Here is a 228,898-nt window from a genome sequence, read left to right as displayed (position 1 = left end):
CTCTTTAAAGGATCATAGAAGTGTCACTGTTTATTGTATTATCTCAAAAGAAAGGACAGGTTTGATTGAGGTTTTAGTGATACGAAGTGCTCACTGGTGAGATAGAAGGAGAATCGTTAAGAATGACTACTGAGTGGGAACAGAGGGTGTGATAAAGAGTCACTGGCAGCTGCAGTCCAGCAGGACCCCACCTGCTCCCATTATTTTGGCTGGAGGCCGGGCTCCTAATGCCTTCTGTTTATGCAACATGGCACTTATATTGAGGAAGAGTGGCTGGAGGGCTCTTGGCTGGACATGTATATGGATGAACACTAACGATCTGTTATTGACTATATGATTGTCAAAATGCCCTCTAGACCTTTTTTGCCTCTACAGAAAAAAAGGTCTACACTGTACATCATTTTACATTCACATGGGACTATTTAAAATAAAGGAAACACATTAATATAAGAATATATATATATATACATATATATATATATATATATGAAACATTTACAAAATGAAAAATAAGTATACATTCCGAGGTAATTTCTGTGAAATTGTTTTGTAGAGAAAAGGTTTTAAGAATGTATTGTACTTTTATTTTCATTTGTTGTTTGTTTGTTTGTTTTTTGTTTTTGCAAATAAACTTTTATCCTTACATCTGGATAATATTTTAGTTTTTTTTGTTGTGCGTTTATTTATTTTTTTGGAACCCTGGTCTCAATACAGAAAAAGTGACACAAAAGTAAAATAAAAATGTTATTTGTTTTTCTGACCACACGGTGGTGATCATCCCACACGGGCCGTGAAGTGGTAAAATGGAGACATGGCAATCACATTGCTTAACATATTTTGAGCAGAGGTAGGGTGATTCATTGCCAGAGAAATAAAGCTTACTACAGCTGGCTTTTCCAGTTCTCAAATATTTCACGATTTTTTTAAATGAACATCTATTTGTCAATATAAAGGATAAATGACATTTTCCCATTGCTATATTTTCTGTAAACTATATTGTTTGAAGGATTTGCAAATTATAGCTTTTTGTTATTATTTATATGCTACACATTTGTTTTTGGGAAAGCTACATGAACAAAACAGCCAGAGTATTTCACATGAATTTGTCTGGGAAACATTACTACATTCAATACGCTACGATGACGTCAGTCAGGTGATGAAGCTTCCTCCGAGAAAAAATAGTTTCTAATACATCCAGAGAACTCATTGTGCATTGATCACATATCACACTGTGATCACATATCACAGTGTGATATGTGATCACAGTGTGATATGTGATCACGTATGAGTGATATGTGAGAAGTGAAACATCATGACGCTAACATTAAAAAAATTCCCAGCAGAACTGACATTTAATCATTGACACGGTTGTGGCTTTCCTCTCTAGACCATGAGGTAAGCGCTGTCCACACCACAGCTAAACAAGGTCTGGATGAGGCAAGCGCTGACCCCTTGTGATCTCCTCTCCCGTGTCCCGTGTGTCTTCTGCTTTAGACAAGCTCTGACTAACAGCAAGAAATTGGGGAGTTTACATGTACTTTACTTTTTTCAGTTTCTATGACTGACTAATACAGACAGCATGATATGAGTGCGTGTACATATCAGGACTGGGTTTTTCCACTTCAAGCACACAGACGATATGTCCTGTAACATGTGGGTCTGTATATACAAGATAACATTTATTGCAGCCACTGTTGCGGTCCAGCAGGTACGTAGAGTGAGTCTTGTGCTTTAAACCCCTTATGTAATCGAGACACACCCTGCCTATGTGAGCGCAGACTAATGAGAAGCAGGTAGTCACAGGCCTATTTTTATTAGTTCTGCTGAACTGGTGCTGAATGAGCAGAATGTACAGTGCACTACTAGTTAACCACTACAAAATCTCTCATTATTCGAGCTGTTGCAGTATTTCTGCTTTCCTCCCTGTTCTAAATAAGCTTTAAAATGCAGTTTTCGGTGAAAACCCTAAACCTCGTACAGTCAAAGTAAACTTTACTCCACCTCATATGGTATAAGTCTTACACCATTACTAGGTGCTCAGAGTATCTGTTTCACTTACAGTGCAGTTGACTAATATGCAGTGAACAAGCCATCTACTTCTGAGTGAACGTGAGGAACTAACTAGGGACTGGATGATGTGCCATGTATCTGTTACTGTTACAATAATTAGTATTTAATAATTTAATCATATTTAATAGTATTTTTGAGCTCTCGATTTGACAAAATAATATATTTATAAAATAATGTTCTCACAAAATATTTGAAACATTGTGTGATACTTGGATAATGGGCAAATGCAGTAGTAGGTCATACACGTGTTACGGTATCCCTCTTTCAGGGGAAATTAAGTTTACTTTTGTTTTCCAACTTAGGAAAGGTTTTAAGTGTGCTCTGATTGGCTGACGTGAGAGTCGGGCGTCTTCTGATTGGTGTTTGAGCTGCTTCCGCGTTGTCATTCATCAGCAGTCCCTCCTCTCGCACATCTGCAGCCGAGTCTCTCCGGTACACTGTACGTGACGACGAGCTGTGAGAGGAGAGCAGAGATATATATTCGAACTTTTCCACAATTATCTACGCAAAAAACAAAGACTTTCCGTCTGTTGAGCGGCTACATGGAGCTATTTTATAAGTAAACTCGACTCTGGCTGTATTGAAATCGCGGAAGGACTGTTTTCATCTCTTAAAAGACAGGTTACCGGAGGAAAGTTTAAATCCCGGTGAGATCAGGGGGAAGGTGAGCCGGGTACGACTTGAATCATCCTGGCTGTCGTTTTTGTAAATAAAATAGAGAGAGTTTTGATTCAGTCTACTCTTTCTAACAATCAGGACTTTGTCTGCTGAAGGAGTTGTAGTATTTCGCCGTCCCAAGCTGAACTCAACAGCATGTCTGACAAGTGTTGCGCTGTGTAACCAGTTCGTCCAGCTCGCCGGGGAGTTTCGTCAGCTGCCTCTCTGACTTTGCAGGTAAGCCGCTGAGGAGGTTCGCCTCTCTTCCAGAAGGTCTCTGTGAAGGACGTTGGACGACAATGGCTGGCTTGAGCAATGCCCACATGAAAACCCTGGAGGACCTAACTCTGGACTCGGGCTACGGGGCGGGGGACTCTTGCAAATCCCTCAGCCTGTCCTCCTCAAAGTCAAACTCCCAGGCATTCATGACGGCCCCTCACCGGGGGAACTGGTGGTACTACTCCGGCTCCATGAATAGCAGAAACAACAGCTGGGACACGGTCAACACTGTCCTTCCAGAAGACCCAGAGGACATCTTCTCCAAGTGTCCACGCTTACCTGAACTGGAAGAGTTTCCATGGACTGAGGAGGAGGTGGCCAAAATACTGCGTAAAGTGGCCGAGAGTGGGAGCATAAAATGGGGGACTACACCTGTGTTCTCACCGGAGGCTGTGAGGCGGCTGTCCACCCTTCTCCGCAGAGCTCTGATTCGCATTTCCAGAGAGGCTCAGCGTCTCAGCGTCATGCACTGCCGCTGCACACGCTTCGAAGTGCAGAGTGCCATGAAGTTGGTGCTCAGCTGGGCCCTCGCCGACTACTGCGTCTCTGCTACAGTTAAGGCCATCTCCTTGTACAGCATGAGTGCCGGTGAGCTATTGAGGAAAGGCAAGTCCGCCCGCTGCGGCCTCTCCTTCTCTGTGGGACGCTTCTTCCGCTGGATGGTGGACACCCGCATCTCCGTGCGCATCCACGAGTATGCGGCCATATGCCTAACTGCATGCATGGAAGCTTTGGTGGAGGAGATAGGTGCCCGGGTGCTGATGGCCGAGAGGGGTCATTCAGGGCCTGATTTGGGGTCAGGGTGCACCACGGTGAGTGCAGAGGCCATGGAGGGGGTGGTCAACAATGACGCGGAGCTGTGGGGAGTCCTGCAACACTATGAGCACCTCATCTGCGGGAAGAACGCTAATGGTAAATATAAATGATGTATATAAAAGTGCATTTAAGTTAACACAGTGCATAGCATAGAGTGAGGACCTTCAGTGAATGTTTTGTTGCATACTATTTTTTTGTATCACATATTGGTCTTCCTGAGTGTTGATCACAACTTTCCACTCCCTCCGAGTCCATGTGTGGAAAAAGGTTAATCGTGGCCTGGTGCTGATTACAACAGCAGCTTTTAGTGCGTGAGAATTTGATGTATTTGTTGCCAATTTGACTTGTCAGAGCAAGAAAATTGCCTCTAATGTGGGCAAAGAAGGCATTTTCTGTTCAACCAAAGTCACAAAACAACAAATTGCTGAGAAAAAAGACTCAACCAGCGAGATTGAGTCCTCACATGTCACTCTGGTGTTCTACTGTTGTGGTTTGGAGTGCAGAGAGCCTTCAGAGTCTAGGCAGGAGGCTTGTCTGTTGACATAGCTCTCTGTTTGCGCTGACTTCACCTCTCAGCCTCTCGCTGTGTTGGCCACACTCCTTTAAAATCCTCCCTTTCTTCCATTTCCTCATCCTGTGCTCCTGGTAGACAGATCTCTTTCACCCACCACCATCCCTGCATACTGTATCTTACATCTCTCCCTCCTCTCTCCTCCAGCTACAGCTGTGCATCCTGCTCCCTGCCCATTTGTTTCCTCCACCCTCAGATCCCTTCTGAATCAAGTCTCTTTCTCCGCCTTCTCTGTTGAGCCCTAGTACACTCACAGTGCTCTTTCCATGACTGTTTTGGCAGCCCAGTGTTGAGTTGATGCATGAGCTTGTGTTGGGACAGTGTAACCAGCCTTTGTTTGTGGCCCACTACCAGCTCCCTGGAGCAGAGCTTTTTTACTGCAGCACAATGGCCTTTTGTTGTGTGATCGTGCAGCTTAGTCAAACACAGAGGGAGTCAAAGCAAATGCTGAGGATGCATACACGCACCAAGGAACAAAATACACAACTCAGAGAGAGAGAGAGAAAGAAAAAATAACTATAGATAGTCAATATTAAATACAATTATGAGGCTCAGAGTTGCGATGTGCAAGTGTGCCGTGCATGTGGAGAAGACGCTAATGTAACACGGCCAACTTCTGATCTGAGATCAATGTGCTTGTAATAGATAGTACTTTCCCACATGCATGCACTCACATATTAACTGCTACCTTCCATTTCAAAGTCTGTACAGCTTCCAGTGGCTTCATCATTATATCTGCCCCATTTAAGCCTGCAAGTGCTATAAACAGTACATTACTGTACACTAGACAGGCCTGTTGTTTGGTTTTACATTTGAATTGGGGTGCTATTTCATAAAAAAGTTAAAAAGCAGCTTTTGTCACATTACTTCACCAGATGTCTTTAGCTTAGGTTTGGCCTGTTTTGGTGAGTTTAGTCACTGGTCTTGAGAAAGACCATCGTGTGTGTGTGTGTGTGTGTGTGTGTGTGTGTGTGTGTGTGTGTGTGTGTGTGTGTGTGTGTGCATATAATAACAACAGACTATTATTCTGACCACCCTAGCTTTTTATAGGGCTAAATCTGGGATATGGAAGCCACATACCCCTGTACCATCTTTCCACCTGACACCCCACACCCTAAACGGCAACCCCCTACTGCTGAGCAACATCCCCTCTTTTGCCTACCACCCAAACAAAAAACAAATATCCATTTCCTTTTTACAAACCAGTATGGGAGGGTAGATTATTGATCATATAGAATGCATGGCACATTCTATTAAAACTCCTCCCTCTCACTTGATCTCACTTCATCTTTCTGCCTCTTTCTCAGAGGCTGACCCACATCTGGAACTCTTTAAGTTAGAAATGACTTGTACGGCTCCAATAACAAAACTGAAAACTCCCTCCCTCCCGCCTTTCCTCTTGCCCTCTCATGCTTAGTCTAACTTTTGGCTCTCTCTCTCCCTCTTTCTCCCTTTTTTCTTTGCCATTGCGTTCACATCCACATCCACATCCACTTCATCTTTATCTGTTTATTTCTTCTGGTCTACAGGGAGTGCATTAGAGAAACCCAGTTGTGATGTGCCAGGATCTTATTCATTACACTTGCAGACTCACCCGAGCACATTCACATGCACACAGACCCTGAAACCAATTTAGTCTTCTTTGCTTGCATATAAATGGATCTACAGCACTGGTTGAACGCTATACACAATGTGACTATACAGAAGAATCCATTTGTCATTTATTTCTCCTCACAAGGAAATGGCGTGAGCGAGCACTTCCTGGTATAATTTGTATTGACAGTACAGTGGAGCATGTTAAAGTGCAGAGTAGTAGCTTTACTAATGGACAGTAGAAGTGGCTATGAAATCATTGATCTTTATGTCTAGCACACAGATCTGTGTTAAACTTTAGTCTTGCTAATAGGACAATTTCCAAGTGAGCGCCATTCAAGTGTTTGGAGGACCTTTTTTCTCGCTTTTCTCAGACTTTATAGTTGTTTTCTCAAGGGGCTTGTAACAGCAGTCCAGTAGTTAGATTTGCAAACAGTTGACTAGAGGGTCATTTATTTTGGGGCATGAATTTAAATTCAATCACCAGCCCCATTCACACTTTGCACTGGGCAGTAGTTTGATATTTGGGTTGCTGTTCTAAAACTTGAATGTGAATACTTGTATAGTCTGAAGCAGGGGCTCAGTGAAAGAGAGCTTTCATGCTCAAAATATCATACATGGATAGATAAACTTAGTCCAGTACTAACAACATTTTTTTCTTCTCCCTTCTTTCTTTAAATCTATGAAGATAGTAAAAAGACTGCTAGTATTGGGTTTGGGGTGTACTGTCAGAGCATATGATTTGCTACTCAGTGTTTCCCTAAATATGTATTTAGCCCATAAAGAGGCGTGGGAACAGTGGGCAGAGAGATGCAGGGAGAGGAGCCCAGTGCTGTGGTCACACAGATGGAGAAACCAGCACTCTGAAAATACATTCCCCTGTTGCACAAATCTGGTGAGGATCAAACTGAGTCTTGGGAGAAAAAACGTAAAAATGTTAATATTAAGGGCTCACAAGAGTGTTGGGTATGTTGGAGACAAGCATTAACAACAAACCCGTTTCCCCAAAATATCCACATGGATTAATTTAGGTGACCCGTTTGAAAACTGCCGGCAGACATTTGTTTGAAGGACCAACAAAACTAAGTGTTAAAGCTTTAGTAGATAGGGTTAATGCTTCACTAAACTCTCGTGCTTTTGTGTTAAAGCTTTATTTGTGATTGCATGTACCAGGCTGCATTCACACTAATGGTCAATGTCACTGATTGCAGTGGTTGCTTGTGCTGTCCAGCTGTTAAAACAGTAACCCTTTAGAGTGCTGTGTTTCACTGTACTCATCTGTGGTTTCTTATACTTAGCTTTGCGGATACTGACCCTTGTTGGCAAACCATGAGTGATGCTTTCACAGATATGACGGCACAAATGGTTTGTCTGACTAGTAAAAAGCCAATAGCACTGAACCAGGAAACTATCACTGACTTCCTGTCCTCTCATGCAGGTGATTGTGTCTGTTAAATTAATGAAAATAAAGTCAAACAATAATCTTGGAGTTCATATTGTGAACCACCTCAGGTATAACTCCTCTCTCTTTTAATAAAACTGTATTAACATTATTTTGCCTTTGGCAATGTACCTCCTATCATATTACAGCAGCATGAGTCACGTTTTTTTTAACACTGTTTACAGTAAATCGCTGAAGGGAGTGGAACCAAAGAGATGGGCATGGCAGATATTCATGGGAAAGAGGTCAAGTGACATACAAATAGTGATTGCAAAGTTGAAAGCAGTTGTTCCTTTGTGTCTAGATTCAGAGTTCTAATCTCAATATTGGAAATCGGTAATTGAGCCATTATTCTGTCAGCAAACTGGGGAAGTTATATGTTTATAAAACTTCTTTGACCTGTTTACACTGAAAAATGTGCAATGGGAGAGTCACATTCCTCTGTCCATAGGGCTGGGATTACAGCCCGAGAAGCTAATGAGGGAAGCAGGATGACAGGCTGGCAAATGGTTGGAATCTTTAACCAGGCATCTTGGAGCATTGCCTGAATGTCAGCAATATCTAAGAGGAATAACAGTGCATTGCATCATCTCAGTGTTAGGGCTGACACAAAATGGTAAATGGTAAATGGCCTGCATTTGTATAGCGCTTTTCTAGTCCATAGGACCCCAAAGCGCTTTACACTACATTCAGTCATTCACCCATTCACACACACATTCACACACTGGCGAATAGCAAGCTACATTGTAGCCACAGCTGCCCTGGGGCGCACTGACAGAGGCGAGCTTTATTTATACTCCTGCCCGCTTCTCTGCAGTATAGCGTTTGCGTGAGACCATTTATACTTTGGTGTTTAAGTGTAAATGCTTCATCACTGAATGGTAAACAGTTAAAACAGTGTGACTTATTTGCCTAACCCTAACCCGAGAGTGTGACACTGTAGGCAGAGCTCAGCTTAGAAATCATGTTCACATGGATGGTACATTGACACAAAGCACCACCTAACTTGATATCTTTAGAGATCATTGACAACACAATGGTATTTCCTGATACTAGTGGTCTATTTCAGCAGAAGAATGCACTTTACCACTTTTTTGTTTGTTTGTTTTGTGTTCAGTGTAGATTTGCATGTCATCAGAAAGCCACTGTTGATGTACATTTATGATTGGATGTGAGCCAGAAGGTCACCAATTTCTGAAACCTTTAAGGATGTTATACTACAGTAGCCTTTCTGTGCTTATGTTTCTTTTGCTTTTTTTTTGTCAGATCTGCCCAATCAAGTGGCTATAAAGGACTAAACCTAAGATAATAATACAACCAATTCATTCTAGCTGAAGTACAAGAGAAAAAAAATATCTCTATACACAGATGCACACAAACTCTTTATTCATATTTCATTCAATCCTTTATTTGGTTGTTTCTGGGCCAGTGCAGATCAGTTCCGCCTTGCCTTTAAACATTCATTCCATTCACAGATATCCCAAAGAGTAAACTCTGAATAACTCCCTAAGTCTGTGTCAAACCACAAACCCCTACTAAAATAATCAGCTTTCCTGCTTCTTACTCTGAAAAAATCAGTGCCAGGCATCATGGTTGTAATTGCTAATAGGCATTAGCTGGAATGCACCCTTTCGGCAGCTTGTATCCCCCAGCAAAACTAAAGCCAGCCATTGTAGTCAATATAGAACCATTTTGTGAGTGATTGGGTTGTAATGTTTTAATTACACACAAATAGATCAGATGGGAGGACTGCATGGAGAAGAATTGGGAAGTGTGCAGTTTAAGAGGAAACACATTTTTGTGAGCAGGGATTGGATTTAATTACTCTGTGCTGCGTTCTCTGGTGAAATCTGTTGGAGTCGACTTGATTTAGCCAGGTAGATTCAAGCCAAATGTCTGTAGCTGAGGAAGAGTTAGAGTCTGTCTGCAGGATTGCTCCAGTGTGTACATGCAGCCTGGGAGCCAAAGTAAAGGCTGTGATCACTCCAGCCAGTGCTGAATGAGGGCACAGCTTCTTTTGGATGTTCTTCAGCCGAGCTTGGAAAGTATTTTTTTTTCTTCTTCTTTCCTTTAAAGTCTAAACTGTTGTTTTTGTAAACAAGCTGAAAGAGAGAGCTTTTTGTGACTCTGTGAGTGACCTCTTTGTCCACCAGAGTCAGAGAAGCAGTGTGTGGAGACTGCAAATCTCAGATGTATTGCACTGGAAAAGCAAACACAGTCGCTGGTAGCCTCACCGTTGTGCACACAGATTTATCCCCTCGAGATGGTCACACTTGAGTTCAAACTGATATCCATTTACATATGCACATACATTACTGTACACATGAGTATTTGCAAATTTACACGAGTATTTCACCTTAGTCCTTCGGGATCCAAATACACAATTTATTGTAGTTTGTTGTCTTTGTATCACTATTCCCATCAGTGTAGTTAACAGTACAAAAAAGACGAACAAAATTGCACAAGTACGCTAGCTTAATAGTTGCCATTGTATGGCTAGAACAAGCTGTTATACTCTACATACCAGCTTCTTCCTCACAGTGACAAACCAAGGCCCAACTCACAGTACATCACTCGCAGGTTGAGCATTGGTTCATAGTTTGCATTAACGATGGGAGTAGTTTCTCTAACTCCCTGAACAACGAGCCAATTTTCCAGAGGGAGAAGTTGGATAGAGAGAATAGGATGGAAGCAATGGAAAATAAAAAGCAAGCACAATGCAAGAACAGCATTCATGACAAGCTTTTTGGTAAGTGTGTCAGGCTCAGTGAGCACAGTGCCCATTTTGACAGGTTAAAGGAGTTGTGTGCATACATGCCATAAGTAGGTCATTGTAGCCTTTGACATTTCTTGCGCTTGTCTCTGCTTTGATGTCGTGCACTCTCATCCATTTCTGCCTCTAGTCCGATTCTGATGGTATCTGTGCTTTTAAGAGGGACTGCAGTGTGTATCTGTGTATGTGCATACTGGGACTGTGTGCTGTCCTGAGTTAGCCTTATCTGTCAACATGGTTGATTAAGGGCTGACAGAGTGACAGCTAACAAAGGCATTAAAACACAGTGATGAGTGGAGACTGTCTACTTCTGTTTCACCGAATTCAAGAAGATGCAGTTATCTGAATGCCCAAAGAGGAGTTTTGCTTTTTAAAATTTTCTCAAAATGCCCGTGACCAGTGACAGAAATGGATGCAGAGTATGGCTGTTGGTTATCATTGCCATCATAAGTAAGGGTACTACTTGTTTAGTCTTCCCTTCCCTGAACTGTCTAATCTTTCTTCACCAGACACTGGAATGTGTTTGTTTGCATGTCGAGCCTGCAGCTTCATCAACAACAACACGTATATAAACTCTGAGGCTCAGCAGATTTTGCCCACATCACAGGATATATCAACCCTTTCCCAAGTTGTGCTGATTTGCAAACTTCTTTGGCTTCATCTAACATGTTTCTCTTGGTATAGCCTATCAAATCTGGTTATTTATTTATTTACTTTTTTTTTTTTTTTTACCTCTGTAACAGCATATCAGGTAGTCATATTCCAGTCTTTTCTGGCACATTTATGTTATTTTTCTCTATCCAATCCTACTGCTGTATATCTTCTCTCTTTCTTTTTTTTTGCATCTGAAACCTTCTAACCAGCAGTGCCATCTTCTAAAAACATCACCTGTTGGGTCATGGTCATCCACATGGATATGTGGTGATTAAAAGAGCCACCGCAGCACACAGCATATTTAGACCAAAACCATGTACAGTTAGGTTTCCTGGAATTCCCTTGTGGTTAGTGCAGGGAAGGAGCCATATGGAGTACACATGTGGGCACAGGAAAGCAGACTCTGTCAAGACAGGACACCCTCTGCTCCAGACTTAAGCCTCTTTCTGTCGATAAGATCTGTACAGCACATCCACCACATGTGTACTCCTTCCTGAAACTGAAATAAACAGATCAAATCTCATAGGTAACCAAAAGAGGATGTCTATTAGGAAAAGCCAACAATGAAATGCATTTGATGAAATAAAAGTATGACTTTAAGAAGAATGTTTGACATACATTTTGATTTAAGAGGTATGTTTTTGGACATGAAAGGTTAGATTAACGCTGTGGGGACATCATCAGATTAGCCTGGTTCCCAAGTTCCAGACTTTAAAGACTCCTAGTTATACATAATCACCATGCATTTCCTTTGAAAATGTTAGCTATTATACATAGGTTTTGTCTCTGTTGTGTTTATAGGGCTTAAATGCTATTGCTGTTGCACTAAGAAAATTCTGACCTAACACTCTGTTTGTGTTACAATGTGTCTGCACTGGATTTGTCCCTTGGGCACGATCCCGCTTATTTGGGCTACATCTGTATTTAACTGTGTACATATGTGGGCCCATGTCCATGGAAGTGTGTGTTTGACTGGATGTGTTCTGCGAATTGATGGCCTCTGTGTTTTTAGCCACATCTGCTCTCTCTGTTTCTGTGTTGTGTTGGCCATCTGTGTGTCACTGCTGGGTCACAGACAGTGCTGGACACCAGCACTATTTCCTCTCCAGGACTGATATAATCTGAGCTGCGGAGGGGAAAGCGTGTTATGTGGTAGGAATTTTATACCAGTGAAAGGATGCTTTGTTGAACGTGTTCAGAGAAATGTAACTTTAAAAAAAAAATCTAATAGTTAAGGGCTTAAGAAAAAGGATGGACAGTGATCCAGTTTTATTTTTTTTATTGTTTTTTTTTTCATTTGTTTATTGGCATTGATTAATTCTGCAGTCTAGCTTGCATTCTCTCTGAATGTGAATTGGTCTATTAGTATCTTCAGTGATCTGAAGTGAGTTTGTATTGCTTTTGTCTATGCATGGAGAGGCTGTAGAGGAAGTGAGTCAGACAGGAGTTAAACAGAGCACGACTTAAACTAAAGTACTCAATATTTTCCCCTCTTTTAGACTTCTAGGAGCAAATTACAGCCTCAGAAAACAGCCCCAATGCCAACACGTTCATCAGCTCATCAAACCTAATTTGGTTTAACTCTCCATGAGCCCAATGGGATTTTTAAACGTGTTAGGATTAGACATTTCTTCCACCAGCGTGGCCTGTAAATACAAGTGTGACTAATTATAGCCCATTCTTATTTCCACATGCTTTGCATTAGATATTAGACCACGCACCGCATATAGCTTTGTGGAGCTTCTGTTAATAAGTCTTATAAAGGAATTCTCAAAAGCTCATTCACAAATAAGTTAAAATCTAAAACCTACCCAGTTAACAGAGGTGAAAAATAAGGTTGTGGAGCTGGTCAACATGACTTTCCATTAGACAAATGCCCGAGCAATTACAAACTTGTCTATAACCTGGCAGGAAATGCCTCCACCACAGAAGGAGCCTTTCAGTACTCCAGTCAGGTGCTAAGAAAGGGTGTGTCTGTCTGCATGATGGAGATGCAGGGGGCGTATGTGTTGCGAGTTTAAGGCTTGCAGTGGGGAGGGAGTCAGCCTGAGGGTTAGCAAGTCATAAATATTGCAACGCCAACACCCAGCCAGTTAGCCGAGCCCCAGCCAAAAAGAACAGCTTTTACTCTTTCAGGTGGTGCCATGCAAACATTTCAACATAACTGCCTTAATTTGTTTTGCTGAAAGGCTTTGTTTTGACATGAGGTCTGCAGGCAGGCTCCACAGTCCAGGCAGTCTGATGTCAGGGGAACGAGGGAGAATGTACATACGACAGCAGCCTGAGAGGAAAGCCCAAATGTGAAGACTGAGGAAGGAGAAGTCTTGGTGCTTCTCTGACTCTGATAACATTGTGGCTCTATCTTGCTGTCTGAAAATACAAAGATAACTCACACAGAACACGCTTGCACACTTAGACAAAAAAATCAAAAACACCAGAGATAGAAGCACAGTCTGATAAGTAGCAAATGAGCAGACACAGATAGAAAGGAATCTACACTATCAGCATGGAGCGGGGTTATTTGTTTTCTGAATGGAGTTGTGATAGCAAGTACTTCTTAACCTCATTGGGATGTCTGTGTGATATCTGTTGCTTTTCAGGAAAGGAAAGTGGAAAAGAAAACACACATTCTTTACATCCATCATATCTGAATGGATAGCTATAATCTCCAGCGCCATGCTGGGAAAGAACAACTTGATTTAAGCTTCTGCTTGCCCTGACCCCTGGAAGCTTCCCAAAGGCTCCATCTTTCTCTCCTTCCATTGGGCTTTGATTTTGGTACAATTTGCCAGCAGACAGGAAGAGAGAAGGGTTATGAATGTGTGTTTTAAAATAATTTAACATGTCCATACTGAGGAAAAATTATGGACCTACTCAAAAGTAGTGACTTGCACAGTGAGGAAAGCAGGCCTGAGGGACAAGCACAGAGGGAAAAAAAAATCATAGATGAACCTGCCTAGTGGTTCTTGGCTCTTGTGGACTGCTGCTCTGTAGCCCATAATTACCCTCTGGCCAACTTGTGTTAGTAGCTACAGAGTAGTGAGGTCAGCAGTTAGCTGACAGGTCAAGTGCTATTCATGCCCTGGCTCATACATTTCTGCATGCAACTTTCCATTTAACACTCTCTGGCTTTTTTTCTGTGGCTGTCTTTGTTATGTATGAGTTCATTTGCATTTCTGCAAGATGGTTTGTGTGTCACCACAGTGTAAAACCAAAATCAAGGAATCACTCCTCCTCGTCTTCTACCTTCCAAACCCTTTTCCTCCCTGTTTTGCCTTCTTTTTCTTTCTTTTGGCTGTCTCAGCAGTCATCTCTAGTTCTGTTTTGCCAAGTACCCCTGGCCAAAGGTCAGCCAGAGACTTCCCACGCAAATCTCTATCGCACACTCCTGCAGACTCCTGCTACCCAGAGAGAATGACTGGGGAAAGCATAATTATGTTCACATGAAAACGCACCCAAGAGGTCTTATTTTAAATATATTTAGCGATCTCTGGGTATCATATTGTATAGATCTTGACTGCTAGGTTAAACCTGGCTTTCAGCAGTGGACCAGAAAAATCTTTTTTATATATATATATATATATATATATATATATATATATATATATATATATATATATATATATATATATATATATATATATATATATATATATATATATATATATCACTGTCTTTATGTAGAATTCCTTCTGTACTCATCATTATTATCTTATGTTCTATTTTCTTCATGTTTCTTTCAAGTGGTTGAAGGTAAAAATGTTGCTTGTTATCACTCTGCTGTTTCTGAACGCCCTTCTGAGATTGCATGGGGGCTGAAATTGGAGCCTGGGAATTGTTCAAGGGTAGGGAAACACTGTGTGTGTGTGCGTGTGTGTGTGTGTGTGTGCATGTGTGTCCGTGCGTGTGTGTGTGTGTGTGTTAAACCTATGAGGTTAGGTATTCCAAGACCCAACTCTGAACACTTGGCAAGCAGTTGAATGAAATATCCCATGAACCTTTCCTTCTGTCTGTCTAGCCATATGTGGTTATGGGGTTTCCCGTGTGGGCAAAGCAAGCATTATTGTTTGTCTTGGAATGGGACAGGAAGTGCAAGAACTAAAAGTTAGAGAGAGTTTTAAAAACTGTTGAATTATGGGGCAGAAAATAGAGATTTTGCCCAGTGAAAGCCTGTCAAGAAAGAATTGCAGGGGATGGTGAATAAAGATGGCAAGGCCCGTGCATATGCTCAGCTGTCATCATCACACACAGTCAGACTATAGCAGCATATAGAACAGGAGAATGAAAACAGGTTGTTCATTTGTATTGGATCTGTGTATGTGTGCACGCAATAACAGTCCTCTCCCCAAATTTGTTACACATAAACATTCCTCTACAAGACTCACACACCCACGCACACCACCCCGTTTAAAGTGTCTCTGGCTGTTGGGCAGTTATTTCTCTCTGGGAAGGGTAGAGGGGTGTGTGTGTTTTATTGCGTGTGGTCAGGATGTGGCTAGCACCTCTCAATAGTCATGATTTACTAACAATACCCATGGTGGTTTGAGCCCAACACTCAGCACATATTACAGGTCTGAGTGGGTTTACTGTACAGCAATTTGGAAACTTTTCTCCACTCGCTATACCCTCTTATTTTGCTAAGATTGCGAATATGTTTCAAGCAGTGTCAGTCACAATGATTTATCATTTTTTTCCTGCCAGGTTATATTAATTTCTGTAAAGGATACAGTTGGTAATATAAAATTCACATGTGTGCCAGGGTGTGAGTTTCTGCGTGTTTGTGTTAGGAAGGGCTAACAGACTGTCAGTTATTATTTAGCCATTGTGGCTTTGGGTAGCAGTGTGGGAAAGTCAGCTGAAGTAAAGTGACCGGGTCTTCTGCTATGCTCAGGAAGAAATGTGTACACACACACACACATACACACACTAGTTGCCAAAGCTATTAATCTCTTTAAAGGCAAATTGGCTTCTTACAATCCTCTGTTTGTTAAAGTATTCTGGTTTTGCAGTTGTAAGAAGCAGAGATTGAGAAAGGCAACAGTCTCTTGTGATATCTTGTCTGGGATGCTTGCCTTTCCCCCCATCTGCTGCTTAGAGCATGGGGCTTCAGTGGGTGGTCCACAGAGACCCATGGAAGAGACTCATCTTGACCTACGTATTGACTGCACACAGTCACACACACATTCATGCTCACAGAGCTACAATAGCGGAAAGACCCAATAAAACATACCTCAGGGGTAAATCTCACGTTAAGTTGCTAAAATGAACTCTTAGTAACATTTAAAGGAGAGAGAATGAGTGAAGCTTGTCTATAGCACTTGCAGAAGCAACAGCTGGGAACGCAGACAGTAACAAACATAACCCCTGTACACACACGTGCTCACCTCCCACAACTTTATTTGTGTAGCTCCCATGATTGCTGCTGTGGAATGTGTGAGCAGGTGCCCCCTATAGAGAAGAAGCAACACAAACTCATCATAGACTTCTGAAATATTTGTGCTGGACACACATCACTGTTTGGTTACTCTGTACTACAAAATAATGATGACTTAACATAATTGCTGCAGTATTTGTATTTCTTAGTGAAGTCATTTTCTTATTTAACCAGAAATATTAACACTGACTGCTTTTTGTGATATTTGGCCGGCTTGCAGTTAGTCAGAAGTACAGAAATAAGAAATAAATGGGTACACCAGACAGAGATTTATGCTTTTTCATGTCTTGTTATATCTTGAGGTGCACAAAAATAAACTGAGTGGCCAAGACCAGATTCACACAGCCTGGTACTTTAATTTTCTTTCTTTGTTCGTTATTTCTGTTTCTTTCTATTCATTCTTTCTTTTTCTCACACTCATGACACAAAATGGGAACTCAAGTTCAGAAATGCAGAGAAGCACAGTCATCATTTCTACAGGAAGCGGAGAAACGCTGGAGTGAACACTGTATCTGTATTTTCAGTTTTAGTACAGAAGGGCATTGTGGTTTCACATATATGCAGATTACCACAAAGTTAGTAAGTTCTTTTCTCAGTTTCTCATTTTGAGCATATTTAAGGAAAACAGAGTAAATAACACAAGAACTCCCAAACTCCATGCCTACCACCACTATGCCATCGGCATGTTTGTAAGTAGAGTAAAGACACAATGACGCTTTGTTTAGCTTTTACGTGTCTCCTGTATTGCTGACCACCACGTGGACACTTGCTACCTCATGAACACAAAAGAGGGTGGATATGTGTCTTTGTGTGTCCAGTTGTGGCTTTATGTATGTTAAGAGTTTGGGGTCAAGAGATTACATAACTGAATACAGGAATGGTCTTTTAGTCGGCTTTGTTTGGAGGTGCGGACACTCCCTCTATGTTCCGTGTGTGTGAACGGGTGTATAAGGGGTGTGCTGGGGTCATAGGTGAGCTGTAAACCTCAGTGGGTGTCAGATGGGTCATAGAGCATATTGAATAAAGTGACTGGTCCGGTTAAAGCTATTTTACTACGTCTTGCTAAAGAGGTCGACATCTTGACACACCCTGCCGGCCCCTAACGCACCCAGGTCGCACAGACGGAGGATATTTAGTGCTCTGATCTGCTTATTGCTGTCATCTGTGAGACTGACACATGACCCCATCATTTGTGCTCTTTATGACATGTCAGTGATTGGTGCATACAATTAGTTCGTTCTGTGTTTATATGTGTGTGGCCAGACTGGAGCAAGCACATTTATCACAATGTCATCATTTGTGCCTGAGGTTAGGGTGGTCCATTGATTTATTTGCAATATTGCAGATGTTCCATCACTGACATTGATTTCCTGACTAATTGCATGAGGTGCTCTGTCCGCTTTCACAGTACAACGTTACAATTGTGGATCCCCTCCCAGTATCGAACTATCTTCTGTCTTTTTGTACTGAGGACAGTTGTTGTCATCAGTGGCCTGTAAAGGCAGACAGATGTAAATGGACCCAGCCCTGCTAATTACTCCACACAAAGAACCGCTGGCCTTTTGAGCAAAGCTCAGCTTTGTTCACTCACTGCTGCTGAGAAATGCTGATGAGTTGTAATGTCCATGAAATGATGCACATTCATCCTCTTTATTTATCTCACCAATGGCAGGCTATAATGGGATGTCTGTGGGTTGTCCTTTCTTAATGCAGGTTTAATTGGAATGTGTAGTAGTAAGAGGGTTAATGCAGCACTACTCTACAAATCCTTTATTGTCTTTAAGAGACATCATAGCCTTCCACATTCATTGCGCTGACTCTGCAGTTTTTAATCACTTAAACTGAAAGTGTCTTTGCTCGAGTTACTTTACTTTGTTTGGGTGCTACACATTACACAGACTATGTTATTGTAATCACAGAATATTTTATGATGCAGTTGTATACAACTAGAATATACGAGCAGTATGCAAAACGTGGAGCTCTTCTTGATAATGCTGAATGCCAAAATGTTTGTTTCTACTGTTTCACTTATTCAGCATCTTGAATTTTTGTTCACTGTTTAATATTTTTGGATGTTGTGTTGCTTGGCAGCTTAAAACAGGATCTGAATGATTGCTGCCCTCTGTATCAGTTTGTTTCAGTGAGGGGGAAACAGATTTAGCTTAGAAGTGACAAAGATAAGGAAGCAAAGCAGTGATTGAAAGAGTGAGAGGACCTACAGTACTTATCGTAATCTACCCACCACCCCACCAGCCTTGTTTCCAGCCCCCAGTTTGACTCACTGCATCATGATTTTGCTCTCTGCCTAGGCAAACCCGGAATGTTAATCAGCAGAAAGCTGCTTTAGATTTACAAGGGGGAATTTGGATCCAATTCTTTAAAAACATCAGACTCCAAAGCCTAACTATCAAAACCACTACTTGGATTATGAGAACCATGCTGCAGTAGAAAAAAGTTTATATCTGAACACAGACATTCAGAGGGATACGGTGTTGTGAATTTATCTCCTCAAGCTTTGGAAAGTGTGACTACCTGTGACTGTCTGTGGACGTCACTCTTGAAATTGTGTTAATTATTGCCCAGACTAATTTGTGAATGCTAAATTTAGTGTGTTTAAAGAAAAAATAAATTAGGGAGCTGAGAGAAATTAGAAGCTCAGTCTAATAAATGGTGAGTCACAAAATGTTTTTTAAAGGCGTTAGACATAGAGAGGGACTGAAGTGATAATTAAACAGTTCCATGTGTATCAAACAGCCTCATGCTGCTGAGAGTTATTTCTGTCATCATCTTCATGTTTATTTTGGGGTAGTGTGATAATTTAATGGTGGCAGAAGTACTGAGTTTATGTGAATCAAATTCAAACTAAGGTAGTGGATTCATGCACATATTACCATGAATCACTGAAGCTGTGAATTGGTCCTGCCAGCTAAAAATCATGTTTAACCTTCAAAGTTCTGGCTTTAAGCATCCATCACTGGTCGCGCACACACACTCACACACTCACTCACTCACTCACTCACTCACTCACTCACTCACTCACTCACTTGTCCACACAGCCAACTGGACAGTAAAGCTGATTTCTCCTTTTCTCCTATAAGCCGGACTCTTGAGGATTGTGATTTTGGTTGTAATATTGTTTCATTTTTGTTAGCATGTGCTACTGAGAGTTGAGTCAGTGTCGAGTTCAGGTTCAGACCGTTGCCCAATGACCATGTTGTCTGCCATCCAAACTGACTGGCTCTTTGTTCCTACTCTCAAGTTCCAGCTGAGAGAAAATGAGCTGATCACAGAGACAGAAAGGGAGCAATTAGTGCAAATACACACTCACACGCATACACATACACAATTTGTATGTGTTTGCCCAGCCTACAGCCCATGAGGAGGTTAACTGTTTCTCTTTTTAAAAGGCCAGCCCTTGATCTGTTACAGGCAATAATGTCCACTCTTATTAAGACCATAAGATAACACTCAGCAGATGGATCTGTTGATGTTTAAAAAGGACAATAATGAGAACTTGTCTATAAACCTAAGCACAGTTACACTGCTCCTATTATACTTGCACTCCTCTATTTTTCCTGTGTTTTATTTTTTTATTTTTGTTTAAGGGCTTCACCTCATGGGCATTGATTACAAGAGGGTGGATTTGAGGTTATGTTTATATGTGTGCGTAATGACAATCATCCTGTGTCATTAGAGAAACAAGACCAGCTTCCCTATGCTGTATAGCTACAGCCTGATTACTGTACAACAAGCCAGCAAACCCTATAAAACAAGTCATCCAATAATAGAGCTATAGTGTCCCTTTCCTGCACACTATATGAAGCATATGGAAAAGGGGATTTCTGAATGAAACGAGCTCACCCCAGGCACCACAGTCAGCCTGGAGTGTAAAATATAAAACATGATTAGAGAGGGTAAGAGAGAGAGCACAGGAAGGCAGAGGATAAGGGGAGAAAGCTGAAGTCATGTTTAGGATTAGGGCTGGTTGTGTGGAGCTTAATTTGATATTTTCAAGTCTGTGGGAAACCGAAGCCAGCCCTCCTGAATCCTACCACTCCTAATATGAGTGAAAGTGTGTTGGGGGTGGTTGTAGGTATGCTACTGCAGAGCATATTTACAGCTCAATGGTCATATTGTTGCATTGATGGAACCACTTCATTTGGCTTGTCAGCATGGCTTTGAGCATGTCTAGATGTTAGATCTTTTATCCATCTTGTTGGAGTTTACAAATGAGCAGCACAGTTCATGGTTGAAGTAACACTTTTAAAAAAATATCTGTTGATGTTCAAATAGTAAGACCTAAAACCTTAAGTTCAGACATTCTGTTCACATTAGTAGTCCCTACATGGAGGTTCAGATCTAATCTTTGTGGCTTTCCATTCTGGGTTTTTGGCTTGACTTCTGACAGTGGAACAATGCAGAAATTAGACTTTCAGCACAGGCATTGCAATTACATGTCACACTTTTAAATGCTTGTTTTAAATATTGCGATCTTAGTTTTACTCACTTTCTTTTAAGCCAGTTCTAAGGGAGCAGTTGGAGGACAGGAGTAGCGCATTATTACCCTACATATCTTTCTAGTAAAGAAAATAGTTTCTCACGTAACTTTGTATCTTAGTGTGTTCTGTAATTGTTCTCTAATTGTTCTCAGTCAGTGACTTCAGGACGCTACATTTACACAGCTGATAAGGTTACTTCCCTTTTTAGCCCCAGCTGAAGATCACCTCTGACCTGTGCCCCCCTAAAGCCAGGGGTTGCCAAAGGTGTCAGAGGGATGTTGGCCAGACCTCACTTCACTTGTCTACCAAGGTCTGTGATTTTTCAGGCTTTGAAAGGTGTGTGACTGGGTGTGTGCATGACTGCGTATGAAAGAGAGGCTTAGCTTCTGTTGCCTTATAATTCAGAACCATAACGATTTGAACACAAATACTCCAGTGTATGGTCACTTTAGTCAATACTGAGATTTTAACTGTCAGCAGCTTCGACTTATGAATGCTTCTTTGTCCATGCTCCACATAGGTAGTACGAACTTGTATGCTAACTTGTCAAATGCTAGATTATTTTAAGCCCAAATATTAATACCCACTTCAAGTTTCTGAATGGTTCTCTGTCCTACAAAAAAAAATCTGTTTAGATAAGATCATTAGGAGGGTTTGCCAGGGCTAGAAAATCCATGTATATTTTTAACACTGTGTACTGTAGTCAGTGGAGCTGACCACAACTAATCATGGTGATTCAACAGAGATATACACATATACAGTAATAAAATTGTGTCATCAGTTTTACAGTTATTCTCTCTCTCAAATCCCGGTCAATGCCGTGTTAAAGATGGAATGCCTAGAAACAAAAGAATGGGGCTGTGCGGGTGACGTTGGAAGTGTGAAAAACAGGTGTTTTGGAGCCTTTACATGTGGAAAACAAGAGGTCAGGTCTATGAGTGAAGGATCACATCTGGCATATGGATTCCACTGGAGAGGAATGAAGCACGAGTGTGGTCGTTTGTGGTGTCAAAGGCAAGAGACGGTGGGAGTGATATACGCCCAAAGACAGCTCTTTCAAACACTGTACTATTGTGTGATTGTCCACATTCCAGTCTCCACAAAGGGACAAGTCTATAGCCTCCTAAACCAGAGTCAGAGCTCCTTCTTTGCCAGGGGAAGTGTCTTTGAAGCCCCCTTTCCTTGACTCTCTGATCCATCCACCCTGTAATGAATGAAGGGGCTGTTAAAGGAGGAGAGGCAGGTGTTTACATGTGTGTGTGTGTGTGTGTGTGTGTGCATGCTGTGTGTGAGAAGTCTCAAGTTTTCTATCAGCTCAGTGAGAATATACAGCAATGTATTGTGTCTTTCACACGCTCTCTTTACAGTAGACAAAACAGATTAACACACACAGACCAATTATGGTCAAAGAATGTATTTTTTGCCAGTGGGAAGAAGTTAAACCGAAAAGTTAAAATCTAAAAATCACACAGATGTTCTTGCCTTGTTATGTATGACAGTTATTTTCTGAGAGTTTAAAATGCAGTCTGAAAGCCTGGCATGCCTAACGTGCTCTAAATAGGTAAGTTGCCACAGTCTGAGAACTTGGAGCTGTTGTTTTGTGTTCTTTGTGTTATCAAATGTAAAACCCAAGGACGGTGATATGAGAAGCAGTAATGTTCTCCAGAGTCTAGATATCCAGCCTATTAATATTGCTACAAAGCATTTCTGCTGAAAACAAGTTATTCAAGTAGAACAAACTGTTGCACTGAGAGATAACACAAGAGTGAGGGTCAAGGCACAAGAAGGAAGGCAAGGATGCATCAACTTTCATCAGCTCATCCATCAGAGTTTTTGGCATATTGTCCTTGCAGATTGCAGTTTATACTTTAGTTTTTCAATTTTGAAACTGATGGCCTGACCATGTAACACAACTTATAAAGACACATGGAGTGACAGGCTCCCTGGACTACATTCAAAAAACTTTCTGCACACCAAAAAGTTAGTTGTTGGATTGTTCTGACCTTCTTTCGACTAGCATGTCGAACATAGTCGTGAATGATAGCTTGGCTGAGCTAGGAGCAGCAGTAACGCTCCTGAGAGATGGTTGAGATGGGCTGGGAACTGCCATAGGCTTTGTGGTAAGTTTCAGCTTTGATTTGTTGCCGAGATTCCCCACATGACATTTGCAAGGTCAGCCTCAGAAATGGAACCATAATGACCACAAAAGAATGAATCCCTTGTGTCACTTCTCTTCCCGTGCCTCACTCTCTTCATAGTCTCAGATATTCCTGCCTTTCCCCCCAGTTCCTCTTCAGTTATATTCTTCTTTTTTTTTCTACATGACTCATTTGTCTTCCTATAAAGCTCTGCGACCTAAGTCCCTCTCCTCCCTGCCCTCATCCTGTCATCTTATCCTCTGCTTCTCCCAGAGAAAAATAATTCACATAGTACTGGAGCTGCTGGTACTCATATTATTTAGTGGTGGTGGAGACAGGCCCTGGTTGGCTTTCAGACCTACATCAGGCCCAAATGACGCAGGCTCGGGTTCAGGGTGAGGCAAGCAACGGGGTGGGACTGTGAGAAACACTAAGTGGTTTTAACCATTTGCCACAGCTTTGAAATATTACAGAATAAATTGAAGCTGTGTTAACATTTTTAAAGATTCTGCTTCAGATCTTCTTGCAACATGCTAATATAGGCTTAATATTCTTGAAAGGTCAACAAGCATCGTGTTTAAAGAGCTTCAGTTTTTCAGTTTGAGGCTGGTACGCTTCACAACTGAAACCAGGTCGATGTTAGTAATGGGTTTCTCTTTTTAAGTTAAGATTTTGAGGAAAGAAATAACATCAATTTGACTTTTTTGTTAATAAATCCAACTACAGGGAGTCAAAATAACTGTTAACTTCTAAAGACAAGTCTTGCACCTTCATATTCATATTTTTACTCACCCACAGTAACAAGACAGATCTTTCAAAATTGCTTTTACAGCTTGAACTAAGCTATATTTGAATGAGTTCTTCTGATTGCACATGACAAACAGCATACTACTCTGACATTGAGGCCACTGTGGCTATAGTGTCCACAAAGCATGACCGTGTACACACAGTAAAACACCTGAGGTGTATTCCATCTACAGAGGAAGAGAAACTGAAATCATCAGACTCCTGTCTCACATGTATGCAGCATGTGTTTTAACAAACTTCCCTCAACTTTCCTTGGAAAGATTGCCAAAGGCCTTTGTAGAATACTGTAGAAACCCCCCAAATTCCCATGAGGCCTTTCTATATAAAATCATAGCTGAAGTTGCACATAATGCACATTTGCACTCTTTTATCTGGACAGATGACAGTGTATTGGTGTGTTTGTGCTCATCAGTGATTAGGAATGAGTTGAAGCTTGTGTATAATTTGTTTGTGTGGCATGTAGCAGTAGTAGTCTGCCACAGCCAGCCGTTTCTATTGTGTTGGAATGGGGAGTCAGCACATATAATACAAGTCAGATGGTGCAGAGAAAGTACGAGAGAGAGAGACTAGATTTCCCCTTTGGCAGAAGTCAGTGTATCATGTACCCTGTGTTGAGTAATCCAATGCTAACACCTTTAGATATTCAAGCTGTCAGGTCCCCCTGATTACAAATTGCACTGAGATGACTGCTACTGTCTGGGCGGGGGGCTTGTCTCAGTCATAAATCATGCAGTATAATAAGAACAAATCCTGCTAACCTGTTTGGGCAGAGACTCAGTGCAATACAGTACTTACTGAAACACACTGACTCTGGCACAGATTTCTATCAATGAGGCAGCATATTTAGAATCATCATGATCATGATCACATGTCAAAGTTATTTAGTCTTTGATGAACTCCACCCATTGGCGCTGACACCTACATGGTTTTCACACATTCACTGCACCCCTTCAACATTTCTAGACATTAGTTGATGGAAAAGCAAATGTCAGATGCAGTCAGATCAGACATTGAACACCCTATAACCTTAACCCTTTACCCTGTAATCTTTAATTGTGTTGATAAGTGAGACACAAGTAATTGTCCAGTGAATTCACAGAGAGCAATGTTTCTTGTTTCTCTTGCACGCTCCATCCAGGCAGAACCATCACTTAAACCAAACAAAGTGTTTCCTGTAGTGGGAAGCCCTTTGAAGTGGATTATCTTCAGTTAGGTGCTATATGAGAGAAAGGACATCTTGAGACAATGCCCCTATCTTATTCTTCCAACAGTTTACCTCCGAAAATGGCTTGTGGTAGTTGTGTGTCACTTTCAAAGGCCTCTGTTGCCTCTTGTCTATACTTATATGAAAGACCAGAAACAAGATTGTAAGTATGAAGCCTGCCATATTTTTCATATGTGTTTACATCATTTCAAAAATATGAAATATACTGAAGAACTCTTATCAGTTCATATATTATACCCAGGCATTTTGGTGTATCTGAAGGCTTTAAAACAAAAGTATATATCCAAAAATGTATGTGTGGTTTCCCTTGGTGTTCTTTCAACATTCCTCCTTTGCCTTCCTTGATTCTGTCAGCAGTAAAAGTACCATTATCTCTTGCTGGCATGTATCACTAAAAGGAAGAGGCTGTAGTGTAAGATGATGGGATTTTTTTTCAACATGCTTCAGCAGTTTTTTCTTTCAACATCCCCCCTCTGATTCCAGTGAGAACACAGCACTTGCCGGAAGCACATGGGAATGTCATTTTAGGGACGGTAGCCCATGTTTTCCCTTTTGGGAGAGAAGGGAGAGTTTAAGATGATGCAGCTTTTTTTCCTCTGGCTTCATAAATAAATCACAAACCTGCTCTGATCATCTTTCCTCTTTTCCATTTCTCTTTTTCATCCTCAGCCATCCCCCCTTATTTCCTCTGGCTTGGCAGAAAGCTTGCTTCATATTCAGAAGCCAAAATAAAGGTTAACTTTTGGGCAGCTAACTGTATTCAGATCAATTAGATGCACAGTAGCTACCTCGGCTTTCAACCAAAAAAACTAAAAACAAAGCAGGCAAAACTAATGAAGCTGGGAGCTTTACCCAGGAGATCTTTTCTGAAAGACAGAAAAGGCCACTCTGTGTTCTTACTTTGACTGGTCGCTACTGTTATCCATTTTAGTTGGAACACAGCAATTAGAGCAGTGAAAGAACAGGACATTATGTTGTTATGCAAGAAATGATTGTATCTCCTTGCATGCTCATCTGACAACCAGGTTTTTTTTTTTGTAACATTACATATTCAAACTGTCAGAGATGGTTGGGTTGGACTAACTGGGTCTGCTGAGTGTTTATTCAAAGAGGAAATGCCAAATTTGTTCATGATTGGGCATAGTTTCATCAGTAGCTGTGCCTTATAACTTAGTACAATTAGGAATTTTGTCTCACAACTCATGAAATTGTATTATTTTAATGTGCTGGAAACAACCATGTCATAATGTTTGCTTATGTATTTCAATTAAGATGTTTCCCGATTAGTTGTGTTTTTTTCACTTCCTCTTTTTGCATGATAAAATCTAAAACTATAAAGGATGTATTTAACAAGTGCTGCTAAGCACGTCCGTTGTATGGGTTATAATGAAGGTTGCTGTCTGTGCTACCATAATTTTTTATCCTTATCTACCAGTATACCTCTGTCTCACTTACTGTTCCTTCATACATCAGTCAAATCAGCCTCAACATCATGCATCTACTAACTTTGCAACCCTTATTCTTTTACAGACATACAACATATGTCTTTTCTGTGTTGTAAAATAGTCACATGTTAGTAATGTTAAAGGCAAGTATTTGGAATGACACAAAATTCACAACTTTGTTTTGGTTTTCAACATGTGTCTAATACAGTTTTGATTGGTTTTGTTTGCATTAGCCTCATGTCACTATGTGCTCTGTTTACTTTCCTGAATGTGCTGAGAGCAAGGCTCAGATTCCCTTGTGTGTTTGGTTGCCCTCAGTGGTGTGGATTACATGTTATAAGGATTACGACGGATGCAGTGAGCAAATACCAGTCGTGTAGGGATTTCTACAACAGCAGTCCTGATGGATATTTCAGAAGTTATGGACATTGATTTAAATGATTCATATCATATCTAAATATCTGTTCCTTTTTGCTTTTATGCCTGTAGGTGTTTTGTCCCTCCCAGCCCATTTCAGTCCCTACACAGAGAACCAACAGTCGTCTGTGGACAGCAGGGAGGATGCTTATGCCCAGCTGGAGCTGAGGACACTGGAACAGTCACTGCTGGCTACCTGTGTAGGCAGCATCTCTGAACTCAGTGAGTATACATATTGTAAATAGTGTGTGTGGTCCTGATTAGAAGCATTTTTTCACATTATGTTTTAATTGATTAAATTCCTCTGAGCTGTGAAGCTACACAGTATCCTTGCCAGAAAAGACAATTACCAGTTCCCAGAAATAATAAAATGTCATGACTTTAAAAAAATGTTGGTGCTTGACCACAAATGCTTTTTTTCTTGCTCTTCTCTTAAAGACACATAACCTTTTATTTTTTAATTCAACAGAAAATAATAGTTCAGACAGCAAAGATAACATATAATTATCACTTTCTCTCCCGAGTCTCATTGTGTGCCTGAATCTGCAAGTCATCTAATGCCGGCTCTTCTAAAAATAAACAGCGGATCAGTTTAGCTACACATGGAGCTCTGGAGAATAAAGTCACAGTGCCTCAGATTGTATATTTGTCATCTGTAATTTGTTTGCAAAGCAGTACACAGTCTTTTTTTTCAGTGAAGTTGGTCCACAATGCAACACTTGACTGTGTCAGCATGCCTCAGACTTTATTGACTTTATTACAGCCTGCTGTCAGTCTGAATACAATTGCATCCCTCTTTTCTTCTGATGTTTTCCTTTGGATTGATGTAGTAATAGAAAGTATAAAGCCGCTGAAAAGCCTGGTACTTATTTGTCCATTAGGTATTAGACCTTGAATGATTGGACAGATTCTTTGTTTAAACATAGACAGCTCTAGACATTCATACGCATCGTGGATGGTAAACACAGAGTCATGCAGGCACACAGCTTTACTGTACTCTACAGTACGTGTGGTCTGTTCAAACTGCAGGCTGCGAGGGAGTTGGCGGCAATGAGGGGTAGGAATAACAAGTAAGATAAAAACAGGAATAGAGTTAGTTTGAGAGATGGAAGTTGGTAAGGCAGAGGATTCAATTTAAGGAGTGAGTGGGTTTAGAGGTGTAGAGAGTCAGGCGGAAATGATGGAGAGGTAGAGAGGTGAAGATTGAGAGTTTTGGGGCATGCACAGAGGAAACGTGGATATTAGAGTTGGACGGAGCAGGGATACATTTCCTTCTCTAAATGAGCTAACACTTTGCTGTTTGTTCCTAAAGCACAAGGCCACGGTTCATACACCGCTGAAGTTAGTGAGGCATTAAGAAAGTATACACATGCACTTAGACAAAGACACACTCTTTCTCTCAGTAGTCTCTTTGTGCAACATCTCTCTGGTGGGGTGAATTTGTACTGTTCTGGGCAGGGCTGATATCCAGACCAATTCACACCTAGAAACACACACAGGCTTGTGTCCGCTAATTCACATACACGCAGCAAAAACACGGTGGGTTTGGCACTCTGATCCTAGCCCAAGACACCAGGCAGACACAGGAGCATCTGTACCAAGCTGCCCAGCTTTACTTGATCACTCAACTGGACTTGGCCAGACACACAAACACACACCATACACAAACATGGTGGATAACTGATAGTAGGCTACAGCACATTTCAACTAAATGGCCAAAATTGTAGGGGAAGTAGCATAACAAACACACTGACTATGGGAAAATGCAGCTTTCACAAAGACTCCAATATATCTGTAATCCAAGAGTGGAGTTATTCATAGGCATCTGACCCCTGGAGCTCAGTTTTGCTTCAAGGCACAATATATTCTGGAAAGGAGAGGCTCTCCATCATGGCCAATAATTCCTACGAGACCTCCTGGAGCAACTGCTGGTGGTGGTTATCACAAAGGGGGCCCTTCAGCTTTAAGTGGGGTCTGTTTTGAGAGGGTTACCCAGCCTAATCCCCTAGAAGTACCCCAAACCTCTTAACGCTGACACACAAACACACTCGCACTGTTGAATTCTTCACCCGTAGCTGATGTGCTGTCTTTTTTTACCCGGGGGTAATTATGCTAAATGAGTGTTACAAGATCCCAAGTTCATCCTGGGCTCCTTCGTTCACACCGCCTCTCCCTGCCCCTCCTCCATTTCCCTGTATGTACTTGTACTTTTATCCAGTTGCACATAGTTCACTGCTAGAGTATAAACTGATGAATCATCTGATGAGCACCATTATACAAACAGCTTTCATTTAAGTGTTCGCTGTCAAATTGCTATATTCTACTTTCTGAAAAGACTTGATGTTAGTATTGCTATTATCATGTGACTGACGCATAACTTTCAAGGTAGAGGGTTTATAACTACTCTGCTACTACTTAAACAGATCAGTAGAGCCTTGATCATGGGTGAATGGCTATTTAGACTGGTCGTCTGGCTTTGCTAATGACAAATACCACTAGAGACATGGATGGAGGGGGGAATCCAGTTTGACTGAGAGCCCATGGGGCTTTTAATGTAAACAGTTTTTAATATGCCACTCATTGATGTCCATAAACTGATTTTTCATACTGCACTACAGAATCAGGAAAATCATTTTTAACCTTCAGTTTTTTAAATTACATATGACTTGTTAACTATCAATGTTTCTGTGGTTCCAGGTGACTTGGTGTCCCGTGCAATGCACCACATGCAGCGCCTGAGCTCAGTACGTCCAGGGCTGAGCCCTGCCCGCCACGCCCGTCCTCAACAGCCTGTGTCCTGGTCGCCTGACGCCCTCCACACCCTTTACTACTTCCTGCGTTGCCCACAAATGGAGTCCATGGAGAATCCCAATCTGGATCCCCCACGCATGGCACTTAGCAAAGAGAGGTGGGGATTATGCATGACTGGACACAAGCAGTTTAGATGCTCCCTCTCTGAGTGCAAAATAGGCAGTGAAATTACAGATCTAATCTTAATCATTGACCTTGTTCCATTTTGTTTTCGATCCCCTGCCCCTTTCACAGAAAATAAGTGGTACTCCTGATTTTCCCTTTCATACACTTGATGCTTATCTCCCTAACTACATTTGTAATTTCAAATGATTTGGTTTGATTCATGAAGCTGACCAAAATGCGGTCAATGCCAGAAGTGTAGCCACTGCAAATAAACAAACCCAAATTGAAACCTTTAACTTCAAAAATGAACAAATGGGTTCTCAGTGAAGTGAAAAGCTTTTTGCAGGCAACACTTCACTTTCATCCTTTTCCTAATCCCATTAGCCTTTGTTCATTTAAGTGTTAACTTTCTGTTGTTGAATTACAAGCAAGCAAAAGCTTCTAGGTGTCAGCAGTAGTGCGATAGAAGGGTGACTTGCACCTTTAGAGTGTAAATTAGGCTGAAGACTGGTGATTAAAAGAATTTTAAGAGGTGGAAATGGTCTGTAATTTTGTTAGGGTCTGCTCAATCTTCCTCAGTTGCATTGAGAAAGTCTGGCAGTTTTTGTGTTCCCTTTATTTCCTGTTGTTTCTTGGAATGAAAATGTTTGCTCAGTCTGGACACAGTGCAGCACATTCCACTCATTTTTTATTTAAAAGTTGTGGCTTTATCTACAAACCTTCCATACCAACCCCTTCCGTATGCTTGGAGGTGTCTCTGGGAAATTACAGTGTTTCTTGCTTTTTTTGCGTTCTACAGAAGTAACTGTTGAGTAACACTCAAGCGAGTCATGTCTCTATTCTCAAAAAATGTGATAAAACATTCGAAAACATTGCATTACATCACTGTTGTTCACAGTGGTTTGCAGTTCTGATACTGTGATATTCAGCACTTCAGATAAATGTGATGGATTATGTGCCTTCGGTTAAAGTAACATGACAAAAGTAGTTGTGCCTGCCAACACACATGAGGTCTGCTCTCAGAAAGAAATCTTCAATTATGTTTTTGTGCCAGAAATGTAAAAACTGGCAGCAATAGGTGTTCGCGGCTTAATTACATTTTTTATACTGATTTATACGGGCATGTCTAAAGGTAACATAAGCATATATAAACGTGCTGGCGCTCCCACTAAGGTGTGAGTGTTCAGTTTGCAGCAGTAAATCAGTTAATGTTGTTGAGGAGATTTTGCCCTTTAATGCTGATAATGAAAATCACATGTTAGGATTATGATGAAGGCATAGCATCTGTCAGGTGATCATAGTTACATGAATGTTTTCACAATGAAATCACCAAAAATATCCACCTTGTCTTCCCCTTATTACACGTTTGTATGGAAATAAACGCAGCTGCCTCCTGTGCATTTAATAAAAAGCAGACAAAGTGCATGTGAGACAAAGTCCCCGTTAGCTTCAAAGTGAACACAACAGCAAATATACACCCTTTTCTTTCACCTGGCTGTTGTTATAAATCCTCAGATGTTTTTAATGCTGGATGTATATCAGCCTAGTTTATGTGTCCAGGATAAAACAGTTTGGCATCCCATCATACTTTATGCTTTTTTTTTTCTTTCTTGACAGCTGCTGCACACAGGTTTGCCTTTCTGCATGTTCATATTCCTATGCATCTCTTTGTGACTGCGTGTCTGTGAATGTTAGAGAACACACTCAGGTGGTGTGAAAACCTGGTAGTGATTACAATACGAGTGCCTGGTAATGATACAGGCTTCTCTCCTCCAGTGGGCCTCTCCCTCTATCTGGCTCAGCCTCTATTAAGAGCTGTGTAAAACCTTTGGTGGAAACCCAAAACCACCAGATCTGTGTGGGCCACATCGTCAGACATTAGAGGGAGCCTGGTGAGAGCCTTATTGCCGAATCCTTGAGAGTACAAGAGAAACCCTCTTTGTTTTGATCCTTTTAAAGCTGGTGCTTAGTTGTGAGTAATAATCTTGTTTTGGAGTAAGAGGGCGCTTAAAGCGTGGGAGGACAGATATTATTGTCTTATTTTCACACTCCACTATTTAAACATACAGAAAAAAGTTGATCAAAAACAATTAACTTTTTTTGTTTTTTACTATTATTGCAACTTCACTAAAAAGCAGCACTTCCAACATTCTTCTAAACAGACCCCCTACTCCTCTGCTTCCTAAAGGAAAAGAGATGTTTTTAATAATGGAGCTTACTTCTAACTGCATTTACATCAGATATGGTTATGACTCCATTCATATCTGAGCCTTACGATTGCAATCTGAAACAAGATCAGTGGTTAACCTTGACCCTTTGGCAAATTGTGATGAGGTCCGCTTTAAAAGCTGATTGAAGTTCCTTTCAGGTTATAGGTTATATAAGACACATGGGGCCAGTGTAGCGTGTGTGATTTTTGCCTCCTAGGTAGAAAAGCCTTTGCTTTTCATTTTGGACAGGTCAGCGTTCGAACACACCTGACCATGATTTGAGCTCACTGTCTTTATGACCTACCAGATGGTGGTAAGCAACGCACCATGAATCAAAGCTAACGTTTACATGTTCACGTGTGGGAGAGTTTGTGTATGTATGTCAGTGCTTCTATATCCTGCTGTTCTCTGTATGAAGCCTTAGTATGAGAGGTCAGTAAGCTAGCCAGAGGCACTATCTGGTTTCGGTCTTAACAGGCTCTGTGGCTTTTGATGTTGCAGAGACTCTGATGAAGCTAAAGTTTGCGTTTCAGGCTGAGGGGCATAACCCGGACACATACGAGGGTCAAAAGGAAGGCGTATGTTAAAAAAAAAAAAAAAAAAAAAGGAGATTGGTCCTATAGGAGAGATAGGATGGGACATTATAAGTGTGCATCTGTCAGCAGTACATGTCTGGCTAATTGGTATAAGAATGCAGCTAAATATCTTGTCAAACACTATTGTCCATTATTAATAGAAAAACTCTACCTTTATTGTTGGCTGATTGACAAAAGGAAGGACAGAGGGGGAAAATCCTTGATGTGCTAAAAGTTAAATATGGATAATAACTGTAGCAAAGTTGGCTCTAGTTAGTGTCTGATTGCAGGCGTGCAGTCAAGTAGTAGGGTGGATACCTATGACATTCAGGAAGCCACACACAAATGAACAGACACACTCACACAGCCCAATTTGTGTTGAGTGGAGGCCATTAAGGGAGAAATAAACATTGATTCCCAAGCCCATTGAGCCCATCCTCAGAAACGTGACATTCTTATCACTCTGCACCCTCTGCACTACCCACAGACTGCCGCCCAACCCCCGTCTTCATTTCGACATACCCCACCTGCTATCTCCCAAACACTTAAAACCATTATATGCACCTACCAGCCACACTTAATCATCCCTCCTCCCCTTGATCCCCTTGTCTGCTTGTTAACTGTCACGCCTGGGTGACAGCAGAGGCTCCTCCCTCTGACTGACTAGCTACTGATAAAGTACTGAGGCAACATCTGAGAGAATAGCTCAAGAAAAAGACTTGAAGAGCTGACAGCAGAGGAGCTGCAGATACCCAAAATTCAGTTAAGGCCTCAAATGTCAGCAAAAAAAAAAAGTTATTAAAGATTAGACTCTGCAGAACAGTGTTAATTATCAAACAAGCATGGCTTCATTATTAACCACTAATTTTGTACCGTCTAGCTAAGAAAAGCTTTATTATTTATGTAAGTTGGGATGCAGCTGTTTGTTCAATTTATGTTATATCAGGTTCATGTTTTAAAAGCTCCACATCAATTGTGAGGAGGAGAGCCATTTTGCAATATGCATTATTAACAAACCCGTGATGAATGAGTGCTCTTGTGCAGAAGGTTCTTTGCTATAGGAAGCCTCCTATTGCTTTTTAAAGTAAGCACAGTAAGGAGAGTAAATGGCACAGCAGTGCTACTGACAGTAACTATAATCCCAAAATACATTGCTGTGTTCTTGTATACTGCCCATGCTTTTGCTACCATGGATATTCATTATGTAAGTCTTTCATTTTCCAAGAACAAAGGAATGGCCACTGATAAAAAACTATTTCTCAGCATGAGAAAGGCAGTCTAATAACACAGAGACGTTGTTCAAACAATCATTAACGGCTCTTAAATGAGGCTTCATATGATCAAAAGCAAACAGTAGTCACATTCATGCTAATTTGTCATTGTTCACAAACACATTCTATTCACATATGGTGGGAGAGAGGCGCAGACGAGAAGGGACTGATAACAGATAACAAGCTAGACTATAAAAGGACAAATGCAAAGACGGCAATCAAGTGCCACGTTCACAAACATGACAGCAGACCAAATGTTGTGTCCTCGTGGTTTTTTCCCCACATATACTTCTTCAGGAATAACAACACTTGCCCTGTTACTTCAGCTTTAGGTCACAATTTTTAATTTCAGGTGATTCTTTCTGTTTTTGTTGAAGATCTTGGTTAAACATAAGTAGCCGCTATCTTGTATTTTTACATGACCGCAAAGACATGAAATGTGTGAATATAGATTAGTCATATAGAAACATCTGTTTCTTGAGCCTTAGAGGGATGACATCAGCGAGAATGCCGGTTGAGATTAGTAAAGATGACTCGTGCTGTAAAATGAATGTGGGTTGGTGATGTTGTAAGTCATCTGGCTGAAGACAGTCTATGAGTTAATTCCCAAAGTGACTGAATTATGAGTGTTTAAGTTTACACTCCCCACTAAAGTCATCTAGTCTTTCACAGAGCCTCATCTTTTACTGGCTCACTTCAATAAAGATTTGAATTTACTGGTTTACAAGATCACTTTCTGTGTACATTCAGGGAAATACCAATGTCTGTTACCTAGCAGTGAGTGGTACACATTATCATAACCAGTAATAATTGGACCAAAGCAAACAGAAGGTGAATGATTTCTCTTTTTTTGCTCATAGGCCTTTTCTGTTGCTGCCACCTTTAATGGAGTGGATGAGGGTGGCCATAGTTCACGCCGAGCATCGCAGGAGTTTATTAGTGGACAGCGATGATGTCAGACAGACGGCGAGGCTTCTCCTTCCAGGATTGGACTGTGAGCCGAGACAACTGAAGTAAGTGAGAACACTCATTCACCTCACTCACTCTGCTGGGATGAAAGTGCTTAAAATATAAATACAAACCTTACTAATAATTTCAGGAAAAGAAAAACTAAGACTGATGTTTTATTTGAGCTGGACATCTGTCGCTTAATCATTTGTATTTAGCAAATGATTGTATGCGGTAAATTAATGTTTGTTAACTATTGTGTGGCTCATTAACTTTACTTCTTTCTATAGAAAGCATCATTAACATATGTAAGCCACAAGGTGCATAAAACAAGCATCTTAGAAAAGCGACCGAGTAGATCCTGATAAATTAGCCATCAGCCAGAGAGCTCTCAGAAGTTAATTGGTAACTGGTTATTTATTCACTTTTAATTTTTTTTCAGGCCTGAGTGTTGCTTCAGCTCCTTCAAGCGTCTCGACTCCAAAGCTGCCTCTGATAAGTTCCACCTTGATTTGGGTTTTCGGATGCTCAACTGCGGTCGCACAGATCTTATTGGCCAAGCAATCGATCTACTGGGACCAGATGGGGTGAACAGTATGGATGACCAGGTAAATCTGACTTAATTTATGTTGTGGAGATATAAATGTAAGCCGTTAGCTCGAGCAAACCACCTCTCATTTGGGGACACAAAGCAGGCCCCTTATACAATACGATAAATCTCAAGGAAATTGCTGTAAATCCATGAAATATCCTTAGAAGTGATGGAAACATAGCTTTGTGTTATAACTTGTTCAAAGCTTCATGCATTTGCTTCTACTCTTGTTTTCATTACAGGGTATGACCCCTCTGATGTACGCCTGCGCAGCTGGAGACGAAGCCCTCGTCCAGATGCTGATTGATGCTGGGGCCAACCTTGACGTGGCGGTAAATATGCTTAAATATTTCCAATGTGGTCAAATCTGTCTTAATTTAAGCACATTTTGTATCCCTTTACATCTATAAACAGGAAAAGTTTCCATTATTAAAGCATGTAAGAGGCTCTTATGAATGTAATGTTTTCTCTGTGTGTGTGTGTGTGTTTGTGATCTTGGTGTGTAATACTGATTTAATCTGTGTTGCCAGGTACCACCCTGCTCCCCCAAGCACCCCTCTGTGCATCCTGATAGTCGACACTGGGCAGCCCTCACCTTTGCAGTGTTGCATGGACACATTTCTGTGGTGCAGGTCCGAAACACATACATAAACAAGCTACATGTTGCTTGTTTATGTCACAATGACCCTTACAAGATGTCAAATATTGTTTAATATAACAGAGGTAATGTGCCTTTGCAGCTTCTTTTGGATGCAGGAGCCAATGTGGAGGGGGCTGCAGTCCGCAATGGACAGGAGAGTACAGCAGACACTCCACTGCAGCTGGCTTCAGCAGCAGGTGGGCAAACACACAAGGAACAGCTGATGTTAGAGTGGTGTCCATCTCACAGTGGGTCTGTGTTATGGCCACTAAATTACCACTTACTGTATAATTATAGAGGCAAAAAGTCAGTAGGAAGGTTTGACAAAGGAAAAGATTTTGTTGTACAGCTTGTCTATCACCTTTATTAAAAGCGGTAATAATAACTTTATTGGTTATTTGTAACTAACAGAGTGCTAGTTCCAAAGACCACCTAGAGTAACACTTGGATTAACTTGTGACTCAGCAGGAGGAATGAGGAAATGAGCGAGTAAATGAAGGGGCAGTGACAGCAGCAGTGTGCCGCTTGTGGTTGTTTAGTAGTCTGTGGCCTGCATTCCTCTGTGGGATCATCTGAAAGCAACATGTAGCTTGAGTAAAGAAAACACACGCTCTTCATAGCAGCAGTGACAGTGTGTAAATAGTGCCTGCAATGAATGTGTTGGCTGTTTAAATATGTCAAATGAAATGTGATAAATTTTCATTTATGTTTGTGGTGTATAAATGTTTAAAATGGACCTAAACCAGTAACAAACAAAAATGTTGAAATTTTGGGAATGATGAATGATGGTAGAAAATCAAGTACACTGGACAAGTGGGGAAAAATAAGCACAAGGATAATAAATTATCTGTAAGTTTATGAAGAAAGTGGAAATATTTATCTATTTGTGCTTCCCAGGCAACTATGAGATGGTGAGTTTGCTACTGGCACGAGGCGCTGACCCCTTATCAAAGAACCATGGTGGAAACGCCCTTACATCATCCCTCTATGAGGACATGAACTGCTTCAGTCATGCTGCTGCACATGGACACAGGTATGTATCCCCCAGTCTGAACATATGCTGAAAACTAGTACTGGAAGACCAACTGTAAACATTTGCACACGTAGCACAGAAATAATGCATCTGTCAGCTTTATATTACACATGACTAGAGTTAGAGTTTGTGCTGTGAGGACAGATTCAAACATTTTATCGTGTGATTTAGGAAGAGCTTGAAAGTTTTGTAGTGTGAAAGGAAAGTTTAAGGTGTCATTCTATTCAGAGTCAATTTGTTTCTGAAGACCAGCTGGTGGTGTAAACTTCTCCACCTGTTCACTCTGTCTGTGTGAACACGATGTAGACTCAACACTTTACATTCCTCAGTGAGGGTGATAGATTACGTAATGAGAGAGGAGACTCCAGGGTTGCAGAATTGGAAGTACATGTTGCCGTTTTGGCAGATATTAATGATCCTCCACCTTCTAACTTTCTTTTCTTGTTTCCTTCCTTGCATGCCCTCTTTCTGCCCTCATCCTACTTCCTATTTATCTTGCAGGAACGTGCTGAGAAAGCTACTGACTCAGCCGCAGCAAGTCAAAGAGGATGTCCTGTCTCTGGAGGAGATCCTGGCTGAGGGGGTTGAAGATGAGACGGCTGGGATCTGCCCTTTCGTCCATCTTTCCCCTCTTCCTAACTCTTCCAATGGTCTCCTGCCGATGCCAGAAGTGGGCATACCAAGGCTCTGCAAAGCCAGGATGAAGGCTCTCCAAGAGGCCAGCTACTACAGCGCTGAGCATGGCTACCTGGACGTCACCATGGAGCTGCATGCTATGGGTACTTTTCAAATGGCAAGAAGAGGATGTGCCTACTTTTCCAGTTTACAGAACCAAATAATAAATCCTTTGTATTTAACCAGGCGTGCCATGGAAACTACACGTGTGGCTGGAATCTCTTCGCTGCGCCCAGCAGCAGTCCAGGACAGGGGTCACCCTCTCCCTCCTCAAAGACTTTACCACAATCAAAGAGGAGGACTACTGTGAGGAACTGGTCACCACAGGCCTGCCCCTTATGTTCAATATTTTGCGCACCACAAAGGTACAGTCAAACGCGATCATGAGTATGATTTTCACACTTTTTCAGTGTTAAACAGATTTAATTATACATTTCTCTTCTTCTCGTTCTATTACTTTCCTTCAGAGTGACGCCATTACACAGCAGTTGGCAGCTATTTTTAGTCACTGTTTTGGCCCAGCACCCCTCCCAGCCATCCCTGAGATGAAGGCAACTCTTTCAGCACAGTTGGGTAAGGAAACTATGATCCTTTAGAGTATATGGATATACATGCTCAGAGTTCCAAGAGGATAGCCTTATATTGGCACCGATTTCAGTATTGGCTAGTGATAATTAGTCATTTTGACATCTAAAACACCAGTAAATGCTTAAATACAGTTTTCTTAAGCCTGAAGTCACCGTCAACAGATTCCTTATACAGTGATACAAACCCTAAAACAACACAAATGTAACACTTGGGCTGTAAATTAGATTTTTTTTCATGAATATTAGTTAGTAAAAGAGTGTCTGATATTTTTGTTTTGGTAATCTTATCAGCAGTAATGGGTACAGAATGACTCTGCTGTTACTAGAACGTTATGGGTTTTATGCATGTGCTGATGTTTTTCTACAGACCCACACTTTTTGAATAACCAAGAGATGTCAGATGTGACATTTGTGGTTGAGGGAAAACCATTCTACGCACACAGAGTGCTTCTGGTTACTGCCTCTGACCGGTGAGTGCAGAAAGGTACAAGAGTGCATTTTAAGGCTTTTTGATAAGAGCTTACTTAAAGGGTTTTATTTTGCTCTAGATTCAAGTCTCTGCTGGCATCATGTGGATCAGATGGAAGCTCCGATAAGGAGATTGAGATCAGCGATGTCAAGTACAACATATTTCAGGTAACAAACACATTCCCTATTTAGATGTGTTGCATATGACAAAACAGACATTATTTAGATCAAATTGCTTATAAAGAAACCTCTAACCTCTGTACAGATGATGATGTCATACCTGTATTGTGGAGGAACTGAGTCACTGAAAAAGAAGGTGTCTGACTTATTAGAGGTAAGAATTGTTAATCGCATTAATCTGTTTCAGGGTCGGTATCTTAGAAATCCCAGCTTTAGTTCTACATCTTCACATGAATTACTCATTCTTGCTGACAGTGGAGATTGTTCTTTTTTGTTTTTTTAATTTAAGTTTAGCTACAAGCTTGACATAGACAAGTTTGTGTTCATAGCAACAATTGAGCAAACAACAACTGTGTTCAATCGTCCTGCCTGGCCAATCCTTTCTAAGCATGAAGCTGTTACTTTGATTTTGAAATATAGTACCCTTATCACAAGTACACCAGCTGGGCTTTCAAATATGTCCTGTGTTTTTGTGCATTTATCAATTTAAAAATCGTTTTCTCTTCATTTTTTCATTAGTTTTTATCGACAATTCGTAGCTTCTTGAACTGAAAACAAAAGAAAATTCCAAATACATGTTACACCATTAATGTTACACAAAGTTAAATATTGCTTGTATGCAAACAGAATGAAAGGATGCATGACATTATTTTTCCTCCATTAAAATGTTCATGTTTTCTCCTGCAGCTGTTGTCAGCTGCTAGTTTGTTCCAGTTGGGGGCGCTACAGAGACATTGTGAACTCATCTGCTCTCAACATATCAACCTAGATAATGCAGTCAGCATCTACAAAACTGCTAAGGTAACACTTACTGATAGACTTGGATTGCACTACTGTGAGCGCAGTATATATGTATACATCAGTGTTATTTCAGGCATGAAAATATGACGTTGATATAAAAGTTGTTTGATAATTTAGGTTTACATAAATTAGGTCTATAAAATTTGGTCATTTCACTGTCCTTTCTTCTGTCAGGTTAATGGTTCGGTGGAGCTGAGCTCGTTCTGTGAAGGTTACTTCTTGCAGCAGATGCCTGCCCTGCTGGAAAGAGAGAGTTTTAGGAGCTTGCTGTTGGGACCCCCGGGGGCCCGACAAGGAAACAACTCCACTTCTACGCTGGCGCACAGCCGGGGTGACTCACTTGTGGAGGAGCTGGAGACCACCCTGGCTCAACGACTTCGCTCTCTCTACGTCACTTCCCGTGTCTGAAGACAACATGGCAGATGCTGTTGAGAGAGGACAGAAATAAGTGGATAAATGTGGCAATTAAGAAGTCTCACCTTTTCACTGATACAGAATCAGATCTGAAGTGTTTCAAATACAGAAGTTTTCTTGGTAAAATCTGATTTTTGTGTGTGTTAAGGAGCAATATTTTGACACGGGCACAGATTGGTGAGATGCCTGGCAGTGATTTACTCTGTGGGCAACTCGGCATTTCATACTTTGTGCCAAGCACTCCATGAAAATGTTTTTTGTGACGTACAGCGTTCCGAAGAAGAAACTATGATGCCTTTTCTCCAGGGCTCCCGAGGCTTTACTGGACAAGCAACAAGTTGAAAGTCTGAATAATAAGACAATGCTGCCCTCTAATGGACAAAGCTTGCAACATAAATAATTGCCCTGGAGGATTGGGATCAGTGGCAGCCTCACAGTTTTGACTGAAGCAATGTAAAGTGATAACAGACTGAAGCCTTTATTGAAGAATTGAGTGAGGTGGCCTTTTGATGCTGGACTTTAAACTTTCTGTTCTATAGTATTGCATAGTGGGAGCAAGGCTGCAGCCTTAAACTCCCTGCATCAATGTAAGCTTTGGATTAACAAATCTACTTTTTTAATGTAAAAGTTTTTATTTTCTGTTTGTTTTTTTTTAAGTACGATGAGAGTAATGAAACATTTCAGAAGAGTGGGATGGACATTTTCTATTTAATGAGAAAAAGATGTGAGAGTATTTAACGGGGTGTCCCCTTTTTTATTTTTATTTTAATCAAAGCAAATTATTAGTATGGAAAAAATGCTTCTGCTGTTTTACCAGGTACGCTCTAACAGTTTATTAAGCTTGTGTATGCTGAGGTTTAATGCTTCAACACAGGTACAGCTGCGGAGGCTAACATGGGATTTGGACGACAAGAGTCTGTTTTTGTGCTGGATACATTATTAAACCTGGTAAACAAATCATTTAATGTGTGAATTGTTTTAGACTCACCTGGAATCGGGGAAAACAGCAGATTTACAAATGAGGAAGCCTACAAAATGGAAATAATTACATATGAAATACAGTCTTACCACAAATCCATGGCATGTGACATAATGAGGGGGGGGGGGAAAATCTACTGCATCGATCTTTGTTTATGAAACCTTTTTCCTCTCTGGTCTACACTTACCCTTGCTTGCACCGGTAGAAATAAGGATAACAAACACACCATAACTGAATGAGTTTATTTGTTTCAGCACTGAAGATGCTCACAGTTATGTTTTATGGGGATTACAGTCAGTTTTGCTCCTGCTCTGTCAAAAGACCCATGTAGGCCTCTGAATCATTGGATATCCTTAGTGCTGCTAGCTTCCCATTGTAGAAAACAGAAAGGAGGGCGCATATCAGGGTATTGCTTTGTGTTTGTAGTACTGGTATCCCCTCCCTGTGCCTCTACTACTAACGGGTAGAGAGAGCCCAGACCTCAGAGCCTTCCAGAGAGAGGTACAGAGTTGAGGAAGCATCCTTCAAAAACTTTGTGCACAAGATAAGGAGGAGGAGGACGAAGGGAAAGATCAGCAAGACCAAGGGAACAATTTAAAAGAAAAAAAGAGCCAGAAATAAAAGCAGAAAGGGTGGGAAAGTAAGGGACAGAAGGGGAATTTAAATTTTAAAAGGTAGTTTTGTGGAAAGAGAAGTGATGAAGGCTGAGAGAAGGAGTGAGTTTGGCATGGAACATTAACACTAAAGCCATGCAAAGAAAAGCTCATGTTTTGACATGCACACAGCAATACAAGCTAAAAGCACAGAGCAGGAATCCCCAGCATTGTTGAGAAGACAATCAACCCCCACGGTTTGTCTGTCTATTTACAAAGAGAAGAAGCAGATCAGGATCTGTGGTGTTCTTCTCCAGCCTGGCCTACACGCACAATAATATGAAACTGACAAATATCAATAGAAGAGCATATTCCCTCTCGAAAAAGAGGCTAAGTCTACATTCTTAAATTACTGGTAAATCATTTTTTTTCCAAGAGTTCCCACAAGTTCTCTTTCCCTCTGCAGAGAGAGCATGGAAAAGAGAATTTATGACTTGTCAAAGTTCACATAATTCAGTTAAAGTCAGACCAAAGCAAAGGAAATAAAAGTTCTTTTTTTTTCTTTAAATGTCCCATTTACGAACACACAAGAGGGTAATAAATAACATTCAACTGACCTAACAGCTTTGTTCATATAAATAGCCAAGATATAATAAATTAGGAAATCAAACAGTGAGATGAACAAACATGAATAAATAAGGACAACAATACAAAAATATCCACAGTTGCATTTATCACGTCATTTTTTCGTTTGTTTCTCTACTCCTACTGCTGGTAAGTGAGACTAGAGAGAGGTATAAATGAAAACCAAAGAAAAAATGCTGCAGATAATAGGAAACAGGAATGTTTGGATCATTATTGGGTCAATCAAACAAAGACGTACATGATCATGTAACAAAAATACACAGAATTTAAAATGACAGTAAGTGGCAGGCTCAGGTTTACCAACCTGTTCCTATGGTATCTAAACAGTGTCACAACTAGACATTTCTTTTTCTTTTTTTTTTTTACATAAGAAATGATATCAGTCTGTACAACAGAATAGATCATTCATTTTAAATACCCGAATATCCACCCACTTCCCTCCCCCAACCCTATACTATCATTTAATATCCCCCGCTGCCCTGTTCTGCTTGCACCCAACTCCTCTCTGAAAACACAATTCCAGTCTGTTTTGCAGCAATAGTATTAAGTCTAATAAAGTCAGTTAGTATTTCAAACCCAGTTCTTCACAAAGAAAGTACATTATAATAAAAAGCAAACAAATACAATCCAGCAAGCATCCGTGTCGGCTGTTTGGGCTTTCCACAAAACTCCTCTCCCTTCTCTCCTCCTCGTGTTTCTGCATGTTGTCTTCTTTTTTTTAAAATGTTGTTCATCATTGTTGATACATCCCAGAGTTTTTGTGCATACTGGATCTGTGCGTGTATGCGTGTGTATGTTTTGTGTATGTGGCATCTGTAGTGTTTTTGAATAATGCTTGTTTTCCAATTAGCAAATGCTCCTTGAGGTCAGAGAACGGGGATAGCTGGTGAGGGGAGCGAGTGGTCTTGTTTTTACTGGGATGTGTGTGCTTGTGTGTTTCTAAGAACGGGAACACTACAGGATTTTTTTTTGTCTACTTCTACTGATGGCTGCCAGGGGTGGAGTCGGGGTGCAGAGGAAGATGAAGGTAGAAGTCTGCATGAAGGGTCTGTTTCCATGGTAACCCCTCCCCCAGCACACCGCTATAAGAAGAGTCCTCCGTCAACAATTGTCCGTCTCTCTTGGCACGCTGGAGGGGTGTGGAGGGGTGGTCGAGGGAGGGCGAATGGAGCAGGGAGCAGGAGGATGGACTTTAATAGGTTTTCTGGATAATTCCTGGTATCAGAAACAAGTCAGGTCATCACACAGGTTAGCAGCAGCATGGGAGCAAACAACTGAGGCCCACAGGTGATTAGATGGTTAGGGTACAGGGGTGGTAATGATGGTGGACACTGAGGGGTAATGGAAAGGGGAGTGGAATGGCAAGGGTGTGTGTCTGTTGTGTCGGTGCAACATGTTGTTTGCAAAATATCACTTTGATTCTTTTAATATATTTCTATCTATATAAAGTCGTTTTATAGAAAAGATGTCCATAAATGATTTATATATATATCTAGCTATGTACAGATAGCATATTCTCTCTGTGTCTCTGGCTTAAAGTGATACTGGGATGGCTACAAAGCGCCACGATCTAAGATTCCTCTGGTGTCCCCACAGATGCCACCGAAAAGTGGGCTCTGTCTCGGCCTGCAGCGGGGAATTTGGTGTCATTATTTTCTGGGTCATGCCTCCGGACGTGCATGGGTGAGGGGCAGTGCTTGGAGGGCGTGCCAGGGGGGTAGGGCACCTGTCCATTCTTCTCGTCTGAAAAAAGTTGTTTAATTACGTCAAAGAAGTTACTCAATGGGCTGCCTAGGTACACAGATGGGAAGAAAAGAGGACAAAAAAGGGGGGAAAGAGAGAAGACAGAAGAAACAAACTAATGAACAATGGGGTTCACAGGATAGAGACATGGCTACATGTAAGGCAGAGCGAGCAGAGGCGAGGAGGTGGTAGACCCACGTACACTGTGCAAGGATGAGAACTGCCGAAGCAGCCGTGTTTAGACCACATAATGCATTAGCCCCGGCAAATCATGCATACGTTTCAGCGCAATCCACGGAAAAAAACACAAGTGCCCATTAAGTCGATATAGTGTCCAGTGTGTCTGAACGAGTTTGGCTGGCCAGAAGCAAGACAGACAAGATGATAGAAGCGAAAAATGAGAAAGCGTGGAAATTCAAGGAAACGCTTCCTGTCAATGAAGCATTACTGCTCCCCCTGAAACATAAAAAGTCTTGGAAACCTGTCCTCCAGCATCAAACCTCTGACACACCCTCAATGTAGGTGTGTCAGACGTTTGGTTTGACATACTAATCATGAGTCGTGTTTTTACCAGCTAGAAGCTGGCAAGCTTTTTAGTTTTCCTTAAACCTCAAGGAAACATCATCACTTTTAGACTACTGTAATTCCCTCTACAGGGACCACATCCAAAAAAGCATCTCTGATTGTTTAAACTTAGCTGTCAGATTTCTAACAAATTCAGAGAAGTTACTTCTATCCATGCTACACCACACTAGCCACCTGTTATACACAGAATTGACCTTAAACTTAAATTTCATTCATTTTATTTTTAAATACTTATACAACTTCAGTCCCATCTCCATTACAGACATACACACACCTTATGAACCTTCCCACTCCTCATGACAGAGCCTCCCGAATTATATAGAGTTCTGTATCCATGGAACTCCTTACCAGAGGAAATTAGATTTGGAAGTATCTACTTTTAAATCACTCCTCAAATTTTACTTCATTGTGAACTATTTATGCTGTATTCTCTAATACACAATTTTACTGTGTTTTGATATCATAACCACAGCACTGAAGGGCAACATAGACTTCTCATTAGTGAGGCTGTCTACCTTGTGGTAATTGTTCATAGTGATGTACATAACACAGTAAGAGACCAGAATGGACCTCAGAAAGAGGAAACACTTGCAGTGTGTGTACGTATGGACAACAGTATGCATGCAAATTATACAATTATCCCATTGCAGATAAGCATTAAGTACACCAAACATAAGAAATGAAGCAAAAAAAAAAAAAAAAAAAAGAGGTGATGGTCCTTTTGTTAATGGTCCGCATAATCGTGACTGATCAGTCAAAAACAAGACTGTTTCTGACTTCTTTGCAGTCCAAGCAAACAGTTACAGCATCAGTAAAAAAAAAAAAAAAAAAAAAAAACAGACTGAGGAGCTACACGGACAATAAAGCGCACAAACATGCTGTGTCTACACATCAGCAAAATGTAGATTATAAAATATAATTTCTTTTCTTGAGGTAAAACGTTCTGTTATCAGTCTGTATGTACTTCCAGTATGACACTGCCTGCAGTATTGTGTAAATTAGAAAATTTGTCATATACGGATTAATGAGCAATTGCATGCAAGCGCACATGTGAGAAGGCCAGTAGTAGTTTCTACTGATCCATTATCCTGCTGGAATATGGCTGTAGCTAACTTCTTCCCCATGTTTATACTTCTAATTCCACATTAGTCAATTAACTTTCCGGATTGGGAATCTGTGTTTTGAAAAGACTACAACAGACCACATAATATTGCCTTTTCTCAAAAGCATCTTTATCTGAATGAATATACCTACATTTTACTTTCTGCATTCCTCCTTACTCTTCGTAAGTACAGGTCTCAGAAATGCTGTCATCACTAGTGATTAGGGGCATTAATGACCAGGTTTTGACAAAGCCCTTTGACACACTGTTATGCAAATCAATTTCTATTCTTAATTGCAGTCACTGACTTTTATTTTTAAATCCCTTTTGTTCAGGTACTACTAGAGGTGTGTAAGTGGGTCAAAGTAAATAGAGAGGAGGAGAATAGGATTGTTTTCATGTTGATTGCTTCTCAGCATGATGCCGTAAAGACATTAATTCATTCAATTAGCCTTTGTCAAAAATAACTTACTTTGACTTTTAATACTAACTGTATCAGCTCGGACAACACAAACTAAAAGTAGTGTACTTTTCAGTATCTATCCATCTATTTCTTTAAGCGGTTCTCATATTATACTCCAACAATGTCATCTCTCCCACAGAGACAGCCCACTTCGTCAAAACCCCCACCACCATTAAAACCTAATCTAATGTAACTTATTGTAATTTTACCCTTCCCACACCTCAGCCTGGTAATGAGCTGCACGATATAAAAAGATCAAAAATAATTGGTAAACTTACTGAGGCACAGCAATGATAACAGACTGTTAAATATCATAACAGCTGTCGTGACTGCTGTTCATTTCTGAGTGCCAATGAGAGTAATTTTGCGTAAAAGACACAGAGCAAAGACACAGCTCACACTTAAAAAACTGTAGTGGGACATGCTACCAAGACCTGGCATGGAACTGGAAATGAGTTTAAGAGGACAGAGAAAGACGCAGACATGGTTCACAACTGGTAACGTTTCCTCCTGATGTTGTTTCCTTGTCTGGCCAGCAGATGGAGCTCTTGGATGGCAAGTGAGATGCATACAGCTCACAATGATTCAAAAGAGTCAACATTTTAAGAGCAGAAAGGGGTGAGTTGGAGCCCTATGACTCTTCATCATCCAGACTTCACTTTTATGAAACAGTATCGAGCCACAATGGCAGAAAAAGAAGAAAGAGAGACTAATATCATCAAGTTCACATGTGAATGGCTGGGTGATGATGATTGTTGACCTCAGAGGTTTTTGTACCTTGCTTTTAGCGGTGGACTGGTGAACATACAGAGAGTGAAAGCGCACGGGATGCCTAGATTTTGCACTTATCAGGTGTGGTGTCGCTATTTGGCGCAGTGCAATGTGGGAGTGCGTTAAGGGGCAGAGGTGTTGCCATGGTGACAGGCTCCAGTGATCAGTCTTGAAAGTAGGAGTAACAGAATGCGAATCGGCTTACCCTACCTCTACTCTAATCTTCACTGCCAGTGGGCAGAGAGACAACATTTGACCCGCAGTCGGTGCTTGAGAGCAGCTCCCACCCTTTCATAGCATTGAGGCACGGGCATGCAAAGGAAGCCGATTGGAGAAGCAGAGAGTGGCTTGAGGATTTCAAGCATACTGAGAAGACGGGTTGGATTTAGCTTAGCTATAGCGGCGAGTGTAGCTCATCAAGGGGCGGGATGGGCAGATGAGGCGGTAGGGGAATGGGTGAAGAGGTTTTGGTAAAGGTTTGGAATTTCTTTTTTTATATTTTTTTGATAAGGAATTCTTACTCACCGGAAAGCTGTTGGACCCCAGGCTGATCGTGTGTGCTTAACAACTGGCTCTGAATCGTCTCCACTACTCGTTTAAAGCGTCGGCTGGGTCCTTCACAGAGACATAGATAAACACATGAATGCTGACATAGTAGACCTTTTGTCATGGAAAACACTTACAGTTGTCTTGGTAGGTAAAGCAAAAGTAGCATAAATGATGTCTCTATTCCATTAAGTGTCTGAGCAAACCATGACAGTAAACCAGAATGCACGAAAGCGGCACTTCTACAAGTTCAATGCTGCCATCAATAGATCTATTCTCTTCTGTGACAAGTCATGGGGTGCTTTTCACTATGCTAACTTTTGCTTCCTTGCCTCCAACTCTCCTCCAGTGACTTGAAAATCATCGCCCCTTACATGCACCACAATGAGACAAGAAACAAGGAAGTTTCTGGAAAGCATTAATATTCATTTTTGGTGTGATATATAGACAAACACATCAAATGCAACTAATGATAAGAATGATCCCATACTTGCATGTGTCTTGTGCATACTTACTGAGAAGACCTAAGACACGTGATGGAGGGAGGGGGCATGTTATTATACTGAAAAACCCCTAAAAAGTCTGTTCAGGGATACAGAGTATCAGCAGCATGAAGGCACACAGCAGAACTTGTACAAATATGATGCAATAACCAAATAGATTTAAAGGTACTGCTTTTTGAAGGCAAAGCAAACAGGGATATGGACGTGGTGCAAAATGTGAGGTGGAAAACTGCAGAAAGCCTGAGATTATAAATGGGGGCCAGAGATGAGTGCTGCTGAGAGCTCCTGCTGTCTACCTGTTGTGTACAGTATACGGTCAGTGACATGAAGAACTGGCTTCTATTACACCCCATTCAGCTCAGCTGTGCCCCCATTTATGTGAAACAGAAAGAGGAGAGTAAAAGAGAGCATGCAGGTGTTTGTGCAGAACTAAGCATTAACACACAGTTTCGGTGTGAAATTGTGCATAGCTTGACTTCAGTTTGCTAAATCTTATCAAGAATTCAGGATTTAAAAAAATTAATTCACAGGCAGAAATTTCTTTTCATTAAGTTTAACACACCAACATGCTTTCGGGGAAAAAAGGACTTCAGGCTTGTTTGTTTGTTGAATATACATGACTCCATTAGTTTAAAGTGTGACATTCAAAGTGTTTCACTTGTCATTTGTGAGCTTGAATTTAAGGCTAATGAGATGGAGAGCCAGCTGCTCAAATGCCATAATAATACATGCATGTCTGTCCTCTGTGATCGGTTGAGATCCTTGGTTTGAACTTGACCCTTTCTTTCTTTCTTTCTTGGATTCCAGCTTTAAGTACAGAAGGAAGACTTGGTGTATTGAATTTTTAGAGAACTAATTCCTCCCTTGTATGCAACACAGTGTCTTTCAATACTGTTACAACACCTTCTCCATTGATTTTCAGTTCCACTGTTATACCGTTTGCATCTACTCGATTCTCAAACAGTGAAGACACATGTAGGTCAAACTTCAAGTGCCCACAGATGATGTAAACTGAGACAAGTGTTAGTTCACACAAGCCACAAAGTTAAACCTAGTCTGCAATTCTGACAGGTCAGCTCGTATCAGTTCCAGCCCACCATCGGCTGATTGTTCACATGACAGTCATTCATGTATTTTGCTTGCAAATCTCAAACAAGGCTGATTATTTAAGTTGCTTTAGCCTGCCTACAGTTGATACACATCTGCAACTCCACTCTACAAGATCTTCTCATTTTAATCCGGTACCTGACTTAATCAGCGTCATATCTGTTGTCACTGATGCTTTTCCTGCTTCTGTCTTTCCACGTAACCTCACAGAAGTGTGGATACCAGAGCCGTACCACCAAATATACCGCTGGTGAACATTCTGCTTTTGATTCTAAAGGCCATGACTGTAATTTCCTGAACAGGGACAGCCTTTCTAAAAAAAAAAAAAAAAAAGGGTAGAAGCAGGTGAAAATGTTGAGATGTTTTGATGATTGCTGAAGTATCCTAACCTGAGAGCAGGGTGAAGGTTACAGAGTAGATGCCATTCTCCTTAGTTGCAGCTGTGCTCTCTGTGTAGGTGATATCCACCTGAAATTTCACCGGCTTCTGGAAGACTGTGGGGCCGGCTGTTGACTTGTACTCTGCTCGAAAAGAGGTCTGAGAAATGACACTGTGGCTCAGGCTGGGAATCTGTGGGGGCAAAAAAAGAAATCATGAAAAGAAAATGTCAGAAAGAGGAAAAAAAACAGGAATAAAAATAGGTAGCACAAAGACACGAGTAATGGGATTATACATAGGAAGCACTGATGTTAAATTTTTTCTCCCACACCTTGCAAATGACAAGGTGAATAAACCCTCATTAAAATACCCTCCACATAGTACGAGCCACATTTGAAACTCTAAGGAGATTAATGCCTTGGGGAGTAGCCATGCATGCCAGAGAGACTTAAGCTAATGTAATCTTGAGTCATCCAACAACATTGCACTCTCCCGCCTAAAATGAATTTGTATGCCCAATGAACAGGTGAGCCCTGAAATTGTCACGTTTTGCCATAGTGCTAGAGAGGGTTTGACATTCCATTAATGCTAGAGTGCTGAGAGGTATAATTCCACTGATTCAGGTGCCAATCTCCTGTCTGGAATACCAGCTAGCATAACCCAAAGGAAAATAGTTTCCTCCAGGGATGAGGAAACAGATTTGACATTGACCCGCACCGGCAGAGTTTGTACACTTAGACTTTGTTAAATCTAACTGGGGTGAGGATAGGTTCTGTTCAATTATGTACTCTGAATATCAACGACCACTGCTTAATGTTTCTTGGTACTGATTCTGCTGCGCTTACTGAAAAAGCTAGTGCTGCCTTACATTTCTGCATGTATTTGTAGAACCATGCAATAATAACGCACAACACACACACACACACAGACACACACACACGCAATCTACGCTTTTTCTCACCCTGCACATCTAAATATACGAACACACATGCTCAGAGCACTGTATTGAGGGCAAGGCATCTATATGCTAATGACCAAAGCTCAGTGTTGATTTTCTATTGACCTCAAGTGGGTCCACAGTCAAAGAGAAAATAGAAGCGGTGAATACAAGCAGTTTACTGGATTGCTACATAAATCAGCACCATGTTAGCAAACACTCAGAGCGTGCCTGCCTCATAGCAGAGCCAACATCCTGCATTAAAGAGCAAATACCCAGGTGATACGGCTGCATTCATGCACAAACAGATACAGTGTCAGAGAGAGGTGGGGTACGCAGCAGATGGGAAAAGGGTCAGGGGTTCAGTAGAAGGGACAAAGGAAGAAATTAGCAAAAAAGTGGTGTGTCTACCGAGAGAAAGGCTTGAACGATGTCTGCCTTGATTGAGCTGAGAGGTTTGTCTTTGATGACAATAAAGATCTGTTCCTCTTTTTCCAGGTTGATGAAGTTACCAAACCAGGATTTTTTGGCAAGTCTGTGAGGAAAGAAAAGACAAAGTCATTTAGCAGAATATAAGCCCAATGTTGTACACATACACCTTTATACAGCTGACCATTTTTGCAACCTTGTTTTAGTTCCCTATCAGTCTATTGATTCTGAGAAATAACCACCTCCCCACAGTTCTGTAGGGATTCAAAGGAGCAAACAGAGGATATTCCAGTGCATTGTGTATGAATGGATTTGAGGGGGGTGGGGTGAAATAACCGAGTCTCTCTGTGAACAGAAGGAGCAGAGGTAGATGAATTTACTATTGGCCTCAGCCCAGGTGCACTTCCAACCACTAGTAAGCCATATGGACTCCTGTTTTCTGGCATTAATATTAGATATAAGATTCATAATATTTAGATATTACATTTAAATCAATATAAATACCTAGTAAAATATGGAAACAAATGTAGATTAGCCTAAAGAGATGCACTGTTCAGCAGTAAGAGCCTGACTACAGCTCACGTGACTGTATGCTTCTGGCCGAGCTAAAACAGGGTCTCTCTCTTATCAATTTTCCAACTTCTTTAAGTTGGGAAATTCCTATCTAGCCAGGTGGAAATGACCAACCCAGACAGCAACCAGCCAACCAAACAGGCATATCTAGGCCAACCTTGAGTTATCAGGCCCATGGGAACTCAAAAGCATCACGCAGGCTCGTCCTCCCTCCCTCATAACCCACTCACTACCTCCTGCTACTGTCCTCTTTCCAACTCAGACCAGACCGGAGGTCATTACAAGGCGACTCAGCAGGCAAAAATCAAACATTCATAGATGTTACACTTTCCAAAATATCATCCTATCGAGAGTGAGCCTGTTTGAGCCAGTGGCTAAGGGGCTGAGAGGTTATGCATAGTTATGATAGCAGTGGTGCTTTCAAAATGGACAGCGTCTGCTTACTCTGGGGAAGACTCTGGTGTGAGGCTGGACATCTCCTCTTGTGTGGGAACTGTGGAAGCAGAGTTAGATGTCAGACGATTGTGAAAGACTTAAAATTGTCAAAAATTATATTACGGTACAATGTACAGTAAAACTTTTGGGGAAAAACCAAGATTGTAGCATTAATCAGCAATTTTTCATGTAAATCGGCTGAAATCTACCTTGAAGTTTCCTGCGATGGAAACGTGGTGAGCCCAGGAAGCTGTTCTTGATGGAGTTGAGGCGCGTCCTCCAAGGCATGCCTCCAATAGAGGGGCTTGGGGGCGGTGTTGGAGTAGGTGTCCCAGCTGGGCTGTCCTTGGGAGTGTGCACTGGGGTGCCCTTTGGGGTGGGGAGGGGGCTGCCTCGAGGGGAAGGGTGAGGGGTAACCTGTATGAGGGGGATAGATTTGGGTGGGTGGTCAGTAAATGGAGAAGGGGCTGGTGCTACAGGGTGAAAATGGTGCAGCCTGATTGGTGACAGGGGCACCACAGGGCTAAAGGGCACAGAGAGTTGGGGGTTGGCAGCATAATGAGCTCGTCGTACGTGGGGGCTGTTTAAGATGGTAGCACTGGCGATGGAGGATGAGGAAAACGGGGAGGATGGGGAAGATGGAGAAGTAGGGGTAGGAGGCACAGAGGCAGAGGGTGGCTGTGATGGAAGCTGGCAGGGAGTGGAGGGTTCTGATTTGGCTGCAGGTTCTGGATCAAGGGTGGTTTCAGGGAGTGGGTTTGATCGTGTGGCTTGGAGGGGCTTTGGGACAGCTCTGGACTTGGCAGGGAGTGTCTGTGTCTTGTTGAGTGCTTCTGGCAGGGGCTCACTGTTTGGAGCGAGCGAATTGGGGGTGGAGATACGCTGGCCTGTGCGATTTGGAACGGGCTCAGGGGATGGACAGGGACTGGTGTTAGGGGACTGGGACAAGTCTGGGGACTGAGGTGGTACACCAAACTTTCTGACAGGCTAGATTAAAAGAATAACACAGCCAAGAGGAAGAAGAGGTGTAAAACAAAAAGACAACAAAATAAACAAACAGAAAACACACACAAGAATGCATGCAAGTACACAAACACACAAAGCAAAGAAAAGGAAAGGAAGGGCAAACCACCACACAGGTAAAGGAAGAAGTAGCCAAAGAATTTGGAGGCAGGTAACAAGTGCACAGACATAGGAAAGATGGAGGAATTGCAACAACAAAAAAGAGAGAAAGAAAACATGATAAAGACCATTCAGTGACTCATGTCAAAGCAAAACAAAACAAAAATGAAATGGGAATAACAATACCAGCAAACAATGTGCACACTTTAAAAAAATCCAAACAAAACACAAAAAGACAGACTTTATTTGCATAAAACATACAAGGCATTCCCAGCAGAGACACGCAAGCAAACACAAACACACGAGAGAGACAAAAGGCCAATTGGGCTGTCTCAAAAACAAGTGGAAGGTGGCAACTCTGCAGTCAAATTTCCTGATTATTTATTGATGTACTGATTTTGCATGGTTCATTTGCAGTCACACTGGTTCACTATTTGCCTTCAACACATTCCTTTCTTCCAGAAGCTAAGTCTGAGAAAATAACCCCACACAGAGCTTCTTGCTGAGAACACAATCCAGGCTTTGGGTGGGTCTGAGAAATCAATTTCCCTTTCAGATAAGCCTGCAAGAACCTGTGTGGTGAGGAGCTCGTCTTAGGATCCTGGCTAATCTGGAGCCTTCTCAGGTTAGTCAGCTGGAAAAGTTTACTACAAGCTCCCCAGCTTTGAGCAAAGGAAAGTGGGATTTTCTGAAGCATTCCCTGAGCTGGATTTCCAAAGAGCTCAGGCCATAGAAAACAGAGAGAAGGATAATAAGTGCAGAGGATGGAGAGAGAAGAGGCTTTGTGGGGTGGAGAAAGTTTTCTGTGCTGTCATGCCTCCTGTGTGCATTCAGCAGTGTGTTTTACTTGGCATTAACAGAAACATCTAAGTTATATGGACACACAGGAAGCCCTGATATGATACAGGATATGAAAAGGTAATCAAAGTGGACCTATACTTTCTCAAAACACAAAGGTAGATCCTTCAAGGCTGATAAATGTTTATATAATGGTAAAACAGATTGGTGGAAAAATATTGCTGTGCAGAGAAATATTGTTTTCTTTGTGTGTGTGTTCCTTTCATGGTCAGAAAACAGAATATTGCTTTATTTTCTATTGCTGACATAATATGACATCAATAAAATGTGATCAGCAGTAGTTGGTTGGCCATTATCCCAGAAGGTTAACAACTAGTTACTTAGGAACTGGGTCAAGAGGTGTGTGTTTTATGTGTGTGCGTGTTTGGATGTGAACTGAGGATTACGACTCACCCGTGGGCTGCTGAGCGGGCTGGTGGAGAGACCAGAGGAGGCTCCACTAATAGACCGCGACCTGTGGTACAAACATGTGAGAACACACAGGAGAACAGTAATTTGTGGTATCAACACATGACCTGTTATGTGTTTGAATGAACACAGGTGGGGGTGAACGCTTGGTTACTTGTTACACGTTATTTAGAAAGTGGAGCAGCATATGGAGCTGTCATACTAAGCACACGGGTTACTATCAAGCCCCCTGCAAACACAACACCCACCACACAAATACGGTACATGTATCACAACACAGTAAGAGCACTGAGGTAAAAACTACTACCAGCAATTAATCTCACTCAAAAGTCAGTTTAACAGATATTGATTTGACAAATCTAAACTTCCCACACACTAGGACTCAATCTAGCTTTAAGCCACATTTAAAGTTTGATAATAAACCAATCATTCTGACTTCTTAAGCCTTTAGGCCATGAAACTATCTCGAGAGGGAGAATGAAGAGAGACATTTGGTTGAGCGCCATTTGTCATGTTTGTCTTTTCCCTCGCAGATGCCGTCAATAACCCCTATGAGCGGAGTCCTGTTCAGAAATGAACAATCACAGCACAATCTGTCTTCATCAAGCACGCACGTACACATGTACACACACAGACACACACGCACACCCAAAAACAACGCCTGTCAACACTTGGAAACACCAGCTGCTCACTGTCACAACACTGTTCTTTTTTGTCATTCAATCTAATCATACCCCTCTTCCTTCTCTCCCCCCACTTTCTCTTTTTATGTCAGCATGGGTGCATTTATTAATGTATGTCTGTAGCTATAGATCTTTTGTCTCTGCTTGAATAAAGGAAGAGATAAAAAGCAGTGACTACTCTTTCTTTTTAAACTACCTGGTTGAAGAAGATCTCATGAACAAACTTGAGAAGAGACTGAGATCATTTAAAAGTAAAAAGGGAGGATGGATGGAAAAATAAAGAGTGTGTAACAGGGAGTAACAGGGACATATGCTCACTTCTAATGCTGGAAGCATTCCCACAAGACCACACGGCATTCGAGGAGGCAAAAACTAAAAATGATTATGGCTATCAGCCTAAAAAATGATAATACTGTTATAACAACTGCTACAGCCATAACCATACTCCTGAGAGTAAACAAAGCAGAATAAGGAACATTAAAAGCTACCAAGAAAGTGAGGGAAATTTAGAAACACCCACTGGCGAGCTATTTTTATAAGTTTACCGCTCCCCTTCTACAAATTTATTTAGTGCACACATCCTTTTACACATGAGTAGGCGTGCCGAGACCATGCTGGCAAGGATTTCCTGTTTCATGGAACAACTGACCAGACAGTTGGTATCATTTACATTTAAGTCCTACAATCCACTGATACATGGCCACAGTTGCTCACTGCAGCACTTGTGACCATGTAGCCAACTGAACTTCATTTAAACATGGCCAAAACACAACGTCCTCCGGCCATTATGAGCATATTGTTAGGAGCACTCTGCATCTGTTAGTGTTGGACCAGCAGGCCTATAAAGCTAATGTTGCAGATGGTTATGCTGTACAGTAATAGGCTGTCAGAGGCTCACCCTTGCTTCAGAGAGAGGATAAAATGTTGTTGTTCAGTGCTTTATTTATAGGGAACAGCATACACAAGGAGGGAGTCATTTATCATGTATCACAGAAACCACAAGCCCACATTATTAAACCTGCACTGGAGACAACATTGTAGCAAGCTAGCTACTCTACTCTCGAGCTACTCTGTGCTTGTGTGCTCACTATGTTTACATGCACATACAGTATCCTGGATTTATTTTTGGAATATTCTGGCTATGTAGTGCACATGTAAAGGCCATGCTGCAACAAATCTTGAACCCTCCCAATTGACTGTTATTATAATTATTCTTTTAAATCATTTTTAGTGCTTTTTGCTTTGCCCTTGGACATCATTTGCAGTAAGCTGGCTACTGATTGGTTTCCCCTCTTTGCTATAACATGTATACTGTGGGTGTTATCACATGAATTTCATTTAGCTTAGCTTGCTTTACTGTAGCTGCTTGTTGGTAGCTGTGAACATGGCACATTTATCCTGATAATACATGAGCCTCATCATTGCCAAGTCACTCAAAGCACTCGTCCCCTGACAGGTTACCTTCTTATCAGGGGAGGAATACTGACCCGCCTGATGTTGCCAGCCAATTCCAAGAAATCTCACAGCTAAATATTCCAGGGCCAAGATCACTGATAAAGGGGTTCCTTTTCAGCAATATATCCAGTAGCACAGTAAATTCTCTAAATTTACTGGGTCAGTTTGGCCTCTCTTATACTCTGCCATTCTGTTCTTAGCTGCTGGGTGACAAGGCGAGAGAAGAGAGTCATCTTTCCAATGCTGACAACAGCCAACTAAGCTTCCCGCTGTGTCTACAATCAGAAGTTGTAACTACAACTATGGATCTCTGACTTTGTCTTGAGTACAGGAAGCTGATGGCATTGTTCCCAGGAAAGTGCATGTTCACTGTCATGACTATCAATGGACCCGTACATCAAGAGTTAGAGTCATAACTAATGTTACTCTTTTCTGCTCAGATACAAACTTGAATAATGCAGAATGTGAAGACTTAATACCCAGACTTTTATGTCTGTGTAAGAATATTCGTGCATGCAGTGTTTAAATGGCCTGTATTTGTATAGCGCTTTACTTAGTCCCTAAGGACCCCAAAGCGCTTTACACTACATACAGTCATCCACCCATTCACACACACATTCACACACTGGTGATGGCAAGCTACGTAAGTACGTTTAACAGAGACATGGTCTCTGGAAATACTCATTGCTATTTGTGGACAATAGTACGGCACATGTACTGAACTAGAAGATGTTTTTCTTTTTTTTTTTTGGTTGTTGTTGTTGTTGCAATTTTGATACCTATTATGGTAGTTCTCTTATCTAGTAGTCATTAATTCCCATAAGCCTATTTTCAAACAGGACCCATGTCCTCAGTATGTGACCGCCAGTTGTCAGAAACCCATCCAAAGCGCCTGGGGAACTAACGTGTGGCTGCGGGGGGGTGGAACAAGTATAACAGATTCTGGGTTGAAGGCATGGACTGAAATAAAACAAAATGCAAGAAAAATAAAATGGATGGTGCCAAGAGCCAAACAGAAAATGAACAACACTGCCAAAGCCAAAGCACAATGCGACTGAGATACATATTCCCTTTCTAGCACCTCTATATTGGCTGCTTCTTACCAATGGGCCTCCTTTTATATATAGGAAGTATTCATATAAATCCACAAACTGTTTAAAATCATTTGCTTCTTTGAACCTCAACAAGTCCCTGCAGACTCAGTGCATTAATATTTACAGCTCAGTTCCTTAAATGTCTAAATATAGCAAGACCCCTGCAGTTTCTGTAGTAAAGATCACGGTTAAAGGTGTTTTATTTGTGCTTATTGTAGTCTCTTAAATAAATTAATGTCAGTAATTAGCAGGCGAGCTGACTTCTTACGACTGCTCTGACTACTCCACATTCAAACTGCGTGAAGCAACTAGAGCAAATCTCTAATAAAAAAAAAAAAAAGTCAATTGATATTCTCTCCTCCTCGCTGCAGCACTTTTCCATATTTCATTTACATATCATTAACCTCCCTTCATTTCTCCTGGCGTGTTGTTAAGATTTAAAATTAAATCAGTGGATTTCTTATGCTTTGAGTTAAGCTTTAAATGTCTTTTTAAGTGACATTTTTGCATAGAAAGATTGAAACGGACATTCACATGAGAAAGTCTCCATGTGCATTACTGCACAACATAGCTACTGCACCTTTATTCCAACTCTATTCATCCGTACTTCATAGGAGCAGTCGAATTAACAATCATTTGTATGAAACTAAAGTGAGGGCTGATACTCTGAATGTAACTACATGATAAATGAGAGGCAAAATGTCTGATAAAGGACGGAATTCAGACATTTTTGTTATGTAATTTCAGATCAAGCTGTTTCCCCCTCTCTTTCACTATTTACGCTGGTAGAAATGTATCCTGTCAAAACACATGTTTCAAAGTCAGTCCGCTCTCTGAGGCCCTCTGATCTGAAGTTCTATGAATCTTCTGCGCTGTCGACAAAAGTTTGCTGTTGAGGAAAGATAAGGTTAGGTTCAGACAAAGTCACTCAAATCTTTGGACGTTATTCTGCTACGTACGCGCTTCCCCGGCACCATCGTCTATCCACGCACATGCAAGCAAGCACATGATCAAACACAGTGTGCACAAGGACGTGATAAAAGCCAGAAAAGTTTGAAAAACACACACAAGCGCACACACCAAAATCAAGATTCACACAGACTTTGTTACTAACTTCTTTTCCCCCTACTGATCAGATGGATAGTTATGGATTGCAGTAGGGGGGAAAGACATGTATAGCAGGAGAGCAAGATTTGATTTGATTTGGAGGCAGAGGGCCTGTGGCATACCTACAATCTACCACAGCCGATAGGAAGGCAGACAGAGAAAAACTAGCAGCATGTCCTCATTAGCATAGCAATTCCATACTAACAGAGGGGGGTGTTTGGGATTGAAGGTCAGCAGCACACAAGGGACCCACAGGAAAGATAGAGACAGTGGCGATATACAAGAGTGGCGCGGTGCCCTGGAAGAAATTTGGGTATAGGGAAAAGAGCAAACAAACTGATCTGAAGCTGTACTGAAGAAAGATGCAGCAGAGCTGTTTTTGTTGACTGGAGCTGCTGATATGCAAGTTTGAGACACAAACTTTGTCCTCATAAAATCGACTTTTAGAGCCCCTTTCTAATTCACACTATTCAAGATGTGTGCCATCATCAATTGAATTAATGTTAGCAGGCTATTATTAATGGTTTATACAGTCAGTGCAAACTGGCCTTTTTTGGGATTCTAGTTATGACTTGAAATGAGATGAGTCAGAGTGAAGGGCAGAAAAAGGCAGCTACTAAACTAAGACAACCTTTAAATAAAGAAGAGATAAGACATGGATCGCCTGAAGGGATGAAGAGGCACAGCAGAAGTGAAGAAACAAAAGAGGATGGATCTTAAACTAGAATTTGGATGCACCAGCAGACAGAAAGAACAAAAGCACACATGTTTAGAGGTGGGAGCTCTGGAAACGGATTCAAAACTTCTAAAGTGGCTTCCCTCGGTGAAATGGTACGAACCACATTCTTGATATTTTGTTGTTGGCAAAGCACTATGGAGAAAAGTTATTGATGCACCTGACATTTGAAGAACTTAACTTTAGGACTGCATTTTTCATTCTATATAATAAATGCACTCCCCACCTCTCCATTTATGCTCTGTATCTCTGAAAGCTTTTTCCAGCACTCTGCCAATCTGACTATCATTAGGCAGATCAGGTTATCATCCCCTCAGATTCAATCTTCCCCGCTGTCACAAATGTCACTGCCTCTGAGCACAAATGTGTGGTGTGGCGATATATTGGTTGTTCAAATAAGATGAAGAGAAGGATTTTAAATCAGTCCGCTGTGCCTTGTGGGGGTGTGGTTCCGGCTTGACTTGAGCATTTCTAAAATAGAGAAATGGAAAATTGTTCTGCAACTAGAGAAAGTGGGACACAGTATAGGAGAACTGATTATCAGTGCATTCAGATTACGAAACGAAGAGATAATTGAGCTAACGGCAGAACGAAGGGGTGGGGGTAGAAATATTTAGCCTCTGAATTGCAAATGCAGATTTCCCTGGTTTGAGATGAAACTTAATTAAAAGAGTTAAGTTAAACTTCAGAAAAAAAGCGTTAGCGTCACTTCACGCCGACTACAGAGTCAAGCTCAGCCAATTCCGGTTCAGCTGAGCTCAATACCAGTTGACATCAGCTGATAGCTCAGCTCACCTACCCACACATGCAATTAGCAAATCTCATACAGGGTGTGCAATTTAGGCTGCTGTAAACAGGCTAAATCCCAGCCTATGCTTTCAGTCTCATATCTGGTAACTGCCTCTGTTTTTGCACCTATGTGCAAGGAGCCATGCATACTGTGGATTAAATAACTAAACTGCCAAACTGCTACTAAACTATAAGACATGTGAAGCCACCACAAAAAGCTACATATGCCATCATCATTTAAAAACAAAGATTTGACTCAGTAGAAAAAGCCATGCTGCATCTTTCTTTTGCCTGAATAAGTGAGACGGAGAGGAGAGAGGTAAAAGCATGAGGGGTGAGTGGCAAATGAGTACCTTTCTTCTTTGCTGCATTTTGTACTGGCGTCAGGAATATCCAAGCTTTTACTGTAAACTGATTTACTACAGTGAGACAGGAGATAAAGTGAGCAGAGAGTCAGTCTCTGTTTATGTTTGTCTACAATGCAGCCTGCTGACACTGGATCCAGACTCACTGTCAGAGCTGTTAAAACACCACAGGGCTGCTAGATCCTCCTCACACACAAACGCAGGACAAGGTCTGTCTTTACTGGTTCATTTAAAAAGGTATTGATTTTTAAAAAAAGGGGAAAAAAAGAGTTTTTCTCCTCACTTCTGCGCGTACCTTTGTCCATGCTGTGTCATATCGATAGCCCTCCTGGCCGGGACAGGTGAGCCTCCGTCCGTGACACTGAGGACCTCCATGGACTTCCTCTCTGGTCTCCTCTTGCCATGACGATTCAACATGGGAGAGTCCACTCTCTTCCTCGGAGGATCTGTGTGTGACAGAAAAAGAAATGGTGATTTGGAATAAATGCAAAGCACCAGACACGTGTCCATGTTACTGCGAGTATATCTATGTGCTGCTCAGTTTTGTGTATATGTGAGGGTTTGAGTGATGTTTAGGGCTGATCACACTGACATTTTAACTAATAGTGAATAAGTAATGGTTTCCTCCCAGACCTTGAACTAATGGCCACTGTATTGACTGTATCACATTCACTGAAGAGGGAGTCTATTCATCAAGATGTCGGTATCTCAGAGCAGTTACTCACATACACACATTTGCACGTAATACTCCTATTTCAGTGTTCTTGTCAGAAAATAACCCTGGCAGACGTCTAAGTAGAGCATCTCCGTCTCTACTCAGACTTCTGTGGGTGGAAATCTGTGCTTGGTTGCGGTGTACGGATGATAGAATATCTTTTCTTTTTTTTGAAGAGTTAATATCTGAGCCAAAGCAGTTGGGGGGTGACAGTTTTTTAAAAATAAAAAAAAACTTCTCTGCCCTATTGACACCTTCTATTTCTGCTACTACATTTCATTGAAAAGCTTATTTATTTTCAATAAGCAGAATGCTTTTTCTACTGCAGAGCCAATCCACCGCTACTGGAGCCGATCCAATTTCTTCTTAACAGAGGAAAACACCGCAGAATCGTTCAGAAACTGGGAGCATTCATGAGTTACCTTTTTGTAGTGCTTAGTATTGTGCAAATTGGATAGTTTTGTTTGTGTAAACAGTAGTCAAATCCATGACTAGTTTAAAAAAAATCATTAAAAAACAGGCACGATTCTTACATGGTGGTACAGTTCATACGTACTGTGTGTCATATTGTGGTTTAGCTTTCTGAGTTGTTCTTTTTTAAAAGAATATCATTTTCTAATGTTACACTCTTTATGAACAATTCTCTCGTTGTTCCAGGCCTCACCAATCTCATTGCGAGGGGGAAGATTCTGGTCCTCCTGACTAGGGTACCTCTCCTTTCGATCCAATAGCAAGAAGTAGATCATCTTCTCTTGGTTGTCACTGCAAAAAGGTGGCAGTAAAAAGACTACTGAAATGTCAAGAAAAGTAAAAATACTTAATTAATTCCTACACAACCATGTGTATAATTAGATACCTAGGGTGTGCAGGGGAAAAAAAAGTACTCATACCATATCAAACTGTAAAATCCCTCACTATGATTAATGTCCTATAATCTTTTGAGATTCTTTGTGAAGCACCAATAAATATCTCTCATCATTAAAACAAAAGTTTAGTTTTACAGATCATTAAGCCGTCGTGTAATAATATGCATGCATTTTTTAAGACGCGGCACATCTATATATGCAGAGTCGACTGGTAAGTTTATGAAAGTCTCAAACATTACGAGTGCAACCTTTTCTTTCTCAGTAAATCAGGAAGCCTAATATCTTTAGCCTCAAGGCCAATATTCTCTATGCAAAATTCCCAGGGACTGGCCCTCTATAATAAAGACAGATTGGAAAGCAGTAGGAGGCAAAGAGACAAGGACCTGCAACTTCAGCTAAAATGAAACAGGGGAAGGGAGATAGAGACCACAGATTTTCCTCCAGTCCAGCACTATTACGAGATCCTCCCAGGAGAAAGGAAGAATATGGAAGGGATGGGTAGAGGGCACAGTGATGGAGTAATGCTTGCTTAGCATTAAAGTGGAGAGGATAGGCAAATGTAAAATAGTGGTAAAGGAGGAAAAGGAAACAAAGAAAAACTGCAACATCTGCACACTAGACACACATTGATAACAAACAACTGTATGAAAGTCAAGGACAGCATTTAGACGCACACACACAGTAGAGAAAAATATTAGAAACTGCAACTGAGACACAAATATTAAAAGCAGAACAACAACAATTTGACCCATGAGCATGTTCACAGTGGAAACCAGGATCAGTTTAAAGGGAATGTATCCGGTGGCAAACGGTGTAAGCGCTGTGTGATAACAATTAAGTGATCTATGGCTTCTGACATCTAAAGCGACAGCCTCGCAGGATTTTACAGGAGCTAGGGAAAACCAAGGCTGAATGAGCACACAGACACAACACACCTATCCTTTCATTGCAGTGCTCTCTTCTTTTATCAAAACAACCACCAATCCCCATTCTCTTTTTTCTCCTTCGCACTACTGTCTGCTGTACAGCCATTTACTCACTCATCTGAGAGCAGGTCTTTCAGTAATTTGTTTTTGTCTCTGAAGCAGCCCAAAGAGTGCATGCTGTCCAGTACGTCGGGGTCGATATCTTCTGCAGAGGGCAGGCTGCGGATGGTCACCTTCCTGGGAACTGGCTGCTCTGGCTCTGGTTCATTTTTGCCCCCTCTGTTAATACAAAGACATTCAAAAACAAATAAAGACAAAATCAGTGGGTTTGGTTGCTACTACTACTAATTTTCAGTAATTTAATTTGGTTTTTGTTTTTTTCATATAGAAACTTGCATTCGGAACACAATTGTGTAAAATCGTAGATGTACAAACTTTAATATAACCTTTTGTGTCAGTATGACTTTAGTTTATATTAAGAGACTTTTAAAGTCACAGATTTTCCTCAGGTGTAGGCACTTTTGCATGTTCCAGAGGGTGATTGTGTCAGCAGGATTCAGGCAGATGACTTAGTCATGCTGTTATATTCAGCAACCTGCCTCTTCTACTCTGGCGTGATTTCTAAACGTAGTTTCTTCGTTATTATTATTATTAGATTAATTTATGTCACCTTTTTCTGCTGTTTTTTTACATGCACATGCACATTTATATTCTTTAGGATTTAAATAAAAGGTTATTTATAGATTTCTATAATATTCTAGATGTTTCTTTCACACACAAATCTACTACTTCTGCAAATGCGCCAATGCATAGAAGTTATTACAGAGACAGATTTGAACTCACACACTTCCCCTTTTTACCTCTGTCCCTGAATCTATTATTTTTCCTTCAGTGAACCCAGTGAAGCATAAACCTCACTGGCAGCTATTGAAATGACACAGACCTCCACTTTTCTATATGCTGTGAACTTGTGAACCAGACCTACATTGATTGTTCACCCCACATAACCACCAACACTCCTGTTTCAGTATGTGCATATAAATTCGGGTGGTAAGGGTAATGAAAAAGAAATCTAAATATATAATAGTCCAACTTCAATAAATCAAGTCTTCATGAGGACTTATAATGTCAACCCACGGGTGAAACTGTTACTTAAGTTTTGATTTATATGGAAAGCCGGTGAGGTCATAATTCGCCGCATTCTCCCTGCTGTTCAATGTTTTATTATCACCAGCTGGCTGACTCTTCTGGCAAAATAAACAATCCCCTCAAAACAGGTTTATCTGTGCTCGAAATTCAAACATTTCTTTCTTTTTAACATCCCACAGTTAGTAAAATGAAAGCACCGCTAAGCATACTTTAGACAGACGTCAAAACATGAAAAACCGTGGTCATAGCATATGGTTCCAGAAAAAACAAATCATCCACAACTAAGGAACATGGTTTAAATAGTCCATTTACCCTTTTTCCATTTTAACTGCTTATCCAATTTGGGTTCAAAGAGAGTACACCATGAACAAGTGACCAGTCCTTCACTGGGCTAACACAGACAATCGCACACTTTCACAAGCACACCAATTATCCTAGAAAAATCTGGAATCTTCGTGCTGTGAGACAGCAATGCTAACCACTGCACCACCACGCAACCTTCAGTGTTGATACTGCATACTGCAAGTACTGTGTATGTCATGCAGTCCTCCCCCTCCACCATATCTTAACCTCATCCAGGTTGTCCCGGGCATCTTGTCCAAAATCTCTACCAGCTATTTGCTCACTGTGCACCATCACCCTCGCCAGCATCTTAATGCCTCCTACCTTCATGTGTGATTCTGAGGTTCCTTCTCATTAGCCTCATTTGCCTGTCTGTACCCAGCACACAGGCTCTGACATGACCTTAGATTCCTTCTGAAATGGTACTGTGTATGCTTACTCGGCAGAGTTTGGGGCCACGATCAGTGGCATTGTCTCCAATTCTGTTTTTCTGCATTTCAGTGCATTTTTATCAAGGATAATGTCAACAATATGAGCCCCTTTCTGTCGGAACATAAGAAGCACAAGAGTCATCCCTCGTCTGCATTCAGCCATGAAACCATACATGTACTACATACATGATCAGTGGCTTTCACATTTTGTTTTCAATTTTCATTTTTTGAACAAGAACATGGTGCATCACAGTCAAATGTCATTACAGTTAGAATATGTTTCAGTGAGTGAGTGTTTGAATATAAGAGAACAGCAAGTTGTATTTATTTAGGTGAAAATTGTTTCATTTATTGCTAAAAGAGTGACTGATTCAATAAAGATCTTAAGGACACATTTGGTTCAGTAAACAGGAATAAGTTCTTTAGAAATTGAAAAAAGTGAAAAATGCTTAATATCAGAGAGAATAAGATGATTTTTGACTTTGCCAGCTTTTCACAGTTTCTACTTCATGGCAATTTTTTGTGGCTGTAGTTTGCTGATGTTGAATTATACTAATGTTTCTGCAACTGTTTATATAAACAATCAGTTTTACAACCTTTCTTATATAGGACTTACTGTTTTTGTGGGACACTTAGTTTCAGAAAGTTAAATAAACTATCTGTTTGGCCTGGCACTGCGTTCTTCATCATCACAGCTCCAGGCAAGTGTGCTGAAAGATTGTTGGAACAATCACCATCTAAAAATACAGGGTTGATGGCCTTATTCAATTTTCTGTCAAAAGTTTTTCTTTTTGTGATTTTGACATGTTTTTTTTATTTTATTTTATTATGTTTTTACATCACAGATGAGTTGCCTGTGGAAAATGACCACATTTGTCAGACAAATGTCACCTCTCATTCATTCATTTATAAGTTCATTCATTCAGCCAGTCACTTGACAAGCCAGCCTGCCGTGCAGAGACAGATAGCATGGCAACTTCCTCACTGACAAAACTCATACTACATTAGTCTTCTTGCCTAGCTCTTGTCTCCTCTTGTTTCTTATATCAGTCTTCCTGTGTTTACATGATCTTTCAGTACAGGACAGAAACCATAACTCAGCCCCTTCCAAGATGCAGACTCTCCTCTGATGATTCATCGTTGGTATTGCATTGCCAAAAGCAATCCTCAAACCTACTGGTAAATGTTTTTAATACTTAACAAAACACTTGTAAATTATGAAAAATCTATTATAAGAACAATGTTATGAGAAAAATAAATAAATCTCATGATAATGGCGAGCATATTTGAAGACGTAAACACTTTAAATCGTGGATACAGATAAGTAGGATGCTCAAAGACACCCCCTTAAAAACTGATTTTCTCTTCTATTGAATGGTGTTGTTATTAAGTCAAGACCTACAGGGCTTTATACGCTTTCACAAATTAAGATCGTGGATGACAAGGAGGTCAAGTAAATTCTTCCACTTGATCACTTTTCACTTTAATCAAGTAGTGTAAATTTAAAAACAGTGTAATTTTCAAAAAAGACTGACTGCACACAAAAAAGTATCTAGAACACAAAGTTTGTGGAACTACAGTGAAACAGAGACAGTTGTTTGAATGATGTTCCAGGAAAAGCCAATGTTGTCAAATTATAGCAAATCTACGGATCGATAATGGCCAAACCGGTAACGACTAGGCCCCTTTTTGAATAATGTGCTCTGGATGGAAAGCTATAAGATAGAGACACAACTGGAGCCTTTAGTAGAAGAGCCTCATGCATACTCTATTTGTGTATTCATAATTCTAGCATTTATTAATTTGTTTTCCCAGTTAATAAACTTGTTTATTTACAAGTGTACTATAAATTATCTCAAAAGATTTGTTAGCCTAAAAAGGTGGGTACACCCCTTTCGACATGTCAAACGCTGGGCACACTGAGGTTAGCTGGGTTCAGTCTAGTCTTCATCATCTCAGTTCCTGCTGCCCTGCTCTCTGTTCAGCTGACCATATGCCTCACATCCTCTTTCACGCACTACCAATTTACCCCCACAGCCTCGAGAGTGGAGTCGTGCCCTGCTTAAATGTACTCTTGTGTACAGAGCTGGAACTCAAAGTCATTTTTCATGTGCCAGCTCCCTTCAGGTTTACAAGCCCTGCAGAATAGCTGAAGGGAGGACAGGAGTGTAAACATAAAGAAAAAAAACAGAGGACTACTTACATGTACCATGTGTGCTTCTGGATCTGTTCTAACTGTAGAAGTAATGAGAAAAGAAAAAATGAAGATCAGTTCACAAAATGCAATTCACTAGAAAATAGTATCATGTTGTTAACAAGAGAATAAAAAGATCAACGAAGGTATAGAAATTGTTGGTACATTACAACGCCAGTAAGTCTTGAGCTTACGAAGTTTCGAGGAAATAAAACAGAGACAATACAGGCAGGTTAAGGTGTGGAAGTAAAGAATGAGACCTTCAAATGTTAATACTGCCAATGGAAAAAAAACATATTGAGGAAAAGGAGAGAAAGGTTCAGCAAAGGCAAAAAGAGAAAGGTGATACAACTGAGCTAAACACAGAGAATATTATCTCCCTCACACATGCAGCTGACCCTGCCAAGCCCTCTGGTCTGAAGGGAATCTCCTATTCTCATCCTCTTCCCATTTCACTGACTCACACACTCACTTTTTTTAATACTACCCTTGTCATCGCACATCTAGAGTGGCCACTTTGTCACCAAGCCTGTCAACGTAGTCTTTTGTCAAAAAAGGAAAAGCAGAAAGAGAGGAACAGCGGGCAAAATAGCAACAAAGGAAGATGTCTGCTAGAATGACTCCACGGTGTTTCAACTGCCCACAGAAGGAAAGCGGATCAATGTCACTGCTGGGACTTTTTAATTTGCTCAAGCTGTTGTTGTGGAACCACAGGAGATACACATGACAGCTCTAATTATTGTCACTTATTCAGATGCATAGTTCTCGTGTCAGTGTCTCCATCAATGTCTTGATGTTACCACTTCCCTAGAGAATTTACCTCTGTGCTTCAGCACCGATGCATGCCTTCCTGAGATATTAGTGCAATCACAGAGCCGAGAAGACTGTGGTTACTGACTATAGGTGACTCTACCACAGAGGTCGTGATATTGACAAGGACACCCTGCCAGTCAGATACAGACTAGTGGGTGACCTACTCTCTCCGACTTTTATTGAAGGCCTGGAGGCAAGAGTCTGGTATCGCACACAGGGTTGAAAGTGATGTGGTTTGAAACGTAGAATCACATCAATCAGTTTCTAAATGTGTCACTACTGATTCCAGCTGCTTTCAGGCAGAAGAGATGCTGTATAATACTGGCTGAGAATGTTCTGTCCACATCGAGGTGTATATTTATCAAGGTGCTGCATATGTAATTCTCAGCTTACTTGTGTTTGTAGGTCTGTAAGCAGAAAGAGAACAGTCACATGGCTGTTCAGTGGAGGAAGGACCACAATCCGTGTTTACAGTAGAGACTTACTCTGTTGTTTCAAGTCATAATATACAGAAATAGGGATGGGTACCGGTGTCCGGTGCCATGATGGCACCGGTTCTGACATAAACGGTAGTAACCAGACCGAAAAGCAGCGCACATTTCGGTGCTTTATTTCGGTGCTTTTTTTTCCTGAGCCAATTCTAGCCAATCATTTTACGTTTCCGAGGATAGTAGGCGGGTTCAGGTACGTACGTTCTTTTAGAGCAGAGCTACAGATTAAAAATGCCCAAGGCGAAGCGGTCAAAAGTCTGGCTGTACTTCACAGCAAAAGATGCAAACTCAGCTGCCTGCAACAAGTGCTTTAAGCTGATACTGTGATACTGTCAAAGGAGGTAACACCTCAAATCCGATGAAACACCTGGCGACGCATAGCGGGGGGTTTTTTAACGCCGAGAAATGCACCGTATTTGATAGCTTGCTGCGAGACCTCACACCGAGCACATCTACTACGGGTGTGGTGCCTGTTATCGCACCTGGAGTTAGCAACATCCCCCAAAAACCCGAAGAGTAGAGTCCTGGCCCCTAGCCCTGTCAGCATAGCAGAAATGATGAGGATGATGATGGCAGCAGCAGCCGTTCTTCTCTGCGTGAGTAGCTTAATGTTGTTCATGTGTAATTTACGTTGAGTAGGCTAACCACGTTATTAAATTAATGCATGTAAGGTGAACTAGCAAACACCGTCGTAGTTACATGTGGCTGTCTTCTTGTTTGATGGCAGATACTCCCTTCACCCTGGCCAAAAAGGCTAAAATGACCAAAGAAAAAGTGGAAAACAGTTAAACATGAGAGGTTTTTGGACAAAGTTTGTGTTTTTTTCCATTGTTTAAGCACTGCTTCCAGCCAAGAGTGATACCATATATGCCCTATAGCTGCAGAAAAGGCTAACATTGTTATCTTTTTACAAAAAAACAGCTAAACATGAGAGGTTTTTGGACAAAGTTTGTGTTTTTTCCATTGTTTAAACACTGCTTCCAACCAAGAGTGATACCATATATGCCCTATAGCTGCAGAAAAGGCTAACATTGTTATCTTTTTACAAAAAAAACAAACAAAAAACAGCTACACATGAGAGGTTTTTGGACCAATTTTGTGTTCTCCATTCTTTAAGCACCGGTTTGAGCACCGTTTAAGCACCGGCACCGTTTCAAGAGTACCGGTTTGGCACCGGTATCGGATAAAACCTAAACGATACCCATCCCTATACAGAAACACATAAAGTCAGATGTATAAGTATTTGGAAACTGTGTAACTGAAAGATGTGCTCGAAGTTAAAACTTTCAGCTGTGATTCAAGGGATTTAACAAAGATTTAATCCTTCTAGTTTCACAGGCTCCAAACTAATTGCATAATTTAATGATAAGCAGTCGTGTTATGGCCATGAATCAAAGAATTCAAACTGAATGTTTTTAGCAACAAAATTACCAAGGTTGTGTCAGTGCCTAAATACTTACGGACTTTATTCAATTAAATATACAGTTAAGAAAAGCTTTTACACAATGACCAAACATTGATTTAACCTCCTAAGACCCAAACTCTTTCTTGGCATGCATTTTTAATTTCTCTTTGCTATTTGGGCTGACTGGGACCTGATGAATGCAAAAAGAAAGAATTACGTATAATATATAAAACATATAATATGTACGTCCTGCTTGTACTCGATTGAACCCCATGTGACCTATGGAAATGTTCTAACTATTCATGGGATAGATTCTGCAAGGTGCCCGAAAGTTGCATAGGAGATTTTGGTTCATGTTGCTGCACATACTTGATGTGGGTTTCCTGTTCCACTAAATTCCAAAGTTGATCTCTTGGATTAAGATCTGTAAACTATGGAGTCCATTTGTGTACGGTGAACTCGTTGCCATGTTCAAGTAACCAGTTTGAGATGATTTTAGACGATGATTAGCTCTCTGACGAGGCACATTATCCTGCTGGAGGCAGCCATTAAAAAATGGGCGCACCGTGGTCATGAAGGGACAGACATAGTCAACATCAATATTCAGGTAGGCTGAGCCGTTTTAGATATGCTCACTTGGTGCTAAACAGTCCAAAGTGTGCCAACTGCCTGAACTGTTGATACAAAGTAGGGGGTCTATTTATGCTTTCATGTTTTTCATCCAAATATTGCATCAGAAATGGAGACTAATATATTATAAAAATGTTCAATTTTCCAATTTTGGTGAGCTAATGCTAATTGTAGCCTTGGTTTCTCTGTTCTTAGCTGACAGGAGCAGTCCCTGGTCTGTTCATGTGATTGGCTGAGTAGCTGTTCATATTAAAAAGCAGCTGAACATTAGGCTTAAGAAGAAGAGATGTTCTTTTCCTCCACATGAATGCTAAACCCCATTTTCTTCAGCTTTACTCTTACTGTAGTCATTGCAGTCTTTGTAATTGTTGAGAGAGCAGTAACAGAAGGATCCTTAAGTATTTCAGATTCCGAGATAACACTTGCCAATTTTGGCAAGTCTTTAAAAGATTACATTGGCCTAAAAACAATTGTCATCATTAAAGCAAAGTGTTTCAGTCCACTTATAAAAAGGTTCTGGTGTCTCTTACAAAAAACAAAACACCTTCTTTATTTCCATCTGGCAACTTTGGTATTTGATCGACACCATGCCCATGAAGGTATTATCTGTCTGTGATGAACTGCTCTTTAATATAGTAATCTAGTCAATCCTCTTTATTACTCAGGTACAACGAGGAGGCAGATCTTTCCACGGTGTCTTTTATCATTTGAATACTGAAGATGAGATGATTGTGCTGAGGTGGGTGGCTTAGTTGCCTCTGGGTCCCTGACTGCACAGACAGGAAATGGAGAGAAAGGCTTTTATTGGCCTAAGCCCCTTAATCCCAGGTACGTGCCCTCCCACTCAAACTCTGAGGAGGCCTTGACTTTGTGTGTTTACTTGTGTGCGTCTACTTACAAACCTAATTAACAGAAGGTGACAACAGACCTACTGAAACACAGCCTGTATTTAGAGTGATTACCCCATTGATTTGATTCAGCAAACATTATTATGGAAATAATCCCACATAAGTGAATGTCATATTCCATTATGATGTCATTTTTGCCCCTCAGTGTACCTAGCTCAGGTCTGACTAGCGGTCACTATAAACTCCACGAATGCTCGATCTAACGAGGATATTTGACATTCCTCGAGGTTACAACACATCCCCTGAGCTCTGTATGGAGTCCTGATGCAAGAGAGGAGCAGACAGGTAGCATATTCTCTCCCAGCAGCATGGTCTGCATGTAACCCTTTGACTAGGACATTGCTGGAGGCTGGTGGACATATCTAGGGAATCTCAGGGTGACCTGTCCTCATCAGACAGAGGGACCAGAAAAATAAATAATATAGTGTGCATAGCGCATAATAAAAAGGTTTGATCTTTCTGTTTCTTGTTTCAATACAAATGAGCATCCTGCATATGAACATCTCTTTTCATGTCGGTTTCTAAACTTTATTTTTCTGCTGCTACTCCTGCCGCTGTTTTTCACATTCCTGTTACTTTACTCTTACTCATTCTGACACGGTTTGAGATGATTTAAGGCATATAGAAATGGAGCAGCAACATTCGCCAAGGGTGGTGTCATCACATTTGCTTACAGGCAAGTGCATGAAAATAGTTTTGTTTGATGCACTGATTCACAGAGATACCTGGAGAAGCTGTGTGCATACAGTAAAAATGAGGATGTGATCAAATACAGTAGCTTGCAGACTGGGTGTAGCTTTGTGCACTGTTCTGAATGCGAAATGCAGGATAACAAATAAGGGCTCCACTGTCTCTCTGGTAAACATGTCCGTTTTTTAGTTCTTTCATTATTTACATTCGCCTTTGTCCATCTCTCTCAACCCGACACTCTGTCCTTTATATCTCTGTTCTTGCTCTCTAATCCAGTTACCTTGCCAAGGTGATCAGTTATTGGCACTGTGAAGTGTGCGGTACACAAGCAACGCTCCTCTCCTGAATCCACACAATGTACTTGAACTTACACAGAACTGGGAATGATACAAACACATTTGTATCAAGAAAGAACAACAGAACCAAACTGATACTATATATTTTAGTTTAAGTTAGTTGATCTTACTCTTACTCCACATCTGTCCAAATATTTTCCAGGGATAGTTTCTTGAATTACATATAAAATTAACTTGTGGCTTCTAAAATGTAATTAGTAAACACTGTTGGTAGTAAATATTAACTACGAAATATTTTTTGCTGATAGACTGTACTGTTTAAGTTCTAGGTACTATACGAATACTGAAATAAACTAGATAAAAGTAGAACCTTCTTCACTCCATTTGTGAGGCAGGTTATTGCACCCATCTTGGAGAACTTTCAAAAGCTGTTCAGTGGAAATATGCTGTCTCATTTGCATCTGTCTTTTAATGTAGTCCTAGGCAGACGCTGTGATGTTGATGTGATTATAGGACATTATGTTGATGCTGAGGACTCTGCAAGGCCATGTTATCTGTTGCAGAAGTTCCTCTTCTTATTGAAGATTGCTCTTTATGATTCTGTCTGTATGTCTGGGCTTGCTGCAATGCTAACAATCTTAACTTCTAAAATGCCCCTAAAACCTCTGCACCATATTAGATTTCATGTCCCTTTTATTCCCTATGCATAAAGAGGTAAGGTTGCAAAGTGTACTGAGTACTTTTATGTGCATAAAAGATATGCACAAATACACACAATTCTGAGTTAACACTGAGTCTCTTTACTGAACTGACCGTTAATCTTTTGGAGGCATCCACTTCAATCATGCCACGGAGAAGGTTCTGACAATCTGGAGGGATGAAGTGTGGCATGTGAAACACACCCAGCTTCACCTTCTCCAAAAGATTCCTTAAGTTGTCATCATCAAACGGTAGGGCGCCCTGAAGAAACATAAAGGCAGAGAAAAGAGAAAAGAAAAGAGACTGAAATGATAGTTGGCAGACGTGACAAGTAGGAGCAGGGAACTAAGTAGAGAAGAAAGAATTTGCGCTTAATACAACAGCAGCATTATGACAGGGAAAATGGTTTTAACTGACTGAAGTCACAAAAGAAAAAAAGATTATTAATGACTAACAAGACTCGCTAGAAGAAACAAAAACACATTTCGAATCTTAATCCTGCACGACTTAAAAATTCAGCTTGCTTTCGCAACTCATTCAACTCTCCAGCTGGAGCATTTTGCCCTAAACAGCAACGCTAAATAAATAATAAACAGCAGTGAGCTGAAAACAGGGCTTCGCTAATAATTACCCAGATTTCTCATTTACCTCATTCATTTAGAATTCTTTCATAAGAGTCATTTATCAGAGGGTGCTGACACCTCACAGATGTAGCAATTTGATGAATGGCAACCTCAATCACAAGAGAAGATGGAGGGGTGGAGGAAAGATGGAAAGGGTGAGGAAAATACAGAAAGAGCTGCTGAGAAATAAAGAGGCAGGAAAAAGGAAGGTAGACTTGTGTAACAGATGATCTGAGTGCAGCCAAACTCCTGCGGAGTATGCGTGTCTCCCACAATCAGACAAATGGTTATCTCGCGGCTAGTCAGCAGGACGAAACTGAAGAGAGACAGCATTTTTCTGCAGTCAAGCAGCAGAGGCGGAAAAAAAACTTTAGTTTGGAGCGAGAAAAGCGTGGTCATGATGGAGATAATGGTAAGCAACATCAGTTTTATGCAACACAACAGTACTAAGTATACTATCCTTAAAACAAGTGCACACACATATAAGACAGACAGAGTGGAGGGAGAGAGCGGCAAAAACAAAGACAAATACACAGGGCCTGTGGCCAAAAGCTGCCCTGTCAGCATTGGTATTTATTTTAGGCTCTTGTCTTTCAGTTTGGCTGTATGAATTATTCATGGAGCTGGAGTGTGTAGGAACTACAGTACAGCTGTTGATGAAACAAAGCTTCGGGGCTGCATGGCTGGGGAACCACAGACATAATGCAGCTAGAGAATAGACCTGATTATGGATACAGCGTCGTCTGTGGGTACAGGATAATGAATAAAAAGATGCTTCTTTTCTCTGATCTTCTGTAGCACAACTATATCAGCTAGAGGGTGTTTCTGTAACATTTAGGTTTTTTTCATTTAAATGACAGAATTTGAATTTAACTCCTTAACACCTGAGTTTATGTCAGAGGCTCCGTGGTGAGTTTAGGCTAGCACTCTCTTTTTATTCCACTACCTAAACAGTTATGATCGCCCTTTCTCAAGCTTCACTTCCGTTCTTTATTTATTCACTACGATGCAAAGGCTAGACTTACTCCTGGATATGACACAAAAGCAACACTTCATGGCAAAATTGTATTACGCAATATGCCTCTAGAGATGTTAAACTGTGTGTCAGTATAATATTAACATCATTTACTGAAGAACAAGCTGACACTCACCACCAACAGAGCAAAAAGAATGACCCCACAGCTCCAGACGTCTGCTTTCCTCCCGTCATACTTCTCTCCCTAAGGGCAAAACATTGTGTTAGACAAGTTTAGACTGAACGTTAAGGCCAACTGAAACAAGACGGAGGATGACTAAAAATAAGTTAGCACAGGAGGAATGAATATTGTGATTCTGTGAGTAGTCACTTACCCTGATGACCTCTGGACATGCGTAGTGTGGAGATCTGTTGGAAAAGGAGCAAACAGAAACAGAAGGTTCAAGTTATCTAAGGACTTTTTTTCAGTTGTACAGCTGTGCTGCAGAGTAAATAAAAGTTCACAGCAGAGAAAACAAACAAGCATAAGTCACTGTCTGAAAATATGAAGACAACAATTTAAGCAGACAGTAAAAGTCTCCAGCGAACGTAGATCAAGATGTGTTTTAGGAGTTTAGGTGTCCTGAGGGTGTTTGGATGTCCTCTGCCTTGCTCAGTCAAGGGCATCCTCTCACAGCAGACGGTGAACAGACCCACTAATCTTTACAGCCCCTGGATAGACTGACAGTAAAGCCAATGACTAGATTGACATATCAATATCATATGAAGATTTATGGAGCTACCTTGCAAAGACCCGTCCATGAGTGCAGCATATGGGTGACTTGTTATTCTATATATTAATTCTTCTCACTGTTTGACATTCCTATATTTTTTAAGGGATTCTCTGGAAATCAATTAATCAGATAAAAAAACTTAATTTCTTTGCTCCTCAAAACAAATCACCTGTCTCCCTAAACCTCTTACCATTATGAAATGTGTCGTCCACCTCTTTGTCTCACTCTGTTTAATGGCATACCATTTGGGTCGACTGAGGAACTACGTAGTTTGTAAACAGCCTTTAGATTGGCTGTTTTCTTGTGCACTCAAGAATACCAGCTCTGACAGCCCAGCTTATTCAGACTGTCAAAATACTGGCCAAAAACAAACACGGCTACCGTGCCAACTCGGGATCTCCAAGTGCCTGTGCAAATAAGTGCTTGATGACTTTTCTTCAAAGAAAAAAACCATCAGCTCTGCACTCATTTTACTTCATGAAGGCCACAACACACAAGACATGCAAAACCTATAGCTTTGTCCCATTTCGGTCATTCCTTGTTAGTTCATCAAATGCCACACGTTCCCCTACAGTTTTGGTTTCGATGGGACTTCAAATCTACTGTCAAAGACTGGGAATGCAAATATTTTCTTTCTTCAAGCATCCCCCATTCTATGCCACACTCTTGACAGTCTATATTCACAGAGCCATAGTAGCAGATATTGACACAGAAAAAAAATATGGAACTTCATGTGTAAAAACATACCTAACCTTCATCCATTGGGACACTTAAATCAAAAAAACCAAACCAACAGAAACGCGAAATTTTAGCATTTCTTCAGGCAAATTGAGAGTGAGGTGGGAGTTTTTTTGTTTGTTTTCTGTACGGTTTGTTTTGTGTTACATTTCATGAATTCAGATGGGTTCAGATGAACTGACCCACATATAATAGGTGGAAGTAGTCGATAGGTCAAAAAGCTGAAGCCAATGCATCAGTACTTTAAAGTGCAGTACCACCGGTGGTTGCTACAAAAAAGGATCCATGTAGTTCTTTTATAAAGAAGGGTTTAAAAAGAAAAGAGGTAAGTCAGTAAAATGCTTCATGTTATTAGGATTTTTTGATCAAGAATTTTTAAAATAAAAGTATTACTCTTTTATCTAACGAAAACGTTTAATGTATTCATGCTCTAAAGGTGCGGCCACTTTTGGTATGCCTTAGGAACACCGGGTCTAGGATGAGCTTTGTAGTGCTCACTTTGAAACACTCAGTCCACTCATTATTTTATGTTTAGAAAGCCCCTTCTGCTATTATGATAACATTCTGACTTTTGAAAGGCTAACCTAGTTCAGCTGCAATGTTTCCCACTATCACAGCTCTATTTATTAAGTAATTTGCTGCCAGCGACTCGCAGCACAAGCTTATCTACACCAGGTATACAGTGTTTCATTAAGTTAACAACCATTCAATGACACGATAAATCCATCCGAGTACGCTTCAGTGAACAAGCCAGTTAACGGGGTCAATGCTGCAAAGTTCCTTTCACATTTGATTGCGGATCAAGTATGGGTGATATTGTAGAAACATCCATGCTGCTCACACCAGGTTCAGGTTATATGGTGGGACACTAAAGATAAATAGAAAACCGTGAGAGCCACTTCCCACTGACCAGTGTGAAAAATGTAGTCTTTAGAAAAACAGTTCAACGTGGGTTTGGCATTACATCAGTCTTTTCTCTGTCTTTCTCAAACTAACACCACTAGCATCACATAAATAAAATCAACAGACAGGAAAGGACTGTCTTCTATTTTCAGAGGGCAACAAATAACACAAAATTGATGCATAAAAAGTTGGCTTTATCTCATGTATAGAGCTCATCAGTCGTAACTGTCTAGAGAGGGATTTCTGGACCTCTACAATACACAGTATACTGGACACATATGTATGAAGGGATGGTTCGTGATCTTAAGAGATGTGAATTACCACAGAAGCATTGAAAGAAGCGCTGAGACACTGAGACATAAAGCTGATCTTCATGAAAATTCATCTTTTTGGACTAAATCCGTGCACTTCCTCATTGCATATAAGATAATTTCCTTTCATCAATCTGTGCCACGGAATTATAGTAAATAAACAGTAAGCAGTGATGAACTCCCAGCTGGGTTTGTACAGACAGAGGAAGAGGTTGTATTTGCATCCCAGAATCCATATTTGAATATGCTTGCCAATGCCTCTGCTATACATCTGTATGTCTGCACGTATTTATGTATGTGCTCTGAGGCTCCCACTACTCTACCTGGGGCAAGTTTCATCTTCACTCAGCTCCATTACCCACAGCAAATGGAATACATTTGTGTCAGACTGCTGCATGATGAGAAGGGGCCAGATAAATGTGTTTAATTAAAAAGTGTCATATCTACACTTAGAGACGGGACAGTCAGAGGGGCATGAATAATCAATAACAACACACATACACACATATTAGGAAACAGCACGAAGACACGAAAACATTAATGGCGCCAACATTCTGCTATGAGACGTACATGCAAACAGACAAGATCTAATCAAGACTGTAAGGCTCGTGTTTTTGGTGCCGTAGGGTTGTTCAGATAGACACCTGATCTCTCTGTAAATGACAATGCTCAAAGTGATTGCCAATCAAGATGCTATTTACTTGTTTTCTCGTTACTGTATCAAATTATTATCATTAGTAATAATGTAAAACTAATTTAATTTGCAAGCCATCATTTGCAACTCCAACACACATGGGAACCCATATGCATACACAATACAAAAGCATGTCAATACATATCCACACACAAACATGGACACATGTGCAAACTTTGAAATTAATATGCAGATGGGAAGTGGCTAAATTTATTGATTGGAAAGAAAACAGTATTTCTCTCAATTGTCTTCTCATTTCCTGAAGGTGGTAGGTTCTGTATTTGTGCTGTGTTTGTGTCAGGGAAACAATTTAATGTAAGGAGTTGCTATCACCTCGAGTAATTTTATCTTCACTCTTCTCTCCTATATTTTCCCTCCTCACAGATGTGGAGTCAGAGTGGAGGAGAGACAGATGCAGGGCACGCAATGTCAAATGACTTGATGACGACTTATGTTATTAGGAGTGCAATCAAGTGTTAATCTGTAAAAACAAAAAATCGTGAACAGATGTGGGCCCCAACCAAACTGCGTGCATGCATTTGTTTCATGGACAGCTCTGTGTTCATGCTTCCAACGGGGTACTTTTAGCACTTTATAAATTTAAGAGGGCAAAGAATATTCATTCCACCTCTATCAAATTCAGGCTTGCTCCGAGTGAGTGGCAGCAGAATGCAATCAAATATAGATCAAGTTGGTCAAAAGATACTGCTGAGTAAGAGCTGCTGCATATAGGCTTTCTAGGAAAATAGAAAACTTTAATGTGGTCATCAAAGCTGAACAATGACTAAACGGTGGACACATCTGACTTGCAGATTGCTATGCGCACTGCTTTGAGTTGGCCTGATCTCTACCGATGAGTCATGAGAGCTTAGGCATTGTGCGACTGCTGAAAAAAATTATGCAACAGTTTCAACCGGATGCATGTGTTTGCATGCACATCCACAATGAGCGCGCGCGTGTGTGTGTTATATAAAGGGAGGGAGTCAGAGACAGAGAGGCACCCAAACAAGCAGAGGACATAGGGACTTAGAGGTGAGGGATGAACTAAGCCTGTGCTGTGCTGTGTGCGCATGTGTGTTGCTGTATTGCGTGTGTAAAGTGTGTGTAACTTCAGTTTCAGCTGATTTGGAGGCTTAATCTGGACAGAATCAATCTGAGCTGGGGACAGCTGTCACAGAGCATATATCCAGGCGTGCACAGAGTGTCATGTGCAAATGCAGAGGAAATATTTGCCCAAGACATCCACTTTACAAGCAAGATAACCACTTAGACCACTCAGTTTGAGCAAATTTGTGGAACCATTTCTAGAGTATTATGGATGTCTGTCACAAGTGTGTGCAAGACTTTGAGCCAGCTCTGTGACATCAAAACATGGACTCATCATTACTTCCCTATCGAGTGCCTGCTTGTGTTCTATATATGTTTTAATAGGTGAGCTATACCTACTGATCAAAACTATGTTATTTTACTCCATCACTAGACAATAAGACTTCATTATCTTGGGAAAACAAAAAGAGAATAAAAATAACAATGCACTTGTATCATATTGGGTTGTGCTTACATATTAAAAAAGCAGGAACTCCAGCAACACTTGAAGAAAGAAGAACAACTTTAATAATTGACCAACGCGTTTCGGCTTGTGGCCTTGATGAAGGCCACAAGCCGAAACGCGTTGTGCCAGGATTTTTAGCTGTGGTTTGTGCTTACATATTCAAATCTTTTTGAAGTGAATTTAATGGAAGAGTGAAATGAATTGCTTTAGAGGACTACAGTGCAGCAGTGAGGTGTTCCTGTTAATCCATGGTGTCACTGAGTTTATGAACCCAGTGCTTAAAAGTCATCATAAAGTGTGTTGCCTTTTATTGATAAATATGACCCTGCACAATGTCCACCACTCCTTAGGGTTAAAGAAAATCACTCCCACAATAAAAAAGACCTCGGTCCTTTTCCGAGTGTAGTCCCACTTTGAAAGTGACTCTTCCTGCAAGCAAATTCATTAATGTCATGGGATTGATGTGCCTGGAGCGATTGTGACTATTAGATCATAAACCCAGTGTGAAATATTAGAAGACGGGAGCAGTAATGTGTGGCCATGGCCCTGGCCACGCTCATCGCCAGATACCACAGTCGGTGATAGACACTGAAAGTGTCTCCTGAAGAGATCAGCACAGCACGATTATGGGCACTTTGACAACGCTGCACCTAGCTGAGAGCCTGATGGCTCCACTCACTCCACTTAGTCTCTCTGACTTCTCCCCGTTTTCCTCTTCCATAGCAGCATTTCCACCTCCACTATGACCTTTTAATTACTCCCTTGGGACATCTGATATCTAATATCATTCAGTACATACAGACATTACATTTGTGATTCTACTTACCCACAGCTGGTTTCCAACAAACTATCGCCAACCTGAAGGGAAGCCATGCCAAAGTCTGCTATCCTGATGTTGTTCTTTTCATCTAGCAAGAGGTTCTCTGGCTTTAGATCCCTGTGACTGAAAGAAAATGAGATAGAAACATGCAGCAGTTAATGAAACGTGAAAAAGCTCATCATATTTAATAAAAGCAAGTGATACTGAGGAGAAACAAAAGGGGTCCTGAACGGTATATCAAACACCTGTGCACCACACTTGGATCCATGCATGAACAAGACATAACAGTAACCAGCTATTGCTGCTACCATCGTGCTCTTGGCAACACCTCTCTCCTTTGATCTGTCCAAGCAAAAACTAAGGGCTCCCACCTTGTAACTGCACTGGTAAAAGGTGTGACTACCCCCTGCTGTGTCCTTTTCTCCTTCTGTTTCCTTCTCTCTTTGTCCCTCAGCTCCTTCCTCTCATCTCCCAGACAGCCACCAGCAAACTGGCTGAGCAAAGGGCGTCAAGGGGAGGCAACCGCAGAGGTGGTGTTCATTAGCTGCCATTCAGTACCACTAAACACAGCAAGGGGGATAATATCCAGCAGACATAATCTCCCTACTTAAAAGGAACCGTTGAGAGAAATAACTTTCTGATGCTGACTCTGAGGTTAAGATTTCAATTTTGATGAGTGGCTCTTCAAAGAGGAGTGGCGTTAGCATTTTATTGGATGTTTAACATCTCTTCCCCGGTTGAGGGTTCTATTACATCATACTGTACAGTTCTTGTGATGTCTGCCAATGCTGAAGAGGGTAGCACAGACATGTATATGTATGTGTATAAGCTGACACCTACTTGGCTATCTTTTCTACAATCTTTATGTACTTCCTTAGTTTCCATTTTGCTTTAATAGGAGGTCTTGGGTATTGGAGAGCCCCAGAGTTATCTGGACTTTTATCTTCCTGCTAGTCTAATGATAGAAAGGGGAGATAGAACAATAGCTGGATGTGGCTGCCTTTGAAGAGTGCCTCATCACAATGGACATTTAACCTTAGATGACATCAGTTGCTGTAAAACTTGTTTCCTGTCCTGAGGGATTAACTGTCAGCTGGCTTGTTATCATCATCCTGGCAGTCTCTGTGATCTCAGCTATAATTGAAATAAAACATAGATAGCATCTAAAACAGTTCTCCCCAGGCTAAATCTTTCATCAATTCACACAACCATCATTTGACTGTGATGCAAGTAGCCTGAGAGTTTTAACTAGCACTGTCATGGGGAAGGAACAAACATTTACGAAACTGCTCCAGGGGCACCAATATGAGAGTGTCTGAACAGTGCATCTCCGAGGTGCATGCATGTGTATCTGTCCCAACAGGTCAGAGCATTATTGTAAAGTGTTCAGAGTGGCTGTTGATTATATAATGATCAGATTGATATTTATGAATGTGTTAAAAGATTCATTAATATTGAAATAATGGATAAGGTCTCCTAACTAAAAGACCACGATGAAACACTGTAAATTTTAAGGGAGATTAATGTCGTATTAGTCGTTTTTGTATTATTATTTTTGAGTGGAACAAAAAAAGGAGAAGCCTAAAAAATTTGTGCACCAAAGATTTCAGCTCTCAGATTATTAATTAATTATCTTATACATTTTTTAAAAGCAAGGTATCAGATCTCAGACCTTAAGTAGCCTGTGGGTGCTAAGGCTGAGTTTACAAAAACTCATCGCATATTTCCCAAAAATCATCCATCAAGGGTTCCTTTACCCACCTACCAGCTCACAAAGCAAGAGAATGGTAGAGCCAATAGCCAAGAGCAAAAGGAATACCAGTTCTGAAACCTAACATCACACAATCATGAAAACACTAAAGATGAAAAGAGAATGACTTCTAAGACAGCATGGTGATCCTAAATACACCCCAAAATCCACAGCCTCTAGAGGTGCAAGCTCAAGTTTCAGCTACAGCCCACACATTCCCTAAAATCACTGAAAATCTTTGGATAGACATTAAAAAGACCAGTGCATGCAAAACAACCCAGGAACCTCAAAGAGCCACACCTACACACCTAACAAATAAAAACTGATAGCATGTGAAGCGGCTCCAAAAAAGTCTTTATAAGCTGTGATACTTTCCAAAAGGTGCAAGCACAGACTATGCAGGGTGCTTTAATTTTTGCTTCAGGCCCTTAACTTTTTTGTTATTTTGATATAATAAATTAAAAAAAAAGACTAATCTTGCTTAAGAAATTATGTTTATTCTTAAATCTTTTATGACCGTTAAATCACTCAGCACTGTAACACAAATTCTGACCAAAGCAATTATTCCCTCCCTGAACTGTCTTCATCGGATGAAACAACAAAAATTAAGTTTGTCTCTTAAAGAGCACTAAACACGGCATAAAGAAAGTGTGTTGTCACAGGCCCATCTCAGCACATTTAAGCAGTGAACGCACCAGAGGAACAAAGTGCATCTAAATGCTTTATTGGTTGTCAAGACCCTGGTATCTATAATGGGACATTAAACTGCCTCTCTGTCACATTAGACTGCACTTTGCTACTGTAATCCTGCTCACACAGCACACCTCACAGTAGGGATATTGTGTATGTCAAGCAAGGGTGGAGGCTGTTAAACAAATTCAACAATTGCAATGGAATTGAGTAGTTTTTCTTAAAAAAAAAATAGGAGTTGCATACCATTGGCTTGCTTGAGGAATCAAAGACAGAAAGAAAGAATACACTAGACGCCATGGATGCATATAGTTTTTGCAAAGGTCTATGAGAACTGTATAAATGCTGCTATGCTTGCTTTAAATGGATCATTTGAAAAGAACAGAATAGAAAAATAAAAATGCCAAAGGGGGGTGCATAATTTAAAGTTTAGTACTGTCATCCATCATTTCCATGCAGTCTTGCCTTTGTCTGTAACACAGGCCTGTCAGTTCACTATGCACTATGCTCTGATGACGATTCCTTGTAATTTAAAGGGGATATGTGTTTGTCTACAGATTCTACGTGTTATCTGAGCGAGGTTTTTACCCCAAGGGGCTGTTGGACATGATTCTTGTAACCGAACAGTGTACGCCTAATTGCCTGTGATCATTTGCACATATTTTGCTGATATGTTGTGTTTTACAAGAGGTTGTAATGGCTCTGTCCTCTTGGGGCTCACATCACTATAATTTCTCAGACACGTTTATGGTGATGAGCAGTTTTATGACTAGTTTGGAGCTCAATGAAAATATACTTTTCTCATGCTGACACATTTGACATATACCATGTTTTAATGTCGCTTTTCATTAGGCCTGCTCACACCAAGAAATGTGGCTCTAATTGGAGCCACAAGAACACTTACAACTAACACTAATGGATCAAATGCATCTTTTTGACCTATTAACATGCCAGGAAAATGACTCACCTGTTTTTGAATTTTCATGAGGTACTACAGTTATCCTGGTGCAATACAATACACAGAGTGGGGTTTTAAACCACTGTTGAGAATCAAAATGCACCCATTCAGCCTTCGGCGCACCCTTGTGTCGTTCTCCTCTTTCTACCTTTCTGTTTTCCTCTCAAACTTTTTTAGGTTTCTGGTGACCTAATTAGAGAGAGACCAAGCACATTCACTTAGAGAAAGCTTTAGGCTAATATTGTATGGAATTAGAAAAAGAGGACAACTCTGACTGCTGACTTGAATGTGCTAAGCAAAATCCTTCATTAGCCAGTGGAGTTAATTATGTATTCAGAGCAATGAGGGATGAGAAAGATAAAAATGCATTTTTAAATTTTTTTCAGTAATGTAGCTGCATTGCAGCTTAAACAAGTGAAAAAATAGTTACGTTTGCATCAGCTACACACTGCTTAATAGCACAGGAAATCATTTAGAGCCTTCATCAAAGTCAAAGTATTTAAATATTTTAAAATTTATTTGATAAAGATAAAAAAAAATGATGATGCTTTTATAGCGAAATGCGCTATCTGTCCAGACTGAGTGAATGATAGTAGACAGGGGGAAATTAATTATTTGATCCCCTGCTGAATTTGTGATATTGAGCACCTACAAATAAATGAACAGTCTCTAATCTTTATGTTACTTATATCCAGCCAGAACACTGAAGCTAGGTTGTGGATGGGTCTTTCAGCATGGCAATGACCCAAAACATACCGCCGAGCAATGTTCCCTCTAAGCTGCGTGCGTGCGCAATTGCGCACTGCTGGCACGGTCTCTGCGCACATAAAATCTGCGTTGCGCACAAAAAAAAAAAATCTAACCTGAATTGAAATTAAAATTAAAACTTTAACAATTCTGTTTTGCAGTGTTAGTCAGTGACTGGCTGCTCCCGTATGGGATTAGAACGATGCCACCTTATCCCATAGTCCAGCCAATAATGCGATTCACATTCGTATATGCGCAGCTAATCAACGTCGTTGACAGGCTATGACAGCATCCTTATGTGCTGACACCGGTGTTTTAGCTAGCAAAGCGGCGTGGCTGATGTGGAGTGAAGCCACGTTAATGACAACGTGTACAACCATTGGAGATGTGAGCAGGACAGACGGAACAATTGACGGAAAAAGTGTGGACTTTATACCAGTTTTTAAATTGTGTTGACAGGCCACGTAAAACCAGAGTCATGATAAAAATATCTGCAATGTTTGGTTTTCTTCCTGAATACTATTGTTTATATTTACTGCGGGAAGAAACGGTAAAAACGGCGTTTTAGGAAGGAAAACGCTCGAAAGCACTCTCCGCCTGTGAGCAAAAACAAAACCCAAAAGACCCCCCACCCTTTCCTATTGGTCGAAAAATGTACCATGTCGACCAATCAAAAAATGATATGGCAACATGGCATTTAATTGTTTAGGAAAGGGGGAAGTTTTAGGAGTGACGGCGGTGTTTTAAGATGTGAGAGATTTGCGAAGTTTAGTGCAAATCTTGTGTAGTTAGTGTGTAGTGTAGTCAATAGTTTTGTTGTGTGTGTCAGAACAATGAAGCGACTGCTGAATGTTACAGGTGTTACAGGAGTGATACATCTCCTGTTGTCAGGCCTGCAGGTATCAGGCTGTTGTTCTCCTTTATCTCATAGTGGACAGAAATTCTTTTTTGGAGTGGCACAAATAATTTGTGTGGCATCAAATTTGATGCAGAACAGCTGATTGTTCTGTAAATAGTTTGAAATGTTTGTTTAAAAAACACCTTGGCTGCATTTTTAGGTAAACAGCTGCAAAGAACTTTGCTGTTTGCATAACTCAGTTACTTTTTTGACCAATGTTGGGCAATTAATTATATAGTTACTTCTAACTATATAATTAATTGCCCAACATTGGTCATTATATACTGTATTTTGCAGACAGAGTTACATGACTCTCTCCCAGACCACAGACTCATACTCATAATACAAGTCAGAGCTTTATAAAAAAAAAAAGAAGGTTGTGTTTTCAAAATTGGAGTTCAAGTTATTTTTACTTCCAATAGTGTTAACATACTACACAGGTCATGAACAAGATTTTTTTTTAAATTTTCATTGTAAGTGGGCTAAAGCAGTTAATTAAAAGGAGTCTAACATAAATGTAAATGCTGTAATTTGATTATTTTAATAAACCATGCAACCTGGGTGGATTCGATGCTGGTGTGACCACAGTGCACACGTCTAATGTTGCTCACAGTGGTCCAAGGGACCGCTCAGGGAGTTTGTATGTTCGCTCAGACACATGAAAAATTAGAGGGAACATTGCCGCCGAGCCAACACAAAAGTAGCTAAAGAAGAAGCACGTTAAGGAGTGACCTAGCCAGTCTCCAGACCTCAGTCCTACAGAAACTCTGTTGAGGGAGCTGAACTTTTAAGTTGCTAAGTATGCACAGCCAAGAAACCTAAAGGATTTAGAGAGTTTCTGTAAAGAGGAGTGGGTAAAAATCTGGCGAACAAGAAACGTCTAACGAACTAAGGCATGTTACGATTGGGGATCAAATGCTTATTTCACTCAAGGTAAATCAATTTACATGTGTTTTTCTGGATTTTTGGTTGACGTTCTCTCTCTCCATTAAAATTAAACTACAGGGTGGGCCATTAATATGGATACACCGTAATAAAATGGGAATGGTTGGTGATATTAAAGTCCTGTTTGTGGCACATTAGTATATGTGAGGGGGCAAACTCCTCAAGATGGGTGGTGACCATGGTGGCCATTTAGAAGTCGGCCATCTTGGATACAACTTTTGTTTTTTCAATAGGAAGAGGGCCATGTGACACATCAAACTTATTGGTAATGTCACAAGAAAAACAATGGTGTGCTTGGTTTCAACGTAACTTTATTCTTTCATGAGTTATTTACAAGTTTCTCTTTGTTCACAGCCACTGACATGTCGAAGAGGTTAACACGTGAGGAGCGGATCGAAATTGTGTTGATATCTGGTGAACGCAGTAACCGGGTCATTGCAGCAGATTTCAATGCAAGACACCCTACGAGACCACCTATCTCCCATGCTACAGTTAGCAAACTGCTTGCTAAGTTTCGTGAAACTGGTTCAGTGTTGGATTTGCCAAAATGTGGACGCAAGAAAACTGTTACTAATGAAGAAACATCAGTGGCTGTCCTAGCTTCATTCAGCAAGAGCCCACAGCGTAGCACTCGCCGCATGTCACTGGAGAGTAGCATTAGTCGAACATCCCTTCGGCAGATATTAGCTACTCACAAATGGCACCCTTACAAACTCCAGCTACTGCAGCATCTCAACGAGGATGACCCAGATCGACGCACAGAATTTGCAGAATGGGCAAAACAAAAATTGGAACAGGACCCTCAGTTCACGCAGAAGATTTTGTTCAGTGATGAGGCAAACTTTTATGTGAATGGTGAAGTTAACAAACAAAACCACCGCTATTGGTCTGACACTAACCCACACTGGATGGATCCTCTCCAAGACTGTTGGAACAACAAAAGTGATGGTTTGGTGTGGTATATGGGGTACAACGATAGTGGGTCCATTCTTCATCAATGGAAACCTCAAGGCCACTGGATATTTGAAATTGCTACATGATGATGTGTTTCCCTATTTATGCACTGAAGCTGGCACGTTCCCTGAGTTTTTCCAGCAAGATGGTGCACCACCACATTATGGGTGCCAGGTCCGAGCATTCCTAGATGAACAGTTTCCTGGAAAGTGGATTGGTCGTCGTGGCCAGTTGAATGGCCCCCAAGGTCTCCCGATCTGACCCCCTTAGACTTTTATCTTTGGGGTCATCTGAAGGCAGTTGTCTATGGTGTGAAGATACGAGATGTGCAGAGCCTGAAACTACGGATACTGGATGCCTGTGCTGGCATTTCTCCTGCGGTGTTGCTATCAGTGTGTGAAGAGTGGGAGAAAAGGGTTGCATTGACAATCCAACACAATGGGCAGCACATTGAACACATTTTATAAGTGGTCAGAAACTTGTAAATAACTCATGAAAGAATAAAGTTACGTTGAAACCAAGCACGCCATTGTTTTTCTTGTGACATTACCAATAAGTTTGATGTGTCACATGGCCATTTGACACATTTGCTAACTGTAGCATGGGAGATAGGTGGTCTCGTAGGGTGTCTTGCATTGAAATCTGCTGCAATGACTCGGTTACTGCATTCACCAGATATCAACACAATTTCGATCCGCTCCTCACGTGTTAACCTCTTCGACATGTCAATGGCTGTGAACAAAGAGAAACTTGTAAATAACTCATGAAAGAATAAAGTTACGTTGAAACCAAGCACACCATTGTTTTTCTTGTGACATTACCAATAAGTTTGATGTGTCACATGGCCCTCTTCCTATTGAAAAAACAAAAGTTGTATCCAAGATGGCCGACTTCTAAATGGCCACCATGGTCACCACCCATCTTGAGGAGTTTGCCCCCTCACATATACTAATGTGCCACAAACAGGACTTTAATATCACCAACCATTCCCATTTTATTACGGTGTATCCATATTAATGGCCCACCCTGTACAATATAAATGAGAGCGTGGTCATTTCTTTGTAAGTGAGCAAACTTCCAAATTCTGCAGGGGATCAAATAGTTATTTCCCCCCCACTGCATATATATTACAGTGTTGTCCACATTTCTCAGCTGAACACAATGCATTTCATATGATTTGAATACTGTTTGAAAAATTTTTTTTTTGTCATGAACCATTTTTACATGCTTTCAAAACTCTGTCAATCAGGACAGAAATACAAGGACTGAAGAAATGTTGACATAATTTTAAAGTAAAAGTCCACATGATACATACATTTAAGTGCCAGATTTGAAGCCCACACATTGCTTTAAGACTCATTTGATCTTCTATTTGAGTGACATTAAAAAGTTCACTTGGGCAGCTGCCAAAATCTTTACACAGATGCCGTACACATTTAAGTAATTACCTGCCACAAGACTTGCATTTAAACTGGATCAGTATCAAGAAGCAAGACCTGCCTGTGAATGTCTCCCAGTGCACCCCTTGTGTCATCTCCTCCAGTTCTATTTAGTCCTATGGGGGTTTGAGCAACAAAGGGGCATTAATGCATTGTTGCATATAATCTAGTTACTAAAAGTGGGATTACAATGACAGCCAGAACAGCAATAAACAAACTGTTTGCTTGTTGTGCCAAATCTGTGTGTGCAACTCAGCGTTTGCTCTTAATCCAGAGGAGTTTGACTAGGGATGATAGGATGAGCAACGGACCTTCAAGGCAGAATAAACAGACAAGCTGCCAGAAAAGCAGTGAAGTGAAAGAGTGGCATAGATATTTAAAAACCTAGAGGAACACCAGCCATCTAATCCATGGTGCCATGCAAGTGTAAAATTCCTTTAAAGTGTTTATCCATGCCTTGTACGAAATTCGACTGCTCGGGAGGCTTCAACATCATCTCTTATCTGGTCATCTAACAGCATGTCATGTCTTTAAACTGTTGTTTTTGTTTTCCTGCACTTGATCTTATTTTGTTTTCCTATTTCACAGCCTAATTTATTTTACCTTTCTTTGAACAATCATCCCCTCACAACCACTAGCCCATTCCCCCTAAATCAAGGACCATAAACCAACCCACTACTTTCATTTTCCTTCTTCCTGCTTGATTTTCCATAACCATTTCACCCATCCCATTTCCATTTTTCCATTCCACCTCCTCTCAACATCAATTTCTCTCCTCTCACAAAGTTACACTTCAACAGTAAGTGGCACTGCAGGAGAAGAAAATATCAGACAAATACAAAGACAAGAAGAGAAAGAGAAAAAAAAGGTCTGTGTTTGTAGGAGCCATCAGCTGTAATGATAGGCTATATGGCACAGGCTTTCTACAGGCAGGTAAGCAGGCAGCCAGACTATCATCATGGACAGCTCTCCAACAAATATCGGCAAAGCCACAAACAGCAAAGAAATGGAGATATTGATGGCCCTACTTGTTGAACATAATTAATCAATTAACATAAGTAAAAGACAGGTAGTCAGGCTTCGAATGGTGTAAAATCATGCATGAGCCATGCACTTTTGTGCACTGATGAGAGCTTATCGAGGTATGTGATCATTTCTGTCTTTGTTTGTTTTCACACTGAGTCCGCAAAAACTACCAAGACATATTTCACGAAACTTGGTGAAGCAGTGGAACACTGTTAAAGGAATCAGTCTTCTGTATTGTGGAACAGATGCATTTGTTTTACTGCAAAAGGGCATTGGGCATGGATGCTCTTTCAGAATGACCTATACTTTACAAATGAATTGGAGCAATAATTAACAGTCCATATATCTACCACTATTTTTCCACTATGTCACTATGTTATCAGCGGGGCTTGAGATATGTGCTCCAAATACATCTCCATTCATGCATGTGGTTGGCTCTCCCTCCGGAAGGGAGATATACAGCAGCTAATGACAAAGTGTGGGAGAGACAAAGTGAGGGAAAAAAGGTGGATGTGGATGATATGCGTGATTATGCTACTGCGTGGGTTTAACGTGACTTCTGGACCAAGCATTTGTTTGTCATGTAGGTGGCAGCAATAATGTGCACATCATATTATCAGGAATAGGAAAAGGAAAGACTGCGTTAATATGTGTGAGCACATAAACGGAAGCTTCCTTGGTGAAAGGGTTAGAGTTCCCACAAGTGGAAAGACTACTTTGGTTAGGGTGTGTTACGGGTTCGAAATTGAGCTATGACTATTACAGGTGAAATAGTCTCTCATCTGTAGACAGCTTTGAATGTGTCCATGCAGATAAAGGGGGAGCCTGACAATGCATGTACGACAAGTGAAAAATCACTAGGTGTGTCACAAGTGGAAGAGAAAAAATAAGATCTTCACATCCATTACACTCTCCATACTAAAGAAAAGTGAGACAATATTAATCCTGATGCGAACCAGTGTGTTCAAGGAACAAAAACCAAGGACTTTTATTTTTGTCTCTAACTTTTGCAAGTTCTCAGGAGATTCATTCAAAGCCTTCACAAATGTGTTCAAGAAAAGGAAAGAAAAAAAGACATTTTTCATGTCTTTGATTCATTGTGGTTGTTTGATTAATTCTTTTTATGGAGAAGGACATTACCCATACTAGAGAAAAAGGCCAGGTTAAGTCCTGGGTATTTTTGAAAAACAAAAAATGCAATATCCATCATTCAATTTGATTAATTAAATTTTATTTGTACAGTGCCAAATCACAATAACAGTCGCCTCAAGGCGCTTTATATTGTAAGGTAGACCCTACAATAATACCTACAGAAAAAAATCCAACAATCATGACCCCCTATGAGCAAGCACTTTGGCAAAAGTGGGAAGGAATAACTCCCTCTTAAGAGGAAGAAACCTCCAGGCAGAACCAGGCTCAGGGAGGGGGAGGGCAGCTGCGGATATAAGAATAGAGACATTGTGAACTGGGTTCATCATAGAAAGCTAAACTGTAATTTAAAAAAGTGCATCCAATTATGACACTACAATTAAATGCATTAATATGTGTTTATATAAAAACCATAGAAAAAACAAATAGCATATACTGTGTGTTTTGTTGAAGACTGACAAAATCATGTTACTCTGACTCGTAAGTTAAATGAAGTACATTTCTGAAAATTTTATGACATCTTTGAAACATTGTTACACTGTTGCTGTGACCTTGAGCAACAAACTGCAACTCTAGAAGTGCTGCTCTCTAGTTGACCTCTGATGTCCCTACAGGAGGAAGTGAAAGACAAATTTTTACAAAGATCAGTAAAATGTCATATTATCATAGGCGCGCTGTGCTCTGATCTGTGCTCTAACCAGTCTGCCAGTCAGTCCGTCTCTGTATGAGTCACAGGTTTGCACATCTCACATCGGAAGACTTCAAATAACAAATACAAGGCATGTCTTAATGAGAAGGAAAGGGGGGATAGGAAGCTAGTTTGACACTAGATCTATATTTATGCTTTTCTCTCACTGCTGCAGCATCCATTATGCATTTCTTCCAATGAAGATTATTTTCGCACATCAGTTTTTACCCCAGCTGTACCTATCTTTGCCTCATCTCCCTTGGCAGCTATCCCCGTGTGCTTCACTTTGTCCCCTTCTCTCCCTAAAAAAAGACTACTCTGAATCAGAGAGCAATCTGAATCAGGGAGAGAAAACACTGAGTCATAAAAACCCCCGTTTTCCCCTACATTATTTCATTTATTTCAAGCCTTACATCCATCAAGCTGAAGAGATCTTATTTGGGGATAAGACGTGGGTGGAAAACGGAAGCATGAGGAAATGTGAAGAAGTAAAAATGGGAGAAAAGAAAGGTTGAGGAGCATGTGTTTACCCCCACTCTGCACGGTGAGTCACAGAGAAAAAAGGGGCACTTCTAATGGCCTGCGTAGGTCTCCTGTGCAGACAAGTCAAAATGGAAGGAATGATTGCAGAAACGCTTTTTTATTGAGGGGATGCTGGGATCTCTTTAGTGAGAATGGAAGGGAGGTGAGAAGGGCTGCGTCTGCCTGTCTGTTTGGCCCTAATTGAGGTTGGGAGGAGGGCGAGTCGGTGTAGCAACACTCCCAAATAATCCTCCTCATGACAGATTTACAAGGCATCATTTTCTGAGAGTGTTAGTGAGGGGATTTGAGGAGCTAAGACAGTGAGACAGCAACAAAGTAAAACAGGGAAGGAGAGGTAAAACTGCCCAAAGGAGCTCTGATAATCTATCTATGTGCATGCACTTAATGTCAGCTCCAGATGCTTCCTCCTAATTGATCTAATCTGTTCTCACAGCCATTATCAGAAATGTATTTACATGGAATGATAAAAGACTTCTAATTTTTATTCCTTCCTAAGGTGGAACAGTTTTGTTCTATTTTTGCTTGTGCAACAATTATATTGTGGGGGGGGAGGGTTCACCCCTCCAAGTGTTCCAGTTTAAATGCATCAGCATCATTTGATGGTTCAGACAATAAAATAAAGGTGACTGCATCATCTAAAGATAATTCAAGTGTAAAGTTAGCCTGAAGGAAGCAGCAGCTTGTGCACAACAGCTCTCATTTAAAAAACAACAACAAATAAGTAAATAACAACAGCCATACTGGAAGAGGGTCGTTTATAAACTATGCAGTAAAATACAAATTATATCTAATCATAAGAATTGCACTGTATAATTCCATAACAAATTACCTTAATTTTTCCTCTTAATTAACTGTGCAACATTATACTAATCTACATTGGAGCCATTCACAACTACGCTCCAGGTTAAAAGGAGTATTGAATGCTGTTTTTCACTGGCTTAGAGTCGTCTCTTTCATCAGTATAATACTCTACTGTGCACGGAGAAACAGAAAAGCCTCTGCGTCTCTTTGTAGCACTTTCAGCCACATAGCCTTGGCACAAAAGTTATGATGGGCATACATTATCATCATGAGTTGACTGGCTATAACTGGAAACAGTTATAGTGCCAATGAAAAATGCAATGGCCATGGCCTGGCCATGGCTGCGCTAGGGTTTTATGATGATCTCCTAGTTTAAATCTCAAGCCCCTGCCAGTGATGACTATCACAGTGTGATCAGCAAGGAAACAAAATCATAATGTGCTGGATAATGAGCACATTTTGATTGTTACTTCTGCAAGTAAACATGGACCCTGATCTAGTCTTTGCCCTACGTTTTGTACAGCACCTTAGCTACGCTCGACTGTTTATTCAAACATTAATTTTGCTGAAGTGAAATCTGACTCGCCATGTTGACTCAGTTGACACACACAACAAAAGCAGAGTGAATAGTCTTGGTTACAAAGAACTTTTATATGCTTACTTTGGCAAATATGCAGGTAGATAAATATGCAGGAATTTTTAACTTGTGAAAACAATCAGCACATTTACTAAAACAAACATGACTCCAGTTCTATTATTTTTTAGTTCTGTTCTGTAGCAGCAGGTTTGTCTACTGTACTTCATGATTGGCCTCAGGTACACAGTGTATCAATAATTTAATAATATGAATGTGATGGTCTTTTGCCACAGGATTTTGAGTTTTGTTCTCATAACTTTTGAATTCTATTCACTTAAAGAGTGAATAGGGGGATTTGCTCCCTTGTATTTTTGTACTATTTTCCTTCCCGTTTGTCCTTTTGCATTGTGTTTTAGTCTGCTCTCTGAGTCGTGCATTCTGGTTTATGGTGTGGCTATTCTCTTTTTCTCCTTTTCCATTCTCTCTTTTTTTGGACTTTCTAGCTGACTGGTTAGACTTTCTATCTTCATCTTTATTCAGTGTGAAGTGTTCTTTTTCTGTATTTTTGTTTCAAACTTTGATTGAACATGTTCAAGTCTGAGTTCCTGCTTAGGTTTTCTGTGCTAGCATTTAACGTCCTGCATTTGGGTTCCCTCTCCAATTCTCCACGTCTCATCAAATTAACCCGTCATTAAGAATTTTTAACATTTTTCACTTGTGTGAATTTACTGTTATGCATGTTATGTTACTAGATTATGTAATTAAACTCATCCTGTTAATTTTTATTTTACATTAACAGACCCAGCTGTTATTTGTTTTACTAAATAATACACAAAGTATTTATAAATTTCAAGTAGCTGAATGTAGGACTATATTTTGTCTGTATGTTGAATCTTGCAATTTCCTTTTGCAGCTTCTGGCAAGTAGCTGGAGGTTTACAGTTTTTATTCCTCGACAAGGTAAAAATAAATGCATTTGATATTATTCAGCTCTATGGTCCTGGTGCTCTAACATGTAAGAAGAGGCTGATAAAACACAGAATAAAAGAATACACTCTGAAACACAGAAACAAACACACTGCCTTGTTTAGGAAAACAAATGTTCACTATGTATAATCTCCACATGACACACCCTATATACACACACACATAGAAAGTGAGAAACAAACACATACAAACAAATGAGGTTCCTAAATCAGTCTCCTGCTGACATGTTTGACTTCTGAGTTCTATATGATTGCCTCTAGCCTATGAGCTGGTAAACAGTTAAATTACCCCCCGAAGTCAAACAAAATGTGTCACGTTGGAGCATGTTATGGAAATTATGTTTAGAACAGGTTTATTGTCGTGCAAAAATAATCTTCTAAAAGACACAGAATATAAAATATAGATGGGTTCACTATGAAAACATTTCATATCAAGAAGAAAAGAAATGAGCGCACACACTACAGCAGGTACGGTCATCCAGTTCTGACGTCCCCATTCTTCCACAGGGTGTGCTTTTACTATTCCACAGTTTGCATATGTCTATGTTTGTCCTCCTTCCTTATAAGAGGATTTCTACTCTTTCCTTCACTCTGCCTAACCTTGCAGGTTTGCAGAAATAAATAGAGACACCTGAAAAGTAATCTGAGACCTTTGCACAGGCCTAATTTATCATGTTACTGAGAAAAAATGTCCCTTCTGCTTCTCACTGAATCATACTTTCAACTTTTCAAGTTATCACCACATCTTTTTCACTGATTTGTCATGGCTTATCTGCTTCACGATAAACAAACTCATATTTCCTTTTGATTTTGTTTGAAAAGAATGCATATAGATTCAGATATGTGCCTGAGATTCTCTTTGCCACATGTCAGCGATACTCACAAACACTTAGCAAAATAAGCAATATTAAGTTTTTTTCCCTGTTCTGTAATCTCCATAATGAATCATTGGTATGAAAACTAAACAGCACTCCAAAGATCTGAATAAACTGACTGAAATTTAGATTATAGATTCACTTTAGGAAAAGTCTGCATCTTTCCAGAAGTCATTACTGGGGAACTCATTATTTGTTCAATGTTGTATGACAACCAAATTGACTTTGTTACGCCTCCTGGGTATGATAGTTTTATAAATTTTTTTAAATGTAACTGATGTTTTTTATGGATCCCACATAATGAATGTGGTTTTAACTCCAAGTATCTCAAATATTACATCTAGTCTGTGGTTTTCACAAAGTTCTTGTATTACAGTCCTATTTGTATGTATGCAGAGGACAGCTAATCTTATTACAATTTTAAATTCAATATTTTTTCTTACATCTCAAATATTGAAGCATTTATTTTATCAAGGTATATTTGAGAATATGTGTTTCCTTCATTTATGTCAAAACTATATTTGTTTTCCCAATGTCAAAATCACAGATGAGCATCTAAATGAATAGTATCAATGAAAAAAAGTTTGGACTGTTTCATACAGTATCGTTTATTAGCTCCAGTTCCATAAGTGCAATCCAACCCTTTAGACCCTGCACAGTAGCAGCAGCTATGACAGGATGTTTTTCATGAGGATGTCACTTACCATATGGAATGACTGTGGCAAAAATCCAAGGCAGACATGATTTGTCTGAAAAATTTCCTGGCCTCTTTAGGTGTTAACCTGCCTTTCTTCACCAAGTAGTCGAACAGTTCACCACCAGACACGTGTTCTAGCACGAGGTACCTGAGAAACAGAGAGGAGACAGTGAAATTGGCCAAAGAAATAAGGACGAAATGAAGAGAGTACATGAGGAAAAACTCTCATACATGCACCGAGAAAGAAAAAAAAACTTGAAGAGGCAAGAACAAATACCTGCCCTCTCTACAAAGTCCCCTTACAAAGCCCTAAAGAAAAGAAAAACCTTGGACCTCTAAGGTTTCTGAGAAATGGAGCAAAGGCAGGAAGATAGTTCCCTCGAAACACATAGATTAAAGACCAACAACCTTTCAAATCTTTATCTTTGAAAAGCTATATCATGCTGATTAATCTTTTTTATAATTCTTTGGCGATCTATTGTCCATCTACTTAGCTTCATAACCAGTGATGGGAATAACGGCGTTACTAACAGCGTTACTTTTTTCCAGTAACGAGTAATCTAACTAATTACTATTCCTATCGTTACAACGCCGTTACAGTTACTAACAAGAAAATGCGGTCCGTTACTATTTTTCAACAAACAGACGGTTGAAGCTGTGTTACCGCATCTTATATCAGTTGCACGGAAGTAGCTGTCTATGTAAGTAATCTGGACGTTACAGCTGCGCGCTCCCGCGGACGGCAATCACGAACGATCACTGTCTAGCACAACACCTGGAGCTAAGGGGGCAAAACAATCGCATGAGTGCTGCTGTTTGACTGAGGAAGAATAAAGTAGTCGTGGTAAGCTAATCATATGACCACTTAAAGACAAAGCAACAAGGTGATATATACCAGTTTTAAATTGTGTTGATAGGCCACGTAAAACCAGAGTCGTGATAAACAAGATATACACGGAGTTTTTTCCTCAATAGTTTCATCACGTTAGCGCTAGCAAGCACTCTCTGCTTATGAGCAAAAAAAAAAAAAAAAACAGGGGAAGTTTTAGGAGTGACGGCGAGAGAGAGAGAGAGAGAGAAAGAGCAGAAAAAGAGAGAGCGCGAGTTTTGAGATGTGAGAGATTTGTGACGTTTAGCGTGTTTGGAGTGTGTAGTTAATGTGTTGTCTTGTGTACTTAGTGTGTAGTGTTGTGGATAGTTTTGTGTTGTGTGTCAGAACAATGAGGCGACTGCTGTCTCCAGGTAGAAACAGGAGTGATACACCTGCTGCTGTCAGACCTGCAGGTATCAGCTGTGATGTTCTCCTTTATAGTGGACAGAAATTATTTTTTTGGAGTGGCACAAATAATTTGTGTGGCATCTTATTGAATGCAGAACAGCTGATTGTTCTTTAAATAGTTTGAAATTGTTATTTTAAAAAAGGGTAAAAGGTAAATGGATGCAAATAACTTTGTTGTTTGCAAAACTTGTGCATAGGATTTTAAAATTGACAATTAATATTTGCATTTAAAGTTATGAAATATGATTCATTAAACATGTTTGTGGTTGTTACAGTAAAAATATAACTTTTTCTACTCTGATTTTATGTTTTTTGTCTGATTTTAGATCAACTGTGTTAATACAGTATATCAAAATGAAAACATGACTGTAAATTCAGACACGTGAGGTTGTGCTGAAAAGGATGATACCAAACAAGGCAAAGTAAATAGTTTTTAAAGGTAAAATGTGGAGGGAAAATCAAAAGTAGTTAAAAATGGCCAATTATACCCTGGACCCCAGAGGGTTAAACGTTTTTTTTAAAGTAACGCAATAGTTACTTTTCAAGTAATTAATTACTTTTAGAATATTGTAACTCAGTTACTAACTCAGTTACTTTTTTGAAGAAGTAACTAGTAACTATAATTGAATTACTTTTTCAAAGTAACTTGCCCAACACTGTGCATAACACACACACACACACACACACACACACACACACACACACACACACACACACACACACACACACACACACACACCCTCCTTGCCATCACTTCATCATTTCATGCGGCCCTTCGTCAGGTGGCCTTTGAGTCTGTGTGGCCAAGCATTCTGTCATCCTGACTGTGTGGCCATGCTCTGCAGCTCCAAGGGGAGAGGGAGGAGATGAATCTTCACTGACCCATGCCTGCAGCTGTGTCTGTGGATTGAAAGCAAGGAGTGCCCCGGCCGTGCTCCGATCTCAACTGCTCATATATCCTGTACTCAAACTCACTCCATCTTCACTAGGACAAAGTGAAATCCAGACTGATAGTAAAATATTCTGTCTCTCCCCTTCTGGATATTAGGGTGCACATGGATCTCTTTCATTTTATTAACATATGGCGTCTCAAACTGTAACTAGTGACAGCGCATGTGCTCATTAAACAGCCCTCAGTCCAAAGGCAGAACCTTTGTTGGAAAAGCCTCGGCAGCTTTGGCAAAAATAACAACCAGTCCAAACACAAGTGAGTGAACACAAATTACAAAAACACATACATTTTGCATGCAGAATAAGGAGGGCTACAAATATAATTTCCCTGTGAGGTAAAATGCTGGCCTTTAGGCAGGATGCTCCACTGAGTTTACCCTAAAAAAGATACATTTTTGTTACTGCTGTAATCACTCCGATTATTCTGTTTTAAATTTGTATTTGTGTCTGAAAAAATAGCTTTATTATGATGCAAGAATCTTTCAGATTTTATATTATATCTAAGCTAAAGTATTCAAGGTTTAGGAAAATTCTATTACTACTCTTAACTCTTATAGACATACAGTTGTAGTCAGAAGCTTTCATAAGCTGACCTTAGCCATGAATGCCATGGTAATATGGGTCATTTTGTTTTTAATGACTTGTTTAAACTGTTCTTCTTCCAGGGTGGAATGATTGTAGAGTATGTGTCGCAATAAATACATTTGTTTGCTCCCATTGGATTGACTACTGATTGATTACTGAGAACAAGGGAAAGTCCAAGAAACTCAGCGAAGACCAAAAAACTGTAGATTCACACAAACTGGGAAAGTCTCTTGGAGCTATTTGGATACAATTGTAGATTTCAAGATCAACAGTTCAAACAATTGTATGCAAGTACAAGTTATTCAGAAGTGTCACAACTGAATAACTTGTACTTGTCTGGAAGACCTAAACTGTCAACCTCAGATGAGAGGAAACTGGTTAAGATGTTCAGAAACAACCCAGGAACCCCCAAGGCTCAAGCTCACCATAGACTGTGAGCGTGCTAACCAAGATATAAGCCCCTGTCCCAAAATCCACACCTCCAGGCTCGACCAAAATTAGCAGCTGCCCACATGTACAAGCAAAATGTCGTCAGGAAAAAGATTTATTGTCAAATATGGCTGTGTAGGTTCTCAGTCACGCAAGTCATGTTAGTCTAAGGAGCTTGGAAAGAAAGCGACTCAACTTTTTCTTGAAGTTTCTTGAAGATGTTTTAGCTCTTATCCAAGAAGCTTCTTCAGTTCTAAAGTTCTAAATTTCTAGAACTACATAAAAGTTCTAAATCTAAATTTTATTGTCAAACAAAACAAAAGAACGAGCTGTTTGACCACAATTACAAGCTGTATGTTTAGAGGAGTAAACGTGGGGCCTTCAAACCTAACAAAACTATATTAGCTGTCAAGCATGGTAGTGGTAGGATCAGGTTATGGGGCTGTTTTGCTATGAGTGATACTAGTAGATTGCTCAAAATTGATAGAACAAGTATGGAAATTCTTTCAGCTTCACATCAAGAAAATACCTGTTCCTTGTCCTCTTTAATCTCTGCGATGCCATTGCTTACAACATTCCAAGACCTTCTATGACTCTGTGGTGGCATCTGTCATTTTTTACAGTGTGGTATGTTGGAGCAGCGGTTTATCGGCAGCTGAAAGGAAGAGGTTGGATAAACTCATCAGGAAAGCCAGCTCTGTTCTGGGATGCACCCTGGACCCAGTGCAGGTGGTGGGAGACAGAAGGACTCTGGCCAAAATAACATCTGTGATGGACAGAGTCTCCCACCCCATGCATGTAAATGTTGCTGAACTGCAGAGCTCCTTCAGTGACAGACTGCTGCATCCTAGATGCATGAAGGAGCGTTTCCGCAGGTCCTTCCTCCCTGCAGCTGTCAGACTGTACAATCAGAACTGCTCCCAACAAACATAGATGTTTACATCAGCACTGTAACTGCAATAAGTTAATTAACCGAGTTGCACTACAACCTGGTTTGCCTCTTATCTGTAGTTATTTTTATTTAATTTAATAACTGTACAATACTCTGTATATAGTAACCATTGTCCTTAATGTAAATATTTAAGAAAAATTGTGTAGGTTTCTGTTCTGTGTCCTGTGTACTGTTTGTTTGTATATGTGTCTTTTTGCTGCTGTTACAACCAAATTTCCCCTTGTGGGACAATTAAAGGATTATTCTATTCTATTCTATTCCCTACAATGCCTGCACTTCTGTGCTGGCACTACACTGGTTCAAAAATAGAGCATTCTCTGTCAGCTTTGGAAACAGTTCTTCTTCCACAGCTACACTTTATTGTGGGGTACCTCAGGGTTCCGTCTTAGGTCCCAACCTGTTCTTACAACTTCTTCTTTGGTCAAAAATCTTGGCGTGATATTTGAATCTGGCTTTAAGATAAGCAAATTAACTCAATAGTTAAAAATAGCTTTTTTCCTCCTCTGATTCAGCTCAGCCCAAAATACTGCTGCTAGGCTGCTCAAAGGCACCTCAAAAAGAAATCAGATTAATCTGTTTAAGCTATTCTCCACCAGTGAAGTTTAGAAGTGATTTCAAGATCCTCTGTAAAGCTCTGTAAAGCTGTTCTTGGCCTGCCTCCTTTTTACATGTCCAACCTCTTACACAGCTACTTGACTTCTTGTTTCCTCCAGTCAGCTGATCGGATGCTTCTGACTGTCTGCTACTCTGGATTTTAAATCAGAGGAGTCTTAGCAACGTAGAACAGCATTTCCCTCATAGTGATATCTGCTCCTTCCACTGAGTATTTTAAAACTAAACCTAAAACTTATTATTATTCATTGGAATTTGAGTTTGTCTGATTTACTCATTGTGTCTCCTATGCTTTTTTCAGCCATGACTGTATATGTTTAGCACCTGCTAGCATACTTTTACTTATTTCTCTTCTCTTTGCCTATTTACTTTTATCAAATCTGTGGTGCAGCAATTTGGTCAATATAAGTTGGGGTTTTTTGTTTCTATCTTATAAATAAATTAGAGTTTGAGAGCTAGATGGTGGAAACTTGGATACAACTGGATCTCCTAAAAGTACTATGATCTCAAAGACACATCAAAACTGGTTTAGGAATGAATAAAGCAAGCTAGCGTTAAGCTTCTGGAATAGCTTTCTCAAAGCCCAGACTTCAACCTTATTAAAAATTTATGGACTGTTCTTAAAAGGCAGGTCTGTGCCAGGAAACCAAGCACTTTAAATGAACTCTACCAATTCTGTCTAGAAGAGTGGTCAGATATCCAGCCAGAATTATGCTAGAAGCTTGTTGATGACTACCAAAAGCATCTGATTAAGGTGCGATTTGCTAAGGGCCTTTTAACCAAACCTTAGCGGGGGTGTATGCAAATATTTGACCCTGTATTTATACTTTTGTCCCTGTGTGGAGAGAATAAATTTTTTTCAAACTTGTGGACCAAATTCTTGTTTTTCAAAGTCATTAAAAATGTATGCTGTACAATCATTCCACCCTGGAAAAACAACATTTCAAAGAAATCACTGAAAATGAAATTACCATGACATTCATGCCCATGATAAGTGTATGTAAATTTCTTACAACAACAGTAGATCTTGCATTCCTTGATTGATTGTTGTTGTGAATCATTAAACAAACTTAATAAGATCAATACATCTTAGGCTAAAAAAAATAAATAAATCATACACTATTTGCAAGAAATTTTGCATTTCCAAGTTGAGGCTACTTGAAGAATCTCTCCGATATAGTTTGTTTCTTTTACCAAAATTCCTCTCAGGCTCCTTTAAATTCCCTATCACCTCTTGTACACACCCACAACACCAGTTTAAACAGCGTGTGCCAGCAGAATAATAAGTATTTCAAGCTCTGGGCCTGCAAGCTCCAAACATGCTGTATGTCTATCAATTACTGGCTTTCAAGTGGAGATATCGCACTAAGAATCTGAAACATATTAAGAGAAAAATTACATCACTTGTGCAAAGCTCAGAGTGTATTCAAGTCACTCGTGGTGCAAATGTAAATCAATTTGTCTTTTGTGACGCTACTGACCGTCTGTCAGAAGTCATGAAGCAATGTGCACAAAATGTGATTTTAATAATCCAATTATAGGATGAATCATAATATTTTGCAGTTCCTATCATCTTAAAAGATGACACGTACAGCACTGCATGTCCAATCCTATTTGCTTTGTAAGCTAAAAATGAAAACTAATTGAATTTAGTTGGCAAACAGTCTTCTATAGATCAAGAGGTCTACTATGAACAACTGATGGGGCTGTCACTCACCACTGCTAAAGTAAGCTGATAAATGTATGAGTGTCTGCACGAGTGTGCGTGCATGTGTTTGTGTGTGTATGTGCAGCTGCTGCAGCAGGCTCTTCATGGCTAATGTTTCTTAATGCCATGGTGTTGCCTCTGATAAGCATGTCATGGTGTTTACATTACGAAGGCTTCCTCTCCCTATTAGCAGTCCCCTAGCGTGCACAACTAAATTAAATGCTTCATGCCAATACTAATGGAGCATCTATCCCTCTAAGGCTGTAGTTGTTGGCCTGCAATCATAATACACCAATCACAACTGCTCTGCAGACCACCACAATGATTTGTGGCATTTTAACGACTGTTCTGGTGTCCAAAACAGCCGCTGACTGTAAGAATATCTCATAGTCACAAAAGTTGTTACACAAATTTCCAATCTTTTATTGTGTTTGCATTACAATTATGATTTTGTATATTTCACACACATCAAAAGTGGACCAAAATCAGCTGGTGATACTTACAAGTATTTTTTATTTTCGTAGACATCGTGTAGCTTTAAAACATGTGGGTGTTCTATGAGCTTCAGAATAGCTATTTCTCGCTCCACCTGTAAGAAAGAAAAAGACGGAAGAAGAAATTAGTAAAAAGAGTTTTGATTACTGCATCATCAATATTGCTACATTCCTAAAAAGACTCCACACCAAGAATATAATCGGGCCTATTAAAAAATAAATATTCCCTTCTTTCTCTTTTTTAAACCTTAGTACCAAAGTAGTGTAGTACTTTGGTTTAGGTGCAAAGTACTCAATAACCCCAAAAACATCCCCTGATGAGGCACTGCTGAAAGGGTTTCCACCAGTCTGTAACAGTTGTACAAACCAACTGCAGGCAAACCAGTTTAGCACCTGGAGTCTTCTACTATGAAGTCAAGCTGCTGTAATAGATGCAAATACATCTTTTGGCATAGTCTTTTCAGCATTTGAGCACTGATGGTGCTTTTCCAGATGTGTAAGCCGCCAATTCCATAGGCAACCGAATTGTCAGAGTCAATTTTTTTCCAAAAATAGTTTTGAAATATTGCTTGTTGACCACAGAACTTCTTTCCACTTTGCTTCAGTCTATTTTAAGCTTTGTCTCAAAGTGTTCCAGAGCCAATTTAGTGATTTCCATGACAGAATCACATCTGCTTTTAATGCAGTGTCATCTGAGTGCCCAAAGATCACAAGCATCCAATAGTGATTTTCTTTATTGGTTCTTTCTGCTGGTTCTTGAAACATCTGATATGTTTTTTTATATTGTGAATAAAAATGGGTTTATGCGATTTGTAAATCATTACATTCTTTTTCATTTTACACAGTGTACCAACTTTTTGGAATAAGTAAACTAAGGAAAGGACCTGACTGTTACTTTCTAGTGAGAGAACGGACAAAGATAAGCTTTGATCAGACTCTGAGCTGGTTAGCTTCCCAGCCAGTAATAACTGCTATCTCATGTTTGCTTCAAAAACAGATGGAAAACAGGTTGCATTTGCCTTATCTTACACATTCTCTCACAAAACAAGCCTTGAAAATACTGTCACATTTCATAATCCATTGGTTTTCCTGACGTGAACACAAGTCAGTTTGTTTCGATAAGAAATGTGAGGGAGAATAATGTGTCAGAGTCACACATTCCACATTTGAACACTGTCCACGGACTGGCTCTTACCCACAGTCAACAACACAAAGCATAGGTCAATACGGGTCAAAATGTGCACTCAGGTACATGAACATTGCCCACAAGAGGCTTCTTTACACTCGAGTTATTGACTGTACTGTAAATATAAACACTACTGTGTCCAGAAGAAACAGACAGGTGAGACAACTAAAATCCCTACGTTTTGTTTTTGTTTTGTGTACAGAGCTGCTAGGTGACATGTACAAAGCAGAATTTCACCAAAATCCAGCTGATCACTCTGGATTTGTATCACCATCTCCAGAGGTCTTTGTCAGCATGTACAGCTGCCACTGAAAATCAGCATGCAACCCACTTCGACAGAATCCACCACTGCTCTTCAGCACCCTGTCCTCCTGGTCTCCTCTCGGCCATCAGCTCACCCTTCCACAATTCTTGCCCATCTTCCCTTCCACCTTCAGCATCTAACTTTGACTGACAAGGATGAAGATGAAAGAACAGCGAGAGTTAAAGGCTCCTCTCTCAATCTCATCAAAATCAATTTCACTATGTCATTTGACTGTGACAGCCTTCACGTTGCTTTAATGTCATACTCAGCGTGGCTTGGCTTTATGAACACTCGTGTGGAATGAAGTCAAAACTGTGATCTGCCAGCTAACTATGTTTTCATTAAATTCTCCAAAGCTGTTTGTTCAATAAGTAATACACACAAATCTCCATGTCTTATTGACTTATATACTCACAATGCTTTAATTTCAAGACAGGTTTTGTTAGTGGTCTCTGCTCAGTCTGTGATTGTGGTATACCTTTACACACAATTCATATTTTTCAGGCAAATAACTTTGTATCTGGCAAAAACACAATTAAAAACCTGCTTAAATACATTCAGTCTCTCCAAAGAAAATGCGGTGTAGCGTTTTATTATTCAAGCTGGGCCTAACAAAAACAAAAAAAAAACACAAGAGAATAAAAAGCTATATAAAATATATTAGAAAAACTAGGCACACATCTGAGTCTGAAAAGGGTATAAAGTGATAATTACCACTGGCATGAAGAAGCAGCATGAGAAAAAGCTAGGCTAATCAGGGTTAATCCAGACACTAATGAGTGCTATCAGCAGCACTGCACTATGCCACTTTCTCACCCGAGGCTAAGGTGCGTTGTTAAGAATGAGCCCATGGTGGCTAGCTCGCTAGCTGGCAGTAGGCTCCCTGCAAGGAGACTAATGCTAACCAGGACTCGAGATGAGCTGTCGAAATCCTACAGGGCCGACATCCTAAGCTTCTTTTAACACCTCCTTTTAGTTAATTGAAAAAAAGAGAAATGAGGCTTAATGTGAAGACTTAACTGAACAACAGTCTGCTTATTGCAAGATTTGGTGTTGATTAACATACTATTATAAATCTGTGAAGCAACCTTTGCTCTTTCTAGTAATGCCTTTTTTCATTAAGTATCCTACAGTTATCAAAAGGTGACTGGAAAAATACGGTTATTCCTCATTTGCTTTCTTCTGGAAAAGGGGTCACACAGTATGTGTTCTGTTCATGCAGTGGATTAATGCATACCTAATGCATGAAACACACACACAAAGGAGGAACACCAATGGTTTCTGCATTTATCCACACAGCCACTAACTGCCCACTCACTCAAATACACACACTCTGTAACTTCATGCTAGTAATAAACAATACCAGGTGGCCATTCCCCATCTTGGCCTGGCTCCTGTGAATGCCACGGTCTCTCATTAAATTTCACATCTGTGAGTGTGGACAATTCTCTCCAGTTGCCATTTCTCCATGGGACTTCATTAGGCCTTTATTAGCAGAAACTTGGACATTGTTCACCAAGATACACACATGCACCTAAACAGATGGACACGAGGTTAGATGAAGACACTCTTTTTATCTTGTCTTGTGTTCTTTTTTTGTTTGGCAGTTCAAATTACAGCAATTTCTGGTCAATTTCTCGATAACAAAACGGGTCTGCAAGGCAGGAAAAAAGACGCCTCACCAGAAAAAAGGGGTCGAATGTAAAGCAGTGTGGTTATTGTTGTGAAGTGGACATCATTAGCAGAAGACATCAGAACAGGAGCTTGTTAGTGAAAGAGCTGATTGGCACACTTAGACCCACAGGCTTTCCCATCAGTGTCACATCCTGCCACAATAGATGAATCAATAGGAAGGAACAGCAACAGTGATTTTTTTAAAAGATGTTAACTAAGACAACAACTGCAACTACAGTTAAGCTGTAATAAAAAAGCAAGCTGTATGCTGAAAGAAAACGTCTCATGGTCCTAATGGTCTTGATGTTGTTCGGTCTAAAAAGTACAGCTTATATGACTTATTACCTTTACTACAATTTGCAAGCAAAGTGTAGATGCTGCAATAGAATAATACGCATATGTGAGGGAGAAAGGCTGAGAAGGCTGTAGCTACTTGGAAAAATAAGACAAAAGGAGTAAGTGGTGTCACTCCAAATTCAGAGGATGACAGCCAGTTTAGCATAGTTCCATCAGCTTGCTATTGATTTGTTAAATTACAACCCTGGATCTAAATGACCGAATGGATGAGCAAACAAATGAGTGGCAACATCAATAGTTTTATCACCATGGCCAGTGATAGAGGCCAGGGGATTACAGGCATGCAGACAACAACAAAGACGCAAAGAAATTAGATTCATGTCGCATGTGACAGAATGACCAAACACAGAAGCCAGCCCAAAATCTCAAAGGGTGAAATACTGGATCACAGGCTCTGTCATCTCTCACTCTCCACTTATTGCACCTCACACCATTTTTGCAGCCGGCCTCTCTCACTCCACAGAAGGAAAACACAGACATTTCTGTCACCTCCCCAGGCAAGTGAGTGAATGGTCCCTTGATACTGAGATCTAAGGATCAAAGTCAGCAGGGCAGCCATGTGTGTCAGATAAAAAAAAAAAAGGGTGGCTATGCTAACACTGAGGCTGTAGTGCGTGCAAAAGCTGCTGGGTGGATAAAAAACAAACAAAAGAGAGACAGGGGGGGTGTGTGGATGTTGAAGGGATAAAGGAAAAGCCATGTAATTCTCTCCAACAGAGAACAGCAAAAGAAAAGTGTTATGAAATGGGGGGAGGAGCAGTGGTGCCAGCTTGAGCCATCCTCCCTGCACATCACCACCCCATCTCCTGGGTCTTTTATTGTTAATTAACACAACATGGGGAAAGGACAACCTGTTTAACATTGCCATGCACCAAGCAGAGTGTGAATGATAACACAAGGCAGCAACGTAACGAGTTACAAGCATCAAAAGACGCGAGAGACCTCTCCACTTTAATGGCTTTACTTTGCAGAACAAACCAAATATCAACATTAACTGACAACAATGATTTTTTTTTTACGTTTCCATATTTCTCAGCGTTTTGAAAGATGTGTAAAATATAGGATTATGATGGCATGAGTCATGGTTTAACATTAATCTATTATATTGTTTTCTAACAGCTTTGTGCCAGAGATCATTATCTTTACAGCATAACATCTTTTTCCCCCAAAATATGTATTTTCATACAGCTCAGCTTTATAATTCAAAGATTACTTTTTTAAACAAAGCAGTTTTTACTCTTAATCTACCAGTCTTCAACATTATACAAGTAGATATCATATTTCACACTACATTATGATATTTATATATATAGTTACTATTTTAGGGTAATGATAGAATGAACAGTTAACATATGGGGAAAAGAGGCGTAAGATCTGGATGGGGTAACGGCTGTAGAGAAGGAGACCTGGTCTAACTGTTAGGGAGCAGAAGGGGAGGAGACAACACAGCTTGGCTACTGGCTCACAGACAAAACCAGTCAGCTTGTCAGCATTCATACTTGTGACATGTGGATACATTACTCTATGCTGCACACACACTGTACACATACACTCCACTGATCATGGCAAGCCAAGAGCCACCTCCATCCATCCATATGTCGGTCAGTGAGCCAGTAGGGCAGAATAAGGGACAGGAGGTAGCCAAGCTGGTGTGCATGCAAGCATGTGTGTGTGTGTGTCTGTGTTCTTGCACATGCATGTTAGTTGGAAGGAGTTGATTTGCTGAAGACTGCTGCATGTCAGTCTTGGTAACCAGCATGTAAGGACATCTGTTTCAAGGACAAACACAGACTATCTACTCGTTACAACATTGCAGAGGGCATCAGTCTGTAATGTGTCCCAAAATCTACTTCTTGTGCAGCGCATAATCACTAACTTTGAGATGATATTAATGTGTGCTTCTGGGGGAACCTGCTTATCCAAAATTGGTTTGGAAATTTACAAAGACAGGCTCGGGGCAGTGGATTTAACAGTGTTTGTTGAGGTGAGGCGTGTGCACATTAGGTAGCTGCGTTATCTCTCACAACTGAGCTGGTCGCACTGGGAGCAAAACAAACACAAAATAAAATCATTTATTTGTATGATCCCATTTCAGTGAAAGTTTTTGAACTGAAAAAAGTAATCTCTCTCCTACTTTCATCTTTTTCTGTTTATCACTTCTCCGTCCTTGTGGACCACACAAATACACAAATGTAAACTACACTGATACATACGCAGTCAGTCAGTGCAGCAGGTTTTTCTCTGATAATCACTTTATCAGTCATCCTTTGTGAAGCGGAGGTAAATTCCCTACACGGGGGAGTTTGATCAATGCCAGAGACATGTAAATCGATCTGGACATAGTCTCTGCTAGCTGGCTAGTCCTTATCCTTTATCCATCTTCCAACCTTTGAAATTGCGCTCATTACCCCTTCCCACCCAAGACCAATTCTGGTATCACTCCTCCTCTTCATCTTCTTCTGCTGGCCCTCATTTATTCTCAGTTTCTCTCATTCTGTCTCTCTAATCATGTCTGTGATGTGTTCCTGTGCTGTTGACAGATTCATCAGGCTGGCACTTAGACCAGTGGCAGGCCATATCATTTCAACCTAACAGACATGTCCCTGGATAACCTTGGTCCTAATAAAGTCTAATAGCAGAGGTGCTTTAGACCCTGCGGACACTGGGTCTAATCATGAAAACCTCTTCAAATCCACTGCATGGGCTTATGGATGCACTAGAAGGACACATGCTAAAGAGTCGCAGAGACGACGTGTGATTGCTTATGTGAATGACTATGCATGTTTTTTTCTGCAAAAGCCACCTGCAGAATGAGCAATTTATCAGTGACAGGCAGGCAGTGGATCGCTCTGGCAGCAACGTTTTTTTGTTTTTTTTGGTTATTGTCAATTCATTCGTTTATGTCACTCACTAATTTCACAAGACGGGACTGGTACGGTGACCTTGGATTGTGGAGAGATGTGAAATGTGGATTAATGAAGTGGCTTTCATAGACACTGAGGGTAGAGCTCAGAACAGAATGTAATGATTAGATCTGAAGGTCGCCTGTACAGTATCACTTACACTAGGGTAAAGCTAATAACCTACTGTTGTCTATATCTGAATGCAAGGCTAATAAAATAGTTGCTGCTGCTGCTGCTCAGGAAAGTGGATTATCTAACTATTCTGACAAATTTGCATTAAATGCCTTATTTACATTAAATTCTTGTAATTCTTCTTAGAAGAAAAAGCTGCACACACAAACGTTAATGTTCAGTTTTGTCACAGTAAGCTAGTGGTCATTCTGGTTTGCACTGGTTTGTAAAGTGATGTGCAAAAACAACAACTTACAGAAAGTAGGTAATGAAAAATTGACAGGGATAATTTGGTGCGGTAATTCAGGCAGACATAGGTGATGAGCTGACGTGATTTACTTACCAACTAATTAACTTCACATATGAATACGTGACTTATTTACTGACACATAAACTGCAGACAGACAGAGAAGTCAATACTGTATACAGAAGAAGTCAATAAGTAAGAGTGGTCAGCTGAAACAACTTAAATTAGCTCAAAACTTTGCAAATAAGTTCAGAATGAATCTCACATTGTAATTAGGGAGTTGTTTTAGCATTCACACTTGTTAATTAGGCGATACAGTGAGTATTAGACATATATAAAGAAACACAACAGGCGCAAGTTCTCTGTTAGTACTGCGCATTATTACCACTTCATTATATAAATGGCATGTGCAATAATATATAGTGTCCAAACTAATTTACAGTACATGCCTGCATTTATGCCTTGTAGTCATGTATAGTACGTGACTGAGAAAAGGATGGAGGAAAGAACGTCCTTGAGAGAGTGTTAGCACAACGGGGTCATTAGCTAACAATCCCCCTCAGAAATGTAGATGAAGGAGCTGATGAAGTTAAAAGTGTTCTGCTTTTGATGTTCGACACACTGACCAGTCATTAACATATTTGTAGCAAATGTACGTGTTTATTTGCAACAGCTAAACGTGACTAAAAGCAAGTAAATATATGCAAATTAGCCTGGAAGATACTTTACCAATTGATGTCCTCACTTCAGTGGTCAAAAAACAAAACTGGTCCTTGTCAAAATAGCTGCTCAAGTGCACGCACACACACGCACACACGCACGCACACGCACGCGCACGCACACGCACGCGCACGCACACGCACACACACGCTGAATTATATAAACAACACTAAATGGGAATCATGCTAATGTTTGCTCTTTTCTAAATTTCCACCACGCTGTACAAATATTAGTGAATTTATTCACAATAATGAAGACAACTGCATCGTGTTGGAGGTTGATATCTTGCAGTAAGCCCAATCACAGGCCATTGGGCCATGCTTTTCTGAGTGATAAAATCACTCAGAAAAGCATATTTATATAGGGAACATGTTGAGAATTCTATGCAGCACATTAGATGTAAAATATGAAAGTAAAGATAGAGGTTGGAGTATTTTCCTCTAAAAGGAACACGATGTACCTACTTAAACAGATGGATAAAGGATTCTACTAACATTCAGTGGCTGAAAAGGAAGACAAATTCACGCTCGACAGGTAGAAAAGCATAAATAAATAGCCATGAAAAGCTATCTGAACTGTGGAGGGGAATTCAGCTGATCTCTTCAATGAAATCATCTCCCTACTTAAGGGGGAAAGAATATGCCCTTTGCTCAAGAAAAAAGAAAAAGAAAAAAAACTAAAGCAACAACAAATAAAAACGCAAATAAAGCTTTCTCATCTATCTGACAACACAGCAGCTGTTGCCTTTGAAGAGGGGAAACAAATGCCATTGATTCAGACGTCTGTCTGTCTGTCTCCTGTCGAGCTCAGTGGGGGATCCTGCTATATCTTCTGTTCTGCTATCCTGCATTTCATTATTTCGAGTCTGCACTCCATCTCTGTTTTATCAGGATAAGGCATATGAAAGGTAAAATCACTCAAACAACACTGCATGTGTTTGATGAGCTTTGTCGCCACAGTGAGCAGCAGCAAAGCAGCAGTCAAGAGCCGCACAGTTTTACGTGCCGGATGCTTAATATTCCAAGTACCAGTCAGAAGTGTGTAAACCTCAGTGTCTGGTGTCTTCAGTCAGTGATATTGACCCATGAGTTATACAGTCACACAAGTAAGGCTAAAACTTTCTTTCAACTTCAAAACCAGTCTTCGGGCACTGAAGGTAAAATCTATTCTCCATTTCACCAGAGCCTCTTTGCCACTCAGTACAGACTGTGAAAAAACTGATTTGGATGATTAGAAAGCAATTTACAATATAAAATATGGAGTGTCCTTCATCGTGACTGATAGCGAACAAAGAACAAGGCCGACTATGGGAAAAAAATACTCTTTTTAGGTCCCTACAGGATGCTGTGAGGAAACTGGGAGAAAAAAAAGAAACAGGGCACTTTTCTCATATTTTTGATAAGAACTTTAGAATCAAGCTGTTCTCACAACAGCTCAGCCAGGTTGAGATCTGGTGACTGCTTCATTAATGGCAGAAAGCCAGCTGACCGCTTCTTCTCTTATATTTCTTGCACAGTTTGGAGCTTTGGGTCACTGCCCTGTTGATAGAGAAAAATGTCTCCAGTCAAGCTGTGCCCATAGAGTATGGCATGTAGCAAAATGGAGCAATCTTTTATCCTGTGCAATCCTCCAATTTATCAGCACCATCATATTTCTTCCACATACTTGACAGATGTCATGCACTCCTATAAAATCGTTTATTTGCTTTACGTCTCAAAAATATTTAATGCAAAGACCTCAAACCTGTGTCTGTGAGAGTTTCTGTCCAAAGTCTTTGTTGTTTTTAACTTTGGACAGCCCTAGATCCGGCTTTTCTTTGAAACTCTGCCTAGTGGCTTCTTCAATACTGCAAGCTGAGGACCTGTGAGGCATCTATTTTTCAAACACAGACACTGATGCTCGTATAGTCCATGCTTGATAGGGCCACAGGATCCCCCACTTTTCTTTCTATTTTGGACAGAGCCACTTTGTGTTGCTCTGTGATGGTAAAAGTACTCCCAGTTGTATGAAATCTTCACTGTTGCAGTCCAATTCAGAAGAATTTCTCTTTACAACATTTACAACATGTCCAGTAGCATGCATATGCATGTCATGCAAGCACCCAACCTAAGCATACTCTATATCAACAGCAGAATTGAGCGGAAGCACAGCTGAGAAACAAAGTTGGTAATTCTATGGTCTTTCTGTGCAGTCAACCTGTTAAAATCAAACCAAGTTAATTCCTAGTTTCTGGCTCAGCACCATACAAAGCTGATGGATCAACATGGCAAGGCACAATATATGAAACCCATTTATTTTAAAGGGTGTCTGTGCACACTCAGAGGCACGGCCATGCACACGAACAGATAAACACACATTAAGTTAAAGAGGATGTGTGTATGTTGGAGGCATTTCTATATCCAACTCACTTGCGGCAATACAGAGATGGGAGAGAAGGGACAATCTATAATCATTAGGAGGGAAAAGAAGAGATGGCAGAGAAAGAAAGCTACAGTGCTGTCACAGAGGTGTCGGGATAACAAGATTAGAACTTGTGTGATTCATCTGTGGCCATGGCATTCTGCTCCTCACCCGCCCACCACAATCTCTGTCGGTTGGTGTGGTGAACCTTTATTCCTTGTCTTTCTGTGACTGTTTTATCTGAAATTATTATTTTATATTCTGCGCATTTAAAACTCAGATACTATAGTGTCATATAGACAGCCTAAAAGGAGTTTTTCTTTCATTTCAGGTCATCTGTATTATGTACTAAGACATGTAGACTTCACAAATTATACTAGATTTTCTGATGAAATATGTTCATTTGTGAAAATCCACGTATTCAAACAGCCCTGATCTTGTTAATTAACTCTAAATATTTCTGCCTTTATTCGCACCAAAGCTGTGGTATTGTCGTGCTGTTCTCGGCTTATAGTCCTCAGTGCAGTGTTTCAAATATTTGCTTAAGGGGGCAATTATAGTGCACACTGCTGCATCTCCAAACTACTTTTCAATTTCTTGGGCGCACATTTCACATTTAAACTGAGCTGACTTACATCAAGGACAGAGTTAGAAAACCACCTTACTGACCTTATGGTCTTTAAAAGCCATCAAAATCAGCATGGCTATGTAGCAATGTCTACCTCATAAGACATCCATCTAAAGTGTTCCAACTTCATATTCACCACCCTCTCTAACCCTCCCCCGACCCACTCACACTCTTCCCTCCCTATCTTCCTTCATCCTGCACTTCATCCCTCCTCTCCCTCTCTTCCTTTCGCTCTCTGAGCTTGGGGACAGTAGAGTGACTTTGAAGTTGTGCTGCTTCAGGAGAAGAGAGGGAGTCACTCTGGCTAATTAGTTGTCCTTATCCCAACAGCAGCAGCAGCCACCAGCTCACTGGCTCAGAGGAAGAAAACAGAGCAGGCATCAACAGCAACTACCAACTGCTGCATGTTAAAGATACCCTGATCCCTCTGCTAACGGCTAGCAACAATAATACTCACCCTAAGACTGAACTGCAGATTTATCGGAGTTGCTTTTTTCATATACAGTATAATGATAGGCAGTATGGTAGAAATATGTTACAGTGAATCCTCTTTTTTCAGGGAAAACTTGTCAGACCATAGCCGACTGTAATCTTATGATTCTATTGAAGTCCTTTCTGTCTTTTCCCTCAAGTCAGTGTCATCTAAAGACAGCTTTATATACAGTGAGAGAAATCATTATGTGATTAAATGAAATCACATAATGTCTCTAATGTTATGGTAGTTTCATTTTAATCTAGAGAGACAGAATATCAACTAAAATCCAGAAAAAAGACACTTTATGCAAAAGCTATAAATTAATTTACGTGTCATTGAAATATAGTATTTGATCCCCAAGCAAGACACAACCAAGACTAATTGGTCACCAGATTTGCACACATCTCAGGAGGGATGTTGGCCCACTCCTCTTTACAGAAACTCTCTAAATACTTTAGGTTTCTTGGCGGCCCCTTGGCAACTTGAAGCTTTAGCTCCCTGCACAGATTTCCTGTAGAGTTGAGGTCTGGAGACTAGCTAGGCCATTCAATGACCTTAATGTGCTTCTTCTTTAACCACTTCTTTGTTGCCTAGACAGTTTTTTTCTGGCTCTTTTTTATGCCTGACACTTCTGTCCTCCATTTGTCTGGAAAAAACACTGTCTGCACTGATGAATCTGCTGCAAGACTTAGATCTATGCTTTCATGCTGTTTACAACAAATTCCAACCCAACCACCCAACAGCATAAAAACACCATGATACAAGGAAAGATCCAACTTTCCTTGTATCAACAGCTCAGGATGCTGCTGGAGGTATAATGCTGTAATTCTTACCACAATTGAGGCCAATTTGAACATTCAAACACCACAGCTTATCTCAGTATTGTTACTGACCATGTCAATCCCTTCATGACAACAGTGCACCCATTTACTTCCAGAAGGATTACCCACCATGTCACAAAGCTCATCTCAAAATGATTTCTTGAACATGACAATGGGTTCACGGTTCTGAAATGACCTCAACAGTCAAAAAAGTGCAGCATCTTGTGGTGGAAGGGGTAATTCCCATCATGGATATGCACCCAACACATCATGTCAATATGGATCATGTTGAATCTATGCCATATAGAATTAAGGCAGTTTTGAGGGCAGGAAGTGTGTGTGTGTGTGTGTGTGTGTGCGCGTGGGTGCGTGTGTGCAGCAGGGATATGGTTGAAATGGAAGCTGGATTTGTACTCTTACGCTGGAAGTGAACACAAAGGGCCATGCCATATGTGGGAATGTCACAGTTAACAGATCAAGAAGAAAACAGGAACTTCTGACAGGAAATGCATAGAGATGTATTGTCCCGACAAAGACATCTGTGTTATATTTTCCCAGCAGGGTTTCTCCCAACATGTCCATCTCCCTTCTTACTACAGTTCCCTTTTGCTTTCTCTCAACCTCATGGCCTGATCTCATAGAGACATGTCCAAAATAGAGGAAGGTAGAGAGAGAACTGACTGAGATTCAGAAACATCAACTATTCCCTTGAGATACCCACACGCACTCAGATTCATGCACAAAATGTTGGTTCTCTCTTAGTATCGGTTTGCCTTACTTTATTCTGTTTGGCCTCAGTGCGAAAGACTGCTGACATACTGTCATATGTGCACGTACTGTGTATTCTCTCTCTGTCTTTTTCTCTCTCATTCCAAACATGACAGGCAACCACTTCCCGCTGACGGAGACTCTTATTATTATTCAAGTAACTCCATTGTTAGCTTTTCTGCTTAGAAGTGAAAAAACATTGGGCCGCACTTGCTCTTTGAAGTAGTCAAGGCTCATTCCCTGGTTACAAACTGACATAAAGTTCATAGACGCATGCATTAACCAAGACAATTCAATGTCTTTCTGGTCCTTAGTGTCACAGTCTGTAGGGTTATGGAATAAAGAGTTCAGCATTAGTTATATAAAGTTCAACACACTGAGAGTGTAGAAAAGACCTCTCTGCCAGATACTCCGAGACAATTAATTCAACCCATCTCCTCATCTCCACAGACCCCTGACTCCCAAGGCCAGTCACAAGAAGGACAGACGGAGAGGGATGACATAGGTCGTGGAGGATGTGCACATGCTCATACTAAAGAACGTGCGGATGTTGCTATGGCACATGTGCACACATTCGTCTGCACATTTGTGTGTGTGGCCTATATTTGTCTATGAGTGTATGCATGCATACAAAGTATATCTGTCATCAGGAGTGTTGCAAATACACATGCACACACACACACAGACGCACACACCTGTCTGGGCGAGTCAGACTCTCCCCTAATGGCACCACGGGGACCCAAGACATTAGCATATTAAAAGGTGACATTTCACAGCCTGAGCTATGCAGGAAGCTACAGCCCGATCATTCTGACAGCCTGACAGCCAAATATGCAGTCCGAAGAGCAGACACATGAGAGTATGGGTTGCGACACAATGGGAATATGGGAAAACCTCTACTAGATTTGAGCTGGAAAACACCTGTCCAGTCATAGTAGGAAGCCCCAAAACATGAGAATGAATTTGTAATCTAATTTGTGAGATCAGTGTTAGGTGTAATTTGTGGTCCCGCAAATGTGTCCATCTGTGTATGCATTACTATTTGGACAGCAAACAGAGAGAGGTTTTCACCCACAGCGAACGTGCTGCTGTGTAGTCATCCAATAGCCCACCTACGGGGATTACTTATGTGCTGATCAAATGCTGATTGGTTGATAAGTGACCTGAAAAAGGTCACTTGAGCGATAGTGGAATTCACCAGGAAAAAAAGCGGCAAAAAAAAAAAAAAATCATCAAAGATTAAGAATACAATGTAGAAAGTACAGACACTGACCGCAGTGGATACTTTTCATTGTTTTTAACACTTGGTTTCACTTCAGCTCTTTGTAAGTTCTAACTTTGCTCTCCTCCACAGCAGGCTGATGGACCAACAACAGCACAAGCAAGAGTAGCTCACGCACTGGTTGTACCACATGTTTTTGACAGCGCCGCCATCAGACAACAAACACTCTCTCCAGGTCGACGAGCCATCCATAACTGCTACCAGACTGCCTTCAACTATACCTGCTCAAACATTAAAATAAGCATTAATGTGTTCCAAAACTAGCAGGAAATTTACATGTAACTTGTAACATGTAAGCTTGGTAATGAATCGTGCCATTAGATTTCCAGACTGTGTGAACGGCTGAGTTGTACTTGAGTTACATGGCTCTGACAAAGCAACAGCACACAATCTCACACTCCATTTCCATGTAAACAGTGTTACAGGTTAGCAACAACAGGCACAGGTAGACACAAACACACTGACATTTTAGCATGTAATCCAAAAATACTGACTTGCAGCATGAGTGGAATAAAACCTAGAATCTCTTTTTATACATGTAGAATAATGCTGATAAATTAGAATTTTTGTAGATACATATTCTCCCCGACGTAATTCAGTTCTCACTGGCACATACACCACACCTGCTGTTACACACACACCCACACACACACCCAACAGTCTACACTGCTGAGACAAGACTGACAATGGCTGAGGTCAGTAATTGGCTGTGAATTGCAGCTTCAGCAAAAGACTCGGTCCTGTTGGAAACCTGTCAGTATTTGGCATCTGTTACCCTCATTTTCCTTTGCAGGACAGCAAGATGTCACCTAGCTTACTGACATGTGTTACAATAGTTCCTCCAACTACTTCTGCTACAATACTTCTGTCAGAGCTGAAGCTCTCACAGAAATGACCTGCCTGTCTTTCATGAGAACATTAAGACTGCATGTTGAATGGGATAAGAGGCAGAACAGAGAGAGACTTCAAGAGCAAATCAGCAGCAAGCAAAGAGCAAAACAGACTCTGACACAGCAAGAAGCTAATAAATACAGACCGTTTATCAAATAACAATATCCAAGGACAGAGAATTTTTCATCTGTAGTTGAATAATGCTGCCACGTGAAGCGATCCAAAACTGAGGGATTTTCCATTTTCAGATAACCTTTACTGTGAGCAGACCCATTCTCCTCCTGCTTTCCAGCTCATAAGCTAACAATTACAGCAAGCACTTGTCTCTGCGTGTATCCTATAACTACCATTTTCTGGTTGTAGTGTCTCTGAGTTGCCCTCGCTCTTCTTCTTCTCTTTAGTTTCTTTACAACTATTCCATCAAAACAAGGGACAATGTTGCACTGAATGGAACTTCCCAGCAGGAATCCTATGATGTAATGACAAAAAAAAGAAAACAAATTCTATCCTACTATATGCCTTAAAAAGAAACAATGCAGACTTACTAGTAAAAGCATACTAATTATAGTCACAGAAAGCCGCTTTGCTGTTGTGCATTAGAAGCTCTGACTCTTGCTTGATGGGGGAGCTAAGCAGCTGACTCTGAGTCTGAAATGTGAAAAGGATGAAAATCAGCTGCTTCAAAGACCTGCTGTCACTACCTCAGCATGTGATTCCACTCTCTGATATAAACTGCTAATATTTAAGAATTTTTGCAAGATCAGCTGTTGATTTTTTTGAAACCTTGGTTCTGCTGAGGAAGTCCACTAGCTTAGAATACTATTCGTCCATCAACTGTGGGAACATGACAAATAATAAAGTTTATGGTAAGATAGTAAGGCAAAAACAATACAGAAAACTAAATTATTTTTTTATTTGCACTAACCATCCTCATCAGAAAGTCCGAAGACTAAGAGCCGCAAACATACCTTCATTAGTACTGACTCGCTGAGTTTCTCACGGTTCACAATCTTAATGGCGACTTTCTGGCATGTTACACAGTGGACTCCAAGTTTGACCAACCCTGAAAAAAAAGGAAATACACATTTCATTAGGTCAGACACTCTGCTGAATATGAATTTCCACTGAACACATTAGGAAAAGACCTAAAATGGGCTGTGATTCTTAGAAAACACACTTTTAAAAAAATTCTCTTGTCAAGTGCATTGACAAGAATAATATAAAGCAGCTAAGGACCAAATGTTGCTAATGCTTGTAATGACTTGTGAAGTGTACACAGAGCCTTAAATTAACTGCCCTCTGGGGTTTATTTGAGTCAAAAAGGCAGTAAGTGAGCAGGCCATTTGCTCTATTGATTCCGATAATGTATTAAACCACTGTAATGCAGTAATGTTAATTCATCTAAAATGGCAACAAACAATAGGATTATAAAAAAAGAAGTGCAGGATAAAAACTAATTATCAACCAGCATCCAAAATGACATGAATGAAGAAAAACTGCACAGAGCTGTAATGAGAAACAAAAAGTAGAGTGGCATATTTCAAAAACCCAGCAGAAAACATTACCATTTTCTTCACAAGACAAACACACTGATTCATGGGTAGAAATCTGAGTGTGCCAGTCAGTTGTATAGGGACTCCCACGCGAAGACTCTGTCAAAACTCACATAATTCCTGTGATTTCTCACACAACCCAAAAAGCATCTTCTGCGTTGCCTTACTAAATGTCCCCAGGTGTCCTCACTTAAGTGATCAGTCATAAACAATGTAGAAAACCAACAGGGATACAACAACGACGAGTGTAGTTACAGTGGAACAAAGTGATGTGTGCATTTGATACAGGGAAGCCATGACAACAGCACCAATACATTTTCATTTGAGCTACATTTTTATTAGAAAGATGTTTGTTAGTTAGGGGTAAACTACAAGAAAAACAAAACACTCCAAAAAACAAATTTTGGTTCTCTTTCATGGAAATTTCTCATGATTTGGCAGATATAAACTGCAAACTATATCTAGAAACTATATCTAGAAAAAAAACGACTTCAGCAATTTAACAGCTGAAAAGCAAAATTGAACCTGATTTAATTTAGCCTCTTTAAACTTTGAGGACCTCTTTCGGTGCTCCACATACATTTAGAATTTTCCCTAGAAATACCTTTCTGATGAAAACTCAGTTTCACCAGAGAACTTCGGACTTGCACAGACAGCAAACATAAACGTCTGTGTCAAACTGACTCAACAGTCACATTAATGATCATTACTGAAGACAGCAGTATTCAGTGGAAGAATCTGTCCTGAGCCCAAATGTGGCTCACATCACATCAGGTGAGAAGCACAGTAAGGAGCATGCTTGCCTTTTTTCCCCAACATTGTGCACTATAAATTAATTCCCCAGGATCACAGTCAGCATGGGAGTTCTACAGTGACAAATTCCTTGCCTTACTTGCAAGTGTCAGCTTCCTGTGACTGCATGTTCTTCTTCAAACTGAAATTCAAGTGAATGGATTGCTGATTTGACACAGTGCAGAAGATTCAGCCTGCTGCTGCAGCTGCACGAGTGCAAGTGGTGTGAATGGAACTTCCAGGGAGCAATCTAAAAATAGCAAGAATAATGACAGTGGTCCGGAGGTGTACAGTAAAACATCCTTGAAGTTAATAATGGCCAAAATACAAACAAGTATAGGGGTTTTTTTGTTTGTTTGTTTTTTAATGGATGGAGTCATAATTTTCTTTTTATCACACCCTATATTTTAATATAAGGTGTGATCAGTCAATGAAAGATTAAAGAATAGAGTAATATCCTACAGAAAGGGTTTGCTGGTGTGAAGCAGACCAATGTGGGCTTTTAGGATGCTCAGCTATGTCTTTCTCATAGATTTATTTCTGTATAACCCAGTATAAGAGGAGAGTCAATGAGCTTTGAGGAGGTGTTGAAACACAGGGAAGCAGAAGTATTCTGACGCCACAGAAATGCCTGGAACGCAACAGAGATGAAGGTGGGGGGGAGGGCCAATCGTGGGATATAGTGAAGGAGGAGTGAAAAAGTGAATAAAGATCAAGTGAAAGATGAAACCAAAAAATTTAAATAGATTGAAAGTAAAGGACACAACATTATTCAAATGACAGGCCACAGATAATTAAGCAATAATGGGGAGTGTGTGGGTGTGAGCCTCTATCTTGGGAAGTTGAGAGGCCGCAGGGGCCGAAAGTGGAAACACATGGAAAGGAGGTGTGAGAGATAGAGAATGACAGAGAGATGGGAAGCAAATGTTAAAAAGAGGAAGATAAAAGATTTAGAAAGAAAACATTTTGGAAAGGGGATGAGGCAGTTGAGCAGAAGGGGGAACAACAGACAAACCCATTAGCCTTGTGATGGTAATCATATGTTAATGACTGCTATAGAGAAGCTCATAAGTCATGATAAACACATTAAAGAGAAAATATCTGCCTGCAAACACATGAAAAGCTAACTGGATTATTCGCCTCACTATCCATCTTCCTCCAATGCCTTTGTTTTCTTGAGCAGGGGGCACATTAGCAAGAGAAAATGTGCACCGAGAAGACAACACATTATGATTTTACAACCACTTTGCTTATGGATTGAAATGAACTGTTACAAGGAAGTTCAGTACATAAGACATAAGACATTAGCCCCTCTTATGCAAAATATCTCAAAATTATGAGTCACAACAAGAAGCAAATAAAACTAATGCTCGTGGAAAAACACATTCAAATTACTAGCTAAAGCCAACAACAGACAGAAGTCAGATTGTCCTTTCTAAACAATACCAAATGTGTCAATTAAATACTCAGCTGAACATGAATTGTTGTACTAAACTTTACAGCAATCCATCCAGTGGTTGTCAGGATATTTCTAAAGGCCAGAAATGTCAACTTGTCCATGTCTGCATAAAAGGTTGTTGAAATGTGTCAGAATCAAAATGATGTAAATCACTGCTATCCCTGAAGCTAGGCTGGTAGCACAGCTTGTATTTTATATGAAAATGAGGCATAGAGCGCTTAAAACAAGCTAAAGCATGTCATTATGTGTGGGTCTTACTTTCAGACATTCAAAAAAAAAAAACATTTGCCAAGTAAACAACACTTGGACATAATGTCAAAGTGTGCCCTATAAACTCAAAGTCATATTTGCCAAACTAGAACACAGAGCAAAATAAGAAACCCTGAAAAAGTTGTCAATCCTACCATAACACACCAGACAAAAAATGCAATAAGTAAAGCATTTCTGTTCTTTTCTTTTGGATTTCTGTCAATGAATTGGCTTTTGTTCAAAGGACAAGCTGTAGACTGGTGGCATGTGGTTGAGATCTCTCTGCAATTTTGTACCTTCAAAATAAATTCCCTGGCTCTTACACCTATGACAAAGCTGATGATATTACGGTCAATGTTCCCTTTAATTTTTTATGTGTCTGAGCGAACACACAAACTCCCTGAGCGATCCCTTGCACCACTGTGAGCGACATCAGACGTGTGCACTGTGATCACGCCAGCATCGACTCCATCCAAGTTAAATAGTTAATTAAAATCAAATCAAATTACAGCATTTACATTTATGTTAGACTACCTTTAATTAACTGCTTTAGCCCACTTACAATGAAAATGTAAAAAAAATCTAGTCATTGACCTGTGTAGTATGTTAACACTATTGGAAGTAAAAATAACTTGAACTCCAATTTCGAAAACACAACTTTCTTTCTTTTCTTTTTTTTTCTATAAAGCTCTGACTTGTATTATGAGTATGAGTCTGTGGTCTGGGAGAGAGTCCTGTAACTCTCTGTCTGCAAAATACAGTAAATAATGACCAATGCTGGGCAATTAATTATATAGTTACTTCTTCAAAGAGTTATGCAAACAACGTTTTTTGCAGCTATTTTTTTAAATGCAGCCAATGCATTTTTAAATAAACATTTCAAACTATTTACAGAACAATCAGCTGTTCTGCATCAAATCTGATGCCACACAAATTATTTGTGCCACTCCAAAAAGAATTTCTGTCCACTATGAGATAAAGGAGAACAACAGCCTGATACCTGCAGGCCTGACAACAGGAGATGTATCACTCCTGTAACACCTGTAACACTCAGCAGTCGCCTCATTGTTCTGACACACACAACAAAACTATTGACTACACTACACACTAACTACACACTAACTACACAAGGTTTGCGCTAAACGCCTCAAATCTCTCACATCTCAAAACACCGCCGTCACTCCTAAAACTTCCCCCCGTTTCTTAACAACTAGATGCCACGTTGCCATATCATTTTTTGATTGGTCGACATGGTACTTTTTTGGACGAATAGGAAAGGGGAGGCGGGGTTTTTTGTTTTTGCTCACAGGTGGAGAGTGCTTTCGAGCTTTTTTTCTTATAAAACGCCGTTTTTACCGTTTCTTCCCGCAGTAAATATAAACAACGATAGTATTCAGGAAGAAAACCAAACATTGCATTTTTTTTATATCACAACTCTGGTTTTACGTGGCCTATCAACACAATTTAAAAACTGGTATAAAGTCCACACTTTTTCCGTCTGTCCTGCTCACATCTCCAATGGTTGTACACGTTGTCATTTACGTGGCTTCACTCCACATCAGCCACGCCGCTTTGCTACCTAAAACACCGGTGTCGGCACATAAGGACGCTGACATAGCCTGTCAACTACGTTGATTGGCTGCGTATATACGAATGTGAATCGCATTATTGGCTGGACTATGGGATAAGGTGGCATCACTCTAATCCCATATGGGAGCAGCCAGTCACTTACTGACTCACACTGCAAAACAGAATTGTTAAAGTATTAATTTTAATTTCAATTCAGGTACTGTCAGGTTTTTTTTTGTGCGCAACGCAGATTTTCTGTGTGCAGAGACTGTGCCAGCAGTGCGCAATTGCGCACGTGCGCAGCTTAGAGGGAACATTGAACGGTACATCTCATACATGACCCTTGACCCATGACCCTACATGATCCTTCTCCTAACATCAAACACATTTAAGAAAAAACCCTCAAAATAACTGCACTGTGATTCACTTATTTCAAGTATGCTGCGATAGCTAACTAACCTCAGTTTCTCCATGACCCAAAATAAACTCCCCTCCTCTGCTCTCGAGTGTGCTGTAATTTAAGAGCTCACCTACTGCCAATGCCCCTTTCACCTGTCTATAACAGCACCCTTGGACAAACAGAAAAAAAATGAAAGCTGGCAAGCGAGGGAAGAGGAAGACACCAGGATTTTGTCTGGCTCATGCTGTGATGAGTAGGTAGGCTGTCTTTGAACATAGGTCCAAATGTAAGGCTTCAGCTGAAAGCACAAAGATTTGGTCCACATGAGGGCTGCATTTGCCAGCGCATGGCTCTGTGTGCGCATGCGAAGCAAGTTTCTGTGCAAGTTTGAAGCTGATGTGTAGCATTCTTTAGATTCTCGCTACAGAAGAACTGTATTGTGATTTAGTATCACATATGAGTGGTTTATGAACCAAACAAGACACGCACGTGCTTTCACTGACACATGCAATATACGGACAAAAGCAGGCTGTGCAGTGAAGGTTGCGATGCCACTGCATCAGCAAGTATATTGATGTCTCCTCTCCTTTGCCCTCCTCCCAAATCAATAGCATCAAAACTCTCGCCTTCACAACAGTAGAAGAATAATGGCACTGACCAGGGACTCATGGGCAGAAGAGACCACTTGACTGACCCCCCCCCCCACTCTAGCCTGTACCCCAGCTACACAATCTTTATTTTTCATGCACCCTTGTGATTAATGGCCTAATGTGGAGGGACTGCTGGAGGAAGACGCAGAGTGAGAACTTTGGCCGACTGCTCGGTGAGCATCATGAGTTGAGCATTGTTTAAGTGCACTGTGCTGGAAGCTTGCTGGATGTCACAAATCTCGGCTGAGAAATATTCGTTTTAAAATAAAAGCTGAGCAAACTGTGCTGAGTGAGCTAGACAAAAGGTGTAAACAAGGGTTGAAAGAAAACGTTTAAATAAGAAAGCATGACGCAAGCAATAGGTCGCAAAAAGAACATGCACATAGAGCATCCGCTGTACAGCACCTCTTTATCGCCAATGGGAAAACTTAATTAACCGCAGAATGTGCACAGTTGTGAAAATCCCTCTAATCAGCTACTTTTCAAAAACTAAAAAAAAAATAAAAAAATCTGGCAGTGCATCTGTTTCTCTATATCACTGAGCCATGTGTCAGCTCTGATTTGGTAATGAACCTCTGGTCTAACTTCATAAGTCACTGTTTCAAGATATTGCTGCAGAACTTGCTGTCCTAAGAAATCTCTCTAATGGGTCCTAGAGTGTATTCATTATGACAGCATGTAGTTGGAACATTTTGAATTAAGCAACTTTTCTGGAAAAGATCTAATTGACATGAGACCGCTGGCCTGAAGAAACAATGTTTTTACCAATTTGACACATACATTCAGCCCACGCAACAATTTATGTGTGCAACACATTTCCCTAACAAACTTTAGCTCATCTCTATTTGATACTGTTAGATATTGTTAATGATTTCAGAACAGTTCAATTCTGGTTTTTATAAAGCACCAAATCACAACATTAGTTGTCTATAGGCACTTTACACTGGAAGCTAAAGACCCCATAGGATTCTGGAGAAAACCCCAACAATCAAACTGCCCCCTATGAGCAAGCAGTTTGCAACAGTGGGAAGGAAAAAACCCCTGTTAACAGGAAGAAACCTCCAGCAGAACCAGGCTCAGGGAGGTACCCTGAGCATAGCATAGCATAGCATAGCATGACCAGACAAAATACAAACTAAAGGAAAGGAAAAAACAAAAAACAAACAAAAAATGTTAATGACATGCTGTAGTGGAGAGTCAAAACAGGTGAGCGGCAACAAAGTGCTCAGTGCATCAAATGAAGTCCTGCAGAGGTCTGAGCCTTTACAACCATAACTGAGGGGTGGCTTAGGGTCCAGCCTTAACTGAATATGTACTAGAATCAAGTTGAAAGACTGGAACTGACAGAGAAAGATTTTGCAGAGGAGTCAGTTTATCTGACCCCACCCCCATTATCTTTTTTTTTTTTACCCTCAGGTTTTCCCAATAGGTCCTTGTTGGCATGTTTATGTTTGCCTTTTTCTCCCTTCCCTTCAAGTTGTTTAACCTGGCAAAGACGGGAAACCCCCAACACACGAGGAGAGAAACTCGCTTCTTCGGTGTTAACTTGTGAGAGCGCTCCAGCTTTCAAAGTAGTCTGATCAGTGGCTGATTTATAAGTGGGTATCTGGGGAAGAGCAGATAGGAGAGGAGTGGGACCCTGACTGTGAAGCTGATTTCTAATGCTATCAATCAACGACAAAAGAAGGAAACAAAGGAGGGAGAGAGCGTACATGAACACCCTGTACTCTCCTGAGCCTAGAAGAAGAAGAGCTTTATGATCTCCACCTGCTAACTGCACACAGGTACAAGAGCCACACACGGAGTCAGTGTTTTCTGCTTTATCCTCCTCACAGCCCTGGCAACCAAGCAGTTAAAGATCATTACTGGATTAATTTCCATCTGGAAGCAACTACAAGGCAAGGAGAGCAAAAGATGAAAAAGAGATGTTCCCACTAGCACACCTCTCTCACTTTCAAATCTTGATCTTTCAGAAGTGCTAAACCAATGCAGGCAGATGGTAGTAGCTTATGCTGGCTTAGCTTTCTCTCCCTGAGGCGCTGGCTGTGAGAAGCTCATTGCCCTTAGGCACAGATCTGTGAGCCTCTTTCCACTTCTGCTCTCTAACCCTGACTGCTCTACATCAGGGCCACAGCCCTGCCCTAGGATCAGTGTTTGAAAGGAAACACAATGTGGTACTAGGGCTTCCTAGAGCCTTTTCTGACCATGTGGAAAGCCCTTGCAGCAGGGCGTGGGAATTCCCTCCACGAGGGCAAAGGGTAGAAGACGCTTTCACGCCCACATCTTCACACCTTTGTACCATTTTTTCACTTTCCAGCACAAGGATAGGAACTGACTAAATTATGCCGTCTTCAGTCTTGTTTGCTGAATAAATATCACTACATTGAACGTCTGCAATGTCAAACATCAGTCGGTGGCGGCTTCAACAGGAGCACACATTTTCATTGTATATTCTTGGGTGTGACAAAGTGACAGATACAGAAATATTATCATTATTATTATTATTAAAATAATGTCAGCACATTGTTTGCCTGCATTTATAGAAAGGAAAGGCAGTGAATCCCTCCCACAGAATATTACTATGTGCCAACTATGTATCTATACTCATCATACTATGCAATGCTATTTGTGAGAAGTCATATTTGCAGAGAAGAAAACACCCGACCTGGTTTAAAGATTTACCTTTTGGCCTGGCCCAGCTTTCTATTCCAATGAGTTTCTGCTTTTTCTCCGCTTATACAGTTACTCCACATCCTTTTCTTTGCTTTGTTTTTTCCCTGCCATTTTCCCCTCATTTCTTCTTCACCCCTCATTGTTTTCTGACTTATTTATCTCCACATTTCTATTCATCATCTTACCTATGTACAAAAAGAAAGATAGAAAAGGAAAAAGTATACACCAGCACAAAGCTGTTGAGTCATATTGTGCGGGAGGAGGAATGTTGACGATCAAACAATTTTCACTTCGCTACTCAATGAATTCAGTTTCTCTTCCTCTCTCTGCTTCTCACACACATCATTTCTCGCCTCTCCCCATTCACTAAATCTGTATCTTCTCCATTCCTCCGCCTCTTCTTTCACTCCTTTTGCATTTTCAGTCAGCCGTGACGTTAGTCTACCCAGCCTGAATTCCCCTGCAACCCTCTAAGCCCTACCAACCAAAGCAACAGCAACAACATCAGTAACACCAGCGGCCCAGACCAACAGAACAGCTTCAAAAGCAGGAAGAGCAGTTTAGCCCTGGAGTGATGGAGCGAGAAGGGAGGCACACTGACGCATGAATACAGAAACTGTTTATTTGGCCTGTGTAAAATAAGACGTTTGCTCAGCAGCGCCAATATAAGTTAACTCCCAACTTAGTATTTTATTAATACTCCATACTAATAGCCTCTAGACAAAGTGGTCTCAGTTTACCTTTGATACTTTGAAACATTTTCATACAACAAAAATTACAATATTAAACACAAATTACATGCACACACACACAAAAAGTCACACTTTGTATTCTTCATAATATTTGTTTTCTCTGTGTTCACAGGTGTAGGTCGAGTATTTCAGAAAGCAAGCATGTTTGTTTGTAGAGAGAGGGAGGTACTAAAGCTGTGAAAACCCAATTTCATGTATACAACTGTGATTTGCATAACATTGCCCCAACAATCACAGAATGAAATGTAGCGAGGTGATGGAAGTTGTAGATGGCTTCAAGGTGGTAATCTATTTTACACATTCTGATACAAGTAAGAGAACAATTGTGAGTGTCGCCCAAGGGCAGCAAGAACAGTGCAATCCATTTAGTTGGTAACAGTCTTTCTGATTGGCATATCTTGCAAAATCCCCACTCTTTACACATTAGCCTTATCAGAATGTAAATATAGGAATGGAAAAGCTTATCACTTGCTTGGTGGAAGATGCAAACTTCACACCGTTGCTTCTGCCTACAAGGCAAATAAGCTTCATTGTCATTGAGGTAGGTGCATTCTGTCTTATGAATATTTGACTCCAGAAAAGGGTTTCCTGGTTTATGGCTTAGACATGTTGTGCACTTTACACATTTCCCCACATTTCCACAAACTAAGGTGGGTAAAGAATTTTCCCAAAGAGCCACAAAAGAAACCGGGAATGTTGTGCAGGACCACATAATGATTTAATATTGAGCAGAAATGAGTTCAGCTTGTTGTTTCGGCCCTCCACAACAGTCCCAGTTTCTCATGTGACTCCTTTAGAAAACTAATTGCTCACCCCTTCGCTATGGTATTTGTAAAGGGTTCATATTACACTTCCATATGAAACACTGAATTCTGCTACAGCTGATTTTTTAGATCAAATAGATACAATAAAAAGTCAGGCCAAACTTTTTGGCAGTGATTTTGTCCATTGTTCAGGAGGCTGTCTCCCCATTAAGCTGATCACAGGCAGTGATATCTTTTCTCTCTTGAATCTCGCTGTGGACATGTCATTGCGGATTCAAAATATTTGAGTCAGAATTCTGGACTGATGTGACTGGAGGTCAGGCCACAGAGCCAAGCGAGAGTGACACTGTCAGAGGAATGTTCTGCCTGAATCCTGAACAGGGACATCAGCGCAAGCATGAATGAAGACACTGCAGAGGAGATGAGAGGATAGATAGAAAGAACAAATACAAAAAAAGGCTGTGACAATGAGGACAGTGACAGGGAGACTGAGAAATACTGATAAGGATAGCTAAATCGAGAGATGCGTGGAGAGACAGTCAAAACACAGAGAAAGTGGGGCCTAGGAGGGCGGTGCAGAGAGACTCAGATCTATTTTTAATGTCTGACTGGGGATCAGCAAAAGGAATGTATAATTACAGCCTCATGAATAATGCAAGCAGGATTCTTTTAATTAGCCACACCAGACCTAAATGCAGCAACTGCAGCAGACAGGACAAACATGTGCACATGCACATGTACATACACATGTACACCCACACACACTCATCTACAGTGTTACAGTGTTTGGGTCCAGACCTTTGATTACGTCCACCCCATGCGTCGACTGATTCATCATGAAACAGCACTTTCTCGAATGAAAAACCAGTCGAAACAAGGGAAACTACAGGAGAATCAACTACTAGCCAATCAGTGTTATGGGGGGGACTCTCCCTGATGTCAAGCTGTTGTCAAGCTGGTCGTCAGGGCTGGGGAACTTGATGAAGTGTTTTCAATTCACTCTATTCTTAAAACCCTGTCTTAAAAGTCAAGAGCAAAGTCAAGATGTAGGCCTGAGTATGCACCAGTGATGACATCAGTGAATGATGTCATCACCCCAGAACCTAGTTAGAATGAAAGCAATAAAAATAAGAAAAGAAAAAAAAAGAATGAAAGCAATAGATGGATGGATGGATGGATGGATGGATGGATGGCAGCCAACCAATCAAAGCAATGGCAGATTGAAGATGGAGACTAGGTCTAACGAGTGTCTGACATCAGGCTAGTAAATACATAACTGCATACAATAATGAGGTGCCTAATCAAAAAAATTATCTCACCAGTTTACACATGTGCCATGTTTGGAACATTTGTGTGTTAGCTCATCCTTTAACCCCTGGAGAGTGTCAGTTGATGCCTTGATTATGACTTTCTGATAGGCTTCACAGCCTCTAGACACTACTCAAAGAGCTGCACACTGTGTGACTGTCGTTTGTTAGATAACCCCAATATGAAAGCATGAATTATTAAATATCTGACTGGATAATATTACGAAACCTCACTGTAACCATAGAAAACATCCTGGCAGCACAAGTGTGGTTTTCTGTATTTTTCCACTCACATGCACACTGAATGCAAAGAAACATGGAAAAAAAACATTGCTGGCAAACAAGCCATGCAGCCAGGCCAATTGTGTGGGCTCAAAAGAGAAAAAAGAGAAGAAGCAATAAATTAAACCTTCCTCCACCACAATTCAGCTTGAGTTATTTCATTAATTAACAGTGTTTGGGTTTTCCCTGCAACATCTTCATTATTAAACATGGGTCAAACCGGAATAGACTTCACCGAGAATGAGTTCTCGTCAGCCCATCTTAATAACTACCTTTCTTCTCAATTAAAACTGAAATGGATGGTCGAAACTCAAACAGGAAAAACACAACTAGATTGTCTCCACACACAAAGAGAAAGGAGGAAGTTGGATCCAAGTTGGAACGACGCATCAAGAAAACGGCAGGATGTTATTCAGTTGTTATCTGGCAACTCGAATTCTCCCATCTTCAGAGTCTTAATTTGTAAGCTAATTTGTGGCTGGCAAAGACAGGCTTGAGTATGGAAGAGGATATTGGATGTAATTTGATGTCTCAGTACATCTTCGCTTGGTGATTGGAGTTTAATTGGCAATGAGGGTACTGCGTTCTCACTTTGGGGCTCGCAGGAGGGTGACGGCACCCACACAAACTGCAAACTCTGTTTCACACAACTGAAGTAAAACTGGTCATACAAAGATGGCTAGCAGACAAATGTTTACCTTGTTTGTGAAATTTAAAAAAAAAGTATGACTTTAACTTTTCTGACATGCAGTCTTTTCATAAACAAGCAGGGGGAAAAGAAAGTAACAGCAGGATAGCCTGTTCAAGGTGAGTATACACCCCACTATTATGGTCAACATGTTGTTATTACACATTACATACCAGTGTGTGGACAGAACGATCTATAGAGCTTCAGTGTGTGCACTTGAGGTAGCGGGCTACCCCCTGGTGTGTGACTTTGATACACACAGACACACTTTTCCTGATAAAAAGTCAGCAGGTGCAAAAAAAAAAAACAATACTGGGAAGAGGAATCCTCTCATAGCTTTTTCTTAATGCTTCTGACATCTTTGTAGTGTCTTTGTTTTCAACAAGCGCTGCCCAAGAGAAAAGGTCAAAGTGTCAAAGCCACCATTAGTGCAAGGCCCAATCAGAAACACCTCAGGGCATGGAAACAAGGGCAGGACAGGATTTGTGTGTGTGTGTGTGTGTGCGCCTTTGTGTAAGAACTGTCTCACAAACACATGCAAAAAGCAACTAAGCAACTATATTACTGTAATGACAACAATATACAGAATCCTGAAAATATCCATGCTGGGAGTAAAAACTATATAAGTAGAGTGACACAGGCTATCACACACAGACACACATATAGAGTACAAGCGGCTTCTCAGCTCTATGTTGCATTTTTGCTCATATTTCTTTTAAAAAATAGGCTTTAATTAAGCTTTTAATCATTTGAATCATTTCATTTATTCACTAAGAATCATGTGATTTTCAATCATCTTAATTCTTTACATGCTTTAGAGGTTGAAAATGGTTGCACCTGTAGCCTGTAGAACAACTTTAATTTGACATTTTAAATATACTTAAAGCGAATTCTTTCATTAATGCTCTACAGTGATACGCAGGTAAAACAGTTATGACATCATATCTCAAGTTAATATGAGTTGCGACATACAATAGGTAACAAAATGTCTCACATAACTACACATTTACAAACACGTATTTTTACCACCAGCGCAAGCACTGGGATGAGTAAACATGACTCATCTGATCTGGAACATTTCCCTGTTTTCTCTATTTTTGCATCTATGAATAATCCATCCATCCAGAACACAATCACACACAGTCACACGGGGTCATTTGCATATTACTGTATCTTAAAGGAACTTTTTTTTGCTGTTTTACAGCTTCTCCTTTTGCCATTTCTCACCCAATTATACTTTCATTTTCCTCTCACTTTACTTCTCCTTTTTCATTTCAGCTGCTGTTCCATGATCCACAGTTGTATATCATTGCTTTCACTAAAACCTCATTAAGCCGTATGCTTTCACAGCAATCCTTTCTTACATAACGCCTAATATGGCTGCACAATTAATCGAATCTTAATCTTGATCACAATTTGGGCTCTCCAAAAATAAATGAACATGATTATGCAATGATGAAAATGCGTGCCCCACCAACAGAATGCAAATCAAGGGGTCACTAAATGACCATCTCACCACCTGCCTGAATGTGCCAATCACAGCTGTTCTCTAACCTGTCTGCCTTGAAGTTTCCTGGACTAGTGTAGGTAGGTCATGCTACATTAAAAGTCAGATATCCAATAATATTGAAATATTTGGGCCAGTGATGTTAATCAAGAAGAAATCATTTGCAAACAGTGTTGTGGAGTTTTCTACACCACAAAGCAACAGAACTAACTTATTCAACCACCTCAAAACACACCACAACCAGCAGTACAATGAATGCCAAGAAAATCAGAGCAACAGTTGTTGATAAGAATCGTCCAGCATCAGCTCAGACATCTTTAAAAGCATCAGAGTATCCATCCAGCTCACAGAGACACACTTAAATATCTCACCAATCCCATTCTATTTGTCCAGTAAAGTCAGTGAGTAAAGAAGCCTTCAGGAAATGGTCAACTTAATGGGAAAAAGTTACATTATCCTCTTACATCTTTTCCAAGATGGCAATATCTGTGCCGTACACAAAACATTACAGAGGAAGTAGAGCAGGATCTCACAGCTGCCTGCCAACTTTAGTCACATCCATCATGTAGGTATTGTATTATGCATACAATGGAGTGAAAGTATTCATATTTTGCTTTAGAAGGTGCATTTAGGTGAGGTACTGTTAATTATAACATTGCTGTTATAACTAACAGCACAATGTAAAGGTGAAAGCAGTTAACTGTCAATTGAATTTTCTGTTATGTTTTCACACAATGATTTTACTTATATTTTATCTCAATGCAAAGATTTGTAAAGATCTAAGAGCAGTATTCTGTTTGCATGAAAGTGTAATAAAAATATTTTTCCTTATTTAAATCAATGAATAACCATGGGAAATAAATGTGATCTCAATACTGATCAAATTAATTGTGATTATCATTTTGGTTTAAATCATGTACTCCTAACATCTAATGTACTGGCTTTTTCCACATCCAAGGGGGACATACTGAAGATGAAGACAGGAAAGAGTTGGAGATGGTGCACCGAGTAGAAGAACAGAATACATAATGAGTTATGGGAGATTTCATGGTGGGAGGAAGTGCTGGTAGCCAGCAGCCATTGGTGAAGCTGTTGACATCTCTGTCAAGAAGCGGGATAAATTAAGCGACTCTTCTCACTAAATCAATGCATCAGCAGCCGCAAACTCATTGCCCGAGCAACCTTTGTATCTCAACAGAGCAACAAGGGAATTTCTAACAACCATCGAGCAGAAACTCTGTCTCTGTGTTGGTCTTTGACCCCTGTAGATTGAGTGTCTCATTGTCACTGCTTCGCATATTCCCTTTACCCCGTCTATCAGTCCCTTCTTCCTCACCTTACTCTCTCCTTTTTTTGATCAGTAGATATTGTCTCTCATCTCTCATTTTCCCAAGAGACACATTGTAAAGAGGGATAGCTCTGCTCTGCTGCATCATGTGTTCCGGTGGTTTCTGTGCATGCGTGTCTGTGTATATGAGCAAACAGGAAAAAAAAAAGCAAAAAAATATCCAACTCCAAAAGACAATAGACAAAAAGATAAAATATTACTAAGACAAAGAAAGCTGGGCACTGACCCTGCTTGAACACTCTCCGGCTTCTCTGTAATTATCACTGTGTGTTTGTTTGTTTGTGTGTTTGTTTGTTTGTTTGTTTGTGTGTGTGTGTGTGTGTGTGTGTGTGTGTGTGTGTGTGTGTGTGTGTGTGTGTGTGTGTGTGTGTGTGTGTGTGTGTGTGTGTGTGTGTGTGTGTGTGTGTGTGTGTGTGTGCACAAGAGCACACATGTTCTCCTGTGAATGAAAATGAAAGCGATTCTGGAGACAATCCAACTCCCAGATTGCCTGCTTGCTCAGAGTCTGCGCTCACGTCACAGAACTTGGAACGCTGCCTTGTACAAAAAGTATAGATACACTCAGGCCAGAAACACACACACTCACACAAATTAAAGTACACAAAGTGGAACACCAGGGGCACTTCACCAAGACTCCATTTCACCTGGCCTTTTTATTGAACAAAGGGAGTGAGATGTTTAACAGAGCTGTAAGAAACCTCTGCCTGAATATCAAAAAGAGATCATTTTTAAAAAAGGAGAAAGTTTGAAAAGTCTGTCCAGTTTGAGCAGCAAACTTTACCAGAAGTTTATCGGAAGAGACAGAAGGACAGACATATGAAGAGAGAGAGTCAGAGAGAGAGAAGGTAGCATGCCAGGTACCACCATCAGGGAAACAGAGAGCAGAGAGAGACATCTGTTCAACACAACTTCAGGGGGCTTTTACTCTGATGTCAGCCTGTCACCACATACAGGACCGCAGGAGTAGATGCATGCTGAGAGCCTGAAGAACATGAGCCCCCCACACACACAGGTGCACGATCTATAGCAAGCACTGTCTCACTTCATTTCCATCTCCCTCTCTCTCTCACACACAGCTATGGATGAAATCACAGCTAAAACCAGTGAAACCAAATCCTAAAGAAAGTAAAGCATCACGGTGCTTTATCCTCAAAACTTCTCACAAGTTTTATGCAAGTTTTTTAAAACTTCCTAAAAATAGTGAGTGAGCGATAAGTGCTTTTAATAAGGGTTTTTGTTTTTTGCAGGGCGTGGGTGGTGGTGGATGGGGTTATCACTTTGTATACTAATTTCCCAGAGTGCATTTGAAACAGAAAACTAATCAGCAGTGTTTCTGATAAGTAATTAAATGTTATGTAACTGATAAAGCAAACATGATAAGACGTAGCCAGCTTCAGATAATATAAATGTGAGCTTTTCTTTCCTTTTTATAACAATACAAATACATATGTTTTGGGACGGTTCTTACATTTTCTGTAATCTTAAAATCAACATGTTTAATCAATAATGTTAATCTTGCTTAGCTGCAGCAGCAAACCAGACAGTGTGGCTACAAATCTGGACTTCACCCACAGGTAGCTCATTAATTACCACAGTAGAAATATCTAATGCATAGTTTAAAAAAAGATCATATTTAAGAAGCACTTGGACAGGAAAGAATTCACAAACAAGATAAAAATCAGCCTTTTATTAAACTAACATTAATCGATGATCTTTGTATTATTTTCATTAGTTGTGTGCTGTTTTCAAAATGTCACCACCTCCTACGTAACACTTGACTGGAGCCTCTGGCTCATTTCGCTCACTATGGCAGCGGTGAACTTTTAGAGATCTCAGATAACTGTTTTGTTCGCCTAGAAAGCCATCAGTAGGGAAAATACTGCAGTCATTAAAATTATAATGGTACAGTCAGAGAGACTGATGATGTATTGATTAGACCTCCCCTATCTGTGGTGCTTCACACTGATAACAGACCCATATAATGAGGATGGTTACTACATGGCTGTTTGCCCGCCTATACAAATTTAAAAGGCACTTTCTTGGGTATAACTGTTTAAGTGCTCATTAATTGCACACAAATATTTAATCAGCCAATCGCTTGACAGCAACATGGTCAATATGACCTGAAAAAGTTAAGCATCAAAACGGGAAAGAAAAGCAGTTTAACTGAATGTGGCATGATTGTTGGTAGGGTTTTCCCACATAACTATCTCCTAATGCTCGAGCTCAATAATGGCAACATAAATAACCTTTTTTATAACTCAGGTATACAGAAGAACATCTCTGTGAATGGAAAACATGTCAAACGTTGAAGCAGATGGGCCACAACAGCACAAGACCACACAGTGCCAATCTGTCAGCTAAGAACAGGAAACTAAGGCTAGAAATTTGAATAGGGTGACCAAAATTGAACATCAGAAGTTTAGAAAAACATTGCCTGGTCTGAAGAGCATCAACGTCTGTTCTGATATTCAGATGGTTGGGGTCAGAATTTGGCATAATTAATATGAAAGCACAGGTCCATCCTGCCTTGAGATTTTTTTTTGGCGTGTATGTACAATGTGTTGGGTTGAGAGGGCTATCAAAGATGTGCAGCCAATACATCTGAAACAACTGTGTGATACCATCATGTCAATATGAACCAGAACCTCTGAGGAAGGTTTCCAGCACCTTAATTCTTCTTGTCATAAATGAAACGAAGAATTGAGGTTGTTCTGAAGGCAAAAGGGGTTCCAACCTTGTATTAGCAAGGTGTACCTAACTAGGTGTCCTGTATTTGTATATAATCAATTTTTATGTGTGGTTAATACAAGAACTCACTGTTAATTTGTACAATGAAATGATCAAATCACTGTATGGATTGTTTCAAAATACAAGTCATGTTTGCTGTGCAAAAAACTGTTACTGAAAGTGTGTGTCCTGGCACAACCGCTATAAATGAACCTGTCACCAAAGCATGATGGATATTTATAGGCCAGTCTGGGCATACAACATCATTTGATGGTCAAAGACAAAAATGTCTTTGACCAATTAATTCAAACCGCTACCCAGTCATTCTTTAACCGAAAAGGATTCCTTTCACCAGCTTCACACTCATGACTCAGGTGGGGACATGGGGTAATTTCATCATTCAAGAATCAAATCTATTTGATTGAAAAAAAAAAAAAGGGGGGGGGGGGGGGGGGGAAAGGGAAACTTAAAGTCAGTTGAATTCCATTGTGGTTTAGAAAAAAATCTTTTCATTTTGAATTTAATTCTAGCAACATGTTTAAAAAAGCTGGGACAGAGTCATGTTTACCACTGTGTTGCATCACCTTTTCTTTCAACAACACTCAGTAAGCTTTTGCAAACTATGGAGACTAATTGCTGTAAGAATTCTGAAAGAAAAACCTTTTCCATTTCTTGCTTTAGACAGTATTTTAGCTGCTCAACAGATTGAAGCCCCCTGTTATGCATATTTTTCCATCCTCTCTGGGATGCTAATGTTAATTTATTAATAGATGACAGGGTTGGGCTGTAGGCTGGCCAGGTTAGGCCTCAAACACGAGTTGTAAATGTCTCTGGATACCGTTTACAGTACTGTGCAAAAGTCTATAGCCATCCTGCATTTCTTGATATTTTGCAGGGGAAATGGGAAATGGTGCAGTGAGTTACTGAAACATGTAAATATACATGAAAACACTGTATATCACACCCTGAAATTTCTTAGGCAAGCTTTCTTGTAATTTCTTTAAGTAGTCTTCAAGAATAGTTCTCTGGGTGTCTTGAAAGACATTGAAAGCTCTTCTTTGAATGTTGCCTGCCTTTTGTTGTGTTGTCTCTCAAGATGACCCTACAATGTTTCAGTGATGCTGAGGTCTGGACTCGGCATTGGCAGTGTGTTTGGGCTCATTGTCATACTGAAAAATTGAGCCGTTGCCACCAAGCTTTCCAGGTGGTATTGCATGATGGATCAAAATCAGACAGTACTTTTCTGCATTCGTAATTCCATCAATTTTAACAAGATCCCCAACACCACTTGCTGAAATATCTCTCCAAACCATGACAGAGCCTCCACCATGTTTTACAGGTGGCTGCAGACACATTCTGACACTTTCAAACGTGGATTATTACTCCATAAGACCCGTTATTGCTGATTTTCAGTCCAGTTCTTGTGTAAGTTGACAAATACCTCAGCCTTTTCTCACTGTTTCCCTTCCTCAAGAATGGCTTCTTGACAGCCACTTTTCCACTGACACCATTTATGATGCTTCAGTGAGCAGCAGATTGATCAACTGAAGAACCAGATGCATCTCTCAGGTTCTCTGTCAGGTTTTTGCTGGATTTTTTGTTCCTATTTTTAAGGGCATGACTTTCAGATACCGTTCATCTGCTGTAGATAATTTTCAGGCCTGTCCAGTCTTTCGTCCTCGACTTGTCTGGTTTCCTGCAATTTTTGAAGGATGCACTGCACACTGTGCTGAGATAATAACTCTTTGGGAATCATCTTGTTGGCCCAAAAATACATTTTAATGCCTGGCAACTTGTATTTTTGACATTTTGTCTATTATGTATAGACAACACTGGTCTATCCCTTGAGTAAGTAACTTACTCAAGGGATAAGACATAAAACATTTCCTTGGAAAATGGTCTGTACAAGGACTGAACTGAAAAGGTGTTTTAAAGCAGCCAATGTCCAAAGAAAAACTTAGAAGGCCCTTTAGAAAGTTAGAAGAACTTTGCTCAAGACCGTTTTAAAAATTACAAGTAAATCTGGCCCCTTGGAAGCGAAACATAAAGGAATGAGGGATAGGTCACGACATTTTTACTTTACTTTTTTTATGTATATTTCTTTCTTTGCATTTCTAATTTTGCCAACAAACTGTCAGTCCTAACAGTGGTCCATATAGAGTCCATATAGAAAGGTTTTTCTATTCTTAACTTTACTACGCCACCATAGCAAAGTCAAAAAAACCCAAAACATTTTAGTTAACTGAAAAATCAAACAACATAAAAAAGCAAAAGCAACCAAAAACTGCTGTGCACTACAAAAAAATGAACAGGCAATGTTTTAGTCATATGTTTAACTCAAATTCATTTTAAGTGTTGTGTTCATGTTGTAATATCTACTCAGGACTTTATAAATTTCCCCCTTGACAAATAATTGCCAATAATAAAAATATAAATATACTAAAAATAATAATGAAGCTAATAAAAATTAAACTAAATTTCAATATTTTCACACAAGAAAAAAATCAACTGAAATGAGTAAACATAGCCTGGAAACGAAAGTCAACTGAGAACAAAATGAATTTATTAATTATAAAGAAAATTAAAAATAAAAACAAATGAAAAATACTGAATTCTTATTATTCTGCCCTGCAGTGATTTCAACCACAGAATAATGTTTTAAAATGCAGAGCTGCATGAGGGCCCCGTTGCTTTTTTTGGACTCTATTAATCTTTTAGTGATATTATGTATCATAGATGATGAAATTCTTTGCAAATTTAAATTGAGAAACAGTGAATGAGAGCCTACATGGGCATATGGCATCCTTCTAAAAGACTCAGTCTTCTCTGGGATGCTCTTTTTACACCTAATTAAGTTGATGAGTTGTTACCAATTTATCTAATTAGTTGTGAAAAGTTACACCAGGTGATTTTTTTTGCATCAAGTTTATTGTCTGTTGTTACGCTGTGCCATCTATTTTCAAATTGGGTGGAAAAAGCATTTATTAAAATAAAGAACACTATTTCACTTTACATGTAGTGCAGCAACTGCCAATCAAGGCATCAGAACGCCTGATCAAGAATCCTCTCAGGCACTCATGACAGATGGAGAGGTTTGAGAGAGGTGAGTTCATGTCAAGGGCTTTGCTTGTATCTAGCTGGGTCAGTGGGGGGTTGCTACAGCGCTTTTATAGAGACAAGACGAAGGCAGAGGTGGTTATTGAGGATACTGATGTGAGGCACAGACCTGAAAATAAATTACAGAATTTGCATACATGCAAAGATCACACAGTACTCAGTCACTTCTATCTCCCGTGTTTGTGCATCTTTGGACTCAGCACGGCATGTCGCCAGAGCCCAAACGCTGTATGTGGAGAGCTCAGGTCAAAGACACACACACACACACACACACGAGACAGGATCTGCCTGAAGCTGATGACGTAAATAGCCTTATAGCTCTGTCTTGGTGCAGCGCTCAAGTGTAAATAGGGAGGGACAGGAGGAAAAGAAGGGTGTAGAATGAAAGAGAGGAGAGGCAGGAACAGAGGAGTTTTAGTTGCTTCTATAAGTGGAATGCAAACTTTCATTTAAGCATAACCAACATACACACACACACACACACACACACACACACACACACACACACACACACACACACGCGGTGGCCACGGTCATCAGGGAAAGTGATTACTGCTAATCTGTATGAGCATATCATCTGTAACCCAATAAAGTGATTAGTTTCTTAGTGTCACACGGATGGGTTGGACTAAGCGAGGGAAGAGGAAAGAGAGGAAGATGGTAGTAAAGGAGTGTGTGGGGTGACATGGGGTGTGAGGCATCAGTACTAGCTCCAGCCAGATGGGGGCTCCCTTTTGCCTGCACTTTTTCCTCACATGTATCCTGCACTCCTGTTTTTCTTGCCAGTTTTCAATCACACTCTCTTCCCATTTCTGCCACAGGGTTCTTTGCAACTTTCTTTGTATTTGATGCCTTTCAACTTATTGTATTTTCATGGTCTTCTGGAAGTTTTCTACCTGCCCTTGTTTCCCCAATTTTTCAATCTCACCCCCATTCTGTCATTCTACCTTTTCCAAAAAGTTGATTCTGTTAATCTGGACGTAGCGTTTTCAGTGGGAGAAACGTTTTGTGACTCATCCAAGTGAGTTCTTCCATCTCAGCTGACTGAAGGTTTCCCCAACCTTGTAAACAGTACATTTGCATAAAGACTGAAACCAGCCCCCTCCTCAATTTAGACATGGTCTTTTCCTTTTCACATAAGCGGGCTCCTTGACTCCGCGTTCAAACCAGCGTTCCTCCCTGTCCAGGATGTGCACATCCTCATCATTGAAAGAGTATCCACTGGATTGTAGGTGCAAACAGACTGCGGAGTCCTGGCCTGAGGAGTTAGCTCTTCTGTATTGTGCCATCCGCTTAGCCAGAGGTTGTTTGGTTTCCTCAATGTATAAACCACAGCAGAAACAGTGAAACACACAGTGTAACCGGCCAGTTCACAGAGACACAGGGATCCCATGAGAAGACAGCAGTGATACGACCAGGAGTGGTGTGAGGTGTGAAGAGCAGAAGTAGAGGGAGACAAATTGACTGAAGTGAAAAGCAAATGGTTACACAGCTCAACAGAGAGATAGAGGAAAATGTTACTGAGAAAGGATGTGATATATAGTTGGTGCCCCCTGTCTATTAAAGGACAGCAGTGTAGTGGGAATGCCACGACTCACACTACTCCACTTATGCATATCACTGTACTTCAGAGCTCCACTCCGCTGTATCACAGACACCTATGTACGCACACACTGAACACCTACACTGAGGTTTTGCAGACACGTAGCCACTAACCAGAAGACATTAATTTTTATGACATTTTGGACATGTGACAATCATGATAAGAACCTTGCATCACATCACTAAGGCCTACAGAAAGGTCTGCAATCATCTGACAACCAGAAGTCAAGAGGGAAAAATTAATATTCCCCAACAGTTACAAGTAGTTGCTGGGAAAAAGAATGCTAAAATCCCACTTACTCTTAAGAAATGTGCACATGAAAAACCTCAATATATATATTTTTCCTGGTTCAAACCCACAGTGAGAGAGAGAGACAGACAGAGAAATTTACAAGCTAATGACATCCAAAGGAGAAATATAGGAAAAGTAAAATACATATCCTATAACAATGTAGTAGTGACAAGCCTACGAGCCCATATTGATGTTTTCCCTATTTCAGCTCTGTCTCTATTTATAGATCATCTTAGTCCTTCAGGAAGCCCGTATCACTTGATGAACAGCACCTCATCATTACAGAAGCCTTGCTAATGCATGAAAGACCTCTTAGACAATCAGTTCAAGATATTTTATTGCACCCAATTCCCCTTTCGGAGTCTTTTAATAAAGTGGTAAGTGAAAAATCTCCTGTATTGAAAGTTAGCAGAACTCGTTATTAATTCATTGTGTCACTATTTCACACCAGTCTTTTAAGCTAGAATAGACTGTCTCTCACCTGGCAAGTCGTGTTACAGAGGTGGCTTTTTAAAACATCCATTAAATCACTCATTAGATTTTATATTTCTTGTTTCCTTGTGTCTCTACAGTTATCAGTAGAAGAAGCAAAAATAATATTATCTAAACACAGGATGTAGTGTCAGCCTTAACCTTTTTTTTGCAAAAACATGTCTTCTTTTATAGAAAAAGGTGTTATAATTGTACCCTCTCTTTCTCAAATACTGCAGGAATTAGCTTTTGTGACCAGAACTGGACAGAAGTTCTAGGCATAGGTCACATTTCTTTTAGCTTCTGTCTTTTGAAAAAACACTTCAACGCTAAACCATGAAAATGGAGATGCTGTCTATTGCTGCTGAACTGTACTCGTGGCAACAGTGTGGGGTTTCAAAAAGATACATTTTGAACAAAAGAAAAGAAAAAGAAGAGTTTTCAGTGCACTCCACTGGTAAAGGTGGCAAAGGCTTCTCCAGATCTCATGTGTGGCTCAGAAATAAGTAGCAACTTTTTTAACAGTTGGCTTTCCCTTACCTGGAAGGTGAGTGAAAGTACATCATGGTAAATTGTTGTAGTTCCAAACACCCCAGAGAGGCAAGAAGAGGGGGTGGGGGAGGAGAGAGAGAGAGAGAGAGAGAGAGAGAGAGAGAGAGAGAGAGAGAGAGAGAGAGAGAGAGAGAGAGAGAGAGAGAGAGAGAGAGAGAGAGAAAAGCAAGGTTAGTAACACGATACAGACAAAAGCAGAAAAAATTCGACATCCTGAAATTTACAACTAAGCATATCCAATGGAATCACCATTGACAACAAAGTGATTAAGGAGGAATACATATATGTCAATTACTGTACTCATCTTTCAAAAAAAGTCCTCATCCTCTTTTAATGTGTTCTCCTCTCTCACGGACACCATCTCTGACAGTTTCTCATCTCCTGCAAAGCACTCCTCTTCTAACCACAAACAAACATACAAGCACACACACTCTAACTCACTTCCAAAATAAAACCCGGCTGTTTACCAAGCCTGAGAATCCCGAATGGAATCCCATTTTGCCTTTCAAAGGGTGTTTGAAGTTCCCGCACAGATGTTGCTGTCTTCCTTTTTTTTATTATTTTTATTTCATGCAAGAGAGCTTTCCCTTGCTTTTTTCACCACCTTGCTCAGCACAGTGTGACACTCTTTCAGTTTCCGTCAACCTTCCCCATCCCTCCATCTTTTCCACCATGATCACAGGGTGAAAGTTTTATCCAGAAGAGAAGCATGTTTTAAAAAGTTGCTGGGTTAGTCTCAGCAGAAGGGAGAGAAAAGGGATCAGAGGTTAAATCTGAAAGGCAGATGTTTAGTGAGAATGCTAACCTTGAATGTGTGTGAGAAGACACAGAGCCTGAGTAGATTTATATTTGGTATACATTTAAACTAAGTCCACTGCAGTATTATGGCAGGTAAAAAAATACGTCCTTCAGAGACAATTATCACTTTCATAATACCAATCTGTGGAGTCAAGCAGTGGAATCACATGAAGATAGCATTATTCAAACTCATACCACTTGCAGAGTTCCTGAAAGTGCTTTAAAAATAAAAGCGCTTCCATACTATTAGCTTGCTGCAAAAAACAAGTTGTTGAATCTACAAAAAAAAGCAAAGGTAACACCACTGTTTATCAAGCATAAAATAGTATTTTCACACCAACAAGGTGAGTCACAAAGAGCCATTAGCTATTAGAGCTATTAACTTTCAATCTCACCATGGTGTAGAATGTGTCCTTAAAAAATTGAGGGAATCTAAACAAATGAAGGACAAAAGAAGCTGCTGAAAGCGTTAAAAAATTATCACAGCAGATAAACAGACGCTGAAAGTCCTGTTGTTAAGACACTGGGGGGGGGGCTTTAGTAGATCTATGTCCTATTCACAGCTCATCAGAAAGGATCTTAGCAGAAGGATTGCTGTGAAGAAGCCATTCTTAAAGAAGGGAAACAGGGAGAAAAGGGTGAGGTATGCCAAATTACACAATAACTGGTTGGAAAATCAGTGCAACAGGTCTTATGGAAGATGAAAATCCCAATTTGATTATCAGTATCTAAGGTGGAGGCCAGAAAAGATGCACAACAGTGAGCATCTAAAGCCATTTGTAAAACATGGTAGAGGCTCTGTGGTGGTTTGGAGCTGTATTTCAGCCAATCTTGATGCAATTACGCATGCAGAAAAATATTGTGAGTTTTTGATCCATAACATAATACCATCTGGAAAACATCTTACTGGCAAAGGCTTCATTTTTCAGCATTACAATGATGCCAAACACACTGCCAATGCAATAAAAGCACACCTGGATGGAAAAAAAAAAAAAAAACATACAATGAAACACCATCAGTCATGGATTGGCCTTCCCAGAGCCCGGACCTCAACATTACTGAAGCAGTGTGGGATCATGTAGACAGAGATCATAGCAAAAATCAGCCAACATCCAAAAGGGCTCTGGAACATCCTTCAAGATCTCGGAACACTATTCCTGAGGACTACTTAAGGACGTTACTGGAAAGCTTGCTTGTTAAACACTGTTTTGCTTTATTTACTGTATTTCAACCACTTGTTATGTCACTATATGTTTCAGTCAATTGCTGCACATATTCCCATTTTCACAGCAAAATCTAAGGTTTTCCACACTGAACCAAAGTTGTCCCACACATCATTTAGTAAATGATCACTTTCTACCACAGGCTTACTTCAATATATAAATAACAGAATGTAGAGAGAAACTGAAAAAAGAGCTCTGAAATCCAGAAAGCAGTTTGGATAGCTACATAGAATTCCAATAGGTGATTTTTTTCATGAAAGGTAAATACTCTCAAAAAACACTCCCTGGATGATTCGATGAAGATAGATTCTGCCAACATTGTGGTTTTTAAAAAAAAAACAAGCAAACAAAAAAGAAATCACGCCGTCTTGTATGGACCAGTGGTACATTAGATAAACAACAAAAGAGAATTATTTTGCTAAAAACCAATTTAACACATTTAGCTACAATGACTCAGCACTGATCAGGTGTGAAGAAGTCTTAAAATTAAAAATAAATCTGGACTTATGGAATTACAAAGAAGCAATCTTCTAAGGATACTCTTCGTCTCTGCTTAAGCCTTAGCAGCTGAAGACTTCATTAGCTTCTACTTGCAATTCACATTCAAGCTTTCACCTGAACTGTTGGTAGTTTTACCAAAGATGGAGACAGCTTGGAATTTAAAAAAAAAAAAAAAAAAAAGCTTTGTGATTCAGTTGTGATTTTAATCATGACACACGCACACCTTCATACATCAGGTTACTTTTTGCACAATACTCAGTCTTTTGCACAACCCACTGTCATTGTTGCACTTTTCTAATGCATTATTGTGTCTGCATTGTCTTGTGACTGTATTGTTCTGTTCTGTCTGGTGTTGCACTATCCTTGTTTTGGTTTTTTTTGCAATTTTTGCACACTTGCACTTTATGTAGTACTGTGTTGATTGTCTGTTATATGCTATATGTAGCACTGTGGTCTTGTTTCGTTCCACTGTGTACTGTACCACTGCACATGGTTGGCATGGCAATAAAGCCACTTGACTTGATTTAATTTTTTGGCCCTTGGCAAATTTGACAATACTATTTACAGTAATTAATGTATTTTTTTCAACTGCACTTATAAAAATATCCTTAATTTAATGAAAAAATAAAACCCCCAGCTGATCTAAGACAGTAAAAGGAGATTTCTATTTGTGCAGCTGAACTAAAAGTGAACTGTATGCATGCTAAAGAGTATAAGGTAGAGGTAGGTTGCCTGTCTCCACCTCAAACAACTTTATATTATATGTACTTCTCTCTTATAAAATTCATTCCACTCGAGAAGCTTTGCCTTTAAAAGCCAGACTGCAGGGTAGTAAGAGAGACTAGGTCAGGAAGTTTACGACCTAAACAACCATCAGCCTCTCGAGCTGTCATGCTTTGGAATGTAGTGTGGAAGTTGAGCCACACATAGGTTAACAGTGCTGTGTCACACCATTAAATTCTATTGCTTTTTATGACCTTCTCAATCTGTCCCCAAAGACAGACTGAGAGAATGCTGCGAGAGATCTGAAAAGAAACAAAAAAGGAGATGAGTAAGAGATGCAGCAAGTGAAGGAAGGTGAGATGAAGAAATGTGAGGAAGAAGCAGAGGGAAAAAAGATAAAGAGAATAAAAAGAAACCTTTCCAGCCAAGAAAGAAAAAGTCCTACACCGCCCCCCACCCAACCCGACAAGAGCTCTGTGTGCTGTGATTCTGACAGAGTAAAATGAGGCCAGCTTTGATTATGCCTCTCTACACTATTAAAATGGAGCTCTGCATCAGACACACAACATTTTATGGAGTAATGCACAAATGTGGGCCATGGTACAGCACAGAGAAGAACAAAGGCTGTGGTTGAAATGTTCCTACAGGAGCTAATTGCAGTATTAGTGGTCCAGACCAGAGGAGGAAAAGGAGAACAACACCACTACTAATTAAAAGAAGTAAAGCTTTTCCCAACTGAACAGAAGGAAAACACAAAATTTAAGCAAAGAAAATAGAAAAGGCAGGAAAAGGGTGGAAGAAATGACTGAACTGTGAGTCACTGTGAGGCAGTGAGTTCATGTCAACTATGTCTATGTACTGTATGTGAGGGTATATGGGGAGTATGTGCGTGTCCATGAGTGCTTTAAATGACTCTAGTATCTTTATAGATAATCCAACCCCATCTACAACAAGTTTCTGACTGCAAAAATTAAACCGCTAACTTTTTTATTGATAATACTGAAATTCATGGACGATAAGCCTTAATCAGTTCTATGGTAATGGTTAACACATTCACCTGACACATGAAAGGTCCCTGGTTCAAATATTTGAGAACACAAATCCTGGGAGGGTTGCATCAGTATGTGCTGCAAAAACCTGTGCTAATTCAAATATTTGGATCTGACTACTGTGGTGATCCTTTGCAAACAAAGGAGACGAAATAAGCTATGGAATCAAAGTCAATCATAATCTTTAATGGTTTGGTGTGTATATGAAACGTTTAAAAAAACCACTGTTAATAAATGGCACGCAAATTTTATTACTTATATTACTTGACATGTAGTGTTAGCAGAATGATGCTAAATTTAGGTGGCATTAAGTGTAACTTGCAGTATTAAGCAGTTTAGAATTTAATATTGTGATTACTGAAATGCAAATGACACTGTAAGGAAATTTACGCATGAAATTTAACTGGAAACTGACTTAATATTCAAAGACATTAGTAAAAAAAAAATGTTTTGCTTTCACAGCTCTTTAAACAAACAGTAAAACATCTCTCTGCACACACCTGTCAGTGGTAACACAGGTGTCATTACCAAACCAGCAATCCACCGCACTCATGGTTTAACAGTTTTCACAATTCTACAAAATATAACTGAAGGTTGGTAAAACACCGGAAAGCTTTTAAAATGAAAAAAACAAAAAACAAAAAACAACAACCCACATTACTAATATAAAGTAACATAAAACAAGTCATTACGACAACCCGTGGATTACATTTTAGCAAACACCTGCAAACTATGCCACGTTAATCCTAGAACTTCTGACACACCCACATAGTGTAACAGTTTTTGTGGGCAGAAATACTGTTTATTTTTGCCGTATATTCTCTGCTCAGTGTTGTGAGGAAACACATATGGGAAAAATGTGCATAAATGCAAAGCTTCTGCAAATTTACTTAATAGATTATTCAGTTAATTTAGTGACTGAAGACTTCAATTTTCATCATATTTGATAATATAACAACTTTTAAATACATCTTTAAGTGATTAATTTAGACCACTATGTAGTCTTTTTTTTTAACAAATGTAGAATAAAGCTAGTTACATAAAGGTAGAAATGCAAACTTTTTATTAATAATATCCCAATTTTACTTTGTTAATAAATGGAAGTGTACGTGTGCAGAGCAGTGAAAGTCTCCTTTCAGCTATGGTTACTGGCTGATTATGTGGAACCGTAACAGAAATTGATGAAATCACAAAGGGGGAAAGCAGCTCTAATTCTCCGTTTCCTCTCTACATTTTTTTTATCTTTATCTTTCTCTCTCGGTGAAATCATGTCCGACCACCCATGAGAAAATAATGAGGCTTCTTCATGCAAAGAAATCCAAACTGTTGGGTGCTTTGACTCTGAAAGGCTCACTGCATCTTTCTCAATCAGGCTAGTTTTTCCACCCTTCAGGTCCTCCTTTCCTGTATCCACTTTCTCCTACCTGGTTCTTCCTCTTCCTCTTGTCCTCTCTCCTCCAATTAACTTCAATCACCTAACCCCCTTCCTTCCCTCGACCATCTGATCGCCCTGTTGCCTCTGAACCATGTTGCATGCTGTGGTCTGTTGTCATGATGGGAGGTCAGCGGCTGGCACATGTCCAGTACATACAATCAGACATGCTGTTTGCACTGACCCGAACAGACGTTCTTACATGTACACAACACATGGTGTAGAATTACAAGAGTATATAATACCACAGAAACACTGCAGATGAAACAACAGCTGTCTGAACCACTCTAGAGCTCTGAAATGTCCTTCAGTCAGCCATATCAACAGATACATTCACTGTCATGTTAAAAAATGCAGCATAAAAATTAGGTACCCCATTTTAATTGTGCATGGCGACATCATAAAATCACTGTCTTTGAAATTGCTTCTTTGTAGTACACTTTCTATATAATAAGAGTGGTCCGAAGCCTCTTTTTCACTGAAAAAACGGGGCATACATTTTTATTTTCATTGCATCCTAGCTTGTGTTAACATTATGTCAGTGCACACAAAGACAATGTCAACACTGACATTTTTTTAACCAAATTAGAAATTGCATTTTAAGAATGACATTGTGCGCACCCGGCGCTAAAACAAATAACAGGTGCTTGAGTGTGTGTATGTTTCTGATTGCATGTGTGTGTCCAGGTCTACCGCTGTGACACCTGACGCGAAGCCCCTGATCCGAATCACAAGCACCCAATTGGTTTGAGAGAGTGGGGCTCAGGTGCATCGCATTGAACTGAGGAGAATACTGCAGGGATCCGGGATTCCCTGCTCCGCCAAACAGACACATACAGAGGCATACACGCACATCCGCACAGAGAAAGGAACACACACACACAGTCATACGCGAAAGTGATTTAAATTCTGAAGGCAAACCATTTTGGGGCTATGTATAAATCAATCCCAGGCAAACTATACACCTGCAAAAACTGCACTCAGCTTGCGTACCTTCTCCAGCTGTACCCCTTGGAAGCATACAAATCCAGACGGAGAGCCGAGAACAAAGCTACATTTCCATTTCTCCATCTATTTAGTGAAAAACAGCTCAAGTGCTGAAATGATAAGTTGATTAATATATTAAGAGATTGACTGAAAATCAGCAGCAAATTAAATACTTCCATCATTAAAGTAATTTCTCAAGCAAAGCTTGATTGGAAATGGAATTGAATTGGGTTTTGGACTGCTGAAGGGACAAAGCAAGCGACGAGGAACTCTGATTGGCTAGATACTAACGACAATGATCATCAGTTGCAGCTCCTAATAGCTCATACTTAGACCTCATACTGGACAACCTGCAAAAGCTACCACAATTAAATGCCAGTTAGGGCAAAAAATCACCCGAGGAGAACAGAAACCCATTTCTTTCAGCTGTTCAACTTAAATTTTGCCTTTCTCTCATTTTCTGCTCACAGTTGTTAAGCTATTATCAACTGATTCTTGCCTACAAAATAGTCAAGGTCATATGGAGACAATTCACAGCTCTGAGTCCAGACTGCACCAAAACACACACATTAGAATCCGTAACGATTCTTTCTCTGTAATAATATTTCTATTATCTTATGCACCAGTTCCACCGTGTGAGACAATAGACTTTTTCACTCTTCGCCCCTTTCTTCTCTGATTTGATTCATTTCCTTGAGCTCCAGTGTATTGACCTTTTCCAGCTTATCTTTTCGGCTCCTTTCCTGTATCTCTTCATCCTTACTTTTCCTCCTATTTCTGCTATCTGTGCCTACCTCTCATTTAAGTTTTCTTTCATGGCATACTGAACCAAGGAAGTGTGCACAATCGTTTTTCACAGATAACGTGATACCCAAATTTGTAAACACGCCACACTCGTCAAATTCAGACACCATATCATGCTCCCTGCCAGGATTCAGGGTCATTGTTTGATGGCCCTAATAGTGAGCTGATTTGTACAGGCAACATTATCTTCACTTATTATTCTGTGACTTTACGCTACGTGCTTTCTTCTCATAGATGTGTTTCTTTTGTTTTCTGTGAGCCGAGACGAGTTTTTCCCTCAAATATGATTAGAAGAACTAACACAGAGGCAGACAAACCTTTGAAAATAAATCTTGCTTTTGACACAAGCAGAAAATGCCACTCTCTATTTAACTTCAACTATAGCTATGGCATTCCAGTGATTCAGTATGAAGTGGCTTGATCAGACACGCTCGCATCACTAAGCAAGTGAAGATTTTTTTGACTTTGCAGAAACACACAACACATCAGTGCTTATATAGAAAAGTGGCTTCTATTTTCTCAGTTTGTTCTGTTTTCAGAGTAATGCTGGAACATATATGTTTGCATCTAAGCATTTATTGTGAAGATTTTATCAGATAAATGACTTTAAACATGCTCAAATAAAAACTGAGCAGCAGGAAAAGAGGCACCACAGACAGGTTTTGCTTGAGTTTTCGCCAGCCACTTCATCCACTACCAAAAACATGTGTGCTCTAATCTGGATTTTAATCACAGCGGCACAGTGCCTGTGCTTGAGTCACAGCTTTTCAGCTCTCAAACTAAAAATAGGGTGCTGTTTTTCTAATCATACAGTAATGGCCCGTGAATTCGACTCTATATGCGTACAGGTGTGTTTGTGTGCGAGAGAGACAGAAAGAGAGAGACAGAGGGATAGTTCATTCACAGTTCATTGGGACCTGGGCTAATTGGCAGTAATGGGTTCTTGTGCTGGGGGAGGGGAATGGTGTGGGGATCTGTGGGACTCGTGTTTGGCAGTTTCTCCAAATACCACTCCACTTAGGCTGGTTAACATTAGTTTTCACTCTCTCACTGTCCCATAGAAACAAGGGTGTGTGTATGTGTAAGTGTATGTGAGTATGATCGTGGGCAGTTGCTTCACTTTTTTTTCCCAACAACACAATTTTGATTTTCTTTTATTAATGATGGGAATCTATTATATCTTGGCTGTTGTGCTATACAAAGCTAGCTGGTTCTATGCAGTGAGGCAAGGGAGTAAATGTAAGAGATGACGATACCGTATATTTAATGCATTATTTTCAAATGAACTGGTTTTGTATTTAATGTAATACACATCTGGGAAGCTAAGCGTTCCTTCCGGGCTTGTGTGTGGCAAAGGGTCACCGAAGCAGTGACTTGCACTAATGTAAATTACACCTACCAGCTCTGTGCCACAGTTTCATTCCATCCATGCACATGCTGGATAACTCATGCTTTGTCAAGCTGGAAATTTCCCATTAATTCCACCCAAACACACTATGCACAAAGGCTTTTCCCCCAGTAAGCATGATGTTCATTATGCTTAGTGTGGGAATGCCCCCCCACCCCACCCCTGGTAATAGATTGAACTGTGGATACGACGAACGGTGCTCACTAATTTGACTTGAGTAAGTGGGTGACAAATAGTCCAGCCAGAAATCAATGAGGGAAATTATGTATACACAGAGGAAGGAGAGACATGAGAAGAGAGTCCAATGCAAATGACTGTATACACTGACAAAGCACGAAAACATGCACACTCTAAGTCATGCAAACACAATGCAAACCGAATCAGTATCCCAACAAATCCTCTATTAAATCGTGTGTACTTTGCATCAGTACAATCTAATAACATAGAGAATACAATAATATTCCTACATAAATTATTAATGTAGTGCATAATCTTGTTCTCTTGTCACCCCCCTTCGTAACATGTACGAGAGCAGCAGCAAAAGTGAAACATAAATAAGCATTATAATTGCATTTTTACCAGTGTAATGAATAACCCAGAAAACCAAATATTGTGTCATTTTTTTCCTCTCAGCAGAATGCTTTATGGCTTGTGGATACAGGTGAGTGTGTTGCAAATATGATTCCCACCCTGACCAGGATGGACTAGATCAGAAATGAGTAGATCAGCGGAACAGCTCAGGTTGAGTAGTTGGAGACAAGTTTAAAGAGGCAAGGCTGAGATGGTCTGAACATGCGTGGTGGAGGGACAGTGAATATGTTGGATAAAGGAAGACCACAGAGCAGATTCATGTACCCAGTGAAGGAGAACATGCAGAGAGTTGGTGTGACAGATGCTAGGGCGATGCTAGGGACAGGATAATCTACACGACGTGCTGTAGCTTCCAAAAGGAAGCAGATGAAAGAAGTTTTAGATACTAATATGATTTTCAAAACTTTAGTCACTTCTATGGTACCAAGTCATAACCTGTATACTGCATCTTGCATGCCACATAGCTGCTCAAAGATGTGAAATAAACTAGTCCAGATAATTAAATAACACACAGTAACAAAATATAACATATAGACATAGTTTAATATTCAAGCTGTGGGACAGAAAGTGTAAATTAGTAAGAAACAACACTATTCAACCGACCTGATTCCAGTGTTTTCTCTCTCTCTCTTTTTTTCCCCCCCAAACTGTGAGGAGTTCAGGCTAAATTGAGCTGTCTCATTGTCTCCCTCCATATCTTTAAGGAAGTGGTCAGCCAGCGTATTAATTTGGCTCTGGGCAGCTCTCAGTCGAAAGGGCTGCTGGTGATGTTGTGGCTGCTTTCCAGTGGAGAAGATTGTAGTAAAGTGGGAATCATTGGGATGTAATCCAACACTGCTCTACACAGAGCAAAACCAACCTGCAGGAATTCATTAAGAGTGGGCCACTTGTGAGGCTGTCAAATATACGTGCTTACACACAAGCTCACACAAACCACAAATCATTTGTAGATTGCCACCAACAACATTAATGCCCCACAAACATATCAGCATGTACACACATTTTTGCAAGTACACAAACACACACAACATAACTAGTGTCTCCAAAGGGAGTCCTGCCCCTTGCTAAAGAGTTGTAGACCTCTCTTTGCTGGCATTACCACACAGCTTGGTGGACTGCTCTTAGAGTAAACACTCACAGACAATTACAATCATTCCATATGAAATATTAACTAATAATCAGATTGCCTGGTGTTTTATAGCCAATAGTGGATCATGAAATGTGCAGATCATCATTTTTAATATGTTTTTATGCTGTACAGTTTATCTTTCACTATTTTCATTTAATGATTTTTGAAGTTAAGAAACCTGAGCCACTGAAGTTGTTGGCTAACAATAAAAAAAAAAAGATTCTTTCCAGTCCATAATAAAACAGCAATTGTAGCCCCACCAGCAATGTAATGAAATAAATGAAATAATAACACTTAAAGAGTCAAAGAATGCATTAAGGAAAAGTCTCAAAAGGTTAAAAAAAAACTGCTGTTGTGCAGCAGAGAGGTAATACTTGGGTGCTTTTGCACAGCTTTCAAGTTGTACAGTGCTCAACAAATTTATTATACCACCACCCAGTGTAAGGTTTACACTGCAGCTGCCCTGAAATTCACAGTACCGCTACCAAAATCATTTTTATATTTCTATAAAGTTTAATATGTCCAAGCTCTTGAAATTAAAATGATATTTTGAATGTTAAAATATAATTACTGCTGTCATCTGCAAACTTTCAAATTTACTGTTTTACATAGAAAAAGAAAAAAATAGTAATGCACATTATAATTTTTTGATTAAGATGCAGAATTACAGTTATTTACTTGAAATATGAAACATTAGTTTTAGTGGTTGAATGTTATGCTTGATTAATTTCGAACTTCCCAGAGAAGTACAACGTGTCAGCTCAAATTTGGGTTTAAAAACGTTAAATCAGTTTGTTATTTTCCTAATAAATGACATAATTGATGGTTTTAAACATATTTTTGACAGATTCTGAAAATATTTATGTGCGCACCTGTGTGTATTAGCTAGTGTGTGAATTAGTGAATGTGTCTGACTGTTTCGGTGTCTCTTCTAAGGCAGAGCACTGCAGAATCTCTCCTCTTGAAAAACTTGCAGTGCAGTCATCTTTGTTTACTATTCCCATGTTTTTCCTCACCCCCTCTATTCTCTTTCAGCGGCCATCATTCAATGAACCATGCTCACTGTACCCGATTTAAAGTGGCTACGTCTGAGCTTTACCCTCCTAGGAGGGCAGAGGCAGAGGAGTGTTCCCTGCTTCCAAGGCAGCAACACAAAGAGCCAGTCAGAACAAGACAGCTAGCTGGTTCACAGCTTGCAGAGAGCCACCAGTACTGGTCTAAAGGGCTCAGTAATGAGCACCATTCAGCTCCCGCAGTCAGGGGATGTGAGCAGAAAGGCTGGAAGGGTGAGAATATTATAGAAGGAGAGAGATAGAAACTACAGCGAGGAAAGAGGGAACATAATGAGAATAAGAGAGTATGAAAGAGAGCTGTTGGGTCCATAGCCCAATTCACTTTTGAAAATGATGGTTTATTTCCCTGTTCAGCTGTTGAACACACTTCAAAAAGCCTTCTGGGGGCTCTGACTAGAGACTGGACCTCTACTAGTCCTCTTGCCCAGGCTCGAAACATTCTGGCCAGTTGTGGCCTGCATCTCATGGAGGAGAAGGAGGCTCTCTATTCTGACTCGAATGGAAAGGCAACGGGCAAAGAAAGTGTGCTGGGAAACAGAACTGTCACACTCTAACACATAAATAGATGAAGGAGAAGACATGCATGACTATACAGACACACACATAGCCACACACACAGACCAGATCCTGTAAAGTTAGGTCAAGCAACAGACCAGAGCTATGCAACAAACTCTCAGCTCCATAAATGCAACAACACTGAAAGCAAAAGCCAGGTCAGCCAGTAAGAGGACCGGCTCTCCAAGTAGGATGCAGACAGTGGAAGCTGAGGTCAATGGGTTTACCTAGCAGGAGGTTAGAGAGGAAAAGTGAGTATCTGAGAATTTCAAATGACAAGAAGAGGAGAGGAGTCAGAAAAGAGAAGATATTTATGCCATAACCAAACAGCATGCCACTGCACCAAAAACAACATATCCTTCAAAGAGAATGGGAAAATGTGGAAACTGAAAGAGATTTAGAGGTCGGTTTAACTTGGTGTACAGTACATATGCCACGTGTGGATGGATGTACTTATGCTATGGGCCTAAGAGGCGTAAGAGAAGAGGAAGCAAAAAACTTAACTAATGGGGTATCAAGAGACCCAGAGAGAGAGAGCAAGAAAGCAGAGAAAGAACATTTAAAGGATGGGGGAACATTTTTTTTCCCATCAATTATTAAATGCTTGAAGGAATAATAAGTAATGCAGATAAAAATCATAGACCACAGTGGACTTCATTAATTACATATATCTTGTTTTTTCCTGTTCTTTAGTTAGTGTAATGTTGATGTTATAATATGATATAATGCCCCAAAGACAAAACATAAACAGCAGCAGAACAGCAAGCAGACTGATTCACAAGTGTCTTTAGTCAATCTGTGACAATAAACATTAAACCCAGGACGCTGTCACCCAACTTAAGGTCACACTTTTATTTTCATTTTGTGCTTCTCATGCTTTCCTACAAATCAGAAAAAGGAAGCACAACCACATCCAAGCATACTACTGGGATGCAGAATTTGATCCTTCTCTGTTAACATTTCCAAGCAGCTGCAACACCTCGCTTGTCACTGCAGAGGCAAGAAGGATGGAGGGGATGGCAAAAGACTGGGAGCAAACATTAGAGTTTTAAAAATGTAATAAAAATCACACTCTACAATGATACCTCCACAAGAAAAGGAGGTTATTGACAACCTTTAAAGACTGAACCCTCTGCTAAAATTATAACATACTTCTGTACAGGGAGACAAATAACTCTAACCTACTTCACTCCATGGGGTCCAACTCGTAAAAGGGAAGAGGGGGAGGAGATTGCAGTCGATCATCTACCTTCACAATACCTCTGTAACATTTCAGGCTGGCTAGAATAGAAAACAAATCCATTCAGAGAACACCACAAAGGATAAAGAGGAGTAAACACTGCAATGGTATGGCAACAATTTCACGATTCAGTTTGCAATAAAGCCTAACCTGCGCAATGCCCTGATTTTGTTTCCATATTTGTTGATACATTATTACAAATGCCAGTGACATTAATAGGAGAGCTTCTGTTAAAATTAAAGGTTGGCGGCTTGAACTGTACATTAAAAGTTATAAACGTTAGCGCTGTGTCATATCAAACCATCCACCAGTAATACAGGAATACCTTTGTACATGACCAAAAATGTCATCTTGCAATGACATATTGGCACCATGTGTTAATGTTTCCTAGAGCACACAACAATGACACAAACCCAAACATGTCTGGGAGTGACGTGCCAGCCTCCGATGATGATTTAGTACCGAAAAAGGGAGCCACTTCAGCAACCTCCAGCAAAGCACAGTACTTTGCAAAATATGCAAGAAATCTGTTCCTGCTGAAGGCGGAAATAACAAACTTGTGTCACCACTTGAGGCAAAAATACACCACTGAGTACAACCAGGCTAGGAAGGCAAGCAAGGAGGAGATACTAGCAGATGTGATGTGCAACCCAAATGTAAATAAATGAGTCAACCGAGCATCACTGGAACACTGGCTCATTAGAATCCATATAACAGGAAACGCAATCGGTGGATGGAAATTACTAATGTGGTTATATAGTGGAAAAAGGAGGGCTTTAAGCGAAATACAAAATCCCAGGTAGAAAATATTTTTCAGTTTGATTACGTGACAATAACGTACTGTTGTCAAGTTAAAGGGTTAGGTTACTTTAGTTGTTGTCGTGTTAAGCAATTATTTTAGGCTTTTACTTAAAATTTCAATGGTGAATACTATGAAGGTTAATTTTGTGCTCACATAAGGATGTAACATACCCTCCATTTTATAGCAAATTTTCTTGAGATACTGAAATAATCTGAAAACTTGATGTAATCTTGAGGATAATTACCCACTCTTAGTATATGTTGGCCTCTTCAATTTATTTGTGAAGTTGTGTTGCTGTTTTGAATTCAGAAGTAGCCATATTTGGACAAGAAAGTATAGCTATCAGGTACCTCACTGTGTTACCAAGCTGCATACCTACAGGCTTACCTACTAATTAGTGCCAAGAATATAAAAATTACTAGAAATTCACTCACCCAAATGTAAGCACAATCACCTTGGTTTGGCTGTTAGTACACTCGTTGCACAGCAATCAAAATAATTTGCCCAATAATTCCATTAGAGACGCTTGAAAAAGCAGCAACACCACAAGTGATTCAGTGAGTCAGATTAGGTGAGATGAGGCACAGCAGATCACTATTGGCTACAGAAGCCTACTTGGCTTGTACTTGTCAATCAAAACAGCCACAACCCCAATAATGATAACCTTAAGGCGTAAGAATTAAAATAGTTGAGCTATAAAACAACTTACCACTACACAGTTATAAAGAATGGGGAATTTAGCTAAAATCTATTGTCGGTGCCAGGCAGTGAACATCTTTATTTTCGATGTATATTTGCATTTTAACATGGGAGTCTATGGAGACTGACTCATTCTTAGAACCAGTCTAAAGTGGCCATTCAAAGACCTGCTCTTTTTTACCACTTCCCACACTGGCTTTATTTTTCAGTCCTTTTCAGCCTCTCGGTTGGAGCCTTAGACAAATTTAGCTTGAAGGTTTTCATATTAGCATTTTTCATTGCACAAAACCTCCATTTGAATGACGACACCTTTACACATTCTTGTGTGCAGCATTGAGTCCAGGGTACTTTTCTACACAAGCGTGTAAAAACACATACACACATAGAGTATAGATGAGAGTTTGTGAAAGGAAGAGCACAAAGCAACAGAGGGTAGATGACAATGTCCCTCGTCAGACCCTTTGCAACCTACATGGGCTGCTTAATGCAGTCACTGGCAGCTGTTGTGGATGAGCACTCCATCTCACCTCTTCCCTCTCTCTACCCCTCCATCCCTCGCTCCAGCCATCATTATCGCTGCCACCAGATAGCAATGATGCAGGGAAAATTGTGGAGCGGTCCCAACATCCCACATCCGCTACCAGAGAGAGAGCAAGACGGGTGGTGAGGGAGGATGCTCAGAGAAAATCAACATACAGAGAGGAGAGGGATTGTGAGTGCTGAGAGTAAGGGGGCCACAAGAACTAGTGAACAGAAGGAGATGTAGTGAAGAGGGAAGGGAGAAGGATAGACAGACTGACAGACAGACAGAGAGGAAGAGAGATTATAGTTGTTATGGGACTGATGTGTAATAAACTGCATGAAGGAGCCTTCAGGGAAACATTATTTTCTACCTCAACACACAACATCCCCAGGAAGCACACACACACACACACACACACACACACACACACACACACACAAACACGTACAAGTCTGAACTCTGTGTGACTCATAACCTTATTCATATTTATGAGTATCCAAACACCAGCAGAGTGCACAGATAACGAAAAGTTTGGTGGAGTTTTACATTGTGCCAGTCTGGTTGATTCATGATTTTTGTGTTACAAAAGGTTGCAAAATGAGGCACTGCCAGTTAACATGCAGAAATGAATTGTGAATTTGCTTCCTTAAGCACCGTGTTGCTGAGATTTGGCAAGAATGCATACCACTCACACCGGTTGTGAAAACAAACCCAAAATAACTGATTTTATCTTGTTAGCTTAAACCGCACAAACCACACCAGCATTTTATTGATATAAAAAGAATAAAAACCTTTGTTACATAATCAAGTTTCAGAACTCAAAATAAAATAGAAATTCACTTTTCTATGCATGAATCTTGGAAGTTTTGCTCTGTACTTTTATTTTGAAAATTCAGCGTTCGTTTTAGTCTCAGAAACACAATTATGCAGACTGTGTCTATGTGCATTTGTTTAACAAACACGTGATCACTTCTATTGTGTTAGTTATGACTGCTCAGTCAGTCTTTACATTTGGCTCTTGTGTGACTATATAGCTGTTTGCTTTTTTGCTACAGATTTGCAAGCTGGCATTAACTACATGAACACCATGTACCTATCAACTGACATCCAAAGGAAGAAGAGCCCTCTAAAATACCAACCATACAGTAAGTAGTAATTTGAAGGACAAGATGAATAAACACAAATAAATCATATAGGGTACACTAAAGTATTTTGGGGCCAGCTCAGAAGTGCAAGCATTGTCCTAGGACCAAAATAATTACAAGGGAAGGTGCAGATTAAGGAGCACAGTGGCCACTGCCACCAGACTACAACAATCTTGATTAATTTAAGGATGTACGAGCAGCAACAATCAATTTAGTCACACAGGGACATGCAATTCTATCTAGGTGTGTTGTGAACTCCGTCTTTCTTTCTCGTCTGCCTTTTTCCCCTCTACTTGATCTTTCTCACTGCCTCCATCTCTAATTCTTTCTCCCGATGGACCATCCATTAAATATCAGCAGGGTTTTTGAGCAGTAGGAAAATCAATGGCTCAGTCTCTGTTAAACACCAGCGATTTTTAGATTCATTTTAAACATGTGGTTTTTGTGAAGATTTCATTGATGACACTTTATTCACATCTTGTGAATAAAAGTGAGCAAAGGCCAGAGATGGGATAGGAGAATGGAAATCATGTGGCTGATCCCAGATGTACAAACTGTTTAGTTCTCAGATAAAGAAAGAAAAGGGGAATAACAGCAAAAATGATACTGTGTTTACAAGAAAATCATAGGAGAGGAGGTTCAATTTTTGAAGAAGGCTCCTCTCTTCTTCCAGTTTCCTCACTCTTCTCCCAACCTATTTTTTGGAGATTACAGCACATTGTATCTGCCAGTGGAGACAGTAGCAACACGTTGCTATGACCCAAATACAGCAGTGTGGTGCGATGATTGGCTAAGAGAAGGAGCAGGGGTGGGGGTGCAGTGTTCACCACATCAGCAGTAGCACCTTTGAAATTCAAACATTTATACAAGCAAGAAATGGACCGAATTCTTTTATCTATCTGTCCCACCCCCCCACCCCATTTCCTGTCCCCATCATTCCTGTCACTCACCTGTTACTCTGCCACCCAACTTTCTCCTTCTCCTCATCTTTCCCTCTCTATATTTCTATATTTTCAGTCTCAGCTCCCATCTTTCTTCCTCTCACATATCTACACTGAGTTTGCTCAAAAACAAGAAAGATGAGCGATAGAGTGACAGAGAGAGATAGAAAAGAACAAAGCAGAGTCATCCATTGTTAATCAAAGCAGTAGCATAAAATAGTGTGGTACTGCAAGTCAAGCCAGTATAAGCCAACACACTTCCACCCTCCGATCTTAACTGCAGCTTGGAATTCTTACTGTCTCTTAATATAGTCAGCATGCCCGCTTCCATCAGCGTCTCATTAGCCAATGAGGTGATTAGAAATCTACACTTGGCTGCAGCAGTCTTTAAGCTGTGGACAAGTCCATAAATGTAAAGGAAAGAAATGCATCCTGACTCTTTAGTATTTCTGCATGGGTATAAAATATAAGCACATGTTTAGTGTTTATATTTTAGTGTGTTTAAGTATTTCCATGACATTAATGCACTCATACCTAATGCAGCCAGACTAACTCTCCCATCAACTTAAATAGCGTCATTCCATAAATGTAGTGGGGTGGGTTATAGTCGAATGTACTACATTTCATCTTTATTTGCTCAAGAAACTATATAACCAATAAACGCAACACAAGTGCAAGCTGCACAATATGGGGATATTAAATAGATTTAGTGAATATTAAATGTAACTTAAGGCAACTGGCTTGTTCTGCTCCAACAGGGTTGATCTTTAACTTATGTGCCTTTAGGGAATTCTCTCAGAAATGGATTCTTTATTCTTATACTGTTTAATTTATTTGATATAGCTTAGTGTTGTCATTTTAGATACTGGTCTGTAATGTGACTGTCAGATATCCCTAAATACAGAGAAAACACAGCATCACTCAGTGTAACTAGAATCCCAGGATGTTGGTGAACATTAAAAAAGGTTCAAATTCATACAGTACAGGCTTAGTTATTCTGACAGCTGCAGACAACAGATGAGCAGTTCTTCTTATATTATTTTATAGTCCATTTTGAGTCTACATGGAGAGTTTGTGATTTATAGTGCAGTGTTACAACAACACACTGGACAAAACGCAGACGTCTGCATTCACCTTCGTTTAGGTAGACTTTTGTCTGGCCCAGGCAGGCCCTTGCATACTCATGTATGTGGAAAATATAACACTGTGTTGTTACAGAGCACTGGTGGAGATCCAAAAATGCTGAATCCTACATTTCCCTGTAATGAAAGTCAACCGTAGCCTTCATTCCCCTGCCTGGTTAATAGTTAACACTCTCTGACTTCATGTACCAGATTGTGGGGTGGGGTGGTTGGGGGGTTTTTTGTGCTAAATTTCAGGCTTTCAAGCAGATATTGAGATAACCCTGTTGATATTATCTGGGTTATTCTCTTAGACAGTAAACATAAGAAATGTTGTTATTGCTGGAGTAGCCTCAGCGCACCCTTTACAATCCACTGACACAAGTAAAGTTATACACTTTACACTTATTGCAACAAGAACACGGGGTATTGTGTTAACATGAGCAGTCACAGCTACAAAACCAAAAGGCAGAACGAGTTCTGAGCAGTGTTAAGTAATTAAAGGATTAACATGAAAGGTGCATATGCGTAAATAGAAACTCTAACACTGTGTCCTTATGTCATATCAAGAAATATTTCTTATATTCAATTCAAGTTTCTTCTTTGGCTTGTTCCCCATTTGTGTGAATGGGTCCACAGCTTCAAGTAGCAAAGAAACTTCCATGACAGCTAAGCTGCTGGTGTCTGCAGAGACACAGTGACAGGGCTACACTTCTCCCCCATATAGCCAAGTAGGGGGGAGTAAACAACACCAATGGAGAGGGTGACAAGTCACACCCCCTAAAGGGATAAGAATACATTTCGAATAATACACAATTCTGTATTTGTTTGCACATCCCAAAAGAATGCAAGCTCTTACTTTTTGAAATTGACACATAACCAAGGTAAAAATAACAAATAGCAAAAACACCAGCCATGTGGACTACCACCTTATGTATTAGCTGCACCCTGGGCTGATGTCACAGGTTAAATCCCTTTTGCATAATCTGAGGTTCACACTCAATATTGCTGCAATGAGGCTGCAGGGATAACACACGCAAACACAAACACTATTTATAGAGCTCTAGTTCTCCAGCTTCCTCCCTTTTCCTTAATTTGCTCCTCATATGCTCTAAAAGCCTTTCTACCGCTGAGCAATCAAATGACAAACACTTAAAAAAAACCTGCAATGTGATCGCAAGGACACCTTGTTTTCTACATCGCTCTCTCCTCGTTCCCTCCCTCAGCTCCCTCTCCACACTTGTTCTTTCCCAGGGGATGTAAATGAGGCCAAATTTTCTCTTTTCTCTTACGCAACTTAATCAGGGTGATGACGCTGGTGGCTGCTGATAGAGGAGGAGGAAATTCTTAACAAAGAATACCCTCTTGCACAACATATTGTGGTTCATATTTATTCACAAACAATTTATTGATGACACGTTGCAGTGAAAGCGAGTTCAATTCTAAGAGTGGCACACTTCATCATCATCCAGTCCCAGGAGTAAAGAGAAAGACCACATAACAGATGACACCAAGATATGTAAAAACCTGTCTCAGTATCTCTTCAGATCAGATCCATTAATTTGAAAGAATGTTGTTTATTTGATCACTGTGGTTTTGTGGTTAGTCCCACAGTAGCAAGGGATTTATTTATAAAGTTGGTAAGGCTTTCTTTTTGTGTTCAAGCCTGTGTATGCCTACAGATCAATTTATTGATCAGTTTATCCATTCGATTTCAACCTGACCATGCATCCACCCCTTCTGTATCCAAACGTTTAGTATGGGTGGTTGCACACTGTCTCCGTAACATGAAAGAGCAGCCACTTGTCTTAAACCTCTATCAGTAGCTTGAAGGACTGCCCAAGGCGCACAACACAACACAACACAACACAACACAACACAACACAACACAACACAGCCCTGCTACATGTGTAGTGTATGTGCCTGTGTTTCCATTCTGTGCAGACATGTGTGTTTCACTCAGGTTTAGGTCACAAAGGCAGCTACAGATGCAGGAGTAGCATGCAGTATGTGGGTGTGTTAGGTCAGTGTTGGGCACTACCTGGTGTCTAACATACAAAACGCACAGTAAATAGACAGCTGAAGCTCAGCGAGAGAGAGAGACATGAATTGAGAAAGAAAATTCATAAACAAAAGGAAGACTGACAAGAAAGACAGGCGGAACAAAGAGAAGGACAAAACAGCAAAAGGGGAAGAAAAAGAAAACAGACAGAAATTGAATGTGAAAAGCCCTCTATAACATGGCCAATTTTTTCCTCTTTGGTTTGTATTTTGGAGAAAATAAAGCTCACTTTTTCCCTGAGCACAGCAAGACTAAATCAATAGCGCACTCTGTGTACACCCATTACTTTTCAAAGGCTCCTGCAAGGACGGGAAAAGGGGGGAAAAGAAGGATGGAGGAGGGTACGAAAGGATGTATGCATCTTCTGCAGCACAGGGAAAGACTCAACAGATTAGCAAAATTATGGTTTTACAGGTAAGAAGCAGCTATCAGACAAAAGCTTGCTCCACACAGCAGATCAAACAACCTAAAATCAGAACACTAAAATGAGGGTTGTCTTTAAATAATGCCAAACTTTTGACCTTACATGCACATAACCAATACACAGATAAAACATTCATCTAAAGCCATGTGTCTTTATAGGTGATACCAGGGTTATTCAGACAGTACAGCTGTATTGATGTCTTGCTTGTCCTGTATTTTAGGTGTATGTTTGAAGTCTTTCTCCCCTATAGAGCTGCTTTGAACCAGCAGTGTGTTTGATGTGACTTACACCTCAAGCCTGAGCCAGAGGCTCAGGCTGTATTGCCTCCTCTTTTCATAACCTAAACCTAATGCACCCACACATGATGATATATCTATATGTACATCCATGTATATCTATTTCTATATATCTAGATAGATAGATATAAACAGTCAAAAGTTTGGACACACCTTCTCATTTAATGGGTTTTCTTTATTTTTACTACTTTTTACATTGTAGATACATACTGAAGAAATCAAATATACGAAGCAAGATATCTGGAATTATGTAGCAAAGAAAAAAATGTATAAAATACTAAATGTGTCTTTAATTTTAGATTCCTAAAAGTAGCCAACCTTTGCTTTGTGGACTGCATTGTGGAATTTGTGGAATTTCTTGCCTTCTTAATGGGGTTGAGACCATCAGTTGGTCAAATAGCTGCTAAGAAACCACTGCTAAGGAAAAGAAACAAGCAGAAGAGATTTGTTTGGGCCAAGAAACACAAAGAATGGACATTAGACCAGTGGAAATCTGTGCTTTGGTCTCATGAGTCCAAATTTGAGATCTTTGGTTCTATCCGCCTCTAAAGGTGAACGGATAGTCTTTATATTCATGGTTCCCACCACAAAGCATGGAGGAGGTGGTGTGATGGTGTGGGGGTGCTTTGCTGGTGACACTGTTGGTACACTGAACCAAGATGACTACCACAGCATCCTACAGCGACATGCCTTCCCATCTGGTTTGCGTTTAGTTGGACCATAATTTATTTTTCAACAGTACAAGGACCCAAAACACCCCTCCAGGCTGTGTAAGGGCTATCTGACCAAGAAGGAGAGTGATGGAGTGTGTCCAAACTTAAAAAGAGTAAGGAGACAGTGTGTATGTATGTGTGTGTAATATATATTTTATTATTATTATTATTTTTTTTTTTTACTGCTTTTTTACTGCTTTTCTGTACCCTCTCTCTCCCTCTCTATGTGAGCAAAACCAGAGACAGATCACAATCTGACAGATGAGACATCCTCTACATCCTGGCAACCAAAAACCTATGAATCAGCAGTGTCACAGTGCATGCAACAGCAACTGTTCCCTCCATAGGTAGACGAGGGAAGCCCCTGCAAACTAAAGTACCTTGACAACCATTGTGGTCCAAGAAAGAATGTTTTCACTCCCCCCCCCAATGAACTTTATCTCTATCTAGTCCACTATGTAAAATACATATTTATCCAACATTAGGAATAAAGGGCATTAAAAGGAAATAGAAGCTTATGCATTCACTAAGCAAATCCCTTTGACATATCTGAGCTCCATTTAAAAAAGATCTGCTTAGAGCAGTGAGTGAATTTAGATGTACTTTTTTCCCTGCTGCTTCTTTATCTACTGCCCTTTTCAAGCAACATGCCAATGTGCTAGAGGAGATGTAAGCAAATAAGAGTGGTGAACTCAGTGAAAAGTTTTCTGTTTCTGCTTAACTGCTATTTATCTTACGATCTGCACTGAGATGAGAGGGGAGCAGTTATGTAACACCAGCCAAAGATGAGCTCCGCCAATGAACATACTGATACGAGACTTTTGCTTAGTAACATAATGGTACTCACAGAGGGGAGCGACGGAGGGGAAGACAGAGAAAAAAGGTGCGAGAGACAAACAATGTCATACTGTAAAAAAAAAAAAGACTTCATGATAAAGATTAATGTAGAGATTAGCCAAGAAAGACGTACGGGCTTTAGAACAAATCCTTTGTTTGATGTCAGCATGTGATCTGCAGACCTTGAACTCCAGTGGGAGGCAGGAAGGCATCGACACCCACCTGCAGCTACATGCCACTGGTCTCCTGGGCAACAGGATGGGAATAACAGCAATGAGAAGTCAGGGTGATACCCAGCATTGCCGATTCTTCGTGTGAGCATGTGTTTCCATGCAGGGTAAAGCAGTATTTTCAAGCTCCTTGTTTAAAGTGAAATTCAATATTCAACACCTCTATTGTAAATACAGCCAGCTGAGAATGGCCTCTTCTAATAATAGGAGTTGAATATACATACACATTCTGTGTGAAGGGAAACTGACACAGTAACACATTTAAGGAGCTCAAAGCTCACCAAATATAGACTCTTTGTAATGCTGGGATAGTCTGTGGCCACTATTAAATTAAAGTGCTTTGAAAACCAAAGCCAGTAAAGCAGTATACTGCTCTGCAATACATTTCACGTTTAGCTCTTTTCAGAAAGGTAAAGTTTCAGTTAACAAAGAGACATATTGGCCTCTGGACACAAAGGATTAAACCACTTCAGGAAAGAAATCCTCACCCGAACAATGGAATAAAGGAAAAACAGAATCGTTTTGGGAACAACTATTCCCATTCTTTGATTAATACTCTTCCTATGAATGCACAGGGAACAAGCAGACAGTTAGCCCAACTCTATACAAAGCGATCACCTAAAAATGATACAAAATCCTAAAGTATAATGAAAACATTTGTTTTACGATGTGTTTTGTGCCGGACTATTTTTTGACTGAAAGCTGCAAACTCCAAAATGCCTGTTATCAGCATGGAAACCAAAGGGGACTTCAGGAATTGTGTGTCTCTTCTGCACTCTGCAAAATGACCTTATTTACAGTGTTAAAGTGCAGTGTGTCCCTAAAAGAACTAATCACATTGTCCTTTGTATGAGAAGTGATAATTAAGGCCAAATGTTGTTATAGACTGTGTGTTACAAAAATAGCACAAATTTAATTTTAAAGCCCAATAAACTCAACAGACAAATGGCCAAATAACAGAAACAAGCTATTAAAGCTACTTGATTTATCCATCAAGGTTATAAAGAGGTTTTTGCATCAACAAAATAAACAGGATACACTTGAGTAAACTTGATAGGTTTTTGGCTGACTATGTGTTAAAGACAAGCAACATGCTGGGTGGAAATGCCATTACTGAAACAGTAAAAGAAAAGAATCCACTGCACTGTGTTCATTTAGAGTATCATTTAAAGCTGGGTGTAATATTTCTATAAGAACCTTACAAGGACTTAAAAAGTATTTGTCAGGGTTTAGTGATTTTACATTGACTTGATTATATTTAAACCTCTTTTGTCTAAATTCTACTGCCACTAACATTTTTAATTCAGAAGTTGTTTCTACTCATACACTTACCTAACGCTACTGCAGTAACAGAATTGGATGCATGGAAAGGTGGAATCCCAAATGTCCAATGTTTCAGGTAAGCATAAACACAGTGTAAGTAAACCCAAACCCACTTGCACACCTTGGTAGTGCCAGGTTTGACCCACTTTCAGTTTCAGAACTGTCTTAATTATTTTTCCTCACTTTGTCACATGGAAGCAGCCACCAGCAGATGGTTACACTGTGGACATAATGGGATGGACGTGGTCAGCAACAATACTCAGGTAGGCTGTGACGTTTAAGCAATGCTCAGTTTGTACTAAAGAACCTAAAGTGTCCCAAGAAAAAAAGAAGCCCACTACAGTATTTGGATCCATCCTTTCATGTTGTTTACACCAAATTCTAAGACTACATCAGGCCCAGCTCTCAGACCAGGTCATGAGACCAGGCAATGTTTATCCAATCTTGTATTGTCCAACATTCATGGTCAAATACAACAACTTCCTGTACTTAGTTGACAGGAGTGGCACCTGGTGTGGTCTTCTGCTGATGTAGTCAATCTGCTTTCAATGTTGAACTACATTACCTTGGTTGCAGCGAGTGGTTATTTGAATTACTGTCGTCTTCCTGTCAGTTCAAAGCAGTCTGGGTATTCTTCTCTCACAACAAGGTATTTTCACCTAGAGAATTGCCCCTCACAGAATATTTTCTCTTTTTCGGATCATCCTCTGTAAACCCCAGAAATGCTTGTGTGAAAGAATTTCAGCAGATCAGCATTTTCTGAAATACTAAGGCCAGCCATGTTACATTCAAAGTAACGTAAATCACCATTCTTCCTCATTCTGGTGCTTGGTTTGAACATCATCTCCTATCTAGAGGCCTAAATGCACTGAGTTGCTTCCACATGATTGGCTGATTAGATATTTGCATTAGTGAGCAGTGAAACTGGTATACCTAACAAAGTGACTTGTATACTGTATATACCCTGCATGCGCTAATGTTGTACTAAATGAGGCACTTAAATTTTGTTTTCACATTGCGTTTACATATAAGTTGCTCTAAAATATGTAGAGCTACAGAGCACTTGGGAGTTTCGTGATGCAGAAAGAGAACATTTGAACCATTTGAGTTCCTGCTGAACTTTCTTGTTCTGCATAATATACTGCAGTGACTCTCTGACATTTTTCTCCTGTACCGATCTCTTCACCTGCTGCTCCGTTTGAGAACAAGTAGTAAAATGCCTTGTGTTGCCCTTTCCTCACCCCTCCATTTTCATGCCCTCGTCTCTCTGTCCTCTGTCCTTTTTCTTCTTATCACCTCGTCTTTCATCTATGACAGGACACAGGAGAACTGCTTCCAGGTCCTGATCTGTATCTCCTGAACACTCTCCCTCGCCTTGCTCCATCTTTTCCTCCCCTCCTTCCCTTCCCTCATAATTCTCCCTCCCTCCCTAAGTCCTTCCTTCCTATCTGTGCTCTGGTCTGTGCTCTGCGGCTCTTCGTCCATGTCAGAGGAGAAACACACCCTGATACCTATCTCTGCTCTCTGAAGAATACACAACATGAGACGCCCAGAAAAGGATATTCGATATCTCTCTTTATCCTTTTTTTCCCTTCTCTCTATGCCTCTTCATGTGATGTAAGTTGACTTGCGTATATGTCTACCATGTGATCACAGTTTCTTGTCCCCCCTGGGGAGGAAAATATATAAAGCCCACATCACTGGTACAGAAGAGGCTTTCTGAGAGGCAGGAACAGATAAGACATTATAATAAACACACAAACATTAAAGGCACATGTGTGAATGTGTCTCTGTGCTTACACAGCACAGGTCAATTCATATGCTGGAAAATGTTACATTCAATATGATATGAGCTCATATGTAAAAAGATATGTATGCTGATATGAAGGTTTGGATTACTCCAAGTGGGGGGAAAAGTCAATCCCTGCCAAAGATATTTTTGTAAGGTCAAGAAAAGATGTAGTTTCTACTGAGGCTATGGTTATATGTGATTGTATCCTTTCTCCACCTTCACTATGTTTTCATGTTAGTCTCTCACACAAACACAAGTCACACACACAAACAGGTGCCTTCGTCCATGTCAGAGGCCTGGCTAGTTGCCAGGGTGACACCAGCAACTCAGGATTGGGAAACAAACAGCCCATAATATAATTGGAAACTGTACAACATGACAACATGGCATGACCTGTCCTGTTACCCGGGAGACCTCCTTCTATCTCACCATACTCAGATCTACCCGCCTCCCCTCTGAAACAAAGATGGTTTTGATTGGAGGCTGCGCTGCTATAGGATATAAGTAACTATGAAATAAATCGTAACAGTAGCAATTCTGGCTTTAACTGAAAAAAAAAAAAAATATGCGTGCGTAACACAAAAAAATAATTTTCTAAAGGCAACCTCTGCTGATTAAAAACTAATTATTTTTAAAAACTGAATTAAAGAGAAACAATTCCTGTCTGCCACATTTATCACAAGGAGCACTGACTTGGAAACGTGAATTAGAAAATCTATGTTTTTAAAAAAGGTTTAGACAGAGAAACATCTCCTGGTGACTGTGTCCCAGATTAACGCCAAAGCATGACAGCAAGAGTGTTGAGTGACTGAGAGAGTGTGTGTGCGTGCGTGTGTGTGGGAGCTGAGGTCTATGTAAGAGTGGTACAGTGAAAACTTCAAGGCGCTGCAGCCCGAGCTAGTTCACACTTGCTGAGAGTTTAATCTCCAGGCCTAATAAGGATCAATGTAAATGCAGAATGATACTGTTCTTTCCAATGACAGGACCTGCCACAGAGCTGAGAGGATCACCCAACTCTCCTCCCACTCAAACCCACATCCAGGCTTCTCCACAGTACAACAGCTGTGCGTGTATGCACTGTAAATGTGCGTGCCCATGAGAAGTCAGCCAATACAGATGAAATCTGAGATTACTTATGCAACAGCAAACACATTAAGATTCTCGACATCCTTCATATCAGATTCTCTTTATCAGTGTCGTGTTTCTATACACCTACACAAGAAGCACAAGGGAAGCCGACACTGCATGCTAATGCAGGCCAGAAAACAATACTAATATCAGATTAGATCCCTGCGGTGAAAGGTAGGCAGATATCTGCAGCAATATTAAGACCACACAATATAAGCAGTAGACAGATTTTATCACACTGTAAGTATGGCAGATATTTATTATAGCCTCGTTTACAAGAAAAGTTCAAAATGCACTCCCAGAAATAAGTACTTCATATGTTATGCAGAAGTGGGAGTTTGAGTGGTTAAAGTTAAGTGCCGATTGCCAAACATGGATCCTTTTCAGTGCAGGCCAAGAAATATTTAATTCAATGTCAGGGGCAGGGATTGTCCACTCTTGCAGAAGCACACAATGCAAACATTTGCACCACTTATCTGGTTGGAGTCTGCATGAAGGAAGTCTATACAGCTAGTGATCTTGCGATATAGTGACCAGCCAGACGTTTGCATACCTTTAAAAAAAAAAAAAAAAAAGCCAAATGGCAAAATTTACATCACTCTGACCCATGCAGATTCTCATCACAACTACAAAAGGTATAAGCCTGACATAAGTAATAATGTTGACATACCTTGAAAACAGAATTTACTTAAAGTTACCTCGCGTCATCGTTTAATCCCTCCACAGCTTTAGTAAGTGAACAGTACCAAACCCTAAACGGCCAGCTTGTTTCATCATGTCTTTGAACTCTACCACTGCAAAGTAATTTAAAAGTTTTAAAATTCTCCTCATCTGCAGCCAAGTGTAAACAGGTGTTAACTTTACATCAGCTACTTTGTAAAAGCGCTTTCAGCCTGACTGTGTCCCAATCCATTAAGCCGAGCATCACTTCAGTTTAACTGCCCTCAGAAGGACCTGGCCTCAATAATGTATGCAGCCATACAAGCCTCTATTACTCAAAATTAATAATAAATGGATAGCCCGGCAGGCTATCCCCTTCTCACTATTCTTCTCTTCTTTCCATCTCTGCCTGTTAACAGTGATGGTCTATACCATCTGGCACTGAAGAGAGGCTGGAGGCTGGAGCTGAATAAGGAGGCAGGAGGGGTGGTGGTGAAGTTCACAGAAAGTGTTTTGTTAGCCCCCAAAGTAATCTGCACAACTTTGTTAGAAAAGGGACAAAATATATGAAAACTATTTTGAGACCAGATGCTACTGTGACCTTTCCATTCTATCAGAAGTAGACAATGTTCATTTCCCTTTCAGGAATGAGTGCACAAGAGAAATTAAATTTAGGCATGTAGCTATTTGGGGACTGTGGGCGTATTAACTGCCTGTGGATGAATGTGTGTCTAAAATGCACTAACTATTGAGAAGGTCAGCCATCGCATTTTATCAGCTTTACTTGTTATGCTGCCCATTGCTGTGAGAGAATCGCTGTGCTACAGCGATCCTATGAAACATTATATTTTTGCTTGTGCTCACTGTTACCGAGTCTCCTTTAACATATGTGATAACTGTAGCTGTTCATCTTTGTTCCAGTACCATATGTTGTTTGGGCAGATGCTCTATGAGTCTGTCAAGTCAACAAGTAGTAGTGCCTTAGGAAGAAGCAGCACAGTATCTTTTTACATTTAGAAGAGAAACTCTTTACGTTCTGGAATCAAGAAAGAGTACATGAAGAAGTATATGAAGAAGACAGAGAGCAGAGTAAAGGCCTGAACACTGGGCTTCTGTCAGAGATGAGTGTGATTAACAGCAGCTGAAAAAAGGCTGTCCGCTCAGGGCCCTGACATCACTCACTCTACTTCTAACACACACAGACACAAACACACACACATATACACAACCACTGAAGCAGTCACTCAAGCAGCACTCTGGGAAATGAAGCAGCCAATTCTCAGAACACGGTGACCTTACCCCACCATGCACTGCTCTCCAGAGTGAGAATCCACGCTGGTAGTGGCTTTGATGACAACGATGTCAGCTGTTGATGATGTGAGTGTGCCTGGTATTTTGACTCCTTAAAAGCAACTGTATATGTGCTCACTTTGGTAATTAATCCAGTAATAATGTGTATCATGTGTGTAACATTTGTGTTAAAGACAGAAATCAAAGAGATGTCCAGCAGTTCAAAAGCAGGTTATCTCCATTAAACAGATATCTTATCTGGAATACAAAATCATACCCTACCATGCGTGTGTGCGTATGTGAAAAAAGAAAGAGAGAAAAAAGGGAAAAAAATAAAAAAGCATGTGAGGTCGAGGCTAACTGGACAGCCAGAAATGTCAGTAACCTCTATAGCCATGACCCTGACAGCTGCAAAGAAGATACAAGCAGACATCTAATAATGCAAATGCCAAGGGTTCACTGGCCTTTGCAGCCTTAGGATATGCTGTCTGTTACCACTCTGTTACAACAGGGGATTACACAGAGTTTTTAAAAAAAAGGTATGCTGAAGATAAATATCCTTCACACAGATATCCCACTGATATTTTCTTTATGTGCCACATTTTCCATGCTGCAAGAAACTATATCTCTTTACAACTTCCTCACTGTTGTTTGCCATTTTCCAGTCTCTCCCCACTGCTCCATCCAACTGCTCTAATGGATAACGGAAGACAAATTACAGCCCAGAGGCCAATGTGTGTGCATGTGTGTGTGTTCATCTGTATTTGTACAGCTGGAGTATTGTCAATGTATTCATGCTTGTGTGAGCGTGAAGAAAAATGTATGATGTGTAAGTGTTAGAATCGGGCGTTAGTGTGTGAGTGACTTTACCAGTTAGAACATGTGTAAGTCGAGGTGGCGATTTGACAAAAGCCCTTCTGGGCTTTGTGAGGGTGTGTGAGTGTATATAACTGTGTGAAACCACAGACAACTGTGGTTCATGTGAGGCGAACGATGCTGCTCTCCTATAACATGCTGTGCTGCATCCTGCTTACTCCTCTGCTTTCCCACTTTAATTTACGTACACAGGAGTTTGTTGAAGTGACCAGAATCGACATAATTAGAAACGAGTATATCAGAGGGATAGCTCAATAGTGGTATGGAGACAAATATAGAGAGCCAAGGCTCAGATGGTTTGGATATGTACACAAAGGGATCGTGGATATATGATGGGAGTTGAATATTGGCGTTGTTTGGAATGAAGAAAAGAGGAAGACCGCTTGAGGATTCATGGATGCAGTGAAGGAGGACATGCAGGTTTTTGTGGCAGAAGAGGATGCTTGGGATAGTATGAGAGGGAGGCAGATGATTCACTGTTGACCCCTAAAGGGAACAAGAAGAAGAAGAAGCAGTGGAAAGAGGAAAAAGAAGAAGCGAAAGACATAGGAGCCAAGAGGGATTGTGGATATACTGGACAAAGGATGCCGAGTATGGAGCCGTTTGGCAAGAAGAAAAGCGGAAGACCGCTTGAAGATTCATGGATGCAGTGAAAGAGGACATGCAGGTTTTTACGGCAGAAGAGGATGCAGGGGATAGTGTGAGAGGGAGGCAGATGATTCACTGATTCACCCCTAAAGCGAACAAGAAGAAAAAGAAGCAGTGGAAAGAGGGAAAAGAAGAAGAAAAAGACATAGGAGCCATTATTTGCAGCTATTCTTTTCGTAAGATTGTTATTTTGATACATATGCGTTAAGACTTAGCAGACACTTTCTGTTTGTCACTTTAACTGCAAGAGTTTGAATTGCTATAAGACCCCAAAGTTTTTCATCAGCTAAGTACACAGGCTTGAGGAGAAAATGGGAAAACAAAGACAAAGACAAAAACACTGTGTGTATTATGCACGTGTGTGTGCGCACGTCTTTGTGTCTGCGTGCACTTTATGTTTGTGAAGGGGTGTCCTGTGGAGAACTCCAGACACAACAAGCTTTTCCCTGCAGGACTCTGTCTTAGTGTGACAGTCTGATTAACATCACACTCACAGTCTCACACAGATGCACATACACATCATACATCCCTGAGCCACATCTCGAGGGAACAGGTGCATCATACACACACACACACACACACACACACACACACACACACACACACACGCACAGAGCCACACAGCAAATCATTCAAGCTTATCTCCCACCTGTTTTAGCAGTTTTAGATATGTAGCCATGTGTGCATGCAACAGCATATCAGCATCAAGCAACACAAAGGAAAGCATCAACTCTCAAGCATATGCTTTCAAAGGGGTTCAAAGTACTGTCGATGCATGCTAAGCAATAATTATGTGAATATTTTTCGGACCTTGATAACAGTAAAAACGTAAAAATCATTCCCTTTGCCTCCGTCCCATATATACCAGCATCAAAGCCTTGCTGGCATTTAAGCAAATCTCTCACGTTAAGCCCCAGAAAAGCGGGTCATGGCATGTCTCCCCTCCCCCTCCCCCTCCTCCATCGGACAGCCCCTTCTCCTTCTATGCAGCTCCCAGAGTTTCGACAGAGATAGAGCTTGACATTTCCCTCCAAATGATGAAGAAGGCAAAAGCAGGAGGAAAAAATTGCAAGGATTAAGCTGAAATGGGCAGAGAGAGTTAGAGATCTGAAAAGAGGAAAAAACATGGATCAATACACGAGGTCTAATAAAGGGAGGATTTATTGGCACCTTGCAATAATGTGAGGCGATGTCAATACAGCTCAGGAGTTGTCTTAAAAAAGGAAAGGGCTGCGAGTGGAAACAAATGGAGCGCACGGTGCCTTCAGTACCAAGGAGAGCTCCTAGTGTCAGCGCACACAAACAGCACTGGGACAGCTTTTTCAAGCCCAAGAGTGCTTTCAGCCGCTTTCAAGGCAACACTATTCTATTATTCCATGCAGCTGTCAACCTCTCGCCTAAAGACCTGTTAAATTCACATTGCTATGATTTTCAACCAGCACCGTCAGTGCTGAGAGCCAGTCATTTTTTAATAAAATGCAGGAAAGTTGTAATTGCGGAGAAGGAAAAACTAATTTAGCCCCAGGCCAGGATTGCTTGGAACAGGCAGCTGAGTGGAAACAGTCACACAAACAGACACATTCATTAAGAAAACAGGAAAAACAAAGCATCCCAAGTTAGTTGTTGTTTGGTTTCAATTCACTCACTTCACGTCGAGCATTTCTCTATAGCATTCTCTCCGGTGTAAAATTAGTATATGAAGTTCAATTAATATTACAAATCGAATTATCTACAATGAGATAACTTTAGATATCCTCTAAAAACACAAGTAAACATATTCACAAAAGGAAAACACACACACACACACACACACACAGTCAGTAAAATAAGCTGCTTTCAGCAAAAAGTCCTGAAGCTACTGTCAGCATAAGATGAATCAGTAGTGTTCATCTCAGAGTCTCTATGGACACACAAACACACACACAGACACAGACGGGCACTCACACATACACAGGAGAATACCAAACGTTTAAATCATTCAATACCTCCTTAAAAACACAGGCTTTCTACACTTCGATTGAAAGGAAATTCAGGATCTCACCTGCATGAGCTCACTTATTTGGGCTTCCATCACTTCAGGGGACATTACACTGACACGTTCATTATCTGGGGAAATAACTTAAAACCTGCCCCTACTTTCCTAAGCTTAGCCTTTACCCAAACCCAGTATTAGCACTAAAATGTTCAAATTTATGATATTTAGAGTTGCTATTTTGTCTCCATACTGTGGAGTAATACAAGTACATATACACACAAGGGCACAAAGAGACAGAAGATTTCTACCTCTGTCTTCTTCATCACTTCTCCTTCTCATCACATATCAGGCCTGAAAGAATTGGCAAGATACCCCAAGTTCCACAATCATTTACCCTCCTCCTCCATTCTTGGCCTTCCTCGCTCTTCCTCTTCACTCCCTTGTTCTCTGAGGCCGAGCTCTCATAGCTCCTCCGATCCCCCCATCTCTCTCTGTCAGCTCATTAAGCTTGACTTATCTCACAGTGCAAAGCGGAAATTAAATCCTGAGCCCCGAACCCCCTCAGTTGCCTCTGCCCCTTTTCTGTTCCTTACCCCCCTCTTGCCTATCCATGTAACCAAGTCAGTGACGGTAAATTATGCTTATGTTGTGTGTGTGTGGCATTGTTGCTGTGTTTGTTACTAATTAGAAATCATAATGCATAGCTGCTTTCTGATGGTTCTGTAGTTTGAAATAAACAGCTAATCAGAAGTGCTTATCATTGTGGAAATGCAGCCGACTCAGGGTTTTTCCCTGATGTCACATACTTACGGGAACGCACACCTGGAGTGCAAAAAGGGCTCTTTTCAGCTGTTTTTGACAGGTTTATTTGCTGCTCATTTTGTTCACAGCTGCTAGTCAAGTGTAGGGTAGGTTATGTCTATTAATGTGCACACATCTTTCTCCTTCTGCACTCCCAACACACTATCAGTGATGAGTTATTGCAAACTGACATTTTGTATTAGTTTTGATTACATTTATATCATATATTATTGCACGGACCTAAACCAAATCTAAACATTTATTGTTAGACCACCCTCATCACAAGAATCCTGACAAAACTAAAAACCCAGGTAGGTAGCTAGCTAACATTAGCTAATCAGAAGCCACCGTGGTCTGATTGAAGCATTTCTTGTCCTTCCCCTACAAAACAGCAGCACTATGATGGAAAATAACTATAAGTGTAATTTTTGCATGCTTTTATTAGGGCAATAGTGTAATGGGAGGGATTCAGGATGAGATCTACATGGATGTTGCCAAAGTGATATTCAGGCAGGGCCTGTTTTGGTGATGGGAATGTGTTCACATTTCATATAGCTTTGTTTTTTCAAATTGAAATTGGCCTGTGCTTCAGCTTTATAGTGTTTCTTGTTGGCTTGTTGAAACAGTGTTTTGCTCTCCAGGTTTCTACACCACTCACATGACTGAAAAGTATGAACAACCTGCAATGTAAAGGTCATTTTGACAAAAGCAGTCTTTATGTTTTCCTTCTATTCCTTTTGTTTTCTAATAAACCTTTCTCATCTCTTTTTCATACAGCATCTCCAATAACTTATCTTCCCTTTGGGTCTTCCAGCTCTCCAAAACCTTTCGCCACTTCTGCTTTTAACTCAGGGAGAAGTAAAAGTTAATGTATGCGATAGAAGAGTAATCAGGGTATTCTTAAGCAGTAAGACCATGCTGCACAGGGAATCGTGGCAGATTAAGGAACTGTATTTGGCAGCATTAACATGAAATCGTTCCATAAGCTCTGCTAATTCAACTTCACTGGAAGAGAGGGGAGGTTCACCCCCTCAAACAACACCCACGCAGTCTCTGATAACTTAATGTAGACATACATAACTCTTCTGCAAAGAAAACCATGCATGCAAACTAACAAAAAGCCAAACATTAAGGCCCAGCTCTATTCTACATTCTCCAGCTCATTCATATATGACAAGCTTAAGGTGTAGTTAAGCATTTAGTCTCGCCTTGTTCTGGCACTCTGCTCAGCAGTGACGCATACTGCAGAATGCTGATGATTCGTCAGTAGCCAATAGGATTAACTATGGAGACTGTTGCATTGTGGGTATCCTCGCAGCAGAAAACTATGGCTCACTCACTAAGACAGAAGTGTTTAGGTTTTACTCTGCAACAATGAATAGATAACCAACAAGAACGAAGCAGAAAATGACAGAAATGTGAGTGTGACCTGAATCTCTCATCCATTCATTGGTAGTCATAGATCAAACCACAATAAATGGAAAACATTTGCAATAGGAGAGATGCATGGCGTCAGTGCCCACACCATGTGTCTAATCTTTTGTGCAACTCCAGGCTGAATCTAATTTAGCATCCAAAGCGAAAGACATGCAGCCAAAAAATGTGCACAGAGGCTTAAATAACAGGAAACATGAAAACAGAGAATATACACCACCAGCAAGCACATATTCATATTCATCAGACACTGGGGGAAATTAACCTGACAAAAGACAGATGAGAAGATCAATTCCTCTGTCCCCTGTTGCCATCTTGAGTTTCTGGAGCCACAGGTGGCACATGAGAGTGGATCTGCTTGAAAACCAGCAAAGCAGTGAGTTCTCAGTATTAGTAGTATTAATACTACTATTGTCTGCTTTCCTCTAAATTGTTATGCTATATTGATGAGGAGTAGAATTTAATAACTGAGACCATAAACTTGTAAATTAAGTCATACGTGTCATGTGTAACAACTGTTTTTATGGACAGAGTTTGATTCACATAATCTTATGTTAGCAAGTGATCACATCATTGTCAGGAGGTGATGTCTGCAGCTAAAACCGCACATTTATGTTATTACTTTGCAAAGAAATTATGCGATATATATAAAGCTGTATCAATTAAACATATTAAACTGACCTTTCCATTTATTAGGCAGGCAAAAAAAAAAAAAAAACAGCACCACCCATCAGAATAAACATGCTCACAGCTTGTCCTGAGATCAAACAGTCTGCCGAGCACTAGGAGGCAAAGAAGGAGAGAAGAGAAACACCTGGCCTGCACTGCACAAGGAACACCCACTGTGGACCACACAGTGCCCAGCAGACACACAGCGACACACACCCACGTGTGCAAATTGTTACATTCAAAGATACATAGAGATACAATATTTACTCTTCATCTGACAAAATAGATGCACTGTACTGCAGATGAATGTGCACACAAGCAAAGCACACAGACACATTATCATGACATCTTTACTGGCTACACAGTGAACAAACAAAGACAAACAAACAGCAGATTCACATAATGGCTGCCACAAAAATACCAGACCATACAGTAGCGCTCTCTCTCTCTCTCTCTCTCGCTCGCTTTCTCTCTCTAGGGAAAGTCGAAATAGACGGAGTGAGGGATTTAGAGGGATGGAGTGAAAGAGAGTGTGTGGGTGAGTACCAACACTCAATAGAAAGCAGAAAAAGAAAAAAAAACATCAGAACATGTCTGAGTGGATTATAACTATACCACGTCACAGGGGAATGGAGTGGGAGGACGGAGGGGAGGAAAGAAGGAAGGAAGGAAGGAAGGAAGGAAGGAAGAAGCAGGAGGGTAAAGACAGAAAGTAGGAAGAAATGGATGGATTGGAGAGGCTGTCATACCTTTCAAACATATAACACTTGGAATAAGTACCTGCACATGAAACAAGAAGTGCACAAACATACACTGATAAAGACTCATTCTGTCACTCTCTGTCTGACAACAGCCCCTCCCTACACACAAACACACACACACACACACAATACTGGGGAGCAATACTAATCTTCCTCTCTGAGATATATCCTATCCCCTCTCCACCCCAGCTCCCCTCTCTATTTCACCAATGGCCCCCATTTTAAAAATCTGCCTCTTTGGAGGGTGCCTTCAAAGCCCAGTAATCTGTCTGGGGAGGCAGCAATGACTGAGAAGAGGGAGAATAGCTGTGGATTAGATCCCCTCTCTTTTCTCCCAAAATAACACTCCCTTCCTTTCTCATTTTCTCTCTTTGCCTCGCTCCGGTCCTACATTTTCCACAGGACAGAATGCAACTCATTTTGCTGGGAGTAATTTCCCGAACCCGAATCGAAAGTGGTTAGCTTAAACATGCCCCGTATTTCCATAGGAGTTACATGTATGCTTGCACTTTTAGTGGCTAAAAACAAAAAGATGGCAAATATCCAACTATTCCACAGTTAACACATTCAGTCTACGCATAATATTTCCTTTTATTTTATGATCTAATGTGCAGTACTGCTGGCAATTACATGAAATGGATTCCAGTATATAACAGGTTCAGTACTGACCTTTAAGGTTTTGAGGTTTCCCATTTTTGTCCTTCTTAGGTGAAGCAGAAAGAAGATATTAGTCCACCTGTCCACAGCAAAGCTGCCCAGTGCATTCTTTCTTTAAGAATCTACCGAATTATAGATTGGTCCATTTTTGCAATCTCTCTGATACATTTATTTAGATGTTTTACTCTAATAACGGCCTGCTTCACTTGCAGCAACATCTCTTTGGGCTCCAGTTCCAATGAAAAGCTAAAAAATGTAAGTTTATTATTTGAAATCAAGTCCAGATCTTTTATCTGCTTAAACTGTTGTGAAATAATAAGGGAACAAGCCTCACCTGGCCACGAAACAGACTGTCAGTCCCTGGTCCAATTATATTTAGGCTTCTGACAATGGGCAACTATGAATAACAATTGCTGTAGCTCCTAAAGACTTAATGCATGCAGTGCCTTTATTAAACCCCTGGAAATAAAGCTGAAAGTCTGCTCTTCACTCACATCTTGGTTGATCTAAACTCCTCTGTGTTGGTGTGCAAAAGCAAAACTACAAAATTGTGTCATTGTCCAAACACTTCTGGATTTAACTGTATATATTAATCATGCTACTCTACCCTGCTAAGATCTCGCTGAATGAAAGACAGCTTAGCCCCTCTAAATAAGATCAGAGTGATCAAGAAATGTCTAAGTCTCAGAAACAAGCATCTTAAATAGCCCTTTACAGGCAGTCACAGGAGAGGTATTATGGATGAGAGGTGTAGCTTAAAAGATTACACTTGGAAGCTTTTTAAATTAGTTTCCTTATTGTGATCATGGGACTAAAGGCGGTCCACAAACACAGAATTAGTGTTCAAAAAAAAAAAAGAAAAAAAAAAGTTGGACCCCCACGGGGAATTGCGAAAGTACTGCAAATACTCTGAACCAGTCACTGCCAACTCTGGAGTTGCTGTGAAAAAAAGAGCACAAATGAGATTAAAGCGTGATGTGTGGTCAGGAGAGATATTTTCCTTAAGAACTCAACAGGCAGAAAAGAGGCTGGATGAAGTGGGGAGAGGCTGGGGGATAGGGCAGCAGGAGGTGAAAGTAGGATTGAGAGGAGAAATTCCAGCATCACTCTGGAGTCATTTTCTGAACAACTGTGCAACACAATTTTACATCCACTGGCACGCACAGATTTGGTTCTGATCATTTAAAAGTACTAAATAACCAGTGGATCTAAATGTTAAAAATATTATTTACACTAATCTCAGATTTACTGAACCAAACAAAAATTTGCCAGTGTGGCAAAACTGCAGGACCAAGCTTTAAAATGATCCAAAAGGTGCCAGCAGCATGAACACAGTTTTGGTGTGGGCAAGGAGATAGCTACTGGCTACCTCCACCTCATCACTCCAAGCACCTTTAAATCTCAATAAAGTGTAAAGGAGTTAGTTGTCCAAACAAATAAATAAATAAAACATCCATCATAATGTAGTCATGGAGGGGTAAATAAGCTATAGAGGCCAAAACCGTTTTTTGATTCAGTCTGTATGGTGACTTAATTTTTAAACCCTGGAGGACAATGCTTATATTTAGCCTAATAATTAGAGATGCATCAATTCACTGCTGATATGGAGATTGCATTAGTTACCTGTGACACTGACCATTACTCCAAGGAGTTAAGTTTATTTGCTTACATGAGTTTAGTATAATTTGATTTAACACCAAACTAACTGTGATTGCCGGTGAGACTTTTCCCTGTTCATTCATTACATTTTTCATTCCTTTATTTCTGTTAAAAAAAACACACATTTGAAAGGTTGTAGTAATGTAATGAGTTGTCATCAAATAGAGTAATATTAGTTTCACTACACCTTCCTCTGAAAGGCTAGACACCTGCACACAGTGTAAGCAACAAGAAGAGTGTGAAAGCAAATGGCAGAGAGACGCTCTAATGTTGTTATGTATAAAAAAAAAAATAACACTTGGTACATTTTTTAATATGAATTTCTTGCAATTTCCTTTAGAAAGTAGAGAAATCAATGTTTAAGTCAAGCCTGGTATAGCCTTGACGCAAGAGAAATTATCACAGGAATACAGGTTATAATTTTAAACTGGTTGCAGAGTGCCACATTGGTAGTGGCACTGGAAAAAAATTAAGTGTTGCATCCCTGTTAATAATCACTCATTTTCTGTGCCATAAATATCTGCTTTAAACCTTTCACATTTACAGTTTACAGAAACTTCCTCCTCTGGAGCAGCAGTACTGCAATAATGCCACAAGCGTGTATTAATAGAGTATTTGATGACAACATTTACACGCAGCATGTAATCCATTTTCACTTTCAAAGTCATTCTCTCTGACTCTCTCCGCTCTTTCTCCTTGTTTTCCTTTTCCTTGTACTCTTTGCCTTTATTCCCACACCTTTATTCTTGTCCTTTTTGACCGCAATCTCTCTCGTTTTCTCTCCTCCTCCTGTATACCCACTATGGATTAAGGTGTTCTAACATACTGTGCTGGAGGCGTCATTTTAAACACATCCTTGGATAAATCCTACCGCATTGTAGGGACCGTGACGGGAGCTGAGTAGCTTAAATCACTAGGGACACAAACCCGAATGATCAACAAACCTAGCTGTACCCCTACCTGTACTGATACACATGAGGAGGCAAGAAATGAAATGAGTGTGTAGCATCAGGGGAGAAACTAACAGCTTGGGGAGAGATAAGTGGAAAGGTTGTTAAAAAATGTCTGTGATCATTAGCACAGACATGGTATCAAAACTTCTTCCAAGTCACTTTATGTCTATAACTGCAGCTGTTATTATGGAAAAATCTGGGATAAACACATAGATGTCTTTCAGGTACTAGCAACCAGACAGGGGAGGGGAAAGGAAAGGAAAGGAAAGGAAAGGAAAGGAAAGGAAAGGCCTGTTAGAGCAAAATGTCTACACAATAATATTTATTTATCTTAGGCGAGGTTTGCATTTGGATGTAGCTCTCAAGTGAAACCATTTGCTGAGTGTTTTGCATATACAATGAGGAGCTCCTCTGCACATGTCAATTTATCTTGCCTAATTGAATTGAATAGGATAAGAAATGCTGCCTCCTACCATCCATCTCCTATCTCTTCCAACCTCCCAAATAACACACATATACACACGCAAACCTCCATGTGTACACATATCTGTGTACACCGATTGTATACCTTGTCTACGCGCACACGCACACACTGCCCTCCAGACCTGTCATTCTAAGGTAATTACCTGGCCTCACTAACTGACAAGGTTACAGCAGCTAGACCTCTGGCATTGGGAGTCGTTAACCCTATATTACCCTCCAACACACCCCTTCCCCCCAGCACACACCCAGAGCAAGAGCAAGAGCATTTCAATCTAGGAAGGCACAATAAAACAATGTGTCAGGCTCTGCCCCGACCCATTTTTTAAATTTCTTTCTTCACTGTGAGTGTCCTAATAAAAATGTGCACGGTTAATAAGAAAGGGGAGAACACAGAGAAGGAAGAGGCAAAAAACAGGTACACTAGTCGCTACTGTTGACATCTATGTTTTGAAGGCTTTAAATCAAAGCACGAATGTCTAACCGGAAGGGATTTTAACACAGTGGAGTGTTACAATACAAGGTACTGTGGTACTGATGTCATTACGTTTATGCAGAGTGGGACTGATTATAATTGACAAACAACTATTACATAGAAGCAAACCTTTGAACACAAAAGCCTGCATGTGTCACTGTAGTTGTCATGCATCTACAAAAGCCTGTATAGGGAGCAAGTACGGGGGTGGAAAATGCATGTCCTAAACCAGTCAGCAATTCCCATTATACATGGGATAAATGGGGACAAACACAGAGGAGGATGGGAGGACCGTGACCTTGAGAACGGCTGTAACAGCAATGTGTGCATGTGTAGCACAGTGTGGTACTACATCTACGGTATAGGATCATGGCCTACTTTCTGTTGGTGAATAATAACTGAATGATTTACAAGGTTTAAGGTCAAAACAGCATAATGCATTATAATGCACACAGGTCTCAACATATGGAAGATCTATAACTGTTATTTTCAATGTAAAAAAAATCCTATTTTCCTGTTAAAATTCATTTATCCTTTTCTTAAAGACTTTTCTAACTTGCCAACTTTTCATTGTTTCATTTTCATCATGTGGCGAGAGGTGGGGTACACGATGGCTGCCAGCCTGTCACAGAGGCAGACAAACTCACTCATATTTACACCCATTAGAATCACCAGTTTAACTAACATGCTTTCTTTGGATTGTGGAAGGAAGCCAGAGTACCTGGAGAGAACCCACGGAGGCACAACAAGAGCATGCAACTGCACTCAGTTCAAATCACAGCTGGTGCATTTGAACCCAGGACCTTATTGCTGTGGGGCAACATTGCTAACCATTGCACCAGTGTGCAGACTTTCAATTTGTCTGCTGCACCAGCAGAAAGCGTGACAGTCTTTAATATTATGTATTATAATAATATCAGCGTGACACACACACACAGAAAACAACTGACAGCAGAAAGGCCTGTAAAAAAAATTGTGATGGGAATAAAGTCTGAATAGACAGATTTCCAACCAGCAATTGTCAGCATAGCTGAATAAGTCATAGTCAGTGCACACCTGGGCTCTTTAACTTTGATAAATTTTGCCAGAAAATGTGGTGGTAGGCTCCCCCATCTACCCATCATCTGTCATCATCAACTTCTACATTTTCCTCAAGAAGGCAAATTTAAATACTTAATTGGCTATTTTTCATCCTAAAACCTCTTTGTCAGTGAAGGCCTTCCAAGCTGGTGTCACATGAAAAAGCTAGAGAAAACATTTGGTTATTAGGAAGAACAGCACCGGGGCACTGTGTTCTACTCACCTCCCTTTGCTCATTTCCCTCTCTCCCTGTTGCTGTGTAAATTAGCAGGGTTAATGGCCAACTTATCTACAAGCTGACGCAGACAGAGGCAGTCAGAGAGGGTGAGAGAGAAAGATGGGCGGCGGATGGGGGAGTAATGGGCTCAAAAGAATGAGAGTTGTTCAAGGTTTGTGAACAGGGAACGCTCTGCTGTGGATGAAACGGGAAACACATCAGGACTAATTAACATCAATACCAACGCAAGACAACTTTTACAGGCAAACACAGATTCATGCATGATCACAGATGCCTTGTGCAACTTTCAACAGCATAATAACCACGTACACGTATCATTCAGTAAACAGCACTCTTTAGTTCTGCAAGTCTAGCCCATAGTATATTGCTGATGCCACTCATATCTGTCAGCACAGCTTAGAAAAATACAGGAAAAAGGTTAAAAATGTGTTAGCAGTTCATTTTGTTGGATAGAGCCAATATTTGTATTAGAATGGTTAGATCGCAACAATTTATCTCAAAGCTGCATGCATCAAAGCTGCTATTTTGCCTCATTATGATTATCAAAAAAAAAAATCTTTCTCTGCATGGCGCGTTATTCATGGCTACTATAAACACATTACACACACAAAATTATTATTAAGGAGGGACTAGTGGAGAAATTGGAGAGCACTTATCAGATCTGAGACTCACATTAAGCCGTGAAGCAATCTGGGTGAGGTGCACAAACATCTACACTCTAATTTATAGAGAATTAAAAAGTCAAGTCTTAGTCGCATCTGCGTGTGTGTTTTTGAATGTCACAAATCTGCTGAATTTGAGTAAACAAATTGTTTGTGTCCCTGAAGGCAGACAGAGAGAAGGATTACATTTCTTCCCACGTGTAATGCGCAAAAAATGACATCTTTTATTCAATTTGAAGTTTTGAAGGCATTTAGTCCACTTTGCTTTCAGTCGTGGTGGAAAGGAGAAAGTTACCTACGATCACAAAAATCAACTCTCTTGGAATGATAAGCTGCCGTTTTCTGTGTTAAGGCGGAGGCAGGTTTTGTCTTGCAGCCTGGAACATGGTAATTGGATCATTCATGTTACCTGCACAAAATAGTATGAGGTCCATCTGCCCACACAAAAATAAGACCGGCGTCTATGCCACCTGTGCACCACGCTACTATGCATACCTGCAATGATATGTTCATCTCAAGCTCAATTTATATTCACAATAAAAATGCAACAGAAAATGGAAAAAAAAATTGACTCTTAAGAATATTCTTATCTGCTGGACAGATGGAGGTTAGTCATGATGTATTTTCCATGTCTCCCTCCTCTCGTGTTCTTTATGCATCCCCAGACTTCAGTTATGATTGACTCACACCAACCCTGATGTCGTATTCAAATAAAGAAACTTGTCTTCTCGTTTCTTTGAAGACGCTGTTCCAGAACATTCTACGCTCTGCCACAGCCTGACAGGCTTAATGCCAGTAATGCATATGGCTCCATTCAGAGGTTTCTCTACGCCTGTCACTGGTGTCAGGTCCTCATTGCTTTCAAATGACATCACACTGACCCTGTCAGAAACAAGCGTTTTCTAAAGGGTTAAGAGCCATGAAAAATGCTTTTCAAGATGAAGGGTTTTTGTGGGATTTGTTGTCCATGGAATCAATGGAATCTCACTGGCTTCTCGCCATGTTGACTAAACAGCACCACACTGAGTGCAAACAGCCAAGCACGGGGAGGCATCTCTCATTACAGACAATGCAGACAGCAACTGGTGGTTTTTCTTCAGTGCAGATATGTGACTTGATGCATTGTGGGAAAAAGGCCCAAAATATTTACTATTTTTCCACAAGTACCAACTCAGCTCGACTCGACGCGAGACACAAAGCTAACCTCTATCAAATGCTCTCACTTTCAACTCCAAAGAGAGAAAGCTGAAGCTGACAGTTTGGGTCAACCTCTCCAGCAGCCCAACAACTTTCTACCCTTCCCTGGTATTTCCCACTCCTCCCTCCTCTTGTTTCAATAACTTCAAAGTGAGCATGCTTTTCTTCTGCTGCCTCCCTGTCTGTGCTCTAGCCTCCGGTCCCAGGTAAGATGGGAAGAAATTAAAACAGAGAGAAGGTCTTTTTGTCTCTTAAGTAATGATCAAAGAAGTGCTTCATCCTCACAAGGACTTGCTGTGCTGTTTCTGGGACCCCTATTGAAACAAGTCATTTCCCACTCAAAGGCCTGTTAAGTCAAACACTAGGCAGGAACCTGTGTCTGTAATGTGAATCTTTCCAGGGGTATGACAATAATCCAGGTTGATTTTTTCATTCATGACAATTCTCTTTGAGAATAATCTGCGATAGCGACAAGCATTTCATTTCGGAAGCAGACAGAGACCAAGACAGACTGTGAGAGTGAGAGAAAGAATGGCATCCTGTATTGCAAAAGCCACTAGGTTATTGAATATCTAGTATTTCTCTGTGACAAATTGTCCTTCTCCATCCCTACTTATGAACTGTCAAAGGCTACACGCTTCAGAACTGATGCATCATGGTCCAGATACAGGGTGTGTGTGACTCTGACAGCTGCCTTACCAGCATCTAACAGAGAGCATCACACCTTCAATTTCTGAGTACCACTGACGTGTTTATGACCACACAAATACAAATACAGTGAAGACACACACACACACACACGCACACACACACGCACACACACACACTATTTAAAACAAGAATGCTTCATAAAAACACATACCTGTGCACACATGCACTCGTTCTCTAAAAACACACATACACAGCACATGCACACATGCTTTATAACACTCCGCAAACAGAAGCCCAGCTGGGAGAAGCAGATAAGACTGCATTTGGGTACAGAGGGTTAGCAGCTACTCAGGGACACACTGCAGCTTTTTCTGTAAGATTTTTATTGATTTTTTTTAGGCCTGGACAAAGCAGAAATAGCAATGTCTTACTCTTACTTAAAAATGTTTCACTTGCTGCTATACGACAGTCCTTTCGCAAAGTAAAAGAATGGTAAGAGACTGTAAAACCCATCAAGCTAAAAGACTCAAGGTAAGCTACCGTGCTATCAAAGCCAAAGTTAAACCAGGGCTCTAAGAAGAATTCCTGCTAATACTGTCAGCCAATCCAAGCCATTGCCACGCCAGACCAAGGACAGTGCCTCTGGGGAAACTGCTGAGAATAGATATAAAATTATTAGAAGCCCTTATGTGCTTACCAGAGCTTGAATTCTTTTCCTTTCCTTATATCACTTGGTTTGTGCCACCGTGAGGTGTGAATTTAAGGGGAAAAAAAGGAAGGGGGGATATTTTCCTCTCTGTCACCAGCTAATGAAGTGAGGGAATTGTTAAGGTATGCAGAGTGGAAATTATGAGCACAAAAGTAAAGCAAAGGCATCAGGGAGCGAGGAAGAGAGCAAGACAGGAAGGAGAGGTGCTAGAGAGAGACTGGAATAGAGACTGACATCAAACAGATTGGACAATAATCCACAAATGGGTGTAGTGGAAGAGCTTTCAATATCGTTACTCAAGCAGAAAACACAACTTGTACTGACACCCATGAAATGATCTGTTTGCAAAATGGAATCATGGGAACATACTGCGCTTGCAGAAAAAAACCAAAGAAAAAACCTCAGCATGCACCAAATATTTGAACACAGTGAAATCACACCATTGGACACGGAGTCTGAAGGTACAAGCGCAGATCTGTAGGGCCAGGGAGTCGGTGTAAACGTTCATGTTATAAATATGTTTTTGAGACCAATCACATTTAGAGAAGCGTTCATGACAGCTTCAAATACAGAAAGTGGTGGTGGTGGGTGGAGAGGGGCGGGGGGGGGCACCCTGGGATGACTACACCAAGCTTCAAAAAGTTGCCCCATTTACTAAAACTTGCTTAAGCTCTTAGGTCACACTCATTTGCATTATAAATCTGTGCTCTAATGGTAAAAGAGGATGAGGCAGAGAAATTATTTCAGAGCATTTCATAAGGATTGACCTGCAGCTAAAATGCAAAGGGGCCCGAAGGAAGTGTGTGTGTTTGTGTGCACGTACGTGATCGAGAGGAAGAGCAAGACACAGAATGAGAACAGAGTTCCTGCAGCCTCGGGCTTCTTTCCCTGTGCGTATGAGGACATCCAATAAAGTCTGAACTCTGTATGTATTGATTAACATTAGTTTTGTGCTTTTGTGCCTTCAGTTTTGTTTTTCGAGAAATATCCTTTTTTAACAGCTGACATTTAAAAAAGAAAATGCAACTAAGAGTTAAATATAACACTGGTTTGTGTTCTGCTAAAATAAACTAATGCGCTTGATTTGTTTTTGTGCCTATTGCAAAATCGTGCTGGCTTAAATAGGCAGGATCAGTTCCCCCTATGAGATTCGGGTAGTCTCTTCAAAGCTTAATCGCTCTCGCTATCTGCCTCTTTATCCCTTCAGTGCGAAAGAGAAAATCATTGACCAAAAACTTCTGCTGTGCTTCTCTGATTTATGTTGCCCTGTAAAAATGCCAGCCACTTTAATGACCCTCTGTTACCATCTCCTCCATCTCACAACTTTCACATCTTCAGTCAAGCTGGGACAAATGGGGAGAAAAAGAGGGAGAACAGTTCTGGTAGGTGGTAGGCATGCGTTGTTGGTTTGTAAGTGTGTGTGTGTGTGTGTGTAAGAGAGAGAGAGAGAGCAAGCGAGTGTGTTCCAGCTGCAGCAATAAGCCTGTTCAAGGACACCATGTCTTTTACACACATACACACTTTTCACACACAGCATTCACCATCTCAGATCTACCTCCTAGGGAAATTAATCACAGCTGGAAATAATATAAGTTAAATACATTTCTAAATGCCACAAGGACTAAATGAGAATATTAGGGAATGGGGAGTTTATGACTGATCAAACACAAAAGCCCAGAGTTTCTGATCTATATGACATTTATGTTTGTAATAAAATAAATAATTAAAGAAGAAAACAAGAAACTACAATTTGATACAGCCCACACGAAGCATGCACAATTAATAGAATCAAAGCTACTTGGAGACAATGAGTATTTCAATGTGATAACAGTCAGATGTATGCACTGAGAAGCACTTAACTTGCAACTCAAATAGTCCAGGGTGATACATCACAGGCGACCAGTTCATGTATTTATCAGGGTGATTTCAGCTGGCTGTGAGTTGAAATGATGGCTTCATTTATTGTCAGTGATGCCTTTTGTTTAAGGATCACAGATTACATTCAGCTATGTTCCTAGCGACATCAGGCTATTGTTTGTCATGCGTTAGGTCTGCATGATGTGGGGAGCCTTTGTGGGTGTGTGTGTGGGTGTTGTGTGGCATATACAGCCTGAACAATCGGTCAGGGTAACCTGGATTAATGCATCATTTGGACACACAAGGCACAGCCACAGAGCAGGCCAGATTAAGCGGGACAATAGAGAGGAGTGACAGAAAAAAGAAAAAAAAAGGAGAGGGGGAGAAACAAAGAGTAGGACGCAGAAGGTTGAATACAGTGACAATAAAAGGAAGTGGACGAATTAGAGGGTAACGAAACACACACAGAAATGGCTGTCCTATCCAGAAGCACGTGGAAAGCCAAACTCGGGAAAAGCCGGATGAAAGAGGAGATAAAGCGACAATAGGAAAAGAAATGGAAAAAGTGAGAGGACAAATGAGAGAAGAGATGAGAGGGAGAGGGTACTTGTACCAGAGAAATTGGCAGATTGCTAGAAAGACTGTAAAAAAACACTTTGACCTTGGACTTTAAGATTCTGTGCTTCCACAAACACACATACATCTTGACAGCAGCAGAAACACACACAAGGACACCGTCAAACACACTATTTCCAAATGCTTACTAATATGTTTGGATAGATGTTTCGTTAATGTTATCGTGGCTGTCGGGCTGCCAGCTGTTTGACTGTGTGCTTTGTCTGCTCCAATAAAAGCCAAGTGAGTCTGAGTGTGAGTGCCTCTCGTGGTACCTTCTTAAGCCCTCACACAATCAAAACAGGAAAACACATTTCACCCAATAAAACACATCCACAATAATAGCTCCACCACCTCCTGATTCAGTGCGTTTCAAATGTATAAAGGACAAAGCAGGTCACCGTAGAAACCCTCACAAATACAAGCTGCGCTTTCATTAGCTGCCCCCACCCCACGCCAACACAGTCACCATACCGAACACTCGCAAATGCAGCATTTCTCAGGGTCAGTAGATTCATTATGATTTAAATCTTGCAGTGGCAGCACTTTTTTTTATTCCCATTAACACAGAGTCACATATACAAAAAAACAAACAATTAATCTAAAAAACAATTGCTCAGGCTCTTAACTTTTTCACACACGTATACATGAACACGTAGAAAGTCTCCTTTGTTGCAGTGGATGACTGACGCTCCCAAGGTTTCGGCTCCCTCAAGGCCAATTCACAGAGTCAGTCCCCCCCCCTGTTCACCACCGCCGCATCACAGCTGCCCCTCTGAAGTGAGAACTCCAACCACCCCCGCCCACCTCCTGCTTTAAAGCGACTTTAATGCCACAGGGGCACAAAAGGCTCACACATACATACGATGCCTTCAAATCTCTAAGCCACACCAGCCCAGTCAGAGAGGTCGGGCTAACCTTCAAAACACACTCTTTGGCTGCCCTAGTCATTCCTTCTCTCTGGTTTCAGGTCATCTCTGGTTTACAGAAGCATCACCTCAACTAGAGATGGCGGCACTACATCTACCTATATAGCATGTAAAATGGAGCAACAGGTGGTGGCTCCAAGTATTTCTCAGCAAAATAAGGATTTTAATCTACCAAGGTGTTATGTGGTGTAAGGCACAGAGTTCTTAGCTGCAGATCTTTTCAGTCCGCAGACGTGTGGCTTCTATCAACCACTTTTTTCCCAGAAAATCCCACAGCTGCTCGATCACCTGAGATGTTAGGAAATTGGAGATCAATAACTTGAACTCTTGTTCACATAATCTTCAACAATTCATGAAGAAATCGGCAGCGTGGCAGTGTGCCTAACCATCTGAAAATGGCCAAAGACATCAGACATCATAAAGCTGTTTTCAACAGTGTTTTGGTACGAGGTCCAAACAAATGTCAGAGCATCCACACACTAGGGGCTTTCTTTCCTGCCATCTCAGCAGCAGTCTCTCTTTTCAGCAATTAACTGAAATAAGACCAAATAGTAGACCAGCATGTCTTTCCAAGTGGTGCCTAACTGATGTTACAGTCATAGTGTTTGTCAAAGCACCTGCTACAGCAGTCAAATACTTTTTTCTGTGTCCTTCCTGCAGTCTAATAGATGCCATCATTTTTCCGGTGTCTTTGTAATAAGATGATCGACATTATTTACATTCCCCAGCATTGATTTTAATTCTGTTTTACTACCAACAGATGGTTAAAGTGCACCATCAATGTGAAAACAGCAACATGAATCGCTTACAAATGGGAGGTTGGAATGTAACTGGGTTTGCTTGGATTGACTCCTTAGAAAACTTTGTAAGTTTCAAGTGTCTGCAAAGCACTTCAATCCTAAATGAGAGTTGTTGAGAGTTATTATGAAGGGAAGTGCTAAGGCAGAATTTGGCTATCAATGAGTGCTTTCAGTTTAAAGACTGACAGACTTTTCTTGGTTCATTAAAAAATATATATACATATAGTGCTGCTCCTTGTCACTAATATCCGTTTGCCAGGGTCATAGACACTTCTTGTTAATATAAACTGAGCTTACCAAGGTTATGCTGGTAAAAAAGTAAAGTTACCCAACTATTAAAGCATCTTTGAAGGCTCAACATTACCCGTGGTTCTAATAAACAAAATTACATTATAAAGCATTGTAAAAGTTTGAAGGTTGACTATCAGTCAGCATGCCTATGCACTTTTAAGGGCATATAAACAAGGGTTTGTGTGTATACCACACACACATAGAGTACTTCCCCTTTCGGTATCTGCTATGAGATTTTCCCAAGCCTGAGGTATTCAATGACCCTCTTTCTCAAACATGGTCATTCACACTCCATGCTCCTGAAATCGCCCTCTGTATTTTAATCAAACCCATCTTTTCTCTTGCTTTTCATATTTAATGCCAAAAGCTAGCCTCCTGAACCTTCTCGACCTCTCTAAACTGCCAGCATCCCTCAGTGCTGCCAGTTCTACACAAACACACCTCTCAGTGACTGACACTTCCACTCAGCCCATACCAGCGGGAAATCCTGGAGCAGCGTTTAAACGCTTGGTCAAGCTCTATCTGAGTGTGGTGCTATGGGCTTGACAGGAATCAACTACAGGGCTCTACAGTTCAGCAACACACACATACGCAGCTGCCACTACCAACTCCCACCACCTCCCCACAGCGCTGACAGAAAGCAATCTGCAACCAGATGATTCACCTCCATTAGGCTGCAGTCTAATCGTGAAAATAGCGATCCTTCAAGTGCATTGATAGGGTGGCTTGTCAATCAATGGCAATGAGGAACAACAATAACAAAAAAAAGAACATTTTAAAATCAGCCTGGTGTTAGAAGAATTCTAAAAATCTTATATATTGGTGAATGTGCAGGATTCTCATGGTTGCTTAGCTCATCTGATACTAAGTGTAGACCTGCAATTCACTGTGGTGAGTTTACAGTATTTGGAGCCATGACCTGAAATGATACTCTGCAGTACTTAGTTGTATTCACCCTGTCTTCACCCTTATCTTAGCCTTCCTAAGCACCTCACTGATCCATACTGCCTGCGGCTATACTGTGCATGACTGTCTGTTAGTTTGTGCGTGTGCGTCTCTACATTACGGATATATGCGTACGTATGTGTGTGGCGTGGGCATTCGTATGCCAGTCTCTAGGTGTGCTTGTCTAACTGCTTGAGTGTGTGTCTGTGCATGATTGTTATGTCAGTTTGAGGAGCACCTAGGGACCACTCAGGAAGAAGCGCCCGGGGCACACACACGAAAACACATACACTCTCCAGCCTAAAGTGCAGCACAGCTTGGTTTGTAGGACTACAGAGTCCCCATGCTAAGCAGCATCCATCTTTGGAAAAAAAAGGGACAGGTTAACACACACAGAGGTGTCCGGAACATAGCATAATCAGCATGCTGATCAAAGCATTTAACTCTAGCTGAACCTGGCTCAGTCAGAGTGATGTTTTAAACATAAATCTGTCTTCCTTTGGGAGGGGGCAGGGGTGATGGTGCTAGAAGAGCTCGATCCGTCTCCCTCTTTGTATGTTTTAACCTTTATTATCTCCTCTTGTATTCTTACAGTTACAAAAGCAAAAAAACAGGTTTAGTATAATTAATAACATGCCCTTCCTCATAGTAAACAATTTACTTTAGGTTATACTGATGATAAAACAATTGATAAACAGGTGCCACTCAAAAATTTAGTTTTTACAGGTTTAATCTTATTAAATCATTAATTTAATTCATTTTTTCCATCAGTCTACTTCAGCATCCCATACACATTTTTTATTTATCCTAAATAAATAAACAAATCAAATTTGTTAGTGCTCACGTTACATTTTGCTAACCTTTCTTTGTTGTCTGACATGTACACTGCAATGAACCTGTTCATATGATAGGGCATGGTTGGCCTTTACCTCTTTCCATTTCATTGTGTTTAACCTGATCACATAGTTCACTGGCTCTCTTGCACCAATAGGCCAACTGTAGCAGATACACACAGGTCTGTGACATTAATGAGTTATCACAGTTGATAGAAAGTGAGGGGGAAGACAGAGTCAAGAAGAAGCTAGGGAGAAAGACACCCAGTGCGGCAGGAAGGAAGGGTAAGTCAGTGTTGCCTCTTTTTAAAGGCAAATGTGCCCCAGTCCCTATTGTTTCCTGGCTGACAGGCAGCTATGGAGGGAGGCAAACAAGGGGGGTGGGTGGGTTGTCATCCGGGGATTCACCAGCTCTGAGGGGGGTGGGAGAAAAACAGAAATACAGAAGCAGAGGTTGAAAGGGTATAGGCAACATTCAAAGTGAGTGAGAGTGTCTTTGTGTGTGCACATCTTCTGACAGTAAGTGATTCAGAGAGGAACAGTGATGACAGTAATGACTGTTCTCACCCAAAAAAATTAATGGATGCCAGACTATTATTATTGCTGTGCCTGCAACAGAGTTTTAATGTGTACACGTGCATGCACATATGACCAACGCATGTGACCGTGAGACTGACACCCATTTTTCAGAATGACCTCAGTCAGACTCAGACCAATGTATGAATCCAGCCTCTCTCTTCGCAGTAAGTAATGGCAGGCTCAGAAACAGCCTGAATATGCATTTGTAGATATGTAGGCATAAATAAAAGATGATGTAAAACCAGAGACTAAAGAGCGAGAAGCAGAGTGAGCGAAAGGGTGGTAGAGAAAAGTAGCTGAATACTTGTTTCCCAAGAGAATCACTGAAACACAGAGACATGCTGGTGATTTTGACCTGACCTTTGAGTAAACTCTGGCATTAACAGAGTAAGGCCAGCCGGCTCTCAGTTCTATAAAACACTGGGTTTAGTCCATATACTTAAACACTTCAGCTGTTAAAGAATAATGCCGGGCAACAAACTACGTAACATTATGACATGTAAAAGTTCTACTCAGTGTGTTCAAATAAACACTCCACATAAATAGTCTATTCCCCAAAGAGCTATTAAAGGCCTTCTAGTGGTTAGTTAAAAATCAATAGAAAGCTTCTAACTTCTGGGTTGTATTCAAACACTACTTCCTGGTTTATTCTGACAGTAATGCCATTTAAACCTTCTTTATCGCCACATATCTTTCTTTTTTTCCCCCCTAGAAACCATTCAATGTGTCCCAGCATGATTGAAATTTCCTATCATACCTCACGGCAGATTAAAATACTGCACTTAGAAATATGTGTCCCAATGTGAAATTGGTACTCGAGTACAACAAATGAAAAAAAAAAAAAAAAAAAAGAGTAAAGGACATACTGTATTTTATCATTTCTTATTATCCTTCAAATGTGGCATAATAGTACGCTGTGTTGCTATGACAGACCACAGGCTTTGAGAAATGAGCAGCAACTGACTATTTTGTGTGAAATGACTGGAAATAGGCAATGATCATCTTAGTCATAGATATTTTAGTTCCTTTGTGTTACGTGTGTTGGTGAGAATATATAAAAAGCGAGGCATCACAGACACAGAGAGCTTGGTCAGATCGCCCAGCCGTCTGTGTTTCTATAATCTGTAATTGAAACCAGTGAATCACTGTAGGGAGTTAGTGTCCTGTGTTCATCTAAAGACTCATCACTGAGGGAACAGAAAGAGAAGAAAGAGGCGAGTTTATGAGTGTCTTACCAATGAGGTAGCTGTTATTAATGAGTCGACAGCAGGGTGACAGCAAGAACCAAAAAACCAATTCTCGAAAAATATATATTTACACACTTAAACAGCACTGTCTGCTTTATTAGGTACACACGTTCAACTGCCTGCTAATACAAGTCTCTAATGAGCTAATCATAGGTATGTAGATATAGTCAACAGAAATGGATGAAGTTCAAACCGAGCAACAGAATGGGAAAGAAAGGTGATTTAAGTGACTTTATATGTGGCATTATTGTGGGTGCTAGACTGGCCAGGGCTGGTCTGAGTATTTCAGAAACTGCTGATCTACTGGGATATTCCCCACAAACCTACCTCTAGGGTTTAGAGAGAATGGTCTGAAAATATCCAGTAAGTGACAGTTCTCTAGGTAAAAATGCCTTGTTGATGCCAGAGGCCAGAGGAAAATGGCCAGACTGCTTCGCACTGACAGGATGGCAAGTAAACCAAATAACCACTCATTACAAACAAGGCATGCAGAAGAGCATCTCTGAATGCAAAGCACTTCGAATAGTGAAGTAGATGGGCTACAGCAGCAGAACACCACACTTGCAGCCACTCCTGTCAGCTTAGTGCCCGAGGCTAAAATTCACACCGAAGATTGGAAAAATGTTGCCTGGTCTGATCGGTCTCAATTTCTGCTGCGACATCATTTAAACACCACAGCCTGCCTGAGTACTGTTGCTGACCATGCCCGTCACTTTATGACCACAGTGTACCCATCATCTGATGGCTGTTTCTAGCATGATAACACATCAAATGGCCTACCACGTCACCCTATCATGTCAACATGGAAAGCAATGCAAAGTCTTTGAGCGGTGTTTCTAGCACCTTGTTTAACCTGTGTCACAAAAATTAAGGCATCTGTGAAGGCAAAAAGGGGTACAAAAACAGATAATAGCAAAGTATACCTAATAAAGTGGCCAGTGAATGTATATACTGTAACTGTGTTCAGAGCTAGCTGAACACACTTACACAGTTAATCGGTTTCTTGCCCTACAACCATTCCATATTGTACCACACAGACTTTCTCAATGTCAGCTTGTCAGTGAATACTCTGAGGGCCTGACTCCATCTGACTCCTGACACACACAGGGCCTGCCACCACAAGACACACACAGACTTCTGCACTCAATTCCCCCCTTTCCTTCAGACATAGGCTGCCATGGTGACATCAGTCAGCCTGTTGGCATGATGACCCTTCCATCACCATGTCAGGTCACCTTGGCTCACCCGAGCACCCTACCGGGAGGGTTTTGCAAATGTTTAATGCGTATGTGTGTGTGCGAGGATGCTTATCTGGCACTTTTCCAAACCTTGTGGCGCTGTGCCACAACTATCCTCGCTCTACCTGGGCCGCCTGTCTTCTTCCTCTATTTCTTCTGTTACTCGGTTCATCTTTTCACAGCTTTTAATAGATGTCTGATTAGTGAGAGAAGATTTCAAACTGTTTGCACAAAGTATGCATAAAATAATATAATGTAATTATACTTATTTGTTTTTATGGGTGCTATGCGTCAGGAAAATGAATTGTGGAGTTATGAATGTGGAGTGCTTCTCAGTAAGGTTGCATAACAATACAAAGGGCAGCCATCTGCTTCACCCTGGCCCCTGGGTTAGCAACGGGACCTAATCCACTACATTGTTTGTGTATTTACGTGCATGCATAAGGGTGCGTGTGTGGGTGTGCCTGCATGTGTATGTGTGTACACCTAATCTGCCTGTGTTTTCATAGCACTCGAGTGGATAGCTGGTAATCTCACAGGGCTGGGCCTGAGTGAGATTTAATCCTTGCAGCTAGCCACCATCTCCTTTTCTCTCAGGCCTTATTCATCTATTTTCTTTCTTGTAAAGATGGTTTTGTTCTTTTTCCTCCAAATAGTTTACCTTTCATTTTTCCTAAGTGTTATTTATATCCATCATGATATTCTGTTCTTATTCTGCACTGATCTGAATCCCCATAAATGGTCTGTTTTCTTCATATATTAGAGTGGTTTTCTCTGAATATTTGTATTGTCAACATGTCAAATGTAAGAAATAGCTTCTTTTCTCTGGTTTAGATCTAGTTTATTTGGGGATTTTTGTGTAAGGACAAAAATCTAAGGTTGTCTAAGGAAGTAATGTGAAGACAGACCCTTGGACTAAGACATTTAAGTGTTGTATTTTTGGCAAAGGTTTTTGGGTGTTGGGGGCTACATACCAAACTATTTATAACTTAATCAAATCAGTTACTGATATGTTTATTGAGAATTTAAAATATTAATTTATTGTCATTGCATAAAGAACAACTAGCATAAGAGAGTTTATGAGTGCCTTACCAATGAGGTAGCTGTTAATAATGAGGCGACAACAAAATTTTAAAAACATATCAGCAATAAACTGCGATCGCTGACAATTTCTGTGACATCTCAGAGATCACATGGGCCTTTGATGACATAACCGTCCTATCAATTATAGCTAATCCCCAAGTGTAATGTGGCCTGGAGTTTCAAAGCCCCAGTAACAGTTATAAGAATGAATGAATGAATGAATGAGGTGCGTCATCAAAGCCAGCAACAACTCTCACTCTCCTCTCTCTCTCTCTCTCACACACACACACACACACACACACACACACACACACACACACACACACACACACACACACACACACACACACACACACACACACACACCCAGTATGCTAGTTACCATGGTGACCATATGACTATAATGATGTCCAGCAATGAGGGTAACCAGGTATAGAAGAAAACAGTATGCACACATGCGCGCACACTAACACACAAACAGGCGCATGCACAGTATAAAAATAACCGGCACTCCCACTCACTCACCCGCGTGTACTTCTGAATAAAGCAAGTCAAAAAAAAAAAAAAAAAAAAAAGCAGCATCTTTTTGCACTCAAGTGTGGTGTAAAGATATATCAGTGTTCATGCGTGGGGGAATGTATGCATGGATGGGTGGGTGGGGTAAAAGGAGGGTGACTGAATACAAGACAGGTGGGGGTGGGGCTGGTGGGGACGTCAGCATCGCTGTCTTGATTGGAACCTCTTGCTGTGAGATGCTGACATGCTGTCTGAACTCACCAGGTGTGCCGGCACACGCTCCCTGCTCAGTTTGCTGCTTTGTGTGTGTCTGTGTGTGTGTGGATGCATGTGCGTGTGTGTGCGTGATTATATTCAGGGACTCTGTGACAGATAATCCTTTGCATTTATCCACATATGCATTTTCCTCATTGACTAACCCATGAGCCAAGCTACAGGCAGTATATTTGTGCATTAGTCTGACAGGCCAGCCAGACTCTCTCTCTCTCTCTCTCTAACACACACACACGCACGCACACGGTGACAGCATTATACGTACACAGCCCACCAACAATGCCATCTGTGTGGGCAACCCATATGTGACATTTCTGACAGTTAGGGAGGCTTGAGATGACAGCACTCGTGCATGCACAAGACATATACACCAACACATGCAGAATTCCTCCTCCTCTCTGCTTTACAACTTATACAAAAAGACTCAGGGTCACTGATAGAAGCGCAACATTGGCAGTTAGAGGAAAGAAAGCTTTAAAGGAGGCCAAGGGAGTAGGCAGGTGGTGTTTGTACTTACTGAGCACACAACATTATGTGCAACCAGGCCTTTCTATTTCAGTATTAGGCAGAGCTACAGAATACAGACATTTAAAAAGGATTTGGGGAGATAATAATACTGATGGAAGGGAAGAAATTCATTTACAGCCTCATCGATTGAGTGAAAAGACTAGGATTAGGAATTAAAGATAGGAGAGAGGCGAGTAAGGAAAAAAACTGAGGCTTGCTCACTTTGGACTTTAGATTTAAAGTCAGAGGAAAGAAATAATAAGGTTATAAGAATAAAGATACTTAGAGAAGGAGGCTGCTATGAGGGGATGAAGATACTATAGGTGAGAAAGTGGGGAGGGAGTGATGGAGGGAAGGGGTCATTCTTGAACTCCATTTCATTAACTTCACAGCGATAAGCGAGGATATAGTAGAGACCTAGGCTAGAGAGGGAGACATGTTAACCGATGATCCCATTAGGCTGAAAAGGGGTAATACAGAGAGATGGAGGAGGAGAGAAACAGCAGGGTGACGCTGAGAGCCGCAGAGAAAATGGTGAGGGAGTTTGAGGACAGGAAGGAGGAATTGGAAAGGCAGGGTAAAAAAAAAGGAGAAGCGGATGGAAATGAGGGAGGGGGTGGAGAGAGCGAGGAAGAAGTTGATGGAAAAAACCAAAGCAAGTGGTGCAGGAAAAAGCACCTTTGAAAATGGTTGATAAAACCCATTAAAAAGACTTCAGCTCTTAGTTCAGTCTCACCAGTGTGCTGGGCTGAGAATGTGGATCCAACTCAGATATTACTGCAAGCTTGGGGAATATGGAAAACCCCTATTAAGGCAAAGCGGCCAGTGATTTTAATATGATGGGGATCATTTGCAATTTTTGGTTGGAAACATGTGAGCACTGAGGCATTCTGAAGCTATTACATGTCCAAATAAAATAATCATAGACTAATGTGGCTTGGCTTAATTAACTTGTTTTGCTAACTGGCTGAACCAATATAAATGTAGGCCATTATTTGTATTATTATAATTGGGCTAATCACTCATCCAGATTATTAACATTCAAAGAACTTTTGAAGTTAAATATTGTCTTGTCATCAGCTTCTGCTTTGCCATTGTGGATGTTGGGTTGTGCCACAATGGATAATGTGAGTTACAAGATTTAATATGCCAAATGGATTGCAATGTGATAAAGGCTTATATATTATATGATAAATTGACGAAATCAAACAGGGTTGTTTCAGATTACAGGGTGAACAGCTAATAGAGGCTTTAAACTTTCCCTGCAATACACTCCACAGCTAAATGAGGTAATATATCACTGAATAATTTGCCAAATATTTAACTGCTTGAATAACTAGATGTTAGAAAGAATAAGGGCTAGCCTTGGTAGAGTGCTTTAGAATGCTACCAATTCTACTTCTACTGAATGTAATTTCTAAAGAGAAAAGTTTAAGGTTATGATGTGGCATTGTGTAAAAAAAAATAATAAAGTGAAAGAAGAAAAAAAAACATCAATTTACTCATCAAGCTGACTATGAAGAGTAAAACTGGGTCTCCTCAGCAGTAATAAGGTTAGCCATGTCCCATGGGGACAGCATATTGAGGAGAAGAATCTGATGAAGGTTAAGCCCCAACGACCCCCACTTTAATCACTGTCATTAGCACCACAGGCAACTCCACTCTGACCCCATCACCTCAGGGCCTCAGAGATTAATCACATACAACCTATCACTGTTATATCTATGCATATGCTTGCTCACAGAGTAACAATGCGGTGTATGCGTATTCATACATGATGAACACTCCCTGCATGCGATTTGGTGTTGCAGAAATGAAATTTTACACATGCGTCCACATAAACAGAAATGGATAAAATCCACTTAAAACTGAAACTGAATAGTAGCTGTGTTTGACACGAGGAACATTTGTTTGCTCTAGCCATTAAACCGAGACGACACCCACGGGGAGACCACTAATCACTCTGTGCTTATATACCACCAACTAGATGGAGGACCCTCATCCCCAATCTCTACCAACCATGCTTAGCCTCTCCATAAGACTTCAGAGACTGCCTTGTGTGTGAGGGGCATGTAAAGGCAAGATCAACATCAGGCTGAGAGCCTGTGTGAACCCGAATAGGCCTGATGTGAGTGCTGGGAATCGGTTAATGAATCGCTCCGTAGTCTGGACACATAACTTCGGGCCCCGGGAGAGGGCCCCGGTGAGCTCTCTGTACTCATCTCTCACCTCCATGCCCTCATACATGGGACTTCTCATACGTGACATAAAAACTGCTGCAGTATAATTCACAGGGAACAAGAGCACTTCATTAAAGCGATCTTCAAATGGGGCAAGGGCAGCAGAGAGGGTCTACTCCTAAAGTCAAACAAGACAGAGGGGGGTAAATTAACTACTTCTTTTAGACGAGCAAGAAAATTAAGTACATGACGAATGAAGAGGTTTTTCTTAAAGATCAACATTCTTCTCACGATGCTGGTCTGACGTACAGTCTACAGTCTACTGTACATGTTTTAGAGAGGGAGCAGCGAGGTGTCCATGTGCAGCTCAGCCTGTTTATAGCGCGCTTAGAGCACAGAAAATGTGACTTTTAATTAAAAGGCCAGGCTGATTTAGTGTTGTACTCCGTTAGAGACAGCGATAGAAAGAGAGGGAGAGGGTGATCGGGGATGAAGTGTAAGAAGAGAGGAGACGCAGAGTAAAGCAAACACACACCCAGCCAACAGGCACATCTCTCGCTCAGGTTTAATGAGCCTGATCTAGCCTGGACCCCTTCATCGGCTGCTACGATAAACTCTGGAATAACAAATCATTACACAGGCTCAAATTATGTCCGCATGCAGGTGCGTGGAAATGTATTCACGAGTCTGTCTGTCTCTCGTTTCGCTGTATCTGTCAGTGCCGATACACAGAAACACACATACAATGAGCACCTCCAGGTAAAGGTTAGAATATTTCATAAAGTCTCATTACGGAGTGAATATAAGAGGCTGAGGTATAATGACACTGGTGAAGACAGAGTAATAAATTCAGGTCCCTTGCAAAGCTAATCAGCTCAAGTTGTACAGACGCAGTCACAAGCTTAAGGGCATCAGAAACGTGAGTGAACAACATCAAGTAATAAGGCAGTGCAGTTCTCACTTCTGTTTTATGCTGACAAACATATGAAATGCCACGCATTACAAAATCTCAGATACATAAAAAAACTTTAATGACAGATAATAAAATGTGAGAAGAGGCCACATTAAAATTACACGCACACACTTTAGTCTTATATCATTGTCCAATTACTATTAGTGTCTTCCCTTGTGGTTTGTTACATGAAGTATGAGGATACATTCAGCTCAGATCAGTCTTTACAAGCAATTACCAGCACTGGCCCATAAAGCCAACACAGGGTATGCGTCTTTCATTAGATGCACTGTGATAGCCTCGGTTCACATCAAATTAACCCATTTATGCACACACCCATGAATAGCTGTGTGTGTGTGATTTACTATTTTTAATGTTACAAATGGGGTCTTTGGTGTGTTACAGTGAGAAAGATGTGGAATCTGAGCTGGAAAAGAAGGGGAGGTGGTAATCTTATAAGAGTTAATGCATTATGCAAGGGTAATCATATATACATAGATCAAATTTCATTGTATATTAAGCCATGGCCACTATAGTGTGCAAAAATGAAAGCCTGATGTAATGTATGAGAATTTTTACATTCATGCTTGCTTGTGTGGGTTAAAATTTATGTGCATATTATGTGCAGATTGGCAGGTATATACTGCAAGGGGAGTATATGTAAAGATTTAATTGAATTCCTTCTGCTACTATGCAGGCCCACAGCACTCTGGCTTATCCAGCCCTGAATTGCAGCCAGTGAGATCTAATCATGCTGCATGAAATGAGCCCTACCTGAGGAGAATGGCAGTGCGAGGTCTGAAGGCTGCAGGGGAATACCTCCATTAGGCACAAAGCGAGGAAACGAGGGAGCAGGAAGAGGAAGGGTCAGAAAGGGAGACTGTGGCAAGACATGTACGGACAGAGTGTAATGGACACAGAAATACAAGAGAACAGGAATGAATTCTGAGGTTACAGGTGAAATGAATTTGGAGATTACAAGTGTAAGAAGGATAAGTTCAGCTTTATTATTTATCCGTTGAAATCCTCAGTAGTAATTTTAAATATTTTAAATGAAAGCTTCACAAAAGCCTTTCATTCAGTGGTTTGGTCCAAGTACTGTCATTTAAATGTTTCCCAAAAGCGATATTTTTTTTAAAATTTTATTTATATATATATATATATATATATATATATATATATATATATATATATATATATATATATATATATATATATATATATATATATATATATATATATATATATATATATATATAATACACACACACACATATATGTATATATATATATATATATATATATATATATACACACACACACACACACACACACACACACACACACACACACACACTCTCAATGTAAACTTGTACTGTCTGCACCACAGCAGACGGGTTGAAAGACTATCATATACGGACAGTAACTGTCATAACGATTATAATAATGTACCCATGAGTCATGCGGTGCCACACGCCAACCTGCATATGCCGTCAGCTTTTCTACAACACGCAGCAGTGTCTGCAGAGCCAAATGGACACGAACACACTGTTGACTACAATCATGCTCTCATTCCACACCCTATAATGCATCAAAACAGCACCGAGGATAGAAAACACAGCTGACCAATCAAAATAACAACTTATTTGGGCTTGGCCACAATCATACCCCCGGCATGTGAAATTACACATGAAGAGTGTGTGTCTGTGTTGCTATGGCTACTGACTCATCACATCATAGCAGTGAGAAGATACATGTGCAATTTACAAATATACAGACTGTATGAAACACTTTCCAACCCGTCTTCACTGACAGTTAAGTTCTTGTGAGGTGAAACGGAGGACGGGATTGAAGAGTAGAGGAACAAGCCTCCTAAATATCCTACGGGCATGAAGAAGTGTGTGTACATGTTTGTGTGTCTTCAGGCTCTGTACCAAGAGCAATCCTTCCTGCTGTGGATGCATTTCCACCATTGATGCTGTAGAAGTTCTGCAGCAGCCATTCCTGTATAACTAAAAAAAATCCACCACAGTACTGCTACACAGCACATTCCAGTCTCTGTGTGTGTGCTCGTGTTTGTGCACCATGTGCAACTGTGCATCAACGTGGTTGGTGTGCATGCTGGATTTGAATGATAATAGAGGCACTGACCCTGAGAGACGCTTTACTGCTGTGACTCTTTTTCTCACTCAGAAACTCTCTCCTTTGGCAAGGCTGTACCCCCCTTCCTCTCTGCCTCTCTCATGTTCACCCCTGTCCCATGAGTTACAGCTCTCAGACGCTGTTATGTATCGACAGAGAGCTTGTGAAATGGGAACACGCAGTGCACACTAAAGCTCCAGCAGTCAGACCAGTCTACACACTCTCACATACACACACAGTGGCATAACACACAGCAACAGCCACCGCAGAAGTAAGCTGCTCTTAGCAATGACTAAACAAAGCCAACTAGCTGGGATCGAAAGATGAAACAACCACTGACTTCATCGCTTTTTTATTTTTACAATTACCCCACAAACTGTCTAATTTGTAAAAAAAAAAAAAAAAAAAAAGTATGAAAAGGGAAGTGAGAAGTAAGGTAAGAAAGCAAAATTGCAAAACTTTAAAAAAAGATAAAGATCTGACACCAACAAAAGTCGGGCTCCTTTGAAGATATGTCTTTCATCAGTATTGAATAGATTCTATAGGGCATCTATTTACTTCGGCTGACTCAGATTTTAAGCCTGTTGAGGGAAAAATAGAGCTATTCATTTTCAACTGCAACATAAATGTGAGTTTTAGAGTTAATAATCTAATTATATGAGAATTAATTGAATATTTCCAGTCAGTTCATATGAGAACATTAACAAAGGAACAAGCAGTGCAGTGGTAATGATGCATAATAAATAGCACCTAATCTTTAGTCTAATGCTGTCCCCTATTAATTGGTGTTAAATAATAATACAGGGAGAAAGCTAAATTCTGGTTGGCGCAATGTCCAAATAGGAAAGCTTTCTGGTGGTATTAAAAGATTTATGCTGAAATACTTTTACAAACTAGCACAGTACTGCAAGGCCACAGATTTTGAGGAAAGTAGCACTGGATGAACCAACAATTTAGGCCAAAAGAGGGAAAAACACATTCAAAACACACATTAACTACAGTAGCAAAGTACTGACATTTAGCTATGCTGTCACTGAACTGTTATTTCACAGCATAGCTACTGTAATCTACATCAAGACCTTCTCACTTAACTTTTTTTTTTTTTGCATAAGCAGTATATTACTGTATAGTTTCATGTTCTCACCCAGGTACTCTGAATTCATTTTTTCTTTAACTATGAAGAGATATCAGCTTTGTCACAGTTTCCCTACTCCTTCCCCCATCATCACCATCATCAGCACCATCATGAGAACAGTGCTGCATTTAACATTTTAACAAGCACCCTGAAAATGAATACTGTCTGGACATGATTAATCCCTACAGAAGTCTCGGTCATGGCGGCCCATTTCCAGCTGAACACCGGAAACCACAACAAACAACAATCAAAGCCTACACACAAAATAACTGAAATAAACATCCCTATACTTCTAAAGTAATAATTTAACCGACTCTTTGAGCAAACCAAAGAAAAGATTGTGCAAAAATATGAAGCAGGTTGGTATATTTTTTTAACCTAAAATGTATGAGAATAATACAGTTTCTGAATTTTCCCAATAATTAGTTACACTGTACTAGACTCACTGTCATCTCAGATCAGTTTTCATCCTAATTTGTAGTCATGACAGAAGATGTGACCTGGCAGCAGGCTCAAAGCACTGACCCCGTCTCTGATCGAGTGGCAACACAAAAGAAACGGTTTGTTTTGGCCGGACAACTGTGGTACACCTGTGATCCAGGCCCATTATCAAACCAAACCTGTCCTCTTCCCTCTCTCGATAAATAACAGTCACCTTCATCTTTCACGCTGGGATAAAATGAGTTGAGCTCGCAAACATTGTGATAAGTCTCTTAAGTCCGGCCAAGTGTTAGAAGTCAGTGTCAAAGAGACAAGAAAGCAGCGCAGGTTCCCGGTTTGTGACCAGTCATGCTCATCTAACCTAATCTTATTGAGGCCTGTCTGCTTCACTTCACATGCCAAGCCACGTCTCAGGTGTTTCGTGGATGACATTGTGCTCCATATCCTAAAGAGCTGACAGCAGAGCGCGTGGTAGTGGAAACTCTGAATGCATCACAATTACCCTGCCCCTGCCATCTGGGATGCGCTTCAGTCAGTAAATGAGTGCACATTTTCATTCATGTATTTTTTTTTCTTGGAATGCAGTCCAAAGGGAGTTGCCAGCAGGTCTGCAAAAGCAAAGGCACCAGTTCGTGCAATTTAATAGTCATTCATTCAGTGTATTCATACTGGAAATTCAATTATACTTCAATAAGCAAAACTTTCCAGGCTAGCTGACTTTCTTAATGGCATAGCACCCCAGGTGAATTAGCCAACTTGGCTAAAAATAATCCTAAAATGACATGCACAACTCTTTCATTTATCTTCACACTTGATTTCCAATGTATTCATTTAGTACACAAAGGCTTTTAGTGTGCATCTGGTGATATTTGTTAGTTTGTTAAAAAGAAACTGGAAGATTCACAAAATTAAATATACCACTTAAAGCTTGCCGCAGTATAAGCATTTAAAATAATGCTACTTAACATTTGGAATCTTATAAAATTTAATTTAAAAAATCTTTAAATTCACATCCTGCATTAACGTGATGTGTGTGTTTTTAAAAACGCTGCAAAAGTCAAGGTCAGTGGCCCACTCCTCTACTTTTTAATAGATAAGGTACAGCGCGACAGACAGCATTGGAGGGGGGATGAGCGCAGAGATTCCCCCCTGATCTGAGGACAGCGTGCCAAGGCTAGCTGAGCTGACAGCAACTAAAGCCGAGGCTCCCCACATGTGCTAATCTCCCAGATTTAAATGGGAACACAGCACACAGCGCAGAGCACAGAGCAGGGCAAGCCGGTCTGATCCATGACCGTATGTCTGAGCACACGCGCGAGCACACGGCCAACACACACATACACACATGCAGCATTTCTTCAAAACAGTCGTTCACAGACTCTTTTTCCAGAGGCATGTAGCAGCGAGGCAGGGAAACAGAAACAAAGACAAGCTTGCGAAAAGCAGCGGAGGACTTTGCAGCATGACTGTTACGATGCTAACTTCAGATTGCAGCCACTTACAGAGCTAGAAAGCGAGAGGAATGAGAGCAACAGAGACAGCATGAGAGACAGTAAGAGGAGAGAGTTAGAGAGAGAGTATTCCCTTTATTTCTTCATGAGGGAAGACTGGGAACCAGCAAGAAGCAGGGAAACCATGACAACCAGACAGCCAACCTTGGCAACCAACCCGGTGTTCTCACAGTCAGAGCCAGACAGGCAGCTCAGCAAGGGTTAATCTGAACTGGGTGAGAGAGGAGAGAGAGCGCGAAAGAAAGAGAGGCTGGCTGATTAAGCCAACTGCTGTGCGCACAGACGTTTAATGCATTATAGTGTCTCCTAAATGCTCCAAGTTAACACAGAACAAAAGATGTGGCAGCTGACTTGACCGACTGAAAAGCTGACTGGCAGCATCAAACATTCACAGAGACTGCGGCTGGTGGAAGGATGTTTAAAAGCCGAACAAGACTGAACAGTGACTTTGTTTGAACAGTGCAAACAAAATCAAGTATAAATGTAACAATTTTTGCACCGTGAAAAGAAAAATGGTATGTTTCTGCTCGCATTCTCAGTGCCGCGTTGCAAAACTAGCAGTGTGAAATTCTAAATAGTGCGAGACGATAACACATTACACGAAACACAGAAGCTGAGCAGAAGTGGGGACCTCAGTGATAGAGAGAGAGATATGGACAGAGTGAACAGATATTGTTTGCGTGGGTGTGTATGTGGCCCGCTGTAACTCAGGGAAAACAGACCGTAGCATCACGTCGCCCTAACCTGATTCTCCATGCTATGTAATGTAACAGAGATGTAGTGACAGCACATGCACTGAGTTAGGTTGAAAACCAAATAGGATGTGATGGGGCCTGTCCAAAAAATACACACAATAAATAAACACCCTCATTCATGATCAGCCACAGAGATTATTCCAGCACTCCCGCTCTTTATTCACTGTCCTCCCATTTAAAGACTGAACCCTTTCCTGGTCTGGAGGTCAGCAATAGAGAGATGAAAATCAGGGAGGAGGGGAGAATAATGAAGAGAATGATCGATACTTTGCCTTAATTAATAACCTCCACTTCAGTCAGAACATTCACCACAGCTTCATGCTCTCTCGGTTCAAGGTTCTTCCTTCCCTTTGCCCCCCGCACCAGTTCTCCACCTCTTTCCTCATCATTAATCTCTGAAAATCGTTGGCTACATACATTCCTCCCAATCGATGCAATTCCACTGAGGTCTTGTCTGATTTACCACATGGCTGAATCCCTGTATGAATCTTGACTGGCCATGGGGAAGAGGGACAGAGAGGGAACGAGATGGAGCGAGGGAGATGAGAAGAGAGGGACATTAAATGACAGAGACCATCATCATTATATAACCTCAGCCAATGACGCAGACTGTGAAAAGACTACATTCTTGGTTTGAGTTACTTAAAGAACCCATAAAAATGACCAGAACATTGAAGCAACAGCCTAAATACACATTAAATATATATTTTTATCCAAAATATAACAACCTAGGTGAGACACGCACACATCTCCCATTATTTCAGATACATTTCAATACAGAGGGAGCAGGGCTTCAGCTTTAGCCAGACAGCCAAACGGCTGAGACTGAGGAGGCTTGCCTTCCTGCTCTACAGCTCTGATCCAACCTCCTAACATGAGGTGCTATCCAGCTGGGAGCAACAGAGTACAGCTTTTGGGTCAGGGCTTCTCTGACCTGAATCTTTGAACAGGCCCCTTGAAACATGGGCCTATCATCGCAGCCTTTCATTTATTTCCCCTCACTCACCAATTTTAGGTCAAACCTGGCAACTTTTTCTGGGTAATCTTGTGAACACAGGGGAGTAAGACAGTTGTGTTTGAGATTTTTGTGTTTCATTTTTTCTCCTTTTTTTTAAAAAAAATGGCAAGAAGGCTATAAGTCACCTGTAGTACGATCACCTGTTCCATTCACAAGACACACACGTGTAAGCACCCAAATGCATTTCACTTTTGTGGATTTGCTAAGTGGCTTTTCATTGACAGCATTGAACGAACATGTCCTAGTCACTTGTCATCATCAGGAATATCATGTGTTGTGAAACAGTATGGATCTATTTCACCTGACAGGAAATCTTTGGGAGTGGCCGATGATCTAAATCACCGGCTTACTAGCTATCAATCAATGCAGAATTAACGGTTGTGCATCACCATTGCACCAGGCTCCAAGAACAATCTGGGTAATGTATACATGGATGGATTTTCCTCCATTGTTCATACACAAAGATGCACAAACACACCCCAATACTGCAAACAGTGAAATCGGCAGTTAGAGTTAGAAACCAGCCAGCCCTTTGCTGACTCTAAAACAGCGAGAACAGCTAGATGCTGGCTCCAATGCCTTGTAAGCACAGGGAACCCAAAACAAGAACTCTCCAGCAGATAGATAAAAGCAGAGAGAGCTAAAGAGAGAAAGAGAACGCAAGACACAACATCACGCAGAGCTTTTTGTCAGCTGAGCAGTCAATATGAAAGTCACTGAAGCACAAATGATTTCACTCTCTAAACGTCAACCAAAGAATCAAGGAGCCTACACATCAACCTCCATCGCTTAGCCTGTCAATATCCAAGTCTAGCATAAAAAAAAAAAAAACTAAAAAAAAAAAACCTGGGATTTACGCTGGATTAGCATGCAGTGTTTTCCAGACAATAGGCCTCTATTTCACTAATCAACAGCCTTCAGGAACAAAGTAAAGGCAAAGCAAGGCAGTGTTTTCCAAAGCATTAGGGAACAGAGCGGTGATTCAGCCTGTGTTAAGTCAGTGCACTGGCAAAAACACAAATTAAACATATTCAGCTTTGTCAAACAAAGCTACAAGATTTTGAAATGCAAGAAGGCTGTGACTGCAAATCCCAGCGTGATGGAGACATTCAAGTTCTACATTTTAATAAGGGTTTTAATAAGTGTTACCTCAGTCTCTAGGCCATCGTGACACAGATTAGAGGCTCGTGAAGCTAATATAGGATATAATACAGCCTAACAGTGCATGGAGTTCAACTTAGTGTTTGACAGAAAGTAAATCTGAATGGGAATTCTGAGAGAGTAAATGCACACATACACCAAATACTAATCCAGAATCCATAATGCAAATGTTCCACCTTCTGTATCTATTGTATGTTTCTTGCCCTCATCCGGTCATCCCACAGCTACCAGAGCTGTTCATAGGATGTTTTAGGGAAGAAATCTAGTGAAAGTTGTGAAACACAGCTTCTCAGATCCTCCATAGATGCTAAAATGAGACCGCTTTGGCCCTGTAGCTAACTGCAAAGACACCACCGTGTTAGCCAAAACTTTTAGCCATTAAGAGCATGTTTTGTGTTGGGGTAAACAACACACATGTAAATAAAGGCTGAGAAAATCCAACTGAGAAGTAGCTTCAGTCAAGTTTATATCATGCATAATGATACAATCATTTGCCATGTGTCCATGTTGTTCATGCTAATTAGCCATGTGGAGGTGTTAAGGATGTTAATCCGGTGAGCGCTGTGGTGTTTAAATATTCTTCATGTAAAGTGTGAACTAGAGTTGCATCAGGATAACAGGGTTTGTCTGTCTGTCATGATCAAATCATGATGAAATTGTCATGTGTAGTTTTTCCTTAGTCTTCCCACCACCTTCCAGAATGAACAAAATCTTGGATTTTAGGCTCACTGACTACATAGAACCGCAGACACAGTGCACTGGGCAGGTTGGGCCACAACCTGGATTCCATACTTTTGATGCTTCAGCCCCGATAAGAACACTCAATATTTCAAGACTACTTCAGGTCCCATCTTACACCTGACAAAGAAATTGTCATACACATGGTCTACAAGTACTGAGTAAACACGCTTGCTCTCCTGTGACAAGGGAATATATAGAATATGCATCCCACTATTTGTACTGCATCACTGCAAAAGAGTATATGTGACTTGTTGTATGCAAGCTGCACAGTAACATGAAGGTGGAGTTTGAAAGCCAGAGCGGGACAGGAGTTAGAATGCTACCTTTGGGCCACGTGAACGTGCGAGTAAGAGCTGACGGGGCTTTGGCTGTGTAGAGGATTAGATCAGAAAGCCAACCAGAACTACTGAGGTGGCCATGTGTGTGTGTGTTTATGTGTATATGTCAGGACAGGGCCTAATCACTTAATGAACATGGAACAGCGCAATTCCTCTGAGAAGGATCGCCAGATCTACCAGAGGGCTTCCGCTTTCTCCCCTCCAATAATACCAGCCAACCATAGCCTGGGAAACCTCACAGAGGACTTTGCTCATTGGACAGTCTCAGCTGCCACTTGTGGTTAAGACCAGCCCATTGGGTGCACTCAGTTGCCAGGCCAACCCTTTCCGTGGGGCCTGGGAAAAAGATCTGACAGATTAACAAATTGTAAATGGGAGAATGGGATATTAGGCAGTGTCATTAATCTGAATAGGTTTGGCGTGGACTAGCACCACAGATGCCAATAACCAAATGAATTTTCTAACAGAGAACATGGACAAACACATAACGCTGGGCCTGGCTATTTCAGTGCATATGAGTCCTGAAATGTAATTGAAAAACCAGAGCAAAAGCATTCAAACTAAATGACTGTTATTCAATTAGAAAAATCTGTCTGACTGAAAAATGTTTTAAAAAGTAAAAACCTTTTGATAAATTCGGCCCAAATAAGTTTGATAAAAGTTATATTTTGCAAGCTGACCTGTAGCTTGCATACTACATACTAGACTTCAGAGGAGAGTACGAAATGTTCATCGAAATCTGCCCCAGCATTCACATAAATACACACTGTGCCACAGAGGATTACAGAGACAACATATGATTAAATATCCAGCCATGGAACCAGCTCTGTACCATCATAAACACACATTAGGGACTCCTGAGAGCTATTTAAAAGTGAGTGAGATGTTCCTATAAACACAAATGATAAAATAGATAGTTGTCAGGAGGATGTGAATACTGCGTTTATTATTAGGTTGTTTTGAAAATCAACTGCTGCATAAACTTTAACTACGACTAATAGATCATATGGCAATCATTATGCATCGCACTGTGCTGGTTAACAAACTTTTTTTGAATCCACCTGTGGGCGTCATGGTGTGAAACATGACTCGTTCAAATATCTTCTACAGTTAAAGAGGGATTATGAAGACATGCTCCCTTCCCCCTCAGACCCACTAATGAACAGTGAGCGCTGGTCAGGTGACTAAGTGGTCATTTTAAGAAAGCATACTGTCTGAGAGCGCGCACAAACATTTGCACATACACACAGGGTTGCTCAGCATGACCAGCTGGACGGGCTAGGGGAACTAACGCCTATTGTAGCCATTTTAGACAACAGATGGGAAGAAAAATCTACAGAGAGATAGTAAAAGAGCAGAAGAAAAAGTCCCACTCCCTCTCTCATTCTAAGTGCTGCTGAGCTTACAGAGGATGCTGCATCACTCCTGCTATTTCTGCCTACACAGGGCTGTGCCTGCCTCTCCTTTCACATGGCTCCACTGGCTGCATGTACTTGATCGCAGAGGATTCTCACCGTTCAACAGGGGGACGTACTGGACAGTGATATGCTACTGCCTTGTGGGCTACTCATCACCTAGCGTGAAATATTATGGAATCGAGACCTACTGATTGGAGAGAGCATGTGCCATGCAACTTTAGAAACTGCAGTGTCATTGCTGTCTAGGCTCAGATAAAGCATGTGACTCTTATAGGAAGCCCAGTCGCATCTCCTGGCTGGGGGTGTATGAATATACATCAGCGTGGCTCTTATTTCCCAGCTCTGTGAACAGCTCATCTGTCAAGGTGGGACATGTTACTCCGTAACGGAGGAAACCCACGTATTGCAGCCAGAGCCTATAGGAGAAACGCCTGCCTCTCCCTTGCGTGCCTGCGGACTAAGAATAGATCAATGTATCAGGCAAATCGGGATTAACGGGCGTTGTGCTCCAATCACAGAGCACACACACACGCGCACACACACACGCACACACATACAAACAGGGGAGCCAAAACACAAAAAGTTCATTTTCATTGCCCATCACACTGTCATCATTTCTGCTGCTGAACGGCTTCCACGCTGCTGCTCCTTAATTCACACACACACAGTCCAACGCCAACGCACAGCCAATAAAACAATGTAAAGCAACATCCTGTGTGAACAATGATTATGTCAGACCGCTGGCGAAATAACAACCCTCCAAATTCCCCACAAGGCTGGGCAGGTGTTTGTAACTAAGCGGTTAGTTATTTATCACCTGCAGACACCCAGCCGGCCAAATTTCAACTCGCTGCGGAGCGCTCCGAAAATAAATTGTGCAATTAAAGAGGATGCCGCGAGCAAGCTGTCCCAACTAACCTGTCTGTCCTTTTCCGAGCGTCTTCTCCAAACGGTAAGGTCCCACGTAATTGGCGTGTTGGGCACCGCTGTTGTCTTTACCGGATGATGACATGTCGAATCTGTGTGAAAATTAGACACTTTATAATAAAGCGCAGACAATTAAAGAGTCCTGGCAGGAGGTCCAAGCCGCCGTTGTCTTTCTTTTAACTCCACAGCCTCTCGTCTTCCTCTCGCTCTCTGACTCTTTTCCCTACCTCACTCGCTGTTAGAGGAGGTGAGGCTCTCTTTTTCTCTCCTCTTTTCTCCTATCGCTGCAGACGAGCCGCAAGTGCCTTGAATATCATTGTGGGTGAAAGCTGCGCTGCCGCTGTGCGTCTGTGGGAGGTGCTGCCGAGTACTCGTGGATGATTGACAGCCGATACAACCAACCAGAGCACCGGATCCCCTCCTCTGCCGCCCTGTTTCTTGTTGCTGGAGGATTTTTGCTTTTTCCAGAAGAGCTGCAGGTTGTGATCTTAAAGAGTTTAATCCCGAATGAACAGTTCATTAAAACCAAGGTAAGTACCTAATAACATTTAAAGCATAAGCCGCAAAATTTAAATGCCCCCGTGAATGAGCCCATCAACTGAAGCCTTTTTTAAAAATAAGAAATATAATGTAAATCTTCAACTTAAGCCCAAGATTTACATCTACCGTTAAGGGGCTTCTCTGATCAAGTTCATTTGAAATTCTTCAAATATTTGTATGTTTACTCTCTGTCGTGCAATAAAAACCCTTTATCCATGATTATTCAAATATGTCTCACTCTCATTCAAATACTCCACTCAAGTATGCAAATATGCTGAAAAGAAAAGCTAAAAAAAAAAACTGATTTCAAGTTTTCTCCTTGCAGGTCACAAAAGGTCACTTGCATGCGCACATCTTAAATTCAGATTTATGGTAAGCACCGAGAAGCTTTTCACCTTAGGCAGACGAATGAGATCATTTTTGCTATCTACAAAATGAAGCTGAAATATCCAAGTGAAATTAAAATTAGCGAAAGAATTGTACCCTGATTTCTACGTCTGTTGTGTTTTATGGTTTCTCACAGGCAAACCCGTGCAAGCAGTACACCGGTGTTATATTAAAGCTAGACTTAAATTCATTTGGGGTCATTCAAACACAAATTTATTTATGAATGTGCACCATGTGAGCATAATGTGGGGGAAAAATCCATAAAACAAGATTTTAGGGCTGACTTATGAGGTTCAAATTCCCTAATGACACTGAAATTAATCAAAAATAACAAAAGCAGTTGTCGCCCAGTGATTCTGGTTCTTGCAGGGTCTGAAGTCCTGAGACTGTTACACATTTGCCTTTCCCAGTCTTGTCGACAATAAAGACTGAACGAAAATGAAATGCCAAAGCTACACCGCAATTAGTCCAAACAGCATCTCTCATGAGAAAGCGTTACAGCGCTGATAAATATTTATACTGACTTTATTAACTGAGGACCTATTAATGCAGCTAAAACCACAGTGTAGGAGTTTCTTGTCTCTACCTCCCCTTCTTCCCTTTCTTTCAGTGTCCTTTCTCTCCTTTTATGCTCCTCTGTCTCTCGCAAGCGCGCATACACGCCACGCAACACACACCCACACAGCGAGTCGAGTGTGTGCAGCAGTGGGAGAGTGTGTTGGCCCTGTGATTCATTTCACACCCCACTGGTCTGAGACCTGTGACTGTGGCTCTGGCCTCTGTCTGTTCCTCACACCCTGAGAGAGTACAGGTGTCAGGGGACACATGCAGGAGAAACACACGCACATATATTCATGCACATGCACACGCACAAACACAACCGTGACCTCTAGTTACTTTTTTTTCCTTTTCCTTTTTTTTTTTTTTTTTGAACAAAACAAGGTTGAGGAGGCTGCTGAAATATTAAGCAGCAAGAATTGCATCAACACCACACTGGAGGTTACTTCAAAGATGAGGATATTCCAGAAAGATTCACAGGCTTTCCTCTGAATATGCTCAATAATGCAGACTCTACTGAATCATGGTCACTGCATTTCAATTATTGACTCCATAAGAAATTAAACTGTTACGCTGCTGCATCTTTGTGCATGTTTGCATGAATTTGACCATAAAACAGACCTTTTATGCTGTATTTTTATATCCTCTTACAAGATGGATGCTTGTATTAAACATAGGCAAAATTTCAAACAGTGAGGTCAGCAGATCTGCAAGTAACTCTCTGAGTAAAAAGCTCAGGCCTCAGACTGCTGCAACCACTCAGTTTCAGTTAGTTTTTTCTTGGTTTTGCATTATGTCAGTTGTAGGTTACATCCTTAATATGGTCACGTTAGGTACACAGCTCAGGCACACAGCTCAGGAACCCCTCCGCTGCTGTTCAGACTCTCTATTTGGAAGGACCAGCCAGTCAGAGAAAAGTTGACTTAAATGGAGGGGGAAGGTTGCAACTGCACCGAAACCCAGTGCAAGACAAACAAGCATTATTTTAAACTGTAAATCATGCAAAGCTACTTTAGTAGAGTGATAGTCAAAACATGGAATGGGAAATGAGCAGAGCAGTCCTCTTTAATCTTTTCTCAAATTACTTCAACCTCCTAAGACCCGAACTCTTCCACGGCATGCATTTTTGATTTCTCTTTGATATTTGGGACCCAATGAATGTAAAAACAAAGAATGATGAGATTTTTTTTTTTTTACCTGATTTTTGTTTCTAAGAAAAATGAGAGCCACATATGAGGATATTCGTTTAAAATTTCGATAGAACAGTAGCAGTATAATGTCCTCGTGAGTGGATCTCAGGCCCTTGTAGAGCAAAATTGAGTATTTTGGTCTAAATAACCCAAAATGTGATGTCCACATATGTGGATGCCAGGTCCTAGGAGGTTTAAAAAACAACAACTTTAGAAGCAGCCAAATAAGGAAATAATATTTTTCATGTTATCAATTCCACATATAGGAGAAAAAAAGTTTTGCAACTGGCAAATTATTCCTCCTCACTTTCAATTCATGAGGCCAAGTTTACAGTCTGCACATGCCCCAGTTTAGTGCCTTTGAGGTCTATGTTGAGAATGTGTGCTGTATCCCCTGATGCCCTTCAACGCACTGGGAGCTAGGTTTGTGTGAGGAGGTGTGACCCAAAGTGTCACCCACGTGACCGCGCGGCACCAGGTGGACAGGGTATGTGATGTCAGCGCCAGGTGGGCTCCGTTTCAATAATGCATCATGCCCAGCACTGGCAGGCGCAACACTTTGAAGTGTTCCAGAAACATCTGTAGCCTGAGTTTTTAATCACCTTGCCTGTACCTCCCTGCTTCCTATCAATCCATCTCCACTCCTTCACAGCCCACACCCCCACACCCACCCCCTTTTTCTGCACACAAATTAATGAGGAGCCTTCTTAGCTCGTGTTTGAGCTTTTGCATTCGCGTTCGTGTGCGAATGTGTTTATGTGTATTATTTACATGCGTTAACACACACAGAGCCACCAAGCTGCAAAATCCAATCAGAAGGATAAACAAAATTCAGAAAGAGCTTCTTGTCTTCTGGATGTTTGCTGAATATTCAGCGAAGCAAGAATTATCAAAGAGTTGTGTTAGATAACACAAATTTACCAACGGCCAAAAAGCATTCGGCTGCAATTGGAGCCTCCAACACTCTACAGTATGAGCATACTAATAGTGTGTTGCCAAACAAATAAACAATTCTGAAATTAAGATATAAAAATGCCCAGGAAAGGTGTAGGATCTCTTTAACAGAAATTATCAGGTTTGATGTTTTATCACTACATCTCTCTCTCTCTCTCTCTCTCTCTCTCTCTCTCTCTCTGTCTGCTTTGCAGAAATGTGATGAAAGACGAGATGTGCCAGAGAGTAAAACACAGAGGGAGGGAGAGAGATGGATATATAGAGAGAGGTTTACTAAAAAGTGCAACATATTTGATGTGCGGCAAGAGTCCAATAACCTCTGGACGTGACAGGAAGCCCAGACTGCATAATTACTTCACCATACTACCATGTAATGAATAGCTTTATAGGAGAGTCTGACCAAATCAAGAGGGGGCCATAAACACATTAACTCATACCGAATGTGTGCACATAGGAAATCCCTCGCCAACACACAAATTCACTCTCTTGTTGTAGTGTAGCGTTTCCAGCCAGGAACAACTGCCACACACGCACAAACACATATGTGTGAACTTGCAGCCCTTCAGGGTTGTACAAACTGGTTATTGCCAGCTAGCTGCATGTCAGAAGCTGTTGGTTGCTACTGGACTGGCCAGCATAGAGTGCTTGATTAATTAGAGTGTCATCCACATACAGAGACTATTAGCGATCATCTGCAAACATTACAAAACTGGGGAGAAGAGAGATTAATGAAAGGGCAGTGAAGGTGAACCATAAACCAAGCACCCAAGGGGAAATAATACAGAACACTCTCTCCACGTCTCAAGCAGATCTCCACCCAAGGACTTCTATAGTGAGGTTTTCATTTCCACACCTTACGTGCAGGTTTGTGGGCATATATGTGCTTTTGTCTGCTGAGGTTCACACAAAAAAAGGTGAATAAAAGGATAAAAGTTAACAGAAGCAGGGTAACTATATACTCAAGAAAGGCTGATAGCTTTGAGAATAACACAAAAAGGCTGGTTACATGTTCGCAGCAGGATCACATTGCACGGTCACATGTACATATCTGCGGATAAAATCTCATAATTATCAAGAGCCTAGAGGAGATTTGTCCACATCTCAGAGGGTGTAAGAGGACTTTAAAGTGTGGGACACATGAGCCACTTATATATATATATATATATGCAAATGACTGGTATCACACACATTCATAGAAAAACACACCCATACACACAGACATATGCTCCACCATCCAGCATGTTCATGTACCATGATCAGTGGTCAGCTGGTGTTCATTTCAAATGTCACCACAGTATGTTAGTTGTACACTGACATGCCCGGGAGTGGAGCCGCGGAGGGAATATTCTCCACAGGGAATAAGCCTCTCTGTCTCTATGTTTCACTGTCACACCTCTGCAGTTCCACTGCCCCCTGCTGGTTAAAAAAATAATAATAATTTACATTCTACCACTAGCAGCACCTCTTTAACATCCATCTTCACAATGTTCTAATAATAGGATAAGGAAACGCCGATCGACCCTTTTTAGTTATGACAATGGACACATTTATACAATTTTTTTAACATTTCCAGACAAAATCTTGGCAGAACAAGTGACGCTCTGTCTCAGATTTTCTCGGCTCTCACACAGTCTCACACATCTCATCTCTCTCCACTGACATCATGAAATCACAACCACACTCATCTGACCCAGTTTGCTTCTGTTTCTCCTCTGTGGTGCTGCAGCCTTTAAGCCCTCAACACTTCAGTTAACAGAGAAATATGCTAGAATTAAGGTGTGCTGCTCTTTCCTATTGTGACTCATGAGAGAGATGATTACATTTTCAATATCAAACAGAAAAGAAACCTTCAATCGAGCCCTATTTTTTTCTTCAATTTTAGAATTAAATACAAAATTTAAGCTGGGGCTGCGACCAATGGGGTTATCTATGAAGGCATGGAGAAATACCTTAGTTTTAAGCACACAATTGCATGCAGCTAGCTACTTGTGCCTTTACAAACATGCTCAGACACAAAGCAGGCATTTCCTCTTTAATCATAGCTTTTTGCCATTACGAAGAATGTAATTGCAGTATTAGAAGCAAACTGTTAGTAATCATGTAGAGGGTTTGGCTGTGCTGTTGGATAATTAGGTTGGCTGTGTGCGCCTCGCTAATCACAGGGACATTTAATGGAAGCGTGGGGTGAAGGACTAAAACAACTACATCTAGCCGTAATAAATTTACTGATCATTGATTTAGCGTGCACAAACCCTCTTCCATACTGTCAGCTTGAGTTTAAAGTACAAACACATATAAGTACAGGAATGTTTTCTTCAGCAATTAAGATATTGGAAGCAAGTTAACACTGTTTCTCCACAGTTTTCAGTGCCTATGTTGGAGATGTTAGAGTGTCCGTATGAAGTGCAGATAGTTACTTAAAAGCATTTTTTTTTACTCTTTTTCTGCTTAACCCTTTAGAAAGTCCTCTTACATGCTGTTTCACCTTTTTATAAAGTTCTTATCAGAAAAAGGAAAACAGACACTTTTAAATTCTTGAACATGTGCCAATATTATTTAGTCTCGACTTAAAGCAGCTGCATGTGGAGCTGGCAACACGGGTGACCTTTCTCTGTTAGCTGAGTAACCTTGAAAATTACTCACACACACGTACTGAAGCAAGCTTCACTCTCTAGCCAATTTGAAATCTGCTTCTGGCAATGTCATTCTCGCTAGCCTTGTGAACCTGGCTACGTGTGCCAGTTACATGATCTAATGGTCTTACTTAAAATAAAAACAAACTGTAACCTCATGTATCGTGTACATTGAATACAGCCTGATTATTCATCACTCCCTAAGCCTGACTACTGACCTTTTCACAGTCAACTTGATTGCACTCAATAGGACACAATTTTGTGTCCTATTCTTGTGGTACATCAAACAGAGTGGAGCATTAAGTGGTGACGTGTCTCCTCCAAACACATTTTTGGAGGAGACATTTAAGGAATCATCTTATGTTAACATGTTGCCTGTCATAGAATTATTGAAAGAATAATATAGGCAAAAACTTACAGAGAGATGAGGCTTTTTTGTACCTCTTTTTCCAACAGTGGCAGATTTAATTCAAGATGCCGTGTCTGTGAAGGCAGCTTCATCTGGTAGTTATATCTAACAGATCGCTGTGCTGGTAGTGGTGATACAATTTTATCCCTACGAACATCACATATTCATGTATTTGGACCAAGGCAAATACAGTAAGACCAAAAGTTTATGTAATTTTGTCTCTGTGCACCACCACAGTGGATTTTAAACATGTGATTGGAGTGAAGCCTTTTAGCTTTAATTCAAGAGGTTGGAAAATATACTGTATTAACCCTCTCGAGTCAGGCGTTGCCGATTTGCAACAGTTAAAAACTAACAACCTGATTACCCCACATACATATTTTATGAGTTTTTTTTACTCAGAAGTACCACTGCAGGACTTGGTTGTGCATTAGCAACAAAAACTTAATTTGAGCCTGAGAGGGTTAACTGTTGAATTAGAGGCATTTTCATACATATTCCCTTATTTTCCGAGGCTCAAAACACTGAACACTTTGGCCAAGCAAGGCCGGTACCCTTATTATTCAATGACATGTTAAGAATACAAAAGACCTGGAGTTGATTGAACTTGAATTTAGTAGATTTTCACTGGCACTCTCCATATTCCAAAAGACAATGTTGCAAGTGGAGAAGGCATCATTAGACTTAAATAATAAAATAAAACAAATTTAAATATATCTTTGGGTATGAAAAATCAACAATAGTGCATTCTCAAAAAGGGGAAAGCTCTAGCCAGTTCAACACCAAAATGTCTGAAAGATCATAGTGGACAACTGAAGTGGAAGGCTGGTCCTTGTTTATACTCAAGAACATGAACACCAGATTAGATTTTGCCAGAAAACATCTAAAAGACTGTGCACAGCTCTGAAAAACAACTTTGAACAGATGCAACCAAGATTAACTCTTACCAGAATAATGGAAATAGAAAAATATGGAGAAGGAGAGAAACAGTTCATAATCCAAAGCATAGCACATCATCTGTCAAACATTGTTGAGGCAATGTTACGGCAGGGCCAGTGGAACTGGGTCACTAGTGTTTATTGATGATGTGACTGCTGCTGGAGGAAGTAGGGGGAATTCTGAACTGTACAGAGCTATATTCTCTGCTCAGATTCAGCCTAATGTAGCAAAACTGATCACATGGCATTTCACAGGGCAAATGGCTAATGACCCAACACATACTGGAAAAACAACCCAAGACTTTATCGAGGCAAAGAAATTGGATATTCTTCAAGGGCCAAGTCAGTCACCTGATCTCACCCAATAGAGCATGTTTTTCCATTACTGAAGACAAAAATGAAGGCAGAGACCCACAAACAAGCAGCAATAAAGGAAACTAAGATACAGGTCTAGCAGAGCAGGCAGGGAGGAAATGCAGGTGATGGTGGTCCATGCATTCTACAGTAATACTTACAGTATATTTAACATTATATTAGTTTGTCTAATTACTTTGGAACCTCAGAAAATCAGGACTAATGAAATACTTTAGTTAAATCCCTTGAATTTAAGATGAAAAATGTGCACTTTAAGCACATCTTGAATGGTTGACTCTAAAAATAATAGTCAGCTTATCCAAATCTAGCAAGCTCTCTATAAACATGTCCAATACTAAGCAGTATTACAAAGAAAGTAATAGGAATTGTCACGTGTATAACCACTTCTACCACCATCATTATGTCTATGATAAAAAGGGCAGAGAAGTTAATCCGAAAATGACAGCTAGAACATACAGTACATGTTCATGTGAAGAAGTATTCAGAGGAACATGAACAGGGCCATGCTTCAAAGGATGTACAGTAGGCACGTGTGTCACAGTGGAGGTGTGACAGTATAATGTCCTGTTGAACAACACCTTCCTGGGCAAGGTCACATCACCTCTTTGTGGCAGCACCAGTAAAAGTGATTAGAAGAGCTAAGCTTCTCCTGCACCCCAATAAATCTTTCTCTAGCTTTCACTGCTTTTAATTGCCTGCAGGTCAGGCTGCAGAGTTCAAGTGGCCCACGCTTCTACAGAGAGCAGTAAAACCCTACTAATCATCCAATAAACAGAGGTGCCATTATATCAAATACTCAATTGCTTCTTGGTGTCTGCTATTGTGCTACTTAGCAGAACCCAGTGAGAATTTGTAGATGTGCCATTTAAATGTTTGTGCTTCAGTAAACACTCTTTTTTTCTATTATTTTTTCTTACTGTAGGTACTCCGTCACAACGTCACAAACATTGAGGTACCCCATTTGCAGTTAACATAACTAGTTTAAATTACCAGAGGGTAAATCAGTGCATTAATCACCAGTCAAAGCTAAGCTGCTTAGCCTGAATGCTTTGTTCTACACTTATGCCATTACCAAGTAATTGTTTTTTAGTTTTCACCGGATTTATATGTCAATAACATAAAATTGCCTGCGTAATATCTGAAAGACTATCATTGTTTTACTAATACAAAAACACAAAAACATACTGTTGCTACTTCAGGAAGACTGCTAAACATGCAGCACCTTTGATAGTAACTGTGCATGCAGTAACATTTAGTACGCCTTCAAATACATGGCTTTGGATCATAGATTATACGTATGACACAAGCAACTATAGCTTCAAAGTCACACTACTGTAACTTGCCGCTTCCTTTGTCTTTGTGGGAGGAATGAGGCTGAGAGGCTGAGAGGCTGTGGAATGGAGGTGGGCTGCAGAGATGGATGGAGAGCGGGAAGGAGGCGACAGACGTGGGCGATGCAGGGGTGGCTCGGGCTGTCGGGAGCGGGCAACGGTGGCAGATGTATTACCAGCGACATCTCCATCCCTGCTGACGCTGGACTCTCACTGTCTCGCACACACACAAACACATGTGTCTAAGTTGATTGAGGCCAGCAGTTTGGCTCCACACCAGGCACAGAGGGTAATGACTGTCACCCTTTTTCTCCATCAGCCCCCTACCTTTATCATCACACACGCATAGTCACACGTGTGCATACAGATACACAGAGTATAGCTACTGCTCTCTCCTACTTTCGCCTTTACTCTCCTGCTCTCTGAAATGTCATGCTGGCAGGGGGTTGTGTGGGGCTCCTCTGGAGAGCAATAAAAGCTGATTGGAGTTAAAACAGTTGGTCAGGCCTTCCCGCCCCAGCATCTGTTGGATTACAGTCAGCCAACCTGTCATCTGTGAAATGAAGGCTAGTATGGGAGGAGAGGGGAAAGGCCACAGGAGGGGACAGACAGACAGAGCAAGAGATATAGAAGGATGCGTGAGACAGGATGATGGAGGGCTGCTTTAGCAGATGCTCTGGTGTGAATGACTATGTGAAAAAGACTCACTTGGACCCGGTTTACTCAAGATAAGTAAGGAGAAACACAAGGAGATCTGAGGCAAGAAACACTGATGGGTGGAGGGGTCAGATGGAGGGACGGACAGACAAACCTGACCTTTAGATAAATCACATCATGTCTCCGTCCTCATGTATCACTGCCTCTTAGCACTGGAGGGGACGAGCAATCCCTTTGACCCCCCACCCCCCCTTCTCTTTATTCCTTCATCTCACCCCTCTCTCCGTCACCGGCTGCTGCACCCACCCATTGCCTCCACCTGCTACGTCCCCCCTGAGGGAATCATTTTCACTCTAACAACTTCAATTAACCTTAACCATTCATGCACGCAAGCGCACACACATAGACACACACCACCTAGACCGTGCCTGCACACATACATCTCCCTTCCAATATCAATCACAGGTGTTAAGGTCACCGGACTGGGAGGCAGAAGCTTCACATAGCATCTCCAGTGACATATAAAAGAATGTGGGGCTACCTGCTGCAGTCTACCATGCATGTGCGCACGCTGTCTTTAAACATTGGCACAGTCGTAAGTCCTACGAAATAATTAGAGATTGGAGAGCGACGGGAAATGAATTCAGTTTCAGGCTTGAAATCTAAATTGAATGTCTTTTATTTTGTGCTCTCGGAATAACTTTCTGAGGTCACAAGCAGAGCTGCCTCACAGTTACAGAAGACCAACATGGCAAACATTCAGACACAAAACACCATAGTTAATCAATATCTGCTGCCCTGTGACTGAATAAAACAGCAAATTTAAAAAAATAATAAAATTTAAACAGAGGTCCGCTGGATCACTGTTTCTGAAGGAGGACTAATCTGCTGTATCCACACACAGTTCGCCAAGTTCACTTAAAGCAAATCTGGAACTGAAAGATTGGTGGGCTTTCCAGCAGCACAGCAGTAAACAGATTCCAAGGTCTCTGGTTTGGCATTAAAAGGAAGACTGTGCTCGCAAACGCATGAGTTTGTGCACATGCAGGTGTGTACATGCATGCACGTGAAAGCGTCTTTGCGCATGCACAGAAAAACAGACTGGAAGGGGGGCAGGTTAAATCCATGCAGCTGTTGTTGAAATCAGACTTGGCTGGTGTGTGAATGCCTGCAGGGGGAAAACTCATATCTATGCTTCCACTCGTTTTCATCATCATTTAGCTGCTCTATAACAATGCCAGCCTGCTGTTTAAGCTGTGATGTCCAAAAACTAACAAGTGCCAACATTGCAAATGAAGTGTTTTAATGTGTAATGATGGGAGAAAGGATGTCTTCAATCATAATGGTATACTTGGAGAATAAATGATATACCATATTGATTCTAAGCCCCTGTTTACCCAGCTGGTTTGCTGCACTCATGCTTTCATTAATAACTTTGCAACTGCACAGATGAGAATACAGCTTGCCTAGTCATGACTTCAATTAGCACCTGAGAAGAACCTTGAGACTAGGACTGATTTCACATCTGATCATAATAATATGCCCTATGAAGGGATTAAAACCGCAGGCAAAAAACAAAGCGTGCTCAATTAAATATACTTGTAAAACACGTGTAAATGTATGCACAGACACACAACCTTTAATCCTGCACTAAAACACATGCAATCACTCTACAAATGCCACATCCTTTCCCACACCCAGCAGAGATCTCCCTGGGCTTATCAGTGCATAATTGCTGTTGATTGGTGTATTATTGCTCTGGTTAATCTGCCTGTGGGTGGCTAATAAAGGAACTCCATCAGGGATGTTATCAGTCTTAGGCAGAAGGTGTGCGTGAAGCAAATTTGGAAGCAAGGAGAAGAAAGGAGAGGGAGCGCTGGGAGCTGGGAAGGAAGGAGAGATGTAAGGATGAGAACGATGCAACTTGATTGTGAGAAGAAAGGGAAAGAGGAGCGAGAATGTTCGAGTCGTGCCGAAAGAAAGCGAAGGACAAATGAGCAAAGGAAAACTATAAATTAGACTGTGTGCATCAGAGGTAACACCAGTAAGCTGGATGTTGTTCTGCCAGAGTTCTGAGCATCAAGTGGCTCCCTGGAGAATCCTTTTATGATTGATGTGGCCTTATTTTCTCTGCCACAGTTCTATTTCTAAACACAGGCTGGAGGAGGAAGAGGAGGCTGTAGTGAGGTGATTAGATTCCTCTCCATTACTGGAGCAGCCTGAGACAGATATCACCCACAACAGACACCCCCCGGTCCCAACGCCCTGTGCAATAACTGTATGTTGGCAAATGATGCTGTGGTGAGAAAGGGGAAGCTAACATGACAAACTGGTGTCTTTTTATTCCACTGTGGGGCCCAGCAGTGACTCAATTTACACACTCTCTGGAGCGCACTGAAAGTGACGGCGCATGATGGAGGCAAAGACAAGAAATTCAATAGCAAGGACAAGAAGAAGCTGCTTGGAGTCTGGGAAAGTTTGGAGTATATATATCGCTGCAGGCAAACTGAGGACATTAAACACCAGGAGATGAAGCATGATTTCTCACACATCTAATGAAACTTAATCTGTTTTCAGCAGTGTCATATACTGTCTTTGCCATACACTGGATCACCTCAACACAATGTAGTGAAGTGTTTATTATTTTTAAAGTCACAGGCAGTGAGAACGAGCTTGTTGAATGTCAACAGCTGGTGCTACAGTTTAAGGAGAATCAGCCTGGGGTTCTTGGGATAATTTGTTACATCTGATTTGATACAGCAGGGTATATTGTTGCGCAGGAGTAGTTGATCCAAAATGTTTACCTAAAAACTGTGAAATACATCTCAGTCAACAAATTTTCTTCAGCTGTGCTGCACTAAGATAAAGTAGAAGACCCCTGTGGGTCTAAAACCACTACTCGTTGTGGACTCCTACTGAGCCACTAGACTAGAACTCAATGTGATGAATAATTCATGGCCTAACGAGAGATTTCAATTTACCGCATAATTGCGAATGATTTAATTTCAGCGAGTTTGGTGCAGGATTTTGCTGGATGAAATAACTGTTTAGATGCTGCTCGCATTATAATCAAACTCAACTGGAAATGATTTCAATTTAAAGAGGAGCCTGGAGTTAGTTTTGCTGCTTTTATAACAGCACCTCCTGCTGGTGAGCAGCTTGCATTGCATTAGGATTGATAAATGGACACATAAAAGGTTATCAATGAAGAACATCAGTGAATGTGATAACTGTGGTAAAACCTGGGAGTAATGAATAAAGCAGCTTCCATCCACTCAGCCATTTTATTCCACTTATCCAATTCAGGGGCACGAGGGGGGGCTGGAGCATTTACCAGCTGTCAACGGGTAAGAGACAGGGCACACTCGTGACAGGATGCCAGTCTGTCGCAGGGCTAATACACAGAGACAAACAACCATTCATGCTCACACTCCCACCTACTGTCAATTTAGAATCACTAATTATTCTAACGTCATGCATGTCTTTGGACTGTAGAGGGGAGGCCCGGCACTCAAAGATGGCATATGCAGAGACAGGAAAAACATGCAAACTCAACACAGAAAGGGCCCAGACTCTATTCAAATCAAGGACCTTCTTTCTGTAAACGGTGATAACCACCACACCACTGTTTACAATTATATGCATTAAAATCTAAGTGTAATTGCATTTTTTACTTGATTTAATTTAATTCATTTAGACTTTTAACAATATCCTCATTTATTAGACATCAATTTAATTGAAAAAAAAAAAAACAACACACAAAACCTTATCACACAGTTCTCCCAGCCAAATCACATGCAATGGATTGTTTCATGAATGCACAATATACACAAAGCAGACACAACAGGAAGCAGATAACAATTCTATTAACTTTCTGACTATATTATTTCATCCCTATTAAGCTCCAACTAACTAACAGAACAAAGAATAAGACTGTGGTAAAGGTGAGGTTTAGGTAATGTTATGTGAACAGCAGCAGTGGCAGCATGTGGCAGCGGCAGCTGCAACAGAGGTTTTCAGGGGGCAGCAGCCATGACTGCACAACAGTGAACTGTCTGCACTGTCTTAGACAGGCAATGTATTAACAGATGCAGTGGATTTGTCAACTGCACATCCATAATGTGAATCTTCTACTCCACCATATCCCAAAGGTGCTTTATTTGATCACCGACAACCCAGCCAGAATTCTGGCTCCCACAGACTGGCAGTCTGCTCATGGGGCAAACAGATTACAGCCAATTAAACAATCAGTCAGTCAATCAATATCAGATACT

The 228,898-nt window shown here is 40.6% G+C and overlaps 2 protein-coding genes across 13 annotated transcripts; one reads left to right on the top strand and one right to left on the bottom strand.

The window, feature by feature from the left end:
- The first annotated feature begins 2,511 nt into the window (after positions 1–2,511).
- abtb2b (ankyrin repeat and BTB (POZ) domain containing 2b) lies at positions 2,512–40,123 on the top strand. Its single transcript, XM_063479983.1, has 17 exons — positions 2,512–3,918; positions 26,892–27,041; positions 29,517–29,727; positions 34,652–34,804; positions 35,182–35,347; positions 35,574–35,663; positions 35,862–35,963; positions 36,072–36,168; positions 36,869–37,004; positions 37,506–37,783; positions 37,866–38,044; positions 38,147–38,252; positions 38,634–38,736; positions 38,815–38,902; positions 39,000–39,068; positions 39,602–39,715; positions 39,890–40,123. The coding sequence occupies exons 1-17, from the start codon at positions 3,027–3,029 to the stop codon at positions 40,121–40,123; spliced, it is 3,168 nt and encodes a 1,055-aa protein (XP_063336053.1). The 5' UTR covers positions 2,512–3,026.
- Positions 39,798–215,003, bottom strand: LOC134631552 (serine/threonine-protein kinase BRSK2). Of its 12 annotated transcripts, XR_010094412.1 has the most exons (22): positions 214,644–214,992; positions 119,008–119,102; positions 103,222–103,307; positions 96,210–96,350; positions 80,487–80,603; positions 75,064–75,097; positions 74,865–74,933; positions 73,205–73,351; positions 67,168–67,199; positions 63,157–63,321; positions 61,915–62,012; positions 60,819–60,981; positions 60,524–60,589; positions 54,292–54,352; positions 52,128–52,905; positions 51,928–51,976; positions 50,893–51,016; positions 49,556–49,736; positions 47,536–47,625; positions 41,118–41,157; positions 40,056–40,140; positions 39,798–39,952 (listed from the first exon to the last, which is right to left on the bottom strand). XR_010094412.1 is itself a non-coding variant. In XM_063479989.1 (21 exons), exons 1-21 carry the CDS (start codon positions 214,735–214,737, stop codon positions 40,107–40,109), a joined length of 2,664 nt encoding a protein of 887 aa, XP_063336059.1. In that variant the 5' UTR covers positions 214,738–214,992; the 3' UTR covers positions 40,032–40,106. The 12 variants fall into 12 exon arrangements, 11 of the variants coding, with proteins under 11 accessions (XP_063336059.1, XP_063336054.1, XP_063336061.1 ...); XM_063479989.1 differs by lacking the exon at positions 39,798–39,952 and having other exon boundaries at positions 40,032–40,140; XM_063479984.2 differs by lacking the exons at positions 39,798–39,952; positions 40,056–40,140; positions 41,118–41,157 and adding an exon at positions 43,155–44,137 and having other exon boundaries at positions 214,644–214,744; positions 214,880–215,003.
- Between the last annotated feature and the right edge of the window lie 13,895 nt (positions 215,004–228,898).

This window comes from Pelmatolapia mariae, linkage group LG7, assembly GCF_036321145.2.
Source record: "Pelmatolapia mariae isolate MD_Pm_ZW linkage group LG7, Pm_UMD_F_2, whole genome shotgun sequence".
Taxonomy (NCBI): domain Eukaryota; kingdom Metazoa; phylum Chordata; class Actinopteri; order Cichliformes; family Cichlidae; genus Pelmatolapia; species Pelmatolapia mariae.
This window is presented reverse-complemented; position numbering and strand designations above follow the sequence as displayed.

What these genes read in the sequence shown, in the direction of transcription:
- abtb2b (XM_063479983.1), top strand. Translation starts at nt 3,027, where the DNA reads ATGGCTGGCTTGAGCAATGCCCACATGAAAACCCTGGAGGACCTAACT. An exon ending in TGAACAGTATGGATGACCAG is followed by an intron (nt 35,348 to 35,573) that starts GTAAATCTGACT and finishes TTTTCATTACAG; the next exon opens with GGTATGACCCCTCTGATGTA. An exon ending in GGGCCAACCTTGACGTGGCG is followed by an intron (nt 35,664 to 35,861) that starts GTAAATATGCTT and finishes CTGTGTTGCCAG; the next exon opens with GTACCACCCTGCTCCCCCAA.
- LOC134631552 (XM_063479984.2), bottom strand. Translation starts at nt 214,737, where the DNA reads ATGTCATCATCCGGTAAAGACAACAGCGGTGCCCAACACGCCAATTAC. An exon ending in GCGAGTCAGTACTAATGAAG is followed by an intron (nt 103,308 to 119,007) that starts GTATGTTTGCGG and finishes TCTTTCTTACAG; the next exon opens with GTGGAGCGAGAAATAGCTAT. An exon ending in TCCCCCTCGCAATGAGATTG is followed by an intron (nt 60,982 to 61,914) that starts GTGAGGCCTGGA and finishes TGTCACACACAG; the next exon opens with ATCCTCCGAGGAAGAGAGTG.